The 286,768-nt window shown below is 52.8% G+C and overlaps 2 protein-coding genes across 11 annotated transcripts in view; both read right to left on the reverse strand.

The window, feature by feature from the left end:
• Positions 1-16,423: 16,423 nt before the first annotated feature.
• NFATC2 (nuclear factor of activated T cells 2) lies at positions 16,424-168,472 on the reverse strand. Of its 7 annotated transcripts, none has more exons than XM_036418800.2 (12): positions 168,146-168,472; positions 135,237-136,254; positions 130,234-130,405; positions 91,090-91,292; positions 89,957-90,129; positions 75,029-75,169; positions 57,729-57,784; positions 57,207-57,333; positions 53,821-54,510; positions 28,429-28,516; positions 18,104-20,309; positions 16,424-18,066 (listed from the first exon to the last, which is right to left on the reverse strand). In XM_036418800.2, the coding sequence occupies exons 1-10, from the start codon at positions 168,213-168,215 to the stop codon at positions 28,473-28,475; spliced, it is 2,694 nt and encodes an 897-aa protein (XP_036274693.1). In that variant the 5' UTR covers positions 168,216-168,472; the 3' UTR covers positions 16,424-18,066; positions 18,104-20,309; positions 28,429-28,472. The 7 variants fall into 7 exon arrangements, with proteins under 7 accessions (XP_036274693.1, XP_036274691.1, XP_036274692.1 ...); XM_036418798.2 differs by lacking the exon at positions 168,146-168,472 and adding an exon at positions 155,765-156,112; XM_036418799.2 differs by lacking the exon at positions 28,429-28,516.
• Positions 168,473-206,622: 38,150 nt separating this feature from the next.
• Positions 206,623-286,768, reverse strand: part of ATP9A (ATPase phospholipid transporting 9A (putative)) — a 126,869-nt gene continuing 46,723 nt past the window's right edge. For 3 of the 4 annotated variants that reach the window (XM_036418457.2, XM_045574921.1, XM_036418461.2), the window contains exons 5-28: positions 279,743-279,801; positions 278,268-278,319; positions 276,463-276,557; positions 274,853-274,933; positions 272,713-272,788; positions 260,579-260,655; positions 258,903-259,063; positions 256,865-257,007; positions 255,811-255,923; positions 248,169-248,381; positions 238,818-238,979; positions 231,311-231,403; positions 230,217-230,300; positions 228,757-228,927; positions 226,758-226,856; positions 224,744-224,833; positions 224,525-224,669; positions 220,628-220,692; positions 218,213-218,368; positions 213,819-213,883; positions 212,449-212,557; positions 211,344-211,401; positions 209,950-210,153; positions 206,623-207,096 (exon numbers count right to left, since the gene is read on the reverse strand). In XM_036418457.2, coding sequence (XP_036274350.1) covers positions 206,960-207,096; positions 209,950-210,153; positions 211,344-211,401; positions 212,449-212,557; positions 213,819-213,883; positions 218,213-218,368; positions 220,628-220,692; positions 224,525-224,669; positions 224,744-224,833; positions 226,758-226,856; positions 228,757-228,927; positions 230,217-230,300; positions 231,311-231,403; positions 238,818-238,979; positions 248,169-248,381; positions 255,811-255,923; positions 256,865-257,007; positions 258,903-259,063; positions 260,579-260,655; positions 272,713-272,788; positions 274,853-274,933; positions 276,463-276,557; positions 278,268-278,319; positions 279,743-279,801 — 2,708 coding nt within the window. In that variant the 3' untranslated portion in view covers positions 206,623-206,959. Of the gene's footprint in view, positions 207,097-209,949; positions 210,154-211,343; positions 211,402-212,448; positions 212,558-213,818; positions 213,884-218,212; positions 218,369-218,388; positions 218,533-220,627; positions 220,693-224,524; positions 224,670-224,743; positions 224,834-226,757; positions 226,857-228,756; positions 228,928-230,216; positions 230,301-231,310; positions 231,404-238,817; positions 238,980-248,168; positions 248,382-255,810; positions 255,924-256,864; positions 257,008-258,902; positions 259,064-260,578; positions 260,656-272,712; positions 272,789-274,852; positions 274,934-276,462; positions 276,558-278,267; positions 278,320-279,742; positions 279,802-286,768 lie in introns of those variants that run through there. The other variant, XM_036418462.2, reaches the window with a different exon arrangement.

Here is a 286,768-nt window from a genome sequence, read left to right on the forward strand (position 1 = left end):
GGGCCAGCTGGGCGTGATGATGTCATCATCGCCCTCGTCCATGATGGCAGCTGATATTACTGAGCCCTTATGACGGGCCGTATGGATCCTAAGGGAGCCGAGCCGCACTGACTGAGCCCATTTTATCCTCACAGCATCCTGTTTGAGCAGGGGGGGGGGGGGGGGATCGGGGCGGTTGACCCAGGATGTGGCCCCTGCCCACGTTATTTGCTACCCGTGCGGAGACGCGCCAGGCATGAAGTGTCCATTTCCCAGGCCTGTCGCAGGCTTTTGGGAGAAAGAGGGCTCAGAGGACAGGGTGGGAGGAATCACCTCCAGCCAGCAGGTTAGGGGGGCGGCGTTGGAGCTGGGCGGGTGGAGGGGAGCATCTGTGTTTAGGGGAGTTACACACCTGCGTGTCAGGGCACTGCTCTGGTCCGCAGGGGTGTGAGCTGAGGGAAAGGGAATTCTAGAAAATCTAACGGTAGTAGCAGCCATAATACCCCAAGAGAGCCCAATATCCCTGCTCCTTCCCCTGGAACAGCTCATCGGACGGCGCCTCCTAGTGGCCTCTTGTGAGCCCTTTTGAGGGATGTTTGCCTGCTGATAAGCCATCTGTGTTGTCAATGCCTGTTTCCCAGGGCTGCCATAAATCGCCACAAACTGGGTGACCTAAGACGAGGAAATGTCTCCCTCCCATGCTGGAGGGCAGCAGTTTGAAACCAAGGCGTTGCAGGCCCGTGCTCCCTCCACAGGCCCTGGGGAGGGATCCTTCCTTGCTGTTCTGGCTTCTAGGCCATGGCTGTGGCAGCCAACTCCACTTCTGCCTCCGTCTTCCCACGGCTTCTCCCTGGAATCTGTCTATTCCCCTTCCAACAAGGACACTTGTCATTGGACGTGGGGCCCACCCTGATAATCCAGGATGATCTCATTTTGAGATCGTTAACTTACTTACATCCCCTGAAGATGCTCTTCCCAAATAAGGTAACAGTCAATTTGCTGGTGGACGCCATCTGAGCAGGGGGCTCTGGGCAATCTCCAGAGTCCATAGGTCTGTCTCTCCACCGAGTGGGAGCTTCTTGAGGATTGAAACTGTGCCCCTTCCTTCCTTCCTTCCTTCCTTCCTTCCTTCCTTTCCTCCTTTCTTCTTTCTCTCCCTCCCTCTTTCCCTTCCTTCCTTCCTTTCTTCCTCCCTCCCTCCCTCCTTCCTTCCCTCCTTCCCTCCCTCACTTCCTTTCCTCCCTTCCTTCTTCCTTCCTTCCCTCCCTTCTTCCTTCCTTCCTTCTTTCCTCCCTTTCTCCTTCCTTCATTCATTCCACAAATACGTAGGGAATGCCTACCATGATCCAGGCACAGAGCTGGGCCCTGGGGATACTGAAACACCCTCCACAGATCCCATCCTGCCTCACAGAGCCAGCTCTGCAGCAGGGCCGGCTGACTCAATACAAACAGAACCACCGTTGTACATCGAGGGTGGAGCTGCGAGGCAAAGGAGGCCCAGACCAATAGGGGCAGGGGCGGTGGGTGGACCAGCTCTAACTGGGAGGCCGGGCAGGCTTCCCAGAAGATGGAACACACAAGCTGGGCCCCCGATGCTGAGGAGGGCCGTGCTGGAAGCTCCCCCTCCTCACTTCTGGCTGTGAGATCTTGGGCCAGTTGCTACATCTCTCTGTGCCTCGGTTTCCCCCATGTGAAATGGTGATGGGAACAATACAGAGGACTCAGGGAGTGAACGCATGGGGAGCCCTCAGAACTGCCGAGTTCCTATTCCTTTACCTTTGGCCCTGACTCGGCCAGCGGGGCTCGGAGTCTCCTCTGTCTTGTGGACTCAGCAGATGGACGGTGGTCAGACTGAGGTTGTTCTGGGTGGTGTCCAGAGGAGAGTTAGGGAGGCCAGTGAGCTCTTTTGCATGGGTCCTGGGACAGCATCCCCAGCTGGGCCTCTAGGGGGCAGTGGGGCTCCATGGAGAGTCCCTGTCTGGGTCTCCCGGAGGCTGGGAAATGCCTCCGTGTTCAGCATAGAGGCGGGTTTCTGCACCCACTTTGCCATGGCTGGGTCCAGGGGCCGCACCTTGCATATTCAGATGTTTGGGGCGACATGCTCATTGGGAAGGGAAGTATTTAGTGTCACGGGTACAACGGAATGTTTCGAAGAATGGAAGCCCACAGCTGAACCCACTTATGGGGCACTTTGGGGTCCCAGCATCACCCATCAGACTGGCTGGGAAAAGAAGCTGATTTCTAAGGCTCCTGCTGTTCACAGGGAGAAGGTGTGGATCCAGAACACTGCTCTTGGCATATGTCAGCATCAACAAATATTGGCGAAGGCCATGAATGAATGAATGAATGAGGGGAGCTCTTGTTGCAGTTATCTGGGCCTCAGTTTCCCCAGATGTGCAATGGGATGATTGTGTTAGAAGTAGCAGAGATTGTTCTGGGTGGATTCTGTGAGCAAACCAGTGCAGAGAATCTGGCCCAGGCACCCACCAATGCGACTTTATGTCCCTGGTCACGTGTCAAGGCTGTCCACAGCTTTATAGTTTACAGCCAAGAGAATTGCCCCCCTGCCCTGCCTGCTGCTCAGAACACCACCAGCACATTTACACACACCCAACCTACAAGGCCTGAGTGGGGCCTCCGCATCAGGCTCTCTCACACTGGATCCTTCCGGAGGCCAGGCCGGGAGGAAGGCCCAGAGGCTCAGAGACGTGGACTCACTCTCCCATGTGAGTGGCAGCTTGGACCTGGGACAGCTATTCCTCCGCTTAAAACAGCCAGGGGCTGTGAGTCTCCTGGGGAGAGATGGCTCAGGGAGGGTGACAGAGTGAGTGCCCATGGTGCCCAAGAGCAAGGCTTCTGAGGCGCATGGGTGGACATGGGCATGAGTCTCAGCTTGGCAGCGTACCAGCTGAGTGGCCTCTGGCAGGTAACTTCACACCTCCAAGCCTCAGCTTCTTGTAAAATGGGGGCAATGACAGCCCTTTCCCCTGAGCGCTGTCTGTGAGACTGTACCCAGCCCAGAAGATGGTCATTACTGTGCTGTGTTCAAATGAATCCAGTGAGATCAGCAGAATAACAGGCCCCATGATGTCCACACTGAAATCCTGAGAGCCTGTGAGTTGGTGCCATGTGGCAAAGGGGGCATTGAGGTTGTAGATGAATTTTGGGTGCTAATCAGCTTGTGGTAAGGAGACTGGCCGTGGCATGCAGGTGGACCCCAGGCGACCACAAGGGCCCTGAATAGTAGAAAAGGGAGGCAGCAAGAAAGGCTCACCAGGCCATTGTTGGTTCTGAAGATGGAGGAAGGAAGGGGCCACGAGCCAAGGAGTGTGGGCGGCTCCAGAAGCTGGACAAGGCAGGGAAGTCCTAGAGGTTCCAGAAGGAACACAGCCCTGCCAATGCCTGGCTTGGAGCCCAGAGAGTCTTCTGACCTCCCAAACGGTAAGGTGATAAGTTTTGAAGCCAGGTCTGTGGCGATGTGTTAGAGCAGCTGTAAGAAACTCCCATAGGAGGGCCGTGGTAGGGCAATACTCTACCTGGGCCACCCTCTCAAGAGCCGAATTTGGCAAAATGAGGAGCAATCTCAGGCCTGCTCACAGTGAGTTAGAGCTCATAGAGTCACGGCCCTTTGTAAATGAGAAGAGACTTCAGGTTCATCTAGCTCAGCATTTCAGAGTGAGATGCCCCCCAGATTAGCCCAGAACATATGGGCCAGTCAGTCAGGAAAGTTGCATCGGCTATCCGTTTTTTAAACTGTCACAGCATTCTTCAGCCTCGGAGAGGCTCTGAGAAGGCCCTGCCCATGAGGAGCTGACCTCATGGGGAAGAAAGGCTGGGGACAGGTCATATACTAGGCAGGAGACAGTGGGTTATGGATTGGGAGGGTGGCAGAGAGGTGACCAGTTAGCCATACTGGGCTGGGGGTGAATGAAGTCTGAATCCAGGGGTTCTGGGTTTGACAGTGGGGTAGATGGTGATGGGATTTCCTGAAGAGGGTTCCCAGGGGGAAATAACATTTTGCAGGCATGGGGGTAGCTGGTGAGTTCCATTCTGTGTGTGACAGCGTGGAGGGCCTAAGACAGTGGTCAGCAAACTCATTCGTCAACAGAGCCAAATATCAACAGTACCACGATTGAAATTTCTTGTGAGAGCCAAATTTTTTTAACTTAAACTTCTTCTAATGCCACTTCTTTAAAATAGACTCACCCTGGCTGTAGTATTTTGTGGAAGAGCCACACTCAAGGGGCCAAAGAACCACATGTGGCTTGAGAGCCGCAGTTTGCTGACCACTGGTCTTAAGATAAAGCCACACTGGATTTCAGACCTGAGACAGGGCTAAGGAATGTGGGCATTATTCAACTCAGGATGGGAAGCAGAGCTATGAGTACCCGTGGATGAGAAGACCAGGACCCGAGGCTGAGGCCTAGGGAGCTTCCATGTTAGTTGGAGAGAAAGGGAGAGGGGGCAGAAGCAGGAAAGCAGGGTGTCCTGTAACCCAAGAGCAAGGGCACAAGTTCACTAGAGAGAACTCGAGGGCCAAGCACTGCAGAGAGTCCAGGGAGAGAGGGATGGAGATGAACCCATTGATTCATCTTGAGGGGGCACTGGAGACCTTGAGTTCAGCACAGTGGTGGGGAGTGGGGCAGAGGCTGAGGGGGCTGTGGGAGAAGAGAAGGGACAACTCTTCCTAGAGCCTAGGCTGAGATGGCGGAAAAAGCCAGGCCAGTGGCTGAAGGCAGCAGAGGAGTCAGTGGCTTTTCTATTCTGCCGTGACCTACTCAGTGGGGGTTCAGGATCTGAAGGAGGGGCTGACGCACAAATGAAAATGCTATACAAGAAATATGAATTTAGAAGGCATTGGGGGCCAGGTGGAGCCTCTTTCTTGAAGAGACACATTGAGACTGGGTCCCATCTGCTTTTATTCAGTTTTAGATACACATCTTGCCCTCTAGCAATGCATACAGGCATATCAAAGGTAAAGTTTGGTAAACAATAAAAGGATTATCAGGTTAGGGCTGTGCTTGGCAAACTGTGGCTCACGCATGTGGCGGCTCTTTGGCCCTCTGAGTGTGGCTCTTCCACGAAATACCATGGCCTGGGCGAGTCTCTTTTGAAGAAGTGGCATTAGAAGAAGTTTAAGTTTAAAAATTTTGGCTCTCACAAGAAATTTCAATCATTGTACTGTTGATATTTGGCTCTGTTGACTAATGAGTTTGCCACCCACTGGGTTAGGGGATTGCCTTGAGCCACATCTATCTCAACACAAAGAATTGGTGCATAATGTCAACCCTGCTATCACCCAAGGTCCATCGGCATTCTGCATTCCTTAGTCCACTCTCATGACGATATCAACAGTAGGTGGCTTCCCACATATTTCATTTCCGGTTTATGTAGACAAGGGACCCATAGCATGTTTGAATATTGATGGTTGGGAGCAGGAGGGTGAGGATAAAGCGAGTGGAGGAGGCTCCTTCAGATCCTCAGATTGGGGGGGGGGGGGAGGCAGGATGAAGGGTGCTGGAGGAAGGACCCAGGTGCAGCGAGGCCTGTTGGCTTATAGCAAATGGAGACTCCTCAGGCCCAGCCTGTGCAACAAACACGTGGGCAGCAGCTCTGGGCAGTGCAAGGATGGGCAGTGCCTGGTCGTGGTGGCCCCGAGAACCTGACAAAAGCATTGTCCACCACAGGGCTTTAAATCTAAGACCGACAGGGTCTGCTTCAAGCTTTAGAACCAGTGTGTGTCGGCTGAGTGAATGGATGGAGGAGGCGTAGAGACCAGCTTTGAGGCACAGACGTGTCTCATTAGCCTGTTGGAGCAGGACTCACGGAGCACCCATCTGCTCCATGTTAATGCTCGTGGAAATGTCTGTCTGAACCCGGGATGAAGAATATCATGCAAAGTGGCATGCTTTGAGATGAAATAGCAGAGGCTTTAGGGGACAAACTGGGCTGGGACCCTGGCTCCCTTCTCATAAGCTGTGTGACCTTGGGCCGGTTACTTGACCCCTCTGTGTGTGTTACAGTCATCTCTGTATAAACAATTACCTACAAACTCAGCAGCTCAAAACAGCACCAGTTTATGATATCACAGCTTCTGTGAGCTGGAAATCCAAGAGTGGTTCCTTGCATCCTCTGTCAGGGTTCCTGCTGGGCTTGTGATCATGGTTTCAACGGAAGCTGAAGTCTTCCGAAGCCTCAAATGGGGCAGGATCCTCTTCCAGGCAAAACAAGCGGCTGCTAGCAGGACTCAGTCCTCCTTGGGCGGTTGCCTGAGGGCCCCAGCGCCTCCCTGTCTGAAGCCAGAAGCTGCCCTGAGTTCCAAGCGGAGTTTGTCAAGTAGGCAGGGGGGTGACTGCGTCTGGAACCCAGAGGAGGGGTCTAGGCAGGTGGTGTAAAGGTGGGACTCCTCTGCACGTAGACGGTGTTTAAAGCCAGGAGAGGGGATGAGATCACCAAGGAGATGCCTGCAGATAGAAAAGAGGCCTACGGCTGGGTCTGGGGTGCTCCCATGTTGGGGAGATGGGAGGAACCAGCAGCTGAGAGTGAGGAGGAGCCAGTGGGAAGGAAGAAGAACCAGAGCCAACAGAAACCACGTGAAGAACACTCATCAAGAAAGAAGGATGGAACTGGCTGTGACTGCTGATCGATCCAGGGGCGATGATGGACCATTGACTGCGGATTTAACAGTGACCTGGGGGGTCATGGGTGAATCATATGAGGTGGTGTCAGGAAGCTGATGGGAGTGATTCAGGAGAGAATGGGAGGGGACAGGCATGGGAGGAAGTGGGTACACAGCATTTCAGGGGGTTTGCCATAAAGGAGAACTGAGAAATAAGGCAACAGCTGAAAGGGATTGTGGCGTCAGTAATTATTGCTCAGGCAGAAATAATTGGATGTTTGTGCTGTGATTGGAATTGTCTGGGGTAGAAGGAAACATGGATGGGGCAGAAGAAAGAGGGAGAAGCGGGGAGATGCCTTGGGAAGGAGAGAGGGGGTGGAGGGGGTGGCCTAAGAGAGCAGGGCAGTTACTGAGAACATGAAGAAGGAGGCAAAGCCAAGCACAAGGGCCCTAGTGCTGGTAGGGGCTCCCCCACTCCTTATGAAACAGGAAGCAGGGTCGTCGGGAAAGAGGGAGGTGGTGGGAGGAGGCGCTAGGAGTTGAGGGAGAAGGCATGAGTCATCCAGAGGGGCTGAGGGCGGCTGGACACATGGCAGGAGCCCATGCCTCACGGATACACAGGGGGTTGTTGGTGGTTTTCTGCAGCCGCAGGCATGGGTGCAGGTGCAGAGGAGCCAGCGTTGGTTTTAAGCCACATGGGAGAGTTGCCATGCTTGGCTGCAGGATCTAAGCTAGGGAAGGGGAGGAGGGAGCAGCCAGTGAAAGGTTGTGGGGTAAGCATGTGAAATTCATGGCCCATGGGCCGCATGCCTTGTTTATTTGGCCCGTGTTAGCTTTTGAGTTTGACGTGCTTGTTGTAGTGGCAAAGGTGTGTGGTCACAGGTGGATATGGAATGGAGTCAGAGCTTGAGAGAAGAAGATGGCATCACTGAGGGGCTACAATTATTAGGCATTTGACGGTCTAGCAGGCGTCTTCAAACTACAGCCTGCGGGCCACATGCGGCCCGCAGAGGAGTCTGATCCGGCCCGCCAGGTTTTTTGGGCAGTGAGCGCAGCCGAGGTGTTACAGTAGGAATTAGTAGTTCATATAGTCCGGCCCTCCAGCTCTCTGAGGGACCGTGATCTGGCCCCCACTTTAAAAAGTTTGAGGACGCCTGGTAGGGCAATGGTTCCAGTGCTGACCCCCAGCCAGGAGCAGTCATGGATGCACATCCCTGGGACCATGGCAGAAATGCAGCTTTCTACCCCCACCCCGACCTCCCGAGTCAGAACCCCTGTGGGCGGGGCCCGCAGTCAGGAGTTAACAAGCGCCTCTGCTTTTCCTTTCCGGTACCTTCTGTGATGTGAGAAACAGGGCTCTGGGGTCGTGGTCAGCAAACTGCGGCTTGCGAGCCATATGCAGCTCTTTGGCCCCTTGAGTGTGGCTCTTCCACAAAATGCCACAGCCTGGGGGAGTCTATTTTGAAGAAGTTGCGTTAGAAGAATGTTAAGTTTAAAAAATTTGGCTCTCAAAAGAAATGTCAATCGTACAGTTGATATTTGGCTAAGGTGACCAGACATCCCGCTTTTGGCGGGACAGTCCCGATTTTAAACAATTTGTCCCATGTCCCACGGCGTTTTAAAAAAGTCCCGATTTTTTGAAAGAAGGAAGGAAGGAAGGAAGGAAGGAAGGAAGGAAGGAAGGAAGGAAGGAAGGAAGGAAGGAAGGAAGAAAGAAAGAAAGAAAGAAAGAAAGAAAGAAAGAAAGAAAGAAAGAAAGAGAAAGAAAGAAAGAAAGAAAGAAAGAAAGAAAGAAAGAAAGAAAGAAAGAAAAAGAAAAAGAAAGAAAGAAAAACGTGCTTGTCCAGAAGCTCAAATCACCAAGAAATGAGGACAATGGCCGTGGGTAGAGAACCGTAGACGTGGCAAAAAGGAGCCAGGAAGACACCACACAGGGGCTGTGGGAGACCGCAGCAGCTCCGGAGGGCACAGTGGGCGGGGCAGTGCCCCCAGGTCCACGCTCACTCCCCGCACCTGGGATCCGTTCCTGACGCGCAGGGACTTGCAGGTGTGACTCCTAAGCTTCCGGTGGGAGGGGCATCCTGGCCCGTCCAGGTGGGCCCAATATGTGCGAGGGGTCCTGAGCGAGGGCCAGAGGGACGGGACGCCAGGAGCAGGAGTCCGGGAGGCGATTTCGGGCTTTGCCAGGACAGGGATTTCCCGCTGGACTTGCAGAAGGAGCACAGCCCTCGGACACCTTGAGGATGGCCCAGGGAGACTGACCGCAGGACCGTAAGCTAATGAATCTCTGTCCTAATTTGCCAGCGGCCTGCGAGGTTCAGGTAGAGCCGAGGCAGCAGGCCGCCTTGGGCGGGGAAACTGGGAAGAGGGGGGAGGGGTTGTTTATGGATATGAGACGCAGAGGCCAGAGAAGCTGCGTTTGGAGAATTGGGGGCAGAAAGTGGGGCCTGAAGAGCCTCATGGGGTCTGTGAGTGGGAGACGAGTGGGGGGGAGGGGTCCTGAGAGTTTGCTGTGAACAGGGCAAAGGGTCAGCAGCCCTGAGGGCGAGCGGGTGGGAAGGAGTGGAGTCTGGGACCCCCACTGCATGGCCCTGAGGGGACCTGGACCTATGCCCGGGCCGTGCTGGTCCCTGAGGAGGATGCCCGGGGGAGATGTCCACGGGGTCAAATTCAGAATGCCTTCTGCAAGGTCCGTGTGGAAGATAGCAGCCATACCAGAGGGTGCAGGCCCCCAGAGAAGGCAGGGCCTGGAGGGTGCAGGGCCTGGAGGCGGGGGGGGGGGGGGGGGGAGGGGAAGAACACGCACCTGTAGGATAACTGAGGGTGTGGGTTCGGGAGCCACGCTACAGGTGTGCCTGGGAGGATGGGTGGAGAGGACAGGTGCAGAGGAGCGAGCCAGGCATTAACACAATGTAATGTGGCTACAGAGGCCCCCAGTCCGTCACTCACCTTGTCAAACAGACTCCCCCAAAACTCAGGTGCTTCACATTTGGCCGGTAAATGGCAGCTGCCCGGCTGCCCTCTCTCACCTGCCCCCAGGGGCTGCTGAGCCACAGCAGCGAGAGTTTACAGGCAGCGGGGAGGGGGGTCGTGGTGACTGCTGGACGCCAGGGAGCAGCCACTGGCAGGCTCGGTTCTGCCTTCACCCTGCCTGCGACGAGGAGCCGGCTGCTCTCAGAGCCGGGCCGGGGTGCCGGCGTGCCATTAGAGCTGAATAAAACGGAGCCAGATGGAACAGAAGAAAGGACTCTCAAGGCAGGTGTTTGACCTCACAAATGAGTTACATATGAGGAAACGGCTCATTTTCCATGCATTCCAGCGAGCCTGCTGCTCTCAATGCCATCTGTGCGTATGAAAGTTAGACACACACAGTTCCTGAGGGCCTACTGTGTGTGCAGGGCCTGGGCATGTGGCCCTGAGCAAAGGCAGGCACTGTCTGCCCCGTGGCATTTACAGAGTGGGAGACAGACCACAGGGAGCAGCTGGCATCCCAACAGGAGGAGGCTGTCTGTTGGGGAGTGTGCGGGGCAGGGTAGGTCCCACACTGCAGCTGTTGCTCACGGACGCTCTCTGAGGTTGAGATGTTTGACTGGAGACCCAGAGAACGAGGGAGGCAGGTCTGTGAAGCCCTGGGCTCAGAGCACGTCAGAGACAGGTGGGAAAGGGTCTGGTCTGGGCCAGGAACGGGAGAGAGGCCCAGTGTGGCCAGAGGTGGGTCTGGAGAGTGGTAGGCGGGGAAGATGGCCGGAAGTCTTGCCTGAAATCTGAATCGTTCTAAATGCACAGGGAAGGCCTGTGACCAGCAGACATGGGGCTCTCGCACTGGCTCTGACCCGAGAGGCTGAGCTGCCTGCTCCAGGTTTGGGATGGGGCCCAGGGGGAGTGATGTTTTCAAGATGGCAAAACAGTTTTCTACTCTCCTTTTCTCACAGAGTACCGATTTCTTCCAGCTTTCATAAGGAATAATTGACCAAAAAAATGAAAGCGATTTAAATTGTACATTGGGGTAAGCTGGTATAGATATAAGATGTGAAACAATTTCCCCAGCTATGTAGTTAACACATCCATTTCTTCACATATTGATGTTTTCTTGTGCGTGGGAACATTTAGGTTGTTCTCTTAGCGAATCTCATTTACAATTGACCCTTGAACACAAGGGTTTGAGCTTACATGTGGATTTTTTTTTTCAATAAATACTATATATTTCCTCATCCTTAAGATTTTCTTAACAACACTTTCTTTTCTCTAGCTTACTTTATTGTATAAATATGGTATGTAAAATATATGACATGCAAAACATGTGTCCATTGACTATATGTTATCAGTAAGACTTCTTTCTAGTCAACAGAAAGCTATTAGCAAAATTTTGGAGTCAGAAATTAATGCACAGATTTTGGGTTGTAGGGGGTCAGCACACCTCACCCCCTCATTGTTCAAGGGTCAAGTGTAAACAATAGTGTTGTGGCTACCATGTTATACATTAGATTCTCAGAACTTATTCATCTTGTAGCTAAAACGTGTGTGCCCTTTAACCAACCTGTCTCAACCACCAGGAACCACTTTTCTACCGATCCTATGAGTTTGACTCTCCCCCACTAGATTCCACATATAAATGATTCTCTGCAGCATTGGTCTTTTCTCCGTCTGGCTTACTTCACTTAGCTCAATGCTCTCAAGGTCCATCCATCACAAATGGCAGAATAGCCTTCTTTCTTATGGCTGAATACCTTTGTGTGTGTGTGTGTCCGTCCGTGTCCGTGTCTGTGTCCGTCCTATCTAATCTAATAAAGATGGAATATGCTAATTAACCATCACTGTCACAGCTGAGGCCAAGTTCTCATAAGGAACCTTAATGAGCAATCAGCAGGGACCTGAAGCTACACTTATCCTGCCCCCATGGGCTTGACGGGGGACCTCAGGCCACACCCCACACCAGGCAGGGCTTAACAGGGGACCTCAAGATGCGCTTCCTGTCCTGGTGCTGGGCTAGGGGACCAGGATTGGGCCTAAACCGGCAGTCAGAAATCCCTTTCATAATCCAATCTGCTGGCTCCCAACTGCTCACCTGCCTCTGCCACTTCTGCTTGCCAACCTGATTAACCCCTAACCACTCCTCTGCCAGTCTGATTGATGCCTAACTGATCCCTGGCCAGCCCGTTGCCCCTAACTGCCTCCCCCTGCCAACCTGGTCGCCCAGAATTGCCCTCCCCTGCCAGTCTGGTAGTCCTTACCTATCTTCCCCTGCTGGCCTGGTTGCCCCCAACTGCCCTTTTGTGGCCTGTGCTTTTGGTGTCAATTTTTAAAGAAAAAATCATTGCCAAAACTGATGTCCAGAAGCTTACCTATGTTTTGTTCTAGGATGTTCATGGTTTCAGGTCTTATGTTTAAGTCTTCAGTCCATTTTGAGCTGAGTTTTGTGAATGTGGATAGGGGTCCAGTTTCCCCATGACCATTTAGTGAAAAGATTATCCTTCCCTCATCCTATAACCTTGCTCCTTCATCATAAATTAACTGACCATATATGCATGAGATTATTTCTGAGCTCTCTATTCTTTTCCACTGATTGTGTCTTTTTTTTGTGTGTGTGTGTGTTTTATTTTATTACTTTTAATATACATTTTTTATTGATTCCAGAGAGGAAGGGAGAGGGAGAGATATAGAAGAAATATCAATGATGAGATAGAATCATTGATTAGCTGCCTCCTGCAAGTCCCACACTGGGGACCGAGCCCACAACCTGGGCATGTGCCCCCCTGACCGGGAATCAAACTGTGATCTTCCAGTTATTAGGTTGATGGCCAACCACTGAGCCACCCTGGCTGGGCTGATCATGTCTGTTTTTATGGCAGTACAATACTGCTTTGATTGCCATTGCTTCTGTAACACAAATTAAAACCAGGAAGTGTGATGCCCCACCTTCATTCTCCTTACTTAAGATTGCTTTGGCTATCTGGGGTCGGTTGGGGTTGCGTACCAATTTTAGGATTGTTTTTTCTATTTCTGAAAAATGCCACTGAAATTTTAATAGGGATTACACTAAATCTGTAGACCACTTTGTGACATTGCTTTTCACAATGTGGACGAACCTGGAGGGCACTGTGCTAAGTAAAATAAGCCAGAAGGAGGAAGACAGATGCTGTGGGATATCACTTATAGGAAGAAACCAAAAAGGCCAAACTTGTAGTAACAGAGTAGAACCGTGGTTACTGGGGATGAGCTGGGGGAAATAGGGAAATTTTAGTCAAAAGGTACAAACTTTCAGCTATGAGAACAATGAGCTCTGGGAACCTAATGAATGTTTGAAAGTTGCTAAGAGAGTAGATCTCAAATGCCTCACAGCACACACACACACACAAAGATAACTGTGAGCTGATATGTGTTAAATGGCTTGATTTTGGTAATTATTCTACAATTTTTACATGTTGTATACCTTAAATATATACACTTTTTAATTTGTCCTTTATACCTAAGTAAATCTGGGGGGAGGGAGATAAGTGCAAAGGGAAGCTATTGGAGGTCGTTAGGCATAGGTGTGATGGGCGTTTCCTTTGGGCTCCATCTGGTGGCTGTGAGGACAGGAGGGAACCCGGACAGCAACCATCGTACAGGCAGGAGATATAGGTGGTCCAGTGAGCCTGAGGCCAGGAGGTGTGACTTCAGAGGTGGGCCCACCAAGATGTGCTGATGTGCAGGGCCTGGAGAGAGCAAGCGAGCCAGGGTCACACCCATGTTATTGACTGAGCAACTGCTCAGATGGTGCTGCCATAAAAAGGCTGTGCTTGGAGGGGTGTTGGAGGGGTGGGGTGAAGAGACTGGGAATTAGGAAGATTGGGGTCCCCTTGAGCTAGAAATGGCCATTGAGAAGACACACGGGAGGTGCCTGAGTCTGCCGAGTGTACATGCGCACTTTCGGTAAGACCGTCCTGTGGGTGCTCTGACTGAAGTCTGCCCTGTCGGCTTGAGGGGCAGAGGGCCAGCAGCAGTGTGTTCTAGGGGCGCCTTGGGGCAAGTTTCATCGGTTCCTCACAGAAGGCTGTGACAGCCTCCCTCTCTGCTAATAATAATCATTTTTTTAAAAAAGGTTAAGATCAGATTGTCACTGTACTTTGTGCCTGGAGTTCTGTGCTGAGTCACAGTTTGAAATTTCTAGGAAAGCAAGAATTCCTGAAATTCCTGGCACAGGGCAGAGGTTTTCATCTCTTGGGGGACACTGCAGGTTCCCCATGACCCTTTAGTGAAAAGATCATCCTTCTCCCATTGAATAACCTGCTCCGTTGTCATAAATTGACCATCTATGCACTAGTTTGTGTCCCATGCAGGACGAAGGGGGGACAGATTAGAGTGGGAAGCCCTTTCTGCAGATGGTTTGGTCCAATCTCATTCACCTTCATCCCATAAAACGGCATAATGTTGACTGCAAATGCATCTCAGGTAGCTCCTCACAGCTGCCAAGGTTCCTCAAGCCAAACAATGTCACTTCCATTCGGCCCTGTGGTCTGTGCCTTCTCCCGTAATTTTACATTCAACCAGCTCCTGCCAAACCCCGTTTCTTTCCATCGATGAACCCGAAAAGGCTGTGTAGGGGTCAGCATTTTATTTTCTCCCCCGGATCTTATGATTCCTGAGCGCCCCTTGCTGCTAACCCGGTGTCTGTCTCAGCCAGGACAGCACTCCACGGCGCTGAGCGAGGCGGGGCAGTGACGGGGGGCCCCAGGGCGAGAGGTTTCCCACTCCAACCAGGATTTGAAAAATGGATAAGCACACATTTTCGACTTGGAACCATCTGGTTAGGAAAATTCAGTACCTATTGTCAGAGCTCTGAATCTTTCCTTCAGATGTAGGGACAAGAGGTACAGCTTTGGTGAGTCTTCAATCTGTTTGCTAACTGATGGCGATTGTATCAATTGTTAATATTTGTTATTAAGCACCTCATGCCTGTGTGAGGGGACTATTCATATCTTCATTTTATATCTGGGGAAACTAAGGCACATGAATTTCATTGTGCTTACCCAGTGTGCTCACATATAAATGGTGAACAGAGGCTTGCTTTTTAAACGGCTGTATCTTTTTTTTTTTAATCCTTGTTTTCTGTTTAAGATGGTTCTGGGTTTCTATGCTGGAAAAGTGGTATAAAGCTTTCAGAAAGCAAGTTAACTTCAAGAAAATCAGTTGCACGCACCTACTGCAAAAACCATAAGGGGCCTGGTGGCCCCTCAGTAACTATGTTTTGTGGGGCTCCTATCTACATAAGCAATTTGAGGCACCCTCAGATTGGTGACTCAGCACCATTCTGGTGGGTCCATCTCCCATGATCCCATGGGGAAACAAGGAAAAGGACTTATGGGCTGGCCACCAGGGGCAGTCTGCTCACCAGGAACCTCTTCTGGGAACCGGTCTGGACCCTTTATGTGTAGGTTCTGGAGCGCTTTGGGGCAGCTGGTTGACCTGGTGCCCTGAAGGGCAGAGTGGGAGCCAGCTGGTCCCAGTCACCAGAGGGCATTTCAAGGTCGGAGCTCCCAGCAGCAGCACCTAGGCATGGCCCTGTGTGTGCGTGGGCCCTCCACCCCAAATGGTAACGCTGGCTGCAGACACTGGGAGGAGGCGTGGAAAGTCCCCGAGGAGGCATTCCAAGAGCAGGGTGAGTGGTCCCTGAGGCAGGGGGCCTAGCCAGGCACCTGCTTGCCTGGAGTCAAAGGGTAGCTCTGAAGAGTGGCATGAAGGTTGAACAACATTGCTAAGACTTAAATAGCAACACCTTCCAAGCCTCTTAGGTGCTGTCCCTATAAGGTAAGGGGGGAGGGCATAGTTGTTGTAAGCCAGCTGGAAAGTTCTAGTACTTGTAATATCTAATTCTGTTTGTGGGTTGATGATAAAGGGTAACCTTTTCGTTTGTTTGTTTGTTTGTTTGTTTATTGAACTTTGGAATTTTGTATGATGTTTAAGCAGAGGTCTGCTTTTGCATTCTGAGGGCCAGCTCGGCCCGTTGGCTGTAAATGCTCTGGGCCCCACTATGGTATGAAGTGTGAAGTGAATGGTTAGACGTTATAAACCTAACTTACCTGGGTGCTCCTTCGAGAGGCCTAGAGACGCTGGCGAGGGCAGGGCTGGAAGGAGCAGGGGGATCTGACAAGTGCAGTGACCACACGGGCCGGTGGCTTCTGCGCCCCAGTGTGAGGTGTGAAGTGAATGGTTCCCACTCCGAGGGCTGAGATGAGGAGTAGACACAGTGTGTGTACCCCCAAAAGGCTCCTTGCTGTATGAACTCAGCACAGAAAGGGGATATGTGAGCAGCCCGTCTCCCCAGAGAAATGAGGCATCAAAGCAGCAGCCTGTGCTTTCAACGGTTTTATTGCTAAGCTATCATGATACAAGCCGTATAAAAATACTTTACAGATAGCAAAAATAAACTACATTACACTGGAGATTAAAAACGTCTTGCATAGGAATGTGATGTATTCAAACTCCTTTAACAGTCGATTTTCAGAACCTACGCCTCCCAGCGGCACCGGCCGGAGAGACTGGGATCGCGAGGAACGCACGAGGACCCTCTCAGCACTCTCTCCCCTCCGAGGGCAGCAGAGGCGAGGGGGTAACTGAGGGCCTAGGGCCTGGTGATGTGTTCCGGATGCTAAGCTCCTCCAACCACAGCCAATCAGAATGCTGGAAGCCCTCCTCTCCTGGAAGCAGCATCATTTGCATCCAGTTCATGCAAACCCTGACAGAGGCAGTGTTCGGCCTTCCTCCCAGCACCAGCACCCCGTCCCGCTCTGGAGGGGCTTGTTCAGAGAGCGCCTCTAGCTCGCCAGCACCAGAGAAGTTTGTTCGTGAACAAACTGAGTTAAGACATTGATGTTGGCTATAGCTTGGGGCACTTGGGAAAGCAGTGGGGAGACGGGGATAGATGCTTGCCATCCCAGCTTCCTTTTTGCTTTCATATGTAGCTGGGATGCAGGAAAACACGGGCATCGGCTGGTGGGGTTCCGTGAGCCTGGATGCCCAAGTCTCACGCTCGGAAGACACCAGGTTAAGGCCTGTCGGGTGCCTGCTAGAGTGCTGTCCTTCCAAGAATGTAAGTTCAGGAAAGCTGATACCCCTGCTTGCCAAGAATGTCACTATCCTATGCTTACTGTAAACAAGAAGCGAGCAGTTGTGAATGGGGTCCCGGACATTCTTTCAACATTGAACAACAGGAAGCACTTGGGAAGTGTCTGTTGACACGAAAATAAACAAATCCTGCCTCGCTTTCGTCCAGAGTGACAATCGGAACGCACCGGCTTCCGATCTGTCAACGGGACGGCCGCCACCTCGGCCGAGGCTGCTTTCCAGAAGGATGGCAGCAGGAAAAGCTCTCCAGGGCTTCCCAGCTCTTAGGAGGAACCAAGGCATTCATCAGGGGCCGTGTCTGCGCTGGGAAACTCCGAGTGCCCGCCCTCTGCATCACGTGAGTGGGGTATCTACCAGGATTCAGTCAGCTCTGTAAACATTAGGTTGCGCTTACATTTCTGTGAACACGGATGCTTCTGGAATCCCATTACAGTGCAGGCAGGTGTTTTAGACCATCTACTTACTGAGGGATCGAAACACTTGACAGGACAGTTCTCGGTGACAAGATCGAGGCTCAGAGCTGAAGTCAGGCAACATTGGTCTCAAGCAAGATCCGTGGTTCCTTCTGCCACAGAGCCACTCCCCCTTTCTCCGGAGATGCTTCTGTCTGGGAGACAGGTGACTGACAGGCTCTGAGGTGGGGTTTTGTCTTTTTTCCTGGAATGATTTAACACCTTTTCAAGAATACATCATTTCTCTTGGGGGGAGGGGGGGACAGGGATCAACATAGATGTTAAAAGATATACTGGAAAAAGACTTCTGACCATTTATAAATATTCTTCTAATTCCAACTGGGGTGCACTATGTTGAGGACAGATAAAAAGCATAAAAATACAGATAAGAAAATAAAATTTAATAACATATGATTTTGGATCGCTATTATATATTACCAAGCAGCAGAATTTTTCTACAATGCGGGTAGATGGCAAACGTCGGAGATAGACTACATTCAGCAACACTGCAGGTTTCCGCCGGAAGTGCTACCTGTCCCACTGACCATGGAAGAGGCAGGTGCACACCTCCACCTAACTGAGGTCCTTCCAGCACACATGCCACACACACACACCTTCACCATGTAGACGTCTCCGCCTTCTGCTCCTCCTAGAGGACCTGCTGGCCTCTTCCCATCCTGAAGACAGTTCGTGAGCAATTCCTCTTGGCAAAATTTCCTCCGGCGTCTGTGACGGACAGAACTTTCTCCACAGCTGTCAGTTCCTCACAGCATGATTGCATGCCTATTTGTGTCTCAAAATGAACGTCCTTGCTTCTCTCTCCTTTGCTTTTTTTGGGATCGTTGTGTTATGGAAATGCTTCCTATAATATCCAGCTAAGATGTCTTAGAAAAAGAGAGTTTCTCTCTCTCTCTCTCTCTCTCTCTCTCTCTCTCTCTCTCTCTCTCACACACACACACACACACACACACACACACACACACACACACACACGTATATACAGGGGTCAGAACTCACAGGAGGCCCTTGTCACTAACATGGTTAGGAGAAGGATGGAAAATGCATTAGTCCTTTTTGCACCTCATGCACAGGGAAGCCGAGCGAGCGGCTTTGCTACAATGGCAGGAAGGCACTTGGGTGAAACATTCAGAGAGCCGAGGAAAGGCCAAATTTCCTCATGTGCAAAAGAAGTGGCTCCTGGCCAGGTCAGCGGGAGCGCGTCCCTCGCTGCACCCATGAGCTCTTCCCCGGGGAAGTCGGTGATGCTGGAGAGAAAGGTCTTTGGGTAGAGCTGCTTGTGGAAGGATCTGTCTATTGGGAAGAATTCTGCATCCCCGAAGCTTTTGGCAGTGGTTGCCTTCTTACGGGCATTCTGTCTGTCTAAAAGGATTTCTGCTAAACTTTGTGCTTGGGTGGACGGGGGCGTGGGCCTCTGTCATTGGGGTGAAAGGTCATTTTGAGCAAAAGGTCATAGACAGGAGAGTGCAAAGGCCCACCCTGGGCATTCTGTCCTCTCTCCGGGGCACCGAACACACCAAGTCCTGCACCCTTGGCCCGGCTCTCAGGGAGGTTTGACCTCTGAGCAACCCTGATGGGAAAGCCAGCACTCAGAAAGCCCACAGGGACTCTCCACTGCAGTGAGTCCCTCCATCCAGCAGACGTGCTCAGAAATCTCTGAAGGCACGGCCTCTCCCAGAGCGCCAGGCATACACTCACTGCCAGGGAAGCCGCTGAAAGGCTAGGGGTGTCTGCAGTAAATGCAAACAAAACACATCTTTGCGACAAAAACTCACCTGCCAAGAACTTTGAGAGTTTTGTTGGCAAAATTGCACCGAAGGAGGGAGGTTCTGGGGGACCCTGGATGTGCTCAGTGGAGAAAAGCGAGGGGGCGGGGACACACATAGCTAGGGGAGCCCTGTGCTGGAGGAGGCAGCTGTGCAGAAAGGTCTTTGGGGCCGAGCAGGCCTTTCAATAGGTTCCAGTTAAAATAACCAATGACCTTTAGGGCCAGATCCTGAGCTGGAGTGTCCCACTTAGAGTCTAGGCCAGAAAGAGGGAACTCGGCCCCTTTTCCCTGCTGGGGGTGCCCACTCAGGGGAACCCTCAGGCCTGCCAATTGCCTCTTCACAACCACTTCACAAAAATGCCTGTGCAAAAATGCCTGTGCTTTTTTTTTTTTTTGGGGGGGGGGGGGGCGGGGGAGTCGGGGAATTGCTTTTGCCCTGTGCCATTCCTTCTGAAATTGCAATGCTCATGCGTGGGATTCTCTGAACGCCTTGCCGGGAGAGCACTCTGGCTGTTGGGAAGAAAGCACGCGGGAACGTCGCAGAGCCTTTAGGCCGTGGCTGCAGCCAGGGCGCTCACTCTGCAGCGAGTACTAGGCCGCGCTGTGGAGTGGGAGCTGCTGGCCAGGGCGGGTCCACCTCCAGCCACCGTGGCCGGCCATATGAAGCAGGGAAAAAGCATACGTGTCCTAACTTAACTCCAAGAAGTTCTAACAGGGGATCTTGCAGGGGCCAGGCCAGTTTTGCTTCTGGATGAGAATTTAGGAATAAGTGTTAGCCGTGGCCCCACCGGGGCACGCCCCGGTGGCCCGAAGGATGACGGCTGGCTTCTCCGATCCCTCAGCCTGCGAGCTGGACTCTTGGGCTGCATTCCTTTGCCCGCTCGGTTTGGGAACTCCTGTCCCCCGGGAGGTGCGGGCTGGGGACATGAGCAGAGACGGGGGTTTAACCACAGGGCCGCGTCTTCCGTCCCCCACCAGCCATGCCATGAGCTCGTCACCGGCTCTCAGGTGTGGCCCGGCGTGCTGTCTTGATCAGAATTTGGTTTTGTTCAGCAGGCACTTAGGTTTGGACGGGACACCATTAAAGTCCACCGAGATGCTCTTTGGGATTTAAGACAGAAAATATATATCAAAAGGCAGAGGGTCCTCGCTGTGTTTGCAGAGAGAGGTGGCGAGCTCCTGACGAGGCGGCTGTCTGCCAGGAAGAGCGCTGCCCGCTGGGACTCCGGGCAGGCAGGGCCCGCCAGGAAGACGGGAGGGGCGAGGAGGGCTCCGAGGGGACGGGTTCGAAGGTGTCTTGCTAATGACTGCTTCTACGTCTGATTTCTGGTGGGCGGTCCTGAAAACTCCTTCCTGATGATTTCGTTAACTACAAAAGAAAAGAGAGAGAGTGAGGGTGAGTGAGAGGCACCAAAAACACAGATCACAGTCACTTTCTAAAGCCAAAAACAATCGGCTTTTTAAAAAAACAAAAAAAAAAAACCCCACATTTTTGTTCTCTGCAGTAACATGTTTGAGTTTTTAGCATAAGAAATGCCTTCCTATGGATTTGTTGGGGAAAGTTGTCTAAATGGTAACTTTTAAAAAAAAATCACGGCAGAAATGGAGCTGGCCCTTGTAGCAGGTTTTCCGTAAGTTTCTCTCCTTCTGACTTTTAATTTTTGTCTTTTAAAAAATATTTTTATTGATTTCAGAGAGGAAGGGAGAGGGAGAGAGCAATAGAAACATTAATAATGAGAGAAAATCATTGATCGGCTGCCTCCTGCATGCCTCACACTTGGGATCAAACCTGCACCCCAGCCATGTGCCCTGACTGGGAATCGAACCATAGGTTGATGCTCAAGCACTGGACCTTGTTCATATTTGTATTTAATGCACTGCAGGCTCTCTATTGCATACCAAACTCCTTCTATTGTTATGACATCCAGAAAATACCTATTACATGGCTGAAACACATTTCCTTGACCCACAGCATGTACAGCTCCCAAAAGAGGCCTTTAAAAGGGTGGTGGGGGGACACCACAGACAAAGACTGGCCACTAATACTATTTAATAAAAGAGTAATATGCAAATTGACCATCACTCAACACACAAGATGGCCTCCACAAGATGGCCAGCAGGGAAGAGCAGTTGGGAGGGACCAGGCCTGCAAGGGAGGGCAGTTGTGGGCAATCAGGCCAGCAGGGGAGGGCAGTTGGGAGGGACTCAGGCCTGTAGGGGAGAGCAGTTCGGGGGGTGGGGGGGAAACCAGGCCTGCAGGGGAGGGCAGTTAGGGGCAAACAGGCTGGAAGGGGAGTGGATAGGGGGTGATCAGGCTGGCAGGCAGAAGCAGTGAGGGGCAATCAGGAAGGCAGGCAGGCGAGCAGTTGGGAGCCAGCAGTCCTGGATTGTGAGAGGGATGTCCAACTGCCCGTTTAGGATTGGGCCTAAAGGGGCAGTTGGACATCCCTTGAGGGGTCCCAGATTGGAGAGGGTGCAGGCTGGGTTGAGGGACAAAACCCCCGTGCACGAATTTCGTGCACTGGCCCCATTAAACATCTCTATTTCAGCACAACCAGGAACCCGCCCCACATGGCAAGTCTTCTCAGGTAGAAGGTGGCCTCTCTCTCCAGGACACAGGCACCAGCTCTCTCCTCTCCCGTTTGGGCCACTTATCGAGGACGCTGGTTCCTAGAATCCAGGTAATGAGGTCTTAGAACAGTGGCCCTTGTGAAAAGCTCCCTTTTACATCCTTGGAAAGAAGACCCTGCCATCAACGCGACCGACACAGGGTGTGCGCCTGCCCCAAGGGGTGTGCACACCTTCGGGTTGGCAGTTGAGCGGTCCCCTCAAAGGGACATGGACCTCCCTCTCCTTGTTCTGACGCTGCCTCCTTCCCACCGCCGCCTCCTATTTCTCTTCTCATCGTAGCCTTGCCTACAGTTAGAGACCGACAATTCGAAGTCAGGGTTCACTGTGGAGATTTGCTCACAGTCTCTCCCTGTTCAAGCTGGGTCCTCCTAGGTCCGGAGTGCCTTTCCCAGGAAGACCCCTGCCCGGATGAGTTTGCAACCCCCGAAATAAGAGGAGGGCGCGAGTAAACTGCTTTAGAGCTGGACAGGTCAGGCGAGGCGAGGCTCCCTCACAAAACTGGCTGCCATGTGACTTTACCTCCCTGTGCCTCGGTTTTCTCCTCTGCAAAGTAGGGATCATAACAGTGAGTGCCCTTTGGGGTGAATGCAAGGCGCGATGGACGTACAAACTCCTTGCACCTGCCTGGGGAAGGGGGTTCTGTCGCCGGTGGCTGCGATGGTTAGCGATACCCCCGCACTGTGTGGTGCACGCTGGGCTCATGCTTTCTTTCGCACCAGCAGCCAGTCTGGCACAGCTCGCTGTTCTTCAGAGGGATGCCTGCCGAGAGCACGTCTTGCCTCTGCCACTCCCCATTTGCTGAACCCTGCCTGAGTGATGGAAGTACTTTGTGCCTCAGTTTCCCCATCTGTAAACTTTATATAAAAATGTTACCTTCTAAGGTTGTTGAGGAGCTTGGATGCGATGATGCAACTGACAGTTACCTCAGTGGCCAGTGTCTAGCAGGTATTGGTTTGTAGAGAAGTACGTATGTATGTGACATGCATGTTCATATCTGAATATGACACATGTATGTTAGTGCCTGCAAATGTATGTTAGAATAGCAAGCATTTCCAGTGTGGAAGGGGATCCGTGAGTGGGCACTCAGAGGATGAATGGACAGATTCAGCTAACCAGCATCCATTAGGCACCTACTATGGGCCAGGTACCAGGGGAATTCTGGGAGCCCTACCCCAGGCACCAATGGCGAATGGCTGCCCTAGCCCCACCCCTCGAGAGCCCTGCGGGGCCTGGTGAACCAAGGCCTTTGTGAGGCCCCGAGAAAGCTGGGTGCCAGGGGGAGGGGGGTGGGGGGGGGTGCGGGGTCAGCGAAGCTTTTCAAAGCCCGGATTCTGAAGGGCTTCCTGTTTTCTCAACCTAGGAAATGAGAGGAGTCGATCCTCAGCGGAAACTTTCCACCGCCTTGGCTTCTAAAAATAGCTGGTGGGCAGAGCCGCTGGCATCAGGGCACTCCACAGGCCGGTTCCCTGGTCAGACCTGGGGCTTGGGGGGGGCCAGGACAGGGGTGGACGCTGGGACACAAGCCGCTTTCCCTCCTGCTGGCTGCGAGCCACTCTCAGGTAGAAGCCCAGCAGCCTCTGGACCGCGCAGGAGCCGGTGCACTTACTGCGACGGCCCGCCCTCGGGGGTAGGAGGTGGCCAGGCAGTAAGGCCCACCAAACCCCACGAAACCTCCCGGGAGAGGAACCCTCTCTTCCTGAAACCTCAGAGGGTCTGCATGACCACTTCATCCCGACTCTGTCTTGGCGCAGGGAAGAGAGGCAGGGAGATGCACTGCCCTTCGCCTCCCTTCCATGGTGTCCGCCTGGCATCCCTCCCTTTGTCTTTCCCAGCTCTTGTCCTTGGGGAGGCTGGGGGTTCCCCTCTCAGCCCTGCTGTCCCCTCATTCGTGCATCCTTAGCCTCACTCCCTTGCTCGGAACTTGTCCTTGCACTTCAGGCCTCCCTTCTCCTAGAACCCTGCTCCGAGCCTGGCCTCCCCCTGCTTCCCTGCAGCCCCATGACCTGGCCCTGCCGCCCTCCCCCGCCTGCATGGCAACCACACCAGCTTCCTGGGCCCTGCGCTCCGTCGTGCCCAGCTCCTGCCCCAGCCTCTGCTTTTCCTCCTCTCTTCATTCAGGGCTCTGGGTGGTCTCTTCCAGGAGCCTGCCCTGGGGGTGATGCTCAGTGCCCCTCCCCATTGTGGGGTCCCCTCGGCTCCTCTGAGGACCGGTTCCCGGGAATTCTCTGGTGCTTTGTTTATGTTCTTACCCCCACCCCACGTACCCAGCTCTCTAACAGTCCTCCTTCCATAGGAAGTGCTCGCTAACATGTTTAATGAATGAGAATAATGACACTTAGACAGGGGTTACATAGCCCCAGCTCACCCCGGGCTTTGCTCCCAGGCCTGACTCGGAGGCCTGAGCGCTGAACCATTCCCTATGCCGATGCCATCAATGAGTGTTCTGAGCATCTACCCTAGGCCAGCCTCTCCTCCATGTCTTCCAAAATTGACTACGTGCAGGTCTACAACTAGCCTCTTCCCTTCTTCAAATCCTAGCTTCCCCCTGCCTGTCCCCACAGGCCATCACGCCCCCACCACGGGGCCCTCACTCCCTCCTGAAGCAAGTACAGTTGACCTTTGAACAACACGGGGCTTAGCAGCGACCCCCTGCGCAGGTGGAAAATCCACATGGAACTTTTGACTCCCCAAAATTAACTTCAATAGCCTTACTGAAAAACATAGTCAACACAATTTGTAAGCTATATTATGTACTTTATTCTTCCCATAAACTAAGCCAGAGGGGGAAATATTGGAAAATCATAAGGAAGAGAAAAACACATTTGCAGTATCTATTGAAAAGAATCCATGGATAAGTAGATCCACAGAGTTCAAACCCATGCTGTTCAAGGATCAACTGTACTGAATTCTCCTCTGCCAGGTTATTGGAGTCACCTGTGTCCTCACTACCATGGACAGCACCATGCACACAGCAGGTGCCTACTGCATGTATCTTAGCCCACCACAAGAACTCCATATCAGCAGCCTGGGTTGCTTTTTCTAGGGAAGCTGATTTTCCTTTGTCATCCGATTGACAAAGCATTTTCCCTACAAAAGAAGAGAATCCATTCATACTGATTGAGGGTGAACTGTGTGCCAGGCACGGTTCTAAGGGCTAAATTATTTCTCACACCAAACCTAGTACTAGAATATGCTTGCTTTATGGGTGGGGAAACAGAGACAGCAGGAGAGGGGGTCAGGGTCAGAACCCAGGACTCATCTCACAAACAGGGACACTACATGGCTGGTGGTACAGAGACCGTGCTATTAAGCTCAGCAATCGTCACCCTTCTTACAGCCCTGGAGGCCTCAAGTGGCTTTTGTGTGAGTCACCAGCAGAGAAAGTCATGAGCCGGGCGGTTAAGGTGGTCACTGAGCCTCACTTTCTCAGAACAGAATTGAGGCCAGCGGTGCTGGGTCGGCCACAAGCACCCCTGACCTTTTATCAGCTTAGAGGCACCGTAATGAGAACACCGATGAGGAACAGGTCTACCCCCGCAGGGCGATCGCTAAGCCTGACCCTAAGGCCAAAGCCAGAAAGGAGAAGACGGACAGATGTAAGTACATCAAAGTTACACACTCTTCAAAATTCCAAATGTTTTCAATGGGTGACCAAAAGTCATTCATATATACAGAGGTATTCCAAGTCAACAAGAAATTAGAATTCTAATATATGCTGTAGACTAGGGGTGTCAAACTCAATCAGAGAAGGGGCCAAAATCTAAAATCCAGCCTAAATCGCGGGCCGAATGGTTTACTGAACAGTCATAAACTGTCATTGTGATGGAAACGCAGCGGAGTGCAGTGATGACAGCGCGGTGCGGGCCACATTGCAAGGCCTGGCGGGACGGATTTGGCCCGCGGGCCTTGTGTTTGACACATGTGCTGTAGACAGAAGGAGAATATCAAAGGGGTCACTAAACTCTTCCTGTACAGGGCCGGATAGAAACATTTTCAGGGATGACAATAGCCCCTTAATCCCTCAGCTCAGTGGCTGGAGCAGGAGAGCAGCCCTAGCCCTAGACAGTATGTGAGCAAATGGGCATAGCTGTGTGCCAATAAAACTTTATTTACCAAAATGGGCCGGGAACCAGATTTGGCCTGCGATGTAGTTCAATGACCCCTTATATATACCAGTGGTCTGCAAACTGCGGCTCTCGAGCCACATGTGGCTCTTTTGGCCCCTTGAGTGTGGCTCTCCCACAAAATACCACGGCCTGGGCGAATCTCTTTTGAAGAAGTGGCGTTAGAAGAAGTTTAAGTTTAAAAAATTCGGTTCGCAAAAGAAATTTCAATCGTTGTCCTGTTGTTATTGGCTCTGTTGACAAATGAGTTTGCCGACCACTGGCATCTCCCAATGGCAAAGAAGAAAAGGAAAACCCAGTGTTTTCTTCACCTACTTTTGGAGGGTTGGGGGAAGGCGGGCAATGTGGGGAAGTCAATATCTCTTCCTGGTTTTGTGCATCAAGCAATTCTGGGGTGATTTAGGGCTACATTTGTAAAAACAGAATTGATTGCTGGGAGTATCTCACGCTGCCCCGGGAATTTTCTGGCGCGCTGGGAGGCCCAGACAGATGTATGCGACAGCCCTCTAGCTGAGCCGAGGCTCTCACACGTGGGCTTGCAGGGAATGGCTGCGCAGGGCTGCACACACAAAACCACACGCACGTACTCTTCTGTAGGACCAAGGAGACTTTCGAGGCCTTTTCCCCCGAACTGCTGACTTTGGAACTTAATCCCCTGAGAAAAAAGCAACAGGAAGGGAGTGGACAGACCCCATCCTGCCTCTCTCCCAAACCTCAAGCATGCTTTCTGAACTTCGATTAGACCACGTGAGCGCCCACGAGAACCTGGGGCCAGCAGCAAGGGCTGTGGCCAGAAAGACACTCGAGCTTGGGAGGGAATTGAGGCGGCTGCACGCTCTGGGCCAAATGGGAGAGTCTGAGAGCCAACATGGGTGCAAAGGCCTGCCCGCTGCCCTCCGCCTGCAGCGCCCTGCTGGATTCGGTCCCCAGACCCACCCATGGGGCAAGATGAGGGGGTGGGACACGGCACAGGAAATGCCCGCTGGGTGCTTCTGCCTCTTGCTCCAGCTGCTCGTGGGGAAAGCTGCTCTGGAGGTAAATGCAAGCTCTAGGCCGTGTCCCCCAGGAGCAGGTGGAAAGGTCCTGGGCTCTTCTCCTGCAACTTTGGTTTCACAAGTAAAACGCTCTGTTTTCTCCCAGCCCCTCGGCTGCTCTGATACACCTGGGAACGTGGCTTTCTGGAGGGGCTAGACCAGTGGCTGGCAAACTCATTAGTCAACAGAGCCAAATGTCAACAGTACAACAACTGACATTTCTTTGGAGAGCCAATTTTTTAAAACTTCTTCTAATACCACTTCTTCAAAATAGACTCGCCCAGGCCGTGGTATTTTGTGGAAGAGCCACACTCAAGGGGCCAAAGAGCTGCATGTGGCTCGAGAGCCACAGTTTGCTGACCACAGGGCTAGACGTTTGAGGCTCAGGGAAAAGGACAAACCCCTCGGTGAGCTGTGGTGGGGTCTGAGCAGGAGTTCCCTCTGAGGCCAAGTCCCCGGCCACTGTGGGTCAGAAGCACTGCCAAGCTCTAACCAGGGAGGGAGGGCCGCTTCTGACCCCTCCAGGAGCTATCCTCTCGGCACTGCAGTTCCATTTGTCATCCTGACTCCTCCTTGGGGAGCCTGCACCTGGTGGGGACCCAGCAATGGGCACTGGGGGTGGCACTGCTGCCTCTGCCTGTCGGCAGTGTTGGGTGGTCACGGCTGAGAAGGTGCCCCTCCTGACTCGGAGCTCACGCTGCCTGTGGGAGGCGGCGTCGAAGTGGTCCCACCCTCTGGGGAGCAGGGGCCTGGGCTGTCACTGTGTGTGCTATTAAGCATGGCATCTGAGGGCTGTTCTGTGTTTTCAGTCCCACTGGCATGAGGCCTTCTGGGTCTGTCCTGTGAGGTATGAACCACTGACCAAGGACCATTCAAAGGACACAGCCCGGTGGTGACCGGGAGAGGTCCAGAGACACGGAAACTCCAGTGCTGAGGCGCTGGCTTCGGTGCACGCTTGCCAGGTGCTGGGCACCTCGCTGGGTCTGACCAGAACGGGCCGAGGTGACGTCTCAGCTGGAAGCTGAGGCACAGAGCCGTAAAGCAACCTCCTTAGGGTCCCGCACGAACCACGCCCACAGAGCCACCTGCATCGTAAAGTGTCAGCTGCCAGGCTCTCTGCAGGCCCAGGACCCAAAGCCGACTGAGGTGGATCTACAGCTTAAAGCTCAATGAGGGGCTGTGTGGGCTCAGTGGGGACACCGAGCAGCCACTTAAGCTGATGAAGACTGGGGTGGGGGAGGGCAAGCATGGTAAGAGAGTAGTTGCCTGGGTTTTCTTATCTACCTGCCCTCTCTCTTTTCCCCCGAAGAACGTCCCACCGCTGACGGAGAGCCTGCCTAAGTGCATCCACCAAGCAAAGTAGACGAAAACCAAAAAGAGGTAGCAGAATTTTCACATGGGAGCATGACAAAGCTGCAATCCCCTGGGAAGGGTGATGGGAGCCCTGGGAGAGCATGCAAATTCCCAGAGCCCCACCCCCTCCTGCCCGCCCCAACCTTGAGCTCCAGCCTCACAGACCCAGAGCATCCCAGGGGCGTCCCCCAGGGGGATTCCCCCCTTACAAAGTGGAGGGGCCCAGCCTCTGAGAGCAGGAAATGGTGTCTGTGAGGATGGACTTCAGGTTGTAAAGTTTTCTTTAATTCAAGTTAAGGGAAAACACAGCTGGAAAACAAAAGGAGAGGCAGAAGATATGAATTACCTTTAAGTTTGATTTCTCGGATCAAAGATCACAGTCATTCTGTTTCATAATATGTTTTGTATCCAGCTAAGGTTTGTGTCTATCAGCTCTGAAAGAGATTTGCAAAACCATTTTTGAGAAGAAGAATCAACGTCATCTTCGACCTCTATTATGCTTGCAACTCATGCTCATATCAGTCATTTAATGAGTATCTCATTAAAACCAGGGCCGCGTGGGACCCAGGACAGGACGTAACCCTCTGCTCAAATCCGGTGTCATCTTAACCTTGGCGCCAGAATTAACCCCAAACCAGGGCAGCCATCACTGACATGAGGGACTTTGTGCAAAGAAGTGGGGAGATGGAAGTGCAGCAGCAGATTAAGGAGATGTCCTGGTTTGATGGTTTAAGCGAGACAAAACCACCGTGCTGCTCTTTATGGCCAACGAATGCGTTGCAACTTTAGCAGCTAACTTCTGCTGCAGAGAATGTCAGAATTTCATGAGGGATCTGCTCCCATGAGACCCTTCTTCAGGCTTTAAGTGGACCCTGCTTTGTTCTTAGTGGTGATCCCACCTCAGTGGGCATGCAAATTCCTAAGAATTCAGATTTTCTTCCTGTTGCATTGGTTGGCAATTTTTTTAAAAAGCAACTTATTCTTATGGCCCTGCCCCATCAAAGCACCGAAGGCCCTTAAAAAGGAGCCTTGAGCTGTCAACTTTACAAACCATTCCGTTATGTCACATTTTCTCTTCATTTTAAAACCACAGTAAACTCCCCTCTGCGGCAGTGGAATGCCTACGGGTTTCAAACATGTATTCTCTCCGTCCCCTCTCAGTGGCCACAGGAGAAGGCCAGGGCCCGTTTTGACTCCCTGGCTGAGAAAGAGCTTGAGATGCATTTCCCCCAGGGAGGGATCCCGCTGTTGCTAGATGCCTGATTCCTAGCGTCATGAGCTAAACCCGATGTTCTCTCCAGGAGAGGCACTCGCTGAGATCTGAAGCTCACCGTCAAGGCACTGAGCACTCAGCTCCCACAGGTCGGGCTCCCATAGGTTGGTTTGGGGTTCAGCGCAGGTGGCCACAGCCCAGGACAAAATAACCATCTCCCCGCCCCCACTCCTCAGTACGGCCCAGGCATCTCAGGCCCTCTCCTGAAGCAGAGAGGCCCACTTGCCAAAATCTCAGGTGCCTGTCGCAGCTCCTCACTGTCCTTCCCCTACCTCTGCTCCACCCTGGCTTGTCCGAAACCCATCATTCAGCGCCTTAAAATATCAACCATATCCTAACAGCGGCCAAATCCATGTCTTCTAGCCCAGACCTCACACCTGAACTTCAGATTTAGACACCTCACTGCCCACTGGGCCTCTCAAATATGACCGAAACCAAACTCTGACTCACTCCCACCTCCATGTCCCCCCTTACTCTCCCTCCCCCCAGGAAAAGAGCCCTGCTCTGCTTGTCCCCATTATAGGAAACGCACTCCCTACTTGCGGTTGTTCAGGCCAGTTTTGGTCACAGCCCACATCCCCTCCATATTCACATGCTTCTGGATCTGCCCCTCAGAATAGATTGGGAAATTAAAACCTCCGGTGTCCACACGACACGAGCCCCTCGCCCGTCTCCCCTTCTCTGCCACACAGCAGGGTGGACCCCACTGGAGCTCAAGGTGGCGCGTTTGGCTCCACTGTTACTCCGAGAAAATCATCCCCACGGTGCTGTCATGGCCAAGGTATGTTCGCTTTGTCCACATGTACCCATTCAGGCAGCACGGAGCAGGTGCCAGGGGCCGGTCACACCCTGGGAGCAGGGATTCGATCCCAGGTTTCCGGAACCCCAGGGACTGGGCTCTCCGCACAGCTGGCCAGTACACGGGGTCTCTGAGGGGGGAAGTCTCAGAGGCTGGCCCCATGAAGCCGAGCCTACGCTGTCTCCATTCCCCACCCCTCTGCACCGGAGTTCAGAGAATTTACAAAGCTTCAAATTGGCCAACGAATGCGGCTAGCTTCTGCTGCAGAGAATGTCAGCGGTGTCTGTGGCCTTTTGGGGTGCAGCTTCCTGTTTAGTCATGCAGTTTCACTCTTTAATTGTCTGTCTCTCAGGGGAAGACAAAGCCACCAGAGCCAGAGAAAGGGCCCCTTTTAATTCAACTAAGACCCAAAAGTCAACTGAAGACCCAAACCACCAGCCATCCTCCCTCATAGGTGGGGTTGGTAGGATGGTGCCCATTTCTCAGGTCAACTTGCGGAGGCAGAGAAAGATGGAGCGGCTTGGCCATGAGCAGCCTCCCGGCACTGCAGAGCCGAGATCAGGCCCCAGCTCCACGTGCGCCCCCACCCCCCGTGTTTGAGGTACCGTATGCCCCCTGGGTGACAACCACAAACCCTCCCTGAGACAGGGAGGGAGGCCTCTGGCTCTAGAACTGCTGCCCCATTCTGTGGTGCTTCGAGAAGCTGAAGGCCTACAGAGTGAAGCTGTGCTTTTCCAACCCCAGGCCTAACCCTTGGGCTCATCCAGTGAGTCTCAGGGATTAATTTGGGGTACAGGTGGGAAGAGGTTCCCTGATCAATCAACACTGATAACCAGCATGAAAGCATAAGAAACACAGACCCGAGAACCTGCCACCTTGACTGATTCTACAAGCAGCTGGCAGCCGATGAGAACACAGACGCGGGTGCAGTTAGAGGGAAGAGGCCCGGGTGCATCTGTGTCAGGGAGCTGATGGGGGTCAGACTCGGCTCAGGTGCGCTCCGCCAGATGGTCCTCCAGTGAAAACCAGTCCCGACCAGTTCAGAACATGCTACCGTCTCTTCCCCGGCCCACTTCCTCCATAATCACACAGCGGCTCAGATCAAGGGAGAAACCATTTGGACTCTCTCCAAGCCACACCGCCCTGCGAGGAAGCACTGGCCAACTGTGTAAGCACAGACGGGAGCCAAGCCTGCCCTGTGCCCGGGCCTTTTCTCCGCTTCAGCACAATTTCTCCTGATCGCACGCAGCGACGCTGCACCCCTCCGGCCAGGCCAGCGCACGGCGCTCAGGCGGCAGCACAGGCAGGAGCGCGTTCTGCACACACACCGCTGCTTCCTGTGCTCCAGCCATCGCTCCAGGCCTCGACCCAAAACCTCCGCCGAGAGGCCTCAGCCGCAAGCACAGTGCTGCACAGAGGGGCTTTTTTTTTTTTTTTTTTTTTTTTTTTTTAACCAGAAACAAAAGAAAAGCACTTGTTACTGCATCCAGTTGCCATTCTGGAAAGCAGCAGCGATCCAAACCCACAGAGTGGCCTGCGACCACAAAATGAGATGATAAAATAAATACCTAATTGTTGGGAAGCCGTCTCTCTCTCTGGGGGTTGGAGGAACGGGCCGAGTGTGTGTTCTGACATTTGAGTTTACTTCTCTCTGCTCAGGCGGGACGGATGGCACGGAGGCGGAGGAGGGCAGCGGGCCGGCCAGGTGGGAGCTGGGGCAGCGGGAAGCGCTTCCCTCCAGAGCCGCTGCCTCCGAGCCCCAGCGTCACTCACCACGTCCCTGTGGCCTCTGGGAGGAGGTCAGCCCCACCTGCTCTGCTCAGGAGACCTTCCCTTCGAAAACCACCTTCCTTACAAGCTGACGCGTGGCAAGGGTTTTCTGGACGTTGACTGAATCTTCCAGCCCAGCCTCACTGCACCCTCCCATAAATTCACCTTCCAGGTCATTCTGTGCCCTTCCACGTATGTCCCGACCAGCTCAAGGCACAACCACACACTTCCTAAGGCCACGTGGGAGGCAGCATGCCGATCGTCACACACTGCCCATCCGTCTATGTGCTGTCCTACGCTTCCCCTGCTCCCCGGGTTCCAGCCACGTCTGCCTCCCTCGAGGCCCTTGGGCATGAGCACTGACCGACCTGCAGGCTGCCTGGGCATGCAGGCCTGTCCCCACAGGTACTTGGCAATGCCTCACCCTGGGGCCCAACCCTGGAGAAGCCAACCCACCCACCCACGTGCCTGGGGGAGAGGGAGGGAGAGGTCAAGTGCAGGGCCAAGCACCCTCCAGCTTCCTGTGGGGCCAAGAGCCTGTGAGGAATCAGCAAGGTAAAGCGGGGTTCCCCTGGACCCCCCAGCCCACCTCTTCCAGGCTCGCAGGCAAGAGGAGAAATCCCACCAGGTCCGAGCAGGGAACAGGCCTCGTGGTAAATTTTTCCAAGTGAGGTTCACAGGCCTGAGCATGACACTTGCTGCTCTCAATTCAGAGGCTGCCCAGAGTGACCAGCGGCAAGGACTCTAAGTGAGTGACATTACACCAGGTGCCCCTGAGACACAGGGTAACTCCCGGGATATGCAGACAGAGCCTAAACTCTGACTTGTCCCCTTGACCAAACCTTTCACCTGTATAGTCCCTGCTGTGGACCAAATTGTGTCCCCCAAATTTCTGTTTAGGCCCTAACCTCCAATGTGATGGTATTTGGAGATGGGGCCTTTGGAGGGGGGATAGGGTTAGATCCGGCCACAAGGATGGGGCCCTGCTGATGGGATTAGTGCCCTTTTATGAAGAGGCACCCAAGAGCTGGCTTTGTCTCTGCCAGATGAGGGCACAGCAGGAAGGTGTCCATATGCAAAGGCCTCTCACCTGAACCCGACCGCCTGCACCGGGATCTCAGACGTCCAGCCTCCAGAACTGTGAGAAAATCAACCCTACTTTTGTGTCCACATTCGGCCTCAAATGCTGCATGGGTTTCTCCAGCCAACAGCCTCTTCTCTGCACTCCACTGAGCTCACAAACACAGCCTTTCTGAGCACAGGGGTGAGGAACTCCCCCAATCTTGGCGGGAGCAAAGTCACAGGGAAATGCACTGTTGAGAGCCAGGCTGCTGAGATCCAATTTCCAGTGGGGCACATCCTGCTGTGGAGGCGAGCTCTGACCCTCTCAGCACCTCCCCTGGCCAAGGTGGGAATTATTGTCCCTGGCAATTTTAAAGAGGATGCCAGCCATGTTAGAGGAAATCAATGAGTCACCACGTGGCAGGTGCTTTCCACGGTGTCTGGCACCTAGTAAGCAAAGCACATGCACTGAGGGGATGTGAGCCAATCATTGGACCTTCTGAGCCTCAGTTTTCTCATCTGCGAAATGGCAAGAATACTGAGCATCTCAGATGCAATGGCTACCGGTGCAACACTGCCCAGCTAACAAACACCGTATTAGCAGCTGCTCCTCTGCGCACGGGGAGTGTGTGTGAAGCCCGTCACACAGAGGACGTCTGGGTAGCAGATGAGTTGATTGGACGGCCAGGCCACCCTTCTTCACCAAAGCACTTTCCCCGTGGCGCTGCTCTGCATTTTCGGAGTGGGTGGGCCTGAGGTCGGCCGTGCGCTCGGGTGTGTTTTCACATCCTGCGGAGAGGGGCCCCTCCCGGCCAGCCTGCCTGGTGCACTGGCTGCCCTCTGAGTCACCAACACCCTGCAAACCAGGCCTCCGGAAGCCAGCCCAGGCAGCAGGCCTGCACAGCACCCAGCACCCAGCACCCAGCACCCAGCACGACATCTTACCAGCAAGACCTCAAGTTTACGAGAAAAGTGTGCCACACCGCATCCCAAACTGTCCCCAGCTCTCGGGATGAGTAAACATGGCAGTTCTGAGACGCTGGTTTCGAGTGAGAAGCTGAGGTGCTAACCGGGAGGAGGGCACGGGACTGGCAGGTGGGCAGGGCAGGGCAGGTCAGCTTACAGCCAACAAGGTGGCAAGAGCGAACCTCCAAGGACACACAAACAGGCTACATCCCCAAATGCAGCTTCCTGGGCCCTAATCCAGCATCCTCCCCCAAACCCCAAACCCTCCGCCATTAGCCTCAGGACTCAGAACTCCAAATGCACATGCCGCACGGCACCGTCAAGGGGCTGAGAGAGCAGTGCCTGAGGGCAGGGAGCAGAGAGCTATTCCCCAAGACCCTGGCAGGGGACACCGCTTGGAAGGACAGGAGGGAGGCAGCCAGGTCCATCTCCGAAGTTCCTAAAGGACGTGTGTCCAGGATGATGAAGTGAAGTTTAGTGGGAACCTTCTACGCTGACACCTGTTATCTCATGTATGGCACATCGACAGTTCTGTCCACAAAGGCTTGGCATTAGATGGGCCAGGGTGAACCCCCCACGTACACTGGTATAGACACAGCACACGTTACCATGGTGATGGGTCCTGGGTTTTGAGAGAGGGTAGTGCAGCTCAGGGTACAAGAATCCTTTGTCACTGGCTTGTAACAGCCCGGCGAAGGCAGGAAGGACCCTCTACTCTCCCCCTCACTGCCAGCACCCAGGACAGAGTCCAGCACGTAGTAGGAGGCCAGTAAAAATTTCCTGGAGGGATGGTTGAGCGAACGCATGATGACACAGGCAGGGAGAGATTGAGTCGCATACCCACGTGGGACAGCCACCAAGCAGCAGAGCCTGGTTCGGACCTACCTAGCCAGGCTCTGGCTCCTTCAAGGTGGGAATTCTTTTGCAATTATCATCTGGCAAACAAAACCTGTTTCTTTGGATGCAACTCGCAACAAAGACTAGTCCTTGGGAGACCTCACTTGGCAGAGTTATGAAGTCAAAATGACCCATGTAGCATGTGAGTGAACACTTGTGTTGCTCCCGTTAGTTAACCTATGGAATGAGACTTAAGAAGCAGAGAACAGGTTGGCCCCTTGGGACCACGAGCCAAGCCCGGGGCACATTCCTAAAAGGTGAGGTGATGCTAGTGCCTCACAAAGCTGCCAACAGAGCCAAGGCTGGGGTTCGGGGAGAGAGGGCGGCTCCCCACCTCCAGAAGAAGAGGAATGTCCAAGCTCACCCTCCACACAACCACCAGCAGCCTGTGTTTCCAGACCCAAGGGGACCCCCCGTTTCTGTAGTGGCCACCTGATTCGGCGTGGGGCTTGGGTTCTGCTGGCCATGTGCAGAGCAGAGGCAGCCTCTCCCAGAGGAAGTCTAACCTCCCTGGCCTCACAATCGGGGGCCTGTCTCACAGGGAAACCCGGTTATCCCAGAGGGTGACGGGGTGAGTGGCTGTCAGCTCGCAACTACCCACAGCAGAAGCCGGGGTGCCCCCCGGTCTGCGCTTCAGAATTCCATCTGGACGGACCAGCCAGCACAGCCCCCTGCTGGGGCCCAGGGATCCTGCCTGGCCCGGGAAAGGGCACGCCTTGATGATGGAAGCCCATGGCTTCTCCTGTGCTCTAGGCCTCCTCCCCTCTCTTCAGACAGCACCGAGCATGCTCACACCCGGGGCCCTGGTGCTTGCTGTTCTACCTAGATTGCTCTGCCCTTAGATCTTGGCAAGACGCTTTTGTGAGAGCTCTGCTCAGATGTCACCTCCCCTGGGTGCTGCGCCCACCGGGACAGCAGCCTCCACACACTGTACCTCGTCCTGGCACGGCGTGGGGTATTGTACCACTGGCTTCTGTGGGGCCGCTTCCCAGGGGTGAGGGGGGGCGGAGGGGGGAGGGACTGGGAAATCATGCTTGGCTGTCATGACGGCGAAGCCGGGGCCTCTGAGCTTCTGGTCATGCTGCCACCGGCCTGCGCTCTTCTCTGACTCGTGAAATCCTGGCTCCAAAGTGCTCCCCCGAGCACAGAGCACCGAGCACAGCACATGGCCGGATGCTGTGAGGCGAGGACTGGGCACCTGGACCCTCCGCCTTGGTTTCCTACTCAGCTTGACTGAAAGGAGGGGAAAGCGTTTCTCCATTTACGAGCATCTCTGTCCTGAGCCATTTCACACGCCAACTGGGATGTGGCTAGAAATCGCCCATGAAAAGACCTTGGCAGGAGGCAAGTCCTACGAGTAACGTGTCCTCAGGCAACCAGAGACGCTCAGAGATGGGAGGGTCCGCCCTTCCAACAACGGCCTCCTCAGCCCAACCCTGAGCATCACCCACTGAGCCGCCCAGCTTCCAGGGGGACGGGCTGCAGGACCCTCGTGGCTCCTCCGACACCCCGCCCATGCGGCAGTCTGTGGCAGGAATGTCAGCAAGCCCCTGTGAGAGGCGGCTCTATCTGTCTCTGTTATGAAAAATGACCTCCAGCAGGTTTTAGAAAAACCCACAAAAACTCAATGTCACACCATGTCCATTCCCCTTCCCCCCCCCCCCCCCCCCATTTGGGTGAGAGATTCAGTGACTTGAGGTTGAGGTAAGGATTCGATGCCCTCCTGGGGGGCTGGAGAGCTGACGCTAACGTGTCCACAGAAAAGCAAAAAGCTGAGATCATCCGAGACACTTCTGGGGACCGACAGGCCGGTGCCTGTGCCGGCCAGAATCGAGAATAGCTGCAAAGCTGCCGGGACTGAGCACTGTTGCCGGGGACAGAGGAACGAAGCCTCGAGACCGGAGGCGGCTGGCACGCCTGTGGAAATGACATTCCCAGCACCGAGGAGTGCAGGCCCGCCCGCGGGGAGAGGACGGACCGCCCGATTGACGGTCTGGGGCTGAGCGAGCGCTGCACGGAAAACAATGAAACGAGAGCTTTCGCAAACCGGACAGACATCAGCCCGGGTGGATCACACGTCTCCGCGGGAAGGTGAGACTGTGAGCTATGTGGATGGCGATGCAGGAGACGCTCTCTATAACGTCAAGATAGGAACAGACTTCCTGAAGCACCGCTTCGAACTGGAGGACATCGGGTCCCCGGGAGGGCCCGGGAGAGTGCAGGCTGCTGGGCCCCACCCCGACACTGCCGCTCCAGGGGGCCCATGTCACACATGAGCTGCACACAATGACAAACGATTCCAACCTCCACAGTGGGGAGCGTGGAGAGCCGGGCAGGGACTTCTGGGCAGCTGATGGGAGCGTAAACAGGCACAACCACTTCAGGAGACAATCTGGTATTGTTTGCTGAACGGCGTGCGTGCACGCCCAGGGACCGAGCAGTTCCACATGTAGGTACCACCCTATAGGAATTTATCTGTGGGCATCACCAGGAGACAGAGAAAGAACATTCCGGAAAGCAAAGGGGAAAGACCCGGAAACAACCAGCACCTGCCAGTTTACCTGGCTGGTTGCAGGTGCCGGTCAATAGTGCCGGGGGCTGCTGAGTACTGAGCACTTGCTCTGTGCCAGGTCTTGCCCAGGGAACTGCATGCATTAACAGTCCCATGTTCGCCAGGCTCACAAGAAGGTGTGATTCTTTTAATTCCCATTTTGCAGTTCAGTAAACCAGGGCTCTGGATGCTGCAGGGGCTTGCTCAGAGTCACACAGCCTGCAGTTGGCTGAGGCAGGATTTAAATGCAGGCAGCGAGTCCAGGGTGCGGACTTAAAACCACTCTCCTGCCGTGCCAATCAGTGCCGGTAAAGACAGAAGCTTTTTGGCCTAAAATGGTCAGAGTTAACCACGGAAGTTCAAGGAGAAGCTGATTAGGCCAAATTATTTCTCCTGCCCACACCAGCTGCTGGCTGTTTCTCTGTGTACAGCGTGTGCACACACACACACACACACACACACACACACACACACACACGGCCACATTGCAAACCACAATGCAAGTTACTAAATCAATGCTTTGTCTTGTTTTCTGCCTGGCGCATAGTAGGCACTCAGCAAATGTGGTGAGTGGAACTGACTGAAGTGCAAAAAGCGGTGGCCAGGATGCCAAACTTCACCAAAACAGAAAGGAGTCTTGCCAAGTCTGTGTGACAACAGCCCGTCCTGTTTCTCCCTGAAGGACCTGCCGGCAGGCGCAGTCCCTCTTGGAATCCAAAGCACCCAGGGGAGGGTCTCCCATCTTACCAGCCCCTCTCCTTCCAACTGGTGGCCTTCCTTCCTGCCCCTCTGCCACACCAGCCACACAGGGTCCCGAGAGGCAGAGAGCTCCTGGGCTGTCCTCAGGGGCGGAGGCTGGGAAACTCTCCAGGGGACGCCTGGCCACAGTCAGGCACAGACGCTCCTTGGGGTGAATCTCTGGAGCGCTGGCCTCAAACAGCTGGGGGATCGGGTTGGGGAGGACCATGACCACAGGGTTGACAGCTGCAGAAGGGGCAAAAGTCCATCCCCAGATCCTCTCCCTACTGAGAGCAGGGAGCCAGCCTGGAGGAGCGGGTGGCCCTTTCTCTGAAAGGAGTCGGGGGTGGGCAGGAGGCAGGCATGCCAGCTCCTGGCTGAGGCCTGACTCTCAGAAGCCTGGCAGTTTGGAAAACAGGGCGGGCTGTGTTCTCCGCCCCCAGACACGCCTGGACCACAGCAGGAGGGAGACCCTGCTGGCCCCAGTCAGAGGCCTGGCAAGGCCCGGGATGCAAACACTGTGCTGTTTGCAGAGGGAAGCCGGCCAGCTCGGTGCCCACTCCCCGGAGTCCCCAGCCTCCACCGCTCTCCACCAGCCGGGCCCACAGAGCGCTGTCTGCAGGAGGAGCTGGGAGCTGGAAGGCAGCAGCCAGAACAGAGGGCGGGGGAGTGGGGGGGGGGGGGGAGAGGGGAGAGGAAGTGCCAGCGGTGCTGGCTTCTTGGCCTGGAAGGGGGAAGCAAGCTTGCAGGTCTCCCTGCGAAAGGAGGCTCTGGGTCCAACGTGAGCTGTCGCCAAGCACAACAGAGTGACGGGGGAGGAGGAGGAGAACCAGGACGAAGCACCAAGAGCAAGCGCGGTGCTGCCCTGCTCCCCAGGCAGCCTGCTCCCGGGCTTGCACAACCGTTTCCATGGCGCTTGGTTTTGCTGTCACAACAACCTCAGGATGGCTGGGCTGGGCAGTGCAGCTGGCTGGAGGCGAGAGGTTGGTTTTTCTAGTGGGCCCAGCGACCAGCACGTTATCTGAGGGTCCGCCCCAGCCTGGTCTTCAGCCGTGGCCTCTGCCTCTGTCCAGTCAGAGGCCTGGGGAGCACGGCCTGGAGAGGGAGCCCAGGCTCCAGTTGGAGCCGCCCACACCCTTCCGATGGGGCTGCGTCCTTCGTGGGCCCTGTCACTGTGACCCGCAAAGTCCCTGCGGACATTTAAAGTGCCCGGCACTTTCACTTTGGGAAACTCCGGGCCAGATCGTGCCAAGCAGCTCACAATGAATGTCCTTTAAATGTTGCCATGAAGGTTGAAGGGTCTGGCTGATGTCTTAGGTTTATAGGCATTTCGTTAAACCCTATCACCTCAATTTTGCAATTCTCTTTGTGGAGTCAGCAGTTTATCCCCTTCCCCCCACACCCATACCCTGTGTCTCCCAAGCGTTTTTCCAGGCCATTTGCAAAGCTCACAGCCCTAGATCTGAAAGCTGACCTGCTGAGGCCTGAATTCTAGGCCCAGGATACAGGCTGTCTCTCTACGCTTTCTATGTTATTTAACCGTGCTAGTAGGTGCTACAGGGTATTACTTATACTCTTTAACTCCCTCCTCCAAAAAAACAGACAAACCAACCAAAAACCCACAAACAAAACAAACAAACAAAAAAACGACATAAATAACATCTACAATTTTACTCACTGGCTGTGTGACTTTTGGCCAGTTACTTAACCTCTCTGGGCTACAGTTTCCCCATCTATAAAATGATGATAATAACAGTACTTGCCTCGTGGGGCTGTTATGGGGATTAAATGAGTTAAAATAACGAAGACTTAGGAGAGAACCCCCAAGTATTAGCTATTATTCTTGTTAAAAATAATCACTGATGTTCTGTGAGGATGCATAGTTTTAACGTTTTTAAAGCCCAGGCGGGATATGATCTCCATTGCATCCTTAGATAGTCACGCACACCCACAGAGCGTTGGTGAGCACCTTGTGTGCAGGGAGCTGCCTCGGGCTTTGAGCAAAGAGGGACATGGAAAAATGCTGTCAAAAGCCTACTATGTGCAAAGTCAGCCCAGGGGCCCAGGCGGCACAGACGAGTCAGAGACATTAGTCCTCGTCCCAGCGAGCTGAACTTAAATCAGGGGAGGAAAAAAAAAAAAATAGAAACAGCTGAAAGGCGCACGTGAGAAACAGCCACTTTGAAAAACCACCTGCCCAGCCCTCGGGGGGGAGAGAAAGGCCCTCTGGCTGCCGAGAGAAGAGAGCCTGTCAGCCACGGAACTCCAGTCTGCTTCAAAAGGCGAGGGAGGGAGAGGATGGCGCCCCAGGTGTGGGTGGAGGCCACGGCTCAGAGGCAAGACCGTCCCCGCACAGCTGCTCGTCGCTCTCCTTTCCAAGCGGAGCCGGGTGGGGAAAAAGACAATCGCATCCACCTGGTGGGAGACACGCCGCGAAGCAGAAATGAAAGCTTTCCCCCCTAAATTCCCATTTTTTACACTAGCCCTTACGGCCATTTCGAGGATCTGAAACGTGTCCTTTTAAAAAACATATTTTAAATAATATGTGCATATGGCAAAGAAGCAAAGACTTTAAGATAAGGTGACCAGATGTCTCACTTGCCTAAGGCCACGCCCCACATTCCTTAGGCTGCTGTACAGAGAAGGGGGAGAAGGGAGAAGGGAGGAGAGCAGAGGGGCTAGGGGGCTGTGGTAGCACCAGCCCAATCTGAGATTCCTGGGGGCAGCCAGAGGCGGCTTTGGGAGTGAGAGCCCGTTTTCTGGAGTCTCATCAGACAGAGGGGGTAAAAGGGCCCCAAATAAGTGCTCTTTTCACAGTGAAATCTAGACCACTTTCTCTCACCCACATCTCTGACAGCTCAGCCTGCGGCCGCTAGCTCTGTGCCCCGAGGCAGCCACTGCCTCCCAGCCTGACTTTATGGCTGTGACTCTGGGATGGTGGCCTCTGCCTCCCGAAGGCGCTCATTAAGGGGGAGGGACTGCTGTTAGGTTATAATCAGTTCCTGCACTTGCTGGCCTGGCACACGTACCCCCTATACTGCAGCCTTCCACCTGCTGGCAGCTTCCCTTCCCGCCCGGAGTCCGGTCCAAGCCTCTCGCGGTGGCCTGGGAGGCCTCCGTGGTCTGGCCTGCCCTCAGAGCCTCCCTGCCACTCACCCCCGGTCACACTCTCAGCGACACCAGGCCTCGCCCTGTCCCTCCACACAGGCTTCCTCCCAGCTCTGGCCTTTTGCACATGCTGTTCCCTCTGCCTGCAATTCCCTCCCTCCCTCCTCCTCCTTCCGGTCTCAGGTCCAGGTGACCTCCCCGACCATCGCCTTGTTTATTTCATTTAGAGCCCTGAGCCCATCTGAAATTCTTACCATGTATCGGCTGACTCCTAATTAACTTTCCCCCCTACAGAGCTCTGTCATGGGAGGGGCCTCAGCTACAGGATTCACGGCTGTGTCCCAGCACCTGGCACGAAGCCCAGCGCACAGTAGGTGCACAGTGAATATCTGTCCTAAGAAGGAATGTATGAACCAGCACCAGGTGATTCGAAGCAAACCAGGAAGGCAAAGTGTCCAAAAAGGAAGTCCCTGAAGCTACCAGCTCAGGGTACATCCACACCGAGAGCCCTCCACAGTGCTCGTGGGCAGCTGACCTTTGGGTCGCTTTGCAAAGTGCCTCACCCAAGGCCACCCACAAGGAAGAGGCAACTTGAGGCTCCAAGTCCAGCTTCCTCTGACAACGACACATGGAGATCTTTTCACTCCGAAGCCTCGGTCCGGGACACTCGCCAGGGAATACACTGTGCACAGCAAGAAACTAGTTTCCGGTGGCTTCACACATGCAGAGAGTTCTAAGAACTCTCCAGGCTACAAATTACAGGCCTTTTTCTGGAGCGGACACCTGCCCCGTTCCCCCCAGTCATCTACAATAGTTCAGTCAACACTCTGTGTGTTGTTTTCGCCAGAATCAGGCACCACGTCCTTCGGAATAGTGGTTCTTAACTGGTGGCGATTCTTCCCCCTAGGAGACATTTGGCGACATCTGGAGACAAATCTGGTGGTCACACTGGAGCGGAGGGTGCTACTGGCATCAAGTAGGAGGAGGCCAGAGATGCTGCTAAACAGCCTACAGTGCACAGAACAGCCTGTGCGACAGAGAATTATCCAGCCCCAAATGGCTATTGTGCTGTGGCTGAGGAACCCTGCATATACATATATATATATATATATATTAGCTGTTTGTTTGGTAAGCTAGGAGGCAAGCTCCATGAAGGCAGGGACCTCACCTGTTTCATGTATCACTGTGTCCCCAGGACCTAAAACTTATACTTGGCACTTGGGATGCACTGGATAGATATTGGTGGGATAAAGGAACTCCTACGAATATTAAAGAATAAGAAATAGCCAATCTTCTTTTGGGCTATTTTTCCATTATGATCATGCTTCCTGTGCAGAGACCCAAATCCATTCTCCCTATCCTCCATGAGAACAGGTTTAATCTGCACACTGTTGGGTAAAGTAAATATATAAACTATAATACATTTCCCAGCCTCCTTTGCAGCTCAGTGTGATCACATGATAAGGTTCTGGCCAATGGGGTCCCAGATGATGAGATATGTGTGATTATACCCTTATAGGGCAGGGGCATGCCCTCCTTCCTCCTTTTCTCCATCCTTTCCTCCCATCCAGGAGCCAATCTGGTCAGTACAGATGACCCTAAGAATGGTGGAATGATAAAGCAGAGCCTTGTCTTGGCACCATGGGGCCAGTATACCGGAGTGAACTTTTAAACCTACACTGTTAAATAAGAAATAAATCACCTATCTTGTTTAAGATACTGTTACTTTGGGTTTCAGTTAGAGCAGCCCCTTACATCTTAATACATAACTTTCCCCTGCTCTGCAAACTCCAACTATTGTTAAATCACACTTAAAGATTCCTTGATGATACAAATATACATTTAGAATTATTTCTCCCCTGAAGCCTCCAAATATCTAACAGCATTGCTACGCCAGTGGAAAGAAAAAGTCACAGTATTTATATATTCAACCAATGACAAGGACAAAAGGAACTATTAAAAAAAAAGTCCATTCAAATCTTAAAACATCAATTATGCTTAAGCCTATGAGTTTATAATGGTGCCAACAAAATAAAAACCCCAATTGATCACCATCGGGGGATGTTAATGAACCAGCCCATTATTTTAAAAACTGGTAAATAAAGAGAAAGAATCAAGTATTCATTCTGCTTTTTCTATATGAATTCTGCCATTGTTGGTGGAGGAAGTCTCTCTTTATAGAAGTTTTCCAGCTAGTAGAAGAGGAAGGGAAGATAGAATTAGAATAGAATATCACCATTTTGCAATTAATGCACCATTGAATTAATGGAGCTAAGCACTGACTATCAACAGACATCACCCAGAGAGAGGCGGCCTGATGCCATGTGCTACCTGACAGGGTACATACGTCACCACCTATGAAGTGACTGAACCGGAGACAGTTAAGCCTCTAGACCAGCAGTCTGCAACCTTTCTCAGCTCACGACACACATAAACTAATAGCTAAAACTCTGTGGCACACCAAAAGCAAAAACAAAACCCAAACACATTACAGTTTTTGCTGATCTGACAAAAATAGGTATAATTTTGATTCATTCACACCAGATGACTATTATTGTGTTGGCTGTTGCCATTTTTTTTTTTTTTTGCCAATCTAAGGGAAAAGAGGTCAGTGCCCCTGACTAAACACACAGGTACTGCACGTTTTAAAAATTCGATTGGCACACGGGGTGAAGATCACTGCTCTGGAATCAACTGCCCACTTACAGGACACACACAGAGGACCATGCTCAACTTCCTCATGGGACTAAGTGGCAAAAGCCAGTGTGAGGAATTTTACAGGAAACAACCTGGTTTCTTCAACACGTAAACTGCAAAATGATCTTAATGATGATGAAACAAGAGAAAGTTACGCTGTTTAGTCCAGAGAGCACACCTCCAGGTTAAAACAAACTCAGCAACCAAGGGCCTCTATGTAGGCCTAGAGTCAATCCTGATTCAAACTCTAAGATTATAAAAATAAAACAAAGAAGAAAACGTCTTGAATATATGTCTGAGTCAGTCATACTTGGAAGTTCAAACTGGATATCTCGTGGGATACCCAGTTCCATGGGTAGTTTAAATACTGAATATTTCTTGATATTAAGTTTCATGCATGCTAATAGTATAGTATTTTCAGAATCCCACCCCCCCCCCCTTTTTTTTAGAGATACATACTATCTTACATATGAAATGCAGTTTTGATAGCTAAGATTTTGGGTGTCTAGGATTTGCTCAGAAATATGGCTGAAATGGAGGTGATAGATGATGGAAAATGAGATTAGCTATGAGTTGGCAACAGTTGAAGCTGGGTGGTGGGTACATTGTGCTATTCTCTATTTATATATATTCAAAACATTTCATAGTAAAAGGTTTTTATAAATCTTACTCCTGGCCCCAAGGAGTGGGGAGGAAGAAAGGGAGAAGGTGATAGTACTTCCAAAGCTCCCACTGCGTGCCTGGTGCGGCTTAGACGGCTCGGGTCTGAGTGACACTTCCAGAAGAGAGGTCACCCATGCTGAGGCCTAACAGGTCCAGACAGAAACCCTGGCTGTGTGAGGTCAGCCAAGTGCAAGGGGAACAACAGTGTGAGCATGATGGTAAGTCACAATGGACACGCCATCCACCCCGGAGGCCAGAGGCAGTGTGGGGACCAGGCCAAGTACGTGCTCTGCATAAGGAAAGTGGTTTCTACTCAGGACCGGCCCCGACTTTGACTCCTGGTGGCCTCTAGGCAGAACGCGGGCCCCAAGACAGCCAGCTCCTCGCATTTTCCAAGGAAAGCCGGAAATCTGTATTTTTATGTGCAATCTCTTGGTTTTTAAACATTGGCACCTAATCCAAATATTTTCGAAAATAACGTGTGGGCCAAACTAAATATCTGCCGGCTGAACGCAGCCCCTGGAACGCCCACTGGCCACCCTGCTCCGAGCACCGGAGCCGACCACAACTCAATCCATCTGTCAGAAGCGGAGAGGGCGCATTCATCAACTTGAGGTCGATTCTTTTTTAGGCGTCCAATAAAGCTGAGGGTCCGACGGGCACCATCCACTTCCAGAAATCTATAAGAACCGGCTGTGGAGCATTTCAGATGAGTCCTCCACGTCGTTGGCTTATGCAACAGAACCTCCACTCTGCCTGAGTTTTGGAAGCCAACCATCAGGGAGGGAGTGGCCTTTCAACTTTCCCGGGATGGTGGAACTAACCGGCTTCAGATGAGATCAGCTTGTTGGTGTGCAGAATGCCTGGGACTTACGTCCACACCCCCTGCCACAGACAAGCCCATCCTAACGCCCGCTCTCAATGAGCAGGGAGCCTCCGCGTGGCCTCCTGGCCGCAGGTCTGACTTCACAGCAGTTTAAAGGGAGGAGGCAGACGTCACCCTGAAACCCGAAGGACTCCTTCAAATCCGAGTCTCACCTGACCTCGGACTTCACCCAGAGAAAGACCAGGCATCCCGGATGGGCCAAACAGCCTCCGCCAGCCTTCCCAAACACAGCCTCCCTAAGCCAGATGCCAGGTCAGCAACAAACTACAGAGGTGTCAAGAATGCAGGGAGAGGAGCCAGAGAAATGGTTTCATCATTCCCCAGGAGCAAAGGCCCCCCCCCCCTTTTCCCCCCTCTCTCTGAAAAGGTAGAAAGTAAAAGAAAATCCATAGTGAAAATATAGTTAAAATAGGTCCAGGACAAGGAAAGTCCCAAACGCTACTCCAAAGGTGACAAAATGCATCCAATCCACAACTCTATGGAAGAGAGTAAAACCAGGACTATTTCATAAAAGATTGATTTTCCCCCCCTGGAAAAATAAAGCTTCACTATTTATCCAAAACGGGGTTACGGATGGGGGAGAAGGTAGGGAGGGAGCATAGAGAAAAGTCTGTTGTGAAGTAAGAAAGGTCTGACTCACTCTCCGCCATCTACTTCATCGCTTCGAATTGCTTTTCCCCTTCTACTCTCCTAATGAGAAAAACATTACAGCCAGAGTCGATATTGGGAAGTTATTCATTTTTTTTTTTTTTACGTAACTTTGGGTCACTTCTTTGGTAGGAAATCTTGTGGGTCGTGGCCAGGACGAGTGAGGACCCATCACAATGACAGCCCTGCACCCACTTGTGCCGGCTCGTCCAGGTCGCTCACTGAGGAAGTGAGCGGCAGCGCGTCTGCTCTCTGTGCTTGTATCGATAGGATAAAAGTGCAGAAGGGCCTTGAAGGGAGGTCTGGATGCCGACCAACCCATGGATCTTCCCCCTGTTCCTTCCCGAGATACCCACTTGTGACCAAAAGAGAACCACCTCATCAGGAGGGGGACACTGGGTGCAGCGCCCATGACTTGGAGGAGTTAAAAGCACAGGTTTTGGTGCATGACTGTGGGGCCAGCGGATGCCCCCCTACGATGTCTTCCTGGATCCTCTTTATGGGCCCTGCCTGCTCTTTGTGGCTCAGATGCTGCTCTGGAATGAGGGCTGAGTGGACAGCAAGTCTGAGAAAGGACTTTCTTGTGGTTTGGTAGCTTCTGACCTCAAAATGCAAGAGCACATTCCTTTGGAAACATCTGCTTTGCAGAATTTCAAAAGATGGCTGAGCATTTATGGATCTGGAGTCAGCTGGAAGGGGTGCCTTCGGTTACATAAGCCCGCGGCGCGGAGCAACCGCACCTGGGAGGGAAGCACAGCTGCGGGCACAGCTAGGAAGCAAGGCTCTCTCAAGGCAGGGCAACACCAAGCATTTGGGCAAAAGAAAGAAGCCCCTGGAGAAGGACCGGTACCCTGACGTTCACTCCTGGTAGGGGGACAAGGCCCGGCTAGGAGGTCAGGTAAGTAACCTTCAAGCAGTAGCTCTTGTAAATTCTAGGGGCTCCTCTCTAGGCAAGCAGTTTTCTGGTCTTTGCATTTTCTAGTGAGGCTCTAAACACCCTTTGCTGAGTTAACCAGACACAGCCCGGCAGGGAAATGAGGACAGAAGCCGAGAGCCAGCCTCGGGGCTCTTCAAAGCCCAGCTCTGCCCCAACTCCCTGCTGAGGCAGTAGCTGTCTCAGTCTGTTCAAGCTGCTGTAACAAAAAAGCCACCGGGTGGCTTATAAACAACCATCATTTATTCCTCACAGTTCTGGAGGCTGGGAAGTCCAAGGTCAAGGTGCCAGCAGGCAGATTCTGCCCATTTTCTCATGACCTTTTCACTATAACCTCACATGGCAGGTGGGAACCTGGGGACTCTGCAGGGTCTCTGTTACAAGGTCGCTCATCCTCATCATGATGGCTCCATCCTCAGGATCTAATTACCTCCCAAGGCTGCACCTCCATATATCATCACTCTGGGGTTAGGTTTCAATGTATGAAATTGTGGGGGAGGGGACACACATTCAGGCCATAGCAATGACGCAATTGATGACGATGACGACGATGATGATGATGAAGATGACGATGATAATGATGCTGGCAGTGATGGAGGGGGAAAGCACATTAACAACTTTTGAGCGCTTACCATGTACGTCAGGTACTGGTCAAGTGCTTTCCTCACAAAGATGCTCCCATTTTCGTTCTCACAATAACCCTGACTTGTCCAAGGTCACAAAACAGTGTAGTAAGGAGGCCAGACTGAAACCAGACACAATAACCCCAGAGACTCTGCCCCCAACAGGTCCCGAATCAAGGCTGGCCCCTCAGACCAGCCGCCCGTTCCTGAGAACTGGCCCCTAACATACCCAGCCATTCACCAAGTGACAGATGTGTAAGTGCTGCTGTGACAGCAAGAGACAACCACATCCCATCCCCTGTGGGTACTCCATGCTATCTTTTGCAGAATGAAGGGGGGAAATAAGAACATATATACTTACATCTGTTCACAAGTACTTATAGCAGCTCTGCATTGTGCATTCACAAGAGGGGGTATCCCCACTCAAGAAGTGAAAGCCGATTTTTGTGGGTGGAAATTCTTACGTATGACAATGTCCTGTGCCCTGCAAATGTCAGTCTGTGTGACTGACATTTCATGGGGGCAGTGGTCAGGGGAAAATTATCTAAAAGACCCCTGAGCCGGTGTGTGACAAAAATGGGGGAAAAAAGGATTGAAAACTACTGCTCTGCAAGGCTAGAGCAAAATTACTCTCAGGAGCAAGGCAGATATGGAAACAACAAATTGCCAGATATCTTTATATTTTGTATTTTTTGACCACGTGGACATAATGCCTATAGAAAAATGTAAATATTTTCAAATGAACTTTTGAAACGAATGCTGACCAAAGCCCTCAGCAGGGCCTAGACCAGCGGTCGGCAAACTGCGTCTCGCGAACCACATGCAGCTCTTTGGCCTTTGAGTGTGGCTCTTCCACAAAATACCACGTGTGGGCGCGCACATACAGTGCAATTGAAACTTCGTGGCCCATGCGCAGAAGTCGGTTTTCGGCTTCCAAAAGAAATTTCAATCGTTGTCCTGTTGATATGTGGCTCTGTTGACTAGTGAGTTTGCCGACCACTGGCCTAGACTCTGCTGGTGCCCACGGAAGGTGGCGCTGAGCCTGGAACTTGGCATTGGCGGCTTCCAGGGCACCGCACATCTCCAATCTACAATGCCCACACCTGGCTCTCCAGGTGCCCACGGCCTCGGGGCCGCTGAGCCAGGCAACCATTTCTCTTGGTTCCCATCACAGTAGAGAATCCCTGAGTTTCACCCTACAGAGCAAGGCACCACTGTCCCAGTCCCCGGGAGGCTGAGCCACATAGAGCCCATGTGACTGCGGCCATGTGTGGTCCTCAGCAGCCACCAGGCTGTATCAGGCTCTGCACGCCTCGCCGAACAGGAGCTGCTGTGTCGCCGGCTTGCCGTGGGCACGGAGCGGCCCCGGTAAAAGATTGCCGGCCCACCGAACAAAGCCTGCTGGTCACGGAATGCTCTCCCCTCCTCGGCTCCCTTCCCGCTTCCTGTGCTTCAGAGCGTGCAGCCTTCTGTTCTCTCTTCCCTGGCCGGCTTCTCATGCACGAGCACCTCCTGCTTCTGGGCAAAGAGCCTTTTCAAAGGACACCCCTCCCCGGTCCCTCTGCCAAGAGCACAACCAGCGACCCTTGGGCCACTGGTCCACAGTCTGTCAGGGGGCACACTCGCGGCACTTCCCAGCTGCCCCTGGGCCAAGGGCATCATCTCCCTCGTGCTGGTTAACATCCCGCAGGGTGGAGGGGAGTGGGAGGGAGGGGGCCTGTGCTCTGGGGCATTTTTAAATGTATTTTTATAGGAGAATTTAAAAATTGGCTCTTCTGGCCTTTGGAAGTGGGGACCACACACCTTCATGCTCTGTGTCTTCCATGAGGGCACCGGTATAGGGCAACGCAGTGGCAGCTGGGATGGCCACGCTAGGGAAAGGGTGTGCCGCCCTCCAGCACAGTCCTGGGCAGGACTCGAGCCGCCCACCTGCTTAGTCCAGAATGAAATATATCCCTTCTTTCCCAATTCTTGCCTCCCTGGAGACCATTTTCCAAATGCAGCCAGAGCGATCTTTTCAAAGGGTGAGTCAAATCACACGGCTGCAGCCAAAAACCCGCCAACGCTAGCACACTCCTCTGACCTCCTAACCTCCCCCACAGCTGTTCCCTCTCCCTAAACACCGTTCCCTCCAATCTTCCCCAAGCCCACCTCCTCACGTGTTCCCCAGGTGCAACCAGCAGCTGCATTTAGAAGAAGGCACTCCTTCGAGAAGGGGACGAGGGAGCAGGGAAAAGAGCGAGTGTGAGACACATTTCAGAACCAAGAAAAAGCACCTGATTCGGAGTGGGCAGAGGAGCCAAGGAGAGAGGGAGTGAGGGTTTGTGCTTCCCTGGAATATCACTTACTTGACTGTTTCAAAAAGAAGCTTTTTGAAAATGTCTCCAGCCCTTGGAGTGGAGCAAGTCGAAGTGGCATTTTGGAGTTCCAAGAAAAAACGGAGCCCAGACAGACAGCGTCTGTGCGCAGGAATGCAGTCGGGAGAGAGAGATGAAAAGCAGACGGACACAGCAGGGCAGCCAGGTGGACACCCAGACCAGACTCTGGCCCGCGAGCAAAGGCCAGGAAAGAAAAGCAAACTCGGGGCTTCCCGGGGTGGCCGGCAGTGGCGTGTCAGTTTTCACGTGGGCCTCGTCCACTGGGACCCTTTCCTTTACCCTCTGTGGATCCGTCCATGGGCCCTCGAAACACGAATCCCAGCTCTCCCCAAGTTCCAAGGACAGTCTGCTCTGCCAAAACCCCAAGGAAATTAAATGGCCCCTGAGAACTTCCGACAAGCTGGAGCTGGTGCAGGCCGGTACGTATTTTGGGGGAACGATCCCTTTGGAGCAGCCAATGACAGGGACAGAAAGGGACCTGGGAAACCTCCCTGTCTCCCAACCTGACCAGAGGAATGAGCCAGGATTTCAGTTCACCTGTGAGCAATAAACCCAAAACAACAGACTGAGCGAATCCTCTCCTTGTACAGCCAACAGCGGGATCTGAGGATGTTCCACGGCTGCCAGGCCGGTAAGAGGGATCTGATATTCCAGCAACTAGGAGGCAAGACTGCACCCACCTCTACCTGGTGGCTGTAGGGCGGTGTGGTTAGGGCTTACCACTGGGCACAACCAGCCACGTGGGACCCACCCCTCCCCCACATCGGAGGGTCCTGTGTGGACAGAGCCTTGGGGACAATGCTGGTCAAGCACCGACCGTCTAACCAGCAGTCACACTGCTGCCCTTTGGGGGCCCAGGAAAGTGCCACCTCCTCTTATCTGAGAGATGTATAACGTCCACTAGTGCAGTAAAGGCTCTGACAAGTCCTGCTGTATACGAGTTTTTTAAAAACTTGGCTTAAATAAGTTTTTTTCAGCTTTTAAAGTACAGCATAGGGAACACAATCAACAATCTATACTAATAGAAGTGTAACATGCAAATTCCAGCAGCAGAATGACCATCGGATGACCACGCTATGACATCTATGACATGCACTGGAGCCAGGCCAGCCAAGGCGGGTGCCATGTGATTGGTCAGGGTGGGGAGGGGTGGGTGGGGGGGAGGAGAGTATGTGTCTGCCATCACCCCACGATCACCCTGCAGAGGGAGGCCCAGGCCACTGGCTGGTGGATCAATGGGGGGAAGGGAGGCACTCCATGATTACCCCCAAGAGGGAGGCCCAGACCACCCTCTGCAGGGCAATTGATCGGGGGGTGGGGGGTGGGGGGAAACTCTGGGGAACCAGGGTGTATGGTGGCAGATGTGGGCAGTACCAGGCCAAGGCAAGAGGTAGGGCCTGTGAGGCAGCCGGGGCTGCGAAGGCCTTCTCTTGAATTTTCGTGCACCAGGCCTCTAGTATTGTAATAACGATGTACGGTGCCTGGTGGGCACTTAAAATACTGGGGGGATCACTTTGTAAAGTGCATGACTGTCTAACCACTATGCTGTTACACCTGAACCAAACACAAAATAATATCCAATGTCAACTGTCACTAATTATAAATTTTAAATTAATAAAAAGCCGTGGAACCCTGGCGTCAGAGGATGCCTCATCCGACCCCATGGAGCAGGCTGTGCAGAATGTTCTTAGGCGAAGGCTCCTTCAGGGGAAGCGATTTCACCACACTCAGCTCGTCAACGTACCTGGGCCTACGTGTGCTGCTGACCTGCCAGAGCCCCCTCTCGCCATGACTTTGAACCTGTCTGTGTCCAGAAAGACACCTAGGAGGCCTGAGAAGGCACCCATTCTCAGCCACTTTCTCTACAGCATAGACTTCTGAGAATACGGGGAGCTCCGCTGTGGTCTGAGGCTCTGATGTGCAAAGGTGACTCCTGACCCCCTCAGGCCCCATGGATATCGGTGGGTCGTGGAGAGCCAGGGACAGAGGGCCTTACTCCTGCTCCTGCCCAAGCCACTCGCTGCCTGTAATGTGGGATGACAGACAGGGTGGGAGGGGCTGGCACGCGTCTCAGTCCGGACATTGAGCCAACGCCGGACACGAGCCAGCTGGGCAAAGATGGCAGACACATACTCTCCTCCCCCCCCCCCCCCCCCCGGACACGAGCCAGCTGTTCAGGCACTCATTTATTTATAAAGCACCTCGGCCCTGATACACCCCCCTCCCCCACCCACGCACACACCAGCCCGCACGTGGAGAGGGGTCTGGTTACAGCCGCGTTTCTCTTATCCGCTCGCAAAGGGCATTTGTATCATTGGCATGTTCTACCGGAGGAGCTCCCTGGAAATAAGATAAACCAGACGCTTATCTTAACCATTTTGGGTGTGCATTGTTCCAGAATGGATTGCACCTGGATCTGCCCTTCGAAACGGAGTCCGGTGAACCTAACCCAACCTGTGCTTGAGTGCTCCGGATTAGACGGATCCATTATTCATGCAGCAAGGCCTTGAGGCTAACAGTGGAGCAGTCTGACCCTGCACATTTGGGCTGGCCCTGGTGATCTCTGCTGGATGCATCTGGGGCAGTTTTAGGTGGGTAGTTTCACCAGAGAGAAGACACGGAAACCGCCTGAGGTAACCCACATCATCAAAACTTTGCCTAAAGTCAGTCAGGCCCTAGTAAGCCCCCAAAATGTCCTGCCCTCACGTGTCTGATGTTTTGTACCTGGTCTCTATGACAACGCCTGTGGCCACGGGGAAGCTTTCTGCCTCACTTCCTACCCCTCGGCTGGCTTTCTGAGAGTCCATTTTCCTAAATAATTGAGGTCTCGGGGTGTATCAGATGCCAATGTCTCTACAGTGTGAGGCTGGGGCTGCGGACGGCAGCCAGTGATACTGGTTTTCCCTCTCCCGTAAAGAAACCCAAACCACCCCTTTTCCTGATTCTGGGGCCCCAGGGGGGAAGGCTGCTTGGCCTGCCTGCCCTCGCCGTCCTTCAGGGGCACCTGGCTGGCCCCAGGTGAGTGTCGCAGACCAGACCAGGTCACGTACACGGCCACTCCAACTTGATACTCGCCAGCTGGGCCCCGCCAGGATGCCCGGGCACCTACAGACGCGTCCAAAGCCGCCTCCGCCCTTGTCCTTGGCCCGACCACAACCACAACGGCGCCCCTCCCGTCAATGTGCCTCTCTGTTCCGCCCGCGCAGGCAGCGAGGCCCGCGGCCTGCCCGCCAGCCCCCATTCATGCTCCCTCCTCACAGCGCAGCTTGGCAGTGAGCTTTCCCCTTCCCTTTCTCCACCCCCAAACACACAAAAGAGGGCTATAAAGTGGGGGTTTTTCCTCCACAGGAATAAAAGGTTCGCTTCTTCCCTTCCGTTTTCCTGCCCTCGGTCTAAATTTGGCAAATGGGAAGTGAGCGGAAGCAGTTACACTGGCCCTGTTCATGACCCTGGGATGCTCCTGCAGCAGAACGCTTGCTCTTCCTCGTATGATGGTTGTAGGGGGGAGGAGGGGGGATCTAAATCCCCTACCGCCCGCCCCAGAGGTCCTGCCGGGAAATGGTGCATGCAGAGGCTTGGGGGAGGCACAAGGGCCATCTTCTGCAACCCCTTACATTTCAGAAGGGACACTAGGCCCAGAGGGGTAAAGGAAGATACTCAGGCCGTAAGTGAACTGGGGGTGGGGGTGGGGGGTGGGCGCTCGAGGCATCTTCTTCAGGGGCAATAAGGAAAATGAGCATCTTACCGTCATCCAAGTAGGTCTGATCCAAGTTCTGTTCCTGTTTGATTGTCACGCCTGCAGGTAACACTTCCTTTTGGTCACTGACCGGGGGTCCGTTTTTGGCGGCTCTTTGGCTTGTGGCATTCTGCTGCTGAATGACCGTGGGGTAGGACCCCGGGCTCAGCCTCTGGCCTTGGCTGCCGGGGGGCGGGGCAGGCCTGGCGGAGCCGGCGGGGAAGTTCTCGCAGTACATGATGTGCTGGAACTCCTGGTGGCCCCCGCAGCGCAGCTGCTGGTTGGTAGGCGAGTAGTGGATCACCGGCGAGGCCTGCTGGCTGGCGGGAGAGGAGTGCAGCAGGGCCGGGCTCGGGCCCTGGGAGCCGGCGTGCACCAGCACCGAGCGGTGGGCGTCCGCGAGGGACAGGGGCGTGGCCATGAGGGCTGGCTGCTGGTAGCCCAGCAGGCTGGGGCTCAGGCTCTTACTCCGCTGGTACAGCACAGCCGCCGGGTTCTGCTGCTGGTAGCGGGCGTCGGGGGACGAGAGCCCCGAGCGGAATTGCTGGCAGGGGGCCATGGTGGCCACGAGGCAGGAGGGGGACTCGGCCACCCTGGGGTGCTGTGGGTAGTAAGGCTGGCTCCCCAGGCCCCCGTGGGCGGGACTGCAGATCAAGGTGGGGTCATATTCATCCGTGGGCTCTGTCTTGATGGCTGGGACTGAGAGAAAAGCACACGGGGTGCACCGTTCTTAGTAAGCCGCAGGTGTGCACAGAGGGTCAGAGGGCAGGGGTTGGGCACATGGCCTCGGGAGTCTGAATGGGTGGGTGAAAAAGCTGGGCTCTGACATTCGTTAGCCTCAGGCAAGGGGCTCCCTGTGCAATGGTCTTAGGTCCGAAACCTAACCCCGGGCAATGACCTTGAACCACAGGTCTTTCCAGTGGTCGAAGGGTGGTCTGTGAATAGCAGGTGGTCTCAGCCCGGGGTGTCTGCAGCCTTTCTCCCCAGGAGGAGCACTCAGAGAAGAATGTTTGACTAAAATGATGGTCCCCCTCCTCCCTCTGCCTACCAGTCCCCGCCCCTTCCCTTCTCGCTGTCCATCATATTCATCACCACCTGATACGTTCTGTAGATGGGCTTGTTTGTCTGAACACCCCCCACTGGAATGTCAGCTCCTCAAAAGGAGATTTTTTGGGGAGGGTGGGGGGGCAGGGAGGGTTGTCTGTTTTGTTCAACGCTGGGTCCCTAACACCTAAAACATTACCTGGAACTTAACTGGCACACAGATATTTTCTGGTCAAGAAATGACCGAATGTTGACTGTCGGCCTCCTTGGTTCTATAGGATTTTGAGGGGATGAGACCTGCAGGGTGGGGCCTCAGTTTCCCCATCTGTTAGTTGGGAGTCACAGGCACTCACCCAGTGGGGTTATTGGGAGGATTAAATGAGCTATGTGTGCAGGGTACTCGGCACAGGGACTGGCATACAGCAAGTGCTCAATGCCCGTTGTTGCAATCATTATTACTATTGCTACTGTTGGTGGTGCTGGGGTTACTGTCCCCACTGTCCCTCTCTCCCCACCTAGAAGTGCCACCGGAATGTGTCCTTCTCCGACATCCAGCCTCAGAGCTAAGGAATGAGCTTTCTTGGCACCGGAGTAAATGAACTGGTGACAGGACAGTAATCAAAGGGGGGTCTCCTCCCACAGGTTGGGGGCTGGAGGAGGCCAGGAGGTTCAGCCCTCAAGGCAAACGCACAGCCCAAACCAGTGTGGCTCAGTGGATAGAGCGTCGGCCTGCAGACTAAAGGGTTCCGGGTTCGATTCCAGTCAAGGGCATGTACCTTGGTTGTGGGCACATCCCCAGTGGGGGGTGTGCAAGAGGCAGCTGGTCGATGATTCTCTCTCATTGATGTTTCTAACTCTCTATCCCTCTCCTCTCTCTTCCTCTCTGTAAAAAAAATCAATAAAATATATATTTTTTTAAAAAGCAAACACACAGCTCTGACACCAACCACAGAAACCATTCCTCGAGATGCCATCCGAAGGCCACCATCTCAATCCCGGCCCGACAAGGGACCGAGTCCTCACGGGGACCACGCTCAGACAGGTGCGTGCCAGCCAGGCCCAGGGCGGCCTCCCCTCCACACGAGAGGTGAGAAGCCATAAAACGTAACTGAAAACCTCTGCGTGAGCGCGACTGTGGTGATGCCGTCCACAGCCCTCCCAGAGCCCGTCTCCGCCGAGTGAGGTCCCATTGGGACGTGGCGTGCCACCCGCGGCCTGGCACGTCAGCCCTGGGCGGGGCCACGCAAACCCATGGACGCACCTTGCCAAGGCCAAGGCCCCCAGCCAGGCTCTCAGCACGGCCGCTCAGGCTCATGCTTCCAGCAATCCAGAGAGAGACCCCCTGGGAAACTGTCACGGAAGAGAAATTACACTCGGGGTGACAGTTTTGATGACAGGTTTCCCATTCTGGGAAGGTGCCTAGTGGGCCTGTCTCAGGCCCCTCCTCATCTGATATGTCAATCATATCAGTATCACTTAGATCCAAGTCCCCTCTGTTAGGGCCGCGGCTCCTCGAGGGCAGGGCTTTTGATCTGCTGTGTTCACTGCTGTGTCTCCAGCTCAGTACCTGCCCTCAGATATTTTCTGAATGAATGAATGAATGAACAAATGAATGAATGAAATGGCCCTGTCACCCCTCCTGGGACTATTTTGTGAGAATGAGACCTCCTGGACTGATTACCCACCCAGGAACTCCACCTGCCACAGGGTCACCACCCACAGTGGGCTCAGCGAGAGATTCCATAGGTTTGGGGCACAGTCACCTCTCTCCCTGTCATGATCACTCCTAACGCCGAAACCGGTTTGGCTCAGCGGTAGAGCGTCGGTCTGTGGACTGAGGTCCTGGGTTCGATTCCCGTCAAGGGCATGTACATTGGTTGCAGGCACATCCCTAGTAGGGGCTGTGCAAGAGGCAGCTGGTCAATGTTTCTCTCTCATCGACGTTTCTAGCTCTCTATCTCTCTCCCTTCCTCTCTGTAAAAAAATCAATAAAATATATATATTTTTTAAAACTTAAAAAAAAAAAAGTGGAAAAGCTTAAGTTGAACCCAAGAATTAAAAGAAAAAGAAAAAGATGATCACACCTAAGGCAGGGATAGGAGTCACCAGCTTTGCAGCCTTATGCGGAACAAGCCCTCACATGCCTCTCCCAGCCCCGCCCTCCCAGAGGTAAATACTGACAACACAACAGCTCACTTCCCTGCAGCCAGTTTGCTGTGCTGAGTGAGCACTTGCTGTGCACCTGACTCCTGCACCACCAGCCCGAGTCACCCGCCGGCAGCAGACCCCGGGCCCTCACCCACACGCTCCTGCTGCCTCCCCACCACAGGGGCCTCCGGGAGGCTCCCTACCTGGGTGGTAGGTAAAGTGCTGAGGCTGGCTTCGTTTCCTCTTCCCGTTGATGACGTAGAAGTTCACCTTCACCGACGTGCGCACGTGCTTGTTCCGGTACTCGGGGATCTCCACGAAAAGCATGTTCTGGAAGGAAGGGGTTGTCATTAACTTCACGGCGGCAACATCTACATTCCCATCCAGGCCCCACGCACGTGGAGCCAGCCTGTCTACCTGGAGTCAGGACACGTGCCATACGTGTACAGGTGAAGGGCTATTTCGGGGGAATTTGACCTTTCAGTCTCGGCAAAGAAAGAACCGCCACTTACTCCATCGGAGAACAGTAAGATGTCACAGTTACAAACCAGCGGCCTGGTGCTCATGGGGCGTTTACTTAAGTCGTCCATTCAATACCTACTGCGTGGCTGCTAAGGTCCAAAGCCCTGGGACTTTGGTGTAGGAAAGGGAGGAGGAGGGAAAAGGACCCGAGGGAGGTAGGCAGGACACGGTCAGGGCATTCGGTCCTCTCGCCCGATGCTTACAGGCTGGCTCTTGTCTTTGTCCACGGTGGCCTCCATCTCCCAGATCTGCTGCCCATCTGGAAAAATCCAAGGGTGACAGTCTCTGAAGGAACTGTTAGGAACCAAACACTTAAGACACAAACTCACCGAAGCCTCTTTATCTTGGTTTTTGTGTGATATCATTTCAGTATGGCGTACATGTGTGTTGGTGGAACAGATGTATAGATGCACACATATGTATTTTTCTTGTCATATCTGTATCTTTCTTTTTGCAAAGGAAACCCATGGTGGCAATAGAAAATAGGGCAACAGCCTAGCCAGTTTGGCTCAGTGGATGGAGCATCAGCCTGTGGACTGAAGGGTCCTGGGTTCGAGTCCAATCAAGGGCACATGCCCCGGCTGCAGGCTTGATCCCCAGTACGGGGTGTGCAGAAGGCAGCCAATCAATAATTCTCTATCATCACTGATGTTTCTCTCTCTCCTTCTCCCTTACTCTCTCTTAAATCAATAAAAAATATATTTAAAACTATTATATAGATTTAAAATATATATTATACAATAAAAATCTATATTTAAAAAATAATATCTTTTAAAAAAGAAAGAAAACTGGGCGCAAATAAAATATAAGGTGGGGGGGACTGCCTACCATCCCATCACCATTATCTATTTCTCCGCATCTGAATGCATATATATCTTTTATTCTTTCAAAATATAAGTAGCATTATTACACATTATACTCTATGCTTCCACCAAAGACTAATTCCAAAATGCCCACTGCACACCACTGGCTGCCCAGGACACCCCTTCCCGGCTGTCTGCGCACACAGGTGGCTCCCCGTCTGTCCTGAGATGTCCTGGCTTATGAGTCACCGGAGAGAATGGAAACACAGGGTCCCACCCTCCACCGTTCAGTCAACAGTCAGCCCGGAGCCCACACGGCTCATTGCAACAGCCGATGAGCGGTTTGCTCAATAGTGAACTCGCTCCCCTGAAGCTCAGCACTAGCTCCCCGGTTTGGGGCCAAGAAGCCAGGCCAAACCAAACTCTGCATTTGCAAATAATAGATCTCTTTCGCTGACCACCTACATTGGCCGCTGGGCAGGGTTTGGCTCCAACAAATCATTTCCACCCGTGTTCCCAGGGTGTTTTGTGCAACGCTGGCTCTGAGGATTATTAAATGGGTTTACGAGAACGGGAAACAAATTCTACAAGCTAATGAGCATTTAGAAAGTGCCAAGTCAAAGTCAAATGGGTTTCTTTCTTGCAGGCCTTCTCAGAGCCTTTAACCTGCTCAGGTGAAGCATAATTCTCCAAGGTGGACAAGGGTATGCGCCGTGTCCCAACATTAGGTAAAAAACAAACAAAAAAAAAACCCTTCCCCCTTATAAAATTATACATTTCAGTGTGCACCATAATTCGACATCTGTATACACTACAAAGTGATCACCCCAAAAGTCCAGTTACTATCCATCACCATACAACAGAACCCTACTTTTACCCTCCTCCCAACTCCCATCCCTCTCTTAATCTGTTCTCTATATCTATGAGTTTTTCTTTTGTTTTGATTTTTATTGTTTTTGTTTTTTTTTAAGATTCCAAAAATGATAAAATCATGCAGTTTTGTCTTTCTCTTCCTGACTTATTTTACTTATCAGTATGCCTTTCGGGTGCATCCTTAAGGCCCCCCTTATAAAGCACAGCTATTAACATCTGTGATAGAGTAGTTTTGAACCCATATCATCTTGGCCTCTTAGAGTTCAACCAAAGAAACCTGGTGTCCGTGCCTTAGCTGAACTTGGTAGTATAGAACATGTTCCCCAAAATAATAATTAATAAAGAGTCTTGTGATGGCTGCCAAAGCTAATGCAATCTAGACGATCTTAACAACAAGCAATGGCCCAGCTAGAGCCTCGGCCCTCAGCAGTCTGCAAGCCTTGGTGGGCCTGGCGGTTCTATTGGGTGCAATTCCTGAAACGCCGGGGGAAGCCATTGGTTTGTGTCCAAAGGGAGGAGGGCGGGTGGCTCCAGCACCAACTTTCACTCATGCGTAAGATCCCAGTGGGAGGGACCAACTTCTATCATCGCCATCTCTGCAACACCCAACGACTGCAGGTGCCTAGTGAGCGTCTCATGTCTGAGCAAACACATGTGTCAGCAGTGCTGAAGGCTGCTGATGGGCCAAGGAAAAGCCAGAAGGAAACTTCAGCCACTGCTCAGAAGGAAGCACGGCAAGGTCGATAGATGGCTATCAAGGTGTTTGAAGCCATAAAAATGATACTTTCTATGTGCAAAGCCCGGACAGAACCAGTCAGAGAAAAACCCTCATTCCTTTGTCAATAAGAGGTCAAAGGTTCTCCAACAGAGACAGGTGTGCCCCCTCGGTGGATGCAAGCTGGGCATGGGTCCTTGTCAGAGAGCGCACCCTTGTTCGCGCATGGCACTGTGAGCTCCGTGTCAGAAGACCAGGTAGGGCGTCAGCAAGGAGACGAACCATGTGCTGCTGTCGGCATGTCACCCCCTTCTTCACCTCTCATTGGCTGAACTGAGTCTGCCACCAACAGAACCTTTCAGTGAGGCTCATTATCCATATGAATTTGACTCATAATTGGGATGAAAATTCATGGGAAAGTGATCAGGAAGTATTCCATAAAACTTCTGTCCCCTCCACTCCCTCCTAGTTCTCTGACTTGACTCACGCTAGTGAGACCAAGAACAGACAATGCAGAACAACAGGGTGTCGCCGAGAGCAAAGTTCTCACGGTCTACGGATGCAAGAGAAATGGGAGAGAGCCCTTCTCCCTAGATGTCACCCTTTCCTCCTTGCCTGGTGGGCGTGTATAAATAAACTCCGCCCACGAACAATCACAGATTCCAGTGCAGCTGTCTGAGAGCACCCTTAGAAGTTGGCCACCCAGCACCATCGGCTGGAGCTAGGGAGGCCTGGAGAAGGAAGAGGCCGTCCACAGGCAGGCAGGGGGCAGCTGTCACCGACTAAGGAGCTCCTAGCACAGGAGCTCAGTGACGAAGATGCTTCAGGGAGAGAGGCTCCAGGCTATTGAGCAGAAAGATGATGAACGGCTTCCTGGGAAGCTGGAGTGAGGGCCTGCGTGGGCAGGATCTTTCCAGGGTCACGGCCATCATGAAGGTGCGTGCACATCTCCTCAAGCCCTTCCCTGTTCCCTGTGCCTCCAGACACCATCCAAGCTCCCACAGTGGTCATGAGCGCCCTGCACAACCTGGGGCCTTCCTCTGCCCCAGCCTCTATGGGAACCATTCTCACCTCCCCCCACCCCAAAAAATAATAATAATAGCTACTGCCTATCAGCACTTGCTACATGTGACATCACTCGAAGCACCTTATAGGTACAGACTTGGTGAATACACACGACAACCCTGGGCCACGGGTCCGATCACCACCACCATCTGGCAGGTGAGGATACTCAGGCACAGAGAGGTAGAGGCACTGGCCCCAGAACACACAGCCAATGGGTGGAGAAGCCCAAGTGGAGCCCAGGCAGCCTGGCTTTAGAGCCAGCACTCCTTATCCCACCAACCTCACCTGGTTTCAGATTCCTCTGCCAGGTTAACAAAGGTGGGCAGGCGTCCCAGGTGGCTCCTCCTGGAAGACCCAGCTGTGGTCTCTTCAGGGTTCAAGAGCACCCTGGGCACCCCACCACCACTCTCACTGTCTCCCCATGGTCTGGAACGTCCTCAGAGGATGTCTACCTCCTTGTGTGCCCCAGCCCTCAGCTACCGGTCAACACGATTACAATGAAAATCACCGAAGTCAGATGAGTCGCCATGTAAGCCGTGGCCAGGGCACGAGAGCTCTTTCCAAGAAAGCAGAGGCCCGTGGGTGCCAACGGCCAGGTGCCCAGCAGCGGATGGATGGATAAACAAGCCGTGGTCCACCATGCAGTGGAGTACTATTCAGCCTTAAAAGGGAAGGAAATTCTGACACAGGCTACAACACCGATAGGCCTTGAAACATTGCGCTCAGTAACATAAGCCAGGCACCAAAGGACAGAGACACATGGTCCCACTTACATGAGATGCGCAAAATAGACCACTTCACAGACACAGAGAGAAGAATACAGGCTACCTGGGCCTTGGGATGGGGCGGGGGGAGGGGGCAGAGGGAGAGTTACTGTTCAATGGGTGCAGAGCTTCTGTTTCAAACAATGAAAATGTTCTGAGCAGACAGTGGTGATAATTACACGACATTGTGAATGTACTTAATACCTCTGAATTATACACTTAGCAATGGTTAAAATGTCCAATAGTGTATTATGTGTATTTTACCACAATTTAAAAAAATACACATTTTTATTGATTTCAGAGCGGAAGGGAGAGGGAGAGAGAGAAACATCAATGAAGAGAGAGAATCGTTGATCAGCTGCTTCCTGGTGATCGAGCCCACAACCTGGGTATGTGTCCTGACCAGGAATGGAACTGTGACCTCCTGGTTCATAGGTTGATGCTCAGCCACTGAGCCAGATGGTCAGGCTACCACAATTTTAAAAGAACAAACTGGCCTCACCCCTAGTTTTGCAGCCTGTAAAGTGGCTTAAAAGTTTTTTTTTTTAATTAGTTGGTACCATTTCAAAAGGAGACTTCACTGAAAAATGCAAATTTTGTTCTTGGACAAAAAAAAATCTGACCATCTGCCCATTCTGGGCACCCACAGGGAACTTACCATGGCATCCTCTCCCAACAGTGTGCAATGCCCACTTGACCGTGGCACCCCCGCCCTGACCTCCACAGCTGTGTGCCCGGCCTCAGGGGGCCTTAGAGAGACAGGGAAAGGTGACACCGCATGCAGCCTCGCTCGGAAGCTGCCTAGGCCCCTGCAGGTTCCCTCGCTGAGGATGAGCCTCATGTCTCAGACATTGTTCCATCCTGCTGCACAGCCCCCAAACCAAGGACCCCCAGCCTGGCCTGCAGAAGGGCTCCCCTACATCGCCACCCCCTCAGAGCCCCTCCCTTCCACCCACCCCTCGCTGGGCTCCAGCCGGGGCAAACAGGACCTGCCAGGCAGCACTTCCTCAGGAGGCCCTCTGCAGTGGGCCGCCCACAGCACATCCCGCAGCCCTGCTCCCAGAGCTCCTGACCAGGTCAGAAGACGACAGTGGAGTTGGAGGAAATGCCTGCTTGGTCCATGTTCTCACGGCCTTCAGCGCCAGCCCCTGAGCCTCCCAGACCCTCCCTGACCCTCCCTGAGCCTCCCAGACCCTCCCAGACCCTCCCTGACCCTCCCTGACCCTCCCTGAGCCTCCCTCACCCTCCCTGACCCTCCCTGAGCCTCCCTCACCCTCCCTGACCCTCCCTGAGCCTCCCTCACCCTCCCTCACCCTCCCTGAGCCTTCCTCACCCTCCCTGACCCTCCCTGAGCCTCCCTCACCCTCCCTCACCCTCCCTGAGCCTCCCTCACCCTCCCTGAGCCTCCCTCACCCTCCCTGACCCTCCCTGAGCCTCCCTGAGCCTCCCTCACCCTCCCTGAGTCTCCCTCACCCTCCCTGAGCCTCCCTGGGCCTCCCTGACCTTCCCTGACCCTCCCTGAGCCTCCCTGGGCCTCCTTGGGCCTCCCTGGGCCTCCCTGACGCTCCCTGGGCCTCCCTGGGCCTCCAGGTCCTCCCTGGGCCTCCCTGACCCTCCCTGGGCCTCCCTGAGCCTCCCTATGCCTCCCTGACCCTCCCTGGGCCTCCCTGGGCCTCCCTGAGCCTCCCTGAGCCTCCCTGAGCCTCCCTGACCCTCCCTGAGCCTCCCTGAGCCTCCCTGGGCCTGCCTGAGCCTGCCTGAGCCTCCCTGAGCCTCCCTCACTCTCCCTGAGCCTCCCTGAGCCTCCCTGAGCCTCCCTGGGCCTCCCTGACCCTTTTTGGGTCTTCCTGAGCCTCCCTGAGCCTCCCTGACCCTCACTCACCCTCCCTGAGCCTCCCTGAGCCTCCCTAAGCCTCCCTGGGCCTCCCTGACCCTCCCTCACCCTCCCTGAGCCTCCCTGACCCTCCTTGGGCCTCCCTGGGCCTCCCTGACCCTCCTTGGGCCTCCCTGACCTTCCCTGACCCTCCCTGACCCTCCCTGACCCTCCCTGGGCCTCCCTGACCCTCCCTGGGCCTCCCAGACCCTCCCTGACCCTCCCTGGTCATTCTCTGTGTCACAACGGACTTCCCTTCTGTGTGTCAGCAACTCTGGAGCAGACAGACCTGCTTCAAATCCCGTGTTTTGCCCCCAATTAACCATGTGACTTTGGCTAAGACACTTCACTTCTCTTTGCCTCTAATCTAAAATACGGGGGAAATCATAGTACCTATATCTCCTAGGAGTCAACCCAAGATAACAGACACCCAGCAGGAAATATATGTTGAGCTGACATTGGCACACATTATTACTGTGACCAGGGGAAACAGATTATTGAAATACTGGCTTTTCATCTTCATTCCAGTCTGAGTTCAAGTCCTGTTCTCTCCATTTAGCTGTGTGGGCTCTGAGTGGTAGCGTAACCTCTCTGTGCTTCAGTTTCCCCAGAGACAAATAATAAAGTTGATTTACTGACTTCCAAGAGTTTGGCAAGAATTCAAGTAGAAATTGTATGTAAAATGCTTAGCAAAGCGCCCAGCCCGTAGTGTGTGCTGGTCTCATCTCACTGTTGTTTTAGAACACATGTGTCAAACACAAGGCCCGCGGGCCAAATCCGTCCCGCCAGGCCTTGCAATGTGGCCCGCACCGCGCTGTCATCACTGCACTCCACTGCGTTTCCATCACAATGACAGTTTATGACTGTTCAGTAAACCATTCGGCCCGCGATTTAGGCTGGATTTTAGATTTTGGCCCCTTCTCTGATTGAGTTCGACACCCCTATTTTAGAATGTGGGGTTTCCCGTGGGCCCGCCTTTAGGGACGAAGAATGGCTGGCTGTCGGACCCATGCCCTGGTGGGTCTCACGGGCTCTTGTTCATTTCATGGCGGGATGTCTCTCATTGCAAATGGATAAAATGGCCACAGCACGTGTTCACTAAGGGGGGCAGGCCGCAGTAGTTACGGGCCCACCGTACTTGGTATGAAACAGCAGGCGCGTTAGGTAAAGGAATACCAGGCCTCACTTAGAATAAGGGAGATCATATTTTCTGACCTGGAAACGTGTTGCTGTTATATTAAAAGGCAGAATGTGTAAGTGCTGCAGAGCAGTGTATGCAGCGCTATGCATCTCTAGGAGTCTATAAATATCGATATCTGCTTCAGCCCAGGGAGCCTGTGTCTACGCTGCTCGTACGGTTACCCCTCTGCGGCTGGGGCTGGATGGGTGAGGGGAGACCCTCACGTCTTCCTGCACAGGATTCAAGCAGCGCGGCCGAGCTGTGGGCGGTTTCATTTGTGTGTGTTTTTCCGGTGTTGTTGTTTTTTTTTTTTTTAATAAAGTTTTTCTCTTATGAAAACAATATGTTGCAATCGCCTGTTGACTTGCCTGTTTCCCAGGACCTCTCGGGGGACACGATCTTAGACGGAGGCTGGGCCTGGGCCACCAGCACTCATTACGCTCCTACTGCACAGCAGGCCCTATGCGGGCTGTTGGGGCCACAATACCAGCCACACCAGCTTTCCTGAGTTCAAGGTCCCCAGCAAAAAGCAGACCCCATGTCCCACCGGAATGAGAAAGAGACATGACTCAAGGTTCCTCACCTTGACCGAGAAGGGGACCCTGTCCCCTCCTCAGCCTCCCTCCCCGACTCAGCGCCAGCCACACTAGCCTTCCCTGCCCCTCCCCCAACCAGGCTTGCTCTTTACAGTCCTCACCAGGGCCAGGGCCTTCCCATCCTCAAGTTCAGCTCAGGGAGGACCCTTGGCCTGTCCCCCATCCTCTGTCATAATCTGTGCCACTCACTCTCTGGCATCATTTTATCGGCCTGCTGGGTTTCTACCTCTCTCCCTGGTAAGCTCCCTGAGGGCAGGGCCATGCAACTGTCTCCCTCTTTGCCTTACCCCCAGCACTGTGTAGCCAGCATATGATAGGTGCTCAACAAACACTGTCAGAATAAACAAACCAATCTCAGGACTCCCCAGTGCTTGACCCACAGCCAGAGCTGGGGAAGTGCCTGACTGCTGAGCTCTCCGGCAAAAAAGACCCCACAAAGAGACATCGCCGAGCCCTGACTGAAGGTCCATTTGGGAACTGGCTTACAGGAAAGAGCCTGGAACGCGGATGCCGAAGAGGAATCAGATGCAGCCAGAGCAACTCAGCCCGAGTTCGGTATACGCCCGCCTCCCGCCCCACACTGGGGTCTGAGCCTCTGCGGAAACCGCCCAGAGCAGAGAGGCCTGAGGAGAGCAAGAACGCATCTACTGCTCTGGGCGGAGATGAAACAGACGACTTCGGTCTCCCCAGCAGATGTCCGGGCAAACTTCCCCCGTCCTGAGCTGAGAGGGACTGGCAGCCAGCGTGAAAACGAAAATGGCCTTCCAAGTCTTACTCAGAGGGGAAGGGGAAAGAGCCAACTTCTCTGGGCAGAGAGGCTGGGCCTGGAGAAGACTTAGCAAGCCGGCGAGGAAGAGCGTGGGGTGGGTGACATGCCTGGCTCAATGGGCATCAGAGCCTTCGATGCCCCTCGGCTGCAGGGCAGATGGACAGCTGTGTTCGAGTGTGGACCCGGGGCCCCGACACGTCAGCCGGTTCCGTGGCTTCTCTTGCAGACAGGTCCGGAGCCCCCAGTTGGAGAGGAGGGTAGGGAGGCAGCCGGTTGGCTTGGGGTCTGGAGGCTCAGTGATTGGCCCGATCAGCCGGGGGCCCACGGGGGCGCTCACCGGAGGAACGAGGGGCCCTTCAGGAGGAGGAGAGTGGGTCGGCCCTTGCTTGGACTCCAGGCAAAAGGGAGGAGATCAAAACGTCAGTTCAGGTCAGGAGACTGTGCGTGACGTGTCCCAGTCCTGGCTCTTAAAACCTGGCTGAGTGACGCTGGTGGGAGACGTTTCGGTCTGCTTTGCATTGCTCACGAGCAGGAACATGTGTGCTCCCTGGACACACAGGCTTAATGAGCCGAGCAGATGGGGGACAGGACAACTGCAGGGGCTGCTCACTCACCTCCCAGCTTCCACTTGTCTCTCCGCCCCCCCCCCCACGCCCACCGCCAAGTCTATTCCTTATCTAGATTACAAGAACAATCTTTAAAGCATAAATTCGACCATGTCACTCCCCTGCTTTTTGCTTTTGGAATTAAACCCAAGCTCCTTGCCACGCCTCTAGGCCCCGGCGAGACCCGATCCTCCAGCGGCCTCACACCGCACCGGCCACCTTGGCCTGCTTTCGGTTCCTCAGGTGCTCCAAGCGCGCCCTCTCCTTGGGGCCTAGGACTGGGTGGTTCCTCCTGCCTGTGGCATTCTCCCACAGGCCACCGACTCCTCTCTGTCCAAAGCCGCCTCCTCCGGGAAGCCCCCCCTGACCACTCTCCACAGAGTTGTCACGTTGAGCAAATAAAAATACAGGGCATCCAGGATTGAATGTCAGAATGCAGCGCATACCATTTTACTGCAAGTGATATCCCAAGCTCCGTGCCATTGCACGGGACATGCTCATACTCACGGGACTCATCGTTTGCCTGAGATCTGAAAGGAACCGCATGGCCTGTTCCCCCCCCCACCCCCCCGACCGCGGACCTGCTGTTGCACCTATGACCTGGTTCACGGTCTTCACAGCACCCTCCCCACCTCAAAGCGACGTGTCATAAACAAGACTGAGACTGTGCACCTCCCGAGGACAGGGGACACGTCCACCATCCCTCCCCGGGCCTGGCGCCGCGCCCGCACACAGTAGGCGTCCAATAACGATCTGGGGCGTGACGGTGGAAGCCCTGGGGCCGAGCGAGCAGAGCCAGGCTAAAAGGGCATCGCCTCGCCGGGGTCACGTTACAGAGAGGCCGGACGTCAGCTCGCCTTTCAGGCCGCTCCTCTCGGTGGTGAGCCGTCATCTAGCGGTGGCCTCCCCCCGCTTTACACAGCCAGCCGCGCTGGGAGCCCAGCCCTCCACTGACCAGCGCCGTCAGCCCCAGGAAGTGGGTCACCCTCACTCCGGGAGCCGGATTCCCCGTCTCTAAAGCAGGGGGGCAGGGCGCAGGACGTCAGCCACGCTCCCTCCAGCTCCGGCGAGGATGGCGGGAGCCCCACAGCTCGGGTGACGGTGAGATGGCCTTCACTTGTGCCGGGAAGAACTCTCCTCCCAGACAAGAAACCAACGGGACCCCCCTTCCTGATTCTGTCAAGGAAGCTGGGCTGCCGGGGGATGCATGGAGAGTCCACTGGCATTTTTTTTTTGAGCACCTACTATGTGCTCGACACTTTGAAGCCCTTGATCTTCTTTCATCACTAGAATACCACCAACCAGCCCGCTTTTAGAGACGGGGAATGTGAGTCCCAAAGCAGGAGTCTGATCCAGGCTTCAAGCCACGTCTGCCCCTGAGCCCAAAGCCAGCTCGCTTGCCCCTGACATACACAGTCTCAGAAACAGAGAAGCACTCACAGAAAAGGGTGTGAACCAGTTTGTGGATATGATGACTTACTTGGCGGGTGGGGGGCGGGGGATTCCAACCTGCTAATGGCAGATTACACCATGGCCCGTGGAAAGGCGAGGACCCAAGGGGACTCGTCTCTCCGTGTCCTCTTTCAAAGGCTTCCAAACAGAGCGAGCTGCGGGATTCTCTCCCTCCAAAGTCTGTTCTCACATGCGATGGACTGATGTCTGGGCAGACTTTCAGCTCTCTGAAAACGAGACCGTTTTCTCTGTCCCCCGTGGGGCTTCAGCGGCGATCTGGCCTCTGTCTGCAGCCCAGCCAGCTGTACGTGGTGGGCTCCAGCGGCGGAGGGAGGGGGGGGATCGATGACACTGTAGACGTGAGTCACCAGGGCAAAGGTCTGCGAGTCTTAGTCATGCCCGGCCCAGCCTGGGTCTGACCTTTCCCAGAGGGAAACCCAATCCCAAGTCTATTGTTTCAGAAAGCGCGGCACCGCCGGGCCGGCCTGCGGGGAGACCCACAGGTGGAAGGAGGGGGTGCCTTCTGTAAGGTGGTTCCAGTTTTCCCAGGACACCACTAATGCGTGGAAAAATCCTTAATTTAGCAAAAAAAAAAAAAAAAGTTTATTTTAAGCAAATGCACTTCTATTTATTAAACGGAGCTCAAAATACAACCTTTGGGAACCTCCAAGTAATAAAATGACTCATGTCAGGATACGATGACTCAGTGGGAAAGAGGGATTCCACCGCCCACGCCTCCTCTCTCAAAGCTCCGTTTGCCCTCTCAACAGGTGATGGAGCCTCCGCCGCCCGCCCGTTCCAAGAACGCGGTCCAGCAAAACAACACACGGGCTCCCTTCAAACAATTTGAGTTTCAAAGCTGAGTAAGCCGGCACAGGCACGCTTCCAGCCTACGCCCCCGCAGGAGGGAGCGCCAGGGAGCTACTTGGCGGGGGCTGGGGGCCCGAATGAAGAGAGATTTACCAGCTGAAAAATTCCAAAACCCTGTGTCATGTGGAGGAAGCTTCCAAAACATTGGATCCCACCCAGGCGCGGGGAGTCGCCCAGAGCCATGGCAACCCCGTTTCCGCTGCCACATCGCTTTTATTTGTGTGTCCTTAGATTTTTTCCTGTTTTGCAATGTTTTGCTGGGACCCCCGACTCCGCCCGGGGCCTGGGTGGCTGGGGGCCAGGGTGACCTGCTGGAGTCGGGAACGTGAACTCCTGGACTCCTGGCGTGAACTTGGACCGCAAGGTTACACTTTTTTTAAAATATATATATATTTTATTGATGTTTTACAGAGAAGAAGAGAGAGGGATAGAGGGTTAGAAACATCGATGAGAGAGAATCATCGTTCAGCTGCCTCTTGCACACCTCCTACTGGGGATGTGCCCGCAACCCAGGTACATGGCCTTGACCAGAATCGAACCTGGGACCTTTCAGTCCTCAGGCTGACGCTCTATCCACTGAGCCAAAAACGGTTTCGGTGAGGTTACACATTTTTTTTTTTTAATTTCGGAGACTACAGAAAGGCTTCTCAGCCCGCGGTGAGAATGGTGAAGAGGAAATAACCTGGTGGTTCTGTCTGGTTTCTCTGGTCCTCCCGGAGTGATGAGAGGGATCGCTCAGGGGGTGGATGGTAAATGTTGCCTGGGATTCCAGCTCTGTCTCCGGCTGTGGGCTGAGCTGGGGCCTGTGACTTGATGACCTCTAATGACCTTCAGTTACCTCATCTGTAAAATGGGGATAATGTCCACCCACCTCTCAGGGCTGGTGTGACAGGGAAAAGAGATGACGCATTCATTCAGCAATATGTGTGAGCACCTACTGTGTGCCAGGGATTGTTCCAGATGCTGCAGACACAAGAGCAAACACCAAGTCCCTGCCCGCGAGGAACTAAGAGTCTAGCGAGGGAGATGACAAATGAGTGAACGAACAGACAAGATCATTTCAGGCTGAAACCTGTGTGGCTCAGTGGATAGAGCGTCAGCCTGTGAACTGAAGGGTCCCAGGTTCTATTCCAGTCAAGGGCATGTACCTTGGTTGCGGGCACATCCCCAGTAGGAGGTGTGCAAGAGGCAGCTGATCGATGCTTCTCTCTCATTGCTGTTTCTAACTCTCTATCCCTCTCTTTTCCTCTCTGTAAAAAAATCAATAAAATATATTAAAAATTAAAAAAAAGATCATTTCAGTAGTGCTAAGTGCCCCCGAGAAAACAGAGCAGGACAGTGGGACAGGAGCTGATAGGGGGAAAGAAAGGGGAGGGTGACTGGCTTCAGAGCAGATAGGCAAAGAGGGGTGGGGGCATGAAGGAAGAGGAGGGCGAGCTTCATAAAGAAATGATGGCAGGACCTTCTAAGAAGAGCTTGCAAAAGCAAAGGTTCTGAGACAGAAACGAGCATGGGCTGTTTGAGGACAGAAGGAAGCCGGTGCAGCGGCCGCCAAGTAAGCAGAGCAGTGGAGGAGGTCGAAAAAGCTGAAATCGGAGGTGATGAGTGAGGGCCAGGCTCTGAGAAGCCCTGAAAATAATTAAAATTAGTAATAAAATATTAATCATCAGAGTAATCACGCTGCTATAAATAAGAGGCCTTTTTCCAAAACACCAGGCTTCTAACTTAAGGAACACCAGGCCGCCCCTCTCCTCTGCCTTCCCACCGTTCGCCAATTTGTCATCGTGCTGGCGTGGAAACCACCGATTCCACCTCGGCCCACGGCTATAAAAAGATCGCGGTGACCCAGCGTGGGGGCTAAGATTAGCCCAGGAGGCTGCCACCTTCCCTTAATGTGAGGGCCAGCTGGGGTTCCCCTTCCTTGGAAAACTTCAGCTGTTCCACTCCACCCCGCCCCACAGCGCCTTCCCAGCCAAGCTGGTCCATGGAGATGGGAACGGGGATGCGTTTTGGAAAAAAGAAGTTGAGCAACAGGGATTCCCCTGCAGAAAGCAGCCCAAGGCTGGGAAGCGAGTTCTTGGGGTCAAAAGAACAGAAGCAGGTCCCTGCAAACACACAACAAGCCCCCTGTCTGTCCCAGCCACCCAGAGCCAGGCATCCCGCCAGGAGGCCCACCACTCCCAGAGGAGGCGCGAAGGGGGGGTCTCAGACACTCCCGGGGTCTGCTGGCATCCATCCAGGAAGCACATTCACCCGGGATTCTTTCGTTAGACTTTCATGAAAGGGTTCGAACTGCATCCTCTCAGCCCGAGACCCACTGCAGAAGTCAGAGCTTGATTTCACCACAAAATGGCCCAAGTCAGCAGCTCAGAGCAGCTAGAAGGTCTTCAGCCAAATTAACCCAGCTCTAAGCTTTTTCAGAGCAGAACAGCTAACGTTAAGGGTACAGACTCTGGAGCCAGGCTGGCTAGGGTCACACCCAACACTGCCATTCAACAGCTGTGTATCGTCACTAAGTGACTTAACCCCTCTGTGCTCAGCTTCTCATTAGTAAAATTGGGAGAGCAGTGGCTACTGTGTAGGACTATCATGAGGAATCGGATTAGTTAATATATATATTGCTTAGGACAAGGCCTGGTACATAGTTGATTATTACTTATTATGGTTTTTCAATGTCTCTCAGTCCCATGAGCTAAAAATCTTACCTTCTGTCCTTCCAGCAACTAAATATAATGATAATAATAGAAGCTAACATTTAATAAGCATCTACAACGTGCCAAGCTCTATGATCTCATTTAATCTCCTCATCTCTCAAGAGAAGTAAATCCTCTCTATTTTACAAAAGAGGAAATACTGGCTCAGAGAGGTGAAGCGACTTACCCGGGATGCCAAAGCTACTAAATTTAGATCATGGATTTGAACCTAGGCCGTCTGACCTCAGAGTCTGTGCCAGTAACCCCTACAGCACACAGCCCCCCACAGCTGCCCAGCTAAGGCCAACGCCGAGGGCAGTGTGTGTCGAATAAACCCTGTGTATGGACTGAGCTATGATAACACTGGACAGACCATAATGTATTAGCAGTCATTCAATGAGCGCTCCCTGTGCACTGGGCACAACCTGTTCATTTCTGCAATTAACTCTAGGAGGAAGGGACTGTTACTACCCCATTTTACAGAGACAGAAGTTGAGGCCCAGGAAGGTAGAAAAACTGGACAACATTGGGTACGATCTCAGGTGAGCCCCCTGACTTCTCTGCCGTCTGCCCCCCCCCCCCCCCCCCCCACACACACACACAGGTGCTGGGTTAGAGGGGACAGCATGGGGGGGAGAGTGGCAGGCGAAGGGCCTGCCCACAGATGGGCTCAGTCACAGGGAGCTGTCACTATTACTCTTCTCAGAACATGCAGCGGGCTCTGAGTTTTCCTCCAGTTAGGAGGCAAACTGTGAGATTTCCTCCAAGGCCAGGAGAAGGAAAGCCGGAGAGTAAATAACATTCACTCCCTCACTCATCAAACACTACTGGTCTCCTTGGGTAGCTGCATGAGAACACGAGCTCCTGGACAACTCAACACTGGCTGGCCCCTAACCCCGTGGGAACTCACAGGACCTGGCATCCGAGTCATCCCTACCTGGTTCCACCGGCCCCCCTCGGGAACTGCCAACCAGGACGCCGATGACAAGACATCTGCATGTTATTAGCATTTTCCCTCCATCATAAGGCATTGTGAAGCCATGCACTTCTTGGGAAAGCCAGCAGAAGGCCAGCAGCATGGCACCTGTGACAGGAGGTGCATCAAATCCGAAGAGGCTGATCTCATAGTCTCTCCTGCTCAAGAGCCCAGCATGGCTCCCTATTACCTTGCCCAGGTGCAGACCAGAGCAAGCTTATGCCTGTACCTGGCGCTGGAAGACCTCTGAGTTCTGGCCTCTGCCTGCTGATCAAAGCAGTTTCCCAGGTTAAACGGTCTCTACTTTGGCAAACTGGCTTGCCCTCTGACTCACCAGAGCCTTACAAAGTCTTGCTACAGAAAACGTGTTACATTTTCCCAGCACCTGAGAGACAAGCCTCCCCAGGACACTTTAAAAAGTGCACGCCCTCTTAAACCCACTGTCCCACATATAGGAGAGAAGCAAAACTAATAGCGCTAGCTAACGTATCATGCACTTCCTATCTACCAAGCATTTTATAGGCACAAACATGATAAACTCCTCATCTCTAGACCAGCCGATGAGGTAGGACTGCCATCCTCCTCATACAGAGGAGGGAACTGTTGCCCAGAGAGGATGCCTAACTTGCCCAAGGTCACACAGCTAGAAAGTAGCGGGGCAGGGTTTTGAACACCAGCAGGCTGGCTATAGAGCGAGTTCCCATCTAAGTGACAAATTGAACGGAGAAGATGCTCATCACCGAGCTACCTATAACAGCGCGGAGTTGGAAGCAGCCTAATGCCCGATAAAATGGGAATAAGTACAGTGTTGAACAACACATAATAGAAAGCAATGCATCCATTTCAATGCCTGCATTCCTAACCCCTCACTGCCCCACCACTGACCCACCGCGAGCCTTCTAGTCCACTCCCAAACCCGCCCATCCCCAGGGCCCATCCCCAGGGCCCATCCCAAGAGGAAGCTTTGTGTGAAGAGGGAAGCAGTTCGCCTCCCCCAGACACTCGGCCTTTCCTGCCAGCAGTGTCTTCATGACACACACAGATCCATGATGCATCCAGGCTGAAGGGCAGTCCCCAGAGGAGGTGCTGGGCGGTGCCCAAGTCCACAACAGCCTGCCTGCTGTAGTCTCTGCATCATCCGAAAGGCCATACACCAAGAAACAGACACCGACACCCCTTTTAATTAACCTACGGAAATCATGTCCATCACAAGAAAAGAACGAGGTCTGTCACCCACAACTGCCCAATAACCGCATAAACTGATGCTTTTCCTGCTTCCAATCCTTTTCTCTTTGCCTCGGCCTCAGGGACAAAACTCATTACCAGGCCATGCACGCAAGAAAGACTTCAACACGGCCAGTAAACAGAAACATTAAACTTCTCAGAGCGGAGGAATGCAAAATAAGAAGAAGTACCAATTCAGTGCATTGTTTTAACTTTCTTAAATGACACTGCTGGGAGGGGGGAAACTCGTCTGAGGTGGTACTGGTGGGAGTTTCAATGTGTACATTTCTGGAAGGTAACTTAGCAATCTGCATTTAACATCCTCGAAAGGACTCTCCTGAATTCCACTGCTGGGAATACACCCTAAATAAACAAGAAGCACATGGATATTTGTGTCAAAAAGATTAATCTTAAAAGTATAAGAGGACTAATCGCAACTCGATTTATAATTAAACCTAAGTAGCCAATGTTGATCGGCTTACGATATACCTGGTGCTGTTATAATTACTCGACGTGTAGTAACTCATTTAACCCTGTGACAACCCTCTGTTACTATCATTTCATACATAAGGAAGCGGAGGCACAGAGAGGTTAGGTAACGTGCCTAAGATCACACAGCAAGCAAGTAGCGGAGCCAGATGGGAACCGAGGATACCCAGGCCCAGAACAGGCACACGGATCACAGTGCTGTCTGGCCTCCCTTCTGGATAATGGTAAGAAGTTGAAAAAGTATATCTTCCTATGAGGAAAAAAAACAAAAACAAAAAACAATTTTTTTTTTTTTAAAGTGTTGGGATTGGCAGAGGACAGCCTTCTTGTTTAATGAAATCACCCAGGATCAGCCTACACACGTTATGGCACATTCACACAATGCTGAACCGTGTCACCATCAAATTCACTAGACCTGGGAAACATCAGGGCGAGGAAAAGGGGCAGAATATGCGCATCGATAGGATGATATCCACCCCCAGTTAATGCTGCTTAGAACCAGAAGGTGGTGGCTTCCACATGGCCAGGGGACACGCACGAGCTGAGAGGGCCCTACCTGTGGTCTTCTCCGTGAACACAACCTTGGACTCGGCCGTGAAGTTCTGGCCCGTGAGGATCATCTGCTGGCCCCCGTACACCAGGCAGCTGTCGATGTCTTGTCTCTCCACCATGGGCAGCTCGTGGGCGGACCGCTGGGCTGCGGACAGAAGACAAGAAGCCACTGTGAGGACACTCGAGCAAGGCTTTCTGATTTCGCGGCCATGAGCTGGGACACGCTCTGCCCACCTTTTCACCTGTCGTCATGTCTAAATGTGGAGCCATCACCACCCCTGTAAGTAAACCTGACAGCACACGTCATGTTCTCGTAAATGTGTCCAAGTCATTTGGATGAATTTTCTCCTAACAACACATTTTCTTTTCCTGGATCAAGGGTCGGGAAAGGCAAATGAGAATTTGATTACTGTATTTTTATGAAAGGACTAGAGGCCCGATGCATGAAATTCATGCAAAGGGCTCTACCCTTGCAGCCCCAGCTGCCTCGGCTGGCCCTCGCAGCCCCTCGCAGCCCTGGCTTCGTTGGGAAGGTCATCTGGACAGTGGTTCTGCTATCCAGTCTAATTAGCGTGTTAACTCTTCATTATATACGATAGGCAAATCAACTGTTCCTTGAGACTTCCTTTGCTGGAATGTGCTTTTTTTTCTGCACTTGACCTTCAGAGGACACATGTGACACGTTAGGACCTGGTTTCTGAGGGTTTAGATATTCTATTCGCTGCAAAATTCATTAGCAATCCCAGACATCCTCTGGAAGGCATCCCTGATCTGCCCCTCCATCTCCCTGACCTCACTCCCTACAACTGACTCCCCCTTGCTCGTGCTGCCCCAGCCTTACTCTGGAAGGTTCTGTCTCTCAGAGGCACTCAGCACACTCATGTCTTGGGGCATCTGCACTTTGGAGTGCCCCTCTCTCTGGCAGGTTCTGCCCTGATGACTGACAGGGTTCCCTCCTCACTTCCTGCAGGTTCCCATTCAGATCTCACCACCTCGGCGAGGCCTCTTCACCCCGCCCCGCCACCCTCCTCCCTCGCAGTTATAGCAGGTCCTCTGTCCAACTCATCTGTCTGTCTCTCCCTCTCGTGCCTTTGTCCTGCTTTTACCCTGCTTTGTTTTTCTCCAAAGAACTTTCCACTTACAGAGACACGACCTGTGGCTTTATTGGTGCAGGTTTTTCTCTGCCCCGCCCCCAACCCCCCCAGACTGTAAGCCTTTGTGTGTGATGTAAGCCCGAGGCTGGAGACAGTGCTAGGACTTAGTAGGTGGTGCTTGGGAGGGGGAGAGGGAGGGACAGGTAGACGGGTGGGTGGCTGGATGGATGGAAGGACAGATGGACAGGTGGACAGATGAATAGGAATAAATATATCAATACATTGTGCCTTTCTCACATCTAAGCGTCCATGTGTACAATAACGGAGGAGGAAAAATGGGCAGGCCCGCACTGAGCACTTTACTGCAATGATATACTTGAATGCTCACAGCAGCCTTCTGAGGAAGGAAGTATTAAAATCATGCACACTTGACTGGGGGAAAATTAAAGCTAAGAGGAGTCAGGTCGCCACGTGGCCAAGGCTACGTGGCAGAGCTCAGTGGGAACCCCCAGAGCTGCCGAGCCCAGCGCCAACCCTCCCTTGGCCACGCCAGCCAGGCTCTGCCTCTGTCTCTGCTGCAGTGAGGATGGAGACCCTCCCCAGCCCCCTTCCCAGGGCCGGTGAGAGCCGGGTCCCAGCAGCACCAGGGGCCGCCTGCTTAGGCCTCGCCTTGGCAGCGTGCGTGGGTCCAGGAGGCCGGTCCTCTCCTCGGTGAGTCAGCCGGAGCTCCTGGCCTGCCTCCCGGAGCCCGGGAACTGGGCGGAGGGCCAGTCCTTTCCGTGCCAGGGGCCCACGGACCTCCCCATCCGGGAGCCGGGGCAGCAGCCGTGTGAGGCCAGAGGCCCAAACCGAACCCTCCCCTCCTGGCCGGCCTGAGCCTCCAGGTGGCGAGCGTCCCCTCCCTCTGCCCAGAGCTACCCTAGAGCCGGCTCCTCCGGGAGCAACCACGCACTTGGCAACACTTAAGAAATCTGGTGTGGACCAGACAGATGCTCCCAGACACTTCTCTCTCCAAGTGCAGCCCGAGGACACACCGTGCTCCCCTGACGGTCTGTCTCCCCATCCCGCTCGGCCCAGGCTCTCTGCTCCTAGGGCCCGGCCGGCCAGCGCTGCTCCGGGGGCTGCCAGCTCGGAGTGAACTAGTGTATCCAAAAGGCCCGTCCACAGAAGCTAATGTCTCCCACATGGGCCGGGTTATTAATCCCTTCTTTCAATATACGCGTCTTGTACGACTTCCTAATTGAGCGGCTACACATGGAGGTTTATTGGCAGTGAAAGAACCAGCAGCCACATCGCCTGGAAAAATGGTCCCAGCTTTTAAGTTCAGCCTTTGATGCATGGGGGGGAAGGGGGAGAGGGTGGCGGCCCAGCTGGGAGCCGCGGCCCCAGGGACGGGTGGGGAGGTGGGAAGAGCCATCTGCCCCGTTCTGCAGGTGGAAAGCCTGAGTCACTGCTACTGGACAAGCTGACCAGGGGCTCCCAGCCAGCCGGGCCGGGGACTGGCCGTGACCATGAGGGCTGAGCGGGGCGGGCGGCTGGCGGGCCAGCTGCTCTGTGAATCACAGTGTATTGCTGTGAACACGACAGGTCCGTTTCCCAAAGCAGGCTCTCTGCCGCTCCCCTCAGCGTCTCCGTTTTGAGCAACCAACCGATTCCCTCTTGGCCAAATTGGCCCTTCCCATCCCTTCTCCTTACCGGAAGGGAAACCACCATTTTTTCAGGAAAATGTAGCTTTTAGCGGTACTGCAGGCTAGCATCTCCACGTGTGGCCCGGAGTGCCAGCACCCCAGGGTGCCTGTTAGAAATGCTGAACCTCGGGCCCCACCTCAGGCCTACTAAACCCAAATCTGCAGCTTAGCCAGGCCCCCAGGTGGTGCTCGGGTTCCATCGAGTTCGAGAAGCACCGCTGGGCTCTGCTGCACCTGAGGGTCAGCTGGGGAGCTTTAGCAACGCGGACACGCCGGGCCTGATTCCTGAGCCGGTTCTCCACCTGGGCACGGACATGGGCTGCATCACGCTGTGGGTGGGGGCCCAGCAGCATCCCTGGCCTCCACCCACTAGGTGCCAGCAGCACCCCTTCCCGTGGACAACCGGAATGGCCCCTGAGCAGGGCTGGGTGTCTTGGGGAGAAGGCAGCCCAAATCGTCCCCGGTTGAAAACCGTTGTTCTAGAGATCCTGACCTCAAGGGTCTGAGGGGAGGACCCCAGCATAATTTTTTAAACACAATCCTTGATGTTCCCGTGGGCCCCCAGGTTTGACATGAGGCGCCGTCCCCGCAGGGTAAGGCAAGGCCCCAGCAGCCACGGGAGAATGCCTGGTGCCTGCCGCTTGAGCCTGGGGTCCGAAAGGCATGGTCTCCAGTCCTGCCTCTGCCAACTCCCTGCCCTGTGACCCTGGGCCTGTCCCAACACCTCTTTAGTCATGATGCCTTCTCTGTGAAAACTTAACAGGTTGCCAGAGGACAGGTGAAGGGGACAAGGGATAAAAGTGAAGGGGAATAAGGGTCAAATCTCCAGTTATAAAATAAAATAAAAAATCACGGGGGAAAACAGTCACAGGAGGTAATGTATAGCACAGAGAAAAGAGGCAATCTATATAATAAAGAGCTCATATGCAAATGGCTATGACGCCCTCACTCGTAACAACCAAACAGCAGGAGGCTGCATGCCCGGCAGAAGTGGGTGGGCGGTGACTTGCAGCATAGGGACTTTCGTGAGGCTGACGTCCCGCTCCTGGCACTGGACCAGGAGACGTGCGGCTTGCGGAGACCTACCTCTTTGGGGCAATGGTTCGCAGGGCTCCCGCAGTGTGACAGGGCACAGGCCAGGCTGGGGGACCGCCCCCCTGAGTGCATGAATTTTGTGCACTGGGCCACTAGTATTACTATAACAACTTTGCCTGGTGACAGATGTTACTAGACTTATTGTGATCACATGGTAAGGAACATAAAGGTTGAATCATATTGTACCTGAAACTAATATAACATTGCATGACAACTATAATAAAAAAGAAAACATTATAATATTGGAAGGCATAATATCGAGAGAAAATATCCATTGTGGACCCAGATAATATATTTTTGAGAATGAGGATAAAATAAAGATATCATAGCCCAACCGGCATGGCTCAGTGGTTGACTGTCGACCTATGAACCAGAAGGTCATGGTTTGATTCCTGGTTAGGATACATGACCGGATTTCGGGCTCCATCCCCAAGGGGGGTGCATGCAGGCAGCAGCCAATCTATGATTCTCTCTCTTCATTGATGTTTCCATCTCTCTCTCCCTCTCCCTTCCTCTCTGAAATTAATAAAAATATATTAAAAAATAAAGATATCATAGAGAAAATGACAATAAATAAAATCCCGCCAATGCCAGTCCTCTTGGGTCCTCCTACTAGTAGTATAAACATGTGGACGTGATTAGCATGTAATTGGCAAAATATTTAATACCAATAACCCAAATGTCCATTAATGGATGAATGGATAAGCAAAATGTGGTCTATTGTACACAAATATTACTCAGCCATAAAACGGAATGAAGTACTGATACAGGCTGCAGCATGGATGAATCTTGAAAACATTATGCTGAACTGCAGGAGCCAGACACAAAAGGACACATACTAGCTGGTCCCATTTGTATGAAATGTTCGGAAGAGGCAAATCCATAGGGACAGAAACTGGTGGGTGCCGGGGCTGGGGAGTGTCTGCCAATGGGTGCGGGGTTTTTTGGGGGGGTCGTAAAAAGGTCGTGGAACCAGATCATGGTGGCAGCCGTGCAACACTGTGAATGTACTCAATGCCACTGAACTCCAATTTTTAAAAAATATATGGTATTGATTTTTTTACCGAGAGGAAAGGAGAGGGATAGAGAGTTAGAAACATCAATGAGAGAAACATCGACCAGCTGCCTCCTGCACACCCCACACAGGGGATGTGCCTGCAACCAATGTACATGCCCTTGACTAGAATCAAACCTGGGACTCTTGAGTCCGCAGGCCGATGCTCTATCCACTGGGCCAAACCAGTTTCGGCTGAACTCCCGTTTTAAATTGGTTAAAATGGTAAATGTTGTGATATATATGTGTTTTACTACAATTAAAAATACACAGAGGTGATGTGAGACCAAAAACACAGTTACTCCTCAAGAAAGCAGTCTTTACTCTCATTAACTTTCAAAATGCCTCTTTCTTGCTCATTTTCAAGACGTTTGCCCACCTGGGATCCTTTTAAACCCTTAATCAAGGAAACCGCGATTAGTGCCCTTTTGCAGACAGAAAAGAGGGGCTCAGAGCTCCCCGCATCGAGGGGCAGCTCCCACCAGGGCGGAAGCGGTTGTGTGGGACCCAACTCAGTCCCACTCAGGTCCCCACGACGTGATCTTGGATGGTCCTTCCCAACCCTCACCCTCAGTGTGCCCATCTGAAGGAGGGGATTGTTAACTGACCCATCCCACAGGCTGTGGTCAGGATGAAAAGGGAGACTGTCATAGGATGTAACGTACAGCACAGAGAAAAGAGGCCAACAAGCCCCACCAGACCGCACACCATCATTTCTTGGGCAGTTTCTTTGTGGTTGGCACTGGCTAGGTGTTGTTGTCTTATGCTGTGCTCACCAAACAGGTGCTGACCACATCCACGTGTTCTCACATATGACAGCGCTCGTTACCGTTGGTCTCGGTGGATCCCAAACCATAACCCGGTTTCTTGGCCCCGATGGTTAGCCTTTCTCAAAGTGAGGTTCCCAGGCCGCCGGCAGCAGAATCGCCCGACTGGGGAGGCACTCAGTGAACAGCGGGCCCCGGGCCACTCGCTGACCCACTGCTCTCCAATCTCCTAGACAAGGCTGGACACTGGCGATTGCATTTGAACAATCTTTCCAGGTGACTTATTACCCACATTTGCTTGAGAGCCAAGTTCCTCACTTGAAAGGCCACCTGAGGACAAGGGGACCTCCTCCGGGGGAGGCCTGGCATCCTGAGAGAGCCCAGGGGCAAAGCGAACGAACCCAATTAGCCTCTGAAAGAGGAACCGAGGAGCGGCAAACAGCCACCAAAATTACCCTCCGGGGTCCACTTCCCCCTCGCTCTCTGATGCAACCTCTAACACCTATGGCTGCTAATTGGGGTGACACGGTCCAGGGCCTGTGGGAGGGCTCTCAGGAAGCCACTGGGCCTCCCGGGCCGCTCTGCCACCCCCAGCAGCCCCCACCGACACCCACTGGGCTTTTTCAACCATCAGAGATTCCAGTCCAACACCTCCCCCCCCCCAACGTTCTCACCCAATCGGGGGGCCGGGCTCACCCGCGGCAGCCGGCGCTTGGCGGTGGCCCTCGCCATGAGGCTTCCCCAGGCTTCCCCCTGCCCCCAGATTCTGGCACGTCATAAAGCGGCCCAGGGTTCCTGTGTTTTATGAGCTCTGAATCAACAGGGCGCTGTTGGTTTAACCAGTTTGGCTGTTTACTTTCACCGGCAACGGTGGCTGACAGGGAGCAGAGCGCGGCAGCCAGCCTCCCCGGGGGGAGAGGGACCGGCACGGGGTCCTCGGGGCCGGCCGGGGCGGCCTGGAGCGGGGGACGTTCCTGCCCGCCTGTCTGCAGGCCGCTCCGTCACAGGGTGCGCGGCCAAGAATCACAACCCGCACGAGGACCTTGGGGAGACGGGAGAGGCCGGTGGGGAAAGCTCGTCTATGCAGAGCGGTGGGTTCTGCGAATCACGGCAGAGAGTTACAGTGGCCGCAGCCAACAGGCACCTCACATGCGCGTTTTGGTTTACGGTGTAAAACACGCACACGGGGGAGGGCTGGGCAGCTCAGGGGGGTGGGCAAAGGCATGGATGCGGCCGTGTCACTGGCCAAGTTCAAAGCCCAGCTCGATGCCATCCTCGCTTGGGGACCTGGGGCAAGTCACTTAATCTGTGCCTGTTTTGTTGTTGTTTTTTTCCGTCTATAAAATGGGGAAAGTCACGTTCCCCCCTCAGAGGGCCATTTGCAGATTACATGAGCTAAGGCATAGGAAGCATGTGGCACCTTGTCAGGGCTCAGTGACTGCGGTGTTTATTTTTATTGCTAGACTTCAGAAGGTCACAAAGCACAGATTATTCCCAACTCGGGGCTGAGTTTCCCTGAGGAAAAGGGATACATCTGAGACCTCACAGCCAAGTCCAGCCGACAGGCGGGATCTGGACCCAGACAGTGGGATTCCACCACTTCCAGGGGCCCCTTTTTAGTAAAATGGACACGGACCCAGTGGGAAAGCAGCCGGCCGGCCCCGCCAGGCGGGAAGGGTCCCCCTGCCGTCTCCCGCTGGCTCGGCACTCACCACTCCCGGCCAAGGCGCTCAGCTGCTATAAACCTGTCTTGTCTCCTCATCAGGCCCCTGTCCTTGGCTGTGAGCCTGGCCTGGCCCAGGATACAGTGCTGACTCAGGCCTCGCCGGGGAGGGGCCGTGAGCAGGGCCAGCAGACCAGCCCCCGAGGCCTTGAGGCCCCCGCCCTGGCCATTCCTGGGTCTTCCCTGTGAGCAGGAGGTTGGGACAGAGGAAGCCAATTCTCCCTGAGTGCAGTGTTTACCTCTGTGAGGGTGAACCGTGGGAGTGGGGTGCGGGGTGCGTAAGTGGGGTGCACAGTGCATGAGACCACCTGACAGCTCTGGACTGTGTGGGACCTCAGCTTCCTCATGGAAAGGGGAGCAGTAAGCCCTAGCCAGTTTGGCTCAGTGGATAGAGCATCGACCTGCGGACCAAAGGGTTCCAGGTTCAATTCCAGTCAAGGGCACGTACCTTGGTTGCGGGATCCTCCCCAGCCCAGGCCTAGGTCCAGGCTTATGCAGGAGACAACCAATCAATGTGTTTCTCTCACTTTGATGTTTCTCTCTGTCTTTCCCTCTCTCTTCCACTCAAAGGAAGGAAGGAAGGAAGGAAGGAAGGAAGGAAGGAAGGAAGGAAGGAAGGAAGGAAGGAAGGAAGGAAGGAAGGAGAAAAAAAAAGGAAAGGAAAGGAAAAAGGAAAGAAAGTGGGGTGGGGATTGGTAAGGTATGTACACATATAATACCTTAATTTAAAAAAATGAGAAAAAGAGGGGGGGAAAGGAAAGAAAGTGGAGCAGTAACACCTCCGGCCAGCCTGGCCTGTCATCTCCTCTCATCCACACAGCACAGGTCCAGGGCAGGAGCTATTGCTTCTCTCTCCCATTCCAACGTGCTAGCAGGCAGCCCCTCAATCTCCGCATGAAACCCTTCCTGAAGGCCCCATGAATGCCGCCTGCCTGGGAACCCAGGAGCCTGGACAGACCCGGAGCTCTCCGCCCCGCCCTGGGCCAGGTGAGTGACCGCAGCAAATCGCCTACCCTAACCTTCCGAAGCTCCGCCTGCGGGAACGGGAGCTCCAAGAAGGCCGCATGTTGTGCCCCAAACACTCACCGGCACACGTCGGTGCCCCATTCATATTTCTGAACGAACGGGTGCGTCTCCTGAGACCACGGAGAGAATGAAACACCTTAACGTGAACCGGCGAGCCACACCCAAGCTCTTTCATAAAGGGTGGTTCTGCCCTCCCCGCCCCCACACAGCCAGCTCAGGGAAGGGCCACAGCCATGTGGCCAGGTAATCACAGTCATCGGCAGAAAAGCCACCTGGGCTCCTGGCCCCAAACCCAACTCCCCTGCCACCGCCTGCAGCCGGCCCACTGCACAGGCCAGATAACCACCTGGATTCCTCCTCAGCAGCAGGGCGTGCTGCGAGCTGCCAGCCTACCTGGAACAATCGGCATTTGTTAGACTCCCACACCTGCCTCCGGCTGCCTGCCCTGGGCTCTCAGCAGTGACAAAGGGGCAGCCAGCCATGTGTCAGGTCCGCTTTGCAAAGCCATGGGACGGCTGCCAGCGGCAAAGCCTGAGACACGCTGCAAGAGAGCGGAGGTTCTTCTATTGGGATGACACAGGCACTGTCACTCTTCCCATTTTACAGACCAGGAAACCGAGGCCCAGAGTGTTCAACAACTTCCCCAGCACTAAACAGCCAGGAAGTGGCAGAGGCAGGATTTGAGCCCAGGCTCACACCACCAACTACCACCCTAAACAATGGACCTCGCCCCTACCTCACACCATATCGAAAATTTATCTGAGTCAAATCATATCGCTAAACCTATATGCCAGAATCAAAAAGCTTCTAGAAGAAAACGGAGAATACCTTTGCTACCTTCGGAGAGGCAGGGATTTCCCGGGGGTACACAAAAAGTACTAAACACCAAACCAAAGAAAATGGCATATCAGACTTCATCAAAATACAATATTGATGCTCCTAATGAGACACAATTAAGAAAAGTAATAGACAAGCCACAGACTGGGGGAAATGTCCGTAATATATAGATCTGACAAAGGACTCCATCCAAAAACCCAAAACATTAAATGGGCTAAAGCTTTTGACAGTCACCTTTCCAGAGAAGACATATAGGCAGCCAACAAGTGCACAGATCGGGCCTCAGAATCATTAGTCATTAGGGAAATTCTAATTATGCAAATTGTGCCCTATGTACAAGGAGATGCCATTGAACACTCACTAGAATGGCTGCAATGGAAAATACTATCAACATCAAATACTAGTGAGGACGTGGGCCTCTCACACTCTGGTACAGAGTGAAAATGCAAAAGTTGAAGCATACACTTTCCCCAGGGAAATGAAACCATGTGTCCACAAAAGGCCTTGAACTGGGCTCTTCACAGAAGCCTTATCTTCCGTGCTCAAACCCCAGAAACAACAAATGTCTATCAATGGTAAGGTAACAATTGTTACATTCATACAACCCAGTACTGTTCGCGAAGTCACAGCCACGGGTCACAAAGGCACAAACGGCCACACACAGAAGGTGCACACCGCATAATCCCATTATGTGAAGTTCTAGATTAGGGAGAGCCGATCTATGCTGATGGAAATCAGAGCCACAGGGGCCTGGGAGTGGAGGAGGGGGGGCTAGGGGTGGCCATGACCGCGGGTACCAGGGAATATTCGAGGGTAGGGGACATGCTGTCTTGCTTTGAGTGGTGTTTACACAGGGACATGCATTTGTCCAAAACCACCCAACTGAAGCCTTACAACCTGTGCAATTTATTGTCCCTTAATTATCCCACAGTGACATGGACTTATGTGGATAGCTTGAAAAGACCAAGGAGAAATCCATTTTCTAGCCGAAACCGGTTTGGCTCAATGGACAGAGCGTCGGCTTGGGGACTGAAGGGACCCGGGTTCGATTCCGGTCAAGGGCATGTACCTTGGTTCCGGGCACATCCCCAGTAGTGGGTGTGCAAGAGGCAGCTGATCAATGACTCTCTCTCATCGATGTTTCTAGCTCTCTAGCTCTCTCCTTTCCTCTCTGTACAAAAATCAATAAAATATATATATTAAAAAAGAAATCCATTTTCTAGTCAGACCTGCCCCCAAGTCCTGCAAACTGCGGAGAGTGGATTCACGTGCTGGGCTGGGCTCGGTGGGAAACCGCTTTGGGTGTTTTCTGAGACGCGATGCACACAGAGACCTCTGCGCAGAGGACCCTCGGGGGGGTTCTCACAGAAGGACCTGGTCATCTCTGTTACAGCTCATCACTGCCTTTCTCTCCTGCCAGGCAGCCCGGAGATGCTTGATTTCATGCTTTCATGTGTTTTTTTTTAACCAACATTCTAGAGACAGCTGCTATGTGCCAGGCCCTGGCTAACACCTGCTGGGCCTGACCCTGTGAGACCAGAGCAAGCAGCAAGCTTCCTCCTCAAGGGGCCGTCCATCCAGATGGGACCTCAAATAAGAAGGAGTTATCAATTGATGGAAGGAGGTGTGGGCAGAGGGGGTGGGGGCAACAAGGTCAGTGGGTCTTAAACTTTGCCACACCCCAAAATCCCTGGGGTCCCTCTGAAAGTCTCCGTGCAGACCAACCGACTCAGCGAATTTGGGCATCGGGTTTGTTTGTTTGTTTTCAAAACTCTCCAGCTGCTTCCAAGTTTGAGAGCCAGTGTTCTGGAAGGAGGTGACAGAGTCGCTGAAAGCCTGCACGTCACAGAAGGATGCCGGTGGAGAAAGCCAGTTCGGACCGGAGAGGGAAGTGAAGTCAAGAAATGTTGCCGAGGAGGTGTCTTGGGTGAAGAGCCCCCACCGAAACTTCCCATCCACCCAGACCCTCAGGCGGTGGCCTCCTGTGAAGAGGGCCTGGGGAGGTGTGAATCAGGAGAGGATGGACAGGAAGCCATCAGGATGAAGGTGGGCCCTAAGTCCAGTGTGAGTGTCCTCGGGAGAGACAGAAAAGGACACTGAGAAGAGGGCCCTGAGAACGGAGGTGATCATCAAGTGATGTGGCTGCCGGCCACCGCCAGGAGCCAGGAGCCGGGAGTAAGGCCTCTGGGAGCCAGATGCGAGGCCTGGTGCAAATTCTCCCTCGGAGCCGCCAGGAGGAACCGCCCTGCCCACACCTTGATCTTGGGCCTCCCGCCTCCAGATCTGGGACGGAATAAAACTGTGTTGTTGTCAGCCTCCCAGTTGGTGGCAATTGGCTAAGTCAGCCAGCCTGGGGACACTCGGGCAAGAGGGAAGCAAGGGCTCAACCCCCACGGGGAACTTGGAGCTGGTGCTGAGGACACTGAGGAGCCCGTGTGGGGAGGAGGAGTGTCTGGTCTCAAGGCGGCCGGAGGAGGACAGGCCCAGGGCTGCTGCGATCTGTGGGCAGGCGTGCTGCCGGGAAGATGAGGGTGTGCCCCTCTGGCCTCTCCCATGTGCTGGGAGCCGTGGGAGGCACGGCTATCTGCCTGGAGTGGGAGCGGGTGAAGGCGGCGTCCGGAGCTTAGAAGGCTGGAGTAGGTTCAAAATACTCTTCTGAGAACAAGGGAGGAACTAAAAGTATCTCCTTGGCAACACGGAGGATGTGGAAACAGAAGACTAGACACATGAGGCGCCCGTCAGTGCAAAGGTGAGGCTTGACCTCCGGCACGCTGGCCTGTGGGTACGTACTAGCATAAGGACTTGGCACACCTGGCAAATAGTCTGCCTTCCAGGCAGTGGCCGCCAGGGGTTTGTTCAAGCTTTTTTCTACCGGAATCTGAGAATTACCCTGATCCCTCTGATGTTCCACAAAAGGCACCTCCAAGGTAAATAAGTTAGCCTTGCAAATAGGTCCCAGCCCACAGAGTGTTTTCCTTCCCCACGAACCCTCCCCAAGGGCCACACACAAAGCCAATCTGTCAATAAATAGTCCTTGCACACACACACTGTGCCAATACATGTGGTGAACTAATTGTCAATACATATCTATGGAATATCTCCTGAAGGTTCTCACACGGTACGCCAATTCAGTCAACACGTATTTATAAAACTCATGTATGGGAGTGGGGGGCACAATGGTAAGATATTTACACATGTAATACCCCAATAAAAAATGAAAAAAATATTCAAAAAAAAATAAAATTTAAAAATAAAACTACCAGGGACCGGTCTAGGGTTTTAGAACAAAGAAGGAAACAAAAATAGCGAAATAGTCTGGGTGAGAGGGATAGTGGCTAATTGGTAGCTCAACTTGGCATTGCAAGAAAGAGTGGTGTCGCAGAAACCAAAAGAAGAAGGTATTTCACAGACTGGGAAGCTGGAGACTCTGCATTTGCTCCCAAGGAATAAGAAACGAGTGAATCGCTTTACCAAGAAAGTCTGTTCCCTTATCTCTCAAAGCAAGGTAGTCGAATCAGCCAACTGCTTTCTTAAAAGAAAAGAAAAACAGCCAGCATTCAGGGTGCAAACTTGACCTTGCCCGGAAGACCTCGAGGGAGGTGCTTGTGGTTGGGTGATGATCGGGAATGGCTCAGATCAGCAGGAGATACGTTGACGTGAGGGACCCTATGTGGCCCTTCCTGAGGCCTCCTGCTTCCCACCCTGTTACTAACCACAGCCCCATCCAGGGCTGTTTGTCACTTGCCAGAAAGGGGCGTCCTTATCTTCTCACAACTCTCCCGCCCCCCCCCCCCCCCCCCAGCTCACAGAGGAAGAGCCTCAGTTTCCTTCCCAAACCATCTTCAGATGTTCAAAACCGAGGCTCTGGTGGGGCAGCCACCATGACTAGCACTCGGAGGACAGGGGCGGGGGCTGCTGGGTAAAGAAGGGGAATTCCAACGTTTCTGAGCTGTTTGTCAACGCTTGTCTTCCCGTGTGGCCTCCTATTGGGTCTCTCTCTTCTATCATCCGAGCACAGACTCACCACCACATTCGGCCCGTTCCTCATCTTAACCCCCCAGGCTGGCGGGGGCTCTTTCCTCTCCTCCCAAAGACCAACCAAGACCAAGGGCTGGCTTCTCTCCCACAGAGGGCCCAGCCTCTCTCCTGGCTGGCTTCTGGTCCTCAGGGCTCGTCTTCCTCAGCCCTTTCTGCACAAAATAGTCATGCCTGCCCTTTCTTCAGTAGTATCTGATTGAGACCACCTATGATTAACCAAAGCCCTTTGTGCCGGTTTTACCTGATCCATAAAGTATTGTGAATTTGGAGTTGCTTTAAAAAAAAAAAAAAAAAATCAGGAGACTTTGGTTTATCTTAAAAAGTCAGACGATGTGGCCACACCGAGTCACATTCACACATGGACATTCGGGCCCGAGTCTAGTAGCAGCAGTCTATTGAGATGGGAAGCGCCATCCTGGCCCCTGCTCTCCACCACCCCCGGCTGTTGCTCACCCCACCCACTTGACTCATGTCCATCACTTCCCTGGCTTCTGTAGAAAACCGATTTTTGACCCCTCGATATGGTAAAATGCCCAAGAAAAAGAAAAAGTCCTGAAACGTAACTGAATATAGAACATGTTCATCACAACACACACAAAAACATATTCTGAGAAGAGGCTAACAAAATAATATAAATGGCCTTTGTTTCTGAAAAAACAGTTACTTTGTTTCTTCTTTATGCTTTTAAAAATGATTTCTAAACCCTCCAAAACTGAGCAAACAATAAGCTTTGTCCCGCCTAATTGCAAAACCAACGACAAAACTTGCAGAAAATGCCTAAGAGTGAGCTCCAAGGAGCTGCCTCCTTCCCAGCCTGTTGGAAACGAGCCAGGGTTCGGCCCAGAGGCCTTCCCCACAGCAGAGCGTGGCCGCTGCGCACCGGATCCTGACAGCCTCCTGCATCTGTGCTCGGGCCTCTTTACGTCCACCAGAACGTCAGCTCATGGAGGGCAGAGAAGACACCTTGCTCATGTGCAGGTCCCTGGCACCACACCGACATCAAGTGGGTTCTCAGTGAACACACCGGGATGGGCTGAGGGGGGTGGGGGAGCATGGCTCCTGGACGCCAAAGCTCCCGTTCAATCACCTCCCTGCCACGTTTGGGTTGTGTCACCCTACCCCTCATCTCCCTCCCTCTCTTCTGTGAAACGTGCATGTGACACCAGCCATCACCAAGGACTGCTGTGAGTATTCAGCGAGCCCAACAGGCAAGAGCCCTGTCATATCATCGTTATTCTTAGTGAAAGAAAAACAGAGGGGAAAAAAGAAGACACGATGTACGGTGAACTCACTCCAACTCCATCTCACTGTTTTAAAAACCAGAACATTTATACATCTCCAATCTTCTAAACAAAGCTGTGGGCTACTCAGTAGCCATATTATTTTTTAATTTCCTGTGAGGCCGCAAAACCCTCCACAAGTAAATAGAAGCAGAGAGAAGCCCTTCAATGTGCTCTGGCTCCGCCCCTATGGCCATCTGGGGCCCACTCTTGATCCTTGTGGGTCCTGTGATTTTTGCCGGGTACCTGGCCCAGGGTGCCTTGTGAGGGAGGAGGGGGCGTCCCATACAGTCTACTCCAAACGCCGACCCTGCCCAGAGCCCCACTTACAGCACTCGATGGGGTTGGAGGCCGTCTGCAGGGAGACGATCCTCCCACCGGCCTCAGGGATGTGCACCCGGAACACCAGCCGCACCCGCGTGTTCTTCCGGCCGATGTCCGTCTCGCCTTTGCGCAGCTCGATGTCGGCGTTCCTCAGCTTCAGGATGCCCGCACAGTCGATGCTGCCGGAGGATGGAAACCCCGTTTACGGCCACCCATCCAGCGAGCAGGGGAGATCCCCCACAAAGCCACCTTCGCCCGGGAAGCCAGATAATTCTACCGCCAGACCCCGGGGAGAAACTGCAATGCGCTGATAAATATTCCAGCCAGGGACTTATACGGAGAAGGGAGTGAAATACTTAGACAGTAACTAGAGAGGCTCCCCCAGGGAACTGGCTTCTCTACTGAGATTTTTCATGCCAACTTTTCGACCCTCAGAAGTATCTGAAAAACTCAGACACCCAACTGGCGGAAATGGCTTCTGGACTGTCCAAGAGATAACAGCAGTGTCAGCATTAGCACCTTGGGTTTGATAAATGTGCTGTGGCCACGGAAGAATGCATTCTTGTTCTTAGGCTATGGACGCGGACATATTTAAAAAGTCAAAAGGCATGATTTCTGCAACTGACTTCAGGACAAAAATGGAGCGTGATCAAGCAAATGGGAAAAAGGTTAGCAACTGGCAAATCTGAGAGAACAGTACAGCGCAGAGGAGTTCTGGGTTTCTCGAAGTTGTCCTGAACGTTTGAGATATATTTCTAATAAGTTTTTTTCAACTCCAATACAGGGGTGCAATGATTCCCAAATTTTAGCCACATGCATATCACTTGGTGAGTTTTGACCTCTCATTACTTAACAACTTTCTGTGCGTCTAATAAAAATTGTAAAGTAAATGAATTTAGTCTCATCCCAACCAACATACCCCAAAGATGCGTAAGGAACACCTAGGAACAACATCTAGGTAAAGAGCTTTTAAAATGGAAACTTTAAAACCGTAACCGCTCTGGGTCCACCACATACTGGGAACCACCCTCCCTCCCCCAGCTGCTCCCATCAGCCCCAGGGGGTCCCCTCTCCCAAACCCCTGCCCTCGGCCCCACTCATTCCCGTAACAGCCCACCGCCCTCAGCTCCGGCCCTTACGTCGCCCTCATGTTGTTTTTCGGCTCCAGCGGGATCTCCAGGACTTTGGTGTTGCCGACGATCTTCTCGTAGCTGGTGGTGGTGACGGTCTTCCCGGTGATCCGGTGCACCTGGTAGAAGGCGTGGGGCTTGAGGATCCGCTCGTCGGCCGTCCCGATGAAGATCTGGAGCCCCAGGGGCTTGTTCTCCATGTAGCCGTGGAGCTGGGGGGGAGAGAACACAGAATCAGGTTATGGCAGCTCCAGGGACTTGCAGGGCGTGGAGGCTGGGGTCCAACCAATAGAAGGATCCGAGAAACTCCTGGGCAAGAGAAAGGGCACAGGATCGTTGTCTTGTCCCGGGGTCTGGAGACCTGGAAGCGACTCTGAGTCCAGCCAGAGGGGACTGCGTCATTAAACGACATTAAGAAACAGCCCAAAGAGTGTGCTTACGTGGCCATCGGCGGCTGGGAACAGAGTGCTGCATGGCAGTGAGAATTGAAAATAATAAGAGATACGCTTGTGCTCTTGACAATGGTTGTCTGGGACGAAGGATCTTTCACTTTTTTATTGTTTAAAGTATTACAAATAGTAGTGCATATGTCTATTTTTTCCCCATTGACCTTCCCCCGACCTCTCCTAGCCCCCGGGAACATGCCCTCCCCTGACCCCTCCAGTGTCTTGTGTCCATTGGCTATGCCTATATGCATGCATACAAGTGGACTTTCACTGTTTAATGCCTCGTTGCAACCAACAAGTTTGATTTTGTAATAAATAGATGAAAAGAATGAGCAAGGCAAAAGTACCATCATCTAAGACAACAGAAAATGAAAGACTGGAAGGAAATAGGTACAACATATGACAGACAAAGGACTAGGTCACAGACTATATAAAGAATGCCTACAAGTGACCAAGTCAAGGAGGAAATTCCCAGGCGTTCTACTTAACACTGAGTCCCACCCAGTGTCTCTCCCTATCTCCTGCTTCTCTTCGTCCCATCTAACAAAAGATTCATTTCCTCAATTCCTTTCGCTTAGAGCTTTCCCCCACACCTAGACCATCACCTCTCTGAGGGCGGGAGTGTCTGTTTTTGGCAACTTGCCACAAACTCTCTAGCATCTAAAATAATGCTGGGCATACGGTTTACATCCTAGCCTGTGTTTGCTGAATGAATTAATAAAACTATCCAGCAGAAAAAATGAGCAAGAGATTTGAACAGGCAATTCACAGAAAAACAAGTAGCCAATATCATAGAAAAGATGTTCAATTTGACTTACAAATAGGAAAATGCAAATTAAACAGCCATGAGATCTATTTTTCACCTGTTAGGTTGACCCACAAGTAAATATTTGATCATATCAGGTGTTTTGCAGCCCATGGAGACACAGGTGCTGTCAAGCAGCTGATAGCATGTAAACTGGTAAAACCATGTTAACGAGTATTAGAGTAACAACTACTAAAATTAAAAATACATATTCCCTATGACCCAAGAATTTCATTTCTCAATATTTCTAGGGGAAATCTTGTGCATGCAGGAGATATGCACAAACACGTTTATTATAAAAATAAGGAGCAATAAATAATTAGTCATATAATAGGCTTATGAGCAATATGACACAACCAGGCTATAAAAGACTGCAGCAATTAAAAATACATATAAGATAGCGATCTCTTATCCAGAAAGATCTAAGACCTACTGTGGAAAGAGAAAAGCAATTTGTAGAAAAGCAAATCTGAGAAAAGCAATTTGTAGAAAAGCATGGATACTGTGATAAAACTTATTTTAAAAGTGCCGAGTGCTTTCAACCCACCCATTTGTATACACGTGAATGGAATAGGAAAATATGTAGAAGGATGAGCTCCAAAGGGACCACACCATGATCAGTTCTAAGAATGGAGGAGCAGACCAAGACTGAGAAGGCGGTCAGAGGAATTTAAATGTATTCACAATGTTATAGAAAGGAAGCATTTCTGGAAACCTGCGAAAATGAACATGAAGAGGGGTTCCTGTCCTCCACTCCCCAGCTGAGACACCCTGGGCAAATCATTGCGTCCTCTGTGCCTCTCTCTGCCAATTGAGGGGAACTATGACAAGTGACCGCTCACTGAAATCCCACCCTTCCATAATGTTCTACAACATTTCAGCAGGATCTCCAGTCAGCTGCCAAAAAGCAAAGGTCCAACGGATAATCAGCCTTGTGCTGTCCATACAAAGCTTAAACAAATTTGAAAATTTGTTTCTCCGTCACACATGTCAATTGGTGCATAGCCACACGGAGCCAGTGGCCACAGTAGTGGACAGCTCAGGTAGAGAGCATTTCCGTCATCGAGAGAAGTTCCACTGGACAATGCCAGCCTAGAAAGATGGCATTCTCTCGTCCCCTTCTATAAACTATACCAGGACACAGGCTGGGAGTGGCAGAGGCAGGGGACCATCTTGCTGTAATCTGTTGGGCCAACGCCCATGGCATTTACATGGGTGTCTGGTCCACACCCAGGAGGCACCCTGGGGCAAAGACGGAAACCCAGGGCAGATCCTCTGATCTTCCCCCCCAACCCCCCACGCACGAGGAAGAACAGGGCGCTGTTATCAGTGACAAAAATCAAAGGAAGAAAGGCAGTGTTGAGAAGAGATTTTGCTTTTGCTTTGCCTGCGGAGCCAAGAGAAATACATTTCCTCATCTTGCCTCCTGGATTTAGAAGGAAGTGGGAAACACAGCCTCACGTAGGAAGAAAAAAAAAATAGGTAGGCAGACTGTGCCCTAAGGTTCCTTCCTGCTCCCATGACAGAAGAGCAGAAATCGCAGGTGGGGTGTATCCCGATAAACACCCAGGGAACACCTGCAGACAAAACCTGGCACGTCCCCACGGCCCCACCTGAGTTCAGCTCCCTCTGTCCCCTTCCCTGCTGGCACACATAGTCCAAGCCACCATTGCCTCTCCCTGGAGTGACCATCGCTACCCTCTAACTGGCCTCTTGCTGGTCTTTTACAGACGAGCCCAGCGAGCTTCTAAAAGTGCAAACCAGACTAAGGTACTCTCCAGCTTACAACCCTCCAACGGCTGCCTGCGGCCTTAGAATAAAACTGAAATGTGGTGCCATGCCATGGACTGTGAGGCTTCCAACAGCCCAGCCTCTGCCTTCTCCGCCCTCCATCCCGTTAGGTCCCTGCCGACCCGGCCATCCTTCTCATCCCTGAGCAAATCAAGCTCTTTCTCACCTCCGGGCCTTTGCCCAGCCATCTCTCTGCTTGGAATCTCTCCCACCAGCACATTTCCGTCTCGGGTCTTCAGGTCTTTCCAGGATAGTATTAACATACATCCAGCGCCGGAGCCAGCGCTCTCAGCCTTGCAAGAGCCAACTGTTAACTTTTTAGGAATTTTAAGAGCCAGTAGAAATCACTTTGGTAGCTTGAAATCAGCCACGGTGGGAATATTCACACCACAAAAATGGGCAAATGCTACAAACTGGGCTAGTTTTTATACCCTCGAGAATTGGATAGGAAGCATTCACTGCTGGAATAGTTGCTTCATTACCACCTGAAATTTTCTCCTTAGTTGTCTATTTGCTTAGTATCTCTCTCCCTCCTGAGCATGAGGTCCATGGTCGTAGGAACCATGTTTACTTTGGCAGTGTGACCAATGTGCATGTTGAATGAATGATCACGATAGCAACAATGCAGCAGCTAAGTGTGCACTTCCCTCGGGCCAGGCACTGCACTCAGTGTTACACCAGGATCCCAACAACTCGAGGTAGGGCGGGCCCATTTTCTAGGGGGCAAACTGAGACTTGCAAAGGTGGGGCAACCTGTCTCAGTCAATGCTACAGTAGAAAGGGGAGCCAGGATGTGAACGCCTGGCCATCAGGCACTAAGTCCCCACCTTGTCCCACACCCTCTCCACGTCCCCGCATCTGCTCTATGGCCCTGCTCTCTGACTGTGGGTCAGAAAGTACAGATCAGGTCCTCATAGGAAACACAAGTACTAAATGATAAGATCAAGAGAGAGAGGACGAGAGATGAAGGGAGGAAAAGAAACAGCCATCAGCAACCAAAACAACTAAATAAGGTTGTGGCTTGAGGGAGAAACCCCCCCTTGAAGAAGGCCTTCCCAGAAAGGAACCCCATTCACTGCTGGTGGGATGCCGCCTGGGACACACTTACCCTATGACCCAGCAATCCCTCTCCTGGGTATCTTCTCAAAAACATATATTTGTAAAGATACATGCAACCCTATGTTCATTGCAACCAAGACATGGAAATTGCCAAAGTGTCAGTGATACAGGACCAGATGAAGATGTGGTACATGCAAACAATGAAATACTACTCAGCCACAAGAAAAGATGGAATATTGCCACTTGTGAATATTATGCTAGGCGAAAGAAGTCAGAAAAAGCGAAGAACCATATGATTTCACTCAAGTGTGGGATATAAAACTGAAACTCATAGACACAGATAACAGTGTGGTGGTTCCCACAGGGAAAGGGGTGGGGGTGGGAGTAACTGGAGGCATAAAATGTGGTGAGGGAAGATGGTTTGACTATGGGTGGTGGGCACATAATGCAATATGCCGATCTTGTATCACCAAAATATACACTTGAAACCTATCTGATCCTATTAACCAATGTCAACCCAATAAATTTAATAAAGATAGATGATATAGATGATAGATAGAACTACACTAATATAAGAGTAACATGCTAACTGACCATACCTTCCCAATGCCCACCAGCCAATCAGGAGTATGCAAATTAACCCAATAAAGATGGTGGGTTAATTTGCATACACAGGTGCTGAGTGGGCAGGGCGGGATGCTTGCATCATCACCATGGCAATGACGCAGACATTCTACACCACCCCAGCCGCTCTGGGCCTCTGGGAAGCATGGGAAGGCAGAAAGGCAGCTCCAGGGCAGAGGGAAAAAGCCACTCTGGCCAGAGTGAAGGCAATGCCGCAGCCAGGGGAAGGAAGGAACATTCTTACACAAATCTTCATGCATTGGGCCTCTAGTAGATACATAGATACATAGATAGATAGATAGATAGATAGATAGATAGATAGATAGAAGATAGATAGATGGCTGACCTCCTGGGCCAGGAGCAGTCCCTGGTTGAGCTGGACTAGCTGATACAATGTGAGTGAATGGAACTGCCTCGCCTTGGTGAGTGCCCCTCCCTGGGGACACCGAGGAGATAGTAGAAAGAAGAACATATGTGTGTCCCCATCCTGGCTCTGCTCCTCAATCACTGTGTGTCCTCCCAGCAGCGACCCCACCCCTCTGAGTTCCTGTCTACCCTGATAAAACAGGGACATCACTTCCCACACCCCAGTCCCTTTCGAAGCCTAAATAAGACAACTCTGAAGCATGACACCCAGTAGGTGTCCATGAATGAGAATTTTCCTGGTCATTAGAGGACGATGCAAATCAGTACACAGAGGTGAGATTACAGAGCTGAATGGGAAGGCGAAGAATGAATGTGAAGGTCCTACAGAGCGAAAAACCCGAAGCACCCTCACTCATGCAAATCCCAGGCACTGACCCCCATCGGCACCGTGGGCGTCCACCACCGGCCTGGATGCCAGCGAAGGACGGGCCGGTGGACAGCCCTGCCCTCCTGCGTGAAGAGAACACTCCCCTCCGCTCTCCACCTCCCTGGCTACAGAATGTGCTAGAAGCTGCCCAGACTCTGACAGCTCAGAGTGCTAATTGCGGAAGGACCTCCAGAGGTTTGCTAGAAGAGCACAGAGCTAACTACTGTCTCCCCAAAGAAGAGGTGATGCAGGTCTTACAAATGCCACTTCATGTCTTGGGATGGCGTGACCTGCCCTCAGGGGGCCCCACGCCCCGCTGCCCCGTCTTAGAGAGGCCTTGGTGCCAGGCCTCTCTCCAGGCTCCTCCTCAGCAGGTTGCCTTCCAGCAGCAGCAGGAGCTGCTGCAACCAGGAGCTCAAGAGCTCCACTTCCTGCCCCGCCGAGAGAGAGGGAAAGTTCTTTGCTTCTGGTAATTCCCCAGGCTGCTGACACGGTTCCAGGAAGTCGTGTTTCTGGTGCAGATCATGAGGTGATTTAATCTGTACGACAATGCTGGGGGGGAGGGGGGTGTGAAGAGTGAAGAGAGCTGAGGCTCCGCGGGGTGAAGTGCCTGGCTCCTGACCTCCAGCTTGAAAGCCACCAGTGGGACCAAGGGATGGGGGATGCTCGCTTCCCCTGTAGCACAGCTGACCCAGCTCAGAAAAAGGCCAGCTCTCCCGAGTCTGGGCTGCGGTTCCTATCCACAGCTCAGCATGAGCATCCTGGAGGCGAAGTCTCAGACCTTCAGTGCCCCAGACCAGCAGTGCCCCAGAGACAGCTCCTCAGACCCACCCCTCCCCCAGCTTCCAGCTCTTCCCCCTCTTACCCTGAAGCACAGATAAAAGGGCATCAGTGTTTGTTGATTCTTGCTTTTCCTTCGTCTCATTATAAAAGTTAACAAAGGTTCATTCATTGCAGGAAAAATAGACAATATAACAATGTGGAAAGTATAAAGAAAAGACTCCCTCAAAATAAGTATTTTGGTAGACGTCCTTCCAGATTTTCCTTCTAGGCATATGGAGAAACATATTGGGAATTCTATTTTACATACTGTTTCCACTTAACAATATAGTAGGGCCATTTCCTATTGCCATTAAGTCTTGTTTTATGAGACAATCTCAAAGGACAGACTAATGTTTCCCAGGGCTCAGACTAGCAGAAGGTGAGGGACGTGCCCTTGGTGCCTGATTTAAGGAGGCACTGGCTCTCAGAGTCATGCAAATGCAAGGTGGGCACCTAAGACTAAGTGCTGCCTTAAATTTTCCCCCCTCCTCCCTGTCCCCACCCTCACTGCGCCTCACCCAGGTCCCAGTCTTGGCATTTCCATCCCATGGACCACAGGTTAGACTGACCCCTGCAGTTGAACAGTGAGGCTATTTCAACCTTCTCATTACATGGCCATGAGAACTCTTGTAAATGACGCTTCTTGGGAACAATTTCTCTATCAGCTCTGCTCGGAGCCTTTTAAACACTCTCAGATGGACGGGACTGCCACCACATCCAAAAATGTGGGATTGATTTTCAAAATGGCAACGGGTCAAAGAAACTGTTTTGAATCTTACTAAAATCAAACTTGAACAATGTTAAGTAGCATTTTTTTGTTGAATTTGGAATATTAGGAAATTGGTATCATCCTCAAAGATTTCACTCTGAAAGAAAGCCCGTGGGCGTGTTTCACTGCAGCTCCCCACTGCCACATGGCACGGGCAGAGAATCTGTGCAAAGGCACATGGGTCCCAGATTCGGCCTGTATTTTTAGATACAGAAGTCACAGAACATACCTACCTCCCCAACCTCATGTCCATCCCACATACACACATACACACACCCATCTAATGAGCACATGTTAATAACTGTTAATAAAATTCTAATTCTTGATACTTCCTGCTGCCTCTTCCGCATATTGGATCCATCTCCGAGTCCTGTCAATTCTATTGCCTAAGCCCACTCAAATCCACTCCCTCCTCCTCCATCAAGTCCCAAGCTACCACCATTTCTCTCTGGAAGTTTCCCTGCATCCCCTCCAGTCCTTACCCACCATTGTCCACCCTGAACTTGAACGACCTTTTATAAACTTTAGTCGGCTGTCAATCAAACACTCTCATTTCTCATTGGCTCCAACGCCCTGTATGATCTGGCTCCGCCCCACATCACACCCCACTCCCTCTCCACATTCTTTCCTGGGTATGGTTTTGTAGGAACAACCCCCTCCCCCTCCTCCTCCCTCGGCTTTGTCCTCATTAATTCCTATTTATACTGAAGCATTCGTGGCTCAAATATAATTTTGCCAGAAAAATCTTCCCTTGCTTCCCAGATGAGGCAGGGCCTCCCAGTAATATGTCTTCTTTGTTGTGTTTATCATAATTGCAAGATATAATTAGTTATCCAATTAGCTGTTGCATGTCTGCCTTTCCAGTCTCTTAAAGTTCTATGGATTTACAAAAGAGGAAACTGAGGCTCAAAGATGTGAGGTCACCCACCAAGCAAGCCACAGAGCAGGGGGTCTGAGCTGGGTCTGATGCTGGAGGAACGCTTCTCTGCTCTGCTCCAGGGACTGGTGTAAACAAAAACCGGAGCCTGGGGGCCCCCCAGGCAATCTTGCAGTTACCTTTCACATTTACAAATGTACATACACTCCCATGGCTGTTGTAATTTCACTGCTGAGTGGGGGGTTATTTCATGGACACCTGGCAGATGTGGGGGAGAAACTGAGGACTAGGTTGTTCAGGATAGTACTCTTTTTGTTGTTCTTTGTTTTAATCCTCACCTGAGGATATTTTTTTCCATTGATTTTTAGAGAGAGTGGGAGAGAGAAGGAATGAAAGAGAGAAATGTCGATGGGAGAAAAACACATCAATTGATTGCTTCCTGCACACACCCTGACCAGGGCCCTAGCTGGGGAAGAGTCTGCGACCAAGGTATGTGCCCTTGACCAGAATTGAACCTAGGACCCTTCAGTCTTCAGGCCGACACTCCATGCACTGAGCCAAACGGGCTAGGGCAATTCAGCACTCCTTAAAATAGCAAAAGATTGGAAACGACCTGAAGGCCCATCAGAAGAGTGCTGGCTAAGTCTCTAATGGTGCATAATGGAATACAATGCTGTTATGAAAAGGAATGGGTATGCTAGGGGCCAGCATGACATTTAATATGAATGGCACCCCCTGGAGGTGTGCAGTGAACAACCTGGGCAACCATATGGGGCACCCCAAGTACACCTTTTACACAATGATACAGAATCATCTCCACAGTGTAACGATGAGAACAATGCATCTGTTTGTGTTAAGGTGTGTGTGTGTGTGTGTCTAATCCAAAATAAAATTAATAAGCAGAAATCAGGCCCTATTTAAAAATGCCCACTGGGCCGAAACTGGTTTGGCTCAGTGGATAGAGCATTGGTCTGCAGACTGAAAGGTCCCAGGTTCGATTCCTGTCAAGGGCATTTACATTGGTTGCGGGCACATCCCCAGTAGAGGGTGTGCAAGAGGCAGCTGGTCGATGTCTCTCTTTCATCGACGTTTCTAGCTCTCTCTCTCTCCCTGCCTCTCTGTAAAAAATCAATAAAAATATATTTAAATAAATAAATAAACAAACAAAATAAATAAATAAATAAATAAAAATGCCCACTGGATTTTTATCATTCTCAGGAAGGGGCTCACAGTTCGTAGTTCTCTGGACTACGACACAAAAATTACTTTCTGAATGTGTAGCATAAAAAAAATAAATAAATAAAGCCAAATATTCATTTGGGCTGACATTTCCGCTGAGCGGACCAGAAGTTGGGGGTGGAGAGTGCAGAGGGGAAAGTGAATCTTGACATTTCTCTAAAGGCCACAAAAAAGAAAACCAAAACAATGAAGGTACAAATGCAAGAGCAACATCCCACCCCACTCTGAAAGGAAGGAGACCAGGGACCACCCGCAGAGCCCTGGGAGCAGGGGTCCAAGGTGGGACTTCCTTTCCGCACAGGAAGAGGCAGGCACAGGGCAGCAGGCTCCCTCTGAGTTCAGGGTGCAGTGGTTACTCCAAGCAAACCACGCATCACAGCCCGTCAAGCAACAAGTCTTGGAGCCTCAGTGTCCAGAATCCATCCAGAAACACACTGCTCTCACCAGCCTTATTTCCACCAATATGGTCGGAGCGACCCTCACCTTGCCCCTGACTGCGCAGTACACTCCTCCCTGGCCCACCTCTTGCCTTGACTGGCACAGGAGCCTCCGTCCTGGTCTCCCCGCTTCAGTCCTCACCCACCTTGCCCCTCTACCTGTACAGTGTCCTCGGCACAAGAGCTAGAACCATCTTTAAGAATGTAAGATAGACCTGATTGCTCCCTCTGCTCAAAAACTCCCAACAGCATCTTACTCAGAAAGCCATTGTCCCATAAGGTCTGCCCCTCTCTTCCCCATCTCCAGCTCACCCCCTCCCTCCTTCAACTGCAGCCGCTCCGGCCTTGTCCTCAACACACACCAGGCACGCTCCTGCCTCAGGGTCTCCACGCTTAGCGTTCCCTCTGCTTGGAATGCCCTTCCCCATGGCCACATGGCTCCTCATCCCTCTCTCCATTCAAACCTCTCCTCCAAGAGGTCGTCTCCAACTGTGACCCCAGTGTGGCACTCCACGCCCTTTCACTCTATCCGCCCACCCTGCTCTCCGTGGCGGCATCAGCCATGAGTCAGCACATGACACTGCAGGTATGTTCGTGTGGTTTGTATCTGCCTCCCCCACTACATCAGCAGATGCTCAGCGTGTGGGCAGCCCTGGGAGGGAGGAGAGCCAACAGCGGGGCTGAGTGGCTGTCATTCCACCCGACCCTCCCTGCCCCACAGCCAACAGCGGTCACACTGCCCACACTGGCTTCTCTCCCGCTCAGGTGATTCTCTCCCTGGCCCACCGCGAGCACTGTGAGTGCCCAGCGTGGGCAGGCCTTGGCTGGCTGATGACAAAGGAACCCACGTCTGCTCTCTGACCCAACCTGGGGTCCCGCTGGCCGGATCTGTCCTCGCCCAGCAGGAGCCCTCTGCAACCAGCAATTAGCAGATGCTCCCCCAAGACAGGGCCATGTTTGAAATCGCACAGTGAGCCATGCTAAGAGAAGTAGACATTTTGCGCAGGCCTCTCTCAGCATTCTAAATTAAGAATCAAGTCATTCTATATTTCTCACATCACTGGAAATTAAAAACAGGCATATCTACCGCACAGCAAGCACGCTCACAGAAGAGACGCCCGATGGCCTGAAACATGCTAAATTTGTTTCCAATTACCATGTCCACATTTGAAACCCCCGAGGAAGCCACGGAGAGCGAGCAGTGTGGGGAGATCAGAGGCGAGGCCCATTAGCCTAATGGCATTCAGGACCGAAGGCTGCACCCCAGACCCCGCTCCCTACAGCCTTCCTGAGGGGTCCTTGAACAAAGAAACTGGGTCCTGCGGCCAGGGACCCATACACCAACTTTCCCTTCTCTGCTCCCACACACACACCCCTCTGCACTCTCACCCCCCAGCTTCTGGTCCGCTCGGCAGAAATGTCAGCTCAGCTGCGGCTCCCCACCAGCGTCCCCCTCCTGACCAACTATCTCTGCAGGCCCAGGAGCAACTGAGTCATCGGAGATGCGTCTGGAAGTCCTGGAGGGAAACAGCAAGCCTTCTCCGAGTTGACCTTTGGGAGGAGCTGTGTGTGTTTGTTTTTTTAAGAAGCCAAACAAAAGTACTCTTTGCATCTCTATGCACTCCTCCTGGAGCAGGGTCAGCGTCCTAAGACCGGGAGCCAGAGCACCTGGGGTCACAGCCCGGCTCTGTCCTGATAGGGAAGGTCGTTTACACACTCGCTGGGCTCTTGGGAGGACCAAGTGAGTTATGTATAAAGCATGCAGCGAGCATCCGCTAGGTAACTTCTATTACTATTCGTCCACCTACGCATGGGTGACTTTTGACAACTGAATACCTCATTCTCTGGTCCGAGTTCTCAGAAGAAAATCTTCAAGGTTGTCTCTCGGCTCTAAAAGGCATGGATCCTCGGGTAGATTTGGAATAAGACCCAAACCCCTCATCATGGCCATACAAAGCCCTGCCTGATCTGGCCCTTGCCCGTGTCACCAACTTCATCTTCCCCACCCCAGTCCAGCCACCCGGGCCCCCGTGCTGCTCCTTAACCAGGCCAAGTTTGCTCCTGCCTCAGGGCCTTTGCACTGGCTGTTCCCTCAGCCTAAAGCAGGTCTTCCCAGAGCTGGTTCCTCCTGATTCTCCGGGTGTCACCCTAAATGCAGGGCCTTCCTTCCCTGAGCAGCCTGGCTACAAGAGAGCCACCCTCGCACCTTCCTGCTGAGTCCCCTCCGCACAGTGATCGGTGCTGTCTGTGGTGTTGGTTTATTGCCTGTTTCCCCCACTAGAAGGAACGCTTGTCTCAGCACTGTGCCCCAGCGCTTCCCACAGTACCTGGCAAAGTGTAGGTGTTCAATAAATATTTTCTGAATTAATAAATGAGCAGATTAATTCCCAGGTTCCTATGTGGCTCAAACACATTGCCGCGTGAGTCATCCCCAGTGACCCTGAGCAAGAAGACTTATTCATGTCTGGGAGAGAATCCCCGCATTTGGAGTCTGCCTAAGCTCACTGCCGCTTGAGCCAGCCTGCAGGAATGTGTCTCACCATGAAAGAGACACGTTATACCGGGCCAATTCCACTGGAAGTCAATGAGGAGACCATCTTGGGCTGGAAAAATAAAATGTGCAATCTCTTCTCCAGGCCGCATTGAGGGATCGACACGGGGAGAGACTGAGTGAGAGTGCAGCCACTTGGCAGCCTGTTGGGACAGCGGGAAGAGCCAGGCCCGGGCCACGCCCCCTGCCACCTGCACTCACCCAACGGCCAGACGACAAGAGGCAGCATGTCTACAACACATTTCCCCGGGAGCCTGTCACCCAGGGTGCCGCCCTGATACTGGGGAACAAAGTGTCTGCTGTGTGCGGGGTCCTGGGCACCGGGAGAAGCCGGGAAAGGGAAGGAGGGGGGAACGGAGGACAGAAGGCAGCTCACGCAAACTATGTCCAACTATCCAACCCTGCCCAGTGGTACCCAAAAGGGCCCTGGGAACACCCGAGGATGCTGGGAAGAGAAGGCTGGCCCAGAGTCCCGGAGCGCCAGCCCCGATGGCAGCCCCCTCAGAACGCTTGGATCAAACAGCCCCGAGAAACTGCCTTTCAGCTTCACAGAAAGGTCCCACCGCAGTCAGGGATGCTGGGCGAGGCCAGAGCTCTGGCCTCCCCCTGCACTGCGGCCAGAAGCTGAAAATGAACCCGAGGTGGGTGGGAAGGGCAGGCCTTACGACATGCAAGGGAGCTGGCTGAGCCGCCAAGGCACTAACGCGTTGTGTTATCCCCACACTGTCACCCCCCTCTGCCCCCCACTCAAAGGCCGAGCGTGTAAGTCTGCCTGGATCCCGCCCAAAAACTCTGAGTCACTCTTACCACGAGGGGGAAGAGAGGGGGAGAAGGCAGACGTGATGTGTACCTTTCCGCCTGCTATTTTGGGATTTTAAGATCCAATTTCTTTCGTTTCAAAGGGTGGGTTTTTGGAGGGCCCGGCACAGCTCCTGTGCCCTGCAAGCGGCCGGCGAGACGGCCCTGAGACGGGCCTCTGGCGGTGACCTGCGCGGGGCGGGGCCCCGGGAACAAGGCGCCCTTCTTGTGCGAAGCCGCACGGGGCCTGGCTTTCACAACCTGCTGGAGGCGCGGGCCCTCCCATCTGACTCACCTCTTCAAGGAGGCTGGTCTGCGCTCATTCACTCCTTCGCTCGCCCGTTCATTCATTCCCCTGAGCCTCTGGGCCCAGGGAGGCTGAGCTGAGAACCGTTGCTGCCTGCCCCTTTGGTGAAGAATGAGGGGCCTCCCTGGCGGACAATTACCTTAGGGATGGTCATGGCCCCTCATTTATGTGGCGTAAAAGACGAGTGAATGGTGTTTCTGGGCCTCAGCACTGTTGGCCACGGTGGACCTGGGGGCCGGGTCACTCTCTGCTGGGGGCCGCCCTGCCCTGTGGCGTGTTTAGCAGCAACTCTAGTTTCTGCCGACCAGAGGCCAGTAACCGGCCCACCCTACCCCCATCCAGTTGTACTGACCAAAACAATGTCTCTGGACTTTGACAAAAGTTCCTGGAGGGACAAAACACTCCCTGGAGACCCACGCTTCAATAAGTTGGCATTTGTGGGGAGAGAGCTTTTCTGCAGAAAAGCCCATATGTATGCCTCTCCGTGCCCATCAGAAAGAGCGATTGGCACCCCAGCCTCTCCAGTCCCCTACTTCTCACTTCGCCTCCACCTCACATCCCACGGTTCACTCGTCTTTTATGCCATATAAGTGTGGGGCCATGATCATCCCTAAGGTTACCATCTCTTGCGTAGAGCACAGCACCCACCCCCCTGGATAATTTCTCTGCGTTCCTCTTGCCCTCCATCCTAAATAGATTCTCCATAGAAGCCAGGGGGATCTTTTCACAGTAGATCAGATCACATCCCTCCTCCACTTAAAGCCCACCAGTGTATAAAAAAAATTAACTTCCAATCACAAGCCTTGCAAAGTCCTGTGTCATCTGACTCCTTCTTCTCTCCCCAGCTCTCCCTCCTACTGTTCTTCCCTATATCCATAGTCCCGTGGGCCCCTTCTCATTCCCAAACACCCAAGCTGAGCTGCCTCAGGGCCTTTGCACCTGCTGTTTTCTCTACCTAGAATGCTCTTTCCCCAATTCTCCTCTTCCTGGTTCTTTATTGCCATTCAAATGCCAACATAAATGAACTCACCCCTGGAGAGGAATCCCCCGGCTACCTCAGTATCAAGCAAACCACCTCCCCAGGGCTTCTCTCCCATTACCCACTTAAAACATTCCGCTGTAGCCCAAAATCACCCTGCTTATGGTTTAACCTGTTCCATGTCTGTTTCCTCTTTGAAATAAGCACCTCCTTTTTCTCCTCCACCTGGACTCAGACACTGGCCCTTAGTAGTAATTAGTGAGATTAGTGAGTGAGCAATCTATATATTCTAAATATTCTACAATAACCGTAGGTTACCTTTGTTATTATATATATATATATATATATATATATATATATATATATATATAAAAGTAACCATAGCTATATCTTGCTATTTTGAGCCCTGACTTTTAAAGGCCCCTGGTCCCTGTCATCACGATGGCTCCTTCAACGTGATCTAAATATGAAGGAGAGAGGGACAAGAGTGCTCATCTGGGTTTTACGGATGAGGAACCCAAGGCCCAGGTCCATTCATCCTTCTACCAACTGCAGATAAAGTGCCTGCACGTGCCACACCCAGGTCCCGGTGCTGGGAACGCAGCACTATAACAGGACCAGCTGGAGGGGAGGCCGGGGGTTTGACATTTGGGCATAGGCTCTCGAAAGAGAATCTCCTTGGGAAATACCCACCCTAGGGGACCTTTCCCACTTTCCATCCACTGGCATCCCCATGGCCCTGTCACATCCACACAAGTTTAATAGTCACCTGTCTAGACCACAGGCAACAGAAAATCATATGACAAATGAAGGGCCATATCTCTCAAAACTTTAGTTTTTTTATTTTTTAAATGTTTTATTGATTTTTATTTCATTTTTTTAAATAAATTTTTATTGTTCATATTATTACAAATGTTCCTTTCCCCCCCCTTCTCACCCCACCCTCTGCCCTTTCCCCACCCCCCATTGTCCTCATCCATAGGTGCACAGTTTATGTTCAGTCTCTTCTCACATCCCCCTCTCCCCTTTTCCCTGAGAATCATCAGTTCACTCCCCTTCCATACCTCTGATTCTATTATATTCAACAGTTAATATTGTTCCTCAGATTTTTTTTTTTTTTAGTTTCCCTGGTTTTTAGATTCACTTGTTGATAGTTACGTATTTGTTGTTCATAATTTTTATCTTTATTTACTTTCTCTTCTAAAAGAACCCCCTTCAGCAATTCATATAATTCTGGTTTGGTGGTGATGAACTCCTTTAGCTTTTTTTTATTAGTGAAGCTCTTTATCTGACCTTCGAATCTGAGTGATAGCTTTGCTGGATAGATTATCTTTGGCTGTAGGTTCTTGCTATTCATCACCTTGAATATTTCTTGCCATTCCCGTCTGGCCTGCATGGTTTCTGTTGAGAAATCAGCTGACAATCGTATAGGTGCTCCTTTATAGGTAACTACCTTCTTTGCTCTTGCTTCTTTTAATATTCTCTCTTTGTCTTTTGCTCTTGGAATCTTAATTATGATTTGTCTTGGTGTGGTCCTCTTTGGATTCCTTTTATTTGGAGTTCTGTGTGCTTCCTGGACTTGTAAGTCCAATTCTTTCACCAGGTGGGGGAAGTTTTCTGTCACTATTTCTTTCAGTATGTTTTCGATATCTTGCTCTCTCTCATCTTCTGGGACCCCCATAATTCTGATGTTGGATCGTTTGAAGTTGTCCCAGAGGTTTCTTACATCATCTTAAATTTTCTGAATTCTCTTGCCTTCTAGCTTCTGCAGAGGAATGTCTTCTGGCTCTTTATGTTCCAAATCTTTGACTTGATTCTTGCGATCTTCCATTCTGTTTTTAGGACTCTGTATAATATTTTTTATTTCAGACAATGTATTCTTTATTTCTTGTTGATCTCTTTTCATATCCTCATAGGTCTCATTTATTTTATCGGCCTTTTCTAGGAAACTCTTGAAAAACCTTATAAGTGTGGTTTTGAACTCTATATCCAGTCGCTTTTTGTCCTCCATTTCTTTCGTTTGTGATCTATTTGGTTTAGGCATTTTCGCAGGCAGCTTTCCTGATGGGGCAAGGTTTCAGGGTGGAGCCTACAGCCTTGGCTTCCGTCAGCCCCGCCATATGCGACTCCTGAGACTCAGGGTCCTTCAGTATTTGTTGCAAGCGCCTCTGAGAGAAAGGTGCCCTTGATTTTCGCCTGCTGCCAAACTGTCTATGCTCTCCCCCAATGAGTCTGGTATTGGGGTTCAGTTCAGTTGGTAGTGGGATTGGAGGTGGCGTTCAGAGCAGACTGGAGCCCCTGTCTCCTTCCCGTCAGGGCAATCCCGCGGCACAGCCGGCCGGCCCTTCTCTGCGCGCAGTGTGCGCGCCTCCGGGACTTCCTTTCGCCGCTTCCCCGGAGTCCCGCCTTACAGCCCGGCTCCCTATGGATGAGCCTGGGTCCCCGGGGTCCGGCCTAGAATTGGGGTTCAGAGCAGTTGGAGCTGGGCCCAGCACAGTCGGAGCTTTTCTCTCCTTCCCGCTTGGGACCGCCAGCCAGGCACTCGGCCTCCCTCCTCTCCGGCTCTGCCCTCTTTGTGCACGCTGCGTGTCTCCGTACCTTGGGCTTTTACAGCTCCTCCGAGCTTCCTTCTGGTTTTCTCCTTGCTTCTTGTTGTAGAATTTCCAGTCAGTCAACTTTCCTGTAGTTCTGGGTAATGTCCATTTTATATTTTAGTTGTATTTTATTGAAATTGTTGTGTGCGGCTGCGGCTAGTTGCCTACCCGAGCAGCCATCTTCTGTTTTATTGATTTTTAACAGAGAGAAAGGGAGAGATATAGAGAGCTAGAAACGTCGATGAGAGAGAAACATCAACCAGCTGCCTCTTGCGCACCCCCTACCGGGGATGTGCCCGCAACCAAGGTACATGCCCTTGACCAGAATCGAACCTGGGACCTTTCAGTCCGCAGACCGACGCTCTACCACTGAGCCAAACCAGCTTCGGCTCTCTCAAAACTTTAAAACTACAGTATAAAGACAGAATTATAATATATTTCCTCAAGGTCATCTGTTGTGACAGAGGCCACGTGCTCTTTGTCATCCATTTTCGTCTCCTAGGTAACAGAATCCCAATATCTCAGGTGACCATGGAAGCCGCTAAGAGTGCAGTGATCTTCCCAGCTCCTGTGCAGGTGGTTTAGGAAATGAGATGGATGCAGAAGTGTGAAGAAGACTTGCAGAGAGGTCCCAGGGAGGGTGGGGGAGGGGGGAGCTAACCTAGCTGGAGTGCCCTTTTGCCCTGTTTTCTTGCTTCCTAGAATTCCACTGGTTGGATTATGGGTGTGATGGCAGCAGCTCTGGCAATCATTTTGGACCATGAGGTAGCCTTGAGTGGAACAGGAAGAGAGAGAAAGCCTGGGCTTCCTGATGACTTCCTAGCACTTTGAGCAACCAGTCTCTAGACTAGAGGTGTCGAACTCAATCAGAGAAGGGGCCAAAATCTAAAATCCAGCCTAAATCGCGGGCCGAATGGTTTACTGAACAGTCATAAACTGTCATTGTGATGGAAACGCAGCGGAGTGCAGTGATGACAGCGAGGTGCGGGCCACATTGCAAGGCCTGGCGGGACGGATTTGGCCCGCGGGCCTTGTGTTTGACACATGTGCTCTAGACTTTCCCCATAAAGGACTAAATGGTGGAAGGCTTAAGCATCTGTTATTCTGGGTCTCTTTTAGATGCAACTAAACCTAAGCCCAATTGAACGACCCCTCATCCCACCACCATAACGTCATTTCCTCTGTGTTCTCACGTTCCCCTCAACTGCATCTCAGTGGGAACAGAGTGACCATGCTTAGGCAAGCCTCCGTTTTTAAAAACTCAAGGTGCAAACAGTAGCTAGTGCGCAAGTCTGCTTTACGAGACGCTTCATAAAAAATGATTTTTCTGAAGAGCCAGAGAATGAATCCAAAAGAAACCACCACATACAAGAAGTCAAACGATCCAGCGGCTCGGTGACATATCCGGTAATGACACCCAAGTCGGTCTGCGCGCCTCCCCGCCCTCTTACGCGAGACCTGAATGAGCGTCTAGAACGCTGTCTGTCCCCTGGAGGGGAGGAGGATGGGGAAGCGGCGTGTCTGCCTCCCGCGGGAGTGACGGTGCTGCTCGCTAGAAATAAAACTGCTGCTTACTTTCCGTCTGGTTTCCGAATGGCCTTTTCCTGGTTGAGAGGTGCCAGGCCTGGCAGCCTTCTAAAAACTTAAAATTCAAGTCAAGTCAACAAATATTTGTTGAGCTCCGCCTCGTCACACAGAAAGCCCTGCCGGGGGAGGTTTGCAGGGCTAGGGGAAGCCATAATTCACTACAGGAACGACAATGATAGTGACAGCTCTGGAGCGCGGGCATTGTTCGAAGTACTAATATCCATCACGTCATTCAATCCTCATGACCACGGGGGAAGCAGGTACTATTCTTTTGTACAGGAGGGAACTGGGCAGAGAGGTTAGGCAATTTGTTCAAGGTCATAGGCAGGAAGTAGCCAGGCTTCCAACCTGGGCAGCTCTGGCTCCAAGGCCCATTCTCTTGACCACTGTGCCATCCGTTCTGCTCTGGTTGCCCCAAAAGGGGGGAGAAATCACACCCACCGCGATCCCCAAACCTCAGTCATTCCCCAGCCACATTCCTGATCTATGCCTGGACAACTAGTTGCTGAATCTCTTCCAAGTTTAAGTCATATTTTTACTTACAGAAATGTACTTTCAAAGAAACTTTATGGGGCTACCATAAACAGGAAACAGGACCACCAGTGGGAAGTGAAAGATGCATATACAGTAAGTGCACAATAATTTAAAAAAAAAAAAAAAAGGTGCCAATAAAATAATTACAAATGTTTTTAAAGTGCTGACTAAGCACCATAAATGCCTCTATGTTCTCCCCGGGGAACCACAGGTTGCAGAACACTGCCACACACAGCCTGCCACAGCGGGTGCGAGGGGGGGGCACAGAGGGAATGGGGGCCCTGGGCTGGGGGTCAGGCGATCTTGAGGTTCAGAGAACCACCTGGGGCGGTGCCCTGACACAGGAGAGGCGCAGCACACCTGTGCTCAAGGCGCCGAGAAGATCTGCTGAGGCCTTGACTCGGAGAGAAAAACCACCACTGGCCTGCCGTGTGCTGGGAGAAGGGTTCCGTGCGGAGAAGGGAGTGGAGACGAAGCCAACCAACATAACAGCTTTTGTGTGTTTTCCTAAAGCCAACGGCTTTCTTCACGCAGCCCCTGGCCTGTCTTTCTCTGCTGGTCTTCCTTGCGTTGTGGGGTATACCTCGGTGGGCTGGTAGATGTTTAACCAACATTCTCCCAGGGGAAGAGCCCGACTTGCAGAGGTTGCCGATTCCGTGGCGTAAGTACTCCCGCCGTGGCTGATTCCAAGCTACCAACGCGATGTCACTGGGAAGAGCTAACCATTACCTACTATTTCTGCCATAGGATACAATGGGTGTGAACAGCCTTGGGGGCGTGGCTCACAGGAAAATGTGGGAGAACATCTGAAACTTTAGCAGTTGGCTGCCATGAGCCAGCACAAACCGGCTCGAGCCTACCCCAGTATACATGGGTCTCTGTGGACATCATTCATGTAGATATCTACTTGTTCATCAGCCTGTCTTCTCTCTCTCTCTCTCTCTCTCTTTCTCTCTCTCTCTACCTCTCTCCTTCTCTCCTTCTCTCCCTCTCTCCCTCTCTCCCTCTCTCTCTCCTCCCACGGATCGAGTGTTCACACTCATCCTCCACAAGTCCAGGCCACTGGCCCCACTGTATGGAAGGTGTCAGGTTTCTGCAAGGGTCCCACCTCGTCTCCACTCGACACACCTCATATCACTCCTGCTCCTCCTGCCCTCCCCCTGGGCCTTCCAGTGGGACACAGACCCCCCGCCTCCCCCTGCCCAGGCCCCCCTCGGCCCAGGGAGAGCCGGATTCCTGGCCCCAAAGCTCCGGGCTGCTTCTCACCCCAGCAGGAGCTCCAGCCTGGTCTTAAAATCCAATCACACACATCTTCCTGTCTAGACGAGGCTGCCGGCTGCCAGGGCTGGACTGAGTGAATTCCCAGGCCTGCAGGCCCTGCCACCGCTGTGCTCATCCCGGCCACCCCCCGCCGGGCACCACCCAGCTCATCCCGAGCCCGGAGCCGCCTGCGCGGCTGCCGGGGAAAGTGTGCGTGAGTGTGGCATGGCGTGTGGCGTGCCACCCCAGGGAGCCGGGCGCCGGCGTTGCCGGGAGTCATCCATCATTTTTTTGTTGAAAAGTGGGAAAACAAACAACAAAAAACGCTTAATGTGAACCAAACACAAAAGCCACAGGAGAAAGCCTTTCCTCTCTGCGCTTCCCTTTTCCGGCCCAGAAGCGCCACGGGCCAAGAGGAGGGCGGAGGGCCCTCTGGACCCTTTCAAAGGGCTGGCACCCCCTCAGGCCCGCTCCTGCCCACTGCTAGCCGCAGTGGGAGCGGGAGGCAGCCGCGGCTCCGTGCCAGGGGCTTGGAAGAGGTTTAAGGCTCACGCAACAGAAGGGAGGAAGCTGGGCCTGTCAAGAGGGTGATAAAGCGGCTCCTTATCGGAAGCGTTCCTTTCAACTGCCTCCAAGTGAGTGCCGGGGCCCGGCCCTGTCAAGGCCGAGCATGTTCCTTTCATGTCGCCCTTTGTGTCCTGTCCCCCTGCCCCCCAACCCCCGGGTCATCGATGCATCCGCAAGTGCACAGAACTGTGGAGTCGATGCTTGAATCAGGGGCCAGCATCGCAGAGAGGACGTGACCATCTACCTCCAGCCCGGGCCTCTGTGGCATCTGCAAAGTCACCCCCATCATCGGGGCCTGGGTTTGCCATCAGGAAGCCAGAAGAAGAGATTTCAAAGCAGGAGAACCCAGCAGGGCAGACTGGGAGCTGGGGAGCTGGCGAACCCAAGCTCGGGGCCCGGCTGCTGACCTCGCTGGAGGCTGGCCTTGGGCACGTCACCAGGCCCTCGGAGATGCTTCCCCAGGCGCCAGGTGCAGGCGGCAACCATGTGCCCGAGCATGAGTGAGCTGTGAGGACAGGGCCGGAACACAGTAAGTGCTCAGTGAGCGTTATCCGGCACCTTCGTTGCTATAGTTCTATGTCCTCCTGGGCTGCTGTGGCCATGGACTGAGGGTCAGTGTGAAATGCATGATGGGAAATTGAGGATAGACCTGAGAAATCGTTTGGGTCTTACCGGCCATGAGCTCACGGGGTGAACGTTTCAGATGGGCATAGTGGACCCATGTCCTCCTGGGCTGAGAGACTGTTTTGTCATTTGCTTCTAATTTGCCAGGACACAGCCAGCGCCTCCGTCCACGGCGCTCTGAGACAGGGACACAGGGATCGGGCACAGCTGGGTCAGGACACAGTCCCCTCGTCCTGCTGATGTCAGACCAGGCCCAGCAGAGAGCCCAGCCCGGGGCATGGTAGCTTGGACCTGGCATGTCTCAGATCTAAGATCCGTCGGCACTGGCCCCTAATGCTGGCACCTAAGCACTGTCAAGTACTGGCCGTCCTCTGTGCAAGTGGGACGAGAACAGCCCCCACTTCCTGGGCCACGGCGAGGAACAGATGCTAGAACATGGGCAACGAGCTCAGGACGTGGCTGACACACGGGGACAGCTCAGTGAATGCCGGCATCACCACCAGCAGCATCGCCGACCGCAAGCCTTTCTCTAAGGCAGACTGACGCCACCATTCGTTTGTCTGGTTTATTAGTCCTCCTTAGAATATGGGGCACAGAGAGAGGATGGGGTCCAGGCTCCCCGCCCCCGCCATGCCAAGCTCTGCACCAGGCTCCACCTGGCAGCTCAGGGAGGCGAAGGACGCTGCCGGAGGCTCCCGGCTCGGAAGGCGTGCCCTTGGGAGTCACACACAGGCCCACAGTGGCCCCAGCCGCGGCCCTGCTGCTACACCTGCTCTTGTTTCTCCTTCATTTAAAAGTTTCCCTTTTACTTTCCAGCGGAGATGCGTGCGTGTCGGGGATTCACTCCACTTCACTTTTTTTTTTTAATTGATTTTTTACAGAGAAGAAGGGAGAGGAATAGAGAGTTAGAAATATTGATAAGAGAGAAACATCGATCAGCTGCCTTCCACTGGGGATATGCCTGCAACCAAGGTACACGCCCATGACTGGGACCTTTCAGTCTGCAGGCCGATGCTCTATCCACTGAGCCAAACCAGTTTCTCCTCCACCTCACTCTTGAGGGGTGTGTGCCCCTCCACACACACCGTAGTCAATGCCCGAGGCCCTTATCCTTTGCTACCGTCTTCAGATCTTTGTTTGTTTGAACACAGCTCCGCCTGAGCCCTGAAACTCAGGACCGCCAGGTCCTAGGGGCTGGGACACGCTGCTGCCCTACGTGAGGCCCCCTGGGCTTCCCACCAGAGCAGTCCCGGCCCCGCAGACAGGATGCTGGGAGGCTGAGGAGCCCTGTCTGCCAAGAACTTCCCTGGCGGAAAGGGAAATGAAGCCTGTTGTAAGAAGGAAAAGCCCACTCTAACGCCTCGAGGATTAGTGAGGCCCTGGGGGCCTCCACCCTGGCCACCTCCGTGAGCCGAGAAAGAGGGCAACCGAGGCAGGAGCCCTGGGCTGGACCCACCGGGCCTGCCCCTGGGTGTGCCTGCCCCTGGGTGTGCCTGCCCCTGGGTGTGCCTGCCTTCTGCGCAGCACCCTCACTCGGCAACAGGCCAGCGCAGGACCTGAATGGACGCCCGCTTGCTCCACAAGCATGGGGTTGGCAGCCATGACCTCCAGGAGGGCAAAATCAGACCCTACCCAATTCCATGGGGCCAGAATGCCAGCACCCCCAAAGCACCTCAGTTCGAACAGTCAGAACTCACTCTGCTCTTAGCAGCTCGGCGGGGGTTGGCAGCCGGAAGCAGAGGGTGAAGAAAGCCTCCCCCTGAGAACTGTCACTCCCACCAGCCCCTGCGAGGGCCCAGGGGCTCCGCCACAGGCAGGACGCACAGCCAGGTCCCCAACAAGTCCCCTTCCCAAAGCCCACCTCCCTCCGTGACCCCTTTCCGAGGTCACGGGGAGGGCGGCATCGCGCCTGCCTAACAATGCCCACGGTCAAGGGGCACCGAGGCCCGCCCTTCTGCTCCCCCGGCAAGTCAATCACAAATCCACCGCAACGGGCCACCGCGCAGGCCACACCGCGGGGTGAGGAGGAGCAGACGCGGACGCCAGATGCACACGGCAGCACCGCTCGGGGTCTGTCTGTACTCAGCACGGTCCCTGTTGCACCCATCTCTCTCTCTCTCCCGGCATGCGTGACAGAGGCCCTCGGTTGGGCACTAACCCTGTGTTTTAGCACCAGCACATGAGCCACGTTCAGATGCTCCCAGGAATGGCGTGCACTCGATGCGGTTTCTGCAGCTTCTGCGCCCAGCGGCTCGGTGCCCTCCCTTAGCTCAGGGGGTGGACGGGGCTGGGGAGGGGGCCATGGGAACAGGAAGGAGATGGGGTGGGATCCAGGAGGTGGCTTGTGAGCAGGGCGTGCTCAGTCACAATCAACAAGCCTGTTGCTTTGTTCAGAGACGCAGCCCCGGACCCCTGTCCGAGCACAGTCCTAAAGGCATTAGTTCAAAGTTAAAGTTAGACACACGCAACGCTGAGCCCCAAGGGAGCGCGGAGCTCAACAACAGCCCTCTCTTTGACTGAGAAACCACAAGGGAACACCCACAGCATACTTCTTGTTTAAAAAAGGAAAATGAAAAAGACGGGTTTTTCTTCTTCTTCTTCTTAATCGTTATAAAACTAGCGGGTGCCCAGTCCACCGAGTCACGACTTCTGTGTGCCTCGGGCGAGTCCCAGGCACACTGGGCAGAGCGACGGGGGCACAGGAAGCCGGGCATGCCCCTGCGGACTGAATCGGTCCTTCTTCATTGTTGTCACTTCCTCCGCTGCTTCCCTCGGCACAGGAAAGCCGCCGAGAAACTGCCCGAGTCAGCACCTCCTCCACCGGAACTCCCGGGCACTGCGGGTCAGAGCGGCCCGGACAGCACGGGGCTCAGTGGTGCCTCAGAGGACAGTGGTGACAGTCAACCGTCATGCACGCAGCAGATAAAGAGCCTACTATGCGCTTGGGACTGGGATGGAGCAACGATGGAGGGTAGATGGATAGATAAGTGGGAGAGAGAAAAGTGGGAAGGGAGAAAGGAAAAATAAACCAGGCTATTAAAAACACACACACATACACAAGTAGGGGGGCAGAGGATGGCAGGGGAAGGGGGCAGCTTATCTTAATAGAGAAATCAGGGAAGTCTTCTCTGAGGAGGTGACAATTATCGTGAGACCTTGGTGAAGCAGAGAAGAGAGTCTTGTGGCTATCTGGGGAAAGCAACTCACCAAGTGCAAAGGCCCTGAGGCAGAGCCTACTTGGGCAGTGGTCGGCAAACTCATTAGTCTACAGAGCCAAATATTAACAGTACAACGATTAAAACTTCTTTGGAGAGCCAAATTTTTTGAACTTAAATTTCTTCTAATGCCACTTCTTCAAAATAGACTCGCCCAGGCCATGGTATTTTGTGGAAGAGCCACACTCAAGGGGCCAAAGAGCCGCATGTGGCTCTCGAGCCGCAGTTTGCCGACCACGGGTCTAGGGAACAGCAGGAGGCCAGGGGGACAGGCGCAGAGTGCATGCGGAAGAGTAGGAAAACACAGGGGCTACCTGACAGCGCCTTGCAGTCCATGGGAAGGAGTGTGTGTGTACTGAGCGGGAGGGAGGATTCAAACAGAGGAGTGGGGTGGACCAGTTTACATTTTGAACAGGTTCCTCTGTGTGGGGAGCAGGCTGGGTAAGGGGCACAGGTGGAGACAGCTGGGAACGAGTTAGGGGCTGTAGCTGTCACCAGATGCGGGGTGATGACAAGTTGGGCCCCGGAAGCAAAGGGAAGGTGGTAAGGGGATTGAGCCTCCAAAGAGTACCCTCTCCCTCCCGGGCACAGATGCCATCGGGTAAACGGGATACATGTCAGCGATCACAACGCCAAGAGCAGCCGTAAGAAGAAAAGGAACAGAAATCTGAAATGCTCTGTTTACAACCAGCAGGTGCCTCAAGGTAACACCCTTCTCTGGGATTCAGTTTTCTCATTCATGAGGTAACAGGACTCCCTTCACGGGGCCTGCCATGGGATGTGCAAGCCCTTGCTGAGATCATGCTTAGATCATGGCTGGCATACTGCACATGCTCAATACAGAATGCAGTCCTAAACGCTGCCTTTAGCGGTCTGAGTTGCGGCTCCGCCAATTTGGTTACTTTGTTGTCTTTATAATTCTCAGGGCCTCCACCTGGTTATCTGCGAACTGATGGTGACGGTGCCTACCTCCAGACTCCGTGAGACTGAATGAGATGGTGTTCGCTTAGCACAAAAGTCTGGCCTGCAAGAGGCCCCCAGTAAAACGATACATTAAGCGGACACACCAATCATTCAACTAGGTAGTTTGCCTCCTTCAAGTTCAATCACCCCCAAACTCTAAAAGAAACAACAACTTCAAGTCCCTGAATGAGTCAACTCGGAGCCAGGAAGCCATGCAAGTGAAGACAGGTCAGGCCAAAGAGGCTGGAACTCTCACCTCACAGCGAGCAAACCAACAGCAGGCGCTCCTACTCAGGTGACACCTTTTGCTCTGAGTCACAAAACAGCTAAGCTGAGGAGCCAACATCCAACATCCCAGCTCAGAGACCAGAAGTGTGTGGGCTGAGGCTGCCCAGCAAGACGCAGGCAGAGGTGGGAGCCGGCAAGTCCCAGGCAGTCTGGTGGGGCAGAGGGTGGGGAGGAGAAACGAAGGAGCACCATCTGCAAGAAAGGGAGCCATGGGGTCGGGGCAGCTCACGATGGGCTGAAATGCCTTCCTTGCTGTTCAAAGGTAAGTCCGGCTGCCCCAAAAGGCCATGTGAGTTAGGGAAGCAAGCTGAGCCAGGGCAAAAGCCTGAGTGTCCACAGCCTCAAGACATTGGCACTCGGATTATTTCTCTCTTTCAGAATGGCAGCCCCAGAGCCACTGCTGAACTGTCGGGCACTTTTGTGCAGATTAGCAAAGACACTGCCTCTGCACCCGTAGAAGGCGTGTGTCGGAACTGAAATGATGAACATGCAGACGTGAATGGTGCCCCCGAGACGCGCAGCGTGCTGGTGTGGTGCACGGCCAGTGCCACTGGGCCCAGGGCCACACAGAGGACTTCCCTGGGCTGGCTGGTCGTGGCCTCTGTCTACATGCCATGATCTTGTGAAAGGCATGGAACCACCATAGCAAATGTCATGTGGGAACCAGAGAAACACACACACATTCCCTGCCAATACCTGGCTCCTAAGTCAGACCTGCTAGCTCCCACCTCTGAAACGATGCCCAAAGTGGACCCCAAGAAAGCTCCTACCCCAGGGCCTTTGCACAAGTGTCTCCCTCTCCCATGACACGTTCCCTCAGCAGGGACACAGCTTCCTCTCGCACTGCACTCCAAATTCTGGTCCACTGTCACCTCTTCAGAAAATTCTTCCCTAGATAGCATCCTCTCTACCTCATCATCGCCCCCTCCTGCTTTCATTATCTTCTTAATGCTTTTGACCATCAGACAGACTGGAGGGTTATTGGTCTGTGGTATGCCTCCCTCCACAGAACCCCAGCTCCGTGAGAGCACGAGATCTTGTCTGTCCTGTCCTCTAGTCTATCTCCACTTTCAGTCAGCAAACGTTTTCTGCAGAAGACAAGATAGTAAAGATTTTAGGCTTTGCGGTCTCTGTTGGCAAGGAGTCTGCTTTACCACGGTAGGTCAAAAGCAGCCATAAACAATCTATAATAATAAAAGAGTAATATGCAAATCAACCAAACGGCCAAACAGTGGAACAACCAACCATCTGGATGACCTTCCGCATGATCTTCTGGACGAAGCAGCAGTTGCAAGGGCCAAGGCAGCCACCCCAGGCTGAGAGGGCCTACTCTTGCATGAATTTCATGCATCGGGCCTCTCTTATGGAAATAAATAGGCATGGCTGTTTTCTAATAAAACTTTATTTAGAAAAGCGGGTGGTGGACCAGACTTGGCTGACACAGTCTGAGGACCCTGCCCTAGCTCTCATGTGCCTCATGCTCTCATGTGCACAGGGGCCACCTGGGAATCCGTGTATAGAAGGTGAGTTCTGACTCAACAGGCCTGGTGGGGCCTGTGACACTGCACTTTGAACACACTCCCAGGAGATTTGTGTACCAAATGGCGTAGGGGCACCCAGCCCAGAGCCTGTGTGTGGAAGAAGCCAATCCATATTTGTTGAATGCATAAGAGAGAATTGGAAAAACACTCAGAACTCAACATTTTTCTTGCTGCCATCTTACCACGGCGTCCGAATCTTGCCCTTGCTGATAGGGTCCACTGACTCTATCTTCAGCATATCGGCTTCTGATGGAGGAGGAAGGATATGCGCATAGATGTGGGGTGTGCCCAGTGTTTGCTGAAGACGTATCTGGTCCCTGAGCCAGGGGTCAGGTAAACCAGCGGCTTCAGGAACATTCACCTGAAGCAGGCTTCTGAGACCGTATTCATTGAAGCCATGCTGACAGCTTCCTAACAAATGCCAGCTCAGGAAGACGGGATTCCCTGGCAGAGGCCTAAACCCAGGGGAAAGGCCCATTGGGCTACGTCAACAGCGCCGAGAAGAGCCGCTCGGCTTCCCTTCCTACTCAGAAAAGCAAACACGACGCCCTTTTTAAGCGGGACGGTAATGACCGCCCCAATCGTTTATTGAGAACTTAAAATGTTCGGGGCGTTCTGCCAAGTCCTTTATAAATTACAATGTGAGGATGGCGATGACAACAATGAATAGAACCACAAGGCCAGACTCGGATCCTCTGGAAGGCTATTCAAGAAGCCGGGGACAGTGGGGCCCCAGGGAGACATGCCAGCCCCTGAGTGGAGGCCCAGTGCTGCACAGCTCCTGCACCTTGGAAATTCTGCACCATGTGATGCATTTCCTCCCCCCAGAATTCATCTATAAAAGAAACCAGAGCAGTCTGCACTCAGCGCTGTACTGACTGCATTACACACGTCACTTCCTACGGACATCCTATAGGAAACGTTTTGTCCAGTTTGTCACGAGGGAAAGTGAGGCTCCAGGAGGTCACATAAACCTTGTTCACATCACATCACCAGTGTGGTGAGAACTTCTCGGGCTGAAGGTCAAGAAGATCCCAGGACCCGCTGAACACGGGTCCGATCCCCACGGCCTGCACTGGGGACCTGCCCCCCTAGAGGTGCCGGTGCCTCGGGGCCCCGGTGCAGGCTCACTGGCCTGGCAGGGCCTTTCCTCAGCCTCCAGGCCTCACCCCAGGCAGGCTCGGGACTGCCAACAGCAGCCCTCCGCCCCCTCAGCCCCAGGGAGGCTGCATCCACCCACCAGCCGGCCACTGCCTGCGTCTGGGAGGGCCTGCGGGCTGCTGTGGCCCAACAGGGAGGGGAGGGGCCAGGTGGGCGGGGAGACACCGCTGGGGGCGTGAACCTGAGCTAGCTCACAGGGGAAAAATATGACTTGACGCTTGACCCGACTGGCTTTCCTACATTTTTCAAAATACTTAAGCAAAATAAAAGCCCCCAGGAGCAACCAGGAAAATTACCTCAGGATCATTAAGAATTTCTCTTTCATCTGGCCAGCGTGGCTCAGTGGTTGAGCATTGACCTATGAACCAGGAGGTCACAGTTCCATTCCCAGTCAGGGATCATGCCTGGGTGGCGAGCTCAATCCCCAGTAGGAGAGATACAGGAGGCAGCCGATCAATGATTCTCATCATTGATGTTTCACTCTCCTTCTCCTTTCCTCTCTGAAATCAATAAAATGTGTGTGTGTTTTTTAAGAATTTCTAATTCTTCTTTGTGGCCCAGGTAGTTAAGAGTGTAGGCTTTGGAGCTAAACCATCTAGGTTTAGTGCATGGCCCACCCACTTCCTGTGTGACCTGAGGCAAGTTAATGGACCTCTCTGTGTCTCTAAGTGCTGCCTAGAAACAATGGTGGCATTGTGTCCATTTATACACAGGAAGCACTTAGAACAATCCCCAATCATATTCAGTGCTTGGCAAATGCCAGTCTCCCCTGGTGCCATGAAAATAACCTGGCTCAGACCTGACTGTGTAAAGAGATGGGATTGAGCACTGGTAGCTTAAGCATCAGCATAGGGAGACCAGAAAGGCAATTCGCCAAAGCAGTAACATCTCTTCCCGGCGACAAAGGTGCCATGTTTTAAACAATGCATACCCATTAAAACAAGAAAATAAACAACTGAAAAAATATTCAGGGGGCACAGATACACACATATACATTTATATAGATATGTATGCATGCATACACATACATAATGTATATTTTATATAAAAATAGATCCTTTGAATATGCATGACTGCGTGTCCACACACACACACACACACACACACACATGCACCCGCAGGAACTTTTCAAACCTGTATCAGAAAGTTCAGAACCCACTACTTCTAAGCAGGAGCCAGAGGGCTGCAGGGAACAGAGGAAACGTTTGGCCAAGGAGCCCGACAGACATGCTTTTGGATCCAGCTCATCACATCTGCGCTGTGTGACCTTGAGCAGGTCCTCTGACTTCTCACAGAGCAGCTGCTGAAATGACGGGCGCCCACGTCACATCCACCCCGCTTCAGGGTCACAGCATGAAACCGAAACGTCCACGTGAAAACAGATGCTCCCTGTGTACCCTCACAGGATGGTGCAGAAGAAAACGGACCAGGAGGAGGAGGAGCAATAACAATACGCATCGCGGAGCACTCGTTGCACGCCAGGCCCCATTCTCCCCACGTTACCATGGTCAGGCATTTACGCTTCGAAAAGACCCTGGAAGGCAAGTATTAGCATCATCCCCTCTGCTGAACTTGGGACCTTGAGAATCAGTTTTCTCATCCGTAAATGGGGTTAATAACCACACCGCTGGCTTCTGCAGCCAGCACACAGGGAAAGCTCGGTCAGGGTCAGCCTCTTTGTCACATGTGACCATGTGCCCAGTGGGAATGACAGTCAATACCTCTGAGCCTCAGTTTCTCCATTCATGGAACAGGGACAACATGCCTGCCTGAGCGACTCCGTGTGACGTGCTGGTCACATAGTGAATGCCCAGTGATCAGGTGTGACGATGGGCAGAGTCAGCCCACCATCTTCCAGGAGCCACCCAACAAGCAGCTGGAACCTCCACGCTGCCTCCCAGCTCCAGAGGAGGGCTCTGCTGGGAGCAAAGTAACTAACAGCCAAGGTGGGGACTCCACTGCTCTCCAGCTGCCTGGCCCCGAGTAAGTGACGTTGGCTTCCCCTGTGCTTCCTGGCCCATCCGTGCAAGGGGCACGGCAGCCCCAGATCACCGAGTGGTTGCAAGGACAGCGGAGGACCATCTGCAGCAAGGACACGCTGTGTGAATGAGCAATGTGCACATCCTCACGCCCTCAGGTTTGGTTTTCAGCCAGAGGAAGCCTGAAGGGGCACCAGGACACGACTTAGGCGAACAGAGCTCCAATGCTCCCAAGCCACGCCCACCACACTCCTCCTCAAGAACGGAGCAGGGCCCAGATGCCTGCTTTGTGGCCAAGATCACGCTGGGCGCTTTTGTTTAAAATCCTAACGACTCTAGACAAAACAGACCGAATATCTAAAAATGGAGGTCGGTCTCACTTCACAATCAGAGAAAGGGCAGAGCCCCGAAGCTGGTGGCCACCAGGCAGCCTCGCTCCAAACAGCCCCCTCTCCTCCCTCCAGGGGGCTGCACAGTGTGAGGGCTCCATGTAGACTCCGGCCCCAGACCTCCTCTGTCCAAACCAGAGCCACCTCGCACCGGCTGGGTGGCCTCAGGCGAGTTGCCGAACGTCTCTGTGTCCCAGTTTCCCTGTCTGGACAGGAGAGCTGCAGCCACCACCTCCGCCCCGCGGCATCGCTGCAGAGACAAAGTAGGTCACTCGGAGGAGAGTACACGGCGGCGCTCAGCTTGCGCCAGAACCCCGGGGTGCCCATCCCATAGGAGGGACCAGAACGCTGCCGGGCGACACGCGACGTTCCCTCTCCGTGTTCCCACAGAGTGCCAAGCACATTGCAAGCCTCAGCCTCCGCCTGTCTTTGCAGAGCAATTGCTTTCTCCCGGATTCTGGAGCTTTCTATTTTCTGCCTGCATCCGGGGGCAACGTTTGACAGACGCCCACTCATGCCAATTCATCTTTAATGCGAACTAAAAGCAGGCTTTTTTTTTTTTTTATCATCGGTGTGCCTTTGTCATGAAGATGGTACTATCCACCCTACCACCCCTCATTGCCCCACAACTGTGCGTGCACCAGCCCTACCCCCCCCCCTACAACCTCCCTCAACCCCCCACTTATCATCCCCTCTCTCTGCCTGGCTCACCCGGAGGCCAAGGTCACACACCGGGGGACACATCTGGCCCACAGATACACTTGGTGTGGACTTGAGTCTTTTTAAAAGTTTTCTAAATTAATTATCAGTGTTATCATCAAAAGACTGGCACAGACGAGGAGAGGCTGCTGGGGATGGCTCAGCATCCCCACCCAGCCCGTCTCCATCTTAAAGGAAAAGGCTGCATCAGGCCACTCCTTCTGAAAACAGGAGGGGTCTCAGCGGGGACGGGCAGGGCCACGCAGCCCTGGGGAAGCTGGCTCCGGAAGCCTGCAGCCACAGCATGTGTCCCGCACAGCCAAACTCACAAAAACTCCAGCTAGCCCCACTTCCAAAGTACACCCAGGATCCAGTCATTTTTAATTTCCTCCACCCCAACCCTGGTCCAGCCAGCATCCTCTCTGGGCTGGACGCCCTGCAACTGCAACTGACCCATCTCCCTGCTTCTCCCCCGACCCCCTACAGCCCATTCGCATCAGCACGGCACCCCGGGGGACTCTGCTGGAACATGAGTCAGACCCAGCCCTCCTGACTCCCATCTCCCTGGGAGCAGAAGTGCAAAAATAGTGCCCGAGGCCCGATCCCCCCACCCTTGTGCCTCTGGGCCTCTGTCTCCCACTCCTCTGGCTGGCCACCCTCCCCTCTTCCCACTCAGGCCTCCTCTGGCGGAGCCCGATGTCCCCCAACTAACAGCACTCTGCCTCGGATCCCCAAACCGTCTGCTCATCCATCTCCTTCTTTGCTCAGATGCCACCTCCTGGGGAAGGCCTCCCTGACCGCTCCCAGCTCCCCTGGCCTGCTAGTTTCCCCCGACATACTTATCACCTCCCCACAGTCTATTTAATTTTCCTATTTATGAGATTCATTGTTTATCTCCCCGCAGCCAGAACATCAGCTCCACGGGGCAGGAACTTGTGTCTGTTTTGCTCGCGGCCAGATTCCCGGCGCCTGGCTCGGTGCCTCGGCCAGAGAAGGTGCTGGGGGAATGTTCTAACCACCGAGGGAATGAGCAGAGGAACCCCGGGACCTCCGCACAGGCCCCACGGAAGCTGGAGGAGTGTGAATCTCCATTTCCCTCTGCTTTCCTTCCGCTTTCCCAGGGCAGACTGAGCTTCCTGGAAGAGCAAACACAGGAGCCCTGATGGAGCAAACCAGCCTTGGTAAGACCTGCTTTCATGTCTTAAAAACAGGGGGGCCACACGGCATGTTTCATTAGTCAAATAGAAGCCTGTGTGCTCAGCCAGCTGCTGGGGAAGGCCTGCTCGCCATGGGGACCCCCGCTCCGCCTGGGGGGGTGTGGGGAAGAGGGGAGAGGACCTCGCCCACCTGCCTTCTCCCTCAGACATAATTCAGAGTGAGCTGCACACAGTGCGAGAGCTGGAATCCACCGGGATGAAACACACGGCCCCGTAATCCCTTTTACAAGCTGAAAGCCTGGAGACTCGATCGGCCTCCTCTGGACTGGGGGAGGGGGCGGCAACCTGAACAGGTGCGCCCCTGGCCCCCCACTGCACCCTGCAACGCTGGCTATGCTTACCCGGGACGGAACGGAAATCGAGTTTGTGCATCTGTGAGGAATTTCTCCTATGGGACCGACCGACCCATGTTTTCTCCACCTGTCCGAGCAGCTGTTTGAGGGAAGCCAGAGCATTGCTCTTGGAGGTGTGCTCCGTGGCTCAGCATCCTCCTGTTCGGATCCCTTTCTAGCCCAAAGGGTGGCTTTCTGATCCTTTTTCAGTTGAAAACATGACCCAGGGAGTGGCAAGAATAACTTCTTTTTTTTTTTTTTGAAAGTCCCAGCCCAAGGATGGCTAAGGAATATAGGGAAGTACCCTGCGTGGGGGATTCCTATCTGTGGTCAGAGGGTCTGGGAGCAGGCGGGGAGGGTTACAATGACCACTGTGTGACAGAGGCCTCTCTAGACGGCAGGATTCTTAGGTCTCAGAGGCTGAGGGGCGATGGAAACAGTAAAGCCCAACCTTGCGAGCCGCATGTGAATGGCGCTCTGTCCACCCGGGGCCTCCGCATCCTGTCCCGAAATAGAACGAGGAAGCGAGGGCAGGGTCCGCCCGAGGCGTGTGCCCTTTCAAGGTGAATCGAGTGGTTCCCTTTCTGGTCTGATCCCAGCAGGTCAAACTCCGGCCACGGGGCCAAGACGCCTCACTCCCTTGGAAAGGGCGGTGCGTTTGTTCTGTTTCGATGGGATTCGGAGCTTTGTAGGAGAGACTGCCTGGGCCTGGCTGCCAACAGGGCTCCCTCTGAGCTGGGCAATTCCTAGAAATCGCATAGTAAATATAGCCTCGTTCTAATCACGCTTTCTATGGGTAAGCCTTGGAGTAGCACAGTCCTTATTCACCCCCAGAGGGTATGAACTTGAGGATGTTTGCCTTGAGCCAAATCTAGCCCAAGGGTAGATTTAGGAGCCAAAACTTCATCATCAGAAATGTCACGGAAAGTTTCAGAATCCTAGTTCCTCTGGAAAATAAAACTGTAAAAGCTGGCAACAATGGGCCCACATTCCCAGATGGCACAGCCAATGGGGGCTGAAGAGATGAGGCATAGAGTCTGCTGTGCCCCACTCCCCATCACTCCCTATTGCTCCCCGGCATTTGGCCAATTCAGTCAGGAGCGTGTCAGTGTGTGATCCTGTTTCTCCAACCTCTGCTTTGGTTCTCCTCTCCGTTCATTGCCTCTGAGGAGCTGCGAGTTACTAAGGAGGGTGTGAGGAACCCACCCACATAAGCAATAGGCACCAAGCCCGCCGATGATGGTGCCGGTGGTCCTGTGCCATCGCAGGCCAGAGGGTTAGAAAGTCACAACTTTGCTTCTGAGATCCGGGTTCCCACATCTAACTGCCTACATGACATCTTTGCTTGGATGCCTCACAAGGTCTTCCTTCTGCCTAACCCCGAACTCATCTTCCCCTAAGAAACTTCTTCCCCAACTCTTCCCCTACGGCAGGTGGCACCACCCTTCCCAAGCCACACCCCACGCCAGCACCAAATCATCTTCCTGCTTCCTTCCTCAGCCCTTCTAACCCTCCCCCTCTAGAGAGAAGACTGAGTGATCCTGAAAATATTAAATCAGAATCGCCTTCCTCCCCTACCCAAAATGTGTTACCAGCTTCCCCTTGCCCTGGATTAAAATCCTAGCTCCCCAACTTGGTTTATGAGTCCTGCATGTCCTGGCTAAACTCAAGTAACCCTGGCCCCCCTGCAGCTCTTCAGACACATGAGTTCTTCCCTGCCTCAGGGCCTTTGCACGTGCCCCTACCACCGCCAAAAGAGGACAGCAAGGCAGAGCAAGGCCGGGCATGATGCTTCTCTGTGCTGGCTCCTCACCTGCTCCAGGTGCCAGATGGCAGGTCACCTCCTCAGCAAGACCCTCCCTCTAATGCAGGTCTCCCAAGTACCCTCTTGGCAAGGTTTTCTTGAAGGAGTTATGCCCAAGTTCTGAATCCAACAGATGAGCTCCTTATCAGCCATCATGTCTTACCTAAGAGTTCACATGTCATTCCATCCCATGTCTGGCCTCCCCGACCCACCTACACCCCGACCCAATGGTCACACTAAACCGTTCTGGTGTACTTTGCACCTCCCTGCCTCTGAGTTCCATCTCACCTCTCATTATACTACTGGCACCTAGCACAGTACTTGGCACACAGTAGGTCCAAACAAAATATTGGTCAAATGAATGAGTCATGAAATCTAAAAAGCACTTCAAGTTTAGAGCCAACTTTCTTCCAAGACTAAATGACATTCAGGTCAGAAAAAAAAAAAAGTTGAATGTGATATATGCTTAAGACTTAAATTTTATATTTAGAAGAACAGATGAAGTGGTCTTGTATTTGTTTTACTGTCATATGAAGAGGAGCATAAAACCACTAAGCACGCAAAAAAAAATATATTAAGTTTCATAGAATGGCAAATAAAAAAGAAGGGTGGGGACGGATGATTGAGGAGGGGAGGGAGCCCTGGTTTCAGTACAAAAATAGAAACAGTTGGGGAGATAAAGAGAGAGATAGAGATCAAGAGAGAAACCAGCAGAAAGTTCTAGCAAGGTACAAAACGGGGCTTCATTCCTCTTCTGGGAAACACGGGGGCACCCTCCAGATTTTGAAAGGGGTTTTCGCACCTACTAAAAGCTTAAGCTCACTTGTTTCTCAAGGTCTCTCTTTTCTTCATTTTTCAAAGGAATTTTTAAAAAACCAACTACCTACACTAAAAATCAGGGATTAGCACATTTCATTTTTGAAGAGCACACAAACTGTCCAAAAGGAAAAAAAAAAAGATACTTCACTTTGTGTTTTCTGAGAACATGGCTTAATTTTGAAGTCATACAATGAGTTTTCAAAGTTATGAGCAAGAATAAGAACGGATCCTTGGGGGCTGTTGGAAGAAAGGGTGTGAAAGTCAAGTGCTCGGTAGCAGAGTCTTTTGAACTGCACATCTCTTCTCTGAAAATTTCCATGGCCCCGGCCATGATGAATGAGTGAGCAGAGGTTAGCACCACATGTGGCTGGACCTCACTGGCCAAGCTAACTGGCCCAGTGGACGGCACCCATCCCAACCAAGGCCCATTAGCACTTCCCTGAGAATCAGGGTTTGGACTCCAATGGGCTAGTGAGGGAGGTGAAATCGGAATAGCATATACACTTCATAGGCAGGGAGTGTAGGTAATTTCCCACCAGGCTTTCTCTGCCTGGGGAGAGAAAGAAGATCGGGAAGAGACGCAGAAGATGGGGAAAGTGGTGCAGCTGGCAGAGCCAGACCCCAGGATCCAAATCCAATATCCACCACTCAGTAACTATGACCTTGAATGAGTTCCTTGACATGTCCTTGTCAAGGAGGGCTCTGATTAGTAATGTACACAGCACTTGGAACAGATCCTGACATGCATTATATGCTCACTAAGTGTTTACTGTTATTACTGTGTTGCTAAACTGTAAGCTGGTGAGGATTGCTGGCTGTTTTGTTCACACCCTGTCCCAGAATCTAGAACCGTGCCTGGTACATAGTAGTGCTCAACAAGCATTTGTTGAGTGATCAGAGGATGAAGAAGCCCTGAAAGGGTAGAGTCCCCTGACTCTCTTCCTTATCTCAGCTACGACCCCATAGGAGCCATCAGAGTGGGGTCTTAGCAAAGCCTAAGTCAGATCATGCTTCCTTCCTGCTTTTCACACACTTCTCTGTGGCTATCCAGACCCTGAATGCTCTGGGCTCCGGCTCCTTTCTACCTCTCTCCACTCTCTCTCTGGCCCCTCACACTCCAGGTACATTGGCCTCTGATGGTCCTCCGATGTGGTTCCTTCTGCCTCTTGGCATTTGCACATGCTGCTCTCCCTACGTCTCTTCCTCAGGGAAACCTTAGCAGATGTTCTTCTCTCTTACGATGCCTCCTCCACCCGGAACTCCACACTTTTCTTTCAGGCCACTTGCCACAGCTGCTCATTTTATTATCTGTGTGATCAGCCCTTGACTCTTTCCCTCTAGAACGTGAGCTCATGATGAAAGAGATCAAACTTGTTTTATTCTTCACTGTGTTTCAGTATCAGATTCAGTATATGACAAAAGGGAGGTGCCCAACAAATGCTTGCAGAATGAACTCACTTGCTGAATGGATTGACTAAGCAAGGAAGTAAGACTTGGAGGTTGATTTCCTAACTCCAGGTTCTTCTTGAGTTGAATCTACTGGCCTGGTTTTGTCCAACTGCCCCATAGCCTCCTCATACAATCCCCTTTTCTTCTGTTTTGAATGAGTTTCCCTATCCCTCCCAAAAGTGTTGACTTCAAGACACAGACTGATGCCATCCTCCAAGCCAGGAGGCCTTTTGAGGAAGATAACAAGTCCAGAGTCTCTACAATGTCCAGTATATGTTATCACTGAAATATCAAAATACAATCAACAATCACTAGACATGCAAAGAAAGAGGAAAAGGTGACTTATGATCAAGGAAAGGGGGCAATAAATAGAAACAGATCCCAAGACGTCTGTGATGTCAGGTTTAGAAAAAGCAACTGCCAGAAGTTAGAAGTTCCTAATCTATAACAATAAAAGCATAATATGCTAATTAGACCAGATGGCCAAACAGCGGCATGACCATCCGACGACTTTTGGGACAAGCCAGGGCTGCAAGGGCCGAGGCAGTTGCTGCAGCTGTGAGGGCCGAGCCCCTTGCACAAATTTCATGCGTCGGGCCTCTAGTATTCTCATAAAAGTCCTTATCCAGGTGTATGCAGCATAAGTATCTGTGAAGATGTGGGGGTTTGTAGTTTGTTTGTTATCTGAACTCTACTCGTGTCATGTAGCTTCTAACTAAGTAGTTTTTGGTGATACTCAAGAATCTGTATTGTTAACAACTCTAGAGAGCTCTGATGTACACTGCATCAGATCCTTATCATAGAATTCTTACCATATAATACTTACACTTTAAGGCAAGTACTTAAAAAAAAGGTAAATTTATTTAAATGTATTGAAGGTCTGGTTGGGTTGGTTGGTGGGCACTAGTCAGCAGTTACTGGTTAACCCAAAGTACAACTAAGAATATTTCAACTCTAATTATTTTGGAGAAGAAAGAACACTATACTTATTTTGAGAAGAAAAAAAGAGATCTGAGGTTGAAGTGAAAGCCACAGACATAAAAGATAACTACTAAGAAAAAAACAGGAGGAAATGCTCATGGTAAAAAAGAAAAAAAAAATCATAGTACAAACTACTAAAACATCAAGTATACAAATGTACAAAAGTAGACATTACCATGTTTGTGAATAGAAAAAAGACAAACAGGAAATATATCAAAATGCTAATAACAGTTATTTTAGGTAGTTTGACTATGCATAGTTTTTTGTTTGTTTTAATTTATTTCAGAGAGGAAGGGAGAGATAGAAACATCATTGATAAGATATAATCATTGACCAGCTGCCTCTTGCGTGCCCCCTATTGGGGATCGCGCCTGCAACCTGGGCATGTGCCCTTGACTAGAATCAAACCTGGGACCCTTCTGTCTGTAGGCTAATGCTCTATCCACTGAACAAACCAACTAGGGATAAGTATGAATAGTTTTAATTTGTTCCAACTTTCCTATATTTTACAAGAGTATATTGATTTTCCTCTATTCACGCTCATCTAAGTTTTAAACACAACACGATGGCTTCAGAAACCTCTGTCAATACACAAACATCTGAAAAATTCTAGCAGTGTTTCAATCAGAAAGAGAAGGGAAGAAGTAGCTGGAGCATGAATATCGAAAGAAGACTTTCTTTTCTGGCATCTTGATAGCTGATTCATTTCAGATACTAATTTGATCTTTAATGCCTCATCCCTTAGAGGAGTAAGAGGCTGAGTCACACACCTCAACCTGACAAGCCACAGGCTGAGATTCAGTAGAAGTAAATCACCTAGAAACAAATAAATAAAAATAATTCAAGTCCATACCTGAACCACAGGGTGGCCACCAGTTGGTGCTTTGACGGCCCCTCGGCTGCCTTCTGTCTCATAGTGGGCCCGGTGATGTGGCTTGGGCTGCACCTCGATCCGAAGCTCGTAGGAGCCTGACTGGTGGGAGAGTGGCCATTCCAGTGGAGGAAGGGATGCAGTCACTGGGATGCTGAAGGAGGAAACCCAAACAGTTGTAGGTACAATAAATCAGAATCAGCTCACCTGTACAATAAACGTAAATGGCTCATTTTCTGAAAAATGTGTCCAATGAGCATAAGGATAAAATGCTGGCTATTGGGAGGCACATGTTTCTCAGGCAGGATAGGTAGGGAGATCTTTTTCTTTGCTTTCTCATTCATCTTCTTGAAGACAATGTGACTGACATCTTCATTCATGAAGCTAATTTCACTGTGTGTTAGCTCTAGTGTGTTTTTAACTGCCAGACCTTCTTTTTCTCTGAGAATTTTGAAGAGTATCATGTCCAAGCTCTTATTTCTATGTATGATGATCTCAATTAAAAATAAACTTTAGAGAGAGGTGAGTTCCAGTCACAGTTATTATTTATCATGTCAAGTATAAAACATTCAACCACAGAGAGGTGTCTGGTGTTGGTAGGAATGAGCCAAACCACTCAGTCTCCCGAATATTAAATGAAGAGTAAATGTCAAGCTCATGACTGAAGTTACACACTCAAGTTTAAGTCCCAGCACCACCTCTAACTACCTGTATGACGGAGCAAATGCCTCTACCTCCTTTGGCCTTAATTTCCTCAACAGTGAAATGGGGATATGGAGATTATATAAAAGATCCTATCACAGTAAGTGCTCCAAAATTACTAGCTATCATTTTCCTGTATATTTCAAACAGTTATTTCCTATAGATAATCTGAGTTAGTTACAATATTAGATATGCATGCCTTTACATCTGAGGCTGTAATTTCTTTGAGGACATGCCATTAAGTTTCATTTTATATTAGAATCTCAACCCTATTCAGCATACACAGCAGGCACTTGATATGTGATTAAAATTATGACATTTAAGAGCTGAATGATGTCTTGACAATTTATCTAGACTATTCATTCCTTCAGAGCTTCAGAGAACCTCACTACATTTTTCCAAGATCACAGAGCAAGATACAGTCGGGAGCTCCAACTCCCAGTCCAGGGCTCCTTCCACATCTCTATACTGCCTCTTTATCTTACTAATTTATTTAAAATCAGTCCAAGAAATTACCTCATTTATGGGATGACTCTAGAACAATGCATGACATTTGATAGGTTTTCAGGGAATATTCAGTGGGTGGATGCACAAATGGATGGATGAGTGAATGAGCAATTTTATTTCAAAGATTCTCTGTATATTCACTGTAGCTTTGAAGTTGCAAATGCATGGATTTGTGTCACTATGTCCTGATTTTTCACATATGGCAGAAATCATCAATCCAATCAGACTATTTTTTCCCACTAAGCCCAGAGCAGTAGACGCTGACATTATCCACTTGACTTAGTTAAGTGCTTGCAATGAGGCTAATTCCATCCCTTCTCTGTCATGGTAATATCAAGAGGAGAACCGAAGGGGATGGTAACCCATAAACTCTAGCAGTGCTAGAGTCCTACTTGAACTTTCAATCCAATTAAAATCGCATCTTTACTCCACAAGCAAATCTCCATTCTTTCCTTTCCACCACGCTGCCCGCTGAAGCCCCTTGCGCCCTGAAGACTTGGGCAAGACTTTAATTCTACCTTAGTTATATGCCAGCATGCCTTCAAGCTCCTGCTTACAACCAAGGTGCCCCTGATGTTAAATACTCTTACTCTCATCATCAATGAAAGTTAAAAAATAATTAAGTTTGCAAAATAAGGCTCATTAAAAAAAAATCACTTCACCCCTGTGTCTCTTGAAGGATCAAAAAATTTAGTGAGTGGGAGATTCTGTGGAATACCCATAAACATCAATATCGAATTTTGTTTGTTCTGGAATAAGTCTTTGACAACTGAAATAAAATATTAAGAATCAGACCATTGAGGTCAGTCTGAAATCCTGCATTAGAATTCCAGCCTTCTAATAGATCAACTGAAGGACTTGTATCCATGCATGTAAGTACAACCAATGGACATAAAACTCTGGGGAGGGAGGGGATGTGTGGGAGGGAGGGAGGGGGGAAAAATCAATAAAATATGTAAAAATAAATAAATAAATGTTTTTTTAAAAAAAAAAGAAAGAAAAAGAAAAAGAAGTCCAGCCTTCTGCGAAGTTGTCCACACACCTGGAGGTGGATATTATAATGAGATTTCCAGAATGCCCCCATCCTCTCAACCTGATAGAAAATTCTCACAAATATCTCATTGGCTGGCACAGACTGACACTTGGTAGGGAACAAAGGATTCTACCACCTCTCAGGTCAAGCCACAGAATGGAGAGGGAAGGATTTCACAAAATAAACAATAAAGTCTCACATAAATGTACTACAACCATATTTCCTGTGATGTTCCTCTCCACTGGCAGACATTAGGCCATGTTTTGGGGATTGATCTGTAACAGAAAGAACCAGGCATCCTGGACTCTAATTTCCAGCATGGTCGTTAACTATGTGATCACGGGCATGTCATGTCACCTCTCTGAGCCCCAGTTTCTCAACCTGTGCAGGGGTTGGTCCTGATCGCCGTGTCCTAAGGTAGCTTTGTGAAACCTGAGCCACAAAACTCAGAACTCAGCGGCCAAATGAGCTTCAAAATCACTGCGCATTCTATCCAAGCTGGGAGTGGCCCCTGCACCCAGGCACCTGTTTAACCCTGTTGAACCCAGACGTTCCTTTCCTTAAGGGACATTGGCTGACCTACGATGGCCAAAGTGTTCTCAGTGAAACTGGAAGCTTTGCACAGTCCATTTTGGTCTGGTGTGGGGTTAAGCCAACAGGCAGGGCCCTTGGCTACTTTCAACCCCACATCAATCAAAACCCTCTCTTTACCATTATCTATTTTTGTATTCAACATTTTATTTGAAGAAAAAAAAAGGGGGGGGGGGGTTGGGGTTTCCAGATGCTAAAATCAAATGACACTTTGAAAACTACTAAGATATGATAATAGCATAACTCTTCAGATTCTTTATCTAATACAACAATAGAACAATATCTGCTCCTGGCTAGTGTGCCCCATTTTCTTGGCATCAAAATAAAAATAATACCAAACCAGGTTTAGGTGAGAATTTTATGTAGTAATACATAGAGGTACATAGAATTATGCCTGGTACAAGAGTCCTTAAATATTGGGGATTATTATTGTCACCACCAGGACTCTGAAGCTATTGGGAGCTCAGTCTCCTAGCACAAAGCTTGTCTTTTCCTCTAGAAGACAAAGATTACCCAACGACAATCACGCTGCAGGGTTTCTGAGCTCTTACTTTGTGCAGATTCCATTCCAAGAGCTTGATAAATATCATCTCACCTAATCTTTAAACTAAAACACCCTGAGGTAATTACTATTATCATCCTCACCTCACAGGAAGAACCACGGCCCAGAAAGATGCCCAGTGAGAATGAAGGTCCTGATTGATTAGTGATGTCTGCCCTGGGCATGACATGAAAAAATGCTCAGTGAGAAACATGGTCCTGCAGGACTGGTGATGTCTGATGGCTCTGTAGGTTGGCAGTACCAGAGACACCCAGGATCACACAGCCAGTCAATGGCAGAGCCAAGGCTCAAATCCAGTCCTAAGAGAGTCCAAAGCTTACAGGCTGCTATCTACAACTCCAATTTGTCAAGATTTTTAAACTCCTAAGGATTAAGGCTCTCTTATTTTTTAGGGCTTCCCTACACTGACTGCAGTCCTGTGGTACATAGCAGATGCCAAATAAGACATCTTATAATAAGATTAGTGGCCTGGTGCATGAAATTCATGCATGATGGTGGGAAGGTTCCTTTAGCCCAGCCTGCACCCTCTCCAATTGGGGACTGCTGGCTCCTAACCACTCACTTGCCTGCCTGCCTGCCTGCCTGATTGCCCCTAACCCCTCTGTCTGATTGCCTGATCACCCCTAACCTCTCTGCCTGCTTGCCTGATTGCCCCTAACTGATCTTGTCCCCAACTGCCCTCCCCTGCCGGCTTGGTTGCCCCAACTGCCCTCCTTTGCTAACTTGATCTCTTTCCAACTGCCCTCCCCTGCTGAACTGACATCATCCCCAACCGCCCTCCTGGAAGCCTGGTTGCCCCCAACTGCCCTCCCCTGCTGGCCTGATCTCTCCCCCAATGGCCCTCCCCTGCAAGCCTGATCTTGCTCCCAACTCTCTCCTCTGTTAGCCTGATCTTCTCTAATTGCCTCTGCCTGCCTGATCATCCCTAACTTCCCTCCCGTGCTGGCCTGACCTCGCCCCAACTGCCCTTCCCTACAGGCCTAATCTCGCCCCCAACTGCCCTTCTCTGCCAGCCAATTTGGTTCTGATTGGTTGGTTTCTATGTCAGTCAGCTTCAAAAGCTCCACCTCCTAGGCAGCCATTGGCTCCTCACAGTTGACCCAGATTTGGTTCTAATTGGCCGGTTTCTATGCCAATCAGTATCTCTGGGCCTATCAATGGTCCCTGATTAGAAAGGCAGGGCTGATCAGCAGCCCTGGTAGAGGCCTGGAGAGAAATGGAGGCGCGGCTGCTGGCCCGCCCTGGAGAGAGAGAGAGGCAAGTGCTGATCAACAGCTACCACACAGGCTACAAATCAGACTCTGCTTCTCTCTTCAGGCCTCTCTCCAGGTCTGATTCGCAGCCTCCTCAGCAGTCAGTCAGTGCCCGGTCACTGTGCCTGCAACCACAGCAGTCAGTGCTGCATTGCCACAGCAACCCAGTGCTGACTGCAGGACTGACTTCCGGTTGATCAAGCCTCCAGTTGTGATGGACCCAGAGTTTTTATATATTAGGATAGAGTCTGACCAGCTTTGAACCCCACGCTCACAGCCAGAAAGCCATCTCTTCACACTAAACCATGGAACCACTCACTGTCACAGCCCGACTCACCTGCAGATGGGAATGGCAGGCACCAGCGGCTTGGGCCACGTCGGGGGCATCAGCAAGATGGACTCGGGAGCCGAGTTCCTCCTCTCGTCCTGCTCGCAGGGCCCCAGGAACTCCATGGCCGGGTAGATGTGGCGGGGCAGGCCGGCCTTGGGCTGGGCAGCAGTCACCGGGGACGGGTCGGGGCTGGTCTTCCACATCTTGGGGGGGATCCCACAAGGCGAGTCCGGGGCGAGGCTGTTCAGAGCATCCATGAGGATGGCAGAGCCAGCCGTCGGGGGGTACCCGGCGGGGGCGCCGTCGTCCTGGGGCTGCGGTGAGGGGCTGCGGGAGTGCTGGGGTGAGGCTCCGGGCAGCGGGGCGACCAGGGCCCCGGCACACGAGTGCCTCCGCTTGGCACCAGGCGACGAGGAGCGGGAGGCCGGACGGGGCACGGGCGAGTGGCGGCCCAGGCAGCTGTCCTCAGCGAAGCTGGTTCGAGGTGACATTATTGGCGAGGTTCTGGGGGAATAATGAGCAGGGATGTTTTGAAACTGGGGACACAGGTCGTCGGGCCCGCCGCCGTTATTGGGCGAGACGCAGGGCGAGGTGTAGGGGGAGAAGGTTTCGGAAATGAAGCTGGCAGAGGAGCCGCTGCTCGCGGGGCTCAAGCAAAGCGGCTGCTCGCGGTAGCCCTCGAAGCCGGGCACGGGCAGGGTGAACCGTGGGCTGGCGGCCGCCCCCGCCAGGGCCACCTGCTCCCCCAGGAGGCCGGCGTCTCTCATGCGGAGGCCCCCCCCTGCCTGCATCAGTTCGTGGGACGGAGTGATCTCGATCCGAGGGCTCAGGCCCGAGGCCCCCGCTGGCTTGGCCGGGCTCAGAAAGTTCTGGGGCCCTACCCTATCCGGCTCTCCGAATCGGCCGGGGGACTCGCCAGAGAGACTGGCGAGGGGGTTGTATGGCTTGAGGCCATAGTCCAGGACATCGTCATGGTATGCAAGTCCGGAGTGTGGGCTGGCGACCTTATGTGCATTCGGCTCTTCTGGAAAGAGAAGGGGGGGGAGGGGAGGTCTCTTTAAGCCTCTGGAACAGAACTCCCAGCGCAGATTAGTCACAGGCTGGGCGTGTCTCCTGCTGCTTGTTTTCGGTTTAAAACCCCACCACGCAGAACCCCAGGCTGGACCCCACTTCCCTCAGCAGCCGGCTCCCTGAGGCCAAGGCCACACAGCAGGAAGGTTTGAGGGCGAGCATGACGCCGGGAAGTGTCAGCTGGAGGCCTGGCTGGCCACCTGGCTGATGACTCCCAAGCCCTTATCTCAATGGGGCCATTAGAAGAAATGCATTTTATTCCACAACCTAGCGTGCGCCACCATATTCACTCCCAAGGGAAACAAAGGCTTCTCGGAAACAATACTTACCCTCGTCACACACACACACACACACACACACACACACACCGTTACTTTCCTTATAGGCTGGTCACAGCCCATTCAACAGGTTTCCTGTCCCACCAGTGGGCTGTGACCCCCAATTTGGAAAACTCGGACCTAGGCCCACCTCGTCGCTCTACGTGTCTGACACAGATTCGGGGGGATGCAAAGGGAGGGTACCCAGGCCTGGAGTGCATGGAGCTCTGGGGTCAAACCTCAAATATCCACGCTCGAGTATCAGAAGTAGCTTCATTCTGAGCCAGAACTCCTGGCTCCTGGCTTATTTTGTTCAGGCGAGAGCCATTTTACAGATAAGGAAACGGAGGCCCTGGGAGGGGAAGAGATTCACCCTAAACCACAGAATTAGCAGGTTTGGAAATCCCCCAGACAAACTATTGTATTTGGCCCCCAAAATGCAAGGCTCTGGCTATAGAGTCTTCCAAACTGTCAGGCCAGTGGCTGGAGAACACCCTAATTTTTCTTTCATAGTAGCCCTCCAGCGCCAGCTTCTGCCGCCACCTCACAAGGCCCCACAGCTAAAGACTGGAATTAGCAAGGGATCCAGCTATCCCTTCCTGCCGCCCCTTACCGAGCCCTCCTCCAATCTGCCCAGCTCAACACAGGCCCCTCCGTTCAGCCTTCCATCCAAGCCATCAGCAAATCCTGACTGCTACCAGATTCATGTGTCACCCCTTCTCCACTACAACCACCCCGGTCCAAGCTGCTGTCCTCTCCCATGTGGGCCTCTTCCCCAGCCTCCCCATCTCCAGCCTCACTCTGTATGGTCCGTTCCCCATGCAGCCATCCTTGGAAACACCCCTTCCTGAAATCCACTTTAAAGGCCTTCCCTGACACTATAGATGCTATCTACACTTCTTAACACACTTGTCCCTGGCCCTGGCTTGTCTTGCCCCTCCCACCTGTCCCTTCTCCTCCCCAGCCTGACTCAGCAACAGCCCAGAGACCCCTGGCTTTTCTGCCATCGGAGTCTGCCTCTGAGTTCCTGAGTGTGTTTCCTTCTCTGCCTGGGAACTCTCCCCGAAAGGCCTTCAGCTGGCCACTTCCCTGATTCTGTCACGTGCCTGCTCAGTCAATACCCCCTTGGGTTGGCCCCTCAGAAAGATCATCTCTATCCTTACCCCAGTGTCCTTCTCCACCCCTTTTCCCTGGCATCTTTTTCCATTGGCACCAGTGACCGGCTCACATGACATCAGATATTTATCTGTTTAGGGAATTCCATCCCACTAGATCAGGGGCAGGCAAACTACAGCCCCCCTGGGCCAAATCCGGCCCACAGACTGTTTATCAATAAAGTTTTATTGGAACACAGCCACTCCTCATTTTGTATATGGTCTACGGCTTGCTTTTGCACTGTAACGGCAGCATTGGTAGTCGAGGCGGAGGCCATATGGCCCACAAAGCCTAAAGTACCCGATGTCTGCACTCAGGTCTATCCTCCACTGAGGCTGGAACCATGTCAATTAGCATTCAGCACTGTTTGCCAAGAATCTAGCACAGGCGCCTAGAGACTGTCCATACACTTTGGTGGAGTGACTGAGCAAACAAGTAAGTGAAAAATATATGTCCCAGGGCCTGCCAGGCAGAAATGGGACCTCTTCCTAAAGTGGTGCAGCTGCACGAATGATCCTCAACCTACGTGGTTCCCCTTTGGGCCATCCTGGAGACGCTGTCTGGCTTAGCAGAGCTGATCTTATAGGTCCAGACAGTGCCCCCAGCCCAAGTGAGAGCTCAGAAATGGGTTCCCACAGCTCTTAGGAAGGGGCGGGGAACCTTGTTTCTGTCAAGGGCCATTTGGATTTAAAAAAACAAAAAACAAAAAAAAACATTTTTATTGATTTCAGAGAGGAAGGAAGAGGGAGAGAGAGAGAGAAATATCAACGATGAGAGAGAATCATCGATCGGCTGCCTCCTACACTCCCTCTACTGGGAATGGAGCCTGCAACCCAGGCATGTGCCCTTGACCCGAGATAGTTGAACCTGGGACCCTTCAGTCTGCAGGCCAACGCTCTATCCACTGAGCCAAACCAGCTAGGGCCATTTGGATATTTATAACAACATTCTTGGGCCATACAAAATTATCAACTTAATAATTGGCCTGCTCTATTTGGCCAAACATTTAATTAACTTACCCCTAATGCTCTGTCTGGGCCAGACCAAATGATTTCATGGTCCTTATATGGCCTGTGGGCTGGACACTCCCCTCCCATCTTAGGGGAAAGTTAAATAACCTCAGCAAGGCCAGCCTGGCCTTAACCTCTTTCCCTGGACTCCAGCCAAACTGGCTATCTTTCTGTTCATAGAAAGCATCGCACTCCTTTCTGCCTCAGGACCTTTGCGCTGGCTGTTCCCACCCGTACCCAGACAGGCCCCTTCTCCACATAACTAAAGCCACTCATTCCCTCCAGGTAAAGCATCATGTGCTTGAGAGGATTTCCCAGCCTCCTTGACTATATCAGACCCCATTCATACTTCCCTGCTCTGTCCCATCCACTATCACCATGCATTACAGTTAAGTAATTCTGGGGTTAGTCATATTGCCAGGCCCTCCCCCAACCTCCAGGCCCACCCCCACCCACCAGTCAATTCCGTGGACTCTCCCCCACCCCCCACCCCCCACTGTATTCCTAGCATGTGGACAGGACCTGCCACAAAGCAAGCCCTCAAAAAACAACAACAACAACAACAACAACAAAACAAAACAAAAAAAAAAACACCCTATTTGTTGGTTGGGTGAACAAATAAATAAAAGTGAATTCAGGAAAGTCTATGTGAAATGTTTAAACTACTATTCCAAGATGCTAATATCTATACCAAATGATAGAAAGTTGTAACCTCAAAGAAGGTGATTCAAAAAGGGATGAAGCCGGCCGGGTAGAGCACCATTCCTACACCGAAAGGCTGTGGATTCATTCCCGGTCAGGACACACCCTAGGCTGCAGGCTCAATCCCAGTCAGGGTGCAACCAGCGTTTCTCACATTGATGTTTTTCTTTCTTTCTTTCTCTCTCTCTCTCTCTCTCTCTCTCTCTCTCTCTCTCTCCCTCCCTCCCTCCCTCCCTCCCTCCCTCCCTCTCTCTCTCTCTCTCTCCTTTTCTCCCTCTAAACATATCCTCAGGTGAGGATTAAAAAACAAAGAAAGAAGATTAAAAAGGGTTTAAAAAGTCCTTTCTGAATGAAAACGGAGATATGGTGTTAAAATAGAAAAGCAAACTGCGTCCAGTATGCACGCACACAAATTGCTGCTGGAAGTGACAGGAAACAGTGACTTCCTCTGGCGAGGGGAACTAAGCAGTGGGCTAGCAGAAAGAGGCCTGATTTCTGTATTACCCTGAGAAAAGAAACAGAGTTCCTCAAAGAGACGTGTTTTTATTTTACTTTAAAGGTGGTCATGGCATAACATATAACAATGACACCCTGGTTTAGGAAGCAGGAAATGGAGAGCTAGTCCCTCTCTGCCACTAAGGAGCAGTGTGACCTCGGAGAAGTCCCCCACCCACCACCGGTACATCTCCACTCTCATCGGTAACAGGGACCAGTGTCCTTGGTTGCTTCTGGCTGTGGTTGTTCTAGCTAGAATCTGCAGGGTCTAGAGTGCTTGCAAAGCTGCAGATCAATATAAATCTGAATATGTCCATGCACGTGCACACACACATACACACACACACTCTCCTTCCTGGCAGGTAGCAGAGCATAGACTTTTAATCTACAAAGCGATTAACCTCAAATCCATAACAACATTCTGATAATTCGCCACCCTGAGAAGCAGCAAAACAAAACACAAAAGGTCTCTTAGCAAAAATTCCGGCCTTATCAGAAAAACTGCTTTCCATCTTATCAGATAAACACCCCGACAGGGCGATGTGAAAAGTCACAGCACTCGGCCGTGCGGACCCTGGCAGCTGCTTACAACGGAAAGGCTGCTTTGCTAAGCAAAAGCCTTGAAAACATGTACGTTGGTTTTCATTCATCCGAGCAGCAGTTTCTTTTTCTTTTCTTTTTCTGCCCCCAGATTTTGAAAGTTGAACAGCAAGCAGGAAAAGGAAGGTAGTTTATAATCATGAGATCCTCAGTCCTCTGAATATCAGACAAGTGGCTCATCACTAAAACATGGCAGGAGCTAGGATCCTTCGCTGCTGCTCCTTCAACTGCCAGCCTCACACACCGCCCTCTGTAAGTCACCGTGATCCCCACATGCTCTGGGCAAAGCCAGTTTCATCTCAGAACCACCAGATTTTCTCAGACACGTTGCCAAAAATCTCGCTTTTCGGACACTTGCATAATCTCTGCTGTAGCAATAATGCACCACCGGTAAATATTATGTATAATACTTAATATTTCTATTTAAATCCACTCACATACGACTTTCTTTTCTTTTTTTGTTTTAAGGGGAAACTTTACACCACTACCACAAATGGAAAATCAGTGTCAACTCCATAAATAGAAGGGAGGGTAAAGGAACAATAAAAACAAAAGTTACTAAATTCAAGCAAGACACCTCGGCCGGCCAAAGGCTCGGAGCCTGAGGCCCCTCTTTCTCTCCCTCCTATGCTCTTTCTGTATGCAGGTATAACTTACATTCACAGATTTGGGGGTGCAGAGTTTGATGGGTTTTGCCAAATGTTAGGCACCCTCGTAACCACCCCCTCAGTCAAGATGTAGGACATCTCTGAACCCAGAGAGCCTGCCATTTTTAAAGCTAGAGGGGGGAGGGAATGGCGAATGTCCGAAAGGAAGGCATTAAAGACACAGTAGCATCTAACTGAGACTCCATTCCTTGTGACTAGTTCAGAGAGAAGGAGATGGTTCTCATCATATGCAAGGTCCTCAACAGTGGACCATGGGCACCCATCTCACCTGCGGGGCGGTCCTGGCCTGCACTGGAGGCATCAGTACTCAAAGAGGAACAATAAAGTGTAAACAGTGATGAGGGGTTGAAAGGGTGCTGCTCTCAATCCTCTGAGCCTTCATGCCTTTGCATATGCTGTTCCCCTTGCCCTGAATTTCCTCCCATGCCTCCTCTCCTCACTTAGCCTAGCAAGCCACTCTTTGTCCATCAGGATTCCACTGGGCCGCGTCCTCCTGAAGGCGCTCACATATTTTCTGGGCTGAATCAGTCAGCAGTTCTTCCGTGTTCCTAGAACCTGGAAAGTCATCTACATTCTAGTCAAGTCTATCGATTATAGATGCACTGTCTGTCTCCTCACTAGACTGAGCTCTTGGAAGGCAGATAGGGGTTAACAATAACAACAACAATAATAAAATAGCAAAAGCGGCTAACATCTGGAGAGCTTAAGTACTAATAGGTGCTTTCGTTAGCCCATTGCAGGTGGTGAATTATTTAATCTTCCAACAACCCAGAAGGCAGGCACCATTTACTGCCCTTTCACATATGGACACAGAGAGGTGAGTTACGTTGTCTGGAGTCTCACAGCTTGAACGGAGGCAGACCTGAGGCACCCTCACCCAGTAGCCAGGAATTCTCAATTTGAGAACCTGGGACCGGGCAGATCTTAACTGTGGGGACTAGAGGGTGCTTAGAAGCATCCCTGCCTCTACCCCCTAGAAGCCAGGAGCCTCTCTGCCCCTCCGGCCGTTGTGACAACCAACAAATGTCTCCAGGCATCGCCCAGTGTCTCCTGCGAGGCAGAACGGCCCCCCGTTGAGAAGCACAGCTCTGTGCTCACCGCCTGACACCTCATCACGGCCGGCCTGCCGCAGAGGCCCGCGCTGCTGCTGGAGGCACTGCCGGTGAGTCACACCTCAGACCTGCCAGGATTCAGAACTGGGACATGTGCTCGCTGTCAGCCTGGCAGGTAGCTCGCTCCTGCAGCAGACGTCTGAAGTCCTAACGGCCATCACCCTTCCTTTCCCCACGGTCCCGGCTGCTCCCCAACATCGGGGCCCGGGAAGGTCTGGGGAGACAGGATGGCTGGGGAGGCCACTCCAGCCCCATCTCAGCAAGGAGTCTGCGCTGAGGTCCCGGTGTCAGTCACACTGTCAGGGGACTCGAGCCCGCTGTCCCATCCCCCGGCTCTGTGGCCTGGGGGACCGCTGAGTCCTTGTGTGTACCAGGTGATGAGGTCGGTGACAATCCCAACCTCGTGGCTCACCTGATCCACAGAAAGCCCGAAACGCAGGGGCTGCGCACTCACTTATGGAGCCCATCTGCATGTTAACGTGGAAAGAATGACCGTGTCGGTGAACATTCTGCCCTTTCTCTGCTCTCATTGCTTTGTTTTACGTACAACAGCACCCAACGCCTTCGAAAACATTTTTTTTAAAGACATTTTTATAAAAATCAAATGGAATCATTAGCACTTTGGGGATTCTTTTCGCAGGGATTCTGGGAGCCCTCAGAAAACAGGCGGAGTGGGTACGGCGCACCTCCCACATCGCCTCCGTCCCATGCCCTGGACTCCTTTCCCCGGACTGCCAGGGAGTGGACCCACCAAATCTTACTAACGTGCGAATGACTCAGTGAGCTGCTCCCATAACAAACATGGGAATAGCTAAACACAGACCTACCACTTGCTCCATTAACCACTGCAAGTATTTAGGATATATTAATATATGTTTGTCTCACAAGAACCCTATGAAGCAGGTGGTACAGTTTCCTCATTTTACAAACGGGGGAAATGAGGCTCAGAGAGGGTGAGTCACTTGCCCAGGGCCACACAGTTTCGGACTCCGTCTCAGGCAGCTGGGTCCTCTTCCCCCCGCCACCGCTACACTACCTACCCTGCTTCTCTCGAAAGGGGCTACTTCCTGGGTGGTGACCCCCTCACCCCAACACAGGGCACTGAGGTGCCCCGGAATAGTCACTGCTCCGGGGGCCCCACCAGGAGGAAGTTGCCCCGACGGCGAATGACACTGATCCCTGTCTTCTGGAATAACCACCGTCCCTCCGCGGCCAGGGACTGAGTCAAAGACTATTTTAAACACCACGCTCAGGCCGCCCGGTGGGCCTGCCAGCGCCGGCCCTGCAGGAGGCTCCTGCGGCCTGTTGCTCACTCTCAGGGACACACGGCCAAGTCTGAGCCACCAGTCAGTGCCAACGGACCCGCGGACAGATCGCTGCTGAAAAAAGGAACCCAAGAGAAGAACGTCTTCTCCAGGAAGCCTGGCGGGTGGAATTTTCAGGAAGCAGAACAGAGTGACCAAAATAGAAACCCATCAGAGGGACCGCAGGAGGCGGCTGTCTCTGTCCTTTGGGGGTGGGGGGCCACGTAAGCCCGTGCTCCCAGGCTTGAAGGGTGCCAAGGAGAAACCCCAGGCAGGGGCTGGAGGCCAGACACCCTGGGACCCGCAGCAGCGACCCCGAGCTGCGTCCATCCTCCCTGGAGGTGGGGGAGCCACCCCTTGATGAGCTCACACCCCGAGGTGGTGCGAGTCCCAGGCAGCAGGTTTGAGACATCACAGTCTGTTGCCATGGCAGCACCTGGGATGCCCGAACCTGGAGGTGCAGCTGGAGGGAAGGGGAGAAGATGGCAGGGAGGGATCCTGCCTCCCGCCACCCCCAAAGCTCTCCTAACTCCCTGCACCGTCAGGGCTGCAAGGAGTGGTCCGAGGGAGCAAGAAGGTGGATGGGTTTTTCATCTGGCATCTGCAGCACCTATTGGCAAGGCCTTCTTGGAAACGCTGCAGGACGCCATCGAGTAATAAATCCAACGCTCAGCAAGCTCCTCCCCGTGCTCAGACACAGGACGGTGGTTGGATGCATCGTGTGTATTAATAACGATGGATCATGTGCATTAATAGCGACAGGGAAGCGGGCTGTCACTCCATCGTTTGGAGACGACACATGCAGACACAGGGCAGGAAAGGACAAGAAATTCCATCCAGATAAATCAGGTCCAGAAAGGGGAGGGAGGAAGCTTACACCAAATGCTCTGCTGTTTGCTGACCTTGCCCCACGTAAGACAGCTGTCTGTCTCCACCAGAGAGAGCAGGAGGCGGCCTTGGTCCTGCTTCCCAGGCAGCCTGCCACCGGGACACAGGACCTACCTGGGCCAATTTGCAAGCAATGAGCCTTGCAGACTGGCTGCTGGCATGGCTGTCTGCAAAAGCACATGTACCCACCCCTCGGCACGCACTCCTGGTGCAGGGGTTCGAGACATGGGTTGCATCTGCAACCTGTGGGCCTCAGGGTCAATGTCAGGATGGGGGCAGCGGGCGCCAGTCTCAAACTGGGGTGGAAAGAACCACCTCTTGCTGATTTAAAGTCCTTCAACGGGGCCCTGCCGCCTCCAAGAAGTTCAGAGACCTTCCTATTTCTACTCGTCCGCACGGCTGAGGGCCCCTGTGTCTCGGGCCTGCATGGGCACCACTCCCCTCTGCCACGCACCGTCAGCCTGGGTGCAGGCACTGTCAGCTCCTGTTACAAATGGGGAAATGGAGACTCGGGGTGCAGCGGGGCACCCAAACCATCAGTGGCAGAGCTGGGATTCACACCGAGACATCACTTCAATGCATCAAGGGGCACAAACATAAAGGCACAAATCGTGTCTTTTTACATGTGTGTGCACGCGGTGTCCCCCATGCATGGTATGCAATATTTCCACCCTGTCTGCCGGGGGCTCCCCTGTGACCCACCCAGCCAGTAAGCCTCCCCCGGGCAGGCTTGACTTGTCTCACCATGGACTGGGGTTTGACTGCCCTTGATGGTCACAGAAACAAAAGTCAAACAAGACGTGTACATGTTACGTCTCTCGCTGAGCACCGCGTCTGAGACTCATCCCTGTCGTGTGAAGCCGCGGTTTCTAACACTGGGTGCCATTCCATCACATGGGTGCCCAGTGATCTATTCATCCAAGGAGCCAGGCCCTGGAGACCGAATGGGGACTCCGAGAGGTCCCTTTCCAGCAGAAGACAGTCCCTCCACACTGGCCAGGCCCTGCATGACAGCAGGACGCGGGCGGCTTCCGCACCGAAAGGAGAAGGAAAGATCTGGTCAGGAAAACTGACCAGAAATAGACTAGACAATCCTCCTCAGAAACGGGCTGCCATGCTCAGCCCCCGGCTCCCTCAAAGGCCTGCACGAGAGCACGCCGGTGGGGGGACAGCCACCTCCCCCCCTCTTTGCATCCTCAGTAAAGACCCCTCCCCTTTCCACCAGCCCCTCAAAGGGCTTCATCCTTACAGAGTCCCACAGCCCCTGGCACAGCCTGGAGCGCCGATTTCCACCTTCCTTTCAGCCGATCTGAACCCCAAATGGAAACTGCCCCTGGAAGACAGAGGGGCCCCTGCAACCCTTGGCCCGGGGCAGAGCTTTAAAATGAATACCTTATTGACTGACAGGTTCTTTATTTACACTTTTCCCCGGGAGCTTTGATTTCGGTGCCACATTCCCGGGAGCTGCCACGTTCGTTCGCGGGAGCTGGCACGCTTCATCAGTGGGCCCTGCCAACCCTGGTCATTAATGGCATTCCTCCTTCTCCATGGCAACGGGGTGATGTCACCCGGGGCGGGGTTTAGACCTGCAGTCCTCCTTCTCGGGATCACACAGGTACACGGCCCCTTCCTGGAATCTTTACAGTCACTCCTTTGCGCCCTCGTTTGGCGTTCCCCCTTCAGCAGGCATGCCCAAGCAGGTTTGCTTTAATAAGGACCCTTACAAATCCCGGGCTTTGCAAGGACTTTGTCCCCTTCAGAGAGCTCACCCAGGCGTGGCCCCATTAAAATCACACGTGAAGGGCTGGCTTTTAGAACGGCGTCTGGGGACTCAAACAGGCCCCGCTGAGGAAAAGCTTCCCCCAAACCTCAGATTAGGACGCACGTAGGGCCCCAAATGCTAATTCGGGAAAAGCAATTTCTCTGCTCCGCTGGTAGCTTACAGTCCGCTTTTGATACATTCCTTTGGCAGAGGACAATACCAGCATGAAAAAGTCTAAGGCAAGGGAAACAAAAGGAAAACTTTTTGTTTTACATCAAACAGAAAACTTGTTGCAGAGCAAGAGAAAGCATCAACAAAATAAAAAGACAACCCACTGAATGGAAGGACATATTCACCAATGATACATCTGATAAGGGGTTAATATCTAAAATTCATAGAGAACTTATAAAACTTAATATAAAACACACACAACCCAATTGAACAATGGCAGAGGACCTGAATAGACACTTCTCCAAACAGGACACACAGATGGCCAATAGACATATGAAAAGATGATCAACATCATTGATCAGCAGGGAGATGCAATTTAAAAACCACAATGAGGCATCGCCTCACACCTGCCAGAATGGCTACCATCAATAAATCCACAAATGACAAGCGCCGATGCGGATGTGGAGAAAAGGGAGCCCTCGTGCACTGCTGGTGGGAATGCAGACTGGTGTAGCCACTGTGGAAAGCCACATGTAGTTACTTCAAAAAATTAAAAATAGAGCTGCCTTATGACCCAGTAAGTCTGTGAGTATATCCAAAGAAACCCGAAACACTAATTCAAAAGAACATATGCACCCCTATGTTAACTGCACCGTTACTTACAATAGCCAAGGTCTGGAAGGAGCCCAAGGGCCCTCAGTAGATGAGTGGGTGAAAGAACTGTGGTACATTTACACCATGGCATGTTTTTTTTGCCATGACATGAAGAAAATCTTACCCTTTGCGACAGCATGCGTAGTAGACCTGGAGAGCATTGTGCTAAGTGAAAGAAGCCAGTCAGAGAAAAGACAGGAACCATATGATCTCAGTCACATGTGGAATTTAATGAACAAAATAAACAAGCAAAATAGAAACGAACTCATAGATACAGAGAACAAACTGACAGCTGTCAGAGGAGAGGGAAAGAGGGAAGCTGGTGAAAAAAGGTGAAAGATTAAGAAAAAAAACCTCATAGACACAGACAACAGTGTGGTGACTACCAGAAGGTAAGGGGGGGAGGTCTGGGAGAGGGTTAGGGGGTTATAAATGGTGATGGAAGGAGACTTGACGTGGTGGTGAACACACAGAACTGTACACCTGAAGCCTCTATAATTGCATTATTTAATGTCGCCCCAATAAATTCAATAAAAATTTTAAACATTTAAAGTTCAAGACACTGATCTAAATTCCAGTTTATAGGAAATGCAGGGGACAGAGGAGCATGTTAAGAAACACCACTGGCAAAATCCAGAATGTGGGCAACTGCACAAGAAAAAGCCTTTTCTTCAACAAATAAACAGCAAGAAAACAGACTGATGGTGACCAGGTCCACCACATACAGTGTGAGGGTTTTGTCTGGATCTTGGGTCAAACAAGTTACCCATTAAAAGGACACCTGTGCCCGCAGGCGGCTCAGCTGGTTGGCGCATCGGCCTGTACACCAAAAAGTTGCACGTTCGATTCCTGGTCCGGGCACATAGCTAGGTTGATCCCCAGTTGGGGCCTATAGGAGAGGCAACCGATTGATGTTTCTTTCTCTTTCTCTCCTTTTCTTAAAAAGAAAGAAATTAATAAAAACACAGAGATTAATTTAAAAAAATAAAAATAATAATATCCTCAAGTGGGGATTTAAAAAAAAAAAGATACTTGTGAGCAGGGAATCTGAACCCTGGACCTTTGAAATTAAGTAACCGTTCTTTTTCAGGTTTGATAATGCTATCGGATTTTTCTCAAGAGTCCTGTCTTTGAGAGCTACATGCCTGTGTATTTATTATAAGATATGATGCCATCTGGAATCTGATTTGGAGTTACTGGGCCGAGGGGCATGGAGAAGTAAGACCGACCTCGTGTCGGTAACTGCTGGTGCGGGCAGATGGAAACAGGGGAGGTAATCACCCCGCTATGTCTGCTTTTCTCTGTTCTGGAAGAAGCTCGTGCTGACAGTGCAGGGAAGTCAGAGGCCGCCCTCTTGCTCTGGGGGCGCCCTGCCAGGCTGTGCTCCAGGTGGAGAAGCAGATAGCCCTGACCCACCCCAGGAAGGGCTCAGGGTGGAGTCTCGCCTTCTTCCCTGAGCTCAGTTTGGGAACAATCAGCAAAAAAGCAAACCTCCCAGCCGCCTGGGGAAGCGGCCCTTTGGCCCGAGCTCTGAGGAACCTGGCTGTTTCCTGTGCTGGGGCGGAGGAAGGAGGAAGTCCCTCTGTGGGAGAAGCCTCAGGGCATCCATCACGAAGCCTGTCCGGGCTGCATCTTCCCACGGGCTCAGAGGGTGGTCCCATGGGGACGGCAGGACACCTGGGGAGGCCCCGCCTTCCTGAGCGGCAGCACGGGCACCTCCCAGCCAGGAGTCTGGACGAGCCAGAAGCCTCTGCAGCCAGCCAAGCTCTGGGGCCCAGGCAGGGGCCACGTGAGGGATTCAAGTCAGAACTCAGCGAGTGTGCGGAAGTGAGATAACTCGCTGTAGCACGGACCCAGCCCTGCGGCCCACGGCTCCTCTTCAGTGACAGCCAGGCTCTTCCCTCTGGACCATGTTCTCCTAAGGCCCAGGATCCATGCAAAGGCGGCGGCAAAGACTCTCTCTCTCCTCCAGGAGCCAGTGCCCTGGGGAGGTCAGGAGAGCTCCAAGTTCCTTAACCCCCACACCCCACCCCCTAACACCCCCCACCCCACCCTCCGCAGCGGCCCAGCATCTACCCAGCCCAGCCGCTGGGCCTCCTAGAAACTCCCATCAGCCCCGTGGGGAGCACTGCAGCCCCATCCCCATTTCACAGATGAGAAAACCGCCCAGAGACTCAGAACCATGGGCATCCATGTACAACTTTTCATCCATCTCCTTGGCAATTATTTACTGCACGCTCGGTAAGGCTGGGTATTCTGCCTGGCCAAGGTCATGCAGATAGAAGGCAACTAAGTCAGAATTGCAAGCCAGGATTTTCCTATTTCAGATTGGGTGGGTGTTCTGACCTGCCCAGCCAACAGCCTTCGGAGTCGGGGTAACATGTGTGATCCCCAGTTGGGGCCCAAACTTTCTTTGCTACATTTTTTTAAAAGATTTTTTTTTTTTTTTTTTTTTTTTTTTTTTTTTTAGATAGCGAGGAATGGAGGAGAGACAAACATGGATGTGAGGTGAGACATCAATGGGCTGTCTCCTGCACACTCCCCACCAGGGACTGAGCCCACAACCCAGGCATGTGCCCTAACCAGGAATTGAACTGGCAACCCATTGGTGCTAGAGACAACGCCCAACCAGCTGAGCCACACCGGCCCTAGCTTTGCTCCCTGGTTTATGATGAGTACAGTCCCATTAGAACAGTAAACGTACAGTGATAATTATGTAATAGCAAATGTGAAGGGTGAACGCACCCCATGCTACTATACTTGGGCTCCATTAGAGCCGGAGTCAGTGACTTCTGGCTGAGCTGCAGTGCTGAGAGCGGGGACTCGGGTTCAAGGTCTGCTCTGACAGACACCACTGCACGGCTCTCAGCAAAGCTCATTGAGCCCCGATGACTCCATTGGTCTGCGTCTGGCTGGAAGTTTCGAATGTGCCGCCAGGACTGAAGCCACTAGCCACCAATACCGCATTTTCCAAATGTATTCAACCCCTTCCCCTTAAAGGCCTAGGAAGCCTTGGGAACCAACCCAAATAGCCCTGCTTTAAGGTTTAAGGGCCTCCGTTCCCCCATCAAAATGTAAGGCCGCCTTAAGAACAGAGGGCTTTTCATCTGGAAGTCAGGATGCATGCGTTCAAGAGTGAAGAATGCCCAAGGCCTCAGTTTCCTCCCCATTCCCTTCGCCTCCCTGACAGTCCTGGCCTCCCTGCCCCTCCCCGGCGGCACCTGGAGCCACTATTTATACGAGCAGGCTTACCGAGGCCTGTCCTCAACTTGACACAGACGATGTCTCTGAATGTCACATGCGAGGGAACCTGCCTGCTTAGCGTAGAACTCTATTTTTAGTAAGCACACACACACACAACCAACAACAACCATGATACTATATCCCAGCACCTCGTTTGTCCCATTTGTTTGCCAGGCTGTATCTCACAGAGGCGTAGGCAGGGTGACCACATCTAATTTGTCTCTATACCCCCCACAGGGCCTAGCACAAAACAAGCATTCGGGGAGTGTTTGCTGAGAGAATGAGGTTTTAATTGTCCCCTATGAGTGGGTTGAGAGCAGGTGTTCCTGAGTTGACATGCAGGCAACACTAGGGAATGGGCTATATATCAGGGACTGTGACTCTCCCTGAAAATGGTATGAAGGGCAGTAAGCCCTGGGCAGTATGCTCAGTGGTTAGAGCATCAGCCCATGCACCAAAGTGTCTTGGATTCAATTCCTGGTCAAGGGGACATACCTGGGTCGTAGGTTTGACCCCCAGCCCCCATTGGGGTAAGTGAGGGAGGCAACCAATCAATGTGTCTCTCTCATACATTGATGTTTCTCCCACCCTTCCTCCCTTCCACTCTCCTAAAAATCAATGGAAAAAATATCCTTGGTGAGGATGAACAACAACCACCAAATAAAAAGGCACTGGCAGGCAAAGCACACTGGGACAGGTGCTCCGGCAGTGTGCATGCATATAGGATCAGCTTTGTAAAGGGCTGTGACCCAGAAAGTTTAAGGATCCCCAGAATAGACTTTACGAGCAAGGACCAGGAGTCTGTTGTCCTTTCCGAAAGGGCAAAGTCAGAGACACATGCATTAGCTCAGCGGGAATCGAAGCAGGGATATACCGGGAGCACTAAGGCAGAGCAGAAATGAGCACTCCCACATATCAGTCCCAGGAGAAAGCTGGTCCCCCTGGAGAGGACAGGGGATTCCCAGTACCTACCTGTCTCTCCCAATGAATTATGGTTGGGAGAAGCAAGAATTCATTGACTCCACAAGCACAACAAGGAATTGAACTTCTGATCTATCTGAAGGCCAACACACTCTCCTTCTAAGGTTAAGTCAGGACGCCCACAGTCCTGTCCCCATTCATTCTGTGACGATGTACTAAGCTATCTCCCTCAGCAGAAAAAAAATAAGAATCTACTTGGCATAACTCCAGGCAAATAAACTTGAAAATCTAGATAGATGAAAAGGATCATTGCTCTGAAAGATAACAGTTTACCAAAACTGACTCCAGTAGAAATAGACAGTGTAGATAGACTATTTCCCACAGAAACCATAGATAAAGTGGCCATGGAACCACTCCATAAAGAGGCACTAGGTCCAGATGGCTTCACAGGGAAATGTTATCACAACTTTAAAAACTGAGTGGTCCCAACAATACATTGTCACTGAGCACAGAAACCAAACGATGCTTAAACCTAATAGCACACACAAAAAGGACATTACAGACAAATACGAGTCGTGAATACTGCTGAAAGAAGTCTTCAATCTTATCAAACCAATGCAGGTCCCACCACCGTAAGAAAGTAACACATAGTAACCAAGTGGATATTTCCATGGAAGTCAACATATTGATAGATCTAAGAAGAATAAAATCATATTTTTCTATAGATGCTAAAAAGCTTCTGATGTAATTCAACTCCCATTCCTAATCAAAACCCTCAAGAAAATAGGAATGGATGGATACTTCCTTGGCATAATTAAATGGATCCACCTCAGTCCTAAAGCCAATAGAGAGTCCCCTGCTGGGGTTAGAAACAAGGAAGGCTGCCTAGCATTCTCTTACTATGAGCTTGCTACTGAAGCTATCAGACAATGCAGCTGGACAAGAGAAAGCAATCAGAGGCTCTAGCTCAGGGATGGGAGGGGCCAGGTCTTATTATGTCCCCAGGATGTACCTCAGTAGGTAGTTGGATGAGTAAATGAATAGTGCACCTCTATTAACAAAATCCAGGGGTTAACAAAATGCTGGTAGCAAATCATACTGTTGATAGTTTTATTTTTTTAAATATATTTTATTGGTTTTGTACAGAGATGAAGGGAGAGGGATAGAGATTTAGAAACATCGATGAGAGAGAAACTTCGATCAGCTGCCTCCTGCACTGGTGCCTGCAACTGGTTGCACCCCCTACTGGTGCCTGCAACCAAGGTACATGCCCTTGACCAGAATCAAACCTGGGACCTTTCAGTCTGCAGGCCAACGGTCTATCCACTGAGCCAAACCGTTTAGGGTTGTTGGTTGTTTTAAATGGGCAAATAACCTTATGAGGGAAGTATTAATACTTCTCGCCATTTGACTGACGAGCAGAAGTCCAGAGATGTTGAATGACTTACCAAGATCACTGTTGGTAAATGTCTCAAATCCCAGCCTTGCCATGCAGGGCCCCCTTACAACTGTGTTACATGTGCATCCCATCCAGTGAGGGGCCAAGGCCCCTCCAGAATGTAGGCTCTGGAGCAGGATGCCAGGTTCATATTTCAGTTCTGCTGCTCACCAGCTCTGACTCGTTGAGAGGATTCCTTTCCCTCTCTGTGCCTTAGCGTTCTCCTCTGTGAACGAGGGTGACATTGTGCCCACCTGAGGGTTGGAGGAGTTACTACATGAGCTAATAAACATCTGCTACCTGCCAAATTTCCATAAAATGAGCCCAAATTCCCTAGTACAGTGGTCGGCAAACTCATTAGTCAGCAGAGCCAAATATCACCAGTACAACGAGTGTAATTTCTTTTGACAGCCAAATTTTTAAAACTTAAACTTCTTCTAACGCCACTTCTTCAAAATAGACTCGCCCAGGCCATGGTACTTTGTGGAAGAGCCACACTCAAGGGGCCAAAGAGCCTCATGTGGCTCACAGGCCATCATTTGCCGACCACGGCCCTAGTACCTTCACCAATTTCTGATGTCCGTCCCACTCGCAGTCCTTCTCCTCCCTTGGTTTTTGCCAAGCTCATGCCCAGAGTTAAGGATAACACCTCCCATGCGTCACCATTATATTGTCATCGGGACAAAGCTCAATAGCAAGAGCAGGGTCAGTGCTGGCCCTTGGCGAGTGCCACTATGCAAAAGCAGAGAGAGGGGACCCCTGTGAACATCTGGGTGAGCCAGAGCCTCACCCACATCTGGATCAGCTCACTTGAGCCTCTCAGGGTTCCCTTCCAGCCATGATGTCTCTATGCCGCCTACTTCCCAGCGAGGAGCCCCTCTCTCACAGGTGCCAGAGCACAACCCCTCATCAGTGGCACATAGGAACTTCTTTCCAAAGAGTACGCGTCGGAAAAGAGTAACTTGACAGTGGAGAAGCCAGACAAATGCTTCCTCAGCTGGATGACCAAGGTCAGCATCAACAGGGGTAAGTCATGTTGAAATCTAGTGAGGATGTGACAGCAAAGGTCACGACCTCTATGGTCTCCCTCCCCCAAACTCATAGCTCCTGTCTAACCAAGAGACAAACACGCTGTGGGACATTCTACAATACACCTGATCAGTGCTCCTCTACTCTGAATAGAGGACTGACTGTAGGTCATAATATTTATTTATCATTACTGGCTCATTAATGATAACAATATGAATACATACTAATGTAGAATATTAATAATATGGGGTACTGGCTGCTAGATATATGGGAACTCTATCATCTTTACAATTTTTCTGTAAATCTAAAACTGTTCCAAAAAAATAAACTTTAAAAAAAACACACACACAGATTTCGGGGCTTCACTGTGGTCATTTAGACACCCGTCTGGCGGCCACCAAGTCCCACTGCCAAGAAAAACTATAAAAAGCACCTCCCATTAGATTTGGCTTGGGAACTATTTCCCCGGAAATCACCCCCCTGCCAAAAAAAAAAAAAAAAAAAAAAAAAAAAAAAAAAGGCTAGCTGATTGTGGATCTGGGAGGGGTGCGTTAGTTCCCTGCAAAACATGACTTTAATCTTCTCGAACAGAAAGACCACTGATGCTCGAGGGATCATTTGCAGATTCTTAATCGTATCTTTTCAAAGCAAAGGATGGGCTCCAGATTGCAACTCAAGAAGGCTGGTCTCTCTTCTGGCTAATTATTTCCATCTCCAGCCAAAATATAGAATAATTACTAATTACTGTCTTTACTCAGGGAATCCCTGAGGTGGAAGCAAGCCCCTCACCTGAGGTGGCCAGTGAAGGCGCATGGAAGGGAAGAGCAGACTTCTCCTTCACCCGCCCAACAAGCATCTGTGGACCAAAGCGAGCCCCCCCTCCACGCCCGACCCCCACGGCCTAGGCCCGTGGAAAGGCCACCTACACAAACCAGCCCACAGCCCTGCCTGCCTCCGCAGGCAGCAGCCCCCGTGACTCGCTGAAGTCACCAGCAAGCCTGCCCCTGAGGCTTCAACCAGGATGGGCTGGGCTGGGCCGGGCTGTCAAAATCAGGAAGCCCAGTTAGATTTTTGTTTTTTTTCCAAGACAACCTGCTAACCAGAAACACACAGTGAGGTCGGTGTGCGGCCTCCCCCTCCTTCTGCAGAAGCTCCTGTTAACCACCTGAAGTGACAGCCCAGCAGGGCCACCCCGGGGGGGGGGGGGGGGAGGGGGGGGAGCAGAGGCACTTGAAGGCGCAAGCTGACAGGTGCGGGCTCCACCGCCAGCTGCCCCGCCCCGCTCCCTGCTCACCCCCACATCTATTGTGACTGCGGGGTGCCGAGGGCGTGAATAGGCGCCCACTGGCCGCTGGGTGATGGGCGAAGGCAGCAGCACCCCCGGGAGGAAATGGGCCCGCCTCGCGACAGTGAAGGCAAACCACACTCCAGCACTAGACACAGACAACCTCTTCCTTCGTTTCAACACAAAGTCCCCAACAAACCCTCGGCCTCCCTGGGTGCCTGCAGGGAGGGGACCCGCTTTCACCTGCCCCATCCTGAGCTTCAGCGGCCACGCCTGGGCACCCGCCCCTCCCACTACCTCCATGCTCTGGCTTCCTCCCTCCTCCCTCCCAAGGCAGACCAATGGCTCCCTTGCCCACCCCCCCCCCCCCCCCTCCCCACACACACACACACACACACACACACACTACCCAGCAGCAGGCAGGAGGCCAGCTGCGCCCCCTGCCACCCTGTGCCACCCCTCCCTCCCGCAGGGAGGTCACCGGAATTGGAAGCTGACACCCCATGGGACAAAGTGAGCCGACTGCCCCCTAAGGGTGGCAGCAGTGCCTGGCCTCCTGCCCTCCCTCTCCCCGGGGAGAGACACCCCCTCCCCGAGCCCCCAGAAGAGTGACATCTGGAGCTCAGGGGCCTGGCCCACCCCCACCCCGCAGGCCAAGCCCCCACTGGGAGGGGGGCCAGGCCGGTGGGGGCGGGGGGCCTCCACCGACCTCCGATCGGGTCCATATACTCATAGTTGAAGAGCATGGAGAAGTCCAGCTCGTCCTGGGGGCTGCCCCCCGGCTCGGGGCCCAGGGCGTCCCCGCCGTCGGGGTCCGGCTGCTGCTCTGGGGCTTCCATGGCGCGCGCGGCGGCGGGAGGGCTGCGGGCCGGCCGGGGGAGGGCGGCGGCTTTCTCCCGGGCCCCGCCGGGGTGCCCGGTGCAGGGGGCGGCGGAGAGCCGGCGGAGCGGCGGTCACTGTCCTCGGAGGGACCCGGGCCGGGATGGCGCCGGGCTCAGTGGGTCTGGACGCGCGGGAGCCCAGCAGCAGCGCAGCGCGAGCTTCCTGCTCGGGAGGCACCTGTTGCAGCCCCGGGAGCGGGGGCGGGGACAGGCGGCCGGGCCGGCGGGGCGGGGCGCCACCCAGGCCGGGGAGGGAGGGGGAGGGCAGAGGGAGGGAGGGAGGGAGAAGCGGGTGGCGGGGCTGGCCGGCGCCCTAGGGAGGAGGCCACGCGCTCGCCCTGGCCCCCAGCTTAGGCGCCCCTGCCATCCACCACCCCCTCCCTCTCCCCCCGCCCCACCGCCCCGGCGGGTGAGCCTGCTGGCCCTGCGGGATCCAGGATCCCCACCAGAAAGAAAGCTGCTGCCACCTAAGTTTTGCCCGGTGTGACCAGGGGATCCCTGGCTTCCCGCTTTTCTTCTTCAGGGGGCAGATCTGGACCCCCTGTGCCTCTGTGCCCACAGCGCTGGTCACCTAGCTCTCACCTACATGCCCCTAACTCCATTACTCAGGGCAGCCAGCGGATGCTTTAAAAACAGCCGTCCCACAACCCCTCCTGTGGCTTCCCATTTGGTATAGAGTTAAACGCAAACACCTGGGAAAGAATCAGAACTCTGAGCACAAGCCCCACCTGGACCGCCTGGCCGCCTACCGTGCCCCAGGTGCCAGGCACCCAGCATACGGGAGGGGGGGGGAGGGGGGCACGGCCCCGGAGAAGCTCTGGTTCTGGTCGGGGGAGAGCCATGAGGGAGATGCACAGGGAGCGAAGACCACCTCCTGGGAGGCCCGGGAGAGACCTCAGCAGGGCGGTGGGGTAATGGCTGGGGCTGGGGAGGATCAGTCATCTCTGTGGTCGCCAAGGGCCTCTCTGGGAAGGGGACACTGGGACGAACTGGCTGATGGTGGAGCTGGGGGGAGAGTGTTCTGCAGCGGAAACCGCCCAAAAAGCAAAAGCCAGCAGGAGCTGGGAGTGGTGCAGGCTGGGCATGGAGGGCGGGGCAGCAGGGGGCCCTGGGCAGCAATACACCTGATGCTGGTTCAGAGCAGGTGGGCGGGCCCAGCCTGCACCACTCCCAGCTCCTGCTGGCTTTTGCTTTTGGGGGGGTTTCCGCTGCAGAACACTCTCCCCCCAGCTCCACCATCAGCCAGTTCTGAGAGGAGGCTCAGGGATGTGTGTTCTGAGAGGAGTTCTGAGAGGAGGCTCAGGGATGTGTGTTTGTAAGCAAGCATCCCAGGTGAGTGTCAGGGACAGGCACACTGGGAGGGGCACTGTCTAAAAGCCCAGCGCTATCCTATGTTCGGCAAACTGCGGCTCGCGAGCCACATGCGGCTCTTTGGTCCCTTGAGTGTGGCTCTTCCACAAAATACCACGGCCTGGAAGAGTCTATTTTGAAGAAGTGGCGTTAGAAGTTTAGACTTAAAAATGTGGCTCTCAAAAGAAATTTCAGTCGTTGGACTGTTGACACTTGGCTCTGTGGACTAATGAGTTTGCCCACCACTGTCCAGAACCAAGCCCCAGTGGTCCTTACCCCAGGCCGCACACGAGACTCCCCCGGAGAGCTGCTCACGCCTGAGGCCAGTGATGGTCAGAGAGTCTGAGGGCGGGGCCTGGGCCTCCGGGTTCTGTAGAAGCTTCCAGAGCCTTCCACCGTGCGGCCAGGCGTGAGGGCCCCTGGTTAAACTCAGACTCCATCCCAGGGGCCTGGGCCCGGCTTCGGAGTCTTGGGAAGCGCTTTCTGACGGTCAGAGTATAAAGAAGTCCCAGAAGCCCGTTCCCCCTTCTCCGGATAACAGCACTCCAGTGTGTTCCTTTGGGAAACTGCTTGGTTCTACCGGAAACACAAATATCTGAGGAGCACCGTCCTGCCCTCAGCTCCAATGCAGGCGGCTCTGAGTCCCGAGACCCCTTCACATCGGCCCCTTCCCCCTCTGGTTTAAAGCTCATTTTTACCTACAGCCTAAACTTGTCCCCTGGAATCTGGGCTCAGACATTCCACTGTCGCCCAACGTCTCCATCTGGGTATCCAACAGGCACCTCAGAGTGAACATGTCCCACCTTCTGAAACGTCTCCCACGTTCCCAGCTCAGCAATCGCCCGAGAATTCAGCCAGTTCTTCCACCAAACACCAAGGAGCAGCCCCGGCTTCCGCTGCTCTTTTCACCCACGTGCAAACCCTCAGTGAACCAGGCAGCTCCCCCTGCTCAGTGGAACCCAAACCCAACCCTTATCTCCAAGGACACTACCCCCGCCCCACCCCCCCCCCCCCCCCGCCGCCGCCCCAGTCACCCCCAGTCCCATCATCTCTCACCTGGCCCACCTCCTGCCCGGCTCACCACCAGTCTGCCCTTACACAGGGCAGCCAGCGGGATGCTTTCAAAACAGACGTCCCATAACCCCTCCTGTGGCTTCCCATCTGGTACAGAGTTAAACACAAACACCTGGCTGGCGCTTTGGGTAGCTGCCTCCCGGCCCTACTCCCCTACCCCCTCCAGCTCTCCTAGGCATCCTGCCGTTCTCCCCTTCTCTTACTGCCTCTGCCACCCGGTCTACTGAAAGTCAGACCCCACATCGAGGTGTGGGATGCAGGAGGCCGGGCCATGGGACAGCACACCGGTCTGCAGGAGCTCGGCCAAACCCATCCTGCAGGCATAGAGGGTGGGCGAAAGTAGGTGTACAGTTGTTTGTATGGGAAAATAATACAATACTTAATAAATAATAATACAGGATAAACTCTGTTTTCTGGACTCTCAACTGCAAGAATACTTTTGACCACCCCTGCATTATGTTTGATCTGTCCTGTAACTTTTTAAATCTGAAATAACATTGTTGAATTAGATTTCATATAAAGATTAATATTTTCACTGTCTCGTAAGAAATGGGAAGATCTGGCCACAGCACAGGCCTATCTCGCCTGGAGCTGAGTAGGGGCCACCCCTTCAGGTGCGTCTGTGGCTCTCAGGGCCCCTCAGACCCCACCCATCTGCCCCCATGTGTTCCCATGAGCCCGTGCACTGGAGACCCTGACCTCCAGGCTCCTGACTCCTTTTCATTTCTGTGGAACTGATATTGAACAAGGGGACTGGTCTGCAAACTCCCCTGAGACTGCTGGCCTTGCCTTTCACTGAACAGGAGGTGCCAACGCCCCCCAAACATGGTTGGGGGGACTCATCTCCTGCTGAACCAGAGCCCCAAGGGCAGGCAGCGGAGGCTGGTCTGTTAGGGCCATGGTCCACAAACTCATTAGTCAACAGAGCCAAATATCAACAGTACAATGATTGAAATTTCTTCTGAGAGCCAACTTTTTTAAACTTAAACTTCTTCTAACACCACTTCTTCAAAAAGAGACTCGCCCAGGCTGTGGTATTTTGTGGAAGAGCCACACTGAAGGGACCAAAGAGCCGCATGTGGCTCACGAGCCACAGTCTGCCGACCACAGGGTTAGGACATGGTGCATTGGCGAGTCTTGCCCACCCCACAACTCTCTCTCTCTCACACATCCGCCTTCACGCTGTCTCCTCTGTCACCCTGTCACCCAGGCTGCCTTCCCAAAAGCCCGCACTCCCCAGGACCATGTGTCTGTCTCATCTCCATCCTCTCTCTTGCAGACCCTAACATCTGTGTCAATTTCACAATCTTTGAAATCAGGGAGGAACAAGAACAAGCATGCTGACTCCAGGGACCTCAAAGCTAACCCCCATCAGGCTCCCTTCAGCATGACCCACCCCCACCCCCCCCACAAAAAAAAAAAAAAAAAAAAGCCAGTGGTGTCTCCCCTCACCCTCTCTTTCTTTCCTCTGTCAACACAAGCACCAGGCTTCCTCTAAACTTCAGTTAATTAGCATGTAAATGGCTTCATACGTGATTGTCTCTCCCCTACTTTATAAAAGTAAAAAAAGAAAGAAAAAGCTTTATCTGCGTTTCAAATATAAAGGAACACGTCTTACATATCTCGGATTTTCCCAGCACCTGGCCGGCCTCGCAATTAAGACACCCTCCAAGAACGCCCCGCTGGCTGAGTGACTGAGGCAGGGCGTCCCAAACCCACAGAGAGTGGGTGGGAAATGGATTTCTCCCCCTCAGGAATGCCTCCTGAAGGCTATTAGGCTTTAAGAAAGTATGGCTTGAACCTAAAACAGTAAAATCATAGTGAAAACGGCAGCTACGATGAGCAGACCACTGAGAGTGTCGCAGGCATGAGCTGTGCACTCCTCCCCCCTGTAAGGATCACTGTCGCCCCCGCTGGGGCGCGCGGGAGGCTGTGTTACTTTTATAAGCCCCACGTGCCGCCACAGACATGGTTCTGTCCCATGTGAATCTGATCCTCATTACTGAGCCACGTTTTTCCTGGGCTATTAGCTGAGGGTGGATTTGCTAAGGGACATGTTTGGACCAAGATGAAACGCTAAAAAAAAAAAAAAGTCTTATGACTCCCAGTGATAGCAGAGGGTGAGGGAGAGCTGGCACGGGAATCTGGGCTGGGCCGAGAGGAAGGCATGTCTGAAGTGGCTCCTATTATTCACAAGATCAGCGGCATACACCCTCGGGTGACCAAGACAGGGAACATCCCTGCAGAACCCCGGGCTGCAGGGAGAACGCACCAGGGGCTAGGAAGTGCCACTTGTCACCTCCTCCTCCTCCTTCTCCTCCTCCACCCCGCGCTGGCCCCAGCCACCGTCATTTCCTGCCTAGGCCACTGCACAGCCTCCCACCGGCACTCACTCTCACCTGCCTACGGCTGCTCGCCACACAGTGGTCAATACAACCCTTCCAGAGACCCACAGGCTCCCACCCTGCTGCTTAGAACCCCCCAGTCCCCCCCAACATACACACACACACACACCCCCGCACCCGCACCCACTGCCCTGAGAATGGACTGCCAACTGCTCACAAGACCCTGCTCGATCCTGCCCTGGCTTGTGTCCACGATCTCGCCTCCCATCACAATCCCTGCCTTTCCTGTTCTAGCCATGCAGCTTCTTGCTGGTCACTGACCACCCAGCCACCTAGCCCCACCGCTCTCCTCGGGGCCTTTGCACACGCTGCTGCTTCGTCTGCTCTGGATGCTCAGCCCCCAGACATTTCCCAGGCAGCTCCCTCGCCGTCCGGGGGTCAGTGAAAAAGACCTCTCTTCAGAAAGCAAGGGACCACCCAGCCTGAACAAGCAATCCCTGCTGCTCTGGGTTGGCGTGAATCCCTCCCCAAAAATATGTTCGAGCCCTAACCCCCTTGCCGTGCCTGCGATCTTATTTGGGATTTGGGTTTTGCCAAGGTCATCAAGTCAGGCTGAGGTCATTAGCGCTAAGGACTCTCATCCCAGGACTGGGAGAGGCTGCGTGACGATGAGGACAGAGAGCAGAGTGGTGCGCGGACACGCCAAGGAAAGAACACCATGGGTTTGCAGGAGTCACCTGCAGCGGAAGGGACAGGGACCACCCCTCCAATCCCCCTCCCCAGAGCCTCAGAGCCCACGTGGCCCTGCTGATGCCTTAATTTCAGACTCTGAGTCTCCAGAACTGAGAGGAGAGATGGCTGTTGTTTCAAGCACCCGGTTTGTGGTCATTTGTGATGGCAGCCACAGGAAACAATACACCCACCTACCTCTCTCTCTCTCTCTCTCTCTCTCTCTCTCTCTCTCACACACACACACACACACACACACACACACACACGTGAATATGCCAAGTCATTTGCATATGACTCTTCTCCTATTTCAGTCCCTTACGTTAACAGCATTTGAAATCATCTGGGCTATTCCTGCGCTCACTCCCTCCATGTTTGCCGAGTGAGGGCCGACTGTCCCGGCCACCACTCTCCCGGCACCTTGCACAGGAACTGGCGCACAGCGGATGCTCTAAAGCACATGTGTCAAACACAAGGCCTGCGGGCCAAATCCGTCCCGCCAGGCCTTGCAATGTGGCCCGCACCGCGCTGTCATCATTGCACTCCGCTGAGTTTCCATCACAATGACAGTTTATGACTGTTCAGTAAACCATTCGGCCCGCGATTTAGGCTGGATTTTAGATTTTGGCCCCTTCTCTGATTGAGTTCGACACCCCTACTCTAAAGTCACTGATGGAAACCAATGAAGGGTCCAGGGAGCTCCTAGGAGGAGGTGGAGTGAGCTGGGCCCTGAAGGAAGATGTGAAAGGGGGAGGGAGCCCTGGCGGGAAGACAGGCGCGGGCCAGGCACGGGGAGCAGTGTGAGCAGTGTGAGCAGTTCAGTGTGCGAAAGGAGGGGGGGCCAGTGCTGGGGATGCACCTGCCAGGCCGCAGGCCAACAAGCACCCAGCTGGGCTTTGGCCCGGAGAGAGGCTTTGAGGAAATGGGTCCCTGGGCAGACCCATTGCACTGGAGAGACTGGATGGGGCCACCAGAGTCACTGAGTAGTCCAGAAAGGCAGGGGGAGAGGGCGGCAGGAACCCCTCCAACACACACACCAACACACACACACACACAAACACGCACACAAACACGTGCACACAAAAACGTGCACACAAACACGTGCACACATACATGCACACATACGCACACACATACACACACCAGGCTCTGTGGAGGGCTGGCTCCATTGGGGCTGCGGCCCTCTGCTCCAGCTCATGCTGCTCGCTGGGTGGTCCCTGCAGGAAACAGGAGAAGCAGGACCACGGAGCCCTTAAACGCCGAGCTTCTGGCATCAGCCAGACCTGGTTCTGCCCTTGGAATGCCTGGACCACTCCCTTCTTGGTTTCCTCGGCTCTGCGCAGGGATCGAGCTAACACCCACCTCTGGGGAGGGGGGGGGGGTGAGAATCCACGGACGTAGTACCGCCAAAGGGTCTGGCCACAGAGGACGTCACGCTGGGAAAGCAGGTCGCCTTCTCGCCAGGGCTACTCAGCCCAATGGTGGAGTGGGCTCGATTCCAAGCTCCGAGGCCCGGCGACGTGACCCGGGGCGGGGCTGCGCTGCCTGGTGCGAGAGGGGGACACTGCCTGTCAGGCTGGTATGAGGATTAATGAGGTGGCACCCGGAACGCCCTCAGGATGGCGCCTGGCACATAGTTGGCACTCCATCGCGGTGGCTGCTGTCATGGTCATGGTTGCTGTTTGTTGTTCTTGCCTTTGGGGGCTGATTCATCCCAGACAACAACAGCATGAGAGCTTGTGCCTGGTGGATGACCCGGGAGAATTTCCGAGTGGCCACTAGAGTGAGGTGCGTGTGGTGGGGAACGTGGAAGTCCAAGGCCAATGCCGTGGTCTACGGGAGGTGTAGGAGAGCGAGCCGAAAAGACGCCGAGGTGCTTCCGCTGGCCTCAGAAAGCCAGGTCACCCACTGCATCACTGACTCATCATTCGTCCGTCCGTCCGTCTGTCCACCACGTAACAAAGAGCACCTACTGCACCCGCGCTGGGGCACAGGGAAGCGCGGACAAAGCACGAACAGTCACCGCCAGGGCGGTGAGGAAAAGGAAGGGCAGCTCGCGGCAGAGTCCCAGGGACCCGCCGTTCCGGACTGGGCACTCAGAGGCAGGCTCTTCTAGCAAAGAACAAAAACAGGGTCCTGCCTGGCTTCTTCTAGGCAAGATTCGAGATACCCATTACGTAGTGAGAGCATGCACAGGGAAGTGCTCTGTGATTGCTTTATTGTTGCTGTTAATCCCCGCCCGAAGATATTTTTCCATTGATTTTTAGCGAGAGTGGAACGAGGAGAGAGATAGGGAGAAACATCGATGTGGGAGAGACGCGTTGATTTGTTGCCTCCTGTAAGTACCCCGAACAGGGCCAGGGATTGAGCCTGCAACCCAGGAATGTGCCCTTGACCAGAATCAGACTGGGACCCTTCGGTCTATGAGCCAATACTCTATCCACTGAGCCAAACCAGTTAGGGCAGTGGTCGGCAAACTCATTCGTCAACAGAGCCAAATATCAACAGTACAACAATTGAAATGTCTTTGGAGAGCCAAATTTTTTAAACTTAAACTTCTTCTAATGCCACTTCTTCAAAATAGACTCGCCCAGGCCATGGTATTTTGTGGAAGAGCCACACTCAAGGGGCCAAAGAGCTGCATGTGGCTTGTGAGCAGCAGTTTGCCGACCCAGGGCTAGGGCAATCATTGTTGATGTTTTTTAGGTGGGATCTTTTATTTTGGAGGGGGGTGCTAAATATGAATGAATGAATTGTACAGTAATAATGGCAGCAATTGTTTATTAAGTGAGTGATTGGAGAGTCGTATTGTTTATTAAAAGATTGAAACTCTCCATAGATTGGTAAATGATTGCTATCACCCCCACCACCACCTCCCACCAAGAGCCTCCGCTATCTTGGGACCTTCCTGTAATTCAGCAGATGAAGGGTTAAAACCTGGCACGGTAGGGGAGTCTCCTTGGACCCTGCCCCTGCTGTTCTGATGGTCTGATACTCACTGTCAACTATAGTAATGATAATTCCAGATACTATTGCTATCCCTCTTTTACAGGTGGGGGGACTGGGGCACAGGAAGTGTGGGTGCTAGTGAGGAGCGGCAGAGCCCAGAGATCTCAGCTGGTGATGTCCTGGGTGTGGAATACTCCCTAGAGCCCATTGGACACTCACAGGAATAGGGAGCCCGGCCCCTGTCCTCAGGGAAAGTCTCAATGAGGGGGCCGGAGGAGCTTCTCTCTGAAATTCTGAGAAAAGGGGAGACTGGAGGGACCTTGGAGCGGCCTCTGTTCTGGGCAGAGACAGAAAGTGGAGACAGCGCAGAGCCTCCTGGCCGCTGGGGGCCAGTCTCCTTCGGGAGGAAGGTGGAAACGCTGTCCTTCCCTTTCCCTGAAGCAAGGCGAGGCAAGGAGCCCTCCCCGATCATTCTCTGCTCGGACAAACCAGCTGCCGCCTCAGTTTCCCCATCTTTAATGATGATGCTGGCTCCCTCCACCTCCGCCCACACTCCCCTCCTATCCTTCTGGGATATACCAAGAAATAATGTGGTGATGGAGGAAGAACCAAGGATCAAGGAGTGGAGCCCTTCAGTTTGCTCTTCTATTATAAAAATTATGGTAACATTAGTGAGTTCCAGACACAGGGCCTGTGTTCAAATGATGCCTCCGGCCCAGCCAGTGTTGCTCAGTGGTTGAGCATCAACCTATGAACCAGGAGGTTCAATTCCTCAATTCCCGGTCAGGGCACATGCCCAGGGTACAGGCTGGATCCCTAGTGGGGGGGAGGGGAGGGGGTGCAGAAGTTAGCCAATCGAAGATTCTCTCTCATTATTGATATTTCTGTCTTTCTCCTCCTCTCTCTGAAATAAATAAAAACACATTTTTTAAAAATAAATAAAAACAGATGATGGCTCCACCACTTCTCCGCTGGGCAGCCCTTGGCCAGTTACTGCACCTCTCTGTGCCTCACGGCCCTCCTCCGTGCAGGAGGTGACTGCACAACTTAGCAACATGCTTGCCCGGACAATTAAAGACTTAAGACTTGCAAGCGCGTGGGTGGGTGGATGGGCGGCTCCCAGCCAGCGCTCACTACCGCTTGCTCTCACCCCCACAGACAGCACGCGAGTTCCCACCGTGTGTGACTGCCTCCCACCGTCTTCCAGCATCAGACAATAACATCGCATGTGTGTTAACCGTAGGCTAAGCATCGACGTTGGCATTTTCCGTGTGTGATTTCACAGGATGTTTATAGCAACCCTGTGAGGTCAACACGATCATCTTTCCCTTTTGCTGATGAGGAAACTGAGGCTTTGCAGCCGCTATCTTGGCCCAACCTGTCTCACTACAGATCCCGAGTAAGTCAAAAAGCTCCCAGAGAGGCTTGGAGTGCTACATCTCTTCAGCAACTTCTTGTTTCTGTATCTATGTAAGTTATTGTTTTGCAACTTCAATAGGAACTGCAGCTAACATTTATCGAGCATGGACTGTGAGCATGGCATCGATATTACTGGCCCCATTTTGCAGATGTGAAAACTGAGGCGCAGAGCGGTGAAGGCACTTACCCGAGATCACACAGCATGATGTGGCCAAACAGAAATTCTAACCAAAGCAGAAAGCAGGGAGCTCCAGCCTGGGAGTGAACAGAGCCTCATGCTGGACGTGTTTATTCCTGAAATACTTTCCATCATCCCACTTCAGATAAAACTGAACACACCTCTCTCAGATCTTCAGTTTTCCCAGAGCCTTGACCCAATGCTGCACAGCAAGGTCAGTGTTTTCCTGCCATGCAAATATTTCTCTTCGCTATGCACGGCCCCACCCATCTGCAGGCACACTTCAGGTCTGTCCCTGAGCTCACATGGTGTTTGGGTTTAAAGGGGCACTGGCTTCTCCTTCAGCAGGGCACGGTGGAAGCGGCTCTCACGCCAACTCTTTGATGCCTGGAACTGCATCCTGTGTGCCCAGCTGCCTTGGAATGCTGAGTGCGGTTCGCTGGGAACAATGTGGTGCCCTGTCTCCCACATGTGTACACACACACACACACACACACACACACTGGCACGCACACACTCACAATCCCTGCACACATGAGCATGGGCTGGGAGGGGAGGCAACGCATGGGCTCACGCAAGATGCATGGACTTCAGCACCTGGAGAGAGGGGTGGGGGCAGCACAGCAAGCTTGAGCAGAGGTGGGGCTGCTCCCCAAAATGTGAGGCTCCTATCAGATCGCAGAGTCAATCAGAAGCCCTGCTTCTCTTCCAAACTCGCTCTCTCTCTCCCTCTCTCTCCCTCTCGCTCTCTTCCTTTTCACATAGCGCTCCCTCCGTTGGCATTGGTCTACCCCCCACCCCCACCATCGTAACACCCAGCCCCATGTTGGTATGTGTGACAGCCAAAACCAGTTCGTGTCCTTAATGTATCTGTCACCTATCTAAGGCCACCGCTTTTACAGGTGATGCAACATTAGTAATTTTTTTTTTTTTTTTGCCATTACGTCACATGCTTGACCACTAGCGGAGGCCAAGGGTACTCGGGTACCAGTTACACCGTTCAAAGTGCAACTCAGCTAAACATATGTGCCACTGAGGCAAAGCACACCATTCACCTGACCAAGGCATGTGGCCTCACTCTGGTTTTTAAAAAAATAAAATAAAATAAAAAATAAAACCCTCAGGTTTATTTACTGAAATTGTCATTTCTACCCCCCACCCCCCCAGAACTTTAATCAGCCACGCAGAGCACAAAACCTACATTCAACTCTGCTTTTATGACACCAGGCTAACTCCTCCCACGCGGATTTATTTCACTTAACTCTTGCAGCCCTGCCCGCTGGGCAGTGCCCCCGCCGCCGGCAGGGCTGGCCTCGGACCCACACACGCAGCCGCATCGCCTGGTCCCCACTCTCCGAGCCCCACGCGCGACTGCACCGCCCGCGCCCCTCGCCGCCCAGCGGGATGGCAGGTTTTCATAAACATATTCTTATACGTGAAGCCCCTCCCGCCAGATCCGAGGAGTATGATTCCAGGGCTAAATCCGAGAGAAGGAAAAGAGGCAGAAATACAGAGAGCAGGGTGTAATCAGATCGCAAAACAAACTGATGGTACACTGCACTTTAAAGCGGGAGCCGGGACTGGATCCACCAGGCACATCCAAAAAAAAAAAAAAAAAAAAAAGTGGGGGAGGGGGTGTTTAAATGTCCCAGCGCATCTGCTGCTGTAACTGTTTCAAAAGCGAAGTCTTCGTGGCTAGGTTTGCTATATAGTAAAAAGATCAAGCCTGCTCTCCTAAAAGGGGAGGGGGGGAAAAAAGCTAAATGATACACTAAATAGAAATAATAGTAGCAGTGCAGCTGCGGAGCATCTGCTGTCAAAAGCCGGGTGCTGAAACGGTTAAGCGGCCAGCGGTTAGTAGCGAGAGACGTCCGCCCGGTGTCCCGCGGAAGGGAAGCTCCCGGGACACGGCGCCAGGGAATCCCGCGTGGGACCCGGCGCTGCCCGGCGGCCTCACGTCGCCCCCTGCCCTCCCTCCCGGGCCGGCGCGGGCGCTTCCGTGCCGGCCGCTCTACCTGTGCGCCTCGGGCAGCCGGGGTCCCCGGGGTCCCCGGTCCCCCGCGGCCAGCCAGCAGCCCGAAGCGCTGCCCGCCCGATAGAGGAGCAGGAGGGGAGGGCTGGGGGGCGGGAGGAGAACCGGCCGCGGCGGGGGGCGAGTCCGTTACCTTGGTCCACAGACCCCATGATGCGGAGGGGATGGCAGTGCCCCGGCTTGAACGCAGCCTCTCTCTGCATCTGGAAGGGACGGGGGCTTGGCGCGCGCTGCGAGAGGGGCTCTGTTTTTGGAGACCAGGAGCCACGGGGGCGCCGTCCTCTAAAGCATGCTCTCGGGGTGCCCTGGCCGCGGAGCCTGCGAGCGGCCCGGGAGCTGCGCGCCTCCGCTCCGGCTCCCGGCTCCCGGCTCCCGGCTCCCGGCTCCGGCTCCCGGCGCGTTGGAGGCGGCGCGGCTCGGCGCTCGGCTTACTCGAGAGGGAACGCGACTTCCTTCCCGGCGCTCCGTGTTTATAGGCTTTCAATGCAGTAAAATAACGGGATTCCCTCACTGTTTCCTCCTGTTTACCCAGCGCCATGGAAACCGCTGGATCCCGTCCATCTCCAAAACTAAGGGCTTTCCTGCAAACTTCACACTCAGGAATCCATGACGTCGCCTCCTCCGCGGCCAGCCAGCGCCGTGGCTCCCTCGGCCGCCAGCACAAGTCCCCGATTGTTCGTGAGCAAAGTCAGGGAGAGGGAGGGATGCGGCCGCCAGAGCCCAGGAGGTGGGGGCGAGCGAGTGTCCAAGCCGGCCCTTGCAGAGGCTGCAGGCGGCAGTTTGCAGGGATGGCCGAGCCCCCTGCAGCTTTTGCTAAACCATCCCGGGGCTCCCAAGCCCCCCGGCTCCCAAGCGAGCGCCTCCCAGTAAAAGCCGCCATGGGCTCACACCAGCACCCCAGGGGGCCTGAGCCCCCTGGACACTGACCCAGGGGCCCTTCCCTGGCCCTCCGGGCCTCCAGCTGCCCAGATTTTTTTATTTTTATTTTATTTTTTTGTATTTGGGGAGAGTGAGGGGAGGAGAAAAAGGAAGGGGGGGAGGGGATAAGGGGAAAAAAATAAATAACTGTGCCTTGTGTCAACTCTGTCCAACTCCAAGATTTTTTTTCTCAAAGAGTGTATTTTTAGATTCATTTAGAAAGCCCGAGGTTTCCAGTGATGCTCAGAGGCTCCAGCAATAATGAAATGGCCAAAGAGACGCCGAAACCAGGCAACCCGTGTGTTTACACATGCTCTGGATAAACAGGAAAATAAAGGGACGGGATGTCGTGAACTCTGCGCTGGTCTCCAGCATTCGGGTGGGATGCCTCGCGGGGGCCCCCACCAAAGTGCTCCCATCCAGGGGCCACAGAGCCGGGGCGGCCAGCGGGAAGAGGGCGAGACGCTGGGCCGTCAGGATGCTCTTTGTACTCCCAGCCTAGCGCTGCCTCTTGGCCTGCCTGCGGGGCGGGAAAGTCGGGGCCCAGCGATAAGGCCAGCTTTGAAGATGGCCAGTCCAGATATTCCCTCGAGCTCTGTTGAAACTCCGGGGAGCACCAGAGCCGGTGACTCATCAGGACCCCACGCACCCACACGCTGTCGTACAGAGAGACTTGAACTTGACAGGCACTGGTCCCACCCGTGGGGCAGCCCTGTATTCCACACCTCGGCTCCCGTGCATGACCACCTCCTGCTGAAGACGCGGTCCCACAGAGAGCTACAGGGAAAAGCCCCACCCACCTCCCCGGGAAGCCTGTCTCAGCCAACAGGACAGCTCACCAAGCTCCTCCCCACAAGGGCAGCCCCATCTGCCCACCTGCTGTGCTCTGAGCCTTGTACCTTGAATTCCTTGCAGCCACCTGCAAGCAGAGAAACCTTCTCCCTGACTGTCTAAAAGGGAAACTGAGGCTCACAGAGGGCAGATGGCTTGCCTGTGGCAAATACGGTTTTTGCCACAGGCAAGCCATCTGCCCTCTGTGAGCCTCAGTTTCCCTTTTAGGGAGCCTACGGAGGGACCCCCATTTCCTGTGGACTCTGTACACCATCTGAGGCAAGGGGGCCAGTTCTGGTCTGCCTGGGGTTGAGGACGCTTCCAGTTTTAAAATGAGGAATTCTTGGGCGCGCCGGGACCTGTTGGCCACCCAAGGTCTGCGTGAAAAACCTCCTTGTATCCCTGCCAGCCTGCAGACCATCGTCTTCCGGAGACAATCCCTCTATGTAGCGGCACTGTGAAGAGCAGCCCCTAACTTAGCAGCTACTCTGTGCCAGGCTCGGAGCTCGGATCATCGAGAAATTCCTGCTATTGACCCTGAAGAGTGATACACTCACAGGAAGAGGGGTCAGCTCTGTGCTGCCTGATATGGTAGCCAATGGCCACCTGTGGCTATGAAAAGTTAAAGTCATTGACCATTAAATAAAATGTAAATGTCTGTTCTTTGGTGGTACAAGCCGCGTTTCACCCGGTCAAAAGCCACCTGTGGCGAGGGGCCACGGGGTCAGACGGCTCGGAATAGAACACCCGGCTCTGTGGGAAGTTCTGTCGGCAGCACTGGGTGAGGGCACCTGCCAAGCAGAGTAAAATTACTGGCTCTAGAATCAGACCCTTGGTTCTGCCCCAGAGTCCTTCACCTGCTCTGTAAAATGGGTGCACTACCCATGCCTTCCACAGAGTTTGATGTCAGGATGTGATGCTAAGAACAGTCCGGCATATGATAAATGCTGAAATGTATATTAAATTTTAAAAAGCTTTCCATACACACTCAAGGAGTGAGCAGTCACCGAAACCGGTTTGGCTCAGTGGGTAGAGCATCGGCCTGAGGACTGAAAGGTCCCAGGTTCGATTCCGGTCCAGGGCATGTTTCTTGGTTGCAGGCACATCCCTAGTAGGGGGTGTGCAGGAGGCAGCTGGTCGATGTCTCTCTCTCTCATCGATTTTTCTAACTCTCTAGCTCTCTCCCTTCCTCTCTGTAAAAAAAAAATAAATAAATAAAGTATATTTTTTTTTAAAAAAAGGAGTGAGCAGTGACTTAACCGGGATTAAGACTGTTTGGCCCTGCAGTCCATGCCCTTCGCCTCCAAGCCTCCTTTTAATTAGCAGTTGCTATATGCAGGGCATGAAGCAGGTTCTTTCCACCATCTAGCTCATTTCACACACACACACACACCACATACACACACACACACACACACACACACACACACACACACACCATACACCAGTTTTCATGCTGTGAGTCCTGTTTGCAGATGAGCTCTGTGGGTTAATGTCTACACAACCATCCCAGCCTGAACCTATCTTCATTGGGCAACAAGGCCCGTGTCCTTGGCACGGCCGCCCCTGCCTCCCGAGGCCTCCCTGGGAGCCGGGGTCCTGGAGGCCAGGATGGAGGCAGGAAGTGAGCATGCCGGGCCCTCCTCTGCCAGCCTCATTATCAGGGATAATTTTAGACCCAGTCCCACCCAGGCCCCGGCCCAGGAGGCCGGCGGCCATCTCCGCAGGTGCCGCCTGCCCGGAGGGACTCCGTTTGGAAACCAGCAGCATCAGCACTAAGCCACATCTTTACAAAGCCCACTCTTTGTCAGCGTTAAGCATTTTTCCCTTTTAAAGCGCATTCATGCTACGAGGACTGGATCCAGGGGAGTCGCAGCTGAGTCACCTAATTTGCCCTCATGGACTGCAGCTTTCGGCTTCTTAGTTTAGCTGCTCTTCGGGGCCTCAGACAATTTCTTTCCTCTCCCGGTGCCAGGGCAAGAAATATTTTGTCCTTTTGAACTGAACCACCCACTGTTTTTCACTTCTCCGGAGCACTCCCCCTTTTCTGCAGGGATGCTCCGAGGGGGGCGGGTGGGGAGCCTCTGCCCACTCAATTATCCACGAGGCGCCCAGAAATAGAGGCTCTCAGCTGGGCGGGAGCAGGCCGGCATCAGAGGAAAAAGCGCCATCGGAGCTGAATCAAAGCAAATAGCCGGCGTCCAGGTGGCCCTGGAGAGAAGGGCTGGGGAGCTGGCATGCCATCTGGGCTGCAGGAGACCTTGACTCACCGGGGAAGCCTCTTTTTAGACACTCCCCCCTCTGACAGCCTCATGAATAGGAAACACAGGTATTTCTGCGGAGGCCCCCTTGCTGCTCCTGCGCGTACCACTGACTCAACGCCAAAATGTTCTAAGGGACTTGACGAGGCACCTCGCTGGTCCTCTCGCTGCACTGATCACCCAGGTGTCATCTCCACCTGTCCGTCACCTTGACCATCAGCCCTTTCCTGGCTGAAAGGTGGACAGCAGCTGAGAACGTTCTGGACGTCCACGTGTCTAAAGGCAGAAAGTGAGACAGACACAGGTGTGTCTAAAGTGAGACAGACGCAGGTGTGTGAGACGCGGAAATGGGAGGCTGACAGGCATGCCTCGGAGATTTGCCGGTTCAGATCCAGACCACCACAGTTAAACGAGTATTGCAATGAAGTGAGTCGGAATCTTTTTGCTGGTACAGGGTCTCTTGCCTTTAATTTTTAAAAGTGCAACATCTGCCCAGCCTCTGTGGCTCAGTGGTTGAGCATCAACCCATGAGTCACTGGTTAGATTCCTGGTCAGGGCACGTGCTCCAGTTGTGATCCCCAGTAGGGGGTGTGCAGGAGGCAGTCAAGGATCTTCCTTCCTTCCTCTCTCCCCCCTCCTCACTCTCTCTCTCTCTCTCTCTCTCTCTCTCTCTCTCTCTCTCTCTCTCTTTAATTGATTTTTCACAGAGAGGAAGAGAGAGGGATATCAGCTGCCTCTTGCACACCCCCTACTGGGCATGTGCCCGCAACCAAGGTACTTGCCCTTGCCTGGAATCAAACCCGGGACCTTTCAGTCCGCAAGCCGACACTCTGTCCACTGAGCCAAACAGGTCCCGGCTCTCTCTCTCTCTTTTTTTTGACTGACAACTTTTAGTTTTTATTTCATAATCATACACTTAACTCTGCAATCCAGCCAGACTGGGAAGGGGTAAGGAAATTATGGAACCCAATGAGCTGTGGCAAGGGCACAAAGATTACAGAACATTCCAAGCAAATTGGGGGGTGAAGAGGTGCTCTCCTAAGCTACCAAAGGAATGGTCTGGTGGTAAAGATAAAACACAAGCCAAAGTTATGTCCACGGTCAACAAAGGTGATCTTCTTGCTGGTCTTGCCATTCCTGGACCCAAAGCGCCCCAGGGCCGTCACAATATGCGTGCCTTCTGTCACCGCCCGAAGGCCACATGCTCACCACCACACACTCAGGCTGGGCAGCGCAGGTGAGAAACGGGGACCGTTTGTGCTGGCCCAGCATTTGCCATGGACGACGCCAGGACCTGTGTGTTTCAGGATGAAGTTCTCATCCTCAAGTTTCTCCCCGTAGATGGACTTGCCGCCGGTGCCATTACGGCGTGTGAAGTGACCCCCAGCACATGAACCCCGGATAATTCTGTGAAAGCAGGAACCTTCGTAACCAAACCCTCTCTCCCCGTGCTCCGAGCGCGGGAGTTCTCTGCTGTCTGCAAACGGCTCGAAGGAGACGAGGCCCGAGGGGTTGCCTTCGATGGTGATGTCGAAGAACATAGTGGGTTCAGCATGGCTGGTCACGGGTGGCTCTGGGGCGGCGGCGTCTGCAAAGCCAATAAAGTTTCTTTCTTATGGATGTTTCTATCTCTCGATCCCTCCCCTTCCTCTCTCTCTCTAAAAATTAATTTTTAAAAATATTTTTTAAAATATATAAATAAATAAATAAATAAATAAAGCAAGCAACAGCTGTGAACGCACCGAGTCCTCCCCACAACCCTGATTATCACTTTGCAGAGAAGGAAATGGTAGCACAGACAGGTATGCAGCTTGCCCCAGGTTGCACAGCCAGTAAGTGGCAGAGCTGGGAACTGAGCCCCAGCCACCTGGCTCGAGAGCCTTACCCACTAGGCTGCACTGCCTTGCCTGTGTCCTCTCAATTGCCCTGAGAAGCTCCCCATCAAATATCTATTCATGGACTGGCTCTGGCGGAGTGGCAGGAATGGGGCGGGGACACTACAAGAGATGGAAGGGCCTTGCTTCTGCTCGGCAGACAAGGCCACCGTGCCGAGGGAGGGCAGTGAGCGACAGCAGCAATAGGAAGTGTGTGGCTGCTGAGGCTGCTTCCTCGCTTTCTTGGATCACTCGCTCTGGGGGCAGCCAGCCGCCATGTTGTGAGGATGCTCAAGCAACCCTTTGGAGGGTCCACGTGGGAAGGAACAGAGGCTTCCAGCTGAGTCTTCAGATAACGCAGCCACATCACCCAGTGGAGGGGCCTCTGACCCACAGAACCGGTGGTGAATACACTGTTCCTTCGGCCACTACGTTTGCGGGGAACAGCCGATAATTCAGTGGCTCCAAGACCCGGCCTTGCCCACCTGTCCAACCTCGTCTCGCTCCCTCTCCCGTTTGCCCTCCCACTCCAGCCTCACTGCCCTTCCTCGTCCTGGTCCCACCTTGTGGCCGGTGAGCCTCTTCCGTTCCCCTTTGTCCCACAGTCTCTCAATGACTGGCTTCTTTCATCCCCCGACCTCAGTGTAAGCGTCATCTTCAGAAAGTGTTCTCGAGTGACCCTCATCTCCCTAACACGCTTCTCTGCCCTAAACCTGGACCTCACCCTGCAAATCTCTGTGCGTTTCTGGGTGACACGTCTCACCACAAACCAATGATGGGTGCGTTGAGTGTTCTGTGCCTCCGCTGCCTCGCAGCTAAACTCTAAGCTCTACAGAGCGGGACGGAGTTGTATTCACTCCGTGTCCTCGGCCCCTAGAGGGACACCTGGCACATGGTTGGACCTCAAAACGGTTTATGGGGCGAATAACAGGCCATGAAATTGTCTCATCTGCTTGTTTACTTGGTTCTGACTCATCTCCCGCTAGACTCAGAAAGTGGGGCATGCCCGTCTCCCCCGGGGTTTGGGATGAGGTCTGGAACTGGTGGGCGCTCCGTAAATAATCCTATCGGATGTCTGCTGAGTGCTGACTGTGGGAGAGGCTCTCCCCCAGCCCTCCACGTGGACTAACGCACTGTATCCTCACAGCAACTCCGTGGGGTGACGATGACTATCGCCCCCATTCTGCAGGTGAGGAAACTGAGGCACAGAGAGGCACCTGGGTTGCCAAACAGTAAGCGGGAGGCAGGGTGGGGATGGGGACAGTGGCAGCCCGGCTCCAGAGCCAAGCCCGAGGTCCTCCCAGCGCTGGCTCCCCGCACGGCTGTGCGGCCGCCTCCCCAGCTGGCTGACCGGGACCCTCACCTCGTCCGTCCGTCACGCGGCCCAGGCGGCGGCTGGGATGCCCAGCTGGGCTGGCCGGGAGAAGGCGCAGGCGGCGGCTGGCAGCTGGAGAGGCTTTCCCCATCTCCAAGGGACGGAAAGGCTCACCTCATGGGGAAGAACGCCCAGTTCCGTGGTCGTGGCAGGGAGCAAGGTGTCTCCCCGGCCTGGTTCGTGTCGAAGTACATTGTCTTGCTTTTAATAGCCTCCTCCATCAGCTCTTGGAGCTCCTCCTGACTGTCTGTTCCCAAAATAATACCCGGCACTGCTTTTTCCAGCCCAGAAGTGCTGAAGCTCGCTACCTCCCCATCGGCGCTGGCGGCCACCAATCCCAGGGTCCCCCTGGCCGGAATGTGACCCAACAGGGAGGTTTCCAAGGCATCTGGAGAGAAGCCCCGACCTTCTGTGCCAGCTGATCGGGCTGCTGCTGACAGCGAGTTTCCAGAGGGCCCGGCCTGTGCTGCCGCCGCCCGCCTGCGGAGCGGGGCTGTGACCTAGGCCAGCGGCAGCCCTCGGAATGCCCCGGGCCCTCCGAGACGGGGAAGATTTTCCTAGAAGCTGGAGTGCTGACGTGGAGCGAGAGGGAACTGGCGTTTGGCTCTCAGCGCTGCGATCGGCTTGGCTTGCCTCTCTCCTTCTGTGTGCAGAAGGGAAGGAAGGGGGGGTGGAGGGGGAGGAAACGTTTATCTCCTCTGCATTCTTCTGAGGGCCAAGCTTAAAACGTTCAGGCTTTCATTCGTTTAAAAAAAATACATATCTGGGGTGCATACAACTAGAATTTTTCTCCTCGTATTTTAAAAATCAATTGGGGCTATCTTGTGGCTTTGTTTATTCATTCAACAAACACTGCCAAGGACTGCAATATGCTAGGCCCGGGATGCAGCCGTGAGTAATAAAAATGATGTACTGCCCTTGCTGAGGTGTGTGCCAAGAAAAACAACGTGGAGCAAGGAGGTAGGAAGGACCAGGGGAAGAGCCGGGTTTAGCTGGTGGTCAGGGAAGGCTTCCCGGAAGAGGTGGCACTGAGTGGCACTGAATGAGGTCTGAGAACTGGCTATGCAGACAGCAGGGGGGACGCATTGAGAACAGAGGGAACAGTATGTGCGAAGGCCCTGAGGAAGTATCCTCTATGATGGTGAGCCCGCTGCCACTGGAAAGATTCATTCCTTTATGCATCAGACAAGTTTTCTGGGCACCTGTGCGTGGGCCTGAACTTGCTGCTGGGGGTACAGAGGGGAACAAGACAGACAGTGCATGTCTTCAGGGAGCTTTCCATCCAGGAGGGGCAGGAAAGGTCAGTGTACATTGCCAAGCAGGGTTCCTGGGCTGCAATGGGAGAAGCTTTGGAGCCACGGAGCATATGGGGCCTAGTCCTGGGGGTGGGATGGGCCTTCGGGAACAGTGTCATCTGAACAGCATCCATAGTAATAGTTGCTAAAATGCCTTGAGTGCTGATGCATCGCCCTGTTACAATTGTCGGACATATATTCATTCAATAATCCTCGTCACCTTTCAAAGAAGTTCACGTGTCCTCCCTTTACAGAGATAACAAAAGAGGGTCATGACTTGTCCTAGGCCACCTGATAGAAGAGCCTGGCATAAAATCCTTAAAGAGACAAGGCATACTCCCAATACCCCGTCTCTCCTTCCCGCCAAAATGGGGACGTGTTGGTGGGAGCACAAGCAGCCACTTTGGGCCATGAGGTTAATGAAGACAAAGCTGCCGGATGAAAGGAGTTCAGGTTCCTAAGGATCATGGGCCTCAGTATTAACCCTTGACCTCCTGCTCAGACCTTTGATAAGAGAAGAATAAACAGCTAACCTGTTTAAGCCACTGCTACTTAGGAATCTTTAGCACAACAGCTAAACCTAACCAAGATGGATTTTATTTTAAAAGTATGAAGACGTCAGGTGCAGGGACATGGAGCAGCATGATCAGATATGCACTTGAGAAAGATGGCCAGCCATGGGTGGGGTTAAGGTTTCGGGCTGCAGAGCCAGCTGGCCTGGACACAACTCCCAGGTTCGCCTCTTCCTCACAGCCTGATCGCAGGCCAGCTCCTGAACCTCTCTGCGTCTCAGTTTCCTCGCCTGCAGATGGGGGTGAGATGGACCGATGGGAGAGCTGTTTTGAGGAGTTAGCACGTCAGGGCTTAAAATAGCACCTGGCACATCTTGGGGAGCTTCAGGCTCGGGGAGGACTGCTGTGGGGGGGACCTCCCTGAGCATTCGGTCCTAATGGGGAGCACCTTGGAAGCTCCCTCCCCAGTAGGCTCTGGCAGTGCCTGGGAGCACAGAGAGAGGCCTTCACTTACCATCAGGGGAGGTGGCCCCTGAGGGAGAGCAGCTGACCGGGCGGTAACCGGCAAAGCAGTGTCTAGAGTGGGGTGTAGACTGGGCCACCCCGCAGAAGGCCACCTCGCCACGATCCACCCAGGAAGCTGAGCGTGGGAGCCCCATGTGGCAACAGGGCAGACCCTGCTCCGCGGCCCTGTTCCATCACCCCCACACCCCCGCCCCTAGGCTCCCTGGAAGATAAGACACTCAGCTTCCGGAGGACACACTCTGAGCCTTCCCGCTGGCTCCTCCGGGCTTGTCAAAATATTTCTTTGTGGAGCCATCCCTGTTTTTCCATTAATAAAAGTATTTTTGGGCTCCTGGCAACAATGAGTGAGTGTTACAAAAGCGGTCTGCCTTCCAAGGCAAACACAGCTCCTCCCCGCCCTGGGCCGTGCGTGGAGAGCCTTCCTTCTCCTGGGCACCCTGAGCTCTGGGCCCGGCCGGGGTCATGGGGAGCAGGCTCCGGTGTCCGCCTCTGCTGGGGGGCACGAGAGAGGGCAGTGCCACGCTGTGTAGGCTCCCTGGCCTTTCCTAGTATAAGACACGCCACGTCCATCTCTCCCTCTGGTCGGTCAGTCGGTCGGTCAGCACACACCTGCTGAGGACCTGCTTGGGCCCAGCACCACGCAGACAAAAAAGACCACCTTTGGCCTGGAGGAGCCCAGGCTTCGCAGGGCGACCATGGGAGATGTTTTCCTGGGACCCAGAGAGGACAGACAGAGCGGAGAGGGGTGCACCGGGCGCAGGGGTGAAGGCGTGGGCTCTGGGCCCTAGTTCAGCTCCACCACCTACTGCCCATGGGACCTTGTGGCAAGTGGCTCAACCCTTCAGGGAGTCAGTGTTCCCATCTGCAAAATGGGGACACAATGGAAGTCAACACAGGGAGCAGGCTCGGAAGAGAACATTATGTGGTGCAGAAGTGTTAACTATTGAGGTTGTTAAAATAATAGATATTTGTTCCTCCCCACACGGGCCCCTCCTCAGGGTCACTTGAGCGCCCTCGTGGCATGGCGCTGGCTTCCCTCAGAGCGAGCGGGCGAGTGAAGAGAAAGAACCAGGGGCTGTGACTGGCCGCGGAAGTCACTGCTATGGCTTCCATCACTTCCTTTCAGAAGACTCCCCAAACCCAGTCTGCAGTCAAGGGCAAAGGAATGGGGCCCCCCTCTGCCTTTCAAAGGGCCGTGTGTCGGAGAACTCACAAACACAGCTTACAATCACGAGGGACCAAGTGGGCTCTCTGAGCAGACCAGAGGGCCTCCGACCAGCTTCCCCAGACCCAGGGAGGGCAGGCAGGCAGGAGCCCGCCTACACGAAACACCGAGCAGTCCCAACCCCCTGGAGAACGGCACTGAGACCAGTCGGCTGAGGCGTGAGGGTGGGAGGTCAAGTGCAAAAGGCAGTGGAGAGGTTCTGTGTTTTGACTGGGCGGGTGGTTAGAACTGACTGAGCTGTGCCCTTAAAATGTGCATCTCGTTATATGTAAATTATAACGTAGCAGAGTTGACTTTAAAACATACCAGCTTGCTGACTCAGGGTACTCACTGTTCCCTACAACTTCTTTGGTTTAGGTCAGGGGTTGACAAACTGTTACCAAATCTGACCCATTACCTGCTTTTATGAATAAAGCTTTATTGGAAGGCGGCCACGCACATTTGTTTATGGAGTGTCTGAGTTTGTTTTCGCGGTAAAATGACAGTGGTACAACTGAGATGCAATAGGGGCCATACGGCCTGCAAAGCTGAACGGACCCACTGCATGGCCCTTCAGACACTTTGTTGATCCCAGCTCTAGAGGAAATCTAAGAGCTTCATATACTGTGACTCATGTTTAGGGCCAATGGGCCCAAATTCTCTCTCTCTCTCTCTCTCTCTCTCTCTCTCTCTCTCTCTCTCTCTCTCTCTCTCTCTCTCTCTCTCTCTCTCTCTCTTTTTTACCCCAAAACGCAAGGCAGTTTCTTCCAGCAGCAGGCCGATGCAGGAAGATCCCAGTCCTCTGGATGGCTCCTTGCTTTGCCCCAAATGGGAAACATTTGGCATTTCTTTATTACACCTTCCGCAGCCCACCCTTTCGTGCCTGGAAGCTTGGGCTGGAGAACAGAAGAGGGCCCTCCACGGAACCTGGCCCCACGGAACAGGAGCTGGTGGAATGTCTGTCACTGGCAGCATCTCATATCCCACCCACGGGCTTCCTAAATCCAGAAATGCTGTCCCAGCTGCTGAGAGCAGCCACCTCGCTGCCGTGAAGAAAGACGAGGGCAAACCAGGAAACACGCAGAGATGTGGAGCCAGCGCTTTGATCATGCCGTTCCTGAAACCCACCTTACCACCAAAGCATGTGATAATAAGATGATACCCTGCCTTACAGTTTAAGCCAGTTTGAGTCCGATTTGCATGACACGCAGCCAGAAGTGTCCCAAGTGACACACTCGGTTTCCTTACGTGTAACACAGAGACGATCCCACTCCAGCGGCAGCTGTGAGGACTAGGGACCAGCTATGCAGACTCCAGCCCAGAGCGAGCAGACCCTGCAAGGGCTGCGCAGATGGTTCCCGTCCCTTCTCTGACTTTTCTTCCCTCTCCCGTGGGAAGTGGGGTTCCTAGAGGCTGGCCTTGGCCTTAAACATGCTCCAGCACTGACTAGCTGTGCGACCTTGCATGAGTGGTCAGGCCTCTGAGCCTCAGTTTACTCAGTTGTAAAAAGACTTCGTCTCCTGCCTGCTGGATGACGCCTTTGCTACAGAGTAATTTCCAAATGGGGGGTTGGCAATGGGTCTCCACCATGGAGGGGTCCTTGCGAATGAAGAAGTCTCAATCCAGAGAAGGGCGATGAAGTGACCCTGAATTCCCAGTTGGCCAGGGGCTGGTCTGTGCAGGGAGGCAGGCCAGGGGGATGTAACCCGCAACCGGGCATGTGCCCTTGACCTGAACCGAACCCATGCAGTGCAGGCTGGGGCCATGCCATCTTTCGTCATGCTAGGTCGGATGGAACCCTCCAGGTGGAGCGGTCACTGGTCCCTCAGATGAATCAAGAGCGACCCTGGGAGGGCTGTCCAGGGCACAGCAGAGCTGGAACTTGCCCAGCCCCAGGGCAGTGAGGGCCCACACTCCCCGCCCCCTCCCTGTCCAGCCATTTGGAGGAGCTGCGTCCCGGCTCACGGCGGGGTCACGTGGCAACGAGGTGGCGGGCTTGTGGTGAGCTGCTGTGAACGAGAAACTGTGGTGCCTAGAAGCAGGTTCTGAAGGCAGTTTCCCTTCAGAGCCTTCTTTCCATGTTGCCTGATAAGCATCTTGGCACACCATGGCGGAGGAGCAATAAAATGGTGCTATCAGAGAGAATGATTCCCAGACCCCAAGGGAGCTTCCCATCGTGCTTGTCATAAACCTGCGTGTCCCCTCTTCCAGACGCTGTCATCGCATGGTAGCTCTGCCCCCTGCCCTCCCAGGGACATGCCACACGAACACATGAAACCTGTTCCTCTCCCGTACACAGGAATGGAGGAGCACGTGGCCACGCACTGAAAACCCGAGAAGATGAGCGAGGGGAGCATCTGGAGCAAAGACCCATGAGCATGACTCAGCCGAGTGCTCTTTGCTACGGAGTGCCACTGGTATTCCCGGGCAGGACCCCGCCAGTGCCCAAGACCAGACTCTCCAAAGACCAGGGACCTTGAGGCTCTCGGGATTGGAAGAGAAATGTTATCTTGTGCTTCAGGAGCCATTGGGGGAAATGCATTCTGCACTTTGTAATCCCTTCCCCATTTCCACAGAACAGCCACAGGGATGCAAAGTACCGCGTAGAAAAAATAGCCAATAATTGGCAATAACTGTCTACAGTGCCAGAGGCTGCTGGAACTACCAGGGGGACCACTTTGTAAATCCTATGATTATCTAACCACTATGCTGTACATCCGAAACTCATCCTATCTAATAAAAGAGTGATATGCAAATTGACCGTCACTCCAACACATAAGATGGCTGCCCCCATGTGGACACAAGATGGCTGCCACAAGATGGCCTGCAGGGGAGGGCAGTTGGGAGGCACCAGGCCTGCAAGGGAGGGCAGTTAGGGGTGACCAGGCTGGCAGAGGAGAGAAGTTGGGGGTGACTGAGCCTGCAAGGAAGGGTAGTTGGGGAGGACCCAAGCCTGGAGGGGAGAGCAGTAGGGAGGGACCAGGCCTGCAGAGGAGGGCAGTTGTGGGGGAGCAGGGGACCAGTCCTGCAGGGGAGGGCAGTTGAGGGCAATCAGGCTGGCAGGGGAGCAGTTAGGCATCAATCAGGCTGGCAAGGGAGTGGTTAGGGGGTGATCAGGCTGGCAGACAGAAGCGGTTAGGGGCAATCAGGAAGGCAGGCAGGTGAGCAGTTGGGAGCCAGCAGTCCTGGATTGTGAGAGGGGTCCCAGATTGGAGAGGGTGCAGGCTGGGCTGAGGAACCCCCCGCCCCCAATGCACAAATTTCATGCACTGGGCCTCTAGTACAAAATAATATTGAATAAACACTGTAATTGAAGTAAAAATATTTGTAAATAAAAATAAAATTTTAAAAATGCTATTGGTATTGTCACAAATATATTATACATTGAAACAATAAAACATCTCTAGCCCTAGCCGGTTTGGCTCAGTGGATAGAGCATTGGACTGTGGACTGAAAGGTCCTGGGTTCGATTCAGGTCAAGGGCACATGCCCGGTTGCAGGCTCGCCCCCCCTGGCCTGCCTCCCTGCACAGACCAGCCCCTGGCCGACAGCGGGAATTCGCAGTCACTCCACCGCCCTCCTCTGGACTGGGACTTCTCCCTCAGCAAGGACACCAACTATGGTGTCCTTCCCTTTTCCCGCCACCAACCCCCATCTGGAAATTACTCTGTAGCAAGAAGTCCTTTTTACAAATGAGTAAACTGAGGCTCAGAGGCCGGGTCCTTCATGCAGGGCCGCGCAGCGAGTCAGTGCTGGAGCGTGTTTAAGGCCAAGGCCAGGCTCTAGGAACCCCATTCCCAAGCAGGAGAGAAGAGGGCAGTGGCTGCTCCCGGGATCCTTCCGAGGAAGCCCTGTCCCCCCCAGAAGCCCCGGAGGCGGGAGTCACTGCGGCTGGAGCATCAGAGAGCCCAGCGGGCCTGTCCCTGTGGGGCTGCAGGGCCTGGCACCGGGAAAGGGCAAGGACATTGGCCGAGTTGTCCCCAAACAGTCGGGACCATAGGAAGCCAGTGGGGCATGGGGCGGGCGGGCGTGGCCTTCCCAGGCTCCTCTCCTCCGGGGCTCCTGACTTCCAACCTCGGTTTGGTTTCTCTTTTTCCCCTCCTCCTCCTCTCTCTGTTGTTACCACTTACAGAAATAAATAAATAAAGCCGACCAACAAAGCACACATCTGGAAAGCTTTGTGGAAAACGGACCCACCCTCCCCAGAGTCAGCGAGCAGACGCCCATGGGATTCGCAACTGGCCCCCAAATGCTCTCCGGGGAGAGACTCCGGCCCCTCTGTTCTCCTCCCAAAGCCCTGTCTTCGCCTGGGGTCGCGTCCTTCCACGTTCCCCCCACCTCCCTCCCGGGTGGCTCCCGTTCCCGCTCAGCCCAGGCTCCTGGGCTCCTTGCCTTATACCCAGCGTATTCCCATCCCACCATACCGGTGTCCCTGCCGCTGGGTCCCTTTCCAACCCACAGCCACTTCCCCGTCCCATTCTTTCTGACCCACCACAAGCCTCTCCTCCCCCAACCTCTTCTCCTTCCCCTCCACAGCCCTCCCCCTCCACCACCACCTTCCCTCCAACAGTCCTCCCCCTCCGCCACCTCCTTCCCCTCCAGCTCCCTCTCCCTCCACCACCTCCTTCCCTCCAACTCCCTCCCCCTCCACCACCACCTTCCCTCCAACAGCCCTCCCCCTCCACCATCTCCTTCCCCTCCAACAGCCCTCCCCCTCCACCACCTCCTTCCCCTCCAACAGCCCTCTCCCTCTGCCTTCTCCTTCCCCTCCAACAGCCCTCTCCCCCTCCACCACCTCCTTCCCCTCCAACAGCCCTCTCCCTCCACCACCTCCTTCCCCTCCAACAGCCCTCTCCCTCTGCCTTCTCCTTCCCCTCCAACAGCCCTCCCCCTCCACCACCTCCTTCCCCTCCAACAGCCCTCCCTCTCCATCACCTCCTTCCCCTCCAACAGCCCTCTCCCTCCACCACCTCCTTCCCCTCCAACAGCCCTCTCCCTCCACCACCTCCTTCCCCTCCAACAGCCCTCTCCCTCCACAGCCAAAGGACCTCCCCAAAGCACAGCTCAGCTCGTTGGTGGGATCACTGCCCTCCTCACAGCGGCAGTGGCCACACAGCTTCCGAAACTATCGCCGTCTGCCACTGGCGCCCCTCGCCATGGGTGTGTGCTGTTTGGGTTTCCAGCACCTTTTCCCTTCCTTTGCTACCTCCACTCTCGGTTTTCCTAGGGAGGCGGGAGGCTGCCCTCAGCCCAGGACCAGCAGGAGGCTGTGTAGCCCAGACGGGGCCGATGCATGTGTTACCTTCTCCTGAACACAGGAGGCGCAGGAGTTGGTCCGGGTTGGCCACTTGAGCCAGGCCTGGCTGGATCTCTCTCTCTCTCTCTCTCTCTCTCTCTCTCTCTCTCTCTCTCTCTCTCTCTCTCTCTCTCTCTCTCTCTCAGATAGGAGCTGCTAATGGCTATGGCTATCTTCCCACCACAAGGGAGAGCAAACTCAGGGGAACACAGAGCTGTGAGATCAAGAAAGCAGTGGTCTCTAAAGAAACTTTAAGCCCCTGGATACACCTGTGCCTGAAGCCAATCACACCCACTCACTACATCTCTCTACGTTTTAGGTCTGAACTGGCTTGACGAGAGTTTCTGTCCTGTCGAGGCAACAGATGGTTCCGACTTCCTCTTCGGCTGCCCTCCACACCTCCTGCACGCCTGTGCCTCTAGGAAGTGGCCTCTGGAACGGTGAGCAGAACACGTCCCCCATGCCGGCCCCTGAGCCTTCAGTCCTGCTGCTCCCTTGACCTAAAATGCCCCCTTCACCTCCCTGCCCACCAAATGCAGCTTCTCCTCCAAGATGCTTCTCCAGCAGCTCTCCTTCCGCGAGGATGCCGTCATCATCGTCATGGCCTTGCTTCTTGTCCCTCGGGGTCATTTACACACCCCCTATCCCTCCTCAGAGACAAGGATCCACTCAGCCAGGAGGCATCCCTATTGGCTCCTCCCCTGAGCAGCGTGTGACACGGAACCGGAGCTCAGGGAAGTAGCTCTGCCTTGCCGACCGCCTGGCCAAGCACCAGGACACCCTCACCGGAAGCCTTGGTGCTGTGACAGATGAGCCGGCCAGGCCTCCATTCCTCCACCTTTCCACCTCAGCACCCTGCTTTTCCTTTGGGGAGTCACTCCATCTCCATTCTCATGCTTGTGGCTTATGCAGAGGTCACCCCACCTCTCACCAGCACGGGGCCCAGAGCCAGCCAGCCCTGGCCTCCCACACACCCTCCCCAGTGACTGCCTCCCCGCCGGGTGTGTGGCCCACCGGGAGACTCAACGAGAAGCGGACATGAAGCACGGTGGGCCTGGAGGCAGGGGCAGGGCCTGGCAGCGTGTCCTCCCTGGTCCGGTCCAGCCCTGCCTGCAGCCAGCACACTGCACTTTGTAGGTAGATGAGCCAGTAAATTCCCACCTCTTGGGGCTTCTGTCACTTACAATCATGAGTCTCGGTTGATGCAACTCCAAATCTTTCTCTCTCTCGTTAAGCCTAACCCAGAGCGCAGGTGGTCCGTACATATGTGCTCGTCAGTAACAGAGGGCAGGGCCTGCTCTCCGCCCGCTCCCTCATTCCCCATCCCCAACTCCTCATCCAGCTAAGACCTGCCCGTCCTGCAGTCTCATCTCCACGGTGACCCCCAGAAAGGCCTTTCTTAGCACTCCAGAAAAAAAATCAGGCCTCCGCTGGGCTTCATAAAGCCCCAGACATCCTCTTCATGGCACTTCTCACAGCTGGCGGTGGCCTAATGGTTAGTGAAACTAATTATTCTACGTCCATCTCCCCCCACAACGACAAACTCCACCGAGTCAGACGTTGTCTCATTTGCCACTGGATTCTCGGGGCTCAGCACGGGGCTGGGCACAGAGTCAGGGCTCAGCAAACGGCCACTGGGTTTCTGAACGCTCCGGCACCACTCGGAGGCCCATGGAGAGAGGACGGCCCCGCGGTTCACAAAGTGAGCTGAGGTGGCGGAACCACGTCTTTGGAGAGCACCGGGTCCCTGGAGGCAGGCTTCAGGGAGAGCCGGCTGCGGAGGCCGGAGGAGCTGTGGCCTTTGTGTGTCCACGTCCCCCGGGGTCTCCGCGCCAGCACGCCCTCAGAAAGCCCCACACAATTTGCGATTCATTACCGCAGCCCTGGCCACGCCCCGAGGCCGACGTCAAATTTCACACATTTAATGAACTCCATACTTGAAATATGTGGCCTGTAAAATCTGATTTACACTGCTGTTAAAACCCTTGGTGCCTAAGAAGGAATGTGAAAAGTATGTGTTTGTGCTTAGAGAGGGGGCTGCTTTTTTTTTTCAGACGTTAATTCACTCCAAGGCTTATAAACGTTCCCTGAAGCATTATTTCAATTGCAATATTTCTTTCAGCACCTCGCATTCAGCTCCCCGCTTGTGAGAAGGGTAACTGTGTTCGGTCGCACACCGGGGAGGGTGCCCCGTGGAACGGTCCGCGCTCAGGCAGGCGCGCGGCGCTCGGACGGCCCCAGCAGGCAGCGGGAGGACCCGGCCCTAATGAGAGCTGCCGCAGTCAACAGCGGGCAGCTGCCGTGCCTGGCAAGATGAATTTTTTTTTTCTCAGTTCAGCCACAACTCTCATTGATTGGATGCTCCCACCTGGTCTTTCTTTCCTCCCCATGTTTGCAGGCGGCTTTCGTCTTAGGAAGGTTTGGTATCTGGGGAGACTGAGCTCCTACGGGGTGACAGAGGTCCTCCCTCTGGGGTGCTCCCTGGACCTTCTGGATCGAAAGGGCTGAGGTTTTTGGTAGCTGGATCAGCCATGAAGAACTCTCTTCATTTTCGAGAGAATCTTGGGATTGAAAAGAACACCCCGACCCCATGGTTAAAAGCCTTACTGGCTGGGAGAAGCCCACGGTTTTTGAGAGAGAGCCTGGCAGACCACTCTGGAGTCATCCAACAGCCAGCCCCTCTCCCTGGCTTCAGGCAAAACATGGGTCAGATCTGATTGGTCGTTATCTATTCCCCTCCTCGGTGAATGGTTTAGGAGTGGGTGTGTGTCGCAGTTCCAGCCAATCCTATCTAATAAAAGAGTAATGTGCAGGTTGACCATCACTCCAACACACAAGCTGGCTGCCTCATGTGGTCAAAGATCCTGCCCCCCATGTGGACACAAGATGGCCAGCAGAGATGAGCAGTTGGGAGGCACCAGGCCTGGAAGGGAGGGCAGTTGGAGGCGATCAACCCTGCAGGGGAGGACAGTTAGGGGTGGCCAGGCCTGCAGGGGAGGGAAGTTGGGGACAAACAGGCTGGCAGGGGAGCAGTTAGACATCAATCAGACTGGGATGGGAGTGGTTGGGGTGATCAGGCTGGCAGGCGGAAATAGTTAGGGGCAATCAGGAAGGCAGGCAGGCGAGCAGTTGGGAGCCAGCAATCCTGGATTGCGAGAGCGATGGCCGACTCACAATCCAGGACATCCCTCGAGCAGTCAGACATCCCTCAAGGGGTCCCAGATTGGAGAGGGTGCAGGCTGGGCTGAGGGACACACACACCCTGCCCCCCTGCACGAATTTTGTGCACCGGGCCTCTGGTGAGATATCAGAGAGACTTTCTGGAGAAGTTTTCAAAGCTGATGGAAAGAGATGCCTAGAGAAGAGCCTGTCTGTGAAGCTCCACCGGAGACTGAGCCGCCTGGTGTGGGGCTCAGAGCTTTCGCATAGCAGAGCAGGACCTGGAGCTGGAGGAGTGGAGCCTGGAGCAGGGAGCCCGGGGCGAAGCCACCGTCACTACGGCAGCGGACACGTGTTGTTCCTTGACCAGCAAGCACCCACTCAACCTTTCCTCTTGGGAGCACAGACACAATCTCTTTAGAGATTTACCCCTAAAATACCCTGGCGTGCGACCGCAACTGGGCTCATGCGTTTCTTCCCGCAGGACACTGACTCTCCAGTGATGCGAGGTGGAGGGGAGGTGGGGGAGTGGGAGTGATACAGCTGGAGGTGATAAAACCAACTACAGGGACCTCGCCCGAGTGGACCGGCTCCTGCTAAGTGCCTCCCCAGCGGTCCTGGCTCTTGTCAGGCCCAGGCTGACGTGCTAGTCTGTGAGCCACTCCGACCCTGGCAATACATTCCCTCTCCCTCTTCCTTGGCTTAACCTCGCCAAGAAAAGCTGTGTGCAGCCCCAGAGCTGTAACGGAGCAGAATAGCACCCTGCCAGGCACTTCCCATATGCCACCTCATTCCTCTGTCTCCGATTTATCCCTTAGGGCCTGGGCACACGCGTGCGCGCGCACACACACACACACAAGCACACACAGGCACAGTCCCACTTCACAGATGAGAAGCTTCAGGCTCAGAGGGTGCTGCTACTTGCCGGCATGTCATGGTTCCTGGGCTGCCAGGTCTGGAATGTAAGTGCATTGTTCTCTCCTTGTCTGTTAGATGATTGATTCCACATACCCCACGCGGTGACAGTGAGGACACAGCCTGGTAATTCAGGGGGGGAAGGGACTACGGCCCAGTGTACACACCCCGGTTTGGAGGCCACGTGGCTCTCTGAAGTCTCTGTTCTTGAGAGCTACTTCCTGGGCTCGGGAGGGGTTCGCTCGGGAGGGGTTCGCTCGGGAATTAAGAGAGTTCCCCATGGGCTGGCCCAGCTACCGAAAGCCTCAGCCCTGGACTTGGAGAAGGACTCGGTCTTCCTTGGGGCGATGTGGTCTGGCTGCAGGAGCCTGTGGCCTGGGATCTGCCGTCCCTCCGTGTGACACACAGTGAGACCCTAAGCTGACCTCCACCGGTCAGAAGGCAGCCACCTCTGGCTTGATGGAGACAGACCCAGGGGCGAAACAGATGGCATCTACTCACTTCCTGCCACTTGTCAGCACTGGCCACCATTGCTCGTCTTTCCATTCTGCAGTACAAGGAACCTCTCCTGCCACAGGGCATTTGCACATGCCAGTTCCTCTTTCCTCATCTTTCAGACTTAGGCTCAAAATCCACCTACTCAACGCCACCCTCCCTGACCACTAAATAGTCTAACACAGCCACACACACACACACACACACACACACACACTCTCTCTCTCTCTCCCCCTCCTTCCCCCACCCTTCTCTGACCAGTTTCCCTAATAGCCCTGTGCTTTCATTCCATCATCATGTCTATCACTGTGCAACGCAGCTCCCCCACTGAGCCCTGCCCTTGCAGAGCACACATTTCAGTGGACGAGACAGAAAATAATGCCCCAATAGTACTAAATGCCGGAAAACAAGTACCGCAGAGTAAGGGGTGAGCGGATGACAGGGCTGTGACACTAGATGGGCAGTCGGGGAAGGCATTTCCAGGAGGGACATCTGAGCAAACACCTAAAGGATGCTTCTCTGTTTCTCTGGTCTAAAAACAGAAGCCCCACGTGAGAGCAGGGGCCATGAATGGCATATCTGCAGTGCCTGGAGGCTGCTGGGCACTCGGTAGGTCTCAATAAACATACAAGCCCGGGCTGTCAAATGAGTCCTCCGGTCCTCAAGGGGGAGGGAACGGGGGGGGGGGTCTCTTCGCTCCGTGTGACTCATGGCTTGAGGCTTCTACCCCATCCCAAGGCTGGCTCTGCCCATGAGTAGAAGGTGGAAGCAGCCACAATGACAGCGAGAGGATGTTGCAATCCCCTGGAACTGCTGTGTCAGGGATGGAGGTGAGGAGGGTCCCGGACATGATGGGAGTCAGACAGAGGGAGCGTTCTCTCGTCATCTTGGCTGGCATCTCAGCCTCGGAGGAACGCGGCTGGCTGGAGGGAAGTCGGCTGCTGCTTTTAACCAGGAGCCTTGACGGTGAGCGTTGGAACAGATCAGAGTCAAAAGAGGCAGCTGCCACCCTGGCCGGGTAGCTCAGGTGGTTGGAGCATCATCCTGTGCACCAAAAGGTGGTGAGTTTGATTGCTAGTCAGAGCACACACCTAAGATGCAGGTTCAATCCATGGTGGGGGCATATATGGGAGGCACCTAATCGATACTTCTCTCTTACGTTGATACACTGATACTTCTCTCTCCTTCTCGCTCTTAAAAATCAGTAAAAACAGATCCTCAAAGGGGGGTGGGATTAAAAAAAAAAGAGGCAGCTGCCAGTTCGGACCCCGCCTCTCACCTAGGAGCTGTGTGGCCCTCAGCCAGGCCCTGGACCTCTGAACGCCGTGCCTGAAAAAAGAGGCCAGCCACCGCCCTCTTCAAACGGCTCCTGTGTGCGAAGCACCTCGCACACCGCCAGAGCCGCTGTTGAAGCAAGACCCCACACACTGGCCTGAGAAATGAGCTGATGCAAATGCAAACCACAATGAGATACCAGGGCGCGCCTACCGGAGCGGCTAGAATTAGAAGCATCCCAATAAAGGGCCTGAAACAACAAGCTAAGGGGGCGGGGAAGGCGTATAACAAATCCCTCATTCGGCAGCATGCTTACATCCAGGGCATATAAAGAACTCTTAGAACGCAACCATCTCACTTAAAAACTGGGCAAACGATTTGAACAGCTCACCAAAGAAAATATGCGGATGGCTACCAAGCGTGTGAGAAGATGTCTGATGCTACCAGCCATTAAGACAGCACAACTAGCCTGGCCGGTGTGGCTCAGTGGTTGAATGTGGATCCATGAACCAGGAGGTCACGGTTCAATTCACACGCCTGCGCTGCGGGCTCTATCCTCAGTGTGTGTGTGTGTGTGTGCACGCGTGGGGGTGGGGGGTGTTGTATGTAGGAGGCAGCCTATCCATGATCCTCACCATTGATGTTTCTATCTCCCTCTCCCTTCCTCTCTCTGAAATCAATAAAAACATTTAAAATTATTAAAGATAGAACAACGAAAACCATGAGGAGCTCCCCCGGCACCGGCGATGGAGCCGCCGGAACTCCTGGGGTCCTGACCCCCATGCAGAAAGGACACGGCCACTCCGGCAATCCGCGCGGCAGGGTTTTGGTGAACATTCTTACTGAGCGCTAAGTTACAGGCTATCAAATTCACCACGTAACGCTGTGTAAGCGCCATCACAATCCAACTGGAGGACATGTCCATCACCCGTAAAAGCAAGCCCGTGCCCACCCCCAGTCACCCCCCTTTCCCCGTCTCCCCGTCTTCCCAGCCCCTGGCACCCACTAGTCTGCTTCTGGACAGCTCATGTGCCATGGGGCCGGCTGGGAGGAGCCAGACGCCCCTTTGAAGACAGAGCTGCTGTGCAGATTGGGGGGAGTGGGGGAGGAAAGGGGGGTTCAAGCAGGTTGCAACCTCTGCGCTAAACTCGGAGATCCCCTACGAGCCCCAGCCAGGGGGTGCCCTCAGTGTTGGGGTCACCGTTGAGCTTGGGAAGGACGCTGCCTCCTGCGTCTGCTCCCGCCCTGCGCACAGTGACCCATGTCCCAGTCGCTGCCACCTGCCTCTGAGCCTCACAGCCGATCCTCCCGTGTGGGGCCGCCGCTCTGACAGGCGAGGGGCAGGATCCGGGGCGTCTGAGCAGTCAGCCCCCCATCACCACTTAGGAGGCATGGGAATCGGCATCCAAACCGAGTCTGCGCCAATGCCAGCTGGACTCATGGCACGGTGCCCACGCTGCCACCCCCAAGGCCAGCACCTCCCCTAAAACCACGTCTCGCCCGTTGCTCCTCCCGAGGCCCCACCAGGGGCCCAGGAGGAAGATGGTGCCTCCGGCTGGGCCTCCTCTGGCCCAGGCCATGGCAGCCCCCACCGCCCAGATCCCTCTGATGCTGGCGGTGATGAGCGGCTAATAACATTATAAAATTATGCTAAGTTATGTGCATGGAGAATTGCGTCTTACGCCCTAATTACCGGCCCCATCTTTGAAGAATCCCATGCAGTTTCCAGGGCAATCAGCTCACCTCGTTCCTTCGGGTCTGATTAGTCGTTCAGGCCAACGTGCCCCCCCCACCCACCCCCACCGCACCCCACTTGAATCAACACGATCCTGGATGTCATTAGCTACTCCAATTGCCTTTTTAAAAATCTGTTTCGCATAAAAGGACAAATGAGAATGAATATTTGCCCATCTTTAAGACACTAACGACATTCCTCTCCGCAGCCTGTTCTCGTTATTCCTCTTCTCCGGGAGAAACTTGAGCGTGGCCTGGGCGCCCGCACGCAGCTCAGGGCTGCCAACGGCTTCCTCTCCGGAGCCCGGCCCTGCGGGCACACCAGGAAACGTGGTCTCTCCGAGGGAGCGGGCCCGCTGACTCTTCTCCGTTGTGCTCCCCCCCAGGCTCACCTCCCCGTGCCCAGGTGGCCTGCTCTCCAGGGCCCCACCCCCGGCGCGGCTGGGCAGAGACCCTCTGCAATAATCGCTGGAAAGCAAGGTGAGCCCCATCCAAGAACCGTTACTTCAGAGTTAGCGTCTCTTACGCCAATCCAGTGAGTGGGCCCCCGTGAAGGGCTGCGGTGGACACGGGAAGAGGCAGGGATGGGTGAGTGAGGCCGAGGAGCAGGGGAGGAGTGCAGGGGGCCCTTGGACCTAGTTGGAGTGCACTGGGCTAACGTTAATCATGCTTTTGCTCGGCTCCCATCCAAAGCTTCTTAGTCCAAACGCCATGGTCTGTGGGCCCTACTTACCCACCCAGCCACCCCCTTGATCTCAGCACTCTAGCAATGTGCCCCCTTTCTGCTCCTCCAGCATGCCCAGCCTTTGCTACCCCAGGGCCTTTGCACATCCACTGCCTGAGTGCCACTTCCTCCAGAGCTTCTTGGGGCTCCCTCCTCCTCATCCTCCAGGTCTCTGCTCCGCCAGCCCATCCCCAAAGGTGCCTTTTGTGACCCCATCACTTTCTCCACTCCTCCCTGACTGTCATCGTCCACCCACCCCTCCTCTGCCCGGCCTTAGGTTGCCTCTCACGCACACACAGGAGTAAACTATGACAGCAAGAACGGTCTGTCATGCTCTGCCTGCCTGTGCCTCCAGCCCAAAGAACAGGTGCCAACATGGAGATGGTGCTCGGTAAGTATTTCGTGAATGAATGGCTGAAAATGTCAACATATTCCTTACAGCCCTATTCCCCTTTCTCTTTCCGGATTCCCTGACCTTTCTTGAAGAAAATTTAAAAAATACATATTCCGCCGAGACCGGTTTGGCTCAATGGATAGAGCGTCGGCTTGGGGACTGAAAGGTCCCGGGTTCGATTCCGGTCAAGGGCATGTACCTTGGTTGCGGGCATATCCCCAGTAGGGGGTGTGCAAGAGGCAGCTGATCGATGACTCTCTCTCTCATCGATGTTTCTAACTCTCTATCTCTCTCCCTTCCTCTCTGTACAAAATCAATAAAATATGTTTTAAAAAAAAAAAATAAATAAATAAATAAATAAAAAATACATATTCCTGGGTTTACCTGGACCTGATAAAAGAAAAAAAAATGTTTTGCCCGGACAGCATGGCTCAGTGGTGGAGCGCTGACCTATGAACAAGGAGGTCTCGGTTTGATTCCCAGTCAGGGCACATGTCCGGGTTGCAGGCTCCAATCCCTAGTGTGGGGCATGCAGGAGGCAGCTGATGAATGATTCTCTCTCATCATGGATGTTTTCACCTCCCTCTCCCTCTCTGAAATCAATAGAAATATTTTTTAAAAAAATTTTTGTTTCTCTTAAATCTCTTGAAAATGGACAGCAGAGGCTTGGGACGTCAAGCTCTGAGGGTGAGCTGAGCTCTCAGGGAAGAGACCCGTCTGATCTCCTAGCACAGGCTGTGGGGCCGGTGATTGCACATATGATTCAGTCAGCCCAAATGCTAGGGGGAATCCATTTCGAAATCCAAACCTCAATATGGAAGCTCAGGGAGTGGCTTTGTGTGGGCATCCCTACAAGGAGAGGCTTCTGAAAGACACTACGTCATAGATAGCTGGTCCACAGAAGAGGGGGGACAGGGGGAGCGGGCAAGAGGGAAGGAGAGAGGCCCAGGATCAGGCAGATTTGTCTGCAAAGGGTTCGGATGAAAACTGATCAGGGAATGCGTGATCCTCCAAAAATCCTCCAGCCCCAAAGTGCTTGGTTACCCCTCTGACCACAGCCACATGGAGGGTGAAATTCAATCCCCTGGAAAGAGTTGACTTTTTTGACATTATGCAATGTTTGGGTGAAAAAAAAAAAAATGGGAGGGAGATATCAAAAAAAAAAAAAATTTTTTTTTTAAACCTCATCTTTTTCCCAGAGGTTAGCAAAGCTATTTCTGGCTTTTAATGATACATCTCCCCATCACTTCATGGGTAGTTTTGAGAGGTGCGAAGGCGGGGACTGTCCTGTTATGTAACCCATTTAAAGTAGGAAATTAGCAAGTCCTGAATGAATTCTGTTACTGTGTTCTGACTTCTGGAAAGTTTGGAGCGACGACAGTTCTATTTTGAGGTGAGCAAATCCATCATTTATAGATCTCCTCACAAATACCACAGGGCTTCGTGTCACCCTGAAAAGCTTCATAATAAAAACAGCTCAAGTGAGTGGGGTGTTGGAACATTTCGTCTCAAAACCTTATTAGCCTGAACAGTGCGGAGGGCAAAGCCTCCCCAGCTGCCAATTATTCAAAAATACAAAATACCCAAGATCAAATAAATATTCATCTCCCAGCCCCACCCCCCACCACCGATTTTTGTGTGTTTGTGTGTTGTTTTTTTCTTCAAGTTCAGCAAAATAGTCTGGTCAACAACATAAAAAGAAATGTCTGTTTTTAACGGAGCTGTTGGCCATGAAATAAATTCTGAAGCTATGAAAGCAGCAGCGGGTCCGCAGGGCCTGCCTGGTTGTTGAAAACAGGAAACAGAAATGTCTTTCAGTTCTCGGGCGCCCCCTAGCGGCTGACGGGAGGAGCGTCCGAGCGTTAATGGAATTTCACCGCCTTTGCAAATGCCATCTCATCCTTTGCTGCCTAATTTTATGAGGCTCGGCCTTATTTTATTTTATTTTTCTTAAAAAGAGAATAAGATCCATCAACAAAACAATAACAGTAAGATTTTCTGTAATTCTGCTTTTAAACCATCCCCCAATTGTCACATTAAAAGAAAAATGCTTTTATTCTGAGATAACGATGATGAATAGGGAATAGTTGGTGTCATCCTTCCTTTTCCCAACCCACCAATAAACACGAAAGGGAGCAGGAACAGCAGACAAGGAAAATGGGTCAAAATCAGAACATCTCCTGTGTCTCCAGGCTGTAGGCTATGGTCCTACCTGGGAATTAGAATTTTTGGTGAAAAGATACCACATGTTATAAAGCCTCCATCATCTCTATCGTCTTGTCCCCTAGCAATTGCCTTTATCTCCCTCATGCTTTCCTGAGATCTTAATTATGCTTGAAAAAAAAAAAAAAGAAGAAAGGAAAACAAGAAAAAAACAATACCTGCTTCCGTAAATAGAACCACCTGAGGAAGACTTCCCAGAAGGGGCGTCTTTCCCCAGTCCCAGTGTGTAGAGGGAATCACCAAAGGCCTTTTGCGAAGGGATCAGTCCTGAGCCCACCATAGCTGAGCATACAGTGGGCCAGCTTCATAAGCAGGCTTCCAGGGGCCCTGATGGCCACTGAGGAGCACCGAGGAGGGGGTGAGAGAGAAAAAAATAATGTTCCAAACTACCTTCCCAGTTAGCATTCGTGAACGCATGAAAGGCTTTTCCTCGGCCTGAGTCCCACCCATTTTTCAAAATAAGAAGCGTCTGCCGTTGTATTGTGTACCTGTTGTCAGTCAAGAGAGGTCTTCACCTTTGGTCTGGGGGATCTGGAAAGTCACATAAATACTTTTTCAATGAATGTTGTGTTATTTGTGTTTTATTGACCAGGTACAATAAACAGCCCTTTGAATTTTAAGGATATATATCCTGAGAAAGACACCTATTAAGAAGGGATCCTGCTAGCTAACTGGGCTCAAATTAAAACAAAACAAAACAGAACTTAGCAGCCGTTTCTACACGGAGGCCTCTCACTCACACTGCACTTCAGGGAGAAGCTTGCACTGAGCTGCCTTCCTGAGCCAGCCCTTATGAAGGAGTTCCTGAAATCCCACTCCAACCGACAGGACTGAGACTCTTCCCATCCCGCGGGAGCTGCGCAGCTCTGACCAACCTGAGCAACTCTATTATGGCCAATGAGGACGGTGCCTTTTGGAACAATCAAACTGTGACGATTTGGAGTTCTCATTTGCATGCAGACAGACCGGACAGGGAAGGGGCAGGCACTTCTGTGTATATAAGTCAGCTTCCCTCCAGCTCCCAGCACACCCTTCCCCTCTCCATGGAGACTGTCTCCCTGGCTAAGCGGGAACACCTACGCTATCTGGCAGGAGCAGAGCAAGCAGGCCAAAGCCGGAAAAGAGCAGAACCATCCAGCCAGAGAGGGTCTCGCCTCACAGCCATGCTGTTTTCACAGTCATGCTGTGTTACCACTGAGCTGTTCTGCCCTGAATAAAGTCTCATTCTTCACACTCCACACTGAGGACTCTCCTATTGGCATTACACTGGCACCAACGACGATTGATTAATATACATGACAAAAATATCCCCCAAAGTTTAGGCAAAGCTACCCTCAGCTTTTCTTTGACCCCACCTGCTGTCCATTTGCTGGCTATCTTTTTTTTTTTTTTTTAATATATTTTATTAATTTTTTACAGAGAGGAAGAGAGAGGGATAGAGAGTTAAAGACATCAAAGAGAGAGAATCATCCATCAGCCGAATCTTGCACACCCCCTACCAGGATGTGCCTGCAACCAAGGTACATGCCCTTGACCGGAATTGAACCTGGGACCTTCCAGTCCAAAGGCAGATGTTCTATCCACTGAGCCAAACCAGTTTTGGCATTTGCTGGTTATCTTAAAACACATTTCTGATTTCTCATTGTCATTCTGTCCCTTGTCACTGAGGAGGCGAGGGTGAGGCTCAGAAGGGTGGGGGACTGTGTCCAGGTGTGGCAATTAGTCTTCAGATATTTCTTAATCTTCTCCTCTGTGCAAACACACTGCATGCAAAGACTCTATGTGATAAAAAGACATATACAACAAAATCCCTTTAGGGCATTGCAAATGAATACTGTGGATAGGGTTCACTAGCCGAGTAAGAGAACATTCTTGACCCCTAGGCATTATAAGAAAAATGTAAATATAAGTCACTATGAGATATCCCTTTCTCTCCCCCCCCCCAATTGATCAGATTAGCAGACATTGAAGTTTGATAACACTGTCTTTGCAAGGCCTGGGGCAGCAGAACTTCGCCTACCTGGCCTGGCCTCCTGGGTGGGAGTGAAAATTGGTTCTACCTCCCTGGGGGTATTTGGCAACATTTACTAAAATAAAAGATGTACACATCCTTTGGCCTAACAATTCTTCTGCTGGAAATTCACAGAAAGACCCGACTGAACACGGGACAAATGATGTATGTTCAAGGAAATACATCCCATGTAAAAGCTAAATAATGGAAACAACCAAATGTCCATTAGAGGAAGCTGTCAGCATAAGTGATGGCCGTCCAGAATGTGCATTGTGTTGCTGCAGCTGGAGGCAGCCGTGTTTATACTGATATGGAATATTGTGCATGTGGTGGAGTGAAATGAAAAAGCAAGCTGCCAAACCATATATATATATATATATATAAACTGAATGGCCAGATTATTATGTGTTTTGAGATACAGTAATAATCTGGCCACTCAGTGTGTGTGTGTGTGTGTGTGTGTGTGTGTGTGTGTGTATTAGAGGCCCGGTGCATGAATTCGTGCACGGGTAGGGTCTGGCCAGCCTGGCCAGGGGGAGGGGACATGGGTGGTTGGCCAGCCTGTCTACTGATCGAACTCCTGGTCAAGGGGACAAATTGCATATTAGCCTTTTATTATATAGGATATACATTGAGTGTTCAGAGATTATTATGTGTTCAGAGATCATAATAATCTGGCCACTCAGTATATATATTTTTACTTTTAATTTTGAAATACCTGTACATTCTTATGCAGTTGTAAGAAATAATACAGAGAGAGCCCATGTACTCCTTACCTAGTTCCCATGTGGTAGCAGGTCACAAAGGTTTAGTACAATGTCACAGCCAGGATGCCGACACTGATACAGCCAAGACACAGGCCAATTCCCTCACCACCAGGGTCCCTCCTGTTGCCCTTTCAGAGCCAAACCCCTTTCCCACCCCTCACTCTGTCCCTGACCCCTGGCAACCACTAACCTGTCCTCCATCCCTAGAGTTTCGGCATCTCAAGGCCGTTACATCAGTGGAATCACATGGTACGTAACCTTTTGGGACTGGCTTGTGTTCATGCGTATCCTTCTCCAGAGGTCAGTCAGGCTGCAAGTGCATCAGCAGCTTGTTCCTTTTGGTCGCTGAGTCCCACCCTGAATGTGCATGTGCCCAGTTTAACCAGCCACCTGTTGAGGAGCATCTGTGTGGTTTCCAGTTTGAGCCTGTAGTGAATAGAGCTGCTGCCAAGTTTCATGGCCGGGTTTTTGTGTGGATGTAAATTCATTTCTCCGGGATAAGGGGCCAGGAATGCAGTTGCTGGGTTATATGGCAGGTGCATGTGTAGTTTTTTAGAAACTGCCAAACTTGTTTTCGGGAGTGGCTGTCACATTGGACACTCCTACCAACATTGTACGGTAAACTAGCTTTCCCATATCCTCACTGGCATCTGGTGGTGTCGCTATTTTATTTGTTTATTCTTGGCTCTTCCGATGGGTGTGTGCTAGGTCCTTGTGATGCTATTTTGCATCCCTGATAGTAATGATGTTGTTCACCTTTTTATGAGCGTATCTGTGTGCCCTCTTTGGTGTCTTTTGCCCATGTTCTAATTGGGGTGTTCACTTTGCTGTTGAGTTTTAAGAGTTTTTATATCTCCCACACCCAAGGACCCTCCATGTTGGATACCACTCCTTGGTGGGTATCCTACAGGATGTCCTTTCATCCCCTCGACAGGGTCTTTCACGACCCAAACGCCGTTAGCTACAGTGATGTAACTGATCACCTCTTCCTTCTCTGTGCTGTGCCTCTGCTGGCAAGGCTAGAACTCGATGCCGAGCCCCAGACTCCGAGGATTTTCCCTCCTTTGTTCCCGGAAGTTTGATCACTTATATTACTTCCCGACATGCTCTCCAGAGCATCCAAAGACAGCGGCAGAGTCGGCAACAGGAGATACTGAGGGGACCAGGTCTGGCCAAGTCTGGTCATTGGTGAAGGTAGAAGTCACGTAATTTATATCATAGGGGTGAGGCAGCACAGCGAGGTGGAGAACATGACTCCTGAAGGTGCCCATGCCTGTTCTTCTTCCCCTTTGACCTTGTACAGCCACTGATTGCCCTAATTCAGACTTCCTCGCCAAGTCCTCTCAACTCACCACCTCAATAACAATTATTAATAATAGTAATTCAGAATAGGAGTTTAATAATATTAATAGAGCTGTTGATAATAAATAATTATGGACCGTTATTCAACATATTCCGGTTATCACACAAAGCACTTCACATTCATTCTCACAGAGGCTCGAACAAATCCTAGGAGACTATGCTGGGTGCTGTCCTTCGCCACACTTACTGAGCTGGCAGGAAATCCAAATGTTCCACTTTTTCTTAAGCCTTGACTCGGGATTATATGTCCCTTTGGATTAGAAAGAGTTTGCCAGAAGTAACCTTAGACGCTAGCAGCATGGAGAGTCTGAGCTGGACACCTAGGGTCCCATGAGGCCACAGGAAGAGACTGTATTGGACAGTGACCATCTGTACCTTCCGAAGGCTCCCCAGGGGCGGTGTCCCACCCACAGGCTACCCAGTCAGTCTTCACGTGGTCCCACGAGGGTGCCACTGAGACTGCCCAAGCTCTGAAAGAGAAGCCACTTGCCCGAGGGCCAGAGCTGATGGGAAAGGGCTGGGGATGTGTTCCACTGTTCCCGAGCCCTCCTCTTCCCACAGGTCACATCTACACCCACGGAGAAGGGACACGAGGTTCCAAAGACCCGCATTTAAAATCCCCAGCCCAGGCTCTCATGTAGCGGCTGCTCATCGCATGCCCCGCTTCCAATTGAGGCAGGAAGGGCCCTGTGCACGTGGAGAGGGATGAGGCCATAGCGTTCCTGGTGAGAGGGAAAGACTGGAAACAACTATGTGTCCACCAACAGGGAACTAACCAGTGCACCGATGGGACAGACCCAAACTACTATACTGAGTAAATCAGTCAGAAAGAGAAATAGCATATAATTTCACTTACCTGTGGAATCTAAAGAACAACATAAACAAAGCAGGAACTGATGAATAAACAGAGAACAGACTGGTGGTCGCCAGAGGAGAGGGTGTGGGGGGACTGGGTGGAAAGGCTGAAGGGACTGAGAAGTACAGATTGGTATTTATAAAGCAGTCATGGGGATGTAAAGTACAGCATAGGAAATGCACTGAGTGGCCAGATTATGATGATCTCTGAACGCATAATAATCTGGCCATTCGGTGTAGATCCTATATAATAAAAGGCTAATATACAAATTGCCCCTCGACCAGGAGTTCGACCAGCAAGCAGGCCAGCTAACCGCCTATGTCCCCTCCCCCTGGCTAGGCTGGCCAGACCCCACCCATCCAGGAATTCATGCACTGGTTCTAATATAAATATGTATATGTATATGTATATGTATATGTATATGTATATGTATATGTATATATTGAGTGGCCAGATTATTGCACATTTAGAGATCATAATAATCTGGCCACTCAGTGTATAGTCAACAATATTGTAATAAGTATGTATGCTGCCAGGTGGTACTGGAAATATTGGGGGGGAAACACTTTGTAAAGTATGTGATTGTCTAACTGCTGTACACCTGAAACCAAGACAAAGTAATATTGAATGTAAACTTTAATTGAGAAGAAACAAATTACATTTAATACAAATATCCAAAATCAAAGTCATCTCCTACCCTCCACACCTGTTTTGTTTTGTTTTGTTTTGTTTTGTTTTGTTTTGTTTGGGTTTTTGATGTTCAGCAAAATAGTCTGGTCAATAACACCAAAAGAAATGTCTGTTTTTAACAGCTCTGTGGGCCATGAAATGGCGCTGTGGGCCACGAAAGCAGCGTCTTGGTCTGTGTGTCCTGCCTGGTCATTGGAAACAGAAATGTCTCTCAGGCCCTGGCTGGGAAGCTCCGTTGGTTAGAGTGTCATCCTGATACACCAAAGAGGGGGTTCGATCCCCAGTCAAGGCAATACAAGAATCAATCAATGAATGTGAACAACAAATAAGTGGGACAACAAATCAATGTTTCTCTCTCTCTTTTCCTCTCTCCCTCTAGAATCAATTTTTAAAAGAAAGAGAGAGAGGAAGAGAAAGAAAGGGAGGGAGAGAGGAAGGGAGGGAGGGAGGGAGGGAGGGAGGAAGGGAGGAAGGGAGGAAGGAAGGAAGGAAGGAAGGAAGGAAGGAAGGACGGAAGGAAAGATCTTTCAACCCTCAGGTTCCCCCAGCTGCTGGCTAGGGGAGCTTATACATGGGCAGAATGTCTCTGCGGGCAGCTGCAGGTGGTGGGGCTTTGCTCTGAGAGCATGCGGGCACAGGATAATAAATAATGCATGGGCTTGGGGTGGATGGGCTTGTTGTGTTTTTGGTAAAATTAAACAATTCAAGTGGAGAAAAAGCTATTTACTATTTATCTCATTTTATGAGATCTGCACAAAAGAGAAGCATTACAATAAAAGCCCTCGTTTTGACACCAGGACCCATGTTTGCACACAAATTGAAACGACCCCCGAAGCGTCAGTGCACAAGCTTTATTGGCAACGGCCACAGGCCACACTGGCAGACAATGAAAGCAGAGCCGCTCGGAAACACGCGGGATCACACGTGTGTCATCACAGGACGGGGATGTAAAGCATCTGGCAGTTCCGGCTGAATGAAGGCGCCCGACCAGCTCCCTCCAATCAAAGCCGCTGCCGTGAGCACCGCAGGGGGTCACAGCGCTCTGAGGAGGAGCTCCTGGGCCCTCCCTGGGGGACCGCCAGCCCCGAGGCAAGAAAGTCAGGAACCAGCCACCAGCTTTTCCTCCGGCAAACACCGCACGGCCACCTGCCCCAACAGTCACGGCGTTCAGCACGGGGACAGACCGCACCGCCCGCTGCGCTGGGACAGATGGTTTCACAGGTGGCGCTGCTCTGGCAGCAGGTGCTGCGGCCTCAGGCTCCTGCGAGCTCGGCTCGCTCTGCGCCCGCCTTCCGTCCCTCCAACAGCACAGCGAGCCAGCGTCTCTCCAGGGTGAAAGGGACACAATTAATGGGACCATTTCCTAAGAAGTATACAGGCACAGCCAAAGCTTTACGTTAAAAGGGAAGAGACGTAAAATCTGTTGTACTTACAAAGCTCATGGTGATTGTTTCTTTAATGACCACAAAGCTGGGCATGATGGGATGTTTACCCAAACCAAATACCTCTTCAAACACTGAGATAACATCATCCACACTCCCCCCCCACACACACACACACATTTCAAACACACACACACACACACACACATTAAAAATAGCTGATAGGTGTTTGCTTTACATAGGATGGACTGGGAGATCACATACATCCCATTGGAAATTTTGGCGAAGGTTTAAAATGCTGCCCCATAAAAAGCGTGAGGGTATTGCCATTCCCAACCCAGTTTAAAAAAAAAAAAAAAAAAAAAAAAAGTATGAAAACAAAAGTCTGGAGGAAGAAAAATAGGCATTCTGATGTCCATTTCCAATGAGTAAAGAACGCAAAATACATTCCAAAGTTGTCAGAATAACCTGTTTTCAGCAGAGAAGCTGGGGCAGGTAAGCAGATGTTGGCATTTAAGATTACGGCGACAAGAAAGGGTTGAGCTTCCGGGAAGCGAGTCTGGGACCTGGACATAATAAGGCCGACGGCGGGCGAAACCCTGGCTCCGGGCCTCCCAGCCCCGGGTGCCATGTCCTTCGCCCCAGCAGCCCGTGTCCATGCAGCCAGCCTCCCCCAGAGCCTCCCACATCACCACAGGCTCCTCCCCCAGAGCCTCCCCCACCACCACGGGCTCCTCCCCCAGACCCTCCCCCACCACCACAGGCTCCTCTCCCAGAGCCTCCCCCACCACCATGGGCTCCTCCCCCAGACCTTCCTCCACCACCACAAGCTCCTCCCCCAGAGCCTCCCCCACCACCACAGGCTCCTCCCCCAGACCCTCCCACACCACCACGGGCTCCTCCCCCAGAGCCTCCCCCACACCACGGGCTCCTCCCCCAGAGCCTCCCCCACCACCACCACGGGCTCCTCCCCCAGAGCCTCCCCGACCACCACAGGCCCCTCCCCCAGAGCCTCCCCCACTACACAGGCTCCTCCCCCAGACCCTCCCCCACCACCACGGGCTCCTCCCCCAGAGCCTCCCCCACCACCACAGGCCCCTCCCCCAGAGCCTCCCCACCACCACAGGCTCCTCCCCTCAGAGCCTTCCCCACCACAGGCTCCTCCCCCAAAGCCCCCACCACCACAGGCTCCTCCCCCAGAGCCTCCCCCACTACACAGGCTCCTCCCCCAGAGCCTCCCCCACCACCACAGGCTCCTCCCCCAGAGACCCCACCACCACAGGCTCCTCCCCCAGAGCCTCCTCCCACCACAGGCTCCTCCCCCAGAGCCTCCCCCACCACAGGCTCTTCCCTCAGAGCTTCCCCCACCACCACGGGCTCCTCCCCTAGAGCCTCCCCCACCACCACGAACTCCTCCCTCAGAACTTCCCCCACCACCATGGGCTCCTCCCCCAGAGCCTCCCCCACCACCACGGGCTCCTCCCCCAGAGCCTCCTCCCACCACAGGCTCCTCCCCCAGAGCCTCCTCCCACCACAGGCTCCTCCCCCAGAGCCTCCCCCACCACAGACTCTTCCCTCAGAGCCTCCCTCACCACAGGCTCCTCCCCCAGAGCCTCCTCCCACCACAGGCTCCTCCCCCAGAGCCTCCTCCCACCACAGGCTCCTCCCCCAGAGCCTCCCCCACCACCACGGGCTCCTCCCGCCTGCACGCAGGCTCCCAGAGGCAGTCACAACCACCAGAGTGGGCAAGGCACCCAGGGGCTTGCCTGGCCATTTTCTTAGAGAAAGGAAGGATGAGGAGGGACAAGTAGAAACCATTCTTACCGTCCCTCTCCCCCCCCCCCCCCCCCACTCACACACACACACACACCATCACCAAAAGACATAAGAATAACCATACATAGCAAAAGAGCTCTCTGGCACAAATTCCTGGAGTTGTCGGAGGGCGGAGGGAGTTGTCATTTTCACCAGAAGGAAGTGTTTAAAGGGCTGGTAGCGGTCATGGGGCCTCCGGCCTCAGACCCATTGGCTGTGGGGCCTGAGGTCTCCACGGCAAAGAGGGGAGATCTTTCCCGGTTGATGAACCCAGAAAGCGGTCAACAGAAGCCTCGGGGTCAAGGTTATGAACCTGGGAGTTTCCCTCAAAACAGCTCGGGTGTTTTGTGTCTTAGTTCCCCCAACAACTACGATACCCCCGGAAGCACCCAGCGGGCACCAATTCTCTGCAGGGATTCGTCTGGTGGGTGCAGGGAAGGATCCCCATTCCTAGGCGCCCCCGGACCCCAGCAGGGGCGTCAGCAGGCTGCCCACCGACAGCGGTTTACCCCGTGGCGGTCCCCACGGGTTTCATCCTTCTCGCCCGCTGCCTCCACCGGGGGGCGCCTGCGGGCAGCGGACAGGTGTGTTTGGTGGCACCCGTCACCTCCCGGGATGGCTTCTCCAGCCCCTATTAGACTAAAGTGAAAATCGAGACTTTTTTAAAACGTCGCGGGACGCGGCACAAATTGTTGAAAATCAGGACGTCTGGTCACCTTATCTAAGACTCATCCAGCCTCTACCTTAGATGCCTTCTCCCTCCGAGACACCAAGCGGTATCTTAGAGGTCAGCTCACGCACCTTTCGCAAAACGGGACTCCAGGAGAAGACCGCAGAAACCACCTCCGTCTCCTGCATCTGCTGCAAACACCCTGCGTCCCCAGCGAGGAAGCCACATGCCCTGCGTCAGCTGCAGGAGCCCTCCCCAGTCTGGGCATGGCCGGGCCCCAGGCCGGCAATCCCAGAGTGCAATCACTTAATTGGACTCCTTCTGACGCCCGGCACAGCAGCCAGGTGCAGGCACTCAGACACGGCCTTCTCCTCCTCTACCCTCGAAACTGCTTAAAATAGCGCAGTTCGACCTTTCCGAGAGTTCTAGGCAAAAATCCTGTTCTGAAACAGCCATCCCTTTACTGCATTCCGGGAGGGGGGGGATAGGTTTACAGTTATGAGTATGCCAAACAGTTTACTCTCATATCACCATTTATTAATTATTGTATTATGCCTCCATATGAACAACTGTAAGCCTACGTTTGCCTCACCCTGTACATGCTCTCTGCAGATACTGGTGGGAGGAGGACATGGCTGGAACAGTGAGGCAAATACTGCAAAATGGCAGAACCTTAATACAGAAGTGCCGTCAAACAGCCCGTTTCCCAGTGCCTGCTGTCACTTTACAGAGATGTAAAAAGGCAACATAAACACAAGAGCATAGGAAGGGTGCTGCCAAGGCGAGACACGCCGGCTCCTCGTGTCCCCGGAGAGGGGGCCCTCGGGCCGTGGGTGTCAGCACCCAGGCAGGGCATGGCGACGGGGGGAAGGACATGTGCTCACCACCAATAGGATTAACCATAAGGCCTCAGTCATCTCCTTAAGACCCGCCAGCCGAACCCTCGGGGCCTGCCTACGTGGCCGCGTCACGGCGTGACCGGCTGAGCGCCTGGCCCTGCCACGTTCAGTGCCGGGAAACCCCCTTCCTGCCTGAATGGAGAAGCCACGGTTTTGTAAGAACCACCATGCCCGCTGCAGCCCAGGGGAGGCGGCTCTGCCCCTGGCTGCCTTCGGAAGCCCCCTGCCCACCCCCCCAGGAAGTCCGCAGGCTGCGGAGCAGAGCCCAGGCCCAGGCCACAGCCGGCCTCCTCCCACAGGCTCCCTGCTCGCAGCTGCCACCGTGTGGGCCACGTGGCAATTAGCCGCTGCCTCTGTCCTTTCGTCCTCAATCCTCCTCCCGACGAAAACAGGTCTCCGTGCAGGTCAGGAGCCCCGGTCCCGGCCTTCCCGCTCTGGACCAGGGTCCGAGCCGTGGGAGCTCCACTGTCTAAAGTAGGGGTGTCGAACTCAATCAGAGAAGGGGCCAAAATCTAAAATCCAGCCTAAATCGCGGGCCGAATGGTTTACTGAACAGTCATAAACTGTCATTGTGATGGAAACGCAGCGGAGTGCAGTGATGACAGCGCGGTGCGGGCCACATTGCAAGGCCTGGCGGGACGGATTTGGCCCGCGGGCCTTGTGTTTGACACATGTGGTCTAAAGAATCAGTTGTCTCTCTTACCACCCTGTCGACAGAGGAAGGGGCTGTTTGGTGGCACATTTCCTGCGAAAACAACTCCCAGAGGATGTCCTAGGCGGCCACGGGCTCTGAGGTCCCAACAAAGCAGAGTGACCCTTTGGCATCCTTTACGAGGCGGCAGGGTGAGGATGCTGAACAAGCCGGGATAACTGGATTTACACACGTGCTCCCTCGCCTCCCATTTGCCCGTTTGTGATCCCAGGAAGCCCGTGGCTCCAATAGCGGGGCCTGCCTTCCAGGGACACCTGGCGTTTCCAGACTGAGATTGGTGTCCGGGTAATTTTTTACCAAACGCACTGTCTTTCCGCCCAAACCCCTACCAGGAGCTTTACATTTCTCCAAAGCCAGTTTCCAGGAGCAGGAAAGACGTAAAGCATGTACACACATTAGAACTGTTGAAAAAGACAAACAAATCAGAAATCCTCTCCAATCTTCCACTAGACAGAAGCTTTATCACATGACAACACATTCAAGTCATACGGAAGCTGGCACAGCGACCCGCGTCCACATCTCCTGCTGAGCCACCCGCGGGGACACGTTCACAGTCACTCCCGTCGGGACCCCGGGTTCACGCGGGCCGGCCGGGCGGGCTCCTCCGGGACCCCCTCCCGGTTACCCATTCGGGCGGGATCCAGGCAGAGCCTCCTCACGTCCACACCGTAGTGTCGCACCCGCAGAGCCCGGGGCGGGCGAGGAGGAACGGGAGGAGGAAGGGACTGAACTGTCCGGCGAGAGCGGGGACCAGCGTCCGCCCGCGCACTCGGCTAGGAGGTGAGCTTGGAGTAGCTGGGCGGCGAGAACCGTCTGCGCAGGTACTTGAGGATGTAGAGGGGCAGGCAGCTGACCAGCGTGATGGCGGACACTTTCCACAGGAAGGACAGTGTGGCGATGAAGTACACATCTGCAAGCGAACGGGAAGACAGCATGAGAGGGCGGGAATGTTCCAGACGACACGAGCAGTCCAGAAACGGCCACCGCAGCTATCCCCCGCCACACACACACACACACACACACACACACACACACATTCACATATACATACACACATACACATACACTCTCTTACACTCACACACAAACACACACATATATACACACACTCACACATACATACACACATACACACACACTCTCTTACACTCACACACAAACACACACATATATACACACACTCACACATACACACACACACTCAATCACACACATATATACACACACACTCTCTTACACTCACACACACAAACACATACACACACACTCACACCCATGTACACACATATACACACACACAAAGACTCACACGTACACACACATACAGACACACTCACACACGAATACACACATACGCACACACATATACACACACCCACACATACACTCATTCACACATACACATACACACTCACACACATATATACACACAAAAACACACACTCTCTTACACTCACACACACACTCACACATACACACACATACACACTCACACACACATACACACGTATAACACTCACACACATATATACACACATACACACACTCTCTTACATTCACACATGTGTGTGCACACATGCATACACACACACTCACTCAATCACACACATATATACACACACACTCTTACACTCACACACACACTCACACACACACTCACACCCATGTACACACATATACACACACAAAGACTCACATGTACACACACATACAGACACACACACAAAAACACATACGCACACACATACACACGAATACACACATACGCACACACATACTCACAAATACATGCATACGCACACACATATACACACACTCATTCACACATACACACACACTCACACACATATATACACACAAAAACACACTCTCTTACACTCACACACACACTCACACACACATACACACTCACACACACATACACACATATAACACTCACACACATATATACAGACATACACACACTCTTACATTCACACATGCGTGTGCACACATACATACACACACTCACACACACTCGCACCCATATACACACATATACACACATACATACACACTCACACACGTATACACACATACGCACACACATATATACACACACTCACACATAACACACACATACACACTCATTCACACATACGCACACACACGCACACAGGGCCTCCTGGCGTGGCTCCCTCCCTCCACTCCATCTTCCCGGCTGTCGGCCCGGCCTGCCTCCGCTCCCCTCTCTCTGACCTGCTTCTGAATTCCTGTCCTCGGTGAACCGAGCTTTTCAACAACTGGGAAACGGAAACCGGTTCCTACAGGTGTTTCTGATTTGGATCCTGACAGCTGGAGTTTTTCTTTTTAAACACGGGGCCGCCAGAGAGCAGAGAGTCTGCTTCCCCACCCGTTTCCCCTTCGTCTGTGACGGTCACAGGGAGCCGGGGGGCAGGTCTGGGGGTGGCGCAAGGCAGCTGGGCCCCCTGGTTGTAGGCTCGGGGTTTTGCCCTGAGGACAGGCACTCCCCTCAGGTGCTAGGGGAGCGACAGCTGGTGGCTTAATCTGTCCACGGAATGGAGGGCACAGTACACATGCCCCCACTGCCCGAGCACAGGATGGGGAAAACACGGCTGGCGTTGATGAAGCACCTACTAAGTGCCAAGCCTAAGGCCACTGTCTGCTGCTCACCCAGTCCTAGGGCAGATGCACATGTAAGGGGACCCACCACAGCTTCTCTAAGCCCCTGGGAGCGCCCCCACCCCCCAGCCTCAAGCCACTGAGCACATAGTAGGTGCTTACAAGACCACTTGAACCTTTGGGGACACGTGTGAAATTGTTCTAAGACTTTCCACACGGAGGCTCCTTTATCTTTACCAGGACCCTTTTAAGGAGTGTTTGCTGAGGCACCAGAGACGTGGTCAGAGGCGCTTCCTGGTCCGGCAGTTTCCCGGAAGAATGCTAAGTCCTGGATCCTGTTGTTCATTCACCAGCAAGACCCGGGCGCTCGACAGCTCCCCACGGCACGGAGCCCAGCATGGCAGTGCGGCCTGGGAAACCCACGGGGCCCTGGAGGAGCTCAACAGAATCCTCCCCGGAGCCAGCCCGCACATCCCGGGTCTCAAAAGAAGCACCCTCCCGAGACCCTGCCCAGGTGCCCCTCGTCCCACGGGGACCGCCATCCGTGGAGCAGCCGAGGGCCCCGGCCTGCTTGACACGGAGCCCAGGACCCCAGCGCCGGGGGCTGTAAGGTGACCAGGTGTCCCGCTTTGGGCGGGACAGTCCCAATTTCTAACAATTTGTCCCGCTTTTTAAAAATGCTGCGGGACGTGGGACAAATTGTTAAAAATTCTTTCCAGCCGACACCGATTTGGCTCAGTGGATAGAGCGTTGGCCTGCGGACTGAAGGGTCCCAGGTTCGATTCCAGTCAAGGCCATGTACCTTGGTTGTGGGTGCGTCCCCAGTAGAGGGCTTGCAGGAGGCAGCTGATCTGACTCTCTCTCATCGATGTTTCTAACTCTATATCTCTCTCTCTTCCTCTGTAAAAAAAAAATCAATAAAATATATTTTTAAATAAATTTAAAATTATTTTGAATTCTTTCCAAAAATCAGGACTTTTTTAAAATGCCGCGGGACAAATTGTTAAAGATCAGGACTGTCCCACTCAAAGCGGGACATCTGGTCACCTTAGGGGGTGGCCTTCCTTCTCCAGCGGGCAAGACCTCAGAGGCAACGGGCAGGCTCTCCGATCAGGGGGGTGGGGGCGGGGCGGGGCCTCACCGATGAACTCGTGCAGGAACACCAGGGAGGCGATGTAGCAGGCCAGGCTGAGCAGCTCGGCCACCGTCATGAGCCAGTGCCAGGTCTGGATGGTCAGGGCCACCATGAGCAGCTCCGTGAGGATCAGCGACGTGAAGGAGATGGCCACGATGTGCACAAACTCGGACTCAAAGAGCAGCAGTGCCCCGTACATGATGGTGCTCCCTGGAGGGAGGAGCGGGCGGTGGGGAGGCTGCTGCCGCCATGGTGGCACCCTCCCCTGGAGCACGGATCCCCATGCCCCGCCCCCCCACACACACACCCATGCTCCCCCACAGGCTCATGGCTCGCTCACATCAGACACCTTTTTTTTCCATGTGTTTTTCCATTAAGACATGAAAAGCACCACTTGCTGAAGGAGAGGGTACTTTATGCAAGTGTTAAAGAGGCACCACCTTCTAGTTTTGTCTAGTTTTCCTATTTCCCCTTCTGACCCTGTGTAATCAAGAGTCTATAACTGCGAGGGTGCGGGGAGGGGGGGGGGGGGGGGTTGGGAAGGAGTAAGATGGAGAGAGGTTAACTATCTGAAGCAGATGGAACAAGAAATAGAAATTTGCCGAAACCAGTTTGGCTCAGTGGTAGAGCGTTGGTCTGCGGACTGAAAGATCCCAGGTTTGATTCCGATCAGGGGCATGTACATTGGTTGTGGGTACATCCCCAGTAGGGGGTGTGCAAGAGGCAGCTGATCAGTGTGTCTCTCTCATCGACGTTTCTAGCTCTCTATCTCTCTCCTTTCCTCTCTGTAAAAAATCAATAAAAAATATAAATAAATAAATAAATAAATAAATAAATAAATAAATAAATACATGAAATAGAAATTTAAATATATTGCCGAAACCAGTTTGGCTCAATGAATAGAGCATCGGCTTGCGGACTGAAAGGTCCCAAATTCGATTCCAGTCAAGGGCATGTACACTAGTTGCGGGCACATCTCCGGTAGGGGGTGTGCAGGAGGCAGCTGGTCGATGTTTCTAGCTCTCTATCCCTCTCTCTGCATACTCTAGTCCAGGTGTCCTCAAACTTTTTAAAGTGGGGGCCAGATCACGGTCCCTCAGAGAGCTGGAGGGCCGGACTATATGAACTACTAATTCCTACTGTAACACCTCGGCTGCGCTCACTGCCCAAAAAACCTGGCAGGCCGGATCAGACTCCTCTGCGGGCCGCATGTGGCCCGCAGGCTGTAGTTTGAAGACGCCTGTAGGACACGCGGAGTGGGTCTCCCAGGGCATGCTGACACGCTCCCTATGCTATTCTAGGGCCCCAGCTTCTTCGTCCTACGGACAACAGAGTGTACAGTAAGCTGGCCTGGGGCCGAGGCCAGAGCAGAAGACAAGAGGTGGGTTGGCCTCTCTTACCTTGATAGATGCTAATCAAAACCCAGATTAAGAATGTCTTGTAGGACAGTGGCCGTCCCTGCAGGAGAGAGAGACAGGACAGGTTACCGTGTGTGGCTCGGCCAGGGTGCCCGCTGCCTCCTCCCCAAACGCGACAAGGCCACCTGCCTGTCTTCATCAAAAGAAGAGGCTTCCACATATCTGAGCACATTAAATAAGTTATATTTTTTTAAAGAGAAACGATACTAGATAGGAATACAATCAGTGGCCAGATTATTATGATCTCTGAATGCATAATAATCTGGCCACTCAGTGAGTGTGTGTGTGCGTGTGTGTGTGTGTGTGTGTGTGTGTGTGTGTGTGTGAGACCTGGTGCATGAATTTGTGCATGGGTGGGAACCTGCTAGCCTGGCCAGCGGGAGGGGACATGGGCGGTTGGCCGGCCTGCCTGCTGGTCGAGGGGACAATTTGCATATCAGCCTTTTATTATATAGGATATACACTGAGTGGCCAGATTACTATGCATTCAGAGATCATAATTATCTGGCCACTCAGTGTAAGTCTGCCCTTTAGTAAAAACTCCTCAAGAACAAATGAAATTACACATACACACACACACACACACACAAATGCACACACTCCACACACAGGCACACTTTTCAGATGTGTACATAGACATTTCTAGGAGCACACACAAAACTGCCCAGAGCTTTCAAAAAAGTTGTTAATTGGCTTGTTTTCCACTTATATATTACAATAGAGTTCAATATCCTTTACTGGGTATATGTTAGTTTTTTAAGAGGGGAAAACTCCCGTGCCTTTCTCCTCAAAGCCACCAGTTCAAGTGTGTTCAAATCAGATATCTTTTATATGAAATACAGAAAAAGGAGGGATGGAGGAAGGAAGTAAGAAGGGGAGGAAAAGGGAGGGAGGGAAGAAGGGAGGGAAGAGGGAGGAAGAGGGAAGAAGAGGAAGAAAGGAAAGAGGGAGGGAGGAAGGAAGGAAGGGAGGAAGAAGGAAGGAAGAAAAGAAGGAAGAGGAGGAAGGGAGGAGGAAGGGGAAAGGAGGGGGGAAGGGAGAAGAAAGGAAGGAGGGAGGGAGGAAAAGGGGAAGGAGCTCGGTGAACCTTGAGGAGATCCTTGTAGAGCTCAGGATACAGCATGGCGACTTCTGACTTGACGTCCTTGTCCAGGACCAGAGAAAACACAGGGAACATGGTGTAGATGGTGGAGTACCTAGGAGAGAAAGCACTGCAGGTGAGGCCTGGCCCGTTCCCATTCAGCCATCGACAGCCATGGACAGAGTGCCTGCTGTGCGCCGGGCCAGTTCTACCTGAGCACTGGAGATTCAAGATGGAAAACAGACAAAGACGTGAGCCCATAAACAACTCCAGGAAACTCCACCATGCGTTGGAGGGAAGTGTCCTAGAGAAGAGGGACTAAGACGCAGGGTGGGGTGCAGTTTTAGGAGGCGGCCAAGGGAATGACATCTGTAAACATCCACCAGGGGGCAGCCCTGCCGATATCGGAGCGAAGAGGCCCTCCCCCCCACCTCCGGCAGACAGACAGGGAGTGCAAAGTCCCTGAGGCAGCACTGTGCCCATCCTGTTTGAAGGACAGCGAGGCATCCGTGCGGCTGGAGCTGAGGGGTGGAGAGAGGAGATGAAAACCGAGAGAAAACCGGGGACCAGTTCCTGGAAGGCCACATAAAACACGGAAGCCCCACTATATTCAGAGGCATGTTCACTTTACTCTCCCAGGACCTGACGAAGGGCAAGGTCTGTTTTTCCAATTAGAAGTCCAGCACCTACTCTCAGGCTGAACTGGCAAAACCTAGAAAGACGGGAGGCCCACTCTGTCCGCCTGCCCAAGGGGCCTGCGCCTTCCGGCATCTCTTCCGAGCCTGGAGGGCGCCCTCTATCTGGGGCAGGTGGTAACTAGACTCCCCCGACCTGGGTAACTAAGACTGAGCGCCTCTCTGCAAAGGTCAGAAGGAACGTCATAAATTCGGGTCAGGTTGGGGTGAGTTGGTGGCAGCAAAGGTCCAAGTGACACCCAGTCTAATGGGTCAGAGGCACGCAAGGGTCCGCCAAGACTCTCCCGCCTCGCACACCCAACAGCGGGCCGTCCCCTGGGGCCAGCGCGTAGGGAGGTGCTGCGCAGACCCCTTTTCTCTTTTCCTGAGACCTCCATGGAATCGTGGTCTGCAAGCCTCCCTCTTGCTTTGGTGGCCCAGCAGCCAATAACCGTGGGCCCGTGTGGGCCGGTGGCATTCTCTTACCAGGTACAAAGGGCCAAGTGCCGGGGACATAAGCTTCCCGGACCCAATGTCCCCGACCTGGTTACGGGCTTAGCAGTTCAGAAACTCAGTAATTCCAAGAGACGTCTAAGCTGCATTGCTGGCCCTGGCGTGGCGGGCCACTTGGGGACTTGGTATAATGTTTCTTTATATAATTGTGGCATTTCAGGTGATTTCATAAAAAATGGCTCTCCTTACCCAATGATGAGGAATCCTTGGTACAGAGGAACGGAGGCGAAGTAGAACACAGAGGAGAAGACAGCCTGGGGGAGGAGAAAGAGGACATTAGCACAGCCATCCCCAGAGCCCGATGTTCATGCTTGTAAACACAGCGCCCGCCTCCGACAAAGCACTTGTTTTACACCGACAGCCATGAGTGCTTTAAGTATAATATATTAGCTCATGCCCTAACCAGTTTGGCTCAGCGGATAGAGCGTCGGCCTGTGGACTGAAAGGTCCCGGGTTCGATTCTGGTCAAAGGCATGTACCTTGATTGTGGGCGCATCCCTAGTAGGAGGTGAGCAGGAGGCAGCTGATCCATGTTTCTCTCTCAGTGACGTTTCTAACTCTCTATCCCTCTCCCTTCCTCTTTGTAAAAAATCAGTATTTTTCGGACCATAAGACGCACCAGAAGTGTGTGTGTGGTGGGGGGAGTCCCTGCGTCTTATGGTCCAAATATAGCCTACACATATACTTTAAAAAAAAAGTTTTTTTACTTGCCCGGCTCTGTGTGGTCTCTGTGTGCTTGCCCGGCTCTAAAATGGTTCTAAATGCTGCTGTTTACTTTACAGGGTTGATTACATGTGTTTATGACTGTGATGTTGGGTTTTAATGCACATAAAATATTTTAGGACACTATTTGTTTCAGAATCTTTTTTTCTTCATTTCCCTTCTCTAAAAACTGGTGCGTCTTATGGTCCGAAGCGTCTTATGGTCCGAAAAATACAGTATATATTTTTTCAAAAGTATATTAGCTCAGTGAATACTTATTCAACCTTATGAAGTAGGCACTGTTATCATCATCATCCCCATATTACCAAGGAGAAGAGGCACAGAGAGGTTAAGTGACTTGCCCGAGATCACACAGCTCCCAAGGGACAGAGCCAGGAACTGTGCCCAAGGAGTTTATTACTCAGAGTCCTCTCAGCCCCTCTGTGGACACTTCGTAGACGGGCTCAGTGACTCTCCAGAACCACTCGGGAGATGGCGTCCTCACGTCACCTGAGTATTCCAGGAGGGGAACCTGGGCGGGTAAATGGCACTCCGGGCTCTAGCTCACCTGTCTCCGCGCCCACAGTCCTAACAGCTCCCCACCGCCGCCTCCCGGGAGAGGACCCATCAGCAATGGGCGTCTGCTGGGAGCTGATATGGAAACAGCCTCTGCCAAGAGGACTCGCCCCGTCACCCTGGAGGCGGGCTGGAGAGGAGGCTTTACTTCTTGTACTACAGGTTGTAATATTTTTGAAAATTTTACAAATTGCAACTGGACGAGAAGAATAAAGACCTTTGCAAACCCTTCCCGAAACCTCTGCTTCCTCGTTGGCAAACTATTCGCTACGGGCGGTGAAGAAGCAAACCATAGCATCCAATCAGCCTGATGCTGTGTCCGCCTTCTCCGGTTTTCTCCGGGCTCACAGAAGCAAAGCAGCCGCAACGCTCACTCCCCCGATCCTAAAACCCACGCAAGCAGGGGCAGCGGCTTCCTGAAGGCTTTGCATGGATGCAACACGAGGGAAAGGCCGAGCCGGCCTCGTGATCAGGAAGAGGTCTAACTGAGACAGCGCCCCGCAGCCCCTGCCACGCGTGTTTACCCGGCCCAGCTCAGCACACGGCCCAGCTCAGGACACGGCCCAGCTCAGCCCCTGCCACCTGTGTTCACCCGGCCCAGCTCAGCACACGGCCCAGCTCAGGACACGGCCCAGCTCAGCCCCTGCCACATGTGTTCACCTGGCCCAGCTCAGGACACGGCCCAGCTCAGCCCCTGCCACGCGTGTTCACCCGGCCCAGCTCAGGACACGGCCCAGCTCAGCCCCTGCCACGCGTGTTCACCCGGCCCAGCTCAGGACACAGGTGCCACCCAAGGCCATGGCCCTCGGCAGGAAGTCCTGGTCGCACCCTGGCCGTGATTTCAGAACGGAAAGGTGAAAGCCAGGCTAGGCTGTTGCAAAGAAAGGATGGTTGTAAAAATGTCAAAAATCTGGTGTTTCGTCTTTCACATCACCATGGGGAGCCTCTTTCCCCAAAAGCCCCGGGCTGACCTCAAAGACTTCATCTTGAAAAGAGCACTTTGGGGGGGGGGAGGGGTGTTTCCACGAAACGCTATGCCTGTATCTATCCAAGAGACCCACGTCAAGGTCCAGTTCTAACAGGGCCTTGCCCACTTTCAGCACGTGGACAGGGTCAAGGGCACTCTCCCAGCACAGAGAACGATTCCCGCCGACAAGGTTTCCCCGAAGCCGTGTGCGTGGTGGCACGCGAGCCTCACGGAAGGGAGTCCCCAGGCCCGCCTCTGTGTGCCCGCCGGGGGATGGCGGGCTGGTCTCCCGGTGATTAAAACCACTGTCCCATCCAGCTCAATCGAGGAGCGAACCTGAGTTAAAAGTGCAGATGTGGTCTGATGAGCCGCGCCAGCTGTTTGGGCTTAGAGCATGTTGATGAAAATCACCGTAAGGCTCCCACACTCCTGAGTGCAGAGATATTAAAAACATGCCTCCACCCCAACAGGCATGCACGGAGGAGGCCAGGACAGGCGGCTTCTCATCAGCACAGAGCACCGCCGCCAGGCTGTGCCTTTCATGTGTGATTAATCCCCTTTCCCACACACATGCATGTTCTCTTATTGTACACATCATCCTCTTGTGTTTTATTAATAATGGTAAGGATGCCTTTCGTACTTGGTCCCTTACAAAATGCTCTACTTTTCAAAGGAGCCTGAGAGACAAGGCAGATCTTAATGTCCCCATTTTACAGGTGGAAAGACTGAGGCCCCAAGGGGTGAAGGGTTTTGCTCAAGGTATCATCAATAGAATGAGTTCTCATTTAACACTGTGGATAGGTTCTGTGACTTCAAGCAACATGATGTATAATGTTTACCATAAGGCCCATGGTCGGCAAACTGTGGCTCTCGAGCCACATGCGGCTCTCTGGCCCCTTGAGTGTGGCTCCTCCACAAAATACCATGGCCTGGGCGAGTCTATTTTGAAGAAGTGGTGTTAGAAGAAGTTTAAGTTTTAAAAATGTGGCTCGAGAGAGAAATTTCAATTGTTGTACTGTTGATATCTGGCTCTGTGGACTGATGAGTTTGCCGACCACTGCCATAGGCTAATTGATTTTTAAAAGAGCTAAGTTCCTACAGCATATCACCAATGTTATAATGAAATGGTCTTAAACAAGTCAACATTATTCGGGGACCTGCTATACTTAGTGATTTGGTCAGAAAAAAACCATGGGTCCCGAGATATATGATCCCCATGTTCTCACCACTTAACTGGGAGCATTTTCACCTGAATGCCCACGGAGGAAAACCAGGAGACAGTCCTTCAACACCCAAAATGTGTTCTTTTCTTCCCGCTGGCCTCCTCCCCAGAACACAGTTAACTGCTGTAGCCGTGTGGAGGGCCGAGGAGACCGGATTAAGAGCGCACTAACCCTGAGGAACAGGACCACACTGCCTCTGCCCCACCCTCGGAGCCTCAGACTCCCCATCTGTGAAATGGGTGCTCCTGTGAGGACTGAGTGAGACGCTGCACTGTGAACACTTAGCCCGATGCCCAGTGTTTAGGTAGCGCTCAAGAAAAGCAAGTTATTCTCGTCTGGCCCTTATCTCTGCATGTGGAAAACTTAGCACCCATTTAGCATTTAACTTGGCATTTTTCCTTCTGGCAAACCAGTTATAACAACTCTAGTCTACCCGACATCCGATTTGGGCGGGACAGTCCCAATTTTGAACAATTTGTGCCACATCCTGTGGCATTTTAAAAAAGTCCTGATTTTTGGAAAGAATTTCTAACCATTTGTCCCACGTCCTGCAGCATTTTAAAAAAGTCCCGATTTTTTAAATGCCGCGGGACGCGGAACAAATTGTTCAAAATCGGGACTATCCCGCCCAAAGTGAGACGTCTGGTCACCTTACTCTACTCATTTATAAGACACCCCAAGAATAGCCTTCAACCCCCAACAGGAAGGTTCCGGGCAATTCAAGGTCTATCAGGTGCCATGGGGCCTGGAGCGGGTATCCCGGCTCCACGACATGGCCTAACCCCCAGGCCCTACCCGGGACAGCCATGCGCGCCCGCACAGACGGCGGCAGCCCACCCACCTGCATGGTGCTGATGCACCGGCTGCCCACGCACCTGCATGGTGCTGACGCACCGCCCACCCACCCACCTGCATGGTGCTGAGGCACCGCCCACCCACCTGCATGGTGCTGATGCACCGCCCACCCACCTGCATGGTGCTGACGCACCGCCCACCTGCATGGTGCTGACGCACCGCCCACCCACCTGCATGGTGCTGACGCACCACCCACCCACCTGCATGGTGCTGACGCACCACCCACCCACCTGCATGGTGCTGACGCACCACCCACCCACCTGCATGGTGCTGATGCACAGGCTCCGGTGGATCACGAACTGGCTGAGGGCGGCGGAGCGCTTGTAGCTGTTGCGGCCGTGCACCATGAGCAGCCGGCCGAGGTGCTTGAACTGGGTGATGGAGAAGTCGGCGGCCAGCGAGGCCTGCTTTCCCTCCTGAAAGCCGACGAGACAAACGGACACTGTCAGAGGCACAGGGGTCAGAGCAAGCACCTTTGTTTTAATTGGAAAAGCAAGACAACGCTGTAAGGGGATCTCCGAGGAACTTCAAGGAAGAGGCTCTTTGGTTTCAAGCTACACACACAGTGGGTGGTCCAAGGCTAAATCCGATTTAAAAAGAGGAATTTGTTTAAACAGAAAACATTCCAAATCACAGATAGTTGTAATTTGGAGGTCGGATGGATGCAGCATTAAGCCTTGGGGGTGAGGCCCGCGCCGTAATGAGCATCAGAAGCGAAGAATCCCCCGAAGACAGGCGTTTTATAACGCTCCGCTCCCTGAGAGTTAAACATGGGGGGTGGGGGTCAGATGCGACTGAAAATATTAAAGGGAACATTCCTGAACACACACGGCCGCTTTGCGCATTTGTAGAAGTGGGAGTAATTTACAGTGCAGCTGTGGAGTGGAATTGTGTAATTTTAAAAGGTGCCGGACGGATGCCGTCTGTGGGACAGACACACTGACAGGGTGCAACAGGGGATGCACATTCCCCTCGGGTGCTGCTCACACCAGAAACACAGAATGTGAACCGAGTCAGCCTCACCCACAGGTGTCAGGGGAGACGCCTCAACTGTCCCTTTATTGGTTCTTGGAGACACTTTTACTCAGCGTTTTGAGGACGACAGGGGAGAATGAACTATGAGAATGATATGATGTAATCTCAACATGGCATTGGGGGGGGCATATAATGTTATTTCGAGTACGTAAAAGAATGTCCTTTTCTTAAGAAGTCCATGCTAAAGTCGTTAGGGGTAACACATTATATCTGCAGCTGATTTCCAACTGGTTTGAGGGCTGGGGGAGGAGAAAGAAACTGAGGCAAAGGGTAACGACTGGCCAACTGAAGTGAAGAATAGATAGGTGCTCCTCGCTCTAGTTCAACTTTTCTGAAGGAGTGACGTCTTCAAAATAAAAAGTTTGCGGGAAAGCAAAAAAGGAGGGATCTACTTTATGTTCTGATGTAGAAAGAAACCCACGATACAACAGATGTCATCAAGTTGCATTAGAAAGGCATAATGTTGCTCAGCCAGCATGGCTCAGTGGCTGAGCATCGACCTGTGAACCAGGAGGTCATGGTTCGATTCCCGGTCAGGGCACATGCCCGAGTTGCAGACTTGATCCCAGTGTGGCACATGCAGGAGGCAGGAGCGGCCAACCAATGAATCTCTCTCTTCATTGATGTTTCTCTCTCTCTCTCTCTTTTTCTCCCCCCTCTCCCTTCCTCTCTGAATCAATAAAAATATGTATTTTTTAAATGCATGTTTCTAATTTAAAACTATACCTGAAAATAATATACATACATATTTAATATATGTGTACATGTGAATATGTGTACAATAAATACATACATACACATTCATAATCAGCAATATACACATAGACAAAAATTCTGGTATGTTACCACCTAGACGAGGCTATCTAAAAGAGACGTCATCCATTCCTGAGGTGTTTTAATTTTTACAGTGACCATTTCTTCCTTTTCAATCCAAAAACAAGGGCATTGGAGTATCATTTTAAGAGGAAATGTTTTGGCTCCACATAGACACAAGTAAAGAATTATATCTATTAAACTCAAGTGTCTTCCTAAAACCTGCAAAAAAGGAGTCCATACATAACATTTCATTCAAGGATTACTTAACCAGGAAGAGTGAAAAAGGAAAAAAAAGGATGAGCCAAATTCATGAGGATACAGACCAAAATGTAAGGAAGCCCTGGCCCTCACGCTAGGGGCCACCGTTCTTGAGGATCGTCACTGAGCGGGGACAGATTAGAGAGGGCGGGCAAATTAAATGGGAAGCAGTCACACAGGGAAAAAAACGAAAAACAAACCCTCAGAAGAACCCCGGCCTCTTAGCAACGCGCCGCCATGTCCCGTTCCCCCACATTCCGCACACAGTGTGGCCACTCGGCTCTAACTGACACCACCCCCTAAGGAGAAGTCGGAAGTGCACCCAGCGTGCCCTGCGATTATGGCAAGAACCTTTGTTTTTAACTTAGGTTTTCGCAAGCAAAACATCAGCATCTGTCTGCAGATGCAGGGATCCGAATGCTAACCCCGGGTGGTAAGGCCAGGTCGTCAGGATGCGGGTTCCTTACAGCACATTCCTGCCTCGGAGGAGAGAGAACCTCCAGCTCATGGACAGCCGCTCCAGACACGCCACCCGGCACTACCCCCGGCCCCCGGCCCCCGCTCACCTTCCCCTCCACGCCCACGCCGCAGTCGGATTCCTGAATCATGCTGACGTCATTGCCGCCGTCACCTGTGGTCACAAGACCGGAGAGAAAAGCCGGGAAGTTGCGAGAGGCAAGAAACGTGGTTCCTTCCCATAGTCTCACCGGTTCTGCCCTTTCGTGAGTGCTGGCTAACTGCGTGTCTGCCTGCCCCACACCCACACCCACACCCACACCTGCGGGACCGAGGCCTGGTTTCCAGCGGCTGCCAGAGGGACCGGGACCAGGACCGGCCGAGGGTCCCTGCCGCCCAGCAGCACGGCGGGGGGGTCTGTGTCCGCGCCCCATCCACGGTCACTGTCCACCCTGCCCCTGACGGGCACTGTCGTGACAAGTACGTTTAAAGTAAGGTGACCAGATTGTCCCGCTTTTGGCAGGACAGTCCCAATTTTCAACAATTTCCCCCCTGTCCTGAGGGGTTTTAAAAAAAAAGTCCCGATTTTTGTTAAGAATCTTTCCAATCTTTCAAAAAATAGGGACTTTTTTTTTTTTTTTAAACGCCACGGGATGTGGGAAAAATTGTTGAAAATCAAGACTGTCCTGCCAAAAGCGGGACAATCTGGTCACCTTAGTTTAAAGTGACGCCGTTTGCTCTGTCAGCACCACTGGGAGGGGCGCTGCGGCTCTCCCTCCTGACCAGCGAGCAGGCTGGGGCTCAGCGTGAACGGGGCACCCAGCCATAAAGGCCCGCGGAGAGCGGGACCCAGCCCCAGCCCCATGGCCCCGGCGGAGAAAGGGCCAGCGAAGGAGCGAAGCCCCCAGGAACACTATCTGCTCTTTCTCAAAGGGAAACAGTAAAAATCACAATTACAACAAAACAGAGCCATGTCCACGGAGGAAAAGATTAAGACCCGAGCAAAGTGGCAGGGGGTGTGTGAAGAACAGGCCGCAGGGTCCAATATCCCGCCAGGAAATGGAGCCAGCGTCCCAGCGGGACAGGCTCACGCTGCAGCCTACCACCCGCCCCGGTGAGCTACCCTACCTACCGCCCAGTGAGCTACCCTACCTACTGCCCAGTGAGCTACCCTACCACCCACCCCAGTGAGCTACCCTACCTACCGCCCAGGTAACTACCCTACCTACTGCCCAGTGAGCTACCCTACCTACCGCCCAGGTAACTACCCTACCTACTGCCCAGTGAGCTACCCTACCTACCGCCCAGGTAACTACCCTACCTACTGCCCAGTGAGCTACCCTACCACCCGCCCCGGTGAGCTACCCTACCACCCACCCCGGTGAGCTACCCTACCACCCACCCCGGTGAGCTACCCTACCTACCGCCCAGGTAACTACCCTACCTACCGCCCAGTGAGCTACCCTACATATCACCCGGTGAACTACCCTACCTACCGCCCAGTGAGCTACCCTACATATCGCCCGGTGAGCTACCCTACCTACCGCCCAGGTAACTACCCTACCTACTACCCAGGTGAGCTAGCCTACTTACTGCCCAGGTGGGTTCCCTACCTATGGCCCAGGTGAGTTAGCTTACCTACTGCCCAGGTGAGCTATACTGCCTACCGCCCAGGTAACTAGCCTACCTACCACACAGGTAACTAGCCTACCTACTGCCCAGGTGAACTAGTCTACCAACTGCCCAGGTGAGCTAGCCTACCTACCACACAGGTAACTAGCCTACCTACCGCCCAGGTAACTAGCCTACCTACCGCCCAGATAACTAGCCTTCCTACTGCCCAGGTAACTAGCCTACCTACTGCCTAGGTAACTAGCCTACCTACCGCCCAGATAACTAGCCTACCTACCGCCCAGGTGAGCTAGCCTACCTACCACCCAGATAACTAGCCTACCTACCGCCCAGATAACTAGCCTACCTACTGCCCAGATAACTAGCCTACCTACCGCCCAGATAACTAGCCTACCTACCACCTAGGTAACTAGCCTACCTACTGCCCAGGTAACTAGCCTACCTACCACCCAGATAACTAGCCTACCTACCGCCCAGATAACTAGCCTACCTACCGCCCAGATAACTAGCCTACCTACCACCTAGGTAACTAGCCTACCTACTGCCCAGATAACTAGCCTACCTACCACCTAGGTAACTAGCCTACCTACTGCCCAGGTAACTAGCCTACCTACCGCCCAGGTAACTAGCCTACCTACCGCCCAGGTAACTAGCCTACCTACCGCCCAGGTGAGCTAGCCTACCTACCGCCCAGGTAACTAGCCTACCTACCGCCCAGGTGAGCTAGCCTACCTACCACCCAGGTAACTAGCCTACCTACCACCCAGGTGAGCTAGCCTACCTACCACCCAGGTAACTAGCCTACCTACCACCCAGATAACTAGCCTACCTACCACCCAGATAACTAGCCTACCTACCGCCCAGGTAACTAGCCTACCTACCGCCCAGGTAACTAGCCTACCTACCGCCCAGATAACTAGCCTTCCTACCGCCCAGATAACTAGCCTACCTACCGCCCAGATAACTAGCCTACCTACCGCCCAGGTAACTAGCCTACCTACCGCCCAGATAACTAGCCTACCTACCGCCCAGATAACTAGCCTACCTACCGCCCAGATAACTAGCCTACCTACCACCTAGGTAACTAGCCTACCTACCGCCCAGATAACTAGCCTACCTACCACCTAGGTAACTAGCCTACCTACTGCCCAGGTAACTAGCCTACCTACCACCCAGATAACTAGCCTACCTACCGCCCAGATAACTAGCCTACCTACCGCCCAGATAACTAGCCTACCTACCACCTAGGTAACTAGCCTACCTACTGCCCAGATAACTAGCCTACCTACCACCTAGGTAACTAGCCTACCTACCGCCCAGGTAACTAGCCTACCTACCGCCCAGGTAACTAGCCTACCTACCGCCCAGGTAACTAGCCTACCTACCGCCCAGGTGAGCTAGCCTACCTACTGCCCAGGTAACTAGCCTACCTACCGCCCAGGTGAGCTAGCCTACCTACCACCCAGGTAACTAGCCTACCTACCACCCAGGTGAGCTAGCCTACCTACCACCCAGGTAACTAGCCTACCTACCACCCTGATAACTAGCCTACCTACCACCCAGATAACTAGCCTTCCTACCGCCCAGGTAACTAGCCTACCTACCGCCCAGGTAACTAGCCTACCTACCGCCCAGATAACTAGCCTACCTACCGCCCAGATAACTAGCCTACCTACCGCCCAGATAACTAGCCTACCTACCGCCCAGATAACTAGCCTACCTACCGCCCAGATAACTAGCCTACCTACCACCTAGGTAACTAGCCTACCTACTGCCCAGATAACTAGCCTACCTACCACCTAGGTAACTAGCCTACCTACTGCCCAGGTAACTAGCCTACCTACCACCCAGATAACTAGCCTACCTACCGCCCAGATAACTAGCCTACCTACCGCCCAGATAACTAGCCTACCTACCACCTAGGTAACTAGCCTACCTACTGCCCAGATAACTAGCCTACCTACCACCTAGGTAACTAGCCTACCTACTGCCCAGGTAACTAGCCTACCTACCGCCCAGGTAACTAGCCTACCTACCGCCCAGGTAACTAGCCTACCTACCGCCCAGGTGAGCTAGCCTACCTACTGCCCAGGTAACTAGCCTACCTACCGCCCAGGTGAGCTAGCCTACCTACCACCCAGGTAACTAGCCTACCTACCACCCAGGTGAGCTAGCCTACCTACCACCCAGGTAACTAGCCTACCTACCACCCAGATAACTAGCCTACCTACCACCCAGATAACTAGCCTTCCTACCGCCCAGGTAACTAGCCTACCTACCGCCCAGGTAACTAGCCTACCTACCGCCCAGATAACTAGCCTTCCTACCGCCCAGGTAACTAGCCTACCTACCGCCCAGGTAACTAACTAGCCTACCGACTGCGCAGGTGAGCTTCCCGGTGCGCTCCTGCAGCAGGCGCACGATCTGGGCCTTCTGCGTGGGGGCGCAGCGACAGCAGACCACGGCCGGGCACTGGCAGGCCAGCTCCATGAACTCGTACTCGTAGTACTTGAGGCAGATCTGTGGGGGAGGGAGGGAGGGGGGTCAGCAAGGCCACTTCCCCCCAGCAGCAGGGAGGGGCGGCCGCGTCCTACCTCCAGGGAGTCTCCCGAGATGACCAGGGCGCAGTCGTGCTTCCTGCGGAAGGCGTTCAGCTCCAGGTGGGCCTCGCCGCGGTTGGTCACCTGGGAGGGAGCAGGGCGGGGAGGGGGTGAGGCGGCCTCGCTCTGCAGAGGCCGCAGAACAACAAACAGAGGCTTCCTGGAGCCGCAGAGAGACAATGGCCGCTTGGCCAAGGCCCCCTGCCCCTCCCCCGCCACCGGACCCCAAGCCAAATCAAATCCTGTTGGTGATGTGTCTGTGGGGACCGGGTAGCCTGTCGGTCACGTGCATTTCCCCAGGACGGCTGTGCCCACTTAAAAAATAAATAAATACTGTAAATCCAAGAACAAGAACAAGAAGGACTGCAGGTCCCGCCTGGGCCAGCCCTGCCCTGCACTCCCGGGTTTCCCCGTGCGTCTCTCACAGAGGAAGCTGAGCCTCACACACAGGAGCACGCCCCGCGCGGCCCCCGGCAGGGGAGCCGGCTTTCCGTGAAGCACCAGGTGTGAACACTGTGGGCTCTGTGGGCCCCAGGCAGCCTCCGGCAGCTATGTGCACGATGGGTGTGTCTGCATTCAGATAAAACTGTTCCCAGAACGCGAGCGAGCACGGGAGCCGTGGTCTGCAGCCCCTGGATTCCGGGACAGAGTGGATTCTCGTGATCAGTGGCCGTCACAGTCTGGACCGCCCCGCCTGAACGCTGAGTCAGCAAACGGACCAGGGCCAGGGAGGCACAGGCCTCTGCTCACAGTACCTCTTCCCACCCGATCAGTACATAACCTCGTGTTACATGTGTGTCTGCTTAAAGACATCTTTTAAAACACGTATTTGTTGGTTCCTTAACACTGAACTCATGGCGGACAGCACTGGACGCGGGCCCGGCAGAGGCTGAGCTAAGCCACCACTCCCTCCGTGGGCACACACGGCCCTCCTGTGCTCGGAGCAGTGCCGTCCCTCGTCACTGCACACGGTGAAATCGCTAACGGAAAGCACGAACATGCGAAGAAGGTGGTCCTCCGTGGACCGTGAAAAGGACACTATGCAGCGTGAGCGCCGAAACGAGGGGGCGGAGCCACCTGTTCGTCCTCAGCGGGACGTGCGGGCCTCAGACTGCGCCCGCGCCCCGACCCTGGTGACTCCGGAAGCACCTGAGCACTGCTTTTCCGGTCACAGATCGATTTTAGGGAGCAGGAGGCTTTGTATGTAGATCCCACAGACAGTGAGGACCCACCGCATCTGCCTCTAAGCAACACTGTGTGTGCTATTCCCCAGACAGCTGGACTTCTGGAAGCTTCTACGTGCTATGGACCAAAGGCAGGGGTGGAGAGGGAGACCCCCAAACATCTAGATCCCTGCAGCCGTTGGTATGGTGGCTCCAATTTCTGACGAGTGGACACCCTGCCCCAGCGGGACCCTGCCCCGCACCTCCCCTCAGTAAGGCCAGGCGCAGGCCCTGGCCGCCAGCCTTGGGCTGCCCCTCATGCCGGCTTGTTTGGGGCCATTTCTCCCGTGCCCACCCCACACACCTCCTTCCGAGGCTCCCAGGGGTTCCTGCAGGCCAGCACCTGCAACCTGGACGCTATTTCTTACCCAAGGACTGGCCTTCCAGGACGAGGTGAAATCCTGGACTCGGGGGAACAATTCCACATGGATGCGCTTGTCTGCATCCTTCACGCCAATCCTGCCTCACGTTCCGCGGCCTCTCAAAGGGCCCACGGCCCACCAGGTAAGACCACACGTTCACACGGGCCAGGACGGGGTGCCCCGGAGACAGCGCCAGAAGGAACCTCCGGCCTCACTGGGTCGTCAGTGTTTCCTCCCAAACCGGCCATGGAAGCCCCCGCCCAGGTTACCGTGCTCCCCTCTCGGGGCCCCCTCAAGGCTAAGAGGTCACCAGGTTATGAAGTCACGAGGTTATGAGGTCACCAGGTCATGAGGTCACCAGGTTATGAGGTCACGGGCAAACTGCAGCCACACCCCCGTGAGGCCCCATGCAGAGCGCCTTACCAGCCGGAACACGTGGATGTCCTGGTTTCTGGTCACCAGATGCGCGTTCTTGGCTGTGCACGTGGCGGTCTCCAGCTTGTCCCCCGTCAGCATCCAAACCTGAAGCCACCGCAGAGAGAGGCCCCGTGGTGAGTGCTGCCTGGGGCAGCCTGGCGCCTGCATTGTCGGCCAGGTTTCCAGGAACATGGAGCTAGACTTAGTGTGTCCCATTTACCTCCTCCTCGAGGCTCAGGGGGCCCCCCCCTCAGGACAGAAAATGCCCCGGTCAGGGGCGTCAAGATGCAGTGCGACCACCGCTGGTGGCAGCAGACACCGGCGTGGTGCTCAGAGAACCGCTGGGCCACACGCTTCGGAGACATCACGAAGCTCGGCCTCTGACCTCACACCCCCTCCTCGAGGAGTCTTCCTTAAAGCAACAGCTAACCTCTAAGGAAGGGGGGCCTGTATGGGTGAGGGGTCACTTCCATGTCCCAGGAAACATGCTTTGTCAGGGAACACACGGTCTTTCTTCCTGGCCAGACGCCGGTCAGGAACCGTGTGGGGTTAACCCTGACTACAAAGCGCTGCTAGCAGACCTGCCAGGTTCCAGCCCCGTCACAGCCCCCTCACTGCTGGGGGGCAGCGAGGGGACTGCCCCAACGCCGCACAGCGAGGTCCCCAAAGGGACCAAGTTTAAACACCACAATGCAGTAGCAATGGGCCTCTGATGTCAGCCGTTTTTTTTTTCCAAGATTGGGATCTCGCCGAAACCAGTTTGGCTCAGTGGATAGAGCATTGGCCTGCGGACTGAAAGGTCCAGGGTTTGATTCCGGTCAAGAGCACCCAGTAGGGGGTGTGCAGGAGGCAGCTGATCGATGTTTCTCTCTCATCAATGTTTCTAACTCTCTATCCCTCTCTCTTCCTCTCTGTAAAAAAATCAATAAAATATATATATTTTTTAAAAGAAAATATGTGGGTGCCACATAAGAGGTAGAAATGATCAGATTTAACATTGTGATTAGAAATACAGGAAAAAGAGGGACTAAACATTATAATGATGGTGGGGGTGCTGGTGATGGCAACCAGCATTCATTGGCCCCAAACTGGGCCAAACACTTTATAAGCATTTATCTCCTCTAATCTTCACCAATGAGGTACATCCTGTTATTATCCCCATTTTAGAGTTAAGGAAGCTAAGGAGCAGAGAGATGAAGTAATTTGTGCAAACAGAATCTTGATGAAACTTACAAAAAAAAATTGGGATCATGCTGACAGTTTCCTATGAACCAAAGGTGCGTGACAGTGTCTGGTTTACAAACACCCGTGCTCGCACACACGGGCCCTGGATGCGCACCGACGAGCCGGAGCGCCCTGGCGGCAGGTCTGACCCGCAGGCTTCCGCGGCCCAGCTCCCCGCGCTTCTGCGGATCACAGGCCCGAGGACGCGCCCGGAGCTGCTCTGGGCGGAGGCGGGTGAAACACATACGTGTTCTCAGAGGCTCTGAGCCAGGAATTGGAAGATCCTCTGGAGGCTCTCAGACGCCCTCTGCTGGCCTCTCCCCATGATACGACTGGACATTCAGGGCCCCAACCAGTAGAGGACAAAACGTAAAGGTGGCAGTTTGCTGGGGCAGGCGGTCACTCTGTTGGGTGGCCACCCATTCGCCCAGACCCACGGCCAGGTGGCTGGCTGGCTGGCCACTCTCAGGGATATAATGGACACGCATGGCAATGAGGGACAAGGAGCCGCATGCGGTCCTGCCTGCTGGACCCGACGTGGCCAGGCAGGCCGGCCAGGAAAGCAAACACGCAGGCCTTTCCACACCAGGGCTGCGGGGCGGGAGGTGAGGAGAGGCCCACCTGAGACAGGGCTGAGGCCCCTGCACGCCTGGCTCCCTCTGCCCCACGCCCTCCCTCCCCCATCTCCCACCTCACATTCTGCTCCAGGGATAGCTGTGTAACTCCGGAGCCCATCTCCCCGGGCGGCACTTCGGCAGCCAGGCCACCGCAGGCCGCCTACCTTGATGCCGGCATTCCGCAGCGTCTCCAGCGTGGGCCTCACGTCCGCCTGCAGCTGGTCCTCCACCCCCGTCAGGCACAGCAGCTCCATCTCCATCTCCAGGCTCTCGATCACCGTGGCCACTTTGAGGGAGCGGTCGTGCACGCTCAGCTTGGCCTGCACGTAGCGAGCCTGGGACACAGCAGGGGACGCGCTCAGGGCGGGGCGGTGCAAGGCTGTCCAGCACCGAGGGGGACGGCGTGCCGATCCCGCCGCCACACCTGGTGTGGACCTCAGAGGGGTGACACGGAGGCTTCCGGTCCCTTCCATGTTCACAGTCCAGACTCGGGAGTTGGACAGACCAGAGTTCCACCCTCAGCTCTGCACTCACTCACTGGCTGTGCAACTTCCAGCAAGTGGCTCATTTTCTCTGAAGCAGCAATACCAGCCCCAACCTCACTGGGTTGTTGTGAGGATTGGCACAACACAAGAGCTCAGAAAAACAGTAGGTTCTCCTGCACAAAACGCACTTTTAACCAAGAATCCTTGGCAAAGTCCCACTCTCCAAGACCATCGCCCAACCCTTCTGTTCACCCCCTCTTTACGGTGCTGGCAAAGACCCGGGAGAAAATCAGAGGCCCCTCACGGGCCGACTCGAAACTGATGCCTTTAAAACGGAAAGGAAGGTGGGCTGGATCCGGGCTAGGCCTCTTGTTAGTTAAAACTTTACGAAGAACTCACACAGAGGAGGGACAGAGACAAGCACAGCTCCTCTGGGTGGGACAGGACAAGGGCCCAGAGCCTGTCCCCAGCCTCACCTCTCCCTCCCATCTTGCATGCGAATGTGCACTTGGCTTCGTGCCAGGACTGGGGATCTCACAAACATACTTCCCTTCAGGGACACACAATCTATGGGACAAGATGACATATTTATGCTGAAACCTTGGCTGTGAAAATCAATGATTTTTTTTTTTTTACAGCTTTAAGAAATTAGGGCCTCATTCCAAATTTTCCAGGAGGTGTGCTGTGTGCCAAGGACCAGCCTAAATGTGGGGGATATCAGAGCCAAGCAGGGGGACAAAGTGCCCTCAAAAAAGATTTAATTCCAGAAAAGAGATATTAATGTTTATATACATGGTCATTCCAGATAAGTACAAAGAAGAAAGTTAAATGAGGTGAAGGGTGGGGAGTACTGAGGAGGGGCTGCCTCAGATGGGGAGTCCAGGAGGACTTCTCGGAGGCGGCGGCATTTGAGCTGAGAGCCAAAGGAAGTGAGGGAGCGGGCCACGGAGCAGCACGAGGAAAGAGAGCTCTGTGCACTCAGAGGCAAGTGCAAAGGCCCAGGGACCGGAGTGAACCTGGCTGTGTTCAGAGGGGACAGCAGGATGGCAGGAGTGGGAAGAGCGAGGGGCCGCTGGGAGGAGACATGGCCGGGCAGGTGGGCAGGGCTGAGAATAAGCAGCCGTCACAGAGCCACTCACCTCGAAGTCCTGGTACTGCTCCTCAGCCAGAGACTTCTTCGCCACCACGAGCACCCGCAGCCCCTCGCGGGCCATGTTCCCACACTGTGGAGCAGAGGGAGGTGAGTGGGGCCGCTGGGGCTCTGCCTGGGCCTGACGCCCGCTGAGGAGGGCCAGACGCTGAGGGGACAGGCCCCTCCCACGGGGACAGCACCCCCACCAGACCCTGCCTTCCCCAAGCCGTCTCCCGGAGTGGACCTTCTCAGGGGAGGGTGTGGCATGGCCCACGGGCCACACGACCTAAGTGTCTGTGATGGGCACCGTAGGCTCCGCAATTTAAGTCCAGGGTGTAACGCTGCACAGGAAGATGTGGATTTCCGGCTTGCTGGGAAAACAGAACCTCTGACAACATGTTCCCATATAACTGCAGTAGCTGGTGGTGACATGCGGCCACCTCCATGGGCGGCCGGCAGACAGGTGCCCAGCTGGCAGCACTCCCGTGCCTTTAACATACCAAACGCAACCCTGCCAGCCAGTTCCGTCGGCATTTGTGTTTGCAAACCACCTCGTTGAAGATGTAGTAGCCACGCCCCTGTATAATCACTTCCCGTGAGCATGTGCTGGGCCCAGTGCCCTGTTCCCAGCAAAGCGTGTGGCCAAGTGAGGGGAGGTCCCTTCCGAGGGCAGGTGACGTCCGTCTCTCCGCCTGTCCCGCTCCCTCGCTTGCCCCTCTGCCAGAGCCAGCTGCCGCACTGGGAGCGGTCCTGCGGGAAGGTCCACGTGGCAAAGAACGTGGCAGCCTCCAGCCAACAGCCACCAAAGAGCTGACTCCTGCCCATGACCTCTGGGTCTGGACAGGGTTCTGCCCCGGCTGAGGCTTCAGATGAGACCCCAGCCCCGGCCGACCCCTTGACTGCATCCTGGGAGAGACGCGGTGGAGGACCCAGCCAGGCTGTGCCCGCATTCGTGACCCACAGAAACGGAGAGAATTGAATCTGTTATGCGAAGCTGCGGCATTCTGGGGTGAGGTGCTACGTGGATAGCGAATACAGAGACCCCCCTCCTGACCCCCTGTGAGGGCGGGCCTCCGGTTCCCTCGCCCTCATCACGCTCACCTCTTCCTCCAGCCAGTCGTTGTACTGCACGATGCCAGCCATGACCACGTCGGCGCCCTTGATGTAGAAGGTAATTTCCCCCGTGGACTCGTCCTGGAGGGGAGAGGCCGGGAGGCAGGAGTGAGGGGAGGAACGCTCCAGTGCCCGCCGCCCTGGCATACTGCGTGTCCTCGGCAGACGCCCATGGTTTCCACTTGGCCCGAGATAAAAAGCCAGAGGGGGCAAAGGCCACAGAAAACAGCACAAAACTCAGAGCATTTGAAAAATTATTAAGTGATGAAAACAAGATCAAAAGGATTTAAGAACTTAGTTTGTGTTTTTCTAAAGTAACTACCAGGCCAGCAGGAACAGCTCCCACGCTGTAAGATAACCACGTTTACACCCTGGCCGGCCAGTATCACCATGAGGGGGAGCCGGGGGGGAGGGGATTAGGGGGGACGCAGACCTGGAGACAATCCCCTGGACCAGGGCTTCTGGCCCTGGCACTCCGACACTCGCCAGGAGGACTCTCTGCCGTGCGGGCAGGGGCTCCAGCAGCGTCCCTGGCCCTCTCCCACCAGGCAGCACCCCAAGGAGACACAGAAAACGTCTTCAGACATGAGCACATGTCCCCTGGGAGGCAAAACCTCCGCTGCAAGCCAACCCCCCACGGGTATCTGAGCACTGGGCTAGGGAGTCCCAGCTCGCCTGGCCAGACGTTCTGGGGAGCGGGTAACCCACGGTACAGCCATCAAATGCTCGAACCTGGTACCAGCCCCAGCCGATCCCCCATGGGACGAGCTACTTCTTTTCTCTAAACCTCGGTTTCCTCCCCTGTAAAACAGGGACCCTGACAACTCTTACTGCAGAGGTGTGTGTGGCTCAAACGAGACCATCTACGTAGCAAAGGGCCGGACACACAGGCAGTGCCCACCCCGGGCACCCCTTTCCGCTGGAGTGGCAGTAACTCCACAGCCCTGGGTCACACTGTATGTGGAGAGGGAGGCTTCTCAGCACAGAGGTCCTCAGTGGGGGCAATTTCCTCCCCTCCCCCCCCCCCCACCCTCCGCCCAGGAGACATGGGGCAATGTCTGGAGACATTTCTGGTTGCCACAGCGGGGTGGTGCTGCTGGAGTCCAGTGGGTACAGACCAGGAGGCTGCTGAACAGCCTACAGGACAGACTCACAGCCAAGAACCACCAGCCTCGAGTGCCCATGGCGCTCAGGCTGAGGAATGCTGGAAAAATCGCTGGTTCTCGCCCCTCCCAGGACTCTTTCCTCGATGAGGCGCAGCACGGGGAGGGAGGCTGGAGGCAGGGAGGCAGGCAAGGGACCTGAGCGTGGCCATGGCCACCCAGGGCCTACATTCTACTCCCCGGGAACAAAGTAAGAACACAGCGCCGCATCAGCAGTACAGCTTCCTCCTTCAAAGCCCTCTGATCACCGGCGATCTTTTCAGAACAACGGGCTCACTCAGAAGAGCACCGCCCGCCATGCAGCGCCGCCCGCCCGCGTCTGAAAGCTCTGGGCGGCGCCTTATCGCGGGCAGATCGCGCCCCCGCTCACCGGTGACTCAGGCCAAGGGGACCTGTGGGGTCTGGACATGAAAGCCTCGGAGGCTTTTTTTTTTTCCCTTCCCCTTCGCCCTGATGGTGCTGAACAAGGGGGCCGTCGGAAACGAGGCCCCTCCCCGGCTTCCTCTCCTCCGGCGGGGCCCCGAGAGAGCGCAGCCTCCCGTCCAACGTAAATACTGTGCGGACTGTCTCCTCCCATGAGTCACTTCCTCCCTCCAAGTTCACCCCCAGGTTACTGCGTTCCCATGTTATGGCAAGATGACGCTATAAATTCAGAGCGATCTGCCGGGTGGGTGGCATTGTTTGGGGGCCTCATCTCTTTTCCACCGAGGCCTGGCGCTGGCACCTGTTCAAAGGCCTCTTCTGTGCAAACAATGACCAGGGGGTGACCTACGCCAGCGGCCCTTCAGCACCCTCCGCGCGGGGAGGCGGTGGGACGTCCTGGGCACAAGAGGAGCAGAGCAGGCGGCACGGCCTCCCTCCAGAAGCACCAGCACACGAGCCCCGAAGAAGTGGGTTCCTCTGGGCCAGACACACCTTCTGAGAAGACAGACAGACTTTCGCAGACCCGGCTTCACTCTGCGAGCGCCAGGCGGTGCCACCACGTTTGCGAGGGCTGGTGAACCAGGCGAGAGCGAACCCTAACCGCCAACCGTCACGAAACAAACCAAGAGCCTTTATCGCTGGCTGAAACGTCGTCGCGTCAGGTGACGGACGGTTATTTTCCAATAACAGACAGGATATACAGACACATTCCTGGCCCCGCCACGGTGAACAGCGGCGCGGATTCTCTGAGGAGGCTGTCCGGCCTCCACCCACCAGACGCCACCTTGGAGCTGTGACAGCCAACACTGTCTCCAGGTACTTGCAGATGTCACCTGCGGGCAAGGGGGCCCCAGCATGAGACCCCGAGTGAGATGCATGTCACATGCAAAACTGGTCCGAACACCCTGGATGCTGACTTCCACCCATCAATAGCCAAGAGAAAGAGGAAGACAGGTCAGAAACCAAGAAAAATGAGAAAAATAATACGCTTTGCATCAAAGACAGCCTGCCAAAGACGGCTGCTCATAGATGTCCCCTCAGCAGTGAGAAATGAAAAACAACCTAAGCATCCAAATATATATATCCTATATAATAAAGAGGTAATATGCAAATTACCCTCACACCTTCGCACAAGATGGCTGCCCCCATGTGGTCAAAGATGGCTGCCACAAGATGGCCAGCAGGGGAGGATAGTTGAGGGCGATCAGGCCAGCAGGGGAGGGCAGTTAGAGGTGATCAGGCCTGCAGAGAAGGGCAGTTAGAGGTGATCAGGCCTGCAGAGAAGGGCAGTTAGGGTGACCAGGCCAGCAAGGGAGGGCAATTAGGGGTGACCAGGCAGCAGAGGAGGGCTGGCAGGGGAGCATTTAGGCGTCAATCAGGCTGGTAGGGGAGTGGTTAGGGGGTAATCAGGCTGGCAGGCAGAAGCGATTAGGGGCAATCAGGCTGGCAGGCAGATAAGCAGTTGGGAGCCAGCAGTCTCGGATTGTGAGACAGACGTCCGACTGCCAGTTTAGGTCCTGTGGGATCGGGCCTAAATTGGCAGTAGGACATCCCTTGAGGGGTCCCAGATAAGAGAGGGTATAGGCTGGGCTGAGGGACACATGCACCAGGCCTCGAGTAATTAAATAATAGTACATTTTTTTCCAACAAAACACCATGCACACATTAAAAGTCTTGTTAAAAAATCATGTTTTAACAATATGAGAAAATTTCACCATGAGAAAAGTTCACTGGAGAGGAGCAATTTAGAAAGCCTTCTATGGAGTTCAATGCCAACTTTATAAAAATGGTCACAGATATGCACGCTCGTGTGCTTGGAAAAAAACGATGGGAAATGCTCCGAGGAGGTCACCACGGCCGCCTTTGGTGGGAAAATAAAGACAAGTAATTTTGATCTTCTTCTTTATATAATTATTTGTTCCAAAGGGCAACTGAATGCTGACTTTTTCATAACCTGGGTAGGAGGGAGTGCTGTTTTCAGACGATATATCTGCCCACCCAACAGCATCCCGCCTCCGGGCGTGCGTCCTGCTCTCGCTGAGGGAAGACGCGGGGCCACGTCTGACAAAGTGTCTGGGAATGAGAGTCCCTCCCCACCACAGGAAGGGCGGGTGCACGCTGCCCCCTCGCTCTGGGATGGCCGCTGCGGGACCAGTCCCGATGACTCAGCCCTGAGATGGCTTTAGCAGAGCCCACGGCCCTCGCGCTTGGGGAAATAAAGGCCGGAACGAAGTTAAAGTGACTCCACAGGAGATAATGACTCTCATCCCCAGGATCTACGCTGTGGCTCCGAGGCCACGGTCCTCCTCACGTCCGGTGTGTGCTCAGATGTGGAGGCCCCGGGTCATGGAGGCTGAGGCCAGCGAGAAAGGCAGCAGGTATGTGGGAGGGGAGCTCCCTCCTGCCCGAGGTGCCAAGGACACACGACCCCTGGAGCATAAAAGCACCTGCTGGGCCCAGCCAGCGTGGCTCAGTGGTTGAGCACTGACCTATGAATCAGGAAGTCACGGTTCGATTCCAGGTCAGGGCGCATGCCCAGGTTGCAGGCTATCACTACTATTACCAATTTCTAATACTGCTATTCCTAATGACTAGAACAGAATCTATATAACTTGGATCCCTAGGGCAAGAAAGACTTGGGTGGACAGGGTGGTAGAGATCCTCATTAAATCCAGAAAAAAATGAGACTCATTTTCCAAAGATTCTCATGATCAGAGGCAGAGTTTTCTCCAGCCATGCCAGATGGCGCACGGAACCTTTAAACACACCAGCAGCCTCCCGATACCAAAACAGGCCTGGATGGAACCAAGTACTCTCACTCACTCGGTGCCCCCGTAATTCCAGTGACCAGCCAGGTTTAGGAAGGAAGTGGCCTAGGAACCCAGGGTCTCCAGGCTCCCCTGGATGGAAAGTGTGGTCCCCATGAGTAAAAGTGCAAATAGGAAGACAAGATGCTAATCCAGACTCTTCAGAGAGGCAACACGGTAAAAGTCTGACACTATCCAATGTGGGGGAGCTAAGATTAGAGCAAGCCTTTGGAGAAGGAGCCGAGGACGCCTGGTGGAGTAAAAGATCTGCGTATTCCACAAGCCAGCAACGCTCCCTCTGGGAGAACTGCAGAGAGACACCGACATCCATACAATGGACTCTCGAGCAGACAAGGCTGTGCAGAGCTGTGCTCTGGCCAGTGGCAGCTAACTAGTGTCTGTCGAAAGAGAACCACAAAAGGCGGAAGGAAGAGAGGTACAGTCACAAAATGCAGTACCGAAAATCAGCTCAGCTGCATGAAGTGGGTGTAGGTATAGCACTAAATTTACTCATTGTTAAACAAAAAAACAGGAAATGCAAAAATGATACAGAATGCCTCTTATAGAGAATAAATACATGTAACTCCATGATGCACGTTATTTGTACTCAAACAAGTCTGGTAACAGTATTTTAAAATTTCTAAGAATGAGGAACTTGGTGCAAGAGACACTTCTAGGAGTGGCGGATGGGGAGTCTTGGATTGAATGCATGTTTTATTTCTTTAAGAAAATTTTTAAGCTACAATCCATGCAAAAAATATGGGTTAATCCTAGAAATAAAAATTTGAGCAAATGAATTCAAATACAAAAGGATATTTACTGTACAGTTTCCTTTACATAAAGTTCAACAAGAGACAAAATGAATCAATGACAGAAATGGGATAGTGGTTACATCCTTGTAGGGAGGGGGATGTAGTGAGCAGAAATGGGGCACGAGGGAGCTGAGGGTGATGATGGGGGGTTTCTGTTCCTTGCTCTGGAGGCTGGCTGCATGGGTGTGTTAACTCTCTAAACACTTGAGGTGTACACACTTAGGATATTCGTGCTTTTCTCTGTGTATGCTGTAGTTCAGTAAAAGTTTCAAAAGCATAAAAAGAAGTTCTGAAATAAACATGGCAAATGATGCTGAGTAAACATTTCTTCAATAATGTTGTGATTGCACAAATGAAAACCCACTGAAAATATTTAACTACAACAAGGGTGTCAAGACCATTCAATGGGGAAACAATAGTGTCTTCAATAAACGGTGCTGTGGAAACTGGAGCTCCACATGCAAACGTATGAAGTTGAACCCCTACCTCACACCATATACAAAACTAACCCCCAAAGGGATCAATGGCCTAAAAAGCAAAACCCACAAAACTCTTAAAAGGAAATATAGGAGTAAATTCATGTCCTTGGATTTACCAATGAATTCTTAGATAGGATACCTAATCAAGATCAACAAAAGGAAAAACTGACTAGCGAGACTTCATTGAAATTAGTAACTTCTGTGTGTCAAAGGAATTTTATCAATAAAGTAAAAAGACAACCTATAGAATGAGAAAAACCATTTGCATACCATGACCTGGATAAAGCTTTAGTAACCAGCTATATACAACTGAACAACAACAAAAAACAACCCAATTAAAAAGTGGTCAAAGGCCTTGAATAGACATTTCTTCATGGAAGATATACAAGTGGCCAGTACGCATATGAAGATGGTTACAGTGACTAGAAATGGGGCCCGAGGGACCATCACCAGTCATTGGGGAAATACAAATCAAAACCACAATGAAATGCCACTTCACAACCACTAGGAGGGCTGTAATTTTTAAAATGGAAAATAACAGTGCTGGTGAGGATGTGGAAAAACTGGAACCTTCGTATATTGCTGTGTAAAATACTGCAGCATTGCAGAAAGAGTTTAGATATTCCTCATAAGTTTAAAAATATAATTACCCAGCAATTGAGTGACTGGCCAAGCATGGCCCAGCAATTCCACCCTGAAGAACTGAAAACAGGTTTTATAATTCTTGTACATGCATGTCCTATTAGAATTATTCACAATAGCCAAAGGTGCAAACAACCCAACTGTCCATCAATGGATGAATGGATAGCAACATGGAATATTATTCAGCCATAAAAAAAGAATGGAGTACTGATAACTGTTACGACATGGATGAACCTCAAAAATATTATGCTAAGTGAATGGAACCAGACACAAAGGCCATATGTCATGTGATTCCACTTATATGAAACTAGAGGCCTGGTGCACAACATTCGTGCACTATGGGGTCTGGGGAGTCCCTCAGCCTGGCCTGCACTCTCTCGCAGCCTGGGACCCCCTCTGCTGGGATGACCAACTGGTGGCTTAGTGCTGCTGCGGAGGCCAGAGAGGTCTCACCACCACTGCCGCACTCACCAGCCATGAGCCTGGCTTCTGGCTGAGCAGCACTCCTCCTGTGGGAGCGCACTGACCACCAGAAGGCAGCTCCTGCATTGAGTGTCCGCCCCCTGGTGGTCAGTGTGCGTCATAATGACCAGTCGTTCAGCTGTTCAGTCAATTTGCATATTAGCCTTTTATTATATAGGATGTCCAGAACAGGTAAGTCCATCGAGACAGAAAGCACTTTAGTGATTGCTGGGACTAGGGAAAAGAAGAGACAAGCAGTGGCTGCTTAACGGTACAAGTTCCCTTTGGGGTGATAAAAATGCTCTGAAACCTGACAACAGGGTGCACAGCACTGTGAATATTCTAAATGCCACTGAACTATACCTTTAAAATGGTCCATTCATGTTATATGAGTTCACCTCGATAAAAGATATACATTTAATTCAACAAGAGAACATGCAATGAGTGTATTCTTACCAAGAAGTGCCCAGGCTATATCCCTTAGACCGTTCACTCATGAACGGGGTTAACAAGGAGCTGGCCAGCTCTCGGAGGTTCTGTCTGGTGAATGAACTAATGTTCTTTCTGCTTAGGGAATTGCGTTCCCTCGTTAGCTTGGGCAGCGGAGAACATGATAAAAAGGGGCAGAAAGAAAGTCAAGCCCCAGGACACCCATGGTGTACCTGGGGGTTCTGAACCACTCCCCGTCATAAGTGAAAGGCACTCACCCTCACGATGATGCCCATGCGCTTGCTCTCATAGGTGAAGGGGAAGATCTGCAAGATGGTGAAGTTCAGGATCTGGTCGCCAGGGGTCCTCAGCTGCATGGAAGACTGGTCCCGGCCCACCAGGGTTAAGCCCACACTTTCGGTCCACTGTACCAGGGCCACCTGCAGGTAACACGGGGTCGAAGGTCAGACACGGCCGAGGGTCCCGGTTCACAGGTCAACCACAGGAACACAAAGGCGGGAGGGGGCAGACAGGTGAAATGCAGGCAGCACTGTGTCCCTGGGAAGACTGTGCCAACCCAGTGGCAGCATCTGCTCCCTGGCCCCTGGGGCTCTGCACTCACAGCTGCCCCTACCTGCAGGCCTCGCCCTCTCTTCCTGGCCCCACGGCAGGCCGGATGCCAGGGCCCTGACAAAGCAGGCACAGGGTGAGAAGTGACTACAGATGCTTCTGGGAGAACCTGTACCAAGCCAATTATCGATATCTGGACGGACGGGGTGGCTTGACCATCAGGCTCCTGTTTAGGTCTTGTGGATACTCACCCAGGCGGGTATTTACAGTTCTCACGTGGGCAGTTCTGCCCCCCAAAGGCACTACAATGTGTGGGGACATGTTTGGATGTCACGGCTGAGGGATGGGAATGTGCTACTGGCATCCACTTGGTGGAGGCAGGGATGCTGGCAAACACAACAGAACATAATCCCCCGGATGTCAGTCCTGCCGAGGTTGACAACACGAGTCACACAGATGAGGAAGGGACAGAGGCCCGGCCAGGAGGGCACCGGCATTTCGAACATGATTGCTACTAAAAGAATTTTTTCACTCTTGTTTTCAAACAGCTGACTCAAACCCAACTTTGTTGTTCTGGAAAGATGGGGAAAGTCTGTGACATGGGGCTTCAGGGAGACTGCTAATTCCCAAAGCCGGTTCCTAATTCAACGGAGAAAGAATCTCTAACTTCGGGACCACAAAGGACTTCTGGCCCAGCCCAGCCCCCACGCCAAGGACCCCACAGGCCTGGTTAGAGGAGAAGCGGACTCAATTTGAAATGATCTACCCTGGCAAAAGCTCCCGGTGAAGAGTGAGTTGAAACTGGAGGGAAACATCGTTTAACCAGGGCTTTCTTCTATTGTACAACGAATCTCACCAAGGCTAAGGGGCATACACATGACAATGCAGGTCCTCCCTCCCCCTGCCCCCGCCCCGTGGGTACCTAGTCCTAATCAAAACCTCATTGGCTCCTCGGGGGCTGATTCCAACAGGATATGAGCCCTGCGGGGGGTGGTTCATTTGTACCTTCCACTCTCTCACTCCGACTCTGTCAGCCTTAATTTAAAGCTACTTCCTAACAGAACACAGACCCTCCCCCGTCCCCTGCCCAGGTCCCACGGAGAAGAGAGAGGCGCAGAATCTTAGCCTGGAATCAGGCGCTCACTGACCCTCTCCACTGTAGCAGGCACAAACACTTCAGGGGCGAGGTGGGACCGCCACATTCCTCCACAAAACAAGGTGACATACACGCAGGCCACTTCCCATTCTGGCGGGTCCAAGCCTCCTTTCAAATGCATCGTCAAAGTATTAAGTTTTCAGGGTCTTGTGTCTCACTGTCCTTAACAGCCAGAGATGGGGCTCAGGGGGTCTTGGGTCAGAATACCAGGAGGTCAGAGCAGCAAGAGAAAAAGAAACTGTTAAGGTGGGTGGGTGGATGGATAGATGGATGGATGGACCAGATCCAAACCTGATCGAATGCTAGAAACCCAGGGGGCAGAGAGGGGAGGACACAGCTCACAAGTCCCTGTGAGTTGCGGATTCATCGGGAAACCCCTCTCTAAAATGCCCATCTGAGAAATGCATGCCAGGCTGCCCATGATGGCCTTTTCAGCATAGGTGGGTGAGCGACAGACCACCCGTGTCAACTTCCATGATCTTCCTCGGGTCCCCGGGAACGTGTGCCAGGAAGGACGCGGGGCCGGGCCAAAGAAAGAGCTTTGAATTCCTGCCAAGAGCAGATGCATATGACCCTACGAGCAAGCATGGCTCTGACATCTGATGAAAGCGGTTCTATGGTGGCACTCAGCAAGATAAACACTTGCCCTGGCTGGTTTGGCTCAGTGAATAGAGTGCCGGCCTGTGGACTCAAGGGTCCCAGGTTCATTTCTGATCAAGGGCACATGTCCAGGTTGCGGGCTCAATCCCCACTGGGGGGGCATGCAGGAGGCAGCTGATTAATGATTCTCATCATTTATGTTTTTTTTCCTCTCTCTCTCTTCCTCTCCCTCTCTGAAATCAATAAAATTATTTAAAACATACACACACGAGAAAAACACTCACACACCCAAAGAGTAGCCAGTCCACCCTCGCCAGCCTTTCAAGTTGTAAATCTCTCCACAGGCTAAGGTGCTCTTTACAGAACCAGAAAATAGATCCCATGAAGCTCCACCGGGTGGTTTCGGGTTCAAATGCAGCAGGGGTTGGGCAGGCGATGCAGTGGTCAGGGGTAAACGGAGGCAGCAGCCACCTCAGCTCCCATCCCAATTCCCTTGATCCCACACTTAGATTCCAGGCTCCTATCACAGAGCACTGTTAAAATTAATATTTAAGAAGGAAGAATGGCACCATTGACATGGAAATTTAGAAATGACTGTTCACTTCAGTCCATTCTGGGCCACACACACACACACAAACACACACATATATATCGATATATTCTAGGAGTTCAGCGCACAAAATCGCGCAGCCCGCCCACCACCCACCCGCCACCCTGCCTTGACACCCAAACCTCTCCACTCAGAGCTCCAGCGTGCCTGGCCCAGGCCCGACCCCTCCAGCCTTCTCTGGCAGCTTCAAGCCCCACCTTCAGTCCCTTGAGTTGCCTCAGGCTGGTCCCGCCTTCTCTGGGCACCTCCCTGCTTCCACCCCCGTCTCCAGAGCTCCGCCCCGTCATGGCACAGGAAGAGAGCGTGGAAGCCTCCCGCCTGCTGCGCTGTGCTCCTTCCCCTGGCAGGTGGGCGGTGGGGCACTCTGAGTCTGAGCGGTGGGTGGCAAAGGACTGGTGAGGGGGGCGCTACAGGCTCTCACCCTCACCCTCCTGGGCACGGGATGGTCCCACCTCCTCTGGGCGCCTCCTGCTTCCACCCAACGCCCCCACCACGCACACCTAGACTAGGTGGTCAAGACCGCCTATTTAGCATGTTACCTATCTTTACATAAGTATATACATAGGTAGGTAGGTAGGTAGGCAGGTAGATAGATAGATATGCACAAATTTAGGGAGACTCTGGGAAAATCTATACCAGAACATAAACAGCAGATATTGCCAGGTGATAAGCATTACATTTACGTTTATCAACTTAGTTTTGACTCTACAACATCTGCTTTTTTCTAGGGAGAACCTCAGTAATGGTGATTTTAAAAGTTACGTAATTTTTTGTTACAATGACAGGATTTGTGGGAATATGAATGAAAGAGTTTGTGTTCCTGTGACAGGGTTCGTGGGAAAGACAAATAAGTGAGTCAGGAGGCTGCATCTACCTGCTCGTAGGAGAGCACCCCCTGAGTGCTCACACCAAGAAACAGGTCTCTCCACTGACTCCTCCGCCAGGTTAGATCCCCTTCTCTCCTCTGTCAGCAATCAATAGCTGACAAAGACCCTTCCAGGCTTCCCGAGCCGGAAGTGCACAGGAAACAAATTTAGGAAATCCGCTTCTGCAGCAGGAAATGACCACCACCCCAACGGGCAGGAACTCCTCGGCAGCTCCGAGGTAGACAGAATGCTGCTCCTGCGTGTATTTCTGAGCTGACCCTGCCTTCACCAGCGATGCTTTGTGGATACAGAATTTCAAAGGGAGGGTTCTAGATGCAGCCACGTCCGCGTGGAGTCCCACGGGGACTTGCAGACGGCACAGCCTTCCGCGGATTTTGCTGAGCGGAGGTTCCACCTGCTCCCCGCTGCACGGGCGTCTGTGCACACAGATCAGGAATTTGCACACATGGCCTCTGAAATCGTCTAGGAGGCTGGTCAGTAAACTACTCACAGTGGTTGAAGCTTCTGTTAGTAGGATGATGGTTTACTTTTTCTTACCTATATTTTCACATATTCCACCAGAAACACAAGACAGTGGTGCAATGCAAAATAATAACAGTGTGTGTGTGTGGGGGGGGGGGGGGGAGGGGGAGGAGTTACCAATAAGACCTCTGTAAATATACCAAAAGGCCCAAAGAAAATACCTGCTTTTTAACCATTATTCAGAATCTTGGAAAAGCAAGATGAATCTGAATCCCAGTGCAATTAGTGGACAGAAGAGATGAAGAATTGTTCACTTCAAGAAAAAGGAGCTAAGCCCTAGCCGGCTTGGTTCAGTGGATAGAGCATCAGCCTGCGGACTGAAGGGTCCCAGGTTCGATTCTGGCCAAGGGCACATGCTCAGGTAGCGGGCTCGATCCCCACTGAGGGACTTGTAGGAGGCAGCCGATCGATGATTCTCTCATCATTGATGTTTCTATCTCTCTGTCCTCCCTTCCTCTCCAAAATCAATAAAGAAATATGTTTAAAAAGAGAGAGAGAGAGAGAGAGAGAGAGAGAGAGAGAGAAGAAAAAGAAAAAGAAAAAGGAGCTAAGAAGCACAGAGCAGCCCATGAGAGATTTACCCTCGTGGGGAAACCCTTGCACAGCCCTAAAACAAATGCCTCAGAGTTCAGTGGAGCAGAGCGGGTGGGACAGGCATGAAAGGTCCTATAGAGACCCCACACACACCCATCTCTAGCCAGTCGGAGTGTTCGAGCTCGGAGGCAGAGCCGGCCTGATCAGACCCCCATCATCTGGAACGTGTTCCAGTTCCACCAGCACCATACGCTGCTGTTCCCAGTCCCAGCCACCAAGAAGCTGGTCCCTCCTCATGCCCACCATCCGTGGCTTGTCCTCACGCCCAAAACGGGGAGCAGGATCAAACCGCTCGGCGACACAGGGAGGGCGCCTGCGGTTTTGGTTACAAGGGCCCAAGTCCAAGAAGGTCAGTAGCATCAGCCACCCCCCTCCTCCCTCCTCTTCCCTCGTTCAGCTCGCAACCCCGTCCCGGCACTCAGCCACGGGTGACATTTTCCACCTCAGCAAGCCTGGTTCGGCCCTCACCTGTCGGCCTCAGGGCTGTCCTGCAGACACCCCGCGGGCTGGAAGGAAGAGTCCCCGGGGACACACTCCATCGCCCGGAGACGGAGAGGAAACAGGCGGGAAAGACCCACGGAGGGGCCCTCTCTCCCTGAGATTCGGGCAGGGCTCTGGCCGCACGCCCCCAGCCGCCACCCACAGGGCCCCCTGCCATGCTGAGGCCAGCGCACACCTTAAGCACTTCCTCTGCGGGAGAAGCCGCTCCTTACCACGAACAAAATGACCACTGGGAGCCCTGGGAGCCTTGGTGGAAGAGCAAAAACGGTTTAAATGTCCTTTCCTGGTCATTTACATCACGGGCCTGAAAGATACACATCCAACCTGCCCCCCAGGACCCACTGCCTGCCTGCCGAGGGCTCCGCACCCCTCTCGGCCCCAGGACACAGACACACGGAGGCAGGCCAAGGATACACAGCTCGTCTGAGCCTCAAGGTGCCGGTGCGCAGTGGCCTCATTCCTGCTGCATTCCTGGGCCCGGGCTGCAGTGCTGTCCCACACTGATGTCACCTAGCCCTGTGGTCAGCAAACTTTGGCTCTCGAGCCACACATGGCTCTTTGGCCTCCTGAGTGTGGCTCTTCCACAAAATATCACGTGTAGGCGCACACGTACAGTGCGACTGAAACTTCATGGCCCATGCGCAGAAGTTGGTTTTTGGCTCTCTAAAGAAATTTCAATCGTTGTACCGTTGATATTTGGTTCTGTTGACTAATGAGTTTGCCAACCACTGTCCTAGCCCATCGCAGGCACTCAAATACGAATCCAGCCTCACCATTTCTAGACACACTGGGTGTAACAATGCTCACTGAAATGTTTATACATGATTGCCAAAAATTAGAAACAACCTGAACTCCAGCCATCTGAGAACATGGGCAATAATGCTGGAAAACTGTTTTTTTAATATTCAAGAAAATTAAAAACAGGCATGATAAAATATAGCTTACTAAAATTCCCACTGTTTTAAGAAAAATATATATATAAGCCACCGGAAGGTCAGAGAAAAATAAGTACACATGATCTTTCTCATACGTGAAATCTGATGAACCAAATAAACTGATGAACAAAATAGATCCAGAGACATAGACCCATGAAAATCAAGAATTTCAGAGGGAAAGCTGGGGGTGGGGAATTAACTGGGGAACTTATATACATATATGCATGGCCCATAAAAAATAGTATGGCGATAGCTTGGGAGGGGTGGGTCCCGGGTGGAGGGAGTCAATGGAGGGGGAAAAAAAGAGACATCTATAATACTTTCAACAATAAAGATAAGCATATCTTTTTCAAAAAAGAAAAAATATATGAGAGACTGGAAGGCTACCAAAATGTTCTAGTGGCTTCTGGAAAAAAAAAAAAAAAATTGGTTGATCCCTGGCTGGTGTGTGTAGGTGGTTAGAGCATCCGCCCTCAGACCGGGATTGTGGGTTTGCTCCCCACCCCTGGTCAGGGAGCCTGTGGGAGGCAACCAATCGATGTGTCTCTCTCACATTGATGTTTCTCTCTCTCTCCCCTCCCCCTCCTTCCCTTCCACTCTCTCTGAAAAGCAATGGAAAAAATATCCTCAGGTGAGGATTAACAAAACAAAAAACAAAAAAATGAGATAATACTTGGAACATACTTCACACGGACCGATGCCAACCAAATGCTCCAGGCAAGTTGCCTACACGGCTGAGATTACAATGGACCCACTTTCTTCTTGACAGTCGCCTGAAATTTCCAAACTCTCTACTAACAAAAAATTGCTTAAATAATCAGAATGAAAGTTTCCTTTAAGAAAAGAAGTAAAAAAAATAAAAAAAAAACTGGAAGGAGAAAAGACCAAAACACTAACAGATTGGGAAAACACGGACCTGTTTGTAAACTACACTCAGGGGAGGGGGACAAAGTTCATGTTTTATGCTGGGCAAGTCCCCTGACTAAACATACCTAGAGGGGGGATCCTATCATACCACACCCTAAAAGGGAAGTCATTGGGTCCTGTTACAGAAAACATTGAAGGGGTAACGCTCTTGAACATGGAATCAAATGAATCCCTTTTGGGTTCAGCAAAAGAATATGCTTAGATAGGAATATCCACTTTAAAATGTGTGGCTTATTGGACCTCATCAAATTAGAAACTTCCGGCTGATGTGGCTCAGTGGTTGAGGATGGCCCTATGACCAGGAAAGAGGTCACAGTTCAATTCTGGTCAGGACATGCGCCCAGGTTGTGGGCATGCAGGAGGCATGCTGATCAATGATTCTCTCTCACTATTGATGCTTCTATCTCTCTCTTCCTTTTCCTCTCTGAAATCAATAAAATGTTTTTTTTTAATTAGAAACTTTTTGTGTTTCAAAGGATACTATCAAGAAAAAGCCTTCAGCTCTAGCTGGTTTGGCTCAGTGGATAGAGCGGACTGCGGGACTGAGGGATCCAAGATTCAATTCTGGTTAAGGGAACATGCCCGGGTTGCAGGCTCAACCCCCAGTCGGGGGTGTGCAGAAAGCAACCAATCAATGATTCTCTCTCATCATTGATGTTTCTATCTCTCTATTCCTCTCCCTTCCTCTCTGAATTCAATACAAAATATATATATAATTTTTTAAGCCTTCAGAATGGGAGAAAATATTTACAAATCTGATAGGAGACTTATATGAGATGTATAAAGAATTTTTACAACTCAATGGTAAAAAGACATGTAGCACAATTAATAGTGCAAAGGATATGGACAGACATTTCTCCGAAGAAGATGCACAAATAACCAGGAAGCACATGGAAAGATGCCCAATATTATTAGCCATCAGAAATACGCAAATCAAAACCACAATGGGATCCCACTTCACACTCACTAGGGTGGCCAGACTCAAAAGGACCAACAAGGACAAGTGACGGCTAAGATGTGGGGAAACGGGAACCCTCACACCCTGCTGATGGGACTGGAAAGGGTGCAGCCACTTTAGAAAGCAGTCTGGCAGGTCCTCAGAAGGCTAAACAGAGAGCTACCACGTGCCCCAGCATTTCCATTCCCAGATCTACACCAAGAGAAACATACTGTATGTCCACTCACAAGCTTTACACAGCCCTGGCCCATGCAGTTCCGTTGGTGGGGTGTCATCCCCTGTAACTAGGGGTGGCCAGTTCGATTCCCAGACAGTGTGCATGCTCGAGTTGCAGGCTCAATCCCTAGTAAGGAGAGTGTAGGAAGCATGCCAATCGATGTTATGCTCTCACATCAATGTTTCTCTCTCCCTCTCTCTACCTCTCCCTCTAAAAATCAATTTTAAAAATCTTTTTTTAAAAAGACAAACAACTTGCACGCAAATGTTCATAGCAGCATTATGCATAATAGTAAACAAACAAACAAAATGCCATCTAAATGTCCATCAACCAATGAATGGATAAACAAAACATAGTGTTATCCATACTTTGGGTTATTATTCATCCCTAAAAGACATGAAGTTCTAACAGGCTGCAACACGAATGAACCTTGAGAACTTATGCTAAGGGGGAGAAGCCCAGAAAAGGCAATTCTGCACAGGCAGGAAGTAGTGGCTGCCAGGGCTGGGGGCCAGGGAGTCTACAGAGACAATGGGCATGGAGTACTTCCTTTGGGGTGATGAAAATGTCCCAAAATGTATTACGGTCACGGTTGTATAGCTCTGTGAATAGACTAGAGTAGGGGTGTCGAACTCAATCAGAGAAGGGGCCAAAATCTAAAATTCAGCCTAAATCGCGGGCCGAATGGTTTACTGAACAGTCATAAACTGTCATTGTGATGGAAACGCAGCGGAGGGCAGTGATGACAGCGCGGTGCGGGCCACATTGCAAGGCCTGGCGGGACGGATTTGGCCCGAGGGCCTTGTGTTTGACACATGTGGGTTAGAGAAACCACTGACCTCCGCATGTTAATTGGGTGGCTGTGTGGTAAGTGAACTTTACCTTAATGAAGCTGTTTTCTGGTGGCTGTTGCTTTCAAGGGGATGCGGTTTCCATGGGACCGTGTCTCCCTTTGGGGCCAGCCACCTGAATTACAAATAAGACCCCCTGCTCCTTCCTGACTCAGGACAGAGCTCAAATCCAGGACCGCTTCTGGGACAGATCAGGTCCTGCTCGCCTCTGAGAGGTCCCGGCCTCGCCGCCCCGCCCCTCCCTGGCGCCTGGCGGCCCTCACAGGCGGATCCGCGGGGGCCACGCCTGCCCGGGGCTTACCTCGTCCGGGCTGGACGCCTGGTACACACGGCACGAGTCCTCGTACTGCTTCTCGGCCTCGGCCTGGTCGGTCACGCCGTTGGACTCGTACACGGGGGTCACGTTGTGGCAGAGCGCGATGGCCTTCACCGCCTCGTGCACGCGGCTGCTCATGGTGCGCCGGACTTTGGTGGCGATCGCGGGGCCCTTCTGAGCGGGCGGGTCCTGGGACTGCTGCGAGGAGGAACGACAGGGGGGTGAGCACCGGCACAGAGGGCCCCCGCGGGCGGGCGGAGGACAGGCAGCGGAGCCGGCTCTCCGCGCTGGGCCAGCGGTGACCCCAGGCCAGCCGGGACACTGCAACGAACGGCACGCGGTCTTCCGGGATCCCATCACCTGTGCTCGGCACAACCACAGAAACCACACAGAACCAACAGGGAGGGTTCCAGCTTAGCGGGTGTGGGTGATGCTGCCCGCTGACGGGGGAACTGCCTTCCTCTGGGGGCATCGGGGAGCCGCCTACGGGGTGAGGTCCCCCCACGCCGCCAGCGGTCCCGGTGTTCAGAGCGGGGCTTCTCCGCCTCCGCACCGCTGGCACTCCGGCAAACCTTGTCTGCGGCTGGGACAATCCTGTGCCTTGTGTAACATAAGGTGACCAGACATCCTGCTTTTGGCGGGACAGTCCCGATTTTTAACAATTTGTCCCGCGTCCCGCGCGGCATTTTTAAAAAGCCACAATTTCCACCGAAGCCGGTTTGGCTCAGTGGATAGAGCGTTGGTCTGCGGACTGAAGGGTCCCAGGTTCGATTCCGGTCAAGGGCATGTACCTTGGTTGCGGGCACATCCCTGGTAGGGGGTGTGCAAGAGGCAGCTGGTCGATGTTTCTCTCTCATCAATGTTTCTAGCTCTCTATCTCTCTCCCTTCCACTCTGTAAAAAGAAAAAGAAAAAAAATCAATAACATATATTTTAAAAAGCTCCAATTTCCAAGGCACAGGATCTTTCCAAAAATCAGGACTTTTTTAAAACGTCGCAGGACGCGGGACAAATTATTAAAAATTGGGACTGTCCTGCCAAAAGCGGGATGTCTGGTCACCTTAGCCTTGTAGGATGTCCAGCTGCACCTCCGGCCTCACCCCCTAGGTCCCAGAAGCTTCTCTCTCCCTTAGTGGTCTCAACGGATGCTGCCAAACGTTCCAGGGAGACAGAGCCTGTCCCAGGTTCAGAACCCATTTTAAATGTTCACTCTTTGGTTTCGCATAAAAGGCAGGAACTGCGACTGGCGCTCTACAGGATAACGACCGCCAGTGACAGGGAACTCGGCGCAGGGCCTGGGACGGTGACAGGAATGACGCTGTAGCTGCACGTCCTGCGCACACGGCACCCGGCACTGCGCTGAAGGCGGGTTTCCAAGAGCAATTTCAAGACAGATGAATACGTTTTTTAAAGGAGACTAATGCTATATGTGCTCCATGTTTGCTTTCTACGTTGACTTCAGACCCTTACCTCGTGGAAGCAGCTACTCCACCCCCTTGTTTAGACCTTTCGACACACGGCTGAGCCTCCCGAACGGGGTAAGTCTTGGGGAAAGGCTTCAAGCAGCATGGTAGAACAGTATGAAAGGCTAACAAACCTGAGCTCTCTTGTTGGATGGGTGTGGAAAGCTGTGCGACCTTAAGCCAGCCACATCTGCCCCCGGGGCCTCCGTTTCCTGCCAGTGAGAGGAGTGCGGTCCACACCCGAGTGGCAGGAATCCCCCGCTCAGCACCCCCAAAGCGGAGGGCACACAGCCCATTCCCCTCTGTTACACACACATTGGGTGCCATGAAGACCTTCCTTTGGAAAAGGGTTTCGTTCGCCTTGAAACACAATTTAAAAAATTAAGACCACCAAGGAATGAGCACTTGTTAACCGCTTATGTCTCAGATGCCCTCCCCTGGCCCACAGGGTCCATCTGACTAGCCCCTGCCCCTCTCTGCATCCTCCTTATTCCCTCTGCTCCAGCCACGCTGGCCTCTCCAGTTCTTTGAACACTGCCACGCTGCTTCCTGCCACAGGGCCTTTGCACTTGCCATACCCGCTGCCTAGAATACCAGTTCTTGGATCTCTGCAGGGCCGGCTTACTCTATCTCACAATGGAGGTCTAAGTTCAAATGTTACCTCCTCAAAGAGGGCTTCTCTGAGCACCAAACTCAGCGGTCACCAACCTTTCGGACCTCACAGACCACTACTGGTCCACGGACCACCGGTTGGCAACCACTGCCCTAAATCATATCACCCCGCCTGCCCTCCCACTGGAAGTCATATTTCCCGGGGGGTTGTCATTCTCACTGTCTACAGCTGGCTTGTTGACCTGATGATTCTCCCGACCGACCCTGAGGACAGCTGCCTGCTGCACCCCTCATACCTAAAGCAGGCACTACTTGCTGAACAAATGAACGATTTACCGTTCCTACGGTGATGGTGGGGACCTGGCTTTACATGAATTTTTTTTCCATCTCCAAGAAAAAGTACATGTCAAATGGACCCCCATCAGCCCCAGATTTTAAACCACAGTTCTGGACAAAGGACCTATGGCAGGCTCCCTGCCTCCCCGGCTGCATCCGGGAGCCTGAGATGCTGGCGGCCATGCTGGATGCCACATGCCATGAGAAACATGTTTCGCCCAGCAGAGGAGCAGCACGCTGGCCTTGGAGAGTGAAATGTGCTTCGTGCCGGTGAACACATGCCCAAAATAGGGAACAGATGGGCTACAAGAAACAAGAAAACGACTTTCGTTTAATTTTTAAATACTATTTTTAGCAGCGGCTCTGGACTCCCCGGGTAATTAGACAATTACTAAATTATTCTTGTCATGCAGGCGCACACACCGCCCCGGCTTCCTGCTCCGTTAACCTCTGGTGTCAAGAGGACACGAGTTTCACTTCCAGGCCAAAGGGCACTGCGTGGTAACGATAATTAGAGTAATGAATCAGAGCTACAGTTCAAATGAATCAAGGTTTGCCAAGCGCTTTGGACGAGAAAGACTTTAACTCCAACGGCACACCGAGGCCCGCGGCCTTGCAGACAGGCTCTCCTCCGCAGGACGGACGCCGTCGGGGACGCGGTTCCCTAAGTTCTGTGGTGTCTGTTCCAGGCACGGACGCATGTCCTCGCCGTTGCCCACGTTCCTCAGCACCTGGACCAGATTATGGTTCCCCACGAGGGGCAATAGCCAGACCTCTGACAGAGCAATGGCTTCGGCTGGCGAGTTCCCCAGCAGTGGGTTGGAAGGAAAGGCCGAGTGAGGGGCCCGCCACAAACATCTGCATTCTGTGAGCAGCCTGACTTCAATTCCACTACAGAAGGCAAATTCTCCCACTGACAACCCAATCGAGGGCAACCAGGCAGCCCTGGTCTCTGCCAGGAACCCCCTTTCAGGTCAGGGGACCATCTGACAACAAATGAGAATATGAGGGTGTATGTGATACCATAATCAATAAAGAAATTAAAAAAATAATAATAAAATAAAAATAAAAAGAAGATGAGGGTGCCTGGCCCGCACCCACAGGCGGCTGTTTTAATGAGTTTGGGCCTCCACGCTCACTTACCTCTCTCTGGCATTAGCAAGTATCCCCTTTCCTAACACTAAGGTGCTTCAGGGAGGAGGGGTCATAACCATCGGTCCTGAAATTCTCCTAATTTTCCAGTAAAAGGCTCACTCGCACACCAAACGGGAATCCACGTGTAGCCTTCGACCCTGGTCATGACCGGGGGGCCCTGCCAGTGTGAGTATCGGCCCCGTCTTCAAACACCCTCGCATTCCCCATATGGAAGAGTTTCACATTGTACAGTGTTTACCTCCAGCCTCCTGCCCACGGGCCCTTTAACCTACACCCATTTCTCCTGACTTAAAAAATACCAGGGGAAAATCAAAACAGATGTGGACGGAGGCAGGTTACCAGCCTCGCTGCCCCGGGGGGACCACCGGTCCCTTATAGGGGGGGAGGGTAAAGGGGGAGCGGGGCCAAGGCCGCCCTCACGAGGGCAGGGATTGGGAGAGGAATCCAGACCTCCTGTGCAAAGGCCCCGGGCCTGGGCCCTCGGGTGGGGTGCCCGCACCAGCCAGTGCTTCCGAGTCACTCTCCGGCAATCACTGAGCCATGGAGGATCAATGAGACAGACCGACACGGGCCCCTGCTTCTCATTACGGACCCATGGCAGGGCCATGTCCCAGTGAGAACTCCAGTCTGCATAACAGGAAGCAGTAGTTCAAAAATCAAATAAATACTGAGCCACCGTGAACAGAAACGTTCTTTCCAAATGCGATTAACATTTCACCACCACGTAACGGACGTCTATAATATTAACCGACAGGATGGATGGATGGATTGCAACTGGGGAAAACACACTGTTGAGGAGAAGGGATTCCTGTTTGGATTCTCCCACGTGGCTCCCTAAGTAAAGCCTAAAGCTGGTAACGTGTCAACCTCAAAGGGGCACCCCCCACAGAGGCGGGCTCGGGGCTGCTACTTCCGAATGAACCCACGGAGCTACAGGCTGAGAGTGAGCAACAAATACAACGCTCACGACTGAACTGCAGATCTCTGAGAGCGTGACAGAGGCAGCACATTTCCATTCCTTGTCATCAAACCCCACAGAGCTCAGAGGTTCTCAACTGGGGTGATCTGGGCTACCATCTGGCAGCATCGAGAGAGATTCGGGGTTGTCACCTCTGGGGACAGAGAAGGGAACATGTGCTACAGACAACCTGATGGCAGAAGGCAAAGACGCCACTAAAATCCTAAACGCCCTCACAACACAGCCTTATCCAGCACAACATGTCACTCTGAGGCTGAAAACCAGGTAGGCCATCAACACTATGAAGCCCGGTTTGGCTCAGTGGATAGAGCATAGGCCTGCGGACTGAAGGGTCCCAGGTTTGATTCCAGTCAAGGGCATGTACCTTGGCTGCAGGCACATAACCAGTGAGAGGGAGAGGGAGAGATAGAAGCATCAATGATGAGAGAATCATTGATAAGATCCATCCTGCATGCTGCCTACTGGGGATCCAACCCACAACCTAGGCATGTACACTGACTCGGATGCCAACCGTGACCTTCTGGTTCATAGGTCAATGATCAACCTCTGAGACACACTGGACAAGTTCATAATTCTTTTTAACTAGAGTTGAACATTAGGCTTTTGTGTAAAGTTAAAAACTATGTATATATGCCTAGAACCGCTTGCATTCTTTAGCTGTGGAGGGCCCAAGCATCTATATTTCTTAAAATTGTATGGTTTGTGGATTTTATCTCAATTGTGTTGTAAAGGTACCAATATATAAATGAGCCAGAGGGGAAAAAAATCATCTCTTCGCCTTGGCCTGTCGTGGTTTTATCACGTACGGTGTTGGCCATTTTTCTGTGGTTTACCTGCGCCTGTGTTAATAATCCAGACCGCCCTAGCCAGTTTGGTTCACAGAGCACTGGCCTGCGGACTGAAGGGTCCCAGGTTCTATTCTGGCCAAGGGCACATGCTCGGGTTGCAGGTTCAATCCCCAGTAGGGGACATGCAGGAGGCAGCCAATCAATGATTCTCATCATTGCTGTTTCAATCTCTCTCTTCTTCTTCCTTTCTCTCTGAAATCAATAATATATCAGAATAAAATAAAAAGCATATTTAAAAACCAATAATAATCTGCAGGACTTTTCCTGCAGGAATCTTTTATTTTTTTTAATATTTTTTTTACAGAGAGGAAGGGAGAGGTATAGAGAGTTAAAAACATCAATGAAAGAGAAACATTGATCAGCTGCCAAGGTACATGCCCATGGAATCGAACGTGGGACCCTTCAGTCCGCAGGCCGATGCTCTACCCACTGAGCCAAATTGGTTAGGGCTGCAGGAATCTTTTAAAGCCACCTGCCTTCTTTACGAAGTTACTTCAGTTAAATAACATCCCTCCAACCGGACCCTGAACACTCCTAGCACCGGCAGTCTTCATTTGAATGTTCTGGAAAAACAACCGTGGAACTCCGACTCCTTCCACCTCCAGGACCACACCTCACAAATGCCGGTCTGAGCTATGGAGCGAGGGTCCCTGGGTCAATCTCTACACGATCAGTAGGATTTAAACTTTGCTTTGATTTGGAAGAGGAAAATAAAATGTACGTGGACACTCTCATCTTTCCCCCCTGTGCCCCAAGGGGACAGCTTGCCAATTCTGTTTTGGAGTCCACAGATTTAGACACTGATGTTCTGGAAAACCAGGGCGAAGCTCGGGTGCGTGGCACAGGTTCTCAAACTGCTGCCCTTTGGAACCACCGGGGCCAGCTGCTGAGACGGGGTCTAGGGATTCTGACCGCCCCACGTGATCTACCCCCGCGTTCCAAATACCGGACTTTACAAAAAACTGGTGAAAAGTCCTGGTCATAAACCCAAAAGGCCGGGTGAATGATGACATGGCTCCAGGGACTCTTTCTCGGGTGTTCGTGGGTCCATAACTCAGTAACTGACTAAAAAGCAGGCGTCTTCAAACTGCGGCCCGCGGGCCACATGCGGCCCGCAGAGGAGTCTGATCCGGCCCGCCAGGTTTTTTGGGCAGTGAGCGCAGCCGAGGTGTTACAGTAGGAATTAGTAGTTCATATAGTCCGGCCCTCCAGCTCTCTGAGGGACCGTGATCTGGCCCCCACTTTAAAAAGTTTGAGGACGCCTGCTAAATAGGAATCGTTGAATTGTAAATTAACACAGAGCTGAATTTCATGGCAGGCAAGGTGTGCCTCAACAAAGCTGTGAAGAAGAAAACATGAAAAGCCTTCACACCTCTCATCACAAAATTGTTCAGGCATTTAATGCAGGATTTTTAGATGTCGTGGGAGAAGGAGGATCATGCACATTGGTCCGGGGTGGAGGGGTACTATAATTCCACTCACACCAACCTCCAGATGACCTCACTTAGCTATTTTAAACCCAAGGCCAGGATATGGACATTTTTGAACTTCTAAGGAAGAGTTAAGAGTTAAAGTGCAAGGTCAGAAATGTTGTTTTCTGACTTTTGACACTTTACAAAGAGTGCTATCTGTATTAAACCAAAAGCAGACCATAAGAGCTGAGCTGCACCAATATCCTGAGAAGGCACGGCTTCTGTAAATTCCTCGGGTTCTTCAAGTACACAAAACTGGCCTGGGGGACACACCACCACCGTGAGCTGGCTCACAGGGTCACTGCAGCCCGCATGGCTGAGAAGGGGCTGAGGGGTGCTAAGCCCGGCACCGGCACCAGTGAACCCTCCGGGCGGAAGTCTCAGTCCCCGAGAGGGAGCTGGACAGCACAGGGTGAGGCGCTCAGCTTTGTGAGTTATACCTCAATATAGGTGTCCATCCACGTAAAGAACTGACTGGGGTATCGGAAGGTAAAGCAACATTGGTTTGGCTCAGTGGATAGACTGTCAGTCTGCGGACTGAAGGGTCCTGGGTTTGATTCCAGTCAAGGGCACATGCCTGAGTTACTGCTCAATCCCCAGCAGGGGGCCTGCAGGAGGCAGCGGCCAATGATACTCTCTCATCAGTGATGTTTCTCTCTTTCTCCTGCTCCCTTCCTCTCTGAAAGCAATACGAATGCATTTAAAAAAAAAAAAAAAAAAAAAAAAAAAAAAAGAGAGAGAGAGAGAGAAAGGGAAGCATTACCTGGGTGTAGACGCTGAATATGTGGCTCTGCACTTCGTCCATCGAGTCGAGGCCGTACGCCACAGTGCCCAGATGGAGCCGCTTGAAAACCATCTCGTTCTGGGTGAGAGTTCCTGAAACACAGGGCGGACGAGAGCTGTGCGACCTCCTGGAGCTTGTCCCCGGGCGAGCAGTAATGACAGCTGTTACTTCTGAGTGTTTACTACACATCAGACTCTGGCTGCAGCACCACCCCTGCTTCTGCTGTGCTGTTAGCTGGCCTGGAATCCAACTCCCTTTCTTTGGAAAACGGCATCCAAGGTTTCCATGGAGAAACACCACCCTCGTTTCCTGGGATGGTCCTCAGGGAGTGCCCATCAGGGGGCCTGACCCGTTTCACTGGCCAGGAGGGTGGCACGTGACTTACACTGGTCCAGTTAGATTCTATTTTGAAGGAGCCTCAACCGTGAGCAGACAGAGGCGTGGACAGAAGATGAGTGGAGTCCAGCCGCCCCAGTGACAGACCCTACAGAGACCCCGGGGGCCCTGATGCTGACACACCCGGGACTTCCCTGGCTCCTCTCCTTCCCAAACCCAGTTTCTCTGAATTTGTGAGCCACTCGGGCCTCTGCTGTAGATTCCCTGTGATCCTGTGGCACTTAGAGGCAGACAGGAAGCTTAAGCTAACATCTCCCTCTCCCAGCCCTCACTCTTCGCCACTAGGATATTACACTACGGGCAGGAATTTGGGGCGTGGTTATGAGATCAGGACTCCAAGTCAGACTGCCCTGGTTCAGAGCCTACTTCTGCCGCCAGGTGCTCTGATAAGTCAGTTAACCTGGGTTTCATTTGTTCACCTGCAAAAATACAAGGTTAGGATGAGGACGAACTTGCATATGCACATACAAACCCCCAAAACATAAGAAGCGTTATGTAGAGCGTAAAGCTCTGCTGCTATTATCATCATCATTGCCATCACAGATGCTACTCCGTCTTCACCAAAAGACGGAGGCAATGAAGAGCAGCCGGAGGATCCGAGCACCTCTCGCACCCGGACCCAGGGCAGGAAGCTCACCTGTCTTGTCCGTGAGCAGGTAAGAGATCCTCCCCAGCTGCTCGGGGATCGTGCTGGAGCGAACCACCGTCCCTGGGATTTTTGAATCCCTCCGAATCACCCAGCTGTACACGATCTTGCCCATGTCCAGGTTCACACGCAAACTGGCCAGGAAACAGAGCCAACGTTAGCAGGATACACACAAGGCCACTGTGTCTCCAACCACTCTCCATTTGTGCCACAGCATCTGGAGTCCCTCCCTACAGAAGCCACTGCTCGGGCTCCATCCCCAGATACAACAGGAGTCCACACCACATCAAGTTACATGAAGTTATTCTATCATGGGCCAAGGTCACATCAACTACCAAAAGGTAGTTGTTTTAGTCCTACTTTTTTTTTTTTTTTTTTAAGTTACTGGGCCTCTGAACTAATACACTTTTGATGCTCTAGTCATTTTTTAAAATTGTGGTAAAATAGCCGAAACCGGTTTGGCTCAGTGGTAGAGCATTGGTCTACGGACTGAAAGGACCCAGGTTCGATTCCGGTCAAGGGCATGTACATTGGTTGCGGGCACGTCCCCGGTAGGGGGTGTGCAAGAGGCAGCTGGTCGATGTTTCTCTCTCATCGACATTTCTAACTCTCTATCCCTCTCTCCTCTTCTCTGTAAAAAATCAATAAAATATATTTTTTTTAAATAAAATAAAATAAAATAAATAAATAAAATAAAATTGTGGTAAAATATACACAACGTTTAAACCATTGTAAGTGGACAGTTCTGTGGCACTGAGCACTTTCACACTGTTGTGCATTCACCAACGCCTTCCATGCCCACAACTTTTTCATCTTCCCAAACTGAAATTCCACGCCCATTAAGTAATAATCCCCCACTCTCCACCCCCACCCCACCCCGGAAACCACCCTTCTACTTGCTATTTCCAGGACTTCCTTTCTCGGTACCTCACATAAGGGGAACCACACAGTATTTTTCCTTCTGGGACTTGCTTATTTCACCGCGGGATTCATCTATGTTGTAGCTGGTCAGAATTCCCTTGCTTTTTAAGGCTAAATAATACTCCATTGCGTGTATTCTACTCACTTTAAAACATTTTATTTCAAAAATATATATATATTAAAAGACATCTTCAAATTCACTCAGAATCCTTTTAAACTAACCAAACTGCTTCCCCTTTTGCTGGCTACCTGGGCCATGTGAAGATTCAATTCAGTAATTTCCAATCGTGTTGCAGACAGAATTTTAATCACCATTTTACTTAACCTGACACCACAAACATTTTTTCTCTGGTAACAAGGCAGACTTGTTGATTCTTGGAAACCATTGCCCCAAGCACCTTGGCGAGGGGTTCAATTCCCCTGTACTGGTCACACTATGAATCTTTGGGGCTTTTTTCTACTATGATAACTTATTACTGCTATCATTTTTAAACCATTTATTCAGACTCCAAATGAAGAAAGCAGACAATTAGCATGTACCATCCAGCTTCCACTGCTAATCAATCTCAATATTATCTCCTGTTGAGCCCAGACTCAGGCTCGGAATCCTTCTCAACACAGCCACTACCAACATCTTGGAGCTGGCAGACGAGATGAACTCTAACTGGCATCCCTCTGATAGCCTGGGCAAGGCAAGATCTTTTGGGCAGCAAGTCCCTTAGGAAAGGATGGGTCAGCCCTTGCTGGTGTAGCTCAGTTGGTTGAGCACCATCCCCTCCACCGAGAGGTCACCTGTTCGATTCCGCGTCACAGCGCGTGCCCTGGTTGTGGGTTCATTCCCCAGTAGGGGGTGTTCAATGTTTCTCTCCCCCCCCCCCCCCCCGTCCCTTCCTCTCTCTCTCTCTCAAATCAATAAAAACATACTTTTTTAAAAAAGAAAAAGAAAGGATGGGTCATGGAGGCATGCACCCTTCCAATGCTACCGCCACAAACCATGGCTCACACCCTGAGGATCCTGACTGTTCTCGGCCATCACTCGGCAAAGGGTCCAGCTGGCGAAGAGAAGAAACTACCATGACACCCACACGCAAGCTCATTCTCTGCGTACCTGATGGGGATGATGTTGGAGAACAAGAGGAGGAAGCGGATGATCTGCAGGTACCAGCGACCAGCGAAGTGCTGAAGGGCCACCATGACCAGCGACACCACCACCAGAGCACCGAAGAGGATCTTCGTGAGGCAGTTCACTTCCAGGTCAAACAGGCCGATCTGGGGGACAGGGCACAAAGGATTAGCTGGTGAACCCACAGCCGTGAGCACCTGGTCCCAGCTGGGACACTGGGCCCATCGGCACCCATGGCTTTGCTGGAGGACACTGAGCGCCCTGGGCTGCAGTCCGTAACAGGCGTCTCAGGAACCTCAAGGAGTTCTGCCGTCAGGGTTTTCCAGACTTGAGATTTAGACTTGGAAACACATACGCAGGTTACTGCCGCGCTTGGTGGGGCTGAGCACTGCATGGTGTCTGCCATCCTACACAGCGACCTGTAAAATGAGTCTCCACTCCCTGCATCGTCCCACACGCTAAGTCAGCTGCGCCTGAACGTGTGGGGCACACACCTCTGGTGGCACCTGATTTTCAAGTGCTGCATTAATTAACATTGTTTGTTTAATAATTACATATTTATTTCAGGGTATTTTTTTTTCCAATGTAACTAGCACAACAGACCCATAACTCCACTGGAATATGGCCTGAGATGAGACAAAAACATCAAATAAGTGTCATTTACGGTTGTAAGGGAGGGGTGGAAATGACTGGAGTCTGGGAAACAGCAGTTGTTCCTGGCATTGACAAAGAAAATCATTCTGCAATATTCTAACTTAAAACTTGGAGGAGGGGCGGGCTGGGAGGGAGGGTCACGGTGTGAATGAGCACTAACAGAGCAGACAGCAGATCTGGCCCTGTCGGCCATCAGCGGAGTGTGACCGGGCCTGCCCGCGGGCACAGCGCACGCGGGCACAGTGTGGCAGGGGCAAGGCCACTCCCCCTCCAGGAGGCGAGGCCAGGGAAGCACCTGCGCTGAGGCGGGCGTAAGGATGAGATGAGATGAGATGCGTGTCAAGGACACTGCATAACACAGCAAGCAACAGCCTGCTTTACCTTAAAGCTTTTAAAATGCGATGTATTATATGAAAAAATGGGACTGCACCCTGACCACGTGGCTCGGTGGTAGAGCGTCGGCTTACACATGGAAGCGTTTCGGTTTGATTCCCAGCCATGGGCATGTACCTGGGTTGCAGGTTCATTCCCCAGCCCTAGGTCAGGGTGCACGTAGGAGGCAATCAATCAATGTATCCCTCTCACATTGATGTTTCTCTCTCTCTCCCCCTCCCTCCCTTCCACTCTCTAAAAATGAATGGAAACAAATATCCTCAGGTGAGGATTATAACAACTGAAAAAGAAGGGGGATTTAAAAATGTTCTGGTCATAAAAAATATATATTTTTTATTTAAAAAAAATTAAAAATAAAAGGACAGAGGGTGGGGTGGAAATAAGTGTTTTAATTTTATGTATGTGCATGTATATGAATAGCTATTTATGTATTATATGTGTGCATATCTACACATATGTACATATACCTACAGCTGTGAAAAGAGTAGGTTTATATATATGAGATAATACATTAGGAGTTCCAGCTTTTAACTCTAGCTCCTCACTCCCAATCACCAAAATACATCAGGTCGGAAGGTCTGACACGGAGACGCTTCTCATGACCCTGCACGCACCTTACTTCGGGGGTTTGAGGTATTCATGACACTCCGGAGCTCTCTGCCCGTGTAAAGAACGACACCCACCACAGTTCCTGGAACAGAAAAACACGACACGAAGAACTGTTAGTGAGGACTGACGGGCTTACCAACACCAGAGCCTGAGCTGCCTGCAAGGACGTCTCCTAAATCCCACACCCACACGGGGAGGCGCCAGCGTGTTCACGTCGGGGGCAGCCAACACCCATGGCCACACGGAACAGCCTGGAAGCTGCTAGCCACACGCGCAGCCATTTAAATTCAATGAAAATGAAATCAAACAGGCAGGGGAGCCAATATGGTGGCGTAGGTGAATGCCGGTACTCGCCGCCTCCCACAACCACATCAAAATTACAACTAAAATACAAAACCACCATCATTCAGAACAACCGCCTGAAAGATGGCTGAATGGACGTCCTACAACTAGAGAAGAAAGTATGCAGAGACTGGTAGGAGGGGTGAAAGCACAGAACGGGCTGGGCTGGCACGTACGTGGGCGGGTTTTTTTAATCCAGAGGGAGAGCGCGCCTGCTGAGGTCCCCAGGAGGACAAGCCTCACACCAGACTCCCCACTCAGGGCCCCTGAGCTGGGGAGAGAAGTCCCGTAACTTCGGGCTGTAAAAACCAGCCGGGATTGTGGCTGTAGGACACGGAAGCTGCTGGAGTCCCAGGTGTCCCTCTTAAAGGGCCGGGCATGAACTTACTCGAATTCCTTCCTCTGAGCTCTAGCACTAGGAGCCATTGGGGGAACCAGACACATACAAGGAGGAACTAGATTGTCTGGAATCAGGGCAGGAACTTGGGGGCAGATTTCTACCAGATGGAGATGCTCGCAGGAGTCACTATTCCTGTGCTGGGACCTCCCCAGTCGCAGGGCTGACTGGCAGCCATATCTGAGTCACCATCAGCCTGGAGCACACTGTTTGCTCCACCGTGGTGACTCCATGAGACTCCACCCCACCCAATTTTCAGCCTCACCCAAGCTGTTTGCAGCAGCTCTTCCATATGAATGGCTGTCAGGCTTCTGACTTTGATAAAATCTCTCAAACAAGCTGCAGTTGATGTCAGCGTGCCCCAAACATATCAATAAAAGGCCCAAGACCTGGCACTAGCACCAGCATGCCTTGCTTCTCACTGGGCCCCACCTGAGGCCCAAACCCAAAACAAATAGGCACTTCCAAACCCAACACAAATAGGAGGAAGCTGCAGATCTCTCTGTAGCTCCTGCCAGGTGGCCCCAGGCAGTGGCTGACTTTTCACTAAGACCCAAGAGCCAATGCACACCCGGTGGACAGCTTCAGACCATACAGATTACAACACTACACATCCATAAGCAACACACTCAAGAGGCAGACTCAGTGAGCACCCCCGCCCCACTGAAGCAAGTCCTGCTCCATAAGGGTATTCCTGCACAGCAGCTCTCCCAGTATAGCTGCTGCTGTTCCTCACAGCCAATAGGCCTGGAGGTCAATTCCTTCCAGTGATACCAACAGCAATCAAGACTCAACTACAACAAGGTTGTGCACCCAGCCCACAAAGAGGTGCACCTAGAGTGCCAAGCTCAGGTTACTGGGGAGGCTGAGCCAGTGGGCTCTATAGGGCACCTATTACATAAGGCCACCCTACCCACTCCAAGAAACATAGCATTTCTACCCAATACATAAAAACAAACACAGGGAAGCAGCCAAATTGCAGAGACAAAGAAACATGTCACAAATGAAAAAAAAATTGGAAAAAGTGAACTACTATATACAGAGTTCAAAACCATAGTTAGAAGGTCACACAAGGATCTTTAAGGGACTTAGTGAGACTTTCAAGGATCTTAGTAAGAATGTCAAAGACATGGAAAAGGACAAGTCATAAATTAAGCATACACTAACTGAAATAAAGAATAACTTACAGGGATTCAACCGTAGAGTAGAGGATTCTGAGAATCAAAACAATGATTTGAAATATGAGGAAGTAAAAACACCCAATCAGAAGAGCAAAAAGAAAAAGGAATTGTAAAATATGAGACAGTATAAGGAGCCTCTGGGACAACTTCGAGCGTACCAACATTTGTATTATAAAGGTATCAGAAGGAGAAGGAGAGAGCAAGATATTGAAAACCTGTTTGAAGAAATAATGACAGAAAACTTCCCCCACCTGGTGAAAGAGACTTACAAGTCCAGGAAGCACAGAGAACCCCAAACAAAAGGAATCCAAAGAGGACCACACCAAGACACATCACAATTAAAATGCCAAGGACTAAAGACAAAGAATCTTAAAAACAGAATGGAAAAAGCAGTTAGTTACCTACTAAGTAGTGCCCATATGACTATCATCTGATTTCTCAACAGAAACTATGCAGGCCAGATGGTAGTGACAAAAAATATTCAAAGTGATGGATAGCAAGAACCTACACCCAAGATTGCTCTACCCAGCAAAACTATCATTTAGAACTGAAAGTCATATAAAGAGCTTTACAGACAAGAAAAAGCTAAAGAAGTTCACCACCACCAAACCAGTATTACATGGAATATTGAAGGGTATTCTTTAAGAGGAAGAAGAAGCAAAAGAACAAAAATATGAACAATAAAATGGCAATAAATACAAAATTGAATCTAAAAATCAAAATAAACAAATAAGAAGTCAATGAACAGAATAAATTGGTGACTAAAATAGAATCAGAGGCATGGAAATGGAACAGATTGAAGTTTCTCAGAAGGAAGGGGTTCAGGGGTCAGAAAGAGATTAAACAAAGATCTTATATGCATACTAGAGGCCAGGTGCACGAAATTCGTGCGGGGGGCAGGTGTCCCTCAGCCCAGGCTGCACCCACTCCAATTTGGGACCCCTCGAAGATGTTCAACTGCCCGTTTACAGAGATTGAGCCATGGGGGTCAGTCTGAGTGAGGGGCTAAGGGCTGTTGCAGGCTGGCCATACCCCCTTCAGGGTGGGGATCCCCAAAGGGGTGCCTAGCCAGCCCAGGAGAGAGCTGGCTGTTTGCAGGCTGGCCAAGCTCTCCACTGGGGACCCTAGCTCCATGGGGGTGTGGCAAGCCTGGGAAAGGGGCTTTTTTTCTTTTCTTTTTTTTCAGTGCCTCCTTGAGCGAAGGCCAGGGCTGGCTGGAAGCAAGTATCTTCTATAATTGAAAATTTGTAGCCTTCAGTGGAGGCCAGGGCCGGCCAGGGCAGGCTGGAATCTTGGCTTATTCCATCGCCAGGGGCAAGCCTCCTGCTTGCTCCAGCTTCTTGGTGGCCACCTTCTTAGTTGGGTAAATTTGCATGCTTGCTCCTGATTGGCTGGTGGGTATAGCGGGGTGATGGTTAATTTGCATGTTTCTCTTTTATTAGTGCAGATATGCATTACCTATGGGCACAGACCATACCATGGTGAAGACCCTGGCCTGCGTGGCTTAGTGGTTGAATACACACACCTATGAACCAGGAGGTCTTGGTTCGATTCCCAGTCAGGGCTTATGCCTGGGTTGCAGGCTTGATCCCCAGTAGGGGGTGTGCCGGAGGCAGCCAATAGGTGATTCTCTCTCATCAATGTTTTCTCTCTCCTCTTTTCCTCTCTGAAATCAATAAAAATATGTTTTAAAAAAAAGAAAAAGACCTAGGGTGGGGACGGGAACCACAGGAGGGGGGAGGGGACATCTGTAATACTCTCAACAATAAAGAAATTTTTAAAACCTACCAACTGTTACAATTTTAAAAATTAAAAAGGGAGTGGAGGATGCTGGGAAGTAGGTAACATGGCCGCTGGGAAGTAGGTAACATGGCCACCGGCGGCGGCTCCGAGGAGGAGAGGGAGCGGGGGCGCCCGCAGCTGCTGCCCGCCGCGCGCCCCGCAGCCCGCGCCCAGGAGCCGGCGGGCGGCCGCGGGAAGCTGAGCTGGGCGCAGGTGGTGAAGAACCTGGCCGCGAACAAGGGTGAGTTCCACGAGTCGCGGCCCGCGGGCCTGTTGGCGCCGAGCCTCGGCGACTTCCCGCCGGCCAGCCGCGGGGACCCCAAGGGCCGGCCGAGGGAGCCGGCGGGCGAGGCGGCGGACCCCCGCACGAAGAAAGGCGCCGCGGAGGCCGGCCGCAGGAAGACGGCCGAGGGGGCGGCCATGGCGACGCCGTCCAGGCTGGGCGCGGCCGCGGCGGAGAACCCCCCGCAGGACGCGCTGGGGGCGGCGGCAGCGGCGGGCTCGGCGGCCGGGGGCCCGGGCAAGGGCCGCTTTCTCGTGCGCATCTGCTTCCAGGGCGACGAAAGCGCCCGCCCCACCAGAGACTTCGTGGTGGGCGCGCTCATCCTGCGCTCCATCGGCATGGAGCCCGGCGACATCTACGCCGTCATCCAGATCCCCGGCAGCCGCGAGTTCGACGTGAGCTTCCGCTCGGCCGAGAAGCTGGCGCTGTTCCTGCGCGTGTACGAGGAGAAGCGCCAGGAGGAGGACTGCTGGGACGACTTCGTGGTGCTGGGCCGCGGCAGGGCCAGCCTCAAGACGCTCTTCGTCCTCTTCCGCAACGAGACGGTGGACGTGGAGGACATCGTCACCTGGCTCAAGCGCCACTGCGACGTGCTGGCCGTGCCCGTCAAGGTGACCGACCGCTTCGGCATCTGGACTGGCGAGTACAAGTGCGAGATCGAGCTGCGCCAGGGCGAGGGCGGCGTCCGCCACCTCCCGGGCTCCTTCTTCCTGGGCGCCGAGCGCGGCTACAGCCGGTACAAGGGGCAGCCCAAGACCTGCTTCAAGTGCGGCTCCCAGACCCACCTGAGCGGCAGCTGCACGCAGGACCGGTGCTTCCGGTGCGGGGAGGAGGGCCACCTGAGCCCCTACTGCCGCAAGGGCATCGTGTGCAACCTCTGCGGCAAGCGGGGGCACGCCTTCGCGCAGTGCCCCAAAGCTGTGCACAACGCGGCCGCAGCGCCCCCGCCACCGCCCGGGGTGGCCGGGCACTGAGCACGCCCGCCTGCCTGCCTGCCTGCCTGCCTGCCTGCCTGCCTGCCAGGGTGAATCCAGAGCCAGTTTACCTACCCCCTCGTTAAGTGCCAAAACTTTTTTTGAAACCGTTTTCTATCATGTTTGAAAGAGACCTTTTAAAACAAGAGATATCTATCTCTCTGCCTTCTTGAACCGAGTTTACTCCATGTCAGCCTTTTCCGAATTGGTGACTGTCATTCGTAATGACTTACCAACAACGGTTAGTGTGCAGCGAGGTCGCCAGTCCCTCTATTGAATTTTTTTTGTTTTCGGGTTTTTTGTAATTGGGGGAGGGGAGGTTTGTACTTGTTCCTCCCTATATGCCTTGTCTTCTCCCCGAGTTTTCACCCTTTTGGGGGCTGCCTCGCTCATCTTGATGGCCCCGCACTTAGTGGTAGACACTGCGCTCCATCCGTGTTTGTTGGCTTGAAAACGTTTTTTGACTGTGACTTCTGTCAGGATGTCTGGCTTGTGCAGCTCGTCCCCTCCTCCCCCTTACCATTTGTTGCTTCTAATCCGTGTGGTCTGAGAATTTGTGAAAAACCAGTGTTGTTAGAAGTATCTGTAACCTGAGTCAATAAGCTCTGAACTGTGGCCAAGGGCCTCTCTTTATGGCACTAAAAAATACATGGACTTTGCCACAGCTCTTTCGGTGGCTTAGAAGAGCAACAAAAGTATGGATTCTAGAATGTTCCTGTCGGAAAGAACCTAAAAATTGGTTTACACCAATCCCCAGGTTTTCCAACAGTGAAACAGGCCCAGAGGTTAAATGGGTCAAAAATCACATACTATTAATAGCTGTCTGGTGCCTGAGCCAGCCTGGAGTTCCCTGACCCCAAGGCCAGTGCTCACTCCACTACCTCTCACACTTCACAACATTTTCCTCAACACTTGAGGGCCCAGAAAGTCTGATCTCTCCAGAACAATGTGCTATCTGGGCCAGAAAGCAGAAAAAGAAGATTCAGCAGGGGCTTCTGAATACTTGGGAGACATAATCCAGGGCGCACTGGTTCCTTGGGGTATCACACCTGGATTAAAGTGTGCCTGGTCCTTTGGGGGCCTTCCCCTTCCCCATTTGCTGCCACCAGCGAGAAACTGGGGTGCTCCTGTGTAAGGAAACCTAGCCAAGGTTTACATTTGCACCTTAGTCTCCATAGTTAGACATTAGACACCCCAGAGAAGCAGCGAATGGAGTTCATCTGCAAACTCCTGACTCTCTGGAGAAAGGCTGTTTGAACCCAGAATTATAAGTGAGTTGTTAACTCGGAAATGTACTTGTGAAATAGGCCATGCGAGAGAGCATTGGGTCAACTGTTATCAAGTTAAAGGAGAATAGACAATACACTACTTTGGGTTTTTGTCTTCCCTTTGCATTAAGTTTTGCTATTTCCTTGTGGCTTGGAATGTAAAATCCATTGTTAAAAGTTTTGTTTGAATAAATATTTATCGTTTGTATTGCTAAAAAAAAAAAAAATTAAAAAGACGTAAGGGAGAGGAGGAATGAAGGTTAAAGAGAAATCAAATACAGTTCCCCATTTTCACTGGCCACGTCTCAAGTGTTCAGTGCTCACAGGGGGCTAGTTAATGCCTACAGCATTCATTCCCACCTCCATAAACGATTATAGAAACTCTGGAACACACCCATCTTCTTGGAGCACGTCCTTGCCACTGCATCTGATTCTGTGACTGACTGGCATGTCTGTCCAGGTGACAATCCATTCCTGAGAACTCCCACCCATCCACCCCCAATGGAGGAGGAAGAGAAGGCAGGGAGGAGGAGGAGGCCAGGGAGGAGAAGGCCAGGGAGGAAGAAGCTGAGGAGGAGAAGGCACAATAATGCAAGGCATCATTCGTTCTAAAAGGAAATGACTTAGAGAAGAAATACAAATGGCCAGTTAACAGGAGAAAAGTTACTCAACCTAGTGAACAACCATAGAAATGCAAGACAAGCCATTTTTGTCCCTATCATAGCAACAAAAACTCCAAAGACTGGTGTCCAGTGTTAGCCAAGAGGTGGGGAATGGGCCCTGTTGTACATGCTGTTGGCTGGAACACGAATTGGGACAAGCTATTTTGGGGGGTGGGGGGGAAGTGACAATATCAAAAATTTCCCTTTGTTTCCCTTTTCAGTGTGTGCCAAGAAAATGTTCAACACAGTGGGGCAGACAGACAATCATGGAGGGAAGCAAGAGACATGGTAACAATGAGAATGCTAGGTGCCATGATGAAAACAGCTGAGAAAGAGACAGGAGAGGAGGGTGAGGAGGCCCAGGGAGGAGGAGGCCCAGAGAGGAAGAGACTAGGGGAGGAGGTGAAGAGGGGGAGGCTGCACTTGGTACTGGATGTCAGAGAAGCTATTGCTGGGTTGAGAAGGTGAACTAAACATCTGAACTAACATTTGAAACATGAGGAGGGTCATCCCTGCCAACCTCTCAGGAAGACCCCAGGTGTGTCCACTGGATAATCGGGTGTCCGCTGGAAAAGCAAACGCCTAGCCTCCTGTCCTCTGAAGAACACTGGCGGAGGCTGTACAAACACTCAGAGACGCAAGCGCAGCCCAGGAAAGAGCTGGCCCGGATGCAGTGCGGGCCGAGGCTCCTGGACAGAGCCCCAGGAGGAGGCACGGAAGTCCCTCCAGGTTAGGGCTCCGTGTTCTGCATGAGGTGGTTCCGGGCAGGGAGGCTGCGGCAGATGGCAGGTGGGGAGTCGCTGGCGCTCCCAGCAGGTGGCAGGCTCCCGTGCACGCAGGTGCGGTCACGGCAGATGGTGGGCAGTGGGAGCCGAGCCTGGGCTGAGCTCACCCACTCCAGGCTGGCCTCCAGGTCCAAAGTCCAGGTGCATGAGGTTTCCCAGGAAATGCACGGAGCTCTCCTGTTTCCTCCCTCTCTCCTGTAACCCCTTAATATCAAAGGCTCCCCAAGGGAGAGCCCCCAATGGCACCAGCCAACCTCAGTGCCTGATGCTGCTGAAGTGGCTTTCCCCCCAACATCTCCCTGTGCTCAAGTCCAAAACCGTCACCACCAGATCCAAAGCGGCCTCACCGCCCAGACAGCAGGCCCACGCCGGCCCGCAGCGCAGCACTGGCTTGGTCTGCAGGGCGCTTTAAGGCAGTGTTTTTCAACCTTTTTGGGGCAAAGGCACACTTGTTTCATGAAAAAAATCACGAGGCACACCACCATTAGAAAATGTTAAAAAATTTAACTCTGTGCCTATATTGACTATATATAAAGGAATTCTCTTGAATAGGAATCAAATAAACACAAAGAAAGTATTTTATAATTACTTTATTATGAAATATTAAGTAAACAAAATAGTAAAAAATTATAAAATTCTTGTCTTGTCTGCACCTACGGCACAGTGCCGCGGAACAGCGGTTGAAAAACGCTGCTTTAAGGTGTTGAAGTCGCCACCGGCAGCTTTTAAGGATGGGAGCTTTCATTTAAGCAATGGAGGTTTCTGGCTGATCTGGTGACGCGGGGTCCACCTTCCCCATGCAACCCCAGCCTCTCCGGCCCAGGCCTCAGACCCCGCCTCCCACGCTGTCCCCTCTGCTGTCCCTCGCCCTCTGCAGCACCCCCCACCAGAACACGAATCCTCCCCATCCTGCCAGCTGGCCCCCAGCCGCGCTCTCCCAGGAACTGGACTGCCATGGTCGGCATGTCACGAAGCTCTTCCTAACTCTTCACAGCAGTGTAGTCCCAGGTCAGACCTCCCTGCGACCCCTTTGTTCCCCGTCAGCAACAAGGTAAGTGCTGAGCCCACGAGAGCCAGCGTTCAGAAATGTTTATGGCAATCAGGCACCCTGTGACACCGAGCGTGTGGTCACAGGACAGGCCCCGCTGACCCGGGGACATTATCACACGCGCATAGCAAGGTGCACAGGCATGACCTGCCTGCTGGCCACACACAGCAGGACCCTGATCAATCGGCTACAGATTTGGGGGGGAGAGGGGCGAATGGGGGAGACCAAACTGGTCCCTCACCACTGAGAGTCTTGGAAGAACTGGACTAGAACACCTGGGCTCTGTCACATCCCGGCCACCTTCTCTGCCAAGCCTCCCCCTACCCTTCCCTCTTAGCGCCCTGGTGACTCTTCCCTCACCCAGCAGCACTGTGTTGAGTTACCATGGCAACTGTATCCTCTACCGATTAATGCTGGACCCCCAGCACCTACCTTAGCATGCTTTATTTATTTATTTATTTTTAAGAGACAGGGGAAGTTCAGATAGTGTGGCTCAGTGTTGAGTGTTGACCAGGAGGTCATGGTTTATTCCTGGTTAGGGCACATGCCAGGATGGTGGGCTCGATCCCCAGGGGAGGGCATGCATGAGGCAGCTTGTTAATGATTTTTTTCTCTCTCATCATTGATGTCTCTATTTCTCTCTCACTCTCCCTTATCTCTCCAACATCAATAAAAACATCCTTTATAGAAGAGAGAGAGAGAGAGAGAGAGAGAGAGAGAGAGAGAGAGAGAGAGAGAAACCTCAATATGAGAGCGGAACATTGATCAGCAGCCACGTGCCCTGATAGTGAGTTGAATCGTCAACCTTTCCTGCACAGGATGGGGCCCAGCCAACGGGGCCACACCCACCAGCGGAAGCTTTATTCTTTTTTAAACTTCCAACAGAGTGACCAAGACTCAGGCGTTAGATTCTGAAGGGAACACAGAGGCCACATGTCATACAGGTAAGATGATTCTGGGTGGCCGCTGCTTGCGCTGAGCACTTGAAGGAAATGGCTTGCGTTTGACTCCGTGTTTGCAGCAGAGTCAGACCGCAGTGAGAAGTCAGGGGAACGGGGGCAGCGACAGACATGCTGGAAGCCCAGCTCCTGACTCACTCCAACGCATACGCCCGCTGGAGGGGGAGGCGGGCAATGCCCGGGAGCACTGGAACCCTGCTCTCTCCCTCTTCCCACATCACCAAGCACACAGAGATGAATTCAAACAGCTGGGGGGGGGGGGGGGGATGCCAACTCCACAATGCATTTCCCTCGAACTGCTGCGAAATCTTTTCCCGTCTTCAAGATCCCAATTCGCCTTCCACTCTCCTCCTCCCAAGAGTTGACCGCTAAGGCTGTGTGACCTCAGGCACGTTGCTAAACCTCTCTGAGTCTCTATTCTGCACTCCGTTAAATGTCCTCATTTTATGGCATGAAAACAAAACAAGAGAATGGCAGCAAAGCACTCTGTAAATAAAAAGTGCCTGATGAACAGGACTACTGTTCGTCTCTGAGGTTAAAGCTGACAACCAGACTTTCACACCCTCACTCCCTCCACCTCAGAATTCGATGCCTCTTCACCTAAGCCATTTGCCTCTTTAGTGCTTTCAGAGGGAATTTATAGAAGTCTCTCCTGTCTTCCCCCGTCTCCTCTTTAACATACATTAAACATATAGCGACTATGGATCCCAGGAGAGTGAAGACCAGGCTTTCCTGGCGCTCCACGCAGCACCCGGACCTGGCCATGGAGCAGGACATGGTTAAATAAGGTGTTCACCCAAGGTTTGCTTCAGAGGAAGAAGGAAAGCGGGACGGAAGGAAGGAAAATCACCAGAATGAAAACCAAACAGACACAGGCACAGGCGCTTATCACAGAAATATTAATATTATCAAAACGAGGACAGAATTAAACACATCAAGGCTCTTAGAAGCCAAGGTGCAACCAGGTAGTGGCTGTGCCGAATCTTCAGGACTGATTTCTCACTCCTTTCGTCATCAGGGGGACTGAGAGACGGCCAGAAGGCGCTGCCAAGCCACACAGCCCGGAGAGAAGAACCCTGGCAGAAACCACAGGGTCAGCTCATCTCCATGGGCAGAGCAGCCAGGCCGCCTGGGCTCTCACTTGTGCCAGTCCCTCCCTTCCCTGTCACTGAGCAAGCATGTCAAACTCAGCCACGGGCCGCATGCCTCATTTACACTGAGTGGCCAGATTTTTATGATCTCTGAAAGCATAATAATCTAGCCACTCGGGGTGTGTGTGTGTGTGTGTGTTAGAGGCCCAGTGCACGAATCTGTGCATGGTGTGCATGGGTGGGGTCTGGCCAGCCTGGCTGGGGGGAGGGGACATGGGCGGTTGGCTGGCCTGCCTGCTGGTCAAATTCCTAGTCAAGGGGGCAATTTGCATATTATCTCTTTAGTATATAGGATATACACTGAGTGGCCAGATTATTATGCGTGCAGAGATCATAATAAGCTGGCCACTCAGTGTATTTGGCTCATTACCCTTTGAGTTTGACATGTTTGTCATAGAGTATCTGGACTGAGTGTCTGCTCTCCTATGAGCCACAAAGAACCAACAAGAAGAGGAATGGAGGGAGTTTCACTCCTGAAGAGGGAAAGAAATGGATTCCTCTGATAATAAAGACAGAAAGTTGCCAGCAGCAGAACTACATGTTGTTAGTGTAAGTCATTATACACTAAATACTAACAGCGGCCCGTACAACGAGTTCTGCTTCTGGAGCAAGTGCCTGGGCTCAAGTCCCCACTCACCTTTCCCTGCTGTGTGACCTTGGACAAGCTACTTAACCCCACATGGCCTCAGTTTCCTCATCTGCAGAATGGGGACAACACTAGCGCCGACCTTCACGGCGCCTTTGGGAGGGCTGAGTGCAATGTGTGAAGGGCTGGTCACCCGGCATGACCGACAGCGGGCCCCACAGATATCAGCAGGGCCGCTGCGGGCCAGCTCACCCCCGGAGCCCCTGCTGTGCAGCTCCACGCATGCTCAGAACTGAAAGGCACGGGTTTCCACGTCCCCTTGGCGTTTGCATGTTGAGGCTCCGCCCTTGGCTGGGCATGGAGCCCCGTACCCCCGGGACCAGCAGCCCTGCAGACACGGCCGGCCGCCGGAACGCGCAGGCTGAACCAGCCTCTGGCACAGATTAGGCCGTCAATCTGCAGCGGCAATTAAGGCTATTCCCAGAGTGGGGCTGCAGAGAGCGGGGCCACAGCGGCTTCTCTGCTCGGCGTCTCTTAAGTGTCCGAGGGGCAATTAGATACCAGCAGAAGCCCCTGGAGGTGCGGGAACAAGTGGAAAACACCATTTGACAGAGGACTAATTTTCCCAACTGACAGATGATTATTCTAATTACTCGGGGGGATTTTCTTCCCTCTGCAAATTGCTACCACATTCCGCGGCCAGGGCAGCCGCCTCACTCACCTGAGGCGATGACGGTGCCCGCCCAGAGCGCGTTCTCGATGCTCAGGCTCTCGCTGACCGAAGGGTCGCTGTCCTCCTGCGAGAAGCCAGACAGACACACACTGATCAGCAAGGCGCTTTGTATGGGGGTTTTGTTCATCCTCACCCGAGGATATTTCTTTGCATTGATTTTAAGAGAGTGAAACAGAGGGGGGGAGAGGGGAGAGGAAGAGGGGAGAGGGGAGAGGGGAGAGGGGAGAGGAAGAGGAGGAGAGGGGAGAGGGGAGAGGGGAAGGAAAGGGGAAGGAGGGGAGAGGGGAAAGGAGGGGAAAGGGGAAAGGGGAGAGGGAGAGGAGGAGAGAGGAGGGGAGAGGAGAGGGGAGATAGGGGAGAGGGGAGAGAAAAATATCTTATGAGAGAAACATGTTGATTGGCTGTCTCTAGCATGTGTCCCGACAGGGGGTGGGGATCAAAACTGCAACCCAGGTACATGGCCTTAACCGTGAAACGGACCCACAACCCTTCCAGTGCAGGCCAATGCTCTAACCACTGAGAAACACCAGCCAGGGCGATGGAACAAGGTTTTGAAAAAAAAAACCCACAAGACTGGTACAGAAGGATGACCCCTGGTGAGAAGCCCACAGCTCAGCCAGGGGAGAGGGACCACGCTCATCGACCATCCGTGGGGCGCCCACCCCCAGGGGAGCACCTGGAAAGGCTGCCTCCCGATTCGAGGACAAGCTGCTGAGCGCTGACAATCAAACAAGGCCGCCTCCTGGCTCACAGAAAGACAACACGAACAGTTCATTTGGGTTCTATAACCCTCCTGTCTGTCCCACGTTCCTAAAGCAACTTGAATCCAAATTTAATTTCTATTCCGAAGAGTTGAGAAGTGGCTTAAAAAGCACAGCTGGCCTAAACCGGTTTGGCTCAGTGGATAGAGCGTCGGCCTGCAGACTTAAAGGTCCCGGGTTCAATTTCGGTCAAGGGCATGGTTGCGGGCACATCCCCAGTGGGAGTGTGCAAGAGGCAGCTGATCGATGATTCTCTTTCATTGATGCTTCTATCCTTCTATCCCTCTCTCTTCCTCTCTGTTAAAAAATCAATAAAATATATTTTTTTAAGAAAACAAAAAACTTTTAAGTATCACTGCTCTGGCCGGTTTGGCCTAGTGGATAGAGCATCAGCCCTCTGACTGAAGCATTCCGGGTTCAAATCCAGTCAAAGGCACATCCTCGGTTGCAGGCTTGATGCCCAGCCCCAGTCAGGGTGCCTACGGTGGTGGTGGGGGTGAGGGAACATATGCAACCAACCGATGTGTCTCTCTCACATCGATGTTTCTATCTCTCCGTCCCTCCCCCTCTCTTCCACTCTCTGTAAAAATCAATAGGAAATATCCTTGGGGAGGAGTAACCAAATATATACAAACAACAATGTCCTGGCCAAGTGGCTCAGGCCGGTGGAGCGTCACCCCGCACACACACCACAAGGTGGCGCAGGTTCAATCCCCAGTCTGGGTGCCCATGGGAGGCAGCCAACCGATGTTTCTCTCTCACCCTGAGATCTGTCTCTACCTATCTCTCTCTAAAGTTAAAAAAAATAAACAAACGTATCTTTGGGTGAGGATTAAAAAAAAGTACACCAATGGCAGGCAGGGCTTGTCTAAACAATAGAGGATGCAGGCCCATCCGAGGGAGACAGAGTACTGCTGAGACATCAGCGTTAGCATGAATTAGAACAACGCGTGGCTACGTTGGCAGGTAACCCAGCTGTTCAGAGGCTGCAGAACCTGCAGTTGTGTGGCCTCTACTGAGAGACAAAGTGTCAGGGGTCAGGCAGTGCCTCCCTAAGGGAATACCCCCCCAGCCCAACCCCCTCCCCCTCCCCCTTCCACTCTATCCCCTCCCCTTCCACTCTATCCCCCTCCCCCTTCCAAACTATCCCCCTCCCCTTCCACTCTATCCCCCTCCCCCTTCCAAACTATCCCCCTCCCCCTTCCACTCTATCCCCCTCCCCCTTCCTCTCTATCCCCCTCCCCCTTCCTCTCTATCCCCCTCCCCCCGCACAGAGATACTCCCTGACGAAGACCCCGGACTGTGTCCGCAGGCTTCCTCCGCGAACACACCCTGAGACGGGAGTCGGGGCGGGCGGAGCTACGCACCCTGGTAAACGTCCCCACGAAGTTGTGGATGTCGATGCTTGGCTCTTCCGCGTAGATATACGATCGGATCTGAAGAAGGTCCTGCGGGACAGGGCGACAGGCGGAGTTAGGACAAAGCCGGCTGTGATGGGAGAGGGCTCAGGGGGCAGCCGCTGTTCCTAAGGCCAGCAGGCCTACAGGACGGGCAGGTGGGGAAAGGTGCATTCAGGTGTCTTCACGGCTCCCGGCTCTCGACTCGCTCTCAAGGAGAGCCTTCGATCGTTCTGAGGTCAGAAGCCTTTCTTGGCAGAGACTTTACCGGAAGTAGAACACGCCGCCCAGGGAAAGCCCGAGCCCGCACTGGACCAGCCCCTCTCAGGGGGGCCATGGCGCTGCCTACCGAGTCCCAGGCTCCTGACCAATTAAGAGACTCGCTGCTTTAGAATTCCTGCTTTAAGAAGCAGTAATAGCAGCAGCAGCGTCTCACTTGAGATCGGCAACGCACAACCACACGTGCAAGGGCACTCTTATTGCTGCGCTAACGCCATGAAGACACAGAGCTTCCTCCCTCCTCAGGGGGCCGGAAAGGCCTGGCACCACCAGTGTGACCGCCGGCCCAGGAGCAGCTGGCGTGCTCTGCTTAACCCTCTCAGACCACGCAGGGGCCACATGCTGGGCTCCGGGCATTTGAATTACATTCTGTGGTTCCGTAACCTAGTCCACGGGCCACTTCATCCGTGTGACTTGTGTTTAGACTTACACTTTGGCTCCCTTCTCCCTCCCTTCCTCCCTCCCCCACAGATCGTGGTGTGATACCGGGAACTATAGGGGCCTGGGGGGTGGGGGGGCGGGAGGAAGGAGGGGGCGGCTGTGAGCGCCTGTCGGTTCCAGCTGCTCAGACCACACCCTCTTAGAGAGAGTCCGGGTGCCATTCCACGCTGTCCTGAACGCGGTTCCACACGGGGCATACACTGCTCCATGCTCTGTGTTACGTCATTCCATGCACTGTCCTACATGCTGTTCCATGCACTGGGAATTCAGCGGTGCATGTCCCGGCCAGAGCCCTGCTCTCAAAGACACAGCCTTGACGTGAGAGGACTGGGAATGCCAGGAGAGGGTGGCCAGAGAACACCTCTTCGGGACACGGTGTACAAGGATATGGTGGAGGGGCCCAGCCAGCAGACTGGGTCTGGCTGCTCCCAGGGGAAGACACGCCTGGCGGAGAGGCCGGTGCTGCCTCAGTGCGGGGAGAGGGCCTCCGCAGAGAGAGTGTACGATGACACAGGGTGTGAGGGTGCCAGGAGGCCTGTGGGGTGGGTTCTCAGAGCTGAGGAGCTGAGGAGTTCTGAGCAGAGGAAGGACATGCTCTGGCCTGCCTTTCCTGTGACACGAGGTCCCGGGCAAGATTTCTTAAGATGCTGAGCTTCCCTCGGAGAGCTTGTCCCGCACGCGGGGTCTGTGTTTCGTGTGGCCACAGGGCGTGGAGCCAGCCGGCACTCAGGGCTCCCAGGACCCCAACAGGCCCGCCAGCCCCCTCCATCTCTGACACCCATGCCTGGCCCAGAGGGCACCCGGTTTGCGAGCCCTGTGGGACGGTGGCCGTTTGTGCCTCCGCGGGGAGGGCTACTCACGGCGGCCGTGGGGAGCCGCTGCGTGCAGGCCACCGGGAGCCGCAGCTTCCAGTCCGTCTCCCCGTCCAGCTGGTCCGTCCGCAGGAAGCAAGACCCTGCGGGAGGAAGTCAGGGCCTTCTGTTCACCAGCAGCTCAGGAAGCCGTGGCGTGGCAGCTCTGGGCAGCCCCTGCCCCGGTCCTTGTAACAGCAGCCCACACGTGGCCAGCCGCCCAACGGGAAAGAAAACACCCGATTTCCCACTTCCTCCTCACGCGCCAGGGTCAGGAGGATCTGGGTTCAAATCCTCCCTCCCCCACTCCCTGGCAGCGGAGCCTGGGCTGGCCTCTCCGCCGTGCTAACCCTCCGTGCGTCCTCTCCACCACATGGGGAGGCACACACACCGCCCAGGCCTGCTGTTGGGACTCCGCGGTGCCAGAAGCCCCGGCACGGAGGCGGCCTGAGACCACCAGCATCCGGGTCTGCTCTGGGCACGGGGTACAAGCACCTTCTCAGGAGCCGGACCTCCTGGGTTCAAGCCCGGCTCCAACCCTCACTAGCTGCAGGTCCTGTCTGAGCCTGTTTCCTGGAGTGTGAGGATGGAGAGGAACAGCACAGACCTCAGACGGGAAAGCGAACGCCGGTCCGAGCACAGCGGGGAGCGCTGGGCAGGGCGGCGGCAGTCACCGCCTCACACCCCGTGTGGGCGCGCTGGTGGGTCTGACACGCGCGTCCACGCCCCAGGCTGGCCATGCAGCTCACCGACGGGGCGGGCACGGCACTCACCGGTGCTGCCCTGAAGGCTTCTGGGAAGTTCTTATCTTTGGGGGGGGGGGGATGGGGGTTTAGAAAGGGAGAGCCCTACAGGGAACCTACTCCCCAGCACTCCGTTTCCACGGACCAGGCCTCGGGACCGATTTGAGGACAAAGCCTCGGTTTTGCAAAGAAGGCTGCTTTCATCTGTGCCTCCCACCCCCCTCTCCGCACGGCTTCATGTATGATTAGTGTAAGATTTCATCCCTGCGTTTATTCCATTTGTAATGAAATAGGCTGCCGTAACCTCAGAGGAATATCAATGCGGATCTCCCGGGGGTTCAAAAATCTCCGATTGTGCCCGATAGGCGGGAGAAAAACAGCCTTGTTTCCTCGGAGCAGCTTAAGTATCAAAAATAAAGAGAGAGGAGACGTGAGCCGACGGACGGACGGACGGACGGACGGGGTGGGCAGGCAGTGGCGAGAGGGGCCTGTAAAGGCGGGAGCGGTGCCCGAGCCCTCTGGGCTGGGACAAGCAGCAAACTGATGGGCAAGGCGGCCCTGGCCCCACCACTCAGGACTCGGGGCCCAACCCACCTCTCTCCCCAGTGCCCTCCTGCCCCCTCATCACACACCTCCCAGTATCTTCTCGGAAGAGGGGAAATTTCCGTTTGTCAGACACTCTCCCGCCTCCTGCCCACTCCTGGAGCTGAGCCTCACAAAGCCCAGGAAGGGAAAGCAGCGCGTGCAAGCATGCCTACATCCGTGTGCGTGTATGTGCACGCACGCGTGCGTGTGCATGATTGTGTGTATGTGTGTGCGTGTGCATGTGTGTGACTTCACCAGCTGGGACTCAGCAGGGGTCCAACCAACTGTATCTTTGTGGATCACAACCCATGGACCTGCAAGCACGGAAAACCTCTTTTTAGGGCTGCTCTGTGAGAAGGGCTGTTTGGATTTGCCCCTGTGGCTCCAAAATGATCGTCTCCTTCAGCCACACTGTCGAAGGATTGTTTTGCCAAATCGCCACTGAAAGGTTAATGGTTATTTTCAGAATTGGTCCCAGATGTTTACCGTTCTTTTCTGATGTCCTCAGGAAGATCATGTCAGCAGGCACCCGCTGGTTCTGTGACGGAAAGAAGGGCCGTTACCAAGGACCGTCCCGGGTGCGTTTCCGCCCCGCCCCCCCCCCCCCAGTGGGGAGGGAGCCATCAGAACCCCCCTCCCTGGCGTCTTTTCAGGGTCTGCATCTGTCCAAGACAGACGGGTGGGTTTATTTTGTTCTGAATCTGCACACTCTCGCACGCTGCTGTTCTGTTTCTAATCTGCTGCTGAAATCCTATCTCAGAAAGAGAGCTTCTGGTTTCCTAGCAAACCGGACCATTCCCTCCCGAAATCCGGGCCAGGGACCCGGCCTCACGCCCGCCGCCCTCGCTGGCTCTGGTCCAGGCTGTCCGAGGAAAGGAAAGATTCGCAAAGATTCGCGCTCCTGCTCTCGCTCTCTGCTTCTGCCTATTCCCCAGCTGGAGGTCTGGCCCAGGGCACTTTACTAAGGAAGTCAAGTCACAGGAGGGAACAAAGGCCATTCTCCAAAGCGAGTGCGAGGCGGACAGCAGCCTCCTTTAGCTGTGGACAGAGAGGCTGTGCAGAGCCCAGGGGTGTGGCTCCTCCTCCGGCAGCCGCCCAGAAGGGTTCCCCTTTCCCGCAAATCAGCTCTGAGTTCGGGGTTTAATCCTTTGAAAAGAGCGCAGTTCACTCCCTACAGAACCCAGTGCAGACACACTCCTTTCCTAACCAAACGTTACCCCGAGACTCTCCAGAGCCACCCTCAAAACCCAGGACCTTCCACATGGCACAGTAAAGAGAGATGCGAGTATCCGCTGAAGTCAGGTGCCAATCAGCAGTGCTATTTTTAAAAATGTATTTTTTGCCTTTTTACTGTTCTCCTAGTAACCTCTGCTCCCCATAAAATTATTGAAAAGCATGATGTTTAAGTAAAAAAACGCAAGCTACGTCCTGGCCAATGTGGCTCAGTTGGTTGGGCAATGTCCCGTGAACCAAAAAGTTACAGGTTCGATTCCCGGTCAGGCCACATGACTGGTTTGTGGGCTTAATCCCCAGTAGGGGGCTTGCAGGAAGCAGTCAATCCATGATTTTCTCTCTCTCTTTCCCTATTCCTTTCTCTCTAAAAATCAATAAAATATATAGACATTTATTAAATTATTTTAAATGCAAGCTAAAATTGCTCAAAAGGCAAATGACAAACACATTTATGTAGTTAACAGACTTCTTAGAAAGTCTTCATGGTAAATAAAAAAAATAAGATGATAAAATAAAAGAACATCAAACAGGAAATCAAAACAGGATTTCTAGCTAACCCACACATCTGAACGTGAAAAAATGTTCATAGGAAAAAGAGACAGTTCTCGCCGGCAGAGCTGCTGAATGGAACTGCAGACAGCATGCATCCGGTCAGACCACAGACTGCACGCCAGCATCGTGATGTGCGAGCAGGGACTTCCCTTTTACACACAGCCGAGACCCCTTACCTTTTCCACGATGATAAGGTCTCCCACCTGGATGTTGGCACTCTTCACCTTCACGGTCCCTGCAAAGAAACAGGCCCAAGGCTCAACGGTCTGAACTCATTCAAGTTCCACGTCTTCATAGAGGGCCCAGCAGCCTTCGGAGCCAGTGCAGACGGCAGAAGGATGACCCCGCATCGCCTGCTGCCCCTCTGAGAAAGGTGCACGGGCGCAGAAATGGCTCCAGAAACCACCCCCGCCCCCCAGCGCCCTGGGAAGTGCCCACGCCCCGCAGCGCGATCTTCTGTCTTAACAGTGCCTCAGAAACCTCCCTAAGTCCGCACCTTAAGAAACTCATTCAGCTCCAAAAGAAAACCCACAGATATTACAAAAGAGAGAGAAAAGGGCAAAAGGCAGCTCTCAATTTTCAAAAAGAAAGAAGCTAACCCAAAAGGACTAATTTTTTTTTTTTTTTTAATTTGCAACTGCTAGATAGTTTGGTTTATATGATTATGATCAGATTACTTTTGCTGGATGTTTATCTGAACAAAACTGGAACAGCTAACATTGAACGCTGGTTCTGGTCTGCCCTGGCCGGGTGGCTCAGCAGGCTGGAGCCTCATCCCCTACACCAAAAGGTTTCGGGTTCGATCCCCAGTCCAGGTGAGTATGGGAGACAACCAATCGATACTTCTCTCTCCATGGATGCTTCTCTCTCCCTCCCTTCTTCACTCTCTAAAAATCAATCTTTAAAAAAAAAATTTATTTTTTAGATTAAACTAAAAAATAAAATAAAATAAAATAAATGTTAAATGCTAATTCTGTGCTAACCACGGAACAGATATTGGCATGTGGGTGGCTTCATTTACCCCTCGGGGTGGCCACCAGGAGAAGGCATGATTATCTCGTCTTCACATGAGGACAAAGGCTCAGAGACGCCCTTAGTCCCACAGGTTTTCACATCCACATCTGACTCCGGAGGAAGGAATAAGACACAGTGAGTTCTTATTTTCAACTCTAAAAACGCCCATCGAGTGCTGCACCTCGGAATTCAGGGACCCCATGTCCTAAAACCTCAGGCAGGAGTGCCTCAGGCAGGAGTCAGCGGGGAGTGCCACACAGGGCCAGACAGTAAACAGTGTGGCGTGTCCTGGCCATTAGACAATGTTTGCAATTCTCCCAACCACGGTCTCCCTGCCAAAGGCTTTGTTCTGTATTCCATATTATAAAATGCAAAAACCATCCTCAGCTCCCAGGCCATACAAAAAAAAACCTCTATATAATAAAAGCCTAATGTGCTAAGTGTCCGGTTGTCCAGTCATCCATTCAACCAATCAAAGCATAATATGCTAATGATATGCTAAGGCCACTCAACTGCTCACTATGACATGCACTGACCACCAGGGGGCAGATGCTCCAACTGGTAGGTTAGCTTGCTGCTGAGGTCTGGACAATTGGGACTGAGTGAGATGGGCAGTTCCTCCCTAACCCCGCTGGTGCATCAGTTGGGTCCCTTGGCTTGACCTGCGCCCTCCTGCAATCTGAGGCCCCTCAGCAGATGTAGGAGAGCCTGTTTTGGCCAGATGGTGGAATGACCAACCGCTATGATGCGCACTGACCACCAGGGGGCAGACGCTCAATGCAGCAGCTGTCCCCTGGTGGTCAGTGTGCTCCCACAGAGGAAGCACAGTGGTAGTGGGAGCCTCTCTCACCTCCGCAGTAGCACTAAGGATGTCCAACTGCTGAGGACATCCCCCGAGGGCTCCCGGACTTCAAGAGGATGCAGACCAGACTGACACCCTCCCCCCCAGCCAAGTGCATGAATTTCATGCAGCAGGCCTCGAGTAATAAAATAAACTGGGCTGACTTTGCCCACCAGCTGTAGTTCGCTAACCCATGTGCTAGTGAGAAAGGCTGCTGGTGCAAAATAGTGTGTGAAATAATGGGAGTGAGTCAGCGAGCTGAGGGGCCAGGAAGGAGGGCAAGTCCCCCTTTGAAGAAGGATCTAGAACATGCTCAGCACACAGAAGGCACCGACTCCAAGCAACATTCCAGCACCGTGCCCTGGTCGCCTGCTGTATGCCAGGCACAGTCTGAGGGCTGGGACCCAGGGAGCTCACCTTCATGTGGAGGCGAGAGTAAATAATGAGTGAAGGGGGTGGGGGGACGGCGAGGTGTGGACAAATGCTCCACAGGAGTGGCGAGGCCAGAATTCACCAGACGAAGGAAGCAGGCACAGAGGTGGGAGAGCTCATGAGTGGGACACACGTGTGCTCCTTTAGCAAGTACAAAAACATGGCCCGAAGGCAGGGAACAGAGACGAAGGTGGAACTGGCCTGCCAGGGCCTGTGTCCAGCGCCTCATCGTGACGACGGGTCCAATTCTCGCATGAGGGAGCAGCACCATGAAATCTTTGTTACTGGCATCTTGTAATAAGCCCATTGAACTCCCAAGAGAGGAAAGAAATAGTAATACTGACTCCTGCCTTCATTCAACACCAGTGAGGATTCCTAGCTTTTGTTCCTTCAGCATTGGAAATAAAGACACTAACGGGAATAATCGGAGTGCACAACTCTAGATTTTTACCATTTTTCACAGTATTTCACATAACTTAACCCCAGTGTCTTTTTAGTAAGTCAGCACCATGGAGATATTTTAAAGCATTCCAATTACTTCTACTGAAACAGCTATAGTAGGTTCCACTGGGTTAGGTTTTCGCTAATTTTTATATTTAATTAAATTCTGTCATAGTAAGTAGAACTGGCACTAATAGAACTGTCCACAAGCACTAACGACTTCTAGAAAGCACGTCGCAGCTGGTGACGGGCTCACCAACCTTAGTTCCTCTCCAGGAATGAGTATCTCACCCCACGAGGTGAGCATCTGATAGAGTCCCATTGTCATAAAGCACGGTGCCAACAGTCCGTCCAGTGACCTGAGCCCTGACGTGCCGGAGACCTACGAGGCTCAAGCATTCGTCTTGTCTTGGGCTTTGGTAAATATGCTGACAGTGAATAAAGAACGGGCACTGATCCAAACAGTAGATCATTAGAAATGGGCCGATAGAGTCCAATGCGCAGCCTTCTCTTCCAGCCCGAACAGGTCTCCTCCAACCACTAGGGGGCGACAGGACAAGCACACACAGATGACGTGCAGCTCCTTCTGGGGAGATTGGGGCATGCATTCCTGGCAGGAAGATCGTAAATTCAGCCGGCCCTCTGCACATTTTCCTTGGAGCTGGCCCCAACTTTCCCAAACGTAAATTGACACGTTGTCTTTGGTTTTATTACTCAAATGAATGCTGGTGGCCTGGCCCAAACCATCACGCTGGTATTGTGGTCTTCGAGGCCTGGATACAACCTTCTGTCCATATCTAAAGAGTATGTTTATTCCTATTAAATAATAATGGCATGTGTGTGCGTGTGCATGTGTGTGTTAGCAGGAGACAGGGTAAAATCGGAAGGATTTGACTGAAAGGGGTGACAGCAATTCCTCCTGGGCACGTGGGGTTTATCTTTCTGTCTGGCGCACGCTTCTTTAATTCCTCACATTGGTTTTTAAAATGGGCACAAGGCGCTTTTCTAAGAAAAAGTAAATTAAATTCGCTCAAACGTCTAAGTGACCGGGCTCAGATTTCTTTTTATTTTTAACCTTTACTGTTGAAAGCATTACAGATGTCCCTTTTTCCCCACTGACCCCCTGCCAGACTTTTTCCTTCTTACAGGCGTTCTGATTTATGACGGGTTAATGTGAACTCTGCTGCTCCCTGTCCATCTGCTCTGCCTCAACAAAAACCCTTTAATCCGCCGCGCTGCAGGCAGCCTGTGCTACCCCAGCGGCTGACCCGCACACGGCACTGCTACCGGGGGACGGGCTCTCCTACCGGGGGACGGGCACTCCTAGCGGGGGACGGGCTCTCCTACCGGGGGACGGGCGCCCATACCGGGGGACGGGCGCTCCTACTGGGGGACGGGCTCTCCTACCGGGGGACGGGCGCCCATACCGGGGGACGGGCGCCCCTAGCGGGGGACGGGCGCCCATACCGGGGGACGAGCGCCGCTACCGGGGGGGACAGGCTCTCCTACCGGGGGGACGGGCACTGCTACTGGGGACGGGCAGCCCATGGCCCGCTCCCTCTCAGGAGAACCAGGGGACATAGTGGGCACAGGAGCCATGGGGGGCCACACCATCAAGAGAGGTCACTTGTGCTTCCTCACCCATTAGCATGCTGGTATTTTGGGGTGGGGAAGGGGTAAACCTCAACTTTGCTGCCTCAACAAAGGGAGACACTCAGCCCTCCCTCTCTGCTGAGCTCACATGCGTTCCTGACCATAAACGGGACTTCCTAACCCTTCGCTGTCACATTCGGCGACTGGAAAATGGGCAGTTCAGGCCTGCATAGGGGCCGGTGTTTAGCATGTGTCTGAGTTAGAAAAAGCGCACAAATGAAACCGAGAGAAGGAAAAGGAGAAGACTCAGCAGGACGAGGAGGAGGGAAGCAAGCACTGGAACAGTGTTCCAACATCTATGGTTTCCCAGTGCAGCCCAGTGAAATGCCTCCGCCCGGGGCTCGGAGCGGAGGGACAGGCCAGGGGAGGGGGGACAAGGGAGGGCGGAGGCCCCAAGTTCGGAGAAGAGCCGAGCACCCAGAGATAGGGCCTAACTCAGGACGGAAAACTCTTCAGTGGTGGGAAGGACCCAGAACACGATTCCCAATCTTTTTTTTTTTTTTTTTAAATATATTTTATTTATTTTTTACAGAGAGGAAGGGAGGGAAATAGAGAGCCAGAAACGTCGATGAGAGAGAAACATCAACCAGCCGCCTCCTGCACATCCCCTACCTGGGGATGTGCCCGCAGCCAATGTACATGCCCTTGACCGGAATCGAACCCGGGACCTTTCAGTCCGCAAACCAACGCTCTACCACTGAGCCAAACCGGTTTCGGCTTGATTCCCAATCTTAATGTAACCACCGTCCTGCGTTTCCTGCCATCGTTCCCACAGAAACTACCGTGTTTCCCTGAAAATAAAAGAACCTCCAAAAATAAGACCTACTTACAGGTTTCCTTTTGAGTGAAATATTAGACATCCCCCCGAAAATAAGGCCCCCCCTAGGCTCTGTCTCAGAATGAAAATTAATTTACCATAAACTGGTCGCTAGAGCCACCCCGACTGGCGTCTAGCAACCAGTGATGTTACTCGGAGTCCTGACATCACTGCTGTGTGGAGGCGGAGCGGAGGTCGGAGGTCGGAGGTCGGAGTGAGCGGTGAGCGCGGGGCGGGAGAGAAGAGGAGACTTTCACAGATGCGTGTAGAAGATCAGGAGGATTAGAAAGGAGTGGAAGGTGGTGAGTGCTGGTCTGTCTCTGGTGACACTACCTGATGCTCGCAGCCGCCCTCATGATGACTGAAGGTTCCCAGTCAGTGGTAGACCCTGCTCCAGCCCAGATCCAGGCCCCAGCAAGCCCAGTGACAGTCCCCAGGCAGGCCCCAGGGGGTAAATGTCTGATAAAGGGGTAAGGGGGATGTCTGGTGAAGGTGTTCAGTGGCACAGGGGTGGGGTAGGGGGAATCACTTAAAATGACATAGGAGGATCAGAGGGGGCAATCAAAATGACACAGGAGGATCAAAAGGGGTTACTAAAATGATAATCCCCCCTCTGATTCTCCTGTGCCATTTTGATTCCCCCCTCTGATCCCCCCTGTGTCATTTTAAGTGATTCCCCCTCCCCCCACCTTGATACCTCAATACCTTTTTTTACCCCTAGAAATGAGCACAAAAAGAAAAAGCTACTCCGTGGAGTACAAGAAAGGAATCGTGGAAGACTCTTGGGGCCAAAATCTTACTGCTTTCTGCAAAGAGAAGATGTTGAGTATCCGATTGGTCTGAAAATGGCGAGCAGAGTATGGTAACCTCATTGAACAAGTGGACAAGGGAAATGCTAAAAAGCACAAGTGTGGATCAGGTCGGCAACCATTATTTTCCAAGCTGGAAGACCTGATCTGTGAATGGGTTGTTGACAGGAGAGCAGAGGCTTTGGTTGTGAATAGGGCTCAGATTCAAGAATTTGCCCTTGCAATGGCACCACAGTTTGACATAGCCCCCGAAGACTTCAAAGCATCACAACACTGGCTGGATAATTTCCTTCAGTGAAGTGAACTGTCTTTAAGAAGATCTACAACATTGTTTAGGTTGGAAGATACTCAAGTTATTAAGCGAGCACTTGCATTCAAGTCCTTTATTGATGATGCTAACTTCTCTAAATACAATCTTTCCAACATGATTGCTATGGATGAAACTGCAGTGTTTATGGACCAATCATCTCAAACAGCAATTGAACAGCAGGGTGCCTCCTTAGTGTACATTCCCTCCACTCCTTACGAAAGTGCACGTGTTTCCTGTATTTTGGCAATTCGTCTGGATGGCACTAAAATCCCACCTTTAATCATTTCTAAGGGCAAGAAGGAAAAGATTGAGTGTGTTTTGGGCGTTTTTATTCTTGAAACTGAAAAACCCTGGGCCACACAAGCAGTTATAAGGAAATGGGACGATTTAATGCTGCCGCTTGTTATGCGAGGGAGCCAAAGAGGTCTGCTAGTCTGGGATGCAGCCAGCACTCACCAAGCTAAAGACATGAAGACATTTCTTCACAAAAGAAAAATAGATCAGATAATGATTCCTGCAGGAATGACGGCCTATCTCCAGACTCCTGATATTGCAATAAAGAAGCCATTCAAAGACAATTTGAGCATGGAAATTAATGACTACATTGAAAATAGAATGGAGAGAAATCAGCGTGGAAACTTTGTGAAACCTAAACTGCAAGAAGTTGTGACTTGGGTGAAGAATTCATGGGAGAAAATCACTGACAGTTGCATTGCAAATGGACTGCGAGCAGGCTGCCTTGACAAGAGAAGTACTATTTAAAGACAGTGCTATTGCTAAACATGAGAGATTTGGTCCACTGATTCTGAAAGAAATGGAGTCACAAGAAATTCACCAGGAAATTCAGGAATTGGATTGTTATGATGGTGTTCCAGAAGATGATGA

Source organism: Pipistrellus kuhlii, unplaced genomic scaffold (assembly GCF_014108245.1).
Source record: "Pipistrellus kuhlii isolate mPipKuh1 unplaced genomic scaffold, mPipKuh1.p scaffold_m20_p_6, whole genome shotgun sequence".
NCBI lineage: Eukaryota > Metazoa > Chordata > Mammalia > Chiroptera > Vespertilionidae > Pipistrellus > Pipistrellus kuhlii.

Coding starts and splice junctions, on each gene's coding strand:
- NFATC2 (XM_036418797.2), bottom strand. CDS start 155,894: ATGGAAGCCCCAGAGCAGCAGCCGGACCCCGACGGCGGGGACGCCCTG. Junction 130,406..135,236: donor CCTGCCATTCCCATCTGCAG/GTGAGTCGGGCT, acceptor TTCCTCCTTCAG/CATCCCAGTGACTGCATCCC. Junction 90,130..91,089: donor AAAAACAACATGAGGGCGAC/GTAAGGGCCGGA, acceptor ATCCTCCGGCAG/CATCGACTGTGCGGGCATCC.